The 257,314-nt window shown below is 41.4% G+C and overlaps 2 protein-coding genes across 3 annotated transcripts; one reads left to right on the forward strand and one right to left on the reverse strand.

Annotated features, from left to right (window-relative positions):
* Positions 1 to 33,957: 33,957 nt before the first annotated feature.
* Positions 33,958 to 111,185, reverse strand: AKR1D1 (aldo-keto reductase family 1 member D1). 2 transcript variants are annotated; one of them, XR_009565184.1, is made up of 14 exons: positions 111,175 to 111,185; positions 110,809 to 110,950; positions 109,458 to 109,939; positions 76,783 to 76,910; positions 66,255 to 66,427; positions 58,503 to 58,670; positions 54,914 to 55,030; positions 51,432 to 51,509; positions 47,385 to 47,507; positions 41,891 to 42,000; positions 41,040 to 41,205; positions 37,787 to 37,869; positions 35,088 to 35,272; positions 33,958 to 34,974 (listed from the first exon to the last, which is right to left on the reverse strand). XR_009565184.1 is itself a non-coding variant. In XM_030853937.2 (13 exons), exons 5-13 carry the CDS (start codon positions 66,345 to 66,347, stop codon positions 35,230 to 35,232), a joined length of 981 nt encoding a protein of 326 aa, XP_030709797.1. In that variant the 5' UTR covers positions 66,348 to 66,427; positions 76,783 to 76,910; positions 109,458 to 109,939; positions 110,809 to 110,950; positions 111,175 to 111,185; the 3' UTR covers positions 33,958 to 35,229. The 2 variants fall into 2 exon arrangements, 1 of the variants encoding a protein (XP_030709797.1); XM_030853937.2 differs by having other exon boundaries at positions 33,958 to 35,272.
* Positions 111,186 to 111,615: 430 nt separating this feature from the next.
* Positions 111,616 to 230,249, forward strand: CREB3L2 (cAMP responsive element binding protein 3 like 2). Its single transcript, XM_030853935.3, has 12 exons — positions 111,616 to 112,089; positions 180,198 to 180,414; positions 196,461 to 196,636; positions 198,256 to 198,343; positions 202,882 to 203,066; positions 205,419 to 205,565; positions 206,528 to 206,586; positions 208,120 to 208,188; positions 220,525 to 220,624; positions 220,907 to 221,033; positions 222,694 to 222,910; positions 224,623 to 230,249. Exons 1-12 carry the CDS (start codon positions 111,988 to 111,990, stop codon positions 224,696 to 224,698), a joined length of 1,563 nt encoding a protein of 520 aa, XP_030709795.2. The 5' UTR covers positions 111,616 to 111,987; the 3' UTR covers positions 224,699 to 230,249.
* The last annotated feature ends 27,065 nt before the right edge of the window (positions 230,250 to 257,314 follow it).

Raw genomic sequence — 257,314 nt, forward strand, 5'->3', positions numbered from 1 at the left:
AAACTCCACACACAGGATCACTGCCACTTTACCTCATTCTTTCCTGCTTTTACCCAACTACTTTAAAAACAGACTTTTCCTCTGTTTTTAGACCATCTGCAACCCACCTCTGGGGGACCCTGGTGCCTCAAATCTCCTGAGACTGTCTGGGCTTCAACATTGTGAATCAGGAGCACTAGTCCTACCCACTTGTGGTTTGGCACTACCTGATATGAATCAATTTTTGCTTAAATAAACTCAAATTTAAAAAGCAAAACAAAACCATTGTGAGTCAGTTTGCTTATATTCCACTTCCACATACCGTTGTGCCCTCCTTTCAGGCACTCTCTGGCCTGGTAAGCAAATTACCTATCTTTCATTTTCATTCCAGCTCCCAAACTTTGGTTGACAACACTTCTCCCCTACTCGCCTATTCTCTTTGCCCTTTCAGGTTTGTGACTCATAGGACTTTACTATTATTCAGTAGTTTCTGGATGAGCAGAGACAAACATATATTCAACTAACATACTTAATTGGAGATATTTTTGCCCTACCTAGTGTCAAAGAAAATATTATTCGTAACACTTGTGTTAAAAGATAAACCAGAACTTATTAAATTTTAAAGTTTATTTGGATGTGGGAAAAAGGGAACTCTTGTACACCACTGGTGGGAATGTAAACTGATGCAGCCACTGTGGAAAACATTATGGAAATTTCTAAAATAACTAAAACTAGAACTACCACATGACCCAGCAATTCCACTCCTAGGTATGTAACCAAAAAGAACAAAGACACTAATTCAAAATGATACATGCACCCCAATGTTCATATTATTGATATTTATAATTGCCAAGATATGGAAGCAACCTAAGTGTCCATCAACAGATGAATGGATAAAGAAGATGTGATATGTATATATATTATATATATATAAAATGGAATGCTACTCAGTCATAAAAAAGAAGGGAATTTTGCCATCTGCAACAACATGGATGGACTTGGAGGGTGTTATGTTAAGTGAAATAAGTCAGACAAAGACAAATATTATATGATATCACTTATATGTGGGATCTAAAAAATACAACACTTTAGTGAATAAATCATAAAAGCAGCAAACTCACAGATATAGAGAACAAACTAATGGTTACCAGGGGGGAGAGGGAAGCGAGGAGGGAAAATATAGGAGTAGGGGATTAAGAGGTACAAACTATTAGGTATAAAGTAAGCTACAAGGATATATTATTGTACAACACAGAGAATATAGTCAATATTTTATAATACATATAAATGTAGTATAACCTTTAAAAATTGTGAATCACTGTATTGTACACCTGTAACATATAATATTATACATCAATGATAACTCAATGAAGTTTTTTTAAAATAAAATAAAAAGCTGGGGGGGAAAAAAAAAGAATCAGGCAGCACCAGAACTGAAGTGGCTAGGAGCACCCCATTGGCAGGAGCTAAGGGAAAGATGTGGAAGCATCTTTTATAGGGAAGATGTGGAAGCAAAGCAAGGAAGTTATCTGACTGGCTATAGTAAGTGTTTGCATATTTGGAAAAGACTACTTGTCTGTTCGTGATCTGTTGTCTGTACGTTTTGATTTCTTTACCTTGAGGCATTTTAGGCTTAGGTTTGGGTTTGCTTACATAGGCTACTAAGGCATTAAAGCCACCTTAGTCTAACACCCTCCTTGTTTAATTAACTTAACACCTATTATAGACGCAGAGGCAGATCTTATTCAGGACTATCTTGGTAAGTACAGGGACTAGTGTAGTAGAATTTTGCAGTGAGAGAGATTGGGCTCAGTTCTGAATACAACAAAGGAAAATGGAGATTTATAACCAAGAAGCAGGGTGGGGGTGAAGGGGTCGGTGGATGGAAAATTATTAAAAGATGGGTAATTCTTCACTACACTGACCTATCAAGATTCTTGATGAAGACAGGGTAGGGCGATATTGCCTGGGGGATGGTGGGGAATGAGGAATTTGATCAGATACAGAGGGTGATTAGATATCAAGGGTGGGGATTCTGGCTAAACCGACTGCAGGATTCTTGCTAAAACTGGACAATTCAAAGATGGACACAGAAGGCCAACATCAGCAGGTGCACCTGAGATGGAGGCTCTAGAAAAACCTCAGTAAAGCTGCGCAAGGAGAGAATCCTTGTCACAAGTCCTTTTTTTTCATGGTTATCACCAGAATGTAAATATCATTTAGCCAACTCGTTCTCATTTGTGCTAAGAAAGATAATGGCCAGCCCAGCATTCTGGACTTCGTCAAGCCTCTTATTAGACATAAGTGTAACTTACATTTCTATCATTATTGTCAGTCTGATAAGATCAAAGCTGATTCTTTCTGATTTCCACAGAACTCTGTCATTGTCTGGTATTTCCTGAAGCCTGAAGCTCTGTTTTTATAAAGTGTTTGATGGTTGTGTGTAAGGAAACAGGAGAATTTTCAGGTAAAAGTGGCTCTGTGATTAGGTGCTAGATGAAGCGGCCAAGGAACCTCATAAATTCTTCAGCAGAACGCTGCAGGCTGAGTCCCTGCTGCCTTTGTGTTTGGAATTTAAAACTATTCCCAAGGTATGTATGAGCACTGCTCTCTGTTCACAATGCCCCCTTCTCTATAACATGGTCATTTCTCACAATGCATTATCTGTTTTCTTTTGACAGAAAATTTTTCTGTGTTATAACTTTGATTTGATTTGCTACTGCTCCATTATTTCTGATTTTTTTTTTTAGTAATGCCTGCTTTTCTTTCATCTGTATCATCTCTTTTATCTATTTTAGTTCAGCTGCTATCTTTTGTTGTATTATTTCTCTTATGAAAGTCAATTCTGGTTTGAACTGATGAGAATAAACAGAATAAACTGTGTATATTTTATTCAAAAATCTTATGCTTTATGAAGTAACTCAACTGGAGGTGGGCTTGTGTGAGAATTTCACATGAGCCTTTCCTATCTTACTCTTCTATTGTTTGTAATATTGGGTTATTTTGTAATACTAGGTTAAATTTTTTAATCCTATGTTTTTATTTGTTTATCTTGAAATTATCTAAATGTTTTCCTTGGTGGGGAGAGGGGGTACAGATTTTAAGGCTGGTGAATTAAATTCTGTTTGACCTTAGAGAGAGTTATCCAGGGACAATATTAAAATTAACTCAGCATTGAAAATTTTGCTTTTGGGTTTTCATTCACTTGGAGGTCTCTTCTCATTCAGAGTGGAGGCAAGATTATCCTAAGGAGTGTCTCCACAGTGTTTTCTAAGAGCTATTCAGTATTTTTTAGTTTCCTTTGTAGATGCAAATTATCAGTTCAAACCATCTAAGCAAAGAAAAAAGACCTTTCCAAATCTCATCTGAGAAGAAAATCTCCTCGGGAGTGAAGTCCCAGTTCAGAGAACAAAGGAAGAATAGACCAGAGGTTTATTTACCTTTCACTGCTTCTGGGATTCAGAGACCAGCAAGCATACAGATGCAAAAGGAAGCTTAGGGCTAGACATTCTTTTTTCTACTCTTTCTTTCTTCTTCTTTTGTGAGATGCTATAGACAGACTTGCCCAGAGGCAAGGGAGCTAAGGAGTTTATAAACCTGGGTGGGGGAAGGGTGGGGGAAAGGGTGGGGGGTGAGCAATGCCATGGTAGTATTATACAGCTTTTGTTACTGATTAAGGTCAAGGGAATGGTGAAATACAGACTCCAGAGAAGAGTCCTATGGGACTGCAATCTAAGAGTGCTGGGTTTGGGAAGATGAATAGTAATTTTCCCTCTTGGGAGGATTAACAGGATGGAGAGGTCTTTCCCTTAGGAGATTCTGATAAGCCAAACTTGGAATGGGATCCTTCCCCAATATCCCAACTCCTCTTGAGAATCATGGACTACATTGAGAGGAGAGTATTATTCATAACAGCTAAGGTTAAGACAAAAGACGACTTGGGCTTCTATGGTGACTTCCAAGCCTAAACCAAATGTCATTCTTAAAGGCAGGTGATGAGTCTTATTTTTGTAATCACAAATACTGGTGTTGCTGTCACCACAAAGCCCACTGACAATTCCCAGGGAATAAAAATAGAATCTGGGTAATAAAATAGAAAAAATAAAACATTTTTTCGTTTGTGCTTAGTCTAGTTTCACTTGGGTACCACGTGCAGAGGCCCTGCAACCTGGCACTTCAGACCAGAGTTCCTTGTGTGAAATGGCTGTGCGTGATATCTCAGCTTGGTGGGCTGTGTGCAAAAGTGCTGTGCTCAACACTGCAATTCAAGATGGTGGCAGCATACTGTGTGTAGAAATGCTGCACCCAGCACTTTGGATCGCTGTGAGCAGTACAGCTGTGCCTGACCCTCAAGAAGTCCAATTCCCTCCCTGCTGACAAGAACCCTATAAGGCAGCCCTGCCAATGGCCTTTAAGGGAGAGCATGGACTCTAGAGTGCAAGCTCGTACCTCTGCATTCCTTGAGGAAAGAATAAAGCTTTCCTTTGCTTCTGAATGAAACTCAGCCTCATTCTATTGGTGCGAGTGAACCCTTTTGGGGGGACCAACTCGGGAGGTTTGGTAACAAATTTTTGGTGACCCAGATGGGACTGACTGTGGCCCTCCCACCTGGACCCACCCACCAGGCTCTGGACTTGCTAGACACTCTAGGAACTAGAGAGGCTAAGCTGCTCTATCCTTGAGTCAGTGCCATCTAACCTCCCACGCGGGGTATTTTGACTGAGGAGGGACTAACCGTCTCTAGCACGGGTCATTACAAATTCAAGGGGGCGTCTCCAAGTAACATCAGCATCCACGCCACTTGGACATCTCCTATTTGGGTCTTCTGAGGAACCCATTAACAGTTTGGTATTGGTTCCAAATTTCCTGAACTGGAAGTCTTATTTGAGCCAAATCTTGTGGCATTTGCACGCCAACAAATCACTCCAACCTCCCTCTCAGTAGTTGGAAACAAATCTAAAACAGAACATCTAAGGTATGGGGAACCAAATGTCCTCCATACTTATGCCCATTAGGGTGAATCCTGAAGAACTGTAAGTTCTTCACGTATCATCCCCTGACCAGAAAACAGTTAATCTTCCTATGTAATACAGCCTGGTCCCAATATTAGCTGGGAGATGGAGAAAGTTGGCATGTCAGTGAATCTCTAAATTACAATACCATTTTACAACCGGACCTTCTATGCCAGAAACAAAAGAAATGGAAAGAAATTCCCTATGTCGTTTTTCATGGGCTTTTTCAGAACAAAGGCCTTCAAAAAGGTTGTGGGCTCTCTCCACTGAGGTAATACCAGTCCTTGACCCTTCCGCTGAGGACCTTCTTGATCTCCTCCCTAACCTTCCTCCTACTACTCCCTCCCTACCCCCTTCCTTCGTATAACCTGATTTGGGCCACAGACCTAAGCAGTCCCCTCCATATCAGCCTCCTCTCCTGGAACGTGGTTCAGCACATAAACGGAGTGGGACTAATTACCAGATAGGGTCCAACAACCCACAAGGAAAAGTACTCCCTTTGAGGCTGGTCCCCAGTGGAGAAGGAGGGCTCATCCAGGTATACAACAATTTACCACTTCTGATCTGTATAACTGGAAAAGTCATAGCAAGGGGTTGAGGTAAGATCCAGAGAGGTTCCTGAATCTGATTAGGGGAATTTTTCAGACCCATGACCCTACCTGGGCTGACATTTAGAGCCTCCTCAATGTACTCCTAATGAGGAAGAAAAGGCCACAGTCTTTTTGAAAACCTGAGAGGAAGCATACAAAGAGAACAGAAACAATGTAGGTCATGCCGTTTTCAGACCTGGGAATCAAGCGGTCCTAGATAACAAACCCAACCGGGACTGAGACAATGGAGAAGCAGGTAAAAGACAGGCTGACACATTATAAAAATATGACCTAAGTGGAATCCAGGCAGCAGGAAAGAAACCTGTCAATTGGACTAAGATAAAGCAAATCAGGGATTTCCCTGGTGGTCCAGTGGTTGGGACTCCATGTTTCCAATGCGGGGGCGATGGGTTCGATCCCTGGTTGGGCAACTGGGATCCCACATGCTGTGTGGCACAGCCAAAAGATTAAAAAAATAAATAAATAAGTAAAGGAGAACAACCAGGAGCCAACAGAAAACCTTCGGCATTGCTAGAGCGCCTCAAGGAGTGTCTCTGAATTTATAGTACCACTGACCCCGAGTCATTGGAAGGGAATACAAGCCTGAGGGCATATTTTATTTCCCAAAGTGCCCTCGCCATTATGCATAAACTTCAGAATCTGGAAATAGAACCAGATACCCCTATCTCTTGCCTGGTGGAGGTTGCCTACTGCGTGTTTAAAAACAGATATATAGAGGAGGAAAAGTAAGAGGATAAAAACACCCAGAGGCAGGCCCACCTACTGGCTATTGCCCTCTAGTGTCAACCGGTCAGCACAGGAATCTGGACTAACTGCCCACAGAGACCTTTCACTCTGGTGAGTGACCACTGGCCCCCACTGAGGGACAGCAAACCAAGGAAACTAGGACCCAATCAGTGTGCCATATGTAAACAAGAGGGACACTGGAAGAGAGAATGCCCTCACTGCCCCCAAAGGGGGACAGAAGTGGCAGATCCTGCCCACTACCCTGAAGGCAGATGGTCCAAATAGAAGAAGAATGCCAGGGCCAGGGGACTCCTAAGCTGGCACTCCAACTGACCCCCAAGGAGCCCTGGCTGACACTGGACATAGGGGAAAAACCTGTTGAATTCTTAGTTGACATTGGTGTCACTTACTTGGTTTTGAACACCAGATCAGGCAAACACAGTCACAAGAGTTGTAAAATTATGGGGTTATCAGGGAAGGCCCAAGAATGGGCATTCATAGAGCCATTAGAATGCTCACCCATTCCTTCCTGTATGTCTCCAAATGCCTATATCTCTGCTAGGAAGGGATACCTTACATAAATTGGGAATTACTATCCACCTAATGGGAGACAAAATGGAGACTGGCATCCCCTAGACAAGGGGCACAAGATGATAATGGCTGAGGACAAACCTCCCTGGACATAGCAAGTTGACCTCCCTGGAAGAAATCCTGAGGTCTGAGGTCTGGGCCCCGGGATGGGTGGGACGAGCTAAAGGAACCAGTCCTGTGATAGTCCATCTAAAACCCAGACATACATGGCCCAATAGAAAATGGTACCCTCTCTGTCAGGAGGCCTTGTTGGGCATTGCCCCTGTTATACAGGGCCTAGTTGACCAGGGCCTTATTAGGCCATGCCAATCCACCTGTAATACCCCCAATTCTCCCCATAAAGAAACCCAGTGGGGAACCCTGGATGGTATAGGACCTCAGGGCAGTCAGTGAAGCCACAGAGAATATACATCCAGTCGGCCCTAATCTCTACACCCTGCTGACCCCTCTACAATCCACCAGGACCTGGTATTCTGTATTAGATTTAAAATATGCCTTCTTCTGTATTTTAATCACCCCAGAGTCACATGAAATTTTTGCTTTTGAGTGGCAGGAGCCAAACACACAACAAAAACAACACTGCCGGACAGTCCCACCCTAAGGGTTCAAAAATTCCCCCATCATCTTTGGGGAAACTTTAGCTAAAGACCTTAAAGATCTATCAATATATCTGGGGGAGGGTTCCCTCATATATAAGAGGACATTCTGATCACCAACCTTACTCTGACAAAAATACTGTAACCACCCGGAACCACCTAGCTGATAAAGGATATAAGGTGTCCAACAAAAAGACTCAAATATCACAAACGAAGGTTACCTACATAGGCTTCATCCTCACAGAAGGTCAGACAAGCCTACCCCAGGAAAGGAATGAAGCCATTTGCAGTCTTGCCCCTCTTAAAACTAGAAGACAGCTTAGGGGCTTCCTGCGGATGGCTGGGCTTTGCCACATCTGGATACCTAATGGTCTAATAGCTAGGCCTTTATATGAAAAATTGAAAGAAAAGGATCTTCATCCTTCCAGAATGTGAAGGGGCCTTTCAAGAATGGAGAAAGCAGGGACTTCCCTGGCGGTCCAGTGGTTAAGACTCCGCACTCGCGACGCGGGGGGTACAGGTTCGATCCCTGGTCAGGGAACTAAGATCCTGCATGCCACACAGTGCGGCCAAAAAACAAAAAGAATTGAGAACGCAAACAACAAGGTCCTATAGCACAGGGAACTATATTCAATATGCTGTGATAAACCATGATGGAAAAGAACGTATATATAAAAAAAGAGTGTCTGTATGTGTATAACTGAGTCACTTGGTTGTACAGCAGAGATCGGTACAACATTGTACATCAACCATACTTCAATTAAAAAAAAAAAAGAATTGGGAAAGCAATTACTTCAGGCCCCTGCTCTGGCCCTCCCAGATTTAGTTAAACCCTTTGACCTTTACATTCATGAGAGAAGGGGAATTGCCTTTGGGGTATTAGATCAAAAACTGGGACCCCTTACTTGGGTGGTTGCTTATTTCTCTAAACAATTAGATAAAACCGCTAAGGGATGGGCTCCTTGCCTACAGGCAGCAGCAGCTACTTCAATCCTGCTAACAGAGGCTGAAAAGTTAATGTTTTGTCAGCCAGTCACTATTTGGACTCTCCACCAGGGTCAGGCTTTAGTAAGTTCTAAGGGAACAGAGCGGCTATCCCCCGGAAGTTCGATTCAGCTTCAGGCTATGCTTTTAGACAACTGTCATTACCATAAAAACCTGTCACACCCTAAATCCTGCCACCCTGCTACCCACAGGAATGGGGCTCCTGGAGCATGATTGTATAGAACATATACTCTAGTTGCCCTGACCCAGGAAGTGAGCTTCTCCCACACGCCAAAGAGGAATGGTTCACAGATGGGAGCAATTTTATGAGAGAGAAAAAAAGGATGGCGGGATATGCAGGGACATCTCAGACCCGAGTCATTGAGGCATGAAGCCTACCCCAGGGACCTCAGCCCAAAAGGCCTAGCTGATGGTCCTCACCTGAGCCCCAGAGCTCAGGACAGGGAAGATCTTAGATGTTTACACAGGCTGCTGGCATGCCTATGCCATCCTACATGCACACGGGGCTATTTGGAAGAAAAGAGGTATGTTTACTGCAGAGAAGAAGCAGGTGGAACATGGCTTAAACATATTGAGACTCCTAGAAGCAGTGCAACTCCTGAAAAAAGTGGTGGCGATTCACTGGAGGGGTCATCAAAAAGGGAAAACAGAGGTAATAAAGGGAAACAGCAAAGCAGAGGCAACTGCCAAAGGGCGGTCCTAGAACCAGTAACTTGGCAATTACTCCTCATACCTAAAAGGCCAGATCTATCCAATTACTCCCCAGTCTATACAAAGGAAGAATGAGACAAAGCCCAGAAATGGGGCTGCAACAGAGATCTAGGAGGCCAGGGGTGGCTAGTTAATGAACACGGGAAATACTTCTTTTCCCAAACTGCAGCTTGTCAAGCCATGAGGCAGGCTCATCAAGGAACTCATTACAGAAGGGAAGCCCTATATACGTAATTGGTTAGTTGAGGTCGTGGTAACTCCTGGCATGAAAAATATAATCAGTTGGATAGTTGAGACCTGCCTCATCTAAACAGGAACACACCCAACATCAGAGCCCTCAGAGGTCCCCAGATAAGGCCCATTTAGACCATAGGGACATATCCTGGGGAAGACCGACTGATTGATTTCACTGTCCTGCTGAGAGTACTAGGCAATTTCAGGTATCTCTTGGTGCCAGTGGACACGTTTTCAGGGTAAGTAGAGGCGTTCCCCACTAGAACTGAAATGGCAGCTGAAGTGCCTAACGTATTACTAAAAGAGATAATACCCAAGATCCTGACTAAGTGATAATGGTCCAGCATTCATGTCACAAATGGCAAAAGGGACAAGTGCCCCGGGCATAAAATGGACCTTGCACTCAGCCTGGAGACCCCAATCATTGAGAAAAGTAGAGATCCAATCAGACCTTAAATTGAACCTTAGCCAAGCTATGCCTGAAGACTCAAGAAAATTGGATTAAATTACTCCCAACTGCCCTGCTATGCATGTCGTTTGCTCCAAGATATAAGTTAAATTTAAGTGTATTTGAACTTACGTATGGTAGACCCATTTTAGAAGCCTCAGAGAAGGGACACCTAGCCCCCTTGAAATGGAACAACTCAAGTACACCCTCCAGGCAGGAGAAACCATGAAAGCCCTCACAGAATATGGTAACCAGGTGCTATCCGTACCCACTGACACAGCCCTCCACCCCTTCCGGCCTGGAGACTGGGTGTATCTAAAAATCTGGAAAATCAGCAACCCCCGAGACCGGCTTACTCCTGAGTGGAACAAACCCCACTTGGTGAGCCTAACCACCTATTCTGCCCTGAAGTTGCAGGGGGTCACTCCATGGGTACACCACAGTTGAGTGAAGAGGGCTCCCGAGCCCCAGCCTCTGATAACCTGGGGCAACGGCCCCCCTTGATTACTTGTGCAAACCTCTCTGATCTGAAGCTTCTCTTCCAAAAACCAACAAAAGTGTGCCCCCAAAGAGCAGACTACTAATGGCAGGAATCATTGCTCTCATAGGGGTTCTAGTGACCTTGGCCAGGGGAATCTTATATAATTCTGTCAACATAAAAAACGTAACAGCCATTGTGGTGTTGGTGGCCAATAAGACCCACCTCAACTTCAAGCTATGACAAAAGTCCATTGGCTCACTGGCTGGTATAGTCCTGGGTAACCGAATTGCCTTAGATTATCTGTTAGCTGCCTGGGGAGGGGTCTGTGTGCTGGAAAATACACTGTGCAGTTTTTGCATCGATGAAAGTGGCCTGATTGGAGAAAGCACAGACGGATCACTGGGAAAAGCCACTTGGCTGGCAGAAACCAGGCCGCCTAATCTGGCCAAACATATGTGGAGGGAGTAACGCAGACCCTCCGGAGCGTCACTTGGTTTGTACCTTTCCTGGGCCCCTTCATGACCATTATTCTCTTGCTAATATTTGGGCCTGCATCCTAAATTGTCTGCTGTCCTTTGTCTCCAAAAGTTTAGAATCTATAAAACTCCAAGTGGCGGTCACTCGGGGATGTGAAGAGTCACAGTTGAGGCCTGGTGACAACCAAACAGATCTAAGGGCTGCTGGGGACAACTTCTGCTCCTCTACCCGGGGTTATAACAACCGATGCCCAAACTTAGCAGGAAGCAGTTATAGAAGACGGACCCGTCGCCCCTCAGTACCCCTCAAGATTGAGGAGCGGCACAGAAGACAGGAGGGATTTGTCACCAGCAAAGCCCATTAACAATTCCTGGGAAGTAAAAATAGAATCTGGGTAATAAAGTCTAACCTTTTTTTTTTTCCCCTCTGTGTTTCGTCTGATTTCACTCGCTCATAAGGTGCCAGGGGCAGACGCCTCTCACCTGGTGCTCCAGACCAGACCTCCTCCTGTGAAACCGCTACGCAGGCACCTCAGCCGGGCTGGTCGCGGGCAGAAGCTCTGAGAACGACACTCAGTGCAAGATGGCGTCAGCGGTCTGTGCGCAGAGTCGCTGCGGCCAGCACTGCGATCTGGAACGAGAGCCACGCCGCTGAGCCAGCCTCGCGAGAGCTCCGCCCCCTTTCCCGGCTAACGAGAGCCCTATAAAGCAGCCCGACCCGCAACTTCTCTGGAGCATGTGCTTCTCCAAAGAATGAAACTTTCGGGCTTCCCTGGTGGCGCAGTGGTTGGAGTCCGCCTGCCAAGTCAGGGAATATGGGTTCGTGCCCCGTTCTGGGAAGATCCCACATGCCGCGGAGCGGCTAGGCCCGTGAGCCTATGGCCGCTGAGCCTGCACGTCCAGAGCCTGTGCTCTGCAACGGGAGAGGCCACAACAGTGAGAGGCCCGCATACCGCAAAAAAAAAAAAAAAAAAAAAAAAAGAATAAAACTTTCCTTTGCTTCTGAACCAAACTCTGCCTCGTTCTATTGGCTGGAAGGACACCAGGCCAGAGGACCGTTGCTGGGGACTGTCCTGAAAGGGTAGGTAACTACCTTGTCAGACTAGGAGATATGAATAGCCCCAAGAAATAGTGAGCAATATGTGTCTGTGATTACATGATCCTTACAATGAATTTAAATTGTTTCAGCATAGACAGTGTGGTATGATATGTTCAATTTAGTTTTATTCTCTTCTTAGGAACGGTTACGCGATATTTGAAGAACCCTAATTGGGAAAACACACGCTGCGGGGTGGTAGGTTAAATTTGAAATTCTCCATTCAGAAGCCACATTCCGGAGGGGTTTGGTTACAGGCTCCAGCCATCTTTATCTTCTGTCTATCCCAGGGGCTTTGTTAATTAGCATACTGAGGTTAGAAATAATTTCTCATTGGTGAAATGAATTTCAGATGAGTTTCAATTATGTGGATTGGCTAAACATGTCTTAGGCATAGCCTTGCCTTTGCGTAAACAACATTAAAAAAATCTGGCCAGCCGAACAGTTTATACGCTTTGGATTATCTCTCCATGTTTGGGATGCTAAAGTGTGTTTTGGGCTGTAATGGGAGGATTCTTTCACCTGACTCTGATTTGAGAGCTCAGTCCTGCCACAAAGCTGGAACCTTGTTCTCCTTGCCTCTAGTGCCTGTAGGATGCTGGGCACGTAAAAGGCCCAAGTGCTGAGACTTCATCTAGCTCAGTAAGCAGGTCATGTGATTGGTTGGGACCTGATTGCTAAATATTTATACATGTGGCAGAATGCGATCTGAGACTTGTTTTCATTATAACACACCATCTGGAAGTGAGGTCCCTGTAGTTGTCACCTGCCTCTAATTATTGAAAGGCATGCGTATCTACCAAAGGCAAGTAATAGGGGCTTCCCTGGTGGCGCAGTGGTTAAAAATCCACCTGCCAATGCAGGAGACACGGGTTTGAGCCCGGGCCCAGGAAGATCCCACATGCCACGGAGCAACTAAGCCCGTGCACCACAACCACTGAGCCTGCGCTCTAAAGCTCGTGAGCCACAACTACTGAGCCCACACGCCACAACTACTGAAGCCCATGCACCTAGAGCCTGTGCTCCGCAACAAGAGAAGCCACTGCAATGAGAAGCCCGCACACTGCAACGAAGAGTAGCCTCTGCTCGCCGCAACTAGAGAAAGCCCACGCATAGCAACAAAGACCCAATGCAGCCAAAAATAAACATAAAAAATAAATAAATTTACAAAAAAAAAAAAAAGGCAAGTAATAACCGTGCATGACCAAACTGACTGAGGTACACTTGAAACAACACTGCAGCCCCTTCCCTGTATCCTTCATGGTCTTCAGCCACAAATGCATGCAAGTGACCAGATGAATATCTGTAATATTTGCATTTCTTTTAAAAATCATTTCTTCTTTCTCAGATTTCTTCATAGCACCAAATAGAACTTAAATATATGTATCTGATTCAGGGAATCTGGCAGAACTAGGAGATAAAGAACAAATCTAGAAAAGGTGTAATAAAATATAGTGTAGAGGAGGAAAAACAATTTCCCTCCTACCCTTCTAGCTTCTGTGACTGATATAAGAATTAAATTGACATAAAACAGCTTAACAGGATGGGAAAAAAAAAAAGTAACTGCATATATATGCACGGAAGCCCCACAAAAATATGAGATTTCAAATGTTGCCAGAGGATTGAGACTTATATAGCATCCTGAGCTAAGGAAAGGGATTGGGGTGTGGTGCTTCTAAGTGGGGGAGGCAATTCATAGGACAGTGACAGGAAAAAATGTGTGGTGAATAAAGCTTTCCCTTTTATGCAAATAAGAATCTTAGGTGAAAAAAAGCTATCTCTGATAGTAGCTTTCTTCCTGGTACAGATATTCTTTCTAATGGAAGTTTCTTTTATTAATGTAGATTTTTCCCACAAATGGGGAAATTGATACTTTCTTTTAGGCAGTTAAGAGTTTTTCCTGAATCTTCTGGCTCTTGATTGCCTAGCTCAAAGTAATCCACATGCCAAAGTGGCATAATTTGGGGTGGAAAATTCTGAACCCCTTCAAGAATAATAATAGCTTTTTCCTTATTGCAAAATTAACTCTACCTCTCAGTACATAAAAAAATACATTCTATATATATTAAAGAAATAGACATAGACACTTTTAAAAATCATAGAAGAAACTGATAATATTTTAATCCTGGGAAGCCTACCCAGAATCAAAAAAAGATAAGATTGAGAGACTTCATTAGATAAAAGCAAAACACTGAGGTAAGACAAAAGATATCAGAAGAAATGTTAAAAGGCAACAATCCAGCAGAAAATATTTGCAATGTGTAAAAAAATCAGAAAATAATTACTTGCAATTGCACTAATTAAGTGATGACAGAGATGATGGTTCTTAATCACTTGGAGGGTGTGTCTATCTGTCATCGATCTCAATATCATAATTTTTCCTCACTTAATGACATAATTTGAATATATTTCCATATTATTAAGTGTGCTTCTAGACAAAATTGCCCCACAGAATTCCACTGTGCTGAGTATGGTGTACAAGTTGCAGTTACTGCAGTGGCACTGTTCTGGAGGAAAGTGAGCTGGTCACTTGCCCAGAGACCTTCTGCCATCCTTCCCCCAGTCAGTGACACAGGCTCCTGCAAATAAACACTGGAGAAATATTTATGAAGTGGTGGCAAATTATTAGCCTGCATGGATGGTGTACCCCTACTGCTTTTGGTTCAGTTTTATCGGGGTCTTTTTTCTTCTTATTAAGTAGAAGATGGAAAAACCTGCAATAGTATGAAACCAGTAAATGCGTGAAAATCCCTATGACTAATTTATCAAATTACAAGCAACTTTCTCAATAAATACATATATCATCTTTCTTATCAATATTTTCATAAAATAACAGGAAACGGAGTTTGACATATAATACATGTATTAACTCCCCTCTTCTGATACCCTTAAATAATACTTTAATTCATAGAGAATACTAGATAAAAATTGAGTATTTTTTATTTATAAATTTTGAAAAATTTTGTGGTCTATTAGTGCAAATATATTAAAATTTATTTAACAATTAAAATGAATTAAAATGATTTTTTGGGGACATTCATGATTTCAAATAATTTTTCAAATAAAATGTTAAACGTTTTACATTTGTAACATGTTCAGTGAAAAACAATGAGATTGCTTTAATGAAATTAAAATGCGTTCCAAAATACATTTTAATGTTCTCATGTTTATGACATAGTAGTAAATTCTCTTGATTAAAAAGTAGAAAATGCATAAGTGGAAAAAAAATATCCAGTCTCAAAACTGTTAATATTTATTGTATTTCTTTTCAGTCATTTTCTTAGCAGAGGTTCCTCTCTTCCACCCTTCATGATTATTTTTACATTACATATACAGTGTAAATTCTTCATTTTTCATGTGACATAAAATAATGTATTTTTAACAGGATTTTAATTCTATAAGAAGGATCTTTCATCCAAAGAATGCACACTTAAGATATGGCCCCTCTATCTAACAGCCAGAAACAACACCAGGCTGCAATAGATGTGTTTATAAATGAGTCCCTGTTCAGTACAGAACCTTTTAGGAATTTAGAGAAGACATTTGGATAACATAACTGCTTTCGGCTCTGTTCCCAATGGCAAAGAGAATGGCTTTTGGCAGCCTGGCTTGTGATATACTGCCAATCACCAGAGGCAACGCCTGATGATTAACCTGGAAAATCTCATTACTTTTGACTGATAGAAAAGGAAAGGGATAGTCTCCAATTTATAAATATTTGGTTCATTACTGCATGACAGACACAAAACACATTTTGTGGGAAGATACTATTTATGTAAAATACATCCTTCCAGTAGGTTGGCAAACAGACATCTTCAGTCTATAGATCAATGATAGTTACAGCAGACATCTTTTGTCCAGGCAGCTCTCAGGGTCGTTGTACCTACAACGGATTCAAGTATTGAGCTGGGCATTTTTGTTTTAACCTCGGTCCAGAGAGGAGTCACTCACTCCCTCATGCATTTCCCTTCAGTGAAGTCTAGCCTCCCTAGAGAAAGCCTGCTGTGAAAGGCGTGGCCTTCTCAAATATCAGTGCATAGTCTGGTTTATGCAGACACAATGAATAATGCACAGAAAATAAAATTAATGCAACTGACCCGAGGTATTTATCTCTGGCACTGGAATTCCCTTCCCAGAAGTAGAAACCCTGACTCTGTGAAGAATGAAAAGCACATAGTACAACAATTTCAAAGCAAAACCCCCAGTGTGCACAAAACACTGCTTTGGATAAAAGATGGCAGCTGCCCAGAGCTGGAATGGTAGCTGGTTGCCATGGTTACCAAGGTTCTGATTCAGCCACCATATGCCACCTGGTGTTCTCAGCCTGAAAGAGCAGGTCTGTGGTGTCCTAGATTGGAGATGGAGCTATGGCCACAGTTCTTCAGAGAAATAGTACTAGCTTTGGATGTGAAGCAATATTTGCACTATTTTATCCATTGATAGATTTGGAGTCTACAGCCTTATCACTTAAGGCAGGGGTTCAGTTGGGGAGAGGAAACAAAAACAGCCCCTCCTCCTTTTAAAATAATTCTTATACTGTCATGGAAACACTGCTATATGGACATTCATTCTCAAAGATCTTTGTCCTCTCTTCAGGGCAAATTTGCTCCCCAAATATGCTAGGTCATACAATATTGCAATAGCAACAAACTCAAACAATAATTACAGAACACTAGATTATACCAATTCTAAGGCATCCAGAATCTTTAGTACCTTATTTCCTTCTAAAAGTGCTAATGGCAAATAATAGCTGTATGACTTTATTTTAATGTTGAGTTGTGTCCAAGTTTTATTTATATATATAAATTATTAATATATATTACGAACTATAATAATTTTTATCCTGTTCCACAATAGAATATAGAAGTTCTTAGTACTTGTCTTGGGCTTCCTTGAGAATGTTCATAGTTACTGGGTAGTTGTCCTTATGCAGTAATAAATAAATATACAACATACTATATAATGATAATAGCATATAAAATTTTCAGCCTTTACTATAAATTTTAGGGACTTCATGTTTGATTTTTGTATATCTATGATAAAGACACCAACTAGGTTTAGCAATTGCCAGTGATTTAACTTTGAAATCAACATTTCATGTGGTACTACTTTCTAATTTCAAGAGCTATTTAAAAAGTGATTACTGACTTCACATTAATGATTTGAGCATTCAAAATTGTATATGTTATTTTGCTGTCATTTTTACCAGAGCTGAGGAAACAATTATCAATATAATAAATAAGGTGGGTAAAAAAAATAAGAAAAAAAATAGTAATTGTTACTCTTTTCAACTATTCCTATATTGTGTCAGGATTTTTAATACTCTGCAATTAAAAAAAGGAAATTTGATCTAGAGATTGCTGTAACACTTAATATCTTAAAATTTGGGGGGTTATCAAAACATCCTCATTATTCTAAATAAGTGACTTTATAATAATAAATATTACAAATTTGAATTTATAAATTGCATTATGTCAATTAAAAATAGCTTTTATTTCTCTTATATATTGGGGTCCCAAATTCAATTTTTTTTTTCCCCAAATGGGTTCTGCTGCTAAAAACAAGTCTGAAAAACACTACACTTGATAATGTCAGGGCCCTAGTTAAGTACCCTTTTGCAGAGGATTGACCCAATCTCAGTAGACAAATCAGTTGAGGGAATTTCAGGGAATTTGGCTTCCCTTCCGGTCCAGGTAGAAGCGCCAGTAGTTTTAATCATCCCCCAAAGAAACTCCATTAACAGCCGTTCCGCATTTCCCCAAATCTCCCAAACCCAGGTAACCACTAATCTGCTTTCTGTCTTTACGGATTTGCCTATTCTGGACATTTTATATAAATGGAATCATATAATATATGATATATGACATTGAAAACAGAAAATGTTGGTATCTGATCCAAAGTTAGAAAAGAAATAGTACAATTCTCCAAAATACAGAAAATATATTTGCTCTGTATCATAATTTAGGTGAGAAAAGGCAAAAACTGTTCAAACTACTTTTTTTTTTTTTTTTTCGGAACGCGGGCCTCTCACTGTTGTGGCCTCTCCCATTGCGGAGCACAGGCTCAGGATGCGCAGGCTCAGCGGCCATGGCCCACGGGCCCAGCTGTTCCGCGGCATGTGGGATCTTTCTGGACCGGGGCACGAACCCGTGTCACCTGTATCGGCAGGCAGACTCTCAACAACTGCGCCACCAGGGAAACCCCCTGTTCAAACTACTCTTGATCGAGTTTTTTTTACAAAGAAATAAAACACTTGAATTCTCAATGTTACTAAAATTTTAAATTATGGCATAGTGAATATTAGTTCTATTTTTTTTTCAATTTTACTCTACATTTATAATTAAGGATAAGAGAATTTTCAATGTTTTGACAAAAATTTTAAACATCACAGGCAATTTTAATTTTTCCTATTGATTATTAAGATTGCTTTGCATAGTTTTAGCTTGCATGGACTATTTTTAATAGTCCTACATGTAAAGGGAGGATTGCCTGTAGTTGATACACTGTTGCTTATTGGTATAAATTTATGTACATTTATTATTTAAAATAATTTAATATTATTAATGCTTTTCTACATTAAACTTCAAGCTTCTGTGCTGTGCCTGGCCCACAGAAATTGCTTAATTTTATACATAAATATTTTCTTTTTCTTGAATACCTCATTTCATTATGTTTATATTTACTTCTGGATACAGCCTTTACCTTATATGTTGGTAAAATAAATGCTTTAAAATTTTCCAGTTTTTAAACAGTATTGTAAACGTTCTGCTCACCAGTGTGTGTGTGTGTGTGTGTGTGTGTGTGTGTGTGTAAAATAAAAGAGAAATGGTTTAATCTAAAATTTCTTTTTTCCCCCCTGCTCACTCTGAGAGGAAAGCAATTACCAATCACCTACTTTCTAAAAATTGAAACTTCAACATATTAAAAAATACTATGATATATAAGAAGATAATTTAGAATGATCTCTAGATACAAAGTAAATAGTCAAAAATCAACAGCTTTTCTTTATAATAGCATTCCAGTTAGAAATGGAAATTTTAAAAAATTTATAGTAACAACAAATTATAAATTACCAAGTATAAGTTAAACAAGAAAGGTGGAACACTTATCTCAGGAAAACTATACAATTTTACTGAAGGACATAAAACAAAAGCTGGAATACAAAGACATACCATGTTCCTGGGTGGGAAGATATAATATAAAGCTGTCAGTATTTCTCGAAATGACATGTAAATTGTATGTGATTCCAAACAAAATCCCAATAGAGCATTTGGGGGGGATCTATTTTTGATCTGAAGGGAAAAAATGTGATAATTACCAAGAAATTATTGAAAAAGAATAATAGGGAACACCTAACATATACTAAATATACTAAAATATAAAGCAACAGTAGTTAGTAGTTTGAGTAGAATAAACAAATAGATCAGAGGAATAAAAAAGAACCCAGAAATAGACTTGTGTACATATGGGAGTTAAGTGTATAATAAATGGAGCATTTAAAATCAGTGAGGAAAGGACGGCTCCTTGAATATATTGCATTGGGACTAGATTTCCATTAAAAATATGGTTATGACTATTCTGCATAGCAAATGCAAAAGCATTTTCAGATGAATTAAAGATCTAAATGCAAACACACAAAGCAACTAGAAATGATTAGAAAAATAGAGGTGATTTATATAATTTTAGGGTAAGGTAAAGAAGTCAGAATGTCTAAAGGAAAATACTGACAGATTCAACTATGTGACATTTTATTTTATATATGTTTTTCTTAGTCAGACTTTATGTACAGGGGGTTGAGTTAATCACAAGCCTCGTTTTATGGCACGTTAATATTATTAGGGAGTGTGAGGCACCTCTTTTGTTTTTACATATGTACATATGTATTTGTGTATTGTTATTTATCCCTTTTCATTTTCTCCTCTCTCTATATAAGTAACCATTCTAATTTTTTTTTTTTTTTTTTTTTTTTTTTTGCGGTACACAGGCCTCTCACTGTTGTGGCCTCTCCAGTTGCGGAGCACAGGCTCCGGACGTGCAGGCTCAGTGGCCATGGCTCACGGGCCCAGCTGCTCCGCGGCATGTGGGATCTTCCCGGACCGGGGCACGAACCCGTGTCCCCTGCATCGGCAGGCGGACCCTCAACCACTGTGCCACCAGGGAAGTCCCATTCTTTTATTTTAAATGCATATTCTGTGTTTGTATTGCTCTAACACGGATAACATTGCTTAGAATACATGCCTCTAATTATGTAAATTGTATCATTACAGATCTCATCTTGTTTCTTATTCTTTTATATTTTTCTCTCTCAGCACTATGTTTTAAAGATCCATATTGCTGTGTTTACAGTTAGCCTGGTGCTTCTTCTGGCTGCATTAGTACTCTGTGCATTTACCGTATTTTTCTCATTCTCTCCCCTGCCATGGGCATCCAGATTGCTTCTGACATCCAACTACAACAAACAATGCTTCCATGAATATCCTTGTGCATGAAACCTTATGGACATGGATGGGGATTTCTTTGGGATAAATACTCAGATGTGGAATAGCTGAACCACAGAGTATTACAGACTTAATTTGGCCAAGTGCTAGATTGCTCTCCAAAATGGCTGTACTGGTAGAATACACTTCCATCAGCAGTTCATTAAGGCCAATATCCCCCAATTTTCCTAACAAGTATAAAATGATCTCATTAATTTGTTTACAAAGATATATTTTAAATTAGTGTCCTATAGACAGCATATATAGTTGGGTCTTACGTTTTTATCTAGTCTGACAATATCTGCCTTTTATTTTGAATTCTCAAACAAATTACATTAGATATAATTATGAATTTGATTGGGTTTGCATCTACCATCTTGCTATATGCTTTCTATTTTTCTGCCTTTTGAATTTACTGAATATTTTTTATTACATTTATCTACTATTGACTTATTAGCTCTGCACTTTTTTTTTAACGGTTGCTCTAGAGTTTTCCTCATGCATGTTTAACATAAAACAGGCTATTGTCAAATAACTTCATATTCAGTATAAAAGCCTTATTATAATATACTTTCATTTCCCCACTGGGTAGCTAGCTGGCAGCTAGTATGGGGTCGGTCTGGATATTCTGTCCTTAAGAAGGCCAACTATGGGTATCTAAGAACTTCATTGGTTTATGGATTCTCCAGAAGAATTTGGGAGTTTAGTCATGGAGTACACACAATAGTGTCTCTGTGTAATGTCTACTTGGGTCCTTTGGTTAGCCCCACCCTTCGGCTACACCACTTTCCTCACAGGAATTTCTCAGCTTTCCCCTTTTGGTCAAATGAGGTCCAAGTGAAACAGGTTTGTCCATAACGGGTTAGGCTCTTCTTGACACAGTCTTATCAGTTGAGTGTCAGCTTGGGATAATGGGATGGCTACACAGCAACATTTTCACACCTGGTTATTTTCACACCTGGTGGAGGAGGGCACAAAGGGATGAGGACAGCCACAGATATTAACAGAAAATTGGGAACGTAAAGCCTAGCAAGAAAAGTAGCTTCACTAAATTTAAATAAACTGTTTTTGATGTGCCTGTCTTGATGGAGTATTTTAACTGTTATTTGGTTTATCATCAAAACTAAATTATGGATCATACATTGTAGTTTTTGAGACTTCTCGCCAGAGTAGAATCCTCATAGACATCAGTGAAATCAGGACTTCCCCGTGGCGCAATGGTTAAGAATCCTCCTGCCAATGCAGGAGACATGGGTTTGAGCGCTGGTCCGGGAAGATCCCACATGCTGCGGAGCAACTGAGCCCGTGCACCACAACTCCTGAGCCTGTGCTCTAGAGCGCGCGAGCCACAACTACTGAAGCCCGCGCAGCTAGAGCCTATGCTCTGCAACAAGAGAAGCCACCGCGATGAGAAGCCGGTGCACCACAACAAAGAGTAGCCCCTGCTCGTCACAACTAGAGAAAGCTCCCATGCAGCAATGAAGACCCAACACAGCCAAATAAATAAATATTTTTAAAAAAAGAAAAAAAAAGAAATCAATGATATCCAGTGTCTTAGATCCTTTTTGATAAGTTTTGATATCAGGCTTTGTTTTAAATACTTTGGAAGGTTGGACAACAAATTTAACAGTTGGAAATTGATAGTGTTGCCCACAGAAAAGATTAACGTGAAAGGAGTAAGGAAATGGAGGTGAGATGATTATTAAACCTAAGCTCAAATGTAAATCCTATATCCTGATTACGAGTCTTGATTTGAAGGCCTTGGCGGGACACTGTCTGCACCCAATGTCATCTTGAGTCAGAGAATCTTAATTACAGAATTCACAGGAAGCTGTCTGCTTTGGTCGTGGTCTGTTTCTGGAGCCTTTTAGTGGGTTTCAGGGTCAGGCCTCTAGCAGGTTTGTATGGCCAGGTTGTAGAATCTTAAGTTCTTCTCTCTCCTTCTCCTTTTCCTTCCTGTGGTATAGTATATATAAAACGAATTTTAACCACTTTTAAGTGAATAGTTCAGGGGCATTACTCACATTGTGCAACCATCACCACTATCCACCTCCAGAGCTTTCATCTTCCCAAACTGAAACTCCATATCCATTAAACACTAACTCCTCATTCCGCCATCTCCCTCCCCACCCCCCTGCCCCATCATCCCCTGGCAACCACCGTTTCTGCGAGTTGACTATTCTAGGTACCTCCTCTAAGTGGAGTCATTCAACATTTGTCTTTTGTGACTGGCTTATTTTACTTAGCATAATGTCCTCAAGGTCCATCCATGTGGTAGTGCTTCTAAACTAGTTAGTCTGTAGAGGTGTATTATTGGTTTCCCTTTTGGATGTGTGGCTGGCAGCTGCTGGGTATATAACTAAGCACATAAATGAGCTAAATAATAACACTCAATGAGATCAGGATGCATCAAGGCAGAACCTGTCAGTAGAGAACTCAAGCCAAGCCCAAAGGTAATTTTAGTAACAATATAGTGAGAGTTCATGGAGAGTTTTTAAAAATTTTATTTATTTTTGGCTGCCTTGGGTCTTTGTTGCTGCGTGCGGGCTTTCTCTAGTTGTGGCGAGTGGGGGCTACTCTTTGTTGCCGTGCACAGGCTTCTCACTGCAGTGTCTTCTCTTGTTGCAGAGCATAGGCTCTAGGCGCACAGGCTTCAGTAGTTGTGGCACATGGGCTCAGTAGTTGTGGCTCGCGGGCTCTAGAACGCAGGCTCAGGAGTTGCGGCGCACGGGCTTAGTTGCTCTGCGGCATGTGGGATCTTCCCAGACCAGGGATTGAACCTATGTCTCCTGTATTGGCAGGCGGATTCTTAACCAGTGCACCACCAGGGAAGTCCCCATAGAGATTTTGAGATAAGATCCCATTATCATTCGAGGGAGAGTAAGCTTCTTTGGAAGCTGGGCAGTATTGACTTTAAAATGTCATTAGCTTGCCTTTTTCTTCTTAGAGCTTTGAAAATGATGTGGACTTTTCAGTTAAATGTGAATACTTTGCATACATTTAAAAAATATTTTACCTGTAAAGTGAGCTTTCACTGTTATTGATATTTCCAGGTGGGAAAATGAAATCTTTGTTTTTATATCAGCATGTTAGTCTTTTGGCAAAAGACTGCTTAAATTCAACCAAAATATTTATTTATAAATAATCATTAAAAAATATATATCAAAGCTTGAAACAAAAAAATGAGATTCATTTGTAAATGTTCAAATGATTCACTAGGTAGGGGTTTCAGTTCTTGCCCTACAGCTTCAGTTTATTAGGGGTTTATAAAATTACAAATAATGGAAGATTTTATCAATAAGGTTTTTTTCCTTCTAGAAACTAGATTACATAACTATCTTTCTATTGACTATAAATGTTTAGTCTCTTTTGGATAAAAACCAGTAAGAGTCACTAGTTTGCATAATAATAGAAAATGCATTTTCTTCATTGGTTTTAAGCTTAATAATGAGATTTTTTTTTTGATGTTGGATAATCTCCAATAATTTTCTTGGGCTTCACAAAGAAGTTAGAAAACTCCTTTATTTTTGTAGCATGGCAAATTCATAAGCAACTTTAAAGGCATAATATCTACTATTAAGTATATAGATGTTAATTCTTTTTTTTTTTTTGCGGTATGCGGGCCTCTCACTGTTGTGGCCTCTCCTGTTGCGGAGCACAGGCTCCAGAAGCGCAGGCTCAGTGGCCATGGCTCACAGGCCCAGCCGCTCCGCAGCATGTGGGATCTTCCCGGACTAGGGCATGAACCCGTGTCCCCTGCATCGGCAGGCGGACTCTCAACCACTGTGCCATCAGGGAAGCCCTATAGATGTTAATTCTTAAGCCTCTGGTAATGTGGCATGCTTGGGTCAGTTATCTGAATGGGATGATTTGTTAATAACATAATATTTTAAATAAAATATTTAGAAATTACCTTAAGTATTCCTAATACCAAATAAAATCATATTAAGATTGTCATCAGAGTTTAGTATCAAATTGGAATGAGAAAAGTTTAGGGCTTTAAATTGGAGTTACTACCCTAAAACATAAGCTTGACTTTTATCAATTAATAGTGAAAAGAGGCTTAGCATAGTTTGAAACGCCCAGAGACTGGGGGCTGTTGCTATAACACCTGTTAAGAAAGGAAGGTCTATTTAGGATCTGGCTTCCAAGAGAGGGCTTTTGAGATCTTTAACTATAGCAACCAAATTTTGTACCCAATTAACAGAGAAAATTAAAATGAGAAGAAACAAGGTCTACAGCTATGTTTGTCCATAAGTACTAATTATCTACTGTCAACTGAAATAAAAAAAGCACAACGTGAGAGTTGTGAGTTAAGTTTTACTTGGGATAAAATGAGAACTATAAAAAAAAAAAAAAAAATGAGAACTATAGCCAGGGAGACAGCCTCTCAGCTCTGAGGAACTGTTCTTTCTTTCTTTTTTTTTAACATCTTTATTGGAATATAATTGCTTTACAATGTTGTGTTAGTTTCTGTTGTATAACAAAGTGAATCAGCTCTACGTATACGTTTATCCCCGTATCTCCTCCCTCTTGCATCTCCCTCCCACTCTCCCTAACCCACCCCTCCAGGTGGTCACAAAGCACCGAGCTGTTCTTCCTATGCTATGTGGCTGCTTCCCAGTAGCTATCTATTTTACATTTGGTAGCATATATATGTCCATGCCACTCTCTCACTTCGTCCCAGATTACCCTTCCCCCTCCCCGTGTCCTCAAGTCCGTTCTCTAAGTCTGCGTTTTTATTTGAGGAACTGTTCTGAAGAGGTAAAGAAGGAGGTCAGTATATACAAGATTTTAGTGAAGGGGGAGATGTGCAATCAAGCACACATTTTGCTGGAAGTTTACTGCTATTCATGAGGAGCAGATGTCTCTGTTAATGATTTTAGTGCTTTTCTGGATATGAGAAGATGTAAGAAATTAGGCTCATAAAACCTTCTTCTGAAAACATCTAACTATCTGAAGGCCTGTTCTGCCAGTTTTTCCATGATCTCCGCCCTGAACCCCTTTCGGGGTGTGCTGAAGGACTGCAGTGGCTAGTGACCTAATCCCTGTAGAGGCAGATGGTGAGCAACAATTTTTCATCCACACTATCGTCTTATCAAATTTTAAGTTGGCAAAAATATTCATGTATATTTTCATTTAAGGGCAAGTTCATCCTTTAATCTGCTGATTGCCATTCTATAGTTTTTGTAAAAATAAGGAAGAGGGTAAACTAATACGTTTAGTGATCAATGTTTTGTCTTTATCTTACCTAGAAATTTTTCAGGGACCCAAATATAACTCAGTGATTAACACAATTTAATATTAGTTTAAGTATTTAAAAGTAAGGATTTGGATATTATAATTTATGCTGACACATTAGTCTATATGATTTATAGCATTGTAAGAATCCCTCTTATAAAGAATTACCTATTATAATTCAATTTATTTTGACACATAATTTTAATATTTTATAATCTATTATGAATTGGCTTATTTGACCATTAAAATCAGTAGAGGAAATCTAGAAAACTCAAATTAATTCGCTTTTTTTATTAGAAAATAAACCCAAGAAAATATGCTAAATAGTATTATACTGGTAAAATCAGAGAAAATATAGCTATTTCTAAACCAAAAGATTAAACCAGTCTAATTTATCCAAGGTATCATCTTATTATATAAAACTTTTCCCTATATAACTATGTACCAGTTATTAAAATTTTTAAGTTTTTTAAAAACAATTTTTGCTCTTGACATATTTCCAAGTAACCAATTATCATAAGCTTCTCTTAAAACATTTTTTTCTGTTACTACCTTAGCAAGACATTTTTCCCCCTTAGAGACTACATATAAATCATAAAAAAGCAAAAAAAAAAAACAAACCTAGAAATCTTTGCATTTTTCTTCAGATTTATATTAATATTTGATATATTAATGTTGTTTCACTGGATAATTGGAATAAAAACTTGCTCCATTAAATTTTAATAACTCTTATAATCTGGTTTATTAATTCTTCCTGGAGGTAGATAAGACATATTTTTGGTCAAAATGGGAGGGCTTCCCTGGTGGCGCAGTGGTTGAGAGTCCGCCTGCCGATGCAGGGGACACGGGTTCGTGCCCCGGTCCGGGAGGATCCCACATGCCGCGGAGCGGCTGGGCCCGTGAGCCATGGCTGCTGAGCCTGCGTGTCCGGAGCCTGTGCTCCGCAACGGGAGAGGCCACAACAGTGAGAGGCCTGTGTACCGCAAAAAAAAAAAAAAAATTATAATATGGGAAATTTTACCAACTCTTGTGCAAGCTAGACTTGCAACGGTGACAAAGCAGGAGACTCTAATATGGAAATGGCGTCACTATTAGGAATATTGATCAGTTAAAGAAACAAAGATATAATTACGTACCAGCAGGACCCTTGAGGGAGAATCATTATTGGAATCTAAGTAGTTTTATAATTTTTTTCTATAGTAGCATAATCTCGCTGTTTTTTTTTTTTTGTCCAGTTTCTATGTCCCTATGATGATGGCAATCTCCTTCCTTTAGTCTCTGGAGTAGGGCAACACCAAAACAAAAGGGTCCAGATGATTGCAACATGAATGATGGTCTATCCTGTTGCTGAAGGGCCACTGCTATGTTGCTGCTAAGGTACTTTAAAGTCTGCAGCTGGACCCCAAGGGGTGAGTCAGAGGTCTCAGGTCTCATCAAAACCTGGCAGAAGATGAGAAACTGCCTCACTGTGGCCTCCTTCTTGGCAGATAGGGCACTGAGTGAGAAACGGCCTGGTAGCAGCTCCTCACACGCCTCCAGCACACTCTTGTTTTCAGAGGACCCAGGATGTTCGGCCAAGACTCAGATCAGCTGCAGATCAATCTTTGCCTAAGTGCCTGTGTGGATACGTGCAACATCCTTAGGTATTAGCCCAGAGCTGTTCTTTAACATTACTCAGTTAAAAACCTGTGTTTAGGGGCTTACCCCAAAGGAAATACGTGTGAGGCATTCCTGCCAGGGTCTACCACCTGGTCAAAATACAGTTTCCAGTTTAAAAAGCCTGGGAATGGAGGTGGAAATTGATGGTGCTAATAGGTGCAGCTGTGACTGATGACACCTGTGTATATGGGCCGTCCTTTTCATGCCACACACCTTTGAAGAATGCTTCTGGAATTTTGAATATCAGCAGTGCATTTGGAGCCTCGTAGCTATATGGTTCTGCCTCCTAGACTACCAATTGCTCAAGGCCGTTTTAGGCAAAGCCCTGTTGCTGTCTTCTTTGGAGTTGGCTGGTGTAAACTGTGTTCTGCTCTTGTTCCTCAGTTTTCCATAGTTCACCTTAGAGTTTAACTTTTCTTTCAGAGGCTTCGTGCCCAGAAGGCAGGTGGAGTTGGCAAGAGGAGACAACCGGTCTTATGGCTTCCATGATGATTGCTCATGTCATTGGCTTCTTTGCCTCCCTTATTAAAAGGAAACTACGAGCTTCTACCTGACATAGTCTTATAGGTGAGGACGAATCTCTTCCTCTACCCATCTTAGGTTCTCCAGCTGGAGCCCTGTAGATTGGACTGACAAAAGACAGATTAACAAGAGAAAAACAAACAGAAGTTTACAGACATATGTATTCATGCATGTTACACATGGGAGTTCCCAGAGATGAGTAACTCAAAGGCTTGGTTAGAACTAGGTCTTACATAACTTCTTAACAAAAGAGCAATATATTTTTTGAGAAGTGACAAGACAAAAGAAAAGGACTTTGAGTCTAGGGGCAGCAAATCATGGGAGGACAAGTATATGGGAGACTAACAGAAGATAAGGTCTAGTTAGCAAAGTTTGTTATGTAAATTCCTCTGGTCCCATCTCCAGACTGATAAGGATCTAAAGTTGTCTCTAGCAGTTCAACTTTTGTCCTTCCTGGTAGAGAGGGAGGAGGGACACTTTGTAAGTTTATTTCCTCCTTTTAGGCAAATCGGGGGAAGACAGATTTCTTATATCTGTTTCTTCTCAATTGTCTTCAGCACAAAATAATTCTTAAGCCCATGTGGAGTATTTTGAGGTAGTAAAATCTGTTCTGCTTCAGTTATATACGCTGGTTCTCACATGGCCACAGGTAGCCTTTAATTCTCCCGCCATTGTCACTTCTTCTCTGCCTCCCCCACTCCACAGCTTTATCCTGGAAGTAAATGCCAAAATCAGCTTTGCTCTTTTCTTTTTTTAATCCTACCTTTTGTGTGTTTTTCTGAAGTTTCCCAGGTTGTGATCTGTTTCTCCAGTCTCAATATTGAGTTACCTGCTCTCTTCTGGAACAGTATTCACTTTGATTAGAAAGAGATAGGTTTCAGCCTGAAGAACAAACATGGCCGGTTTCGCTGGTGGTGCAGTGGTTAAGAATCCACCTGCCAATGCAGGGGACACAGGTTCAAGCCCTGGCCCGGGAAGATCCCACATGCCACGGAGCAACTAAGCCGGTGCGCCACAACTACTGAGCCTGAGCTCTATAGCCCACAGGCCACAACTACTGAGCCCATGTGCCACAACTACTGAAGCCTGCGCACCTAGAGCCCGTGCTCTGCAACTAGAGAAGCCACGACAATGAGAAGCCTGTGCACTGCAACGAAGAGTAGCCCCTGCTCATGACAACTAGAGAAAGCCTGGGCACAGCAACGAGGACCCAACACAGCCAAAAATAAATAAATAAATAAATAAATAAAACAAACATGGCTTTTGGGAGCCCCTCAGAACTGTTTGTACGGAGGGGATAGTCCTGTCAGATGTGAGGTCATGGGAACTTCTACTATTATTGTTTTATTCTAAACTTGAAGCATGTCTAAAATTGCTATTACCTTTGTAGCAGTTGTTTCCGGCAAGTACGTTAGGCTACTGTTGTCTACTCTTACTTCTTTGTCAATCCAATTACCTCGGCTTTCTTATCTTAAGGATTTGGGGTTCAGTGATGGTACCCTTTCTTTATTTTAGAGAGGTGCTATAGACTTAGTCTATTTAATTGGCTCTCTGCTTAGTTATTTCAAGAAATTTGGGGGGACTTCCCTGGTGGAACAGTGGTTAAGAATCTGCCTGCCAGTGCAGGCGACACGGGTTTGAGCCCTGGTTCGGGAAGATCCCACATGCCACACAGCAGCTAAACCTGTGCGCCACAACTACTGAGACTGCGCTCTAGAGCCCGTGAGCCACAACTATGGAGCCCATGTGCCACAACTACTGAAGCCCGCGTGCCTGGAGCCTGTGCTGCGCAACGAGAAGCCACTGCAATGAGAAGCCTGCGCACCGCAAGGAAGAGTAGCCCCCGCTCGCTGCAACTAGAGAAAGCCCGCGTGTAGCAAGGAAGACCCAAGGCAGCCATAAATAAATAAATAAATAAATAAATAAATAAAAAAGAAAGAAATTTGGGACAAGAATGAAAGTAGATTACCAGCTTAATCTAATCTTTCAGATTGCTTCTAGTTTTCAATGGTGGTCTGTTATTAGAGCAATTTTTCTCTTGACTCATACTGAAGAAATTATTTTTTTTTAAATTTATTTATTTATATTTGGCTGCGTTGGGTCTTCTTTGCTGTGCACGGGCTTTCTTTATTTGCGGCGAGCGGGGGCTACTCTTTCCTGCGGTGTGCGGGCTTCTCATTGCGGTGGCTTCTCTTGTGCAGAGTGCAGGCTCTAGGCATGCAGGCTTTAGTAGTTGTGGCTCACAGCCTCTAGAGTGTAGGCTCAGTAGTTTTGGTGCACAGGCTTAGTTGTTCTGCGGCATGTGGGATCTTCCCGGACCAGGGCTTGAACCCGTGTCCCCTGCATTGGCAGGTGGATTCTTAACCACTGAGTCACCAGGAAAGCCTGGTTTCCTGCATTAACTTATTTTCATTGGGGCTCGCTTGCCCATGTGTTTTAAACTCAAATACTAAAAGCATGGCATCCATTAGCAGTTTAATAATCTGAGAAAAGATAAAATACACAAGAAAAAAACATAGCTGGACAGTTTGTTCAAACTGTCCATGTAAAAGGTGGACAGTTTACTTCAAGCACTATAAACAAGGCTAAATGGATTAGTTTTCAGTTATATGCAATATATTGAAATTATGGCATTAGGAATCGGCACATTTTAACATCTATCAAGAAAGACTCTTCTGATAGCAGGGTTTCTCAATCTCAGCAAAAATTACATTTTGGCCCAGATAATTCTTTGTTGTGGGAGCTGTTCTGTGCATTGTAGGATGTTTAGCAGCATCCCTGGCCTCTTCCTACTAGATGCCAATATCACCTCTCCCCACCCCCACCAGTTGTAACAATCAAAAATGTCTCCAGACATTGCCAAATCTCTTAACACCTAGTTAAGAATCACTGTTTAAAAGAAAGAACCACTCACTCAAATAGCTCTTCTAATACTAGATGATAAAAATGTATAACACAGGATTATATGTCCGTTATATCCAACTCAATACTTCAAAATAGAATGTATCTTGTCACAATTCCATGAAATGTTGAAAACATTGACTGATGATATCTGAGCTCAGCATGATTAAAAGTAGAATATAAAAGCTAGAAAAAAAGCTCTAACACTAGAAATTAAACTAAGACAGGAACTCTTGTAAACAACGATTAAAGAAGAAAGCAAACCCCAAACTCAGAATATCTGTAAAATTACAAAATCGACTTAAGAAATCTTAACTAAAACAGTACTCAATGGACAATTCATTATATTCAATGTTTATATTACTATACAAGAAAAACTAACAAAAATCAATGAAATAAATATTCAACCTAAGAAGTTAGAAGTCTATGGATGAGTTATAAAAAACAGACAAGAGATAAGTAAAAGAAAATGAGTTATGAATGAATTAAGAAACAGAAAGACAGAAGTAGTCAATGAATTTTCTTTCCTTTGGGAAATTTGGTCTAAATGAAATCCAGAAAAAATAAAAAATAACTTGATAAACCATTAATTACAAAACAAGACCATAGACATACAAAAGAAGAATTGCAAGAGGGAGGTGACCACATGTTTAGGAAAATTAAAGGAATTGGAAGAGTACGGGCGTGTATGAGAGCTCAGGGACTTTTGTTTACTGAAATATCCCAACTGCCAAGGATAGAGCCTACCATAGTGGCACACAAAAATCTTGTTGACTAAATGAACAAATATACCTCCATATGCTAAATACGTGACATTGATAAATTATAGAAGAAGATAAATTTGCAAAATTGATTTGAGATGAAATAGAAAATGTACAGGCTCTCTATTGACAGAGAGGCAATTCTCAGGTGAATTCCACCAATATTTTAGGAAATAAATCATTTAAATTTAATTTGTTCTAGAGTGGAGAGTGTGAAAGAAAATCTCACTCTCCTTTTAACAATGAAAGGAGCACAATTTGATAATAGAAACTAAAGAGTATACACAAAACTACACAATAGTCTTATATACGAATGTCAATAAAAAATGCTCAATAGTACATATCAAATAGCAACACACACACACAACACAGTTTAAAAACGTATGTTCAATCATTTCCACTAGCTGCTCCTCTCTGACCAACATGTGACCAACTTCAGCAGGACATAAAGTGAGGGCTACCCAGTTCCAAATTGTCCTTTGGCAATTTTATCTCTTCCTGACAACCCCCAAGACAGAATTAAAGGGGCCCTCATGCTCCTAAGGATGCCACATAGTCTTTGTAGGAAGATTTACCAATGGCCAGATTTAAGGGGGGACCTGAAAAGTCCATGTACTTTTGTCAAGACCACTGCTACTCCCACCATACCTCCCACCATATTCTGCATTTCAGCTCTCAATCTAGCTAAAATACCAGTGCCCAGAGGAGATTATCCTATCCCTCCTCACCCCTTGCCCCCATCAAGAGAAGTGAGAACTTGGGGATTTGGTATCTGGAGGTAGAAACATGGTGGGTACAGTTCAGATTCCGGGAGGGTTCACATGCAAGGACCAGGGCTCCACAAGATATCATGATTTAGTTACTAGTTTGGAATGGTCAGAAATTGAAGTCACCAGTGAAAGCTTGAAATTTTAAGGGAGTTCCAGAGAAATACCAAGCCTGGGAAATATAATTTACCTCAACCTTTTACATTTCCATAACTGTGGTCATGAAGTGTGCAGCACGTCGCAGTGTTGAAGCCTGCAGACTTGGGATTGGTGCCTATGTGCCTCTTGTGGCCTCTTCCAATAACCTCTGTGTCATTATGGAAGACAGTGCCTGAGGGAGGTCTTCCAAGGAGAATAGTCAGTGATGGGCAAACAAAAAACATTCTGCGGGCTGGGGCAGAAAGTCCTTGCTCTTCTGGTCCATGTGTTTTTATGGATCAGTGGGTACGCTGTTGGCCTCCTCTCCTTTTCCAGGCAGGTTATGTAACTATTGATGTATCTTACTCCATATTCCATTAGAGGCCTCTGATTAGGAAAGAGATTGATTTGGGTTAACAAACACCTTTGGGGTTGCAAAAGTCCCCAAGAAGGTCAAAAATATTGGTCATCAATACCTGAGCTCAGTAAAGCATTGACTAAGTAAGGCCATTTTTACTGCTGGTGTCAGCTTGAGAGACTGGAAATCTTGACTGAGAGATGGTATATTTGCTTGCTAGGGCTGCTTGAACAAAGTGCCACAAACTGGCCACTTACATAACAGAAGTTTATTGCCTCACAGTTCTAGAGACCACAAGTCCGAGATAAAGGTGTTGGCAGGGTTGGTTCCTTCTGAGGGCTATGAGGGTGAATCTGGTCCATGCCTCTCACCTAGCTTCTGGTGGTTTGCTGGACATCTTTGTAAAAGCATCACCCTGACCTCTGCCTCTATCTGCACGTGGTGCTCTCCCTGTGTGTTGCCTGTGTCCAAGTTTCCCCTTTTTATAAGGATACCAATCATACTGGATTAGTGTCTACCATACTCCAGTATGACTTCATCTTACCTAATCGCATATGCAATGACCCTATTTCCAAATAAGGTCACGTTCTGAGGTACTACGGGCTAGTACTTCAACATATGAATTTTGGGGGCATACAATTTATCCCAAAATAGTTGGGAAGCTTGAGAGGAATGAGAGTGAAGGGAGAAGTGACATGCAGAAACTCATGCAGACCAGGATCACTCTTTCCTGACCTTCTGTTTTCTGCCTCCAACTCTTTTTCCTCCATCTCTGTTAAGACTAAGACAGAATTCCCCTCTTCCAATCTTTAGAAATACATGTATACATTTCCCCTGACAAATAGTGGGACTCTTTTCCAATGCCTGTCTTTAAAAAATGGTTTGATAGGTGTGGTCCTTCTTCCACACCAGCCCCCTGAAATATTTTGAAGAGTTTTGACAGTAGAGGTCAGGACTTGAGTTTCTGTTCTTTCATTATGGTACTCCCTTTTCTTCCTATCTTCCCTATCTTCCCAGTGCTAAATGTACAGTAGGAATTCAACCAAAGGTCTCTAATTTAAATGAATTCAGATGATTCCCCCCATCCCAAGCAACAAAATGGAGATTCATGTGGTAGAATAAATCATCATTTTTATTATTTCTTGTGAATGAGATATTTTCCAGAGAATAGCATTATAAGTATTCATATTAGAATTATTGGAAACAATAAGTAGAGATCAATTTTTTAAAACGATAGTTTCTCAGAAATGTACGTTTTCAGATCATGGAAGATTATAAGCAATTGATCTTGGACAAACATAAGTTTGTTTTGATGTTTTGAAGTTTTGAAGCGCTCTCTTGCCCTGTGAGAGTGACTTAATATGAATGAATAAAATATACTGCTCTGGCTGGACTGAAAATAGGTACATCTCTACTATGGAATTCTAATAATCATTTTATTCACTTAAAAAATTTACATATAGTAAAATTATCAGTGTTCTTTTGAACTTGCTACTTTCTCAAAATTCAGTTATCCCAATAACTTTCAAAGTCTTAAGTCTAATGATTCTATAAAACCTCTTCTTTCAATATGTTTCCTAAAGCTTCCTTTTTATATGTCTTCTTTGAAATAATGGTCTGTGGACTATTTTACAATACAGGGTATGCAGGTTGTCTCAAGCCACTTTGCATAATGGTGGTCATATAATGAATGGGGGCAGGAGTTGCAGGCAGTGTTAGCATAGATCACTAGCTTACTGAAGCTCAGGCCCTTTAAAACATGCAAGAGAGAACAAGCAATTATCCATCTTTCAAGCTGGATAAAAGCTACACGAACACACATTGGATGGAAACAAACAACAATCAAATCAGTATGGCTTTGTTGACCGCTGTGGTGTTTAATTAGCTCTATAGTAAGACTTTTCTATACTTAGCCCTCTCTCTCTACTCAAGGTGAAGCAAATCACTTCCCTGTTAATAATGCATGTGTGGATCTTACCTTGGCTGTGTCTGTATTACAGTCAATGGTCCAAACCATCAAGACCACTGCCAGCACACTGGCATGGTCCAGCTCTCCATCCTTGCTGTTGCCCTGTTAACTGCTAAAGAACTCAGACTACCCATGGCAGCAGTATCCGAATTCATGTGTTATTTATCTTCATATGTTGCCTTTGAAGTCTTTTCTAAAGCCTAATATTTTTCTTTCTGAAACCCAGAAGACATTGATTTAATAAAATATTAGCTGATAATTTCCAAGTTATTTCAACAGATTTAAACCTATTTTTTTCCCCCCACATAGCTAAGTCAAAGTCACTTACACTACACAAAAGTTAAGTGTGTCTCCATCACCATTTCATCTGAGGATAGTAAACTCCTTTGATTTCCATAGCTGGAGGAACCACCCAGCCCAAAGTCCTGGCACACATAGAGGGAAAATATCTGTTGCGGAGCTCTCTGAAGTCAGTATTCATCATGAAATGGGTATTCAGGATGGTCACACCACCTGCCAAAACAATTCCCCCAAAGGGAAAAAGTTCACTTCAAATGCTGCATGGCTGTATGTGTTACTAGCATTCTTTGGTAACTTTACCGACCATTCCCTCTTTCTCTTACTCATTCCATTTCTGTTTCGTGCCCATTCTCCTCCCCTGTTTCCCCTTAAGCCAGCACCTTTTACTGAAGCCCCAGATAGCACCCTGGGTGTAAGTGTGGGGTGGGGGGATTGGGGGGAGAAGGCTAGTTGTCTCCACATTAACATTTTCTTAAAACAAAAGCACAGGAGGTGAGCAATACCTGCCTACTTACACACTTTGTCCCAACTTCTTCCTCCTTCTGCTCTCTTGATATAAACTGCCTCCCATTTCAATAAACCACATAAGCATTTCTCTTCAAAACTCTATTATGGGGCTTCCCTGGTGGCGCAGTGGTTGAGAGTCCGCCTGCCGATGCAGGGGACACGGGTTCGTGCCCCGGTCCGGGAAGATCCCACATGCCGCGGAGCGGCTGGGCCCGTGAGCCATGGCCGCTGAGCCTGCGCGTCCGGAGCCTGTGCTCCGGGCCACAACAGTGAGAGGCCTGCGTACCGCAAAAACAAACAAACAAACAAAAAAACTCTATCATGAATCAGTGTCAGTCTCTTCTCAGAGTTTTTACTTGCCCCTATCACTAGGCCTCCTGAGAGTTGAAAGTTTGAGATTTAGAAAGTTGATGACCAGCAAAGTAAGTTTCCATGATGATGATGACAGTGATGATAATGATGAAGCTACCTCTTAAATAAAAATGGCGAAACAGTCTATAGAAGGACTGGAGTGTGTGTGTGCCTGTACTGAAGCACACCTAAGATTTAGTTCTCTGCAAGTACTATGAGCTTTAAATCAAAATATAAAACAAAACCAGAGAAGGCTCTCAAATATCAAGGATCAGCCAGATGAAAAGCAGCAGAACCTTGGCCCAGCATCCCTAAATGATACATTTTTTTGATCAATGGGGCCTAATCTTTGTTTCTCCTTGCTGATTTTTCTAGTTATTTCCAGATGTGATGAGTTATTTTCCCAGTGTTGCTAGAATTAGGTATTAAAAATGTCAAAGGTCGGGCTTCCCTGGTGGTGCAGTGGTTGAGAATCCGCCTGCCAATGCAGGGGAGATGGGTTGGAGCCCTGGTCCGGGAAGATCTCACATACCATGGAGCAACTAAGCCTGTGTCCCACAACTACTGAGCCTGTGTGCCACAATTTCTGAGCCCGCGTGCCACACTACTGAAGTCCGTGTGCCTAGAGCCCGTGCTCCGCAACAAGATAAGCCACTGCAATGAGAAGCCCACGCACCGCAACGAAGAGTAGCCTCTGCTCACCGCAGCTAGAGGAAGCCCGCGTGCAGCAACGAGAACCCAACACAGCCATAAATAAATAAATAAAATGTCAAACCAAATAATGTCACTAACCAACTGTAAAAAAACAAAACAAAACAGCATATTGGAGGATTGGCTATCTCTTACTATTTTTAATTTAATGATATTTATTCAATAGAAATAGTTTATCTTCAAGAGCTGTTAATTAACGTGTAAGGGTTAGTTCTGTGTTTGTGTTTACTTTTATGTTCTTGAGGCTAGGAGGTGCTTCTTGATTTCAAATAGTTTTTCCCCTGGAAAATTCACATTAGAAAGCTGTTTATTAATTCAGAAATTGATTCAGAAATTCAGTGTTAGCATAGTCCGCACTTTTTGACTCATGAAAAATAGTGGGACCGATAAGATAAGCGCCCAAACTATACGAACCATCTTAACGAGCATTTTCTAAATGCACACTCAAAGAGAAGATTGTAAAAAGAAGAATACTATCCAGGTGATTTCAAGAACTGGAAATATTAATGAAGAATGATTAAGAAGAAAAAATGTGGGTGTGTATGTATACAAATATATACGTGTGTATATATACATGAACTATATTCTTTTTTTTTATTTTTAAGGCTCTGTAATATTCAGAGAATAAAGGGTTACTTCAGTTGATAGTTAAATTTGGCAACACTTGGAAGGAATTTTGCTTGTGGGAAGTCAGACAATAGGTGAAGCCAGAAGCTCCAAATCTTATAGGCAAACATTTGTCTAAAACTCAACCTGGTGCTCTTTCTACTGCACTCTAATGCCTCTCTCCCAGGAATTGTCCTTGTTGAGCTTTGCTCTAATTTGTGCCCACTTTGATTTCTAAGGAAGAAATAAATATGTTGTTTGCGTATCTGTGCTGCTGTTGTATTAACATAACGAAAACTGATTTAATTCTCCTCAATGTTTTTAGCCTGTGATGCCTTAACCTAACCAATGGGAATGTCATAAATGTCAAAAATATTCTTTTAAGCAAAAATGCAGGTTTGTAGGAAGTTCCTAATTCAGAACATGCTGCCCACCAGCCTTTACCCTTGTGCCTTCCATGGACATGGTCCCGGTTCATGAGAGCCTGTTGGTTGACGCTTGACAATCCAACATCACTGCACAGAACCTGATTAATGATCCCCCAGAACTCACATGAGCATTTCCACGAAGCGGACATTTTTATTCAGGTCTTCAATGCCCTTCATTTCTTCTTCAGTGAGAGAAAAGTCAAAGATCTGAAATAACAGAAACAAAAAAACAGACATTTATAATAGTAGAAGATGGGTCAAGCTTGGGATCAGGGAGTGAGGCCAGCAGTGGGAGCCCTTCAAAGATTTATGAACATCTCTGCAAATGTCTTAGAGGAGTTGGGCTAGTGCGGGGGGGCCACCCCACCCATGTGGAGGTGGAATTCTTTCTGCCCTTTGTCTTTAAGACAATCCTGCTGGGGACACCTTGCAAGAAATTTCAAATGTTCTGAAACAATACACATTCAGAACATCTCCTAAAAATCTAAAAGTGAAGAATTCTTATTATTTTGGTATAAGATGCTGAACTTTTGATTCTGGACTATGGCCTTCGTGCACTTTTTTTTTTTTTTTTTAACAAAAATATTCCCTAGTCTCTAAATTTGCTTATGTATTTTTTTTAACTTTTAATTTGCTTTGGTTCATCATATTAATCCTTTCTCTTGTCATTTTTAATGTCTCTTTATCTACCTTTTAATTCTAATTACTTTTTCATTTTTTTTTTTTAGCTTGTACAGTTTGTACCTTGGTTTTATAATTGTCCTTTATGAACATTTTAATAGTTTATTTTAGCTTATTTATATTTTTAACAGTTGATTTGTTTATAATTTCTCTTATTATTTTATCTTTCTATCCCTTAACTTTTAATTTAGTAATTTACATGCATACATTTTTTTTTTTTTTTTTTTTTTGCGGTACGCAGGCCTCTCACTGCTGTGGCCTCTCCCGTTGTGGAGCACAGGCTCCGGACGCGCAGGCTCAGTGGCCATGGCTCATGAGCCCAGCCGCTCCGCGGCATGTGGGATCTTCCCAGACCAGGGCACAAACCCGTGTCCCCTGCATTGGCAGGCGGACTCTCAACCACTGCGCCACCAGGGAAGCCCTACATGAATAAATTTTAATTGTAAAAGTAATACATGAATATATGCTTTTTGTAAAGAAATGAAACACTACAGAAATACATGGACATGTATGGAGTAAAAGAAACAAAAGTGCCTCTTGATACCCACCACCCCAGTGCTATTCCCCTTCCCACAGATTCCTTCCAAACATTCAACACAGCAACAGCAAAATGCAATTGTATCATATTTCTATTATTCTGCAGCTTTATCTCATTCACATAATATGTCTTGGTGATCTTTTCTGTCAAAATATATAGACTGACTTTATTTATTTAACTACTATATCCGTAGTATAGATGTAATACGATTTACTTAGTCATTCCCCCAAGGATTGTTTCCAAGTGGTCTTTTCAGAGCATTCTTTCCTTTGATTATTTATTATCCAAGAATTGGAGTTATGAGATTGTAGAAGGAAATTTATTATAACATAAAAACAGTCATGAATGAACCAGTCACTTATAAAAGAAATCCTTACAAGCTTCCTTTTTCTTTAACACCTTCCCGCACCTAGTAGGGCTATTTGTCACATGACCTCACCTCCTTCAGCACAAGAATAGGGATGTAGCTCAGGGGACCAATCAAGGTATCTTTTTCATTAGACACAGTGATTATTATGGGAGTAGCCAATGACCCATAAAAGGACAAGCAGGGATTGACAGAGACAGAAGCCTTTATCTGTGATCATCTTTACTAAATGTGGGTAACAGATTAACCCATATTAATCTGTGTGTGCCACCATGTGGAGAAAGGGGGTGAGGAGAACTCAATCCTTTTATAAATCATTAGAATACCTGTGTCCAGTCATGTCTGACCTACCCAGGGACTTCCCAGTTATGAGAGCCAATAAATTATGTCTCTTTTTCTTTGGTAAATTTGAATTTCATTCCTTCATGTGGTAGCAAAAAAGCTCTGAAGATAATTGTCTAATATCATGGATGTCTTCCCATGTCAGTACTTATATTTTCACTTTATTATTTAAAAATGGATATAAAAGCACACATACTGTGTGAATTCATTTATTTGAAATTCTAGGAAATGCAAACTAGCCTATGGGGATAGAAAGAAAATCAGTGCTTGCTTGGGATTGGGGACCAGAAGGGATAGATTATAAAAGGGCATGAAGAGACTATTGGAGGTGCTGGATATGTTCATTATCTTGATCGTGGTGATGGTTTCATGGGTGTGTACATATGTCAAAACTTTTCCAATTTTATACTTTATGTTCAGTTCATTGCATTTCAATTACACCTCAGTAGAGTTCTGTTAAAAAAGAAAAATAAATGCCTATATACTGTTTCATTGTACAAATATATCATAATTTGTTTTACAATATCCTATTGAAAATTGTTTCCAGTTTTTTTTAGCTGATAAAGTATGCTGTAATAAACATCTGTATATGTGTGCATGAATATGCAAATACATCTATGGGAAAAAGATTGTTGGGTCAATGGACATGTATGTTTGAATTTTGATGGATCTGGAAAAATGACATCCTTCTCCAAATCTTACATCATTTTATGTTTCTAATAGTATTATATGAAACTGCCTGTTTTCCCACACACTGTTAACATTCTGATTATTTTCCTATCTGAGGGGATAAATACTATCTCATTTTTATCTTTAATTATGAGTAAGACAAAAAACAACTTACTTTTGAAATTTAAATTATTAACTGATGGGTAACTGATTAACTTTACATGGTACTTCTCTATGGCTGCATTTACCTAGCAGTTTATTCTTTGGAAGTAGCACAGTAAACTAATCACTCCATTGTCTAGTGGCCTCTTTTCTCACCTATATTTATAATGCTGATTACAGATTACTTATAGAGGAAATAAAGGGGGTTGGCATTTATGAAGTCTAAATGATCCTCTTCAATAATTTCCAAATTTGTCTCCAACTTTTTCCAGAGCCATTAAGAAGGTGGAAAGTTGACTGTTATGAATTTCCAATTTTATACCTTCTATTCCTGCTGTGCTGGTGGGGAAGGGAGTAGGTAGTGTCCAGAGTCAATAGGTAAGGAAACAGAAGAAATAAGGGAGCTAGATAGCCTACAAGCAGCAAAGAAATCCCTGAATTACTAGGAATTGTCTCAAATTCAGCTAAAATTAAATCCAGGTGTGGGTGGAGGGGGTCAGGGAGCAGGTATAAAATAACATATGAAGGCATTGCAACTTTCTTATTAATCTGAACACAAAATTCTCTCTCAAAAAAATAATACCCTACTTTTTACATTTCCAGAAGCAGTTCTCTTACTTGAAAGTTTTCTTTGATCCTTTCAGGGTTAAAGCTTTTAGGAATGACAACCACTCCTCGCTGGATGTTGAAACGCAAAACAACTTGAGCTGCTGTCTTATTGTATTTTTTCCCCAGTGAGTTTAGAAGTGCATCCTTTAACAAAGGTGGGGAAGACACATTCACCCTTTAAAAAAAAAAAAATCGAAACATGCATCATATTTAGGCCGAGTAATGAGAACCAGCGGTTTACCAATCACCCTCCTCCTCTGACCCCCATTCACCTGGTAACCTATCCAGAACACTTCAGGTCACCTGTAACCAACTTCTCTGAGTGCAGAGTATTCAGAAGACTTGCTCTTAGTCTGAGAAGATCAAGACAGGCAGATTCAGAGCTGCCTCTTCCAGACGGTAAATAATATTGCTTTCATGGATCTTATAGAGAGAATGGGGTTGGAAGTAGGCATACAGGGGAAGGCAAGAAGACTGAAGTAGAAGAAACAAAGGCACAACTCTTGGAATCATCTTAGAGTAGAAAAATTTCTACTTAAGTCTGTGGAATGCATCACAGTAGAAGTGTTGCCACTGAATACAGAGATTTCAAAAATTTCGGAATATGGCCATAGAGACTCTTTGTCAAATAATAAGGTACTGGTAGGCACTTCTACAGGTAGAGTCTAATCAATTATTACAACACCTCAGTGAGGAAGGTTTTGTTAGCTGTAATTTGCATATGTGGAGAACGACTTGAAGAAATTACTTCCTTAAGATCACACAGCTGAATAGAGTCATTTCAGTCAAGTAATTTACATTAGCCTCATACTCTACACCAAGGAAATATACTTCCTGAGGAGACAGACAGCATTACTTACCAGGATGGATTCCTAGAGGTCCCCAAAGGGCTGTATGCAATAATGACAATGTCATGTTGTTGGCAAAATTTCAAGAGTTTTGGCTGGGTGAAATATGGATGGCATTCAACCTATGTGGTTGCATTGGAGAGCAGAGCACAAAATTAAGGGCTTTTGGATGAATGCAATTTTATATAGTTTGTAAAAAGTTCTTCAATAAAATCGACTGAAAAGTATTCTGGATAGCAAGGTAAATCTTACATATTTTTCCCAACAAGGAAGTTTACATTGTTTATATATTGGTGAGATGAATTAAAACAAGGTTAGTGAGGTCACCATCTGTGGGTTAATCCTAAAATAATTGGGGGACAAATTCAATTTTTACAGCTATCGGTTTAAAACTTTAAGTGAACAGATTCAATTATTTATAGTAAATATTCTAGCAAATACAATTTTCCATAACAAACACGCAGTCTCAAGGTTCACATTACAGTCTTGGTAAATAGAAGTGACATGTTGCAGAAGCCCTCTGTCCCTCACTATCAAACATCTATGAATATTTTCACAAGAGGTAGAGTGTGTATAAAACTAAATTTACAGATGAATTTTGTCTTCTTGGTGGAGAGTTCTTTACACCAAGTGTAAGCCTAGTTTCATTTTCTGTATCTTACTGACAGGATTCCTGCACTAAAAACACATGTGTCAACAAAAGTTCTTCTCAAAGTTTCTTCTTAAACACTACGGTAGTTTTTGACCTACGTGTTTGCTTTCTTTTTAATTAAAATCAACCAAGTCTTAATTAAAATATTTTAAGTATATAATTATTATTTTCACTATCTAAAGTATTAAATACTTGACAAGTTACATTTCTAGAAGGCACAAGAAAATGCTACTGATGAAGTGGAAAGGTAAACTGGAACTCTTAGAGGTGGGTCTTCTTTCCTTTTTCTAATTTGATAAACTTTCTTTTTCCCCCTTGTCAGTTTCTCCCATTTCTTCTTTTTCCCCTGCCCCCTCATAATCTTGATCCCTCCTTTTCCCTAAGACACTTTTGTTTTCTCCCCCACTTGGGAACATTTCTTAATTCTAAAAAGTGACACACAGTGTCCACAGTACAGTGGTCCTTAGGTATTCACGTAGGATTGGTGCCAGGACACACACCCCCACCCCAGCAAACACCAAAATCCGGAGATGCTCAAGTCCATTCTATGAAATGGTGCAGTACAGTGGGCCCTCTATATTTGCGGGTTCTGCATCCATGGCTATGGAGGGTGGACTGTATTTCTTTCCCTTACCCTCTCCCACTCCTAGCATCACTCTCCCCCTTTGGTCTCTTTCTCATTTTCTATCTTATTGGTACACTAATCTTTTCAAACAATTTTTTTCTTTTTTATCAGGTCACGTCATCACTTAAAGACTAAGTGTGAATTCCTTACTTTCGTGCCTGCCTGCCTGCACCAAACACATTTACTTTTCCCCACAGGGACTCCTTTCTAATCAGTTGGAGTGCTGTTATGGTCTCTGGCCTAAATATGTGTATGCACATGTGTATATAGCATGTGTATTTACCTATATACATATATATGTGTGTGTGTATACATATATATATATATAAACACAAAATGTATACATAATAAGGCTAATACAACTAAAAAACAAAACAAACAGGAATATCCATTCTGTGAACAAATTCAGGAGTTTACAGAAAGTTGCATTGGGCAACATACTAGAAACCCGTACTCAACAAAAATTTGAGTTAATGTAATATAAACTCAAATATATAATATAATATGTAATATAACAAAGATCTTTGCATAGATAGTTTTTTGATAAAAAACTTGAGGGCATATGGCTAAAGGACCACTCAGTGAAGGAAATTCTAGGGATGGAGGTGAGGGTGGGGGTGGGAGAGGGTAGGCTAACATGACCCAAGTGCGTATTACCTCAGAGAGTCACATTCCTTCTCTTCAGAGCATCTGTCTCAGTTTCCAATTACATATAACTTTCCTGACTTCATTAGTGTATGATCCACGAGAGCAAGGACTATATCTGTCTTTGGTCACTTTTGCATGCCTAGAACCTAGCACAGTGCCTGGCATAAGGCAGGTGCTTGATGACCATTTGTTGAATGAGTGAAAACAAGAGTTATACAGCAAGGACAAAGCCAGAATCTTAGGAAACATCACTCTTGATGCTGCAGACTGTTGTAGGCTGGGCTTCGTATGGGGTACAGCTGGTCATTTCTGGCTGGGAGCGGATGCTCAGTTTAAGGTAGAGGGTGGTGATGGTTCCTGATGTTGCAGGGCTTTGACGTCATCCTTATTTCTAAGGAGAAGGGTACCTAAGCACACTTGCCTTCTTCTTTGCTAGGGACTGCTTAGAGCCCTTTGTGAATGAGCCAGTGGAGCTGCAGTATTTACTTTTGTTTGCTAGGTAAAACTGATGTAAGTCGTCAGCGTCTTGGTGTGTCCGGGGTTTTACAACACCCTTTGGTAATGCTGTAGTTTTAGATATCAAAATCTCACAGGGTGAAGTTAAGAAGCTGGACAGAATCCATGAAGGAAAATAGCAAAAGTCCTTTCATTAATTAACCCAACCTCTTCTGTCTTTCCATGAAAAACTGCATTGAATTTTCATTTCATTAATGAAGTCACTCAACAACTATTTACTAATTTCTGTGTCAGGACACCTGTGAGTTAGGCATGGTGAATAGGATCAGGAAAAGCTGAAGAATGTGGAAAGTTTCCTTACTCCTTCCCTTCTTCTTTCCTTCCCTCCGTCCCTCCTTACCTCCCTTCTTTCCTTTGTTCCTAGAGTTAGGTGTTGCAACTTTGTATGAGATTAAATGGCTTGAGATAGATCCACAGTCCCCTTTGAACTGGGCTGGGAGAGCACTGTATGACGCTAGGAAGGCTTTCAGACAGTCTAAGCCAGGGGCGGAGCCTGGAGGGACATTGCTTCAGATGGACATCATAGGGAGTACTAAGGAATCTTGGATTGCTCAAGCTCTGAGAACGACTATAGAGTGAGGTTATATTCTATGTCAATTTGTTCACGAAGTCAATGAAAAATATAAAATCTTGCAAATTTCACGTTAGATTTAGTCTAATGGGAAAATTAGTTTTGAAATACGTGAATTTTGAATCAGGCAAGCCTTCAGGTATGTATCCCTTGCACATGAAATGTGTCCACTCTGTCTAATGCCCAAAATATGCTCACCATATTCCTGGGTTGAAAGCTGCTCATTTTGTATCTCTGGAGTAGAGATGGTCCTACCAGGGCATAGGGTCATGGCTGGTGGCTGGGAGACCTGCACTTTGACCTTGCCAGCTCTAGAGTTTTGACATATTCTGCTTTCAGACACGACAGGACACATGAATAGGTTCAGGCTATGATCTTCCAACAAGCCTTGATTCTCTTTCAGGGTATATTTGTGAAGCTGATCGACATTCTTGTGCCAACAGATCAGGGTATTTCCTCCTTGGCATGAGGAAACACACTGTCAAATTTTCACTATTTTTCATTCTCAGGTCGAAAATCACCATCTGTCTCTGTGCATTTGTAAGAAGAAAGCTGCTTGTCACTTCAACATTTTTAGAACAAAATATTGTTCTTAGGGGTGCAGGAAGGAGATGTGAAGGATATGCTGGGTAGGGGATTGGTTAGGAATAAAGGGATGGATTGAGATCAACGAGGAAGGCAAATGTTGTTGCTCTGTGTTCCTGAGAGCATATGATATAGCGCTAGCTGAGGTATCAGTTTGGCAGTGGTACTTCTAAATATGGCAACACTTCTATTTAGCTGTGGGCTACTGTCATGATGTAGGTAATTCATTTTTTCTGTTATGAATCCTTTTGAGTTTCTAATAACAATGAATTCAACAAACAAGTCCACCATAATCCAAGTTTGTGAATATTTACCAGTTCCAAGAGCATTTTTTAGTGCAGCTTAATGTTTTATGAAGTAGAGGGAAGAGGATGTCATATCCCCATTTAACAATAGTATTTTGTTGTGATTATAAGAGTAATATATGCTCACTGCAGAAGACTTGAAATACAGAAAAGCATAAAGAAGAAAACAAAATTTACTTGTAAAATTCACAGCCAGAGATAGCCACGGTGAGCATTTTGATATATTTCTTTCCAATATTTGCACTTTTTAAATAATATAATCGCCTTCAAACTGTATTACGTTTTGTATCCTGGTCTTTCCACTTAATATCGTGGCCATTTCTCTTTTCCTCAAGAGTGATTCAAGAACATTTTTTGTTAAGATTTCACATATTATAAATGTTTTAAAGTTTATGTAAACATTCCCTGAATTTTTCATATTTATGTTGTTTCCTTTTTGGTGTTTTTTTTTTTTTTTTTTTTTTTTTGCCATGATAAACAGTGCTGCGACAAACACACACATAAAGTGCTGTGACAAACACACATATGGGTGTTCTGATTTTTTTTCACAAGGATGGATTCCTAGAAATAGAAAACTAAACACTTTTTAAGACTCTTGCTACTTATTGCAAAATTGCTTTTCAGGAAGGTTGAACCAATTTGCATTTGCCAGCACTCCATCACTTGCTTACATGGAACACTATATTAAAAAATAAAACAGAAACTTTGCTAATTTGATACACAATACAAAATTACACTTAAATTTAAATTTCCATAATTACTAGAGCAGCTAAATATTTTTCATATGTTTATCAGTCTTGCAATCTGTCTTCTGTGACTTTCTGTTCATTTCTTTTGAGCCTTAGTATTTTTCTCATTGATTTTTATTAGGCTTTTAATTCGTAAGGACATGATCCCCTTTTTCTGTTATATTTTTAGATATAATCATCTAATTTTGTTTGCTCTTTGTTTCTAATATTTTTAGTGTTTAACATTTTTACACTATTACATGTATTGGTTTTCTTTATAACTTTCCCATGGCTTCCCTTTCTATCCATAGCTCCAGAAAACTAAAATTCTTTTGTAGTATTCACAAATAATTTCTTGTTTCTTCTTTAACGCCTGATCAAAGGGACACTTTGGAGTATAACATGAGGCAAAGATCTATATTTGTTACTATATAACTATCAATTTTCCCCACACTATTCACTGAAAAATCAATTCCTTTGTCATTAGTTTGTGCTATTTTATTTTACATTAAGTTTTTATTTTATTTGAGACTGTTTCTAAGGTATTTCTTATTTTCTATTTATTTGTATGTTGGTTCTTGTGTAATCTTACATTATTTTAAATACTCTGTGTGTCAATGTCTGGTAGGTTTTGTTCCCCTACATTATTATTTTTCTTCAGAAAAAGTTTGGGTTACTTTTTGGATTTGGACTTTCAAATCTTTTTTCTTAAGAGACATAAATTGACTTGCCCACGGTCTAATGATGAGATACACGTAAAGTGACCACAAGACTCCCTGACTCCTAGTCCAGGATTCTTTCTGTTGAGTAATGGATCCTCCCACATTCCCCACTCCCCACACCCCCCCTCCCCTCCCTCCCCTTGTCAAGCTGTACCTGGTTGCTGACTGGCTTATGCTTAAGTCCTGGTTTGTTCAGAATAAGCTCCAGCTGCCTACGGTTAAAATTGGATACACCGAGGGATTTCACCAAGCCAGCATCTTTGCAAGCTTCTAAAGCCTGTAGGGTAAGAGCAAATGGGTCAAGAAAGAAATCTCAACACAAGCAGGAATAAACATTTATAAAGGTGACTGTGCATTCTTTAAAAAGTAAAGTCCCCGGGTATATTAATAGGCATTCTGTGAACTAAAGAAAAGTGGAGGAGATAGGCAGGAATTCTGTAATTGAATGATTTTGGGGAAATGTTGTATATCATATCTTCCTCTTGTATTTTCATAATGTATACCAGCATGATAATAATGATCTTATTTCTTAAAATTTGTTGAGGTTTTCTTTATGGTACAGTACCTGAAAATTTTTATGTGTCTGGTATGTGTGGAAAATGTATATTCTCCTATTTTTGGATACAGATCCTTCTTGTTTCTCTCTCTCACATACACATGCATTATATAGAAGATTAGGTCTAGCTTTTCCTGGCTTTTCAATAATTTAGAGAAATATATCAGAAATCTCCCACTGTAACAGTGGATTTACCAGTGTCTTTCTGTATTCTATCAATTTTTGCTTTATATATTTTGAAGATATTTTATTTGGTAGATATGTGTTTAAGACTGATATATCTTCTTAGTAAATTAAATCTTTATCATTATGGTTTTTGCACTTCCCTATACATTTTAGAATCAGCTTTTCAATTTCCTTTGGGATAGTCATTGGGATTGCACTGAATCTATCCATGAATTAGGGGGGAATTAACAAATTATCTGTATTCAATCTTTCCATCAAAGAACATGATACAGTTCTCTATTTGTTCAAATTAACAAAAAATCCTCTCAGTAAAATATTGTAGTTTTAACTATATGTCTTGCATAGATTTTGTTAAATTTATCTCTAAATATTTAACATTGTTTTTAAAAAATTCCATTTCCAATTGTGTGTTGCTACATATAGATTCAGATTTTGTTATTTTTTCTTTATCTTACGGGTTATTTACATGTATCTTCTTAGTTTCCAAATATATGATGATTTTTCAGATATATATATATATATTTTTCAGATATATTTTTGTTATTAACTCAAATTTAATTCCAATGTCATCAGACAGCCTACTTTGCATGAAGAGTATCTTTTTTTTTTTTGCGGTACGCGGGCCTCTCACTGCTGTGGCCTCTCCCGCTGCGGAGCACAGGCTCCAGACGCACAGGCTCAGCGGCCATGGCCCATGGGCCCAGCCGCCCCGCGGCATGTGGGATCTTCCCGGACCGGGGCACGAACCCATGTCCCCTGCATCGGCAGGCGGACTCTCAACCACTGCGCCACCAGGGAAGCCCTAAGAATATTTTTAAATGTATTGAGATCCATTTTATGTCTCAGAAAATGAACTATTTTGTGAAGTATTCCATGTGCACTAGAAAAATAGCATTCTGTTATATTTTGGAAAAGTATTCTATAAATATCAATTAGGTCAAGTTGTTTGATAATGTTTAAGTTCCTATATTCTATAGACTTTCTGTCTACTTATTATCTCAATTATCAAGAGAGAGGTTTTGAAATCTCTGACTAGATTATTCTTTTTCTCTTTTCACTACTCTTAGTTTTGCTTCATGTATTTTGGAGTTCTGTTTTTAGGTGCATAGATGTTTAGGATTGAACCGTTTATTATTATAAAACAAAATTCCTTATCCCTGGTAACACTCTTTGCTCTGAAATTTTTGTTGATATTAAAATGGTTACTCCAGCTCTCTTTTGATTACTGTCAGCTCTAGACTTTCACTTTTTTTTTTAACCTTTTACTTTCAACCTATTTGTTTTATTATTTATTTATTATTTAAAAAATTTTTGGCTGCGTTGGGTCTTTGCTGCTGTGTGCAGGCTTTCTTTAGTTGTGGTGAGCAGGGGCTAGTCTTCGTTGCGGCGTGCAGGCTTCTCATTGTGGTGGCTTTCTCTTGTTGCTGAGCATGGGCTCTAGGTATGCGGGTTTCAGTAGTTGCAGCATGCAGGCTCAGTAGTTATGGCGTGTGCTCTCTAGAGCGCGGGCTCAGTAGTTGTGGCGCATGGGCTTAGTTGTGTGTCTTATTATTTAAAATGAGTTTCTTGTATATAATATATGGTGGGGTTTTGCCTTTTATCCATTCTGAAAACCTCTGCATTTTAACTGGGTTGTTTAGGCTCTTTACATACACTGTGATTATTGACACCACTGAATTTAAATCCCCCATATTGCTATTTATTTTCTGTTTTTCCCATCTATTCATTTCCCCTTTTTTCTTATTTTCCTGCCTTCTCTTAGACTGATTATTTTTTATCATTTCATTTTGTCTCCTTTACTGGCTTGTTTGCTATACTCCAGAAGTTTTAACATTTTCTCTTTATGTTTGACATCCTGAAATTTCACTATAAAGCATCCAGGTATGGGTTTCTTTCTCTTTCCTCTTTGGTAATTCATGCCTTTTCAACATCTCTGGGTTTTTTCTTCAATTATTACTTCCTTTTCTTTCTTTTTTTCTAAGACTTCTATTGTGTGGATACTGGAAATTCTAATTTTATGATTTACATCTCTTAGCTTTTCATATTTCACATTTAAAATTTTTTCTTGTCCTTTCCTTCTTCACTTGGGAGATTTCCTCATTCTGATCTTTTAAGCTGATCATCTTTTCCTTATCTGTACCCATTCTATTTTTATCCCATCTACTGCACTGTGTTTTTATTTTTCATAATTATTATTTTTGCTTGTTTTAAAAAAAGTTTTCTTGTTCTTATTTCATATTGCTGATATCTTTCTTTTATCTCCTTGAATATATTAATTGGCTAATTAAAAAGTTCTTGGTCCTCTGTTCTGTTTTTGTTGTGATATGTAATTGAGATATGTTGTTTCCTTGTGAAATAAATGCCTTGTTATTTTGGGCTCTGAGCTCATTTTCTCCTGAGGATATTAGGTACACTGTGAGGCAGTCCCTTAGAGGAGAATGCCAAACTCCAATCCTAGTCAGCTCCAATGAGGTCAGGAGTGAGTGTATGGTCTTTCGGGTGGAGAGCCCCAGACAGTAGAAAACACAGTCAGTGCCTCCTCACCCCTCAAAACAAGCCACAGTTCAGATCCTCAGCTGTAACCTAAACAGGGGGAAGTCTATTAGAATGAGATGATCATTAGAGTATCATTTCCAGCCTTTGGAGTTTGAATTGGGAGAGGCAGGAAACAACTGCCAGAGGTCAGGCAGAGACTTATGTTTTTATCAGCTTCTCACAAGTGCAAGATTCCAGTGCTGCTCTGACTTGATTCCTGAAGACATCTGAACACGAGTCCTAAGTGTCTACATGTGTGGAGTGTGTCCCAAGGCTATAGCAAGAGAGAAATAAGAGCAAAAATAACTCCGATAGTTCCTCTCCTATATTATCTTAGTGGTTGCTGAGTTGCTTTTCACTCTAGGTAAAAGCTTCCGTATAACCTCATAAACAAACCAGTTCAAAATATCTGTACCTGCCTCCCACCTAAATCCATAAGGGTTTTCGCATTATTTTCCCCTAGTTTCTCACTCTTATAATCTTGGGGAAAGAGCCAGCAGCCTGCTCAGAAATGGCACCAGAATTGCTTTTCAGTTTTTCATATATTATTTTACATTTGTTTCTTTTAGACATCATATTACTGATTTTTAAAAATTCAATTTGAGAAACCAAAAATTTGTGAGTTTATCTCATTTATATATTTTTATTTACTGTTACAGTAGAACTTATTTCCTTTACTTTATTTTTCCTCCCACACTTCTCTCTTCCTTATCTTTGGCATTCTTCTCTTCCATCAAAGCAAAATCAAACATTTTTCAGCACTCAGAAGTGGAGATTTTATACATCTTTGCTCGTGGTTAGAAATACCTGACTACTACTTTTCATTGGGAGTAAAGGTTACAACTCTCCGTAAATCGAATAGGAATAACCAGATCACAATTTAAAAATGTACTCTTTTAACATAAGAGGCCCACTTGAACTCACCTCCCAAGTGGCACACAGATTTGACTTGTGATATAACCATTTGCCATTTTCATCTTTAGGATAGAATTCATCTCCAGGCTGTTAAAAAAGAAAAAGAAAATGAAAAAGGTGTAGTTAACTTTATTTATATCTGGGGATTGAAATGATGGAATTTAAGTAGTCAGTATTCCAATATACCCGGGCCCTGGGAAACCAATTCAAGATATATATATATATATATATATATATATATATATTTTTTTTTTTTTCCCCTCCCCCTGTGGAACTGTCCAGAAATTCATTTGTCCAACATATATGACACATTAGTCTCATTCTCTCACCCCAGCATTCATTATTCTTTATTTATTGACAGATTATTGTTGTTCTTAAGCCATGAAGTTCTCTCTTAATGATAAAATTTCTCATTAAAGAAAAGTAAAAGTTGAGAATTAGGACTTTTAGACTCAGTGTTTGGATAGTCTATCCTGGCCAAAGTTGAGGACAGCAAATTTCTTACTCTTATAAGAAACCAGAGGTCATCACTAAGGCTGAGAGGAGGAAATTCTTCAGCTAAGTATAGTTGAGGAATGCAATATTCCTTAAGTATAAGGGAAATGCATAGCACATTACTTCTCAGGTCTGGCTAATCGCCCCATGGTTCTTTTCTTACCCTTTTTGGGCCCTCCAGGAGTTCAGCATCTTTTTTTCTACCTCATACACTATGTAAGTGTCAAACCTCCTCCTCTAACTTTTGGATGATACTTTCCCAATGAAGATTGACTATGGTGTGGAAATTGTCTTTCAGATTTCTCCTTTTTTGCTATATTTAAAAATGGGACCCATCTCTTATGGGCCTGGAAATGGGATAGAAATAAAAGATAATTTCTAGACTCCTTGAGTGGATGGTGGTAATCATTTCCTGAGGTTGGACAAGGAATTGAGAGTTTTGTTTTGGATAGTTTGAGTTTGAAATGACTGTTGGACAGTCAAGTGGATATTTGAAGAGAACAGAGAAGTCTCAGAGAGTGGCTCAGAGAGAGATCATGGGTACAGATAAAATTTGGGAGTCCTCAGCATATAAAATGGTATTCAATCCATGCAACTGGATGAAATCACCTATAGAGAGAGTACGGCTCAGTAAGACAAGAATATTGAGGATAAAGCACTGGGCAAAACATTTGGAGTTTGGCAGAGAAGAAGCTGTCAAAGAATCACCAGAGGGTGATATCATAGAAGCCATGAGATGAAAATGTTTAAAGAAGGAGGCAGTAGTCAACTGTGCTGAAAGAGATCAAATAAAATATGAGGACAAAGTGTCTACTGGATTTGGTTGGTGGCATAGAAGTCTTTGTAGACCTTGATAATAGGAATTTTTTGTTGTTGAAAATCAAGCAATTGGATAAAATCCATTATATTCTTAAAAATTTTCCCTAATTTTTCGCTTTGCCATCTCACCTGAATTAATCTTTCACCTGGTGATAACAATTTCTCCATGCCCTCTTTAGCAAAGATAATTTCACCTCAATTTTCTTCTATTTCACCGAGAGCAGGAAAAAGACTCCTTTCTCCTCAAAGCCATGTAATCATTCATATTAACTACCCTGGTTACCTCTGATTTCTAAGCCCTTTGACCTTCTCAACACTTACGAGGCTTATTTCCACTCCAGACTCCCTCCATATTTCTTGCTTTTTGCACTTCCTAATTTTACTTCTGACCTGAAATGGCTTTATATCTCCATTATGAACTCTCACTATTAATAGTTTTTACTCTCACAAATTTTAATTAAGTCCTCTCCAAGTCTGAACCCATGTTAGATATTTCTATGATGTTCCACTGTGCTTACTTTACTAATCCCTTCATTTGGATAAACTCATTGTCTTTTTCCTCCTTTCCTGCTCCTGACTGTAAGGCATTATTAGAAGAATAACTCAACCCTCTAAAAACCCATGCTATTGACCTTCATTCCTGTTTAGCAATAACTTCGTCTTTTTAAAATGTCTTATCATGATTTTTTGTACTTTTTGTTGTTCTGAAATTGTGTCTGCTTATTAACTTTATATTTAAAAAATAACAAAGTGGTAAAATATTTTAGCGAGAAAGGTTTTTCTTTAAAAAGAATCATGAGATTCAAAAAGCAAGTGATATTTTGGCTTCAAAGACTGATTTCTCAATTACAGGAAGTACAGGTTCAGTTGGGAGGTAATGTCACTATACTGTGTAATTTCTCACTGTTAAAAATTTACCTTCTCTGTGTCCTTGAGCCTTGATCCTATTTAAGAATAGAAATAGAATTCCTTTATTTACCTTCTCCAAAAAGATTTTACAAGTCATTAGTTAGCCACAGAGGAGTAAATTTCATTTTCTCACTTTTAAATACAGGTTCTTTCCAAATCTGTAAGACTCAGCTTAGAACTCTGTCATTTGAATAAGAATCGAAGTTAGTTGAGTGAGGAGAAGGGCTAAGGTCAAAATCCCAAGAGCCTGAAATAAAAAAATCACTGTAGTCCACAGGACATTGCGATTATTAGGCTTGCGAGGATAAGGCAGAGGGTAGTGTAGTATAAGGGAACACGTATAAGATTGGCATCAGGCGACCCAGGATCTGGTTCCAATTCTGATGGACTTTAATCCTAAGTAGTTCATTGCTTTTCTCTTCTGTGAAATGAGGTTTTTGGGATATATAATTGCTAAGGTCACATCCAAGATGTGACCACAGAGGAGAGTTAATAAGGAAGGTGCTTCCAGAGAACAGAACGGGGCAGCCAGGTTGGCTGTGTAAAGAAATTCTGGCCACTGCAATGGCAGGGAGTCCTTGTCTTTCCTGTCCAGCAGGATCTGGTTTACCTCATGGACAAGTGGTCAGTTTTGTTTTTCAATCTCTCCTTCCCTCAGTGAAACTTTAAAGCAGCTGCTGCTCTTCAGCAGTGTATACTGGGTGTGTTGGTGGTGGTTAAACTGAGTCCGTATATGGAGAAAGTTCAAGGAAGGAGTGCATTTGAGTTAGAGGAATAGATATCACCTAGAGGTCCTGATCTTGGAGCTGCCTTCAAAAATCTGACTACTCTTTGGGTTATTTTCCTTTGGAGAGGGTGGAGTGTGAGTAGGTTTTCAGTTGTATTTATTATTTTACATTATGTTGTGCAGGGATGTTTTCGGGACTGTGTGAATGGGAAGAAGGGTGTGTCTGGATGCTGGACAACTGCAATGTGGACTACAGTTAGGAGACTACTTGTTGGTTTGATGGAGAGCGTTTATAGCTGCAAAGACAGGATATAACAGACAGTGCATTAGATTATGAATCTAGAAACTTGGGATCCAGGCCTGAGTTGGCTACACATAATCTTTCTTGGCATTTGTTGGGTTAGGTCAGTACTATCTGATTTACGGTAACAAAACATCATAATATTCTATGGTGCTAAGTAATGAATGAGCTTCCCGTACATAGATGTTGGCCCATGGTTGCCAAAGAGCAGAGGCTTTACCTTTAGGCATATGAACTTACCTTAAAAGCCATGGGTATTTCAATGATGTAAAGATCTACATAATCTAGCTGGAGGCCCCTGAGCGTCCTCTCCAGAGTTGGGCGGACCATCTGTGGGTCATGATGTGTAGCCCACAGCTGAAAGAAAAAAAGGGAGATAGTTAACTAATATCCTCATTATTATTATTAACAATGATGCAGCCCTTTAAAATTTGTTTTTACTGTTTCTTTTTTTGTGGCTGCACCGTGCAGCATGCAGGATCTTAGTTCCCCAACACCCATGCCCCCTGCAGTGGAAGAGCAGAGTCCTCACCACTAGACCGCCAGGGAATTCCCAGCCCTTTATTCTTTACAAACACTCATACACATTGTATTCAACCACTTCATTTCACAAAAATATGTTTACGTTGCAGTGTCATCTGAGTACAGGTTGAGCTGATATAACTTGACATCCAGAGTATAACTTTATCCAAATATAGTACCAGAGATTTCAAGATCCATCTGAACCACAGAGTACCTAATTCAGCAATAAAGTCTTCCTCTGCTCTGTGCTAACTGCCTAATCGACTCTTCGCACTTTCACTTTTCCTCACTGTGTAATTAGGGAACATGTATCTGACTAGTGGTTCTGACCTGGCTTGGCACTTTACTTTCCTTTCACTGATAAAAGGTGTGCTTCATCTGAGTAAGAAATATGGTTGTGTATGTGTCTTCACCAGATCCTCCACATTGTGATGGGTGGTGCAGAAGCTGGTGAAATTTTAAATTATTGCAAAAGTTTAGATCCCTTTTCACCACTCCTTTGTTCTCATTTGGTTCACTTCCTCATTTCCCCAGGAAAATTCTGCCACTCCCTACTAAGATCTGAACCAATAATGTCAACAAAATGGCGGCATGGGAGACCCCAGCCTCCAGTCCTCCAACAAAGATCAACAATTAAATAGCTATCCATGGGGCATCCCTGGTGGCGCAGTGGTTCAGAATCCGCCTGCCAATGCAGGAGACACGGGTTTGAGCCCTTGTCCAGGAAGATACCACATGCCGCGGAACAACTAAGCCCGTACGCTACAACTACTGAGACTGCGCTCATGAGCCCGCGTGCCTAGAGCCTGTGCTCCTGAGAAGCCACCACAATGAGAAGCCTGCACACCACAATGAAGAGTAGCCCCTGCTCACCGCAACCAGAGAAAAGCCTGCGTGTAGCAACGAAGACCCAACGCAGCCAAAACTAAAATAAATAAAATAAATAAATTTATATTAAAAAACAATAAAATAGCTATTCATGAAAAAACAAAACAAAACAAAACAGCTATTCATGAATACAAATGGGGAGATGTTGGTCAAAGGGTACAAACTCCCTGTTCTAAGATGAATAAGTTCTGGGGATCTAATGAACAGCATGGTGATTATAGATAACAATACTGTATTATATACGTGAAAGTTGCTAAGAGAATAAATGTTAAATGTTCTCATCACAGAAAATAAATGGTAATTATGTAATGTGATGGAGGTGTTAGCTAACACTATGGTGGTAACCATTTTGCAATATATAATTGTATCAAATCAGTGCATTGTACACTTTATACAAGGCCATATGTCAATTATATCTCAATAAAGCTGAAAAAGTAAATAAAAGGAATGTAGACAGCTTAACATAAATAAGAAAAAAAAGAAAAAGAAATTACTCGTTCTCTAAAGTGTTAGGTAATGAAAGATTAAGCCTTGGGTTGTCAAACTGGAGCATGTGTACCCTTGAGGTCTGTAAAACATGGGATGCTGAAGGGTACCCAGAGCTTCAGGATAAATGAATACATCTTCTTGGAGCATCAAATTTGCTTACATATTTTTTGGGAGAAAAAGCTTGGAATTTATGTACATTTTTTGCCACAAGTTAAGAGCAAGCAAAATTAGCAAAATTTGATTTTTTTCCTATGTTGGACAATAATTTTTTTCTTGCCTTCAGAGCATAGAGAAGACAATGTGAGAGTAGAGAAAAACGTGTTTTTGTTGTTACTGTGGGTCCTTTTGGTGTATTGGTGAAATCTCATCTAACTGAAAATTCTGTTTTATGTTTTAATCTATTTTTATTCAACAAACATGCAGTACTAGCTCTAGGTACTCTTTAAGTGCTTTGTAAATGTTAACTCATATCAAGCCTTGAAATGAAATGAAATGGGTGATTTAATTCAGTTCAATTTTTTCATCATGATAGGTATTCCAACAGCTTTAACGGTTTACCAAGGAGATAAGAATGAAAGTGGTTTTTTTTTTAATAAATTCAAAAATATTTCCAGCTTTGGGCAGGATTCTTTGGCTCAGGTCCTCAGGATATGAGTTCAAGTTTATTTTTCCCCAGAAACACTTGGTGAGTTGTAATGAGAGACTCTGTAATAACAAAATCTTTAGGAATCAGGCTGTAAAGCTATAATAAAGTGAGAAGCTTCAGGCTGATATTTTGGGACAGTGGCTCTACATGGCCCCTTGAAATCATAGCCCATAAGTGGCTGGTGACTTGGGAAACTGCAAACTCCTGGAGAGGCTGGAAAGGAGTAGGGAGGACGGGGTCTGGGGAGTGAGTGAAGTCAGAAGCACCTTTTTGTTCTCTTTAGAAAACTTAGGAGAATTGTATTACAAGTTCTCTAAAGTTATACAGTTTTATTCCTGCAAGGCTGCCTGTAAATATGTATCCTACATTTCCACTGGCTTTCATTTTATCATGGTGCTTTATCTTTCTGATTGCTCTTCAGTGGATAGTGATTTCTGGAGATTTCAATTTCTCAAAAGGTAGTGATCTAAACAAAATGTGGTATATCCATACAATGGAATAGTATTTGGCCATAAAAAGAAATGAAATTCTGATATGTGCTACAACATGGTTGAAAGTAGAAAACATTATACTAAGTGAAAGAAGCTAGACAGAAAAGAACACATATTGTATGATTCCTTTTGTATGAAATGTCCAGAATAGGAAAACTAAAGAGACAGAAAGTAGATCAGTGTTTACCAGTGAATGGGGGAGAGGGATAAATAGGCAGTGATTACTAGTGGGTAAGAGGGTTCTTTTTGGAGTGATAAAAATATTCTGGAAAAGGTAGTGGTCATGGTTGAACAACTTTATGAATATACTAAAAATGGTGAACTTTATGGTACATGAATTATATCTCAAAAAAAATTAGTGATCTATGGACAAATAGGCATATACAGAAGAAAACGCTGCCTCCTTTTAAAAGAAGTTTTGACACATGCTTATTATAACATGAACCACCTCCTTACTTCCCTTCACTCCTCAAATCAACTTTCTTTGATTTGGCTCTTCCGTATTGTCTTAAATCAATGCCCAAGTATGAAGAAAGAACTTTTCCCTAAACTTCATGGGGCTAATTAGTCCCTAAATCCTTGGCAAGATTGAGGAATTTGGCAGTTAAGAACTCACTCCTCAGGACTTCCCTGGCAGTCTAGCGGTTAGGACTCTGTACTTCCACTGCAGGGGACACAGGGAACTAAGATCCTGCAAGCCTGCAGGGTTTGGTGAGTTCAATATTCTTCAGCAGAGAAAAGACGTCAGACCCACCATGAACGTAAGTCGTGTAGGGTGAAGGGAAGACCTCACCTTTCCGCAGTAGAAGATATCCTGCCTCTGCACCTTTCCTTCTGCTATCTTCTCCCTGATGGCCTCCCCCACTTCGTGCTCGTTCTGGTAGAGGTAGGCGCCATCAATGTGCCGGTACCCCGTGTCAATGGCAATTTTCACTGATCTTGCACAGGTCCCCTTAGGGGTCTAAAATGATAGGGGGGTTGGGTTGGGGGAGAAGAGAAATGTGTCTTTTCTTTAATCATTCTTAATCAGGACACTTGGCACATACATGGTTTTATAGCGAAAACGACAAATTCGGACACCTAAAAGGACAAGAAAGACCCCTGCGTAACTGGGTAGCATGAAAGAAAGAAGGGAAAAGGAAGAGGATAGGAAGTGGGATGGGACCTGCACCCCTTGGGGGAGCTGAAGGTGAGGAGAGGTTCCCGCACCCGGGGAAGCCCCCTCACAGCGAGGAGATCAGTTGGGACAGAAGGGGAACTTTGGGGGCTACGAGAGGAGAGCCCAGCAACCTGTCTGTGGCAGGCAGGACAGAGTGAGACCTACACAGATGGTCCTCGCCACAGCCCTGTGTGCCCCAGCCTGAAAGGTGTGTCGCCAGTGTGTATGGGGGCTGGGTGCTAAAATGTGGGGTTTGGAGAGCAGACCCGGGGAGAAGACTTTTGACTGTTGACTGTGCGGAGACAGCCTGAGGGGATGGAAGTGAGGAAATCCACAACTAGGAACGCTTGTAGAGGAAACCCAGACTGCCATAGAAGCGAAGCACCACTGTTAAGTGACTTGCAAGGGGCAGGACTGCCATTGCAGCCTCTCTCCCCACATGAGGCCCCTGCCTCCCTGGGCACGGGGAAGGGCTCCTGCCAGGGCAGGAGCTCTTGTGACCCCCGTTGCTGCTGCATCCACAACCCCCTCCTCGCCGGGGCGGACTTGTGTGCTCCAGGGCAGCCTCGGGAGCAGACCCCTGTGGGTGGCCCACATGCAGAGGTGGTGCTGAAACCACAGCTGAGCCCCAGGGGCTGTACAACTAAGGAAGAAAAGCTGAAGTCTCTCCTCGCAGCTGCACAATCTGCGAATTGATGACCCTGCGACCAGCTTTGTAAGCTAAGTGCCTGCAGAACATCTAAATGGACAGCAGCTGCTCCTGCAGCCAAGATGGGCCTAGCTTAACAGCTGTAGACTTTGTGGGCACTTACACAGGGGGTCGGGCCAGGCCAGAGTCTGAGCTGCCCCCGTAGTGCACACAGCGGGTCCAGATCCATGCTTACTGCAATCCTGGGACATGACTTCAGTGGATCTGCGCTGGTGGCCTGGTGAAAACAATGTCTGAGGGACACTGGGGCCAACTGCAGGCATTCCCACGGTTAAGGTGGAGACGAGAGCAGTACCAACAACAGTGTAATCTAAGAGCTTGTACAACAGGTGAAGGTGACACAACAGAGCACACCCATAGGTGAACAGCTCCAGAGGAGGAATGCCCCAGTCCCACCTACCTCACACCACAGATCAGAAACACAGCTCAGAAACAGATCTGGGGGACTCTACTCCGACGACTAGGTAGCAGATCCCACCCCTGACAGGGCAGTGACAACCAGAGAGCAAAGGGGAGGCCCTGCTCAATATCCAGTGCAGGTTCTGGTCACCACAACATCAGTCACACCTCCTATCAAAGGGATAACAGCCAGCATACACTGAGGAAAGAGGCGGCAGACATCTATACTAAAAAGAGCCCTCACACCAAAAAATATTAAACCCATGCAGGCTACACAGGGATGTTCCCACATAAAAATAGCCCTCTGTGCCAGTCTGAGGGTCTGGCATTGAGAGGAAGGACCCCCAGAGCATTTAGCCTTGAAGGCCAGTGGGGCTTGAGTGCAGGAGCTCCACAGGGCGGGGGAAACAGAGACTCCACTCTTGGAGGGTGCACACAAGGTCTCACGTGCAGTGGGATCCAGCACACAGGAGTACTTCCATAGGGACCTGGGCCAGACCTACCTAGGGGTCTTGGCAGGTCTCCTGGGGAGGTGAAGGTAGACTATAGCTCACTGTGGGGGCAAGGACACTGGTAGCGGAAGCCCCAGGGAATATTGATTGGAGTGAGCTCTCCCAGAGGTCCACATTTCAGCACTAAGACCCGGCCCCACTCAATAACCTGCACACTCTAGTGCTGGAAAGCCTCACACCAAACAACCCACAAGATAGGAACACAGCCCCACCCATCAGAAGACAGGCTGCCTAAAGTTGTACTGAGCTCACACACCCCTTGACATGGACATGGCCCTGCCCATCAGAGGGACACGACCCAGCTCCACCCACCAGAGGGCAGGTACCAGTCTCTCCCAACAGGAAGCCTGCACAAGCCCCTGGACCAACCTCACCCACCAGGGGGCAGACACCAGAAGCAAGAGGAACTATGATCCTGCAGACTGTGGAAAGAAGACCATGAACACAGAAAGTCAGACAAAATGAGAACACAGAGAAATATGTTGCAAATGAAGCAACAAGAAAAAACCCCACAAGAACAACTAAATGAAGAGGAGATAGGCAATCTACCTGAAAAAAGTTATATGACCTTTAGAAAAAAGCAAGAAAATAATTGCCATGAAAGTTAGAAGATAAATTACCTCTTGAGGGAGAGATGGTTTTGAATTGGGAAGGGGACACAGAGGGTTCCTGGGGGTTGGTATATTCTAATTTTGGATCTGTGTGGTGGTTACTCAGATGTTAGCTTTAAAAGTATTCACCCTTCTATATATTTCAAAATTTTAAATGTTAAAAAAATAAGGAAGTAGATCAAAAATAAAAGGTAAGTGACTCAAATAAGTTCAAAACTTTAGATCCAAAGAATGTAGTAACCTGGGCATGAAACATCCATTTGTGGCCTTGGACCTACTATTTGTTCTCCTTTGTTTGGTTCCAATTGGTTGCCAAGCTTTGTAGAGTCTACCCCATGATTTGTATCCTTCAGCCAAGTTACTTCTTTTTTAGGCCCCAGCCAAATTATTTTCTTCACAGCCACCGACCAAGTTTAAGTTCTTATTATTTTTTGCCTGATTTATTAGAGAAGCCATCTCACTTGATCTCTATGTATTTTGCCTCTTCTCATTTTAATTCGTTTTAACGTTGGCAGGGTAATAGCTTTGAAATATGAACCTACTTTTTTCTCCCTGGTATTTTTTTGTTACCATCTACCCCCCCAACCCCCCCCTCCCCGGCAAACCATTTTTTGTAGCTTGATGTGCAGCATTCATTGCCTCTGGAGAGGAATGATATAAAATGCAGAAGTCAGTTCTTGGTATTTGCTTTCTAAGAGCCAAGGCTTCTGTGGCAGGAGTGTGAGTGTGAAGGGGTCACAGGTACTGCAAAGAACTCAGGATACACACTCTACTAAAAGTAAAAACAAACACCAGCTGAGTTGTTTTCTTTGACTCTTAAAATACTAGCTCATATAGCGTTTTACAAAAATATAAGTGTTGCCATTACTTAAAAATTATTAATTACTTTACAATATTCTTTGAAAAATGTGAGAAGATCAGGCCACACTGGACTTTTGTTTATGCATGACAATTAGCTGTAGTGGAGAAATTACCATCTTCATTTAGAATGGTGAGTGGAATCCCTGGTACTCTGTTTATTGTGTTTTGTACCATCAATCGTCTCCTAAGTGTTACCTGCACATGTTTTTTGTGTTTTTTTGTTTTTGTTTTGTAGCAAAGAAGAAGAAAGCATTTCTTGCACTTATATCTACTACCAAAATGGGAAAGCAGAACAAAACTGAGAAATAGACTTGGCTCTCTAGGGCCACTTATTTACGGTTCCTGCCTGGTCCCTGGTCCCTTTAGGTAGAGATTGTGGGAACATCCTCAACTCTGACAAAGATTCTTTCATGGACCAAACTCTAATCAGGTTCTTTTGAACTCTTTTCCAACATGGACTTTCATACTCATCTCTGCTCTGTCCAAGCTTAGCAAGAATCCTGCTAAGTCAGTTTAACCACAACCTCTCACCCTCCTCCTCACGCTTGATATCAAATCAGGTTCCTCCTCCTCCACCATGCCCCAGGAGGTGTCTAGTCACCCCACCCTGTCTTCAGCAAGAATCCTGTTAGGTCAGTTTAGCCAGAATGGCCCCGTATTCCTGATGTTTCCTCTTAGTAATTTTCTACCCACAGATTCCAACCCTGCACCTTGGTTATAAATTCTCACTTGCCCATGTATTCAGAATTGACACCAATCTCTCTTCCCTACTACAAAATTGCATCACAGTGGCCCCTTGATGTTTCAGCCTCCTCCTTAGTACTCAAGAGATTGGACTTCACCTCTCCTTTGCCCCACATACAAAGCCTTTGGCTCACTCTTCAGAGTGTGAAAACTGTTTACAGCTATAGAAATCTTAACCAGAGCCACCCAGGAAGGGATACTGGATCAGTTACAACCCCAATCTAGGCTGCTCCTGCCCTATAGCTTGGTGTTTCATGATCTACCCCATAACTAGATTTGTTCACTGTTACTTTCATCTTTGGACAAGCACTTCAGCTTTTCTTTATATTTTATTTATAAGTGTATTTATTTTTTCTGCCTTCAGTCACTCACGGATTTCAAATCCCTTGTTTCTAGTCCATTGTTTCAATCCCTGTGTTACCTAGAAAAATGCCTCATACATGGTAGGAACACAATAAATATTTATTGAACTGAATTATTGCCCATTTTCCAAAATATTTACCATTGGTCTCAGATTTGTGTCATTTGCACACTTGGTAACATTCTTGAGTTTTACTTGAAGTTTTTGATAAATACTGGTTATTAACTCATGGGCTGATATACATAAAAACCAAATTAATTTCTATCAAAGCAGAAAAACGAACAAGATTCAAAACTCTTGCCTATCGGACTTTCTCAGACAGCGATATAGGGAGAGAGACAGGAAGAAGGGAGACTTGCTGGGAGGCTATTATAGACTATTTCATCCCTGTATGAAAATATTCTGGGACTCTGTCCTAGGGAAATGGTGCATAGATAATTTGTACAGTTCAGTTTTCATTAGTTAGTGATTGTCAAGTGAGAAATGCACAGAGTGCCTGGTGCTACTAAATGCTGGTTGCATCTCAAATTCCCCGACTCCACAGGCATGAAACACCTTAATAAGAAAGGTGGGCATATTAAGAGAAAAAAAATCTTTGTAAGTCAGGAGAAGCTAGGCTGGTTGGCCTCACACAGCTGCACAATAATGTTCCTCCGGGCTGCTGTTCTACAGTTCCTATCGTCACGTGTGTGACAGTGGAGTCTCAAATGGGCAGATGCTGGAGGAGAGGTTATTGTTAGTCTTCCTTATCTCAGCCTTTCATCTCTGCTCCTACCCCGACTCCCCCTGAAGACAAGCCTAAATCTTCCCCTGGCGCCTGCTAACTTCTGTATCAAAATGGAACAGGATCCCAGGACAAATATTGACTGACTTGATTATATACATGAAATGTGAAGCATTTCAGTTAATGAGTTACCTCAGCCTGTCATTCTCCTTCCATCTCTTGTGGAATGAAAGGTTTTGAAAAGCACCTCAGGCACGCTGAGGAGAGAAGACTGAATTTTGGCATCAGATTTCATCTCTAGGACTAAGATTCTGACGTTAAATCTAATTCGGTACTTTTATTTCCTGGTGACCGACTTGGGCATGGGTACTCCTAGTGTCTGTCTCATCAGCCCTGGGTAGATGGTGAGGGAGTTGTCAGCTGTATGGCTTTGAACAGAAACTGCTGAGTGTTCCAGCTAGGAGATACTCCACCCTCCCCACTCCCCGTCTCCCCTTCAACCTAGCTCTGCCTATACCCCTCCCCCAAATCTTCCATGGTGGGCATTTTTCTTCACATTAGAGTTTCCAATTTTGTGAGACATACCTTTAGTTCTGTATTTCTGATCACAAATGTGGTTTGTGCGTGCACAATCTTCATTTCTAATAATATTCCTCGAATGCCATATTCTCTAACTGCAGTAATGTCTTATCTTCTGAAGTGAGTTACAACTCTTTTTGGGAAATGACACATGAATGCTTTGGAATGTCTCCATCCTGTAGCATTTAATATTACTAGACACATAGCAGGCACTTAATAATATTTATTGGTAGATGCAGCACTTTGAGCCCCACTGAGTTCCAGGAGACAGATAGAGAGACAGAGAGATAGACAGAATGATAGATGTGCAAGCAAGGAGCCATATAATTGATAGTCATTGAAATGAGTAGAGGCATGACATAATTAGATTCATATCCTAGATGTATCATTCTATCTATCTATCTATCTATCCATCCATCCTAGGTACTTTCTGGATATATATTCCTAGATACTTTCATATATAGAAATATATATAGAAAGTCATAGAAATATGCAGCTGCATTGACATAACATACATTTATAACAGGTAATATAGTATAGGGACTCAGAGGATAGGACCTGGGCCAAAACTGCATTGGTTCAAATTCCAGTTCTCTTCCTCACCATTATAAGTTTGGGACATTTTACTTTATCTTGCCATGCTTCAGTTCTCTCATCTGTAAAATGGTATCTCTCTCATAATGTTGTGAGGATTAAATTAGAAAATGCATGTACTATAAAGTACTACAAAGAGTACTACAATAATAATAGCTAAAATTTTCTGTGCCATCTTCCCTGTAAGATGTAAAATCCATCAGGAAAGAGACCATGTCTTGTTCAGCTTTATATTCCCAGTATAGTATGCGTGCTGGGTGTTCAGGTAATCCTTGTCAAGTGAATGAAAGGATATATATATATATATATATATATATGTATATGTATATGTATATATATATTTGTATATATATATTTTTATATATATATATATGTGTGCATCAGAGGATATGGAGATGTAAATGCATACAATAATAATAGCTAAATTTTTTTTAACACTTAACCGTGTCAGGCAGAGGCATGACATAATCAGATTCATATCCTTGTGCCTCTGTGCTTCTCTTTCTGCCTACAATGTCCTGCCTCAGCTCTGCTTCTCTGCCTAGTTAACTTATACTTAGTTTAACAGAGTTCATTCACACATGATCATTCAAATTTCAGTAGCATTTCTAGATATAACCACTGTTTATTCTGGTAATTAGCATTAAATGTGGAATTGCAATGTGGAAAGCAGAAAGATATTTTTCTTACAAGTAGAAGCTTTTCTGTGTTTTAATGGAAACCCACTTCAGTCCTCATGGTCAAATCTAACTATTCCCTTTCCTGTGTTTTCAGAGAGATACTGTTTAAAATTCTCAGACAGCATTTACTCTTCATTGTTCTATGATTAATTAGTTATTAGAGTCTGTCTCCTCTATTAGATTTTTAATCCCTAGACAGCAGAGACACTATTCTCTTCATATTTGAAGCTTCTATAGCCTAGTGCTTCATACATGGTAGGTTTTCACTAAATGTTTTGTTGGACTGAACTAAAAATTCTCAAATATGAACTTAAAAAAATCATAAACTCAGAAATTTTACGTACTTCAGTTCAACCTTATAACCAGCATTCAGGCTGAATTTTAGTCAAGGAAGCAGAAAGGTCCCATTCTTTAAGCCAAGATACTTTAAAATCATAAACTGATTTAGTTTAACCATTGGCTCAGTACTTATTCAGCCAAACAGCAGTCCTTCAAGGTTGCATTCATTATTACAATAATTAAATCAATGAAATCCATTCAAAATGAATTACAGATTATCCTTTAGGAAAGTGTTAATTAAAAAAAAAAAAAAACAGAGAGAGACAAGCTTACCAATCTAGGTTCTGAGTAGGTACCAAGACCGATGATAGGAATGCTGTTTCCATCACTTAGAGGTATGCGGTGATATGCAGCACTGAGGTACATCTTGGAAAGTCTGAGGTTTCAATTTCTAGAAATGCTTCTGAACACCACAGAAAAGCCTTTTTGAAAAGGTGTCCTAATGCCTATTTAATCAAAGAAAGGAGAGCCAGAGGGAGGAGCAGTGGGAGGGAAGAGAGATTTCTCAACCTGTTTTTTTTTTCAGGTTGTTCTGGAAATCCTAATTGAGGTTGTCCTTTGAACTTATCAGAGGCATGTAAATAATATCCCATTTTGATCTTATGCTTAGTTCTCTGCAAAGAAATGATTTTAAAAATAAAAGGAAACAAATCTAGCTGGCTTCTGTCAGCTAGGATGCTTTGGTTGGTAAGTAACAGACCTATCACAAATTCTCTGAAATAATAAAAGAAATTTATTGGTCTATATTCCTGAAAACTCCAACCTTAGAGCTAGCTCCAGGTGTGACTAAGTTTTCCAGGACTTCCCTAGAGATTTGGGCTAGCAGGACTGGGAAGGGGTCTGGTATTTTTATCACCTAGTTAAGTGGGAAACTGGACTGGAGGGGAAAATGTTATGGCCGGGAACCAGTTTTTCACTCTCAGTTCATTTCTCTGCCTCCTTGCTCTCTCAGTGGATTTTCTCTTTATCACTGAAAGATGGTAACCAGTCCTTAGAGTGACATGGTTCCAGGCTCAAACCCAACAAAAAAAGGGATTTTACGTCATAGCTCACACAGTAATCCAGAAATAGTGTCCAGTTGGCCTCAATTGCCTTTCTTAGTTCCTGGAGCCAATCACTAAGTCAATCACAGGGGTCAAAGAAAATAAAAGACTGATTGCTTTAATGTAATTAGAAGCCATTTTTAAATTTGGGGTTGGGCTTAATCCCACCTGGGGAGATTCTGGAGCTGTTAAGAAAAAGGAAAGGAGTAGCAGTTAGTGAAACAATTAACACATGTTTATTATAGTCTTCCTCCAAAGGATTGTGTTGTGTATGAGAGTTTTGGACCTGGTGACCTTAAAGATAACTGTGTCCATGATGGTGAAAGTATCCTGAAGTTTGTCTCTAACTGACTTGTCTTCTCTCCAGGACAACCTCATTCTTGCTTACACACACATAATCAGCCAGTGGACACAATAATTTCAACTATGTTGGGGCAGGGTGAAATATGGGCAGTAGTGATCTTCAACATTGTTTGTAATTCGATCCAACAAACACTTATTGTGCACCTTTGTGTGCTAAGATGTTGGCTATATATGTTTATTTTTCTTATTTTTGACGTTTTTGGTGTTTAGCTCTATGAATTTTAGCACATGTACAGATCTGCGTAACTGCCATCACAATTGGGATATTGAAAAATTCTATAACCCGAAGAACTCCTTCATGCTATTTGTCTGTAATCAAAAGCTCCCCCACCAGCAACTCATAAAAATCATTATCTGTTTTCCGTTGCTATAGTTTTATCTTTTGAGAATATCATGTGAATTGAATCATATAGTATGTGACCTTTAGAGATTGGTTTCTTTCACTCAGCGTAACACCTTTGAGATTCATCCAGGTTGTTGTTTGTATCAATAGCTTACTTGTTTTTAATTGCTGAGTAGTAATGTCTATATACATTATATATATGTGCCACAGTTTGTTTCTCTATTTGAAGGACATTGGTTTGTTTCCAGTTTTTGATGACTGTGAATACCGCTGCTATAAATATTTGTGTACAGGTTTTTGCATGAATATTAGTTTTCATTTCTCTTGGCTAAATACCCAGGAGTGGGATTGCTGGGTCATGTGGTGTGTTTAACTTTGTAGGAAGCTGCCAAACTGCTTTTCAGAATGATTATATCATTTTGCATCCCCGTTAGCAATGCGCGTGAATTGCTATTTTTCCGCATCTTTGACAGCACTTAGCATTGTCGGTATTTTATAATTTTAGTCATTCCGATAGGTTTGTCATGGTATCTCATTGTTAATTTTAATTTGCATTGTGGATAATGATGTTGAACACTTTTTCACATACTTATTTGCCATCTATATCTCCTCGTGGTGAAGTGCCTATTCAAACATGGGGGTTCAGTGCCCATTTTTTAGTGGGGTTGTCTTCGTAGTGTTGAGTTTTGAGATTTCTTGGTAAATCCTTGATACATGTTCTCTACTGAATACATGGTTTACAAATATTTTTTTCTCAGTATGTAGTTTGTCTTTTCATTCTCTTGACTGTGTCTTTCATGCAGCAAAAGATTTTAATTTTGATAACGTTCAATTTTTTTGTATTGTTTTAGAGTTTCATGTGAAAGAACTTTTTTGTCTAACCCTAGGTCACAGAAGTTTTATTCTATTTTTTTTCTAAAAGTTTTATATAGTTTCATTTTTCCATTGAGATCAATAATCCATTCTGAGTAAATTTTTGTATAATCTAGCATATTTAGGTAGAGGTGTTTTGTTTTGTTTTACGTAAGGGTATCCTATTGTTCCAGTTCCATTAGTTGAAAAAAATTATGCTTTCTTCACTGAATTTCTTTTGCACTACTGTTAAAAATCAAAGGTCATATTTGGGTAAATCTACTTTTGGACTTTCTACTTGGTTTCATTGATTTATGTGTCTCTTCCTTTACTGATACCACACTGTTTAAATTATTCTAACTTTATAAAAGGACTTAAAAAATCAAATGGTATAATTTCTCCAACTTTATTCTTCTTTTCCAAAAGTATCTTAGCTATTCTTATTTATTAACTTTCTATATAAATGTTAGAATCAGCTTGTCTGTGTCTTCACAAGTCTTGCCAGAATTTTTTGAATTGAGTTAAATCTGTAGATCAATTTCTTATCTTTACTCCTTTGAGTCTTTGAATCCATGAACACAGTATTTCTCTCCATTTATTTAGCTCTTCAGCATCTTGAGGTTTTCAGCCATACACATCCTATATTTGTTTTGTTAGATTTATACCTAAGTATAGGTATAAATATTTAGTTTTTTAGAGCCATTCTAAATGGCATTTTAGAAATCCTGTTTCCAACTCTACATTGCTAATACATAGAAATAGGATTGATTTTTATGGCTTCGATCATTTAGTATTTATTGAGACTTGATTTGTTTTTGTTGTCTGACATACTATCTATCATGGAGAATATTCCACATGTGCTTGAGAAAAATATGCAATCTGCTGTTTTGGGTAGGGTCTTCTCTAGATGTCTTTTAGATACAGTTGGTTCATAGCATCATTCAAGTCCTCTATTTTTCAACTGATCTTCTGGCTTGTTGTTTTATCTATTCTTTAGAGTGGGGTACTGAAGTTTCTAACTGTTACTGTAAAACTATTTCTCCTTTCAATTATGTCAGTTTTTTGCTTCATATATTTTGTGGTTCTTTTGTTAGAGGCATATATGTTTATAATTGGCATATCTTGATATATTGACCCTTTTGTCAACATGTAATGTCCTTCTTTGTCTCATCACGATTATTGACTTCAAGTCCATGTTGTCTGATATTAGTATATCCATCCCAGGTCTCTTTTGGCATTTTTTTATTGCATGGAATTTATTTTTCATCCTTTTACTTTCAATCTATTTATGTCCTTGGATTTAAAGTAAGTCTCTTTTAGACACCATATATTTGGATCATTTTTAAAAATTGATTCTTCCAATCTCTTCTTTTTAATTGGAGGGTTCAATCCATTTACAGTTCAATTATCGATAAGAAAGGATATACTTCTGCAATTTTGCTATTTGTTTTCTCTATGTCTTATTTTCTTTTTATTCCTCAATTTTCTTTTTATCCCTCACTACTGCCTCGTTCTATGAGTGATTTTTTTTTTCTAGTTTACTATTCTGACTCCCATCTTGTTTCCTTTTCTGTATACTTAAAAAAAGGTTATTTCCTGGATGTTTTAGTCAGCTTGGCTGCTATAACAAAATATCATAGACTGTGTGGCTTCAGCAACGGCCATTTATTTTTCACAGTTATGGAGACTGAAAAGTCCAAGGTCAAGGTCAAGATACTGGCAATGAGTTTCTGATGAGAGCTCTCTTCCTAGCTTGCAGAAGGCCTACTTCTATTTCTGTCTTCACATGGTGGGGAAAAGAGAGAGAGAGAACAAGCACACTCTGGTCTCTTCTTATAAGGGTATAAATCTCATCATGAAGACCTCACCCTCATGACCTCATCTAATTACCTCCCAAAGGCCCCATCTTCAAATACCATCCACATTGGGAGCTAGGGCTTCAACATATGAATTTTGGGGAGACACAATACAGTCTGTAATACTAGGGTAACCCTGGGGTTACAATTAGCATTTTAACTTTGTAAGAATCAGGTTTGAATTAGAACCAAGATACTTTCAGTAGTATTGGGTTTGCCAAAAAGATCATTCGGGGTTTTCCATAACATCTTATGGAAAACCCCAAATTAACTTTTTGGCCAACCCAATACATAAAAACTCTGATCCTTTAAAACTCCATCTCCCCCCTTTATGTTGTTATTTTTACCAATTACATGTTTATACATTGTGGGTCAATTAACATAAATATATAATTATTGCTTTATTTATCTTTTAATCATGTAGGGAAAAAAAGGAGTTATAAACCAGACATACAATATTACTGGTTTTTATATTTATCTATGTAGCTACATTTACTGTTGTGTTCCTTATCTCTTCATATGGCTTCAATTATCCTTTTATTTCAGCCTGGAGGACTCCCTTTAGCATTTCTTGTAGCACAGGTCTACTAGTAATGAGCTCTTTCTGTTTTTGTTTTCCCGGATATGCAATTATTGATGGACGGTTCTTTTCTTTCAGTCCTTTATATATGTCATCCCACTGTCTTCTGGCTTCCAGTTTCCAAAGAAAAATGGGCTATTAATTACACACAGTATCTCTTGTATGTGATGAATCACTTCCCTCTTGCTGCTTTCTAGATTCTCCCTTTGTCTTTGGGATTTGACAATTTGACTATGTGTTTTCCTGCGAATCTCTCTTGGTTTATGCTTCTTGGAGTTCATTGAGATTCTTGGATATTTAGATTATGATTTTCATCTAATCTGGGACACTTTGGGCCATTATTTCTTCAAATAGTCTTTTTGTTTCTTCCTCTCTTCTCCTTCTGGGACTCCGGGTATGTATATGTCAGTATACTTGATGGTGTCTCATAGGTCTGTTAGGTTTGGATCATTTCTTTCCTTCTTTTCTCTTTTCACTTCTTAAACTGGATGTCAATTGATCTATCTGTACTTTTATCTCCAGAATTTCTATTTGTTTCATTTCTATAATTTCTACTAATATTCTGTATTTGGTGAGACATATTCTCCTGGTTCCTTTGTTCTTTCTCCATGACTTCCTTTAGCTCTTTGAGCATATTTAAGAGAGTTGATTTAATGTTTCCGTCTAGTAAGTCTAAATGTCTAGGTGTCCTCATGGACAGTGTCTATTAGTTTCTTTCCTTCCCCCTGTGAATGAGCCATACTTCCCGGTTTATTTGCATGTGTTGTAATTTTCTGTTGTTTAAACGTGGAGATTTTTAATATTAAATGTGACAACCCTGGAAATCAGATTTCCCCCCTCTTCAGGGTTTGTTTTTGCTGTTTGTTGTAGGCTGTTGCTGTTTGCTTGTTTTGTGACTTCTCCAAACTATTTTGGTTAAGTCTGTATTGTTTGTGATGTGAAGTCTGTGTTCCATTAACTTGGGGGTCACCTGGTATTTTGACAGAGTTTCTTTCAATGGAAAAAGAAAAGGAAAGAAGAGAAGAAAATACTCGCCCAGTCTTGGCAGATTGGTTCTATGTTGGAGCACTCCTTCAATGCTCAGCCACGCTGCTTACAATTCTGCCTTAGCCTTCACTCACAGCTTGCACAGAGCCTGAAGGCCACTCAGAGGTAAAAGCTTGGAGTCTTCTCAGGCCTTCTTTGAGCATGTACCCACCCCTGACACTATGTATACCTGATTCCCTGGTATACATGGGAGCCTTTAAAGGCCCCTTTACCCCCACATATCTCTTTTCCCTGCCTGCTGTTTCCCAGGGTTTTCAGTCTGTTTGTTGCTTGTCCCAACTGTTATCCCTAGCCCGAGGCTGCCACAGCCAATATTTCTGCCTTTAAATGCATACAGCAAAAGCCTCCTAGGCTGTCACCTTAGCCCTAGAAATGCTTGAGTCAGGCAAAATAAAGTCAAGCCCTTCAGACAGCCACCGGATGGGCTGGAACTTACAACCACAATTCTTAGAGAATTCTTCGAGAAATTCTGCATTGCTCCCTCTGGCACTAGCCTCCTGCACCAGGAATGTGGGTGCAGTCCTGGTGGCTGGCACCAAATAGGGGTATAGCATGTGGGACGTAGGCAATTTAAATCACCACAGCTGTCTCTTACTGCAAAGCAACAGCTTCTCTCTTCATCAAGCTTTCCCCTGGTTGTAGGTTTTTGACTAGACTCCAGAGTTCTGCAAAAAAATGATGCTGACAGCTTTTGCCAGCTCATCAGGTTTTTGTAAAGGGACAGAGCCCTGGAGTTCCCCACTCTCCTATTTTCCTCTATTCATTTTTTAAAAATCTTTTAAAATTTCTCTGTTTTTTTTTGTTTTTTTTTGCTGTACGCGGGCCTCTCACCGCTGTGGCCCCTCCCGTTGCGGAGCACAGGCTCAGCGGCCCGCTCCACGGCATGTGGGATCTTACCGGGACCGGGGCACGAACCCACGTCCCCCGCGTCCCCCGCATTGGCAGGTGGACTCCCAACCACTGCGCCACCAGGGAAGCCCAAATTTCTCTGTTTTGAGATTGGATTATTTCTCTTGACTTATATTCAAGTTCACTTCATCTTTCCTCTGTCTTCTTTCTTCTCTCCTCCATTCTGATACTGAATTCATCCACTGAGTTCCTTTTTTTTCTTAAATCAACTTTATTTATTTATTTTTTTTGCGGTACGCGGGCCTCTCACTGCTGTGGCCTCTCCCGTTGCGGAGCACAGGCTCCGGACACACAGGCTCAGCGGCTATGGCTCACGGGCCCAGCCGTTCCACGGCATGTGGGATCCTCCCAGACCGGGGCACGAATCCGTGTCCCCTGCATCAGCAGGCGGACTCTCAACCACTGCACCACCAGGGAAGCCCGAGTTTATTTTTTAGAGAAGTTTTAGGTTCACAGCAAAATCGAGCAGAAACTATAAGAGTTCACGTGTACTCTTTGCTCCTCCATATGCTTCTCCCACTATCAACACACCCACCAGAGTGGTACACTTGTTACAACTGATGAACCTATACTGACACATCACTAGCCACCAAAGTCCATGCTTTACAGCAAAGTCCATGGTTTACATCAGGGTTGACTCTTGGTGTTATACATTCTATGAGTTTTGAAAAATGTATAATATCATGTGTCCACCATTACAGTATCATACAGAATAGTTTCCCTGCCCTAAAAATCCACTGTGGTCTGCTTACTCACCCCTCCTTCCTTCCTAATCCCTGGCTTCCACGGATCTTTTTACTGTGTATGAAGTTTTGTCTTTTCCAGAGTGTCATATAGTTGGAATCATAGCTTTTCAGATTGGCTTCTTTCACTTAGTAATATGCATATAAGGTTGCTCCACGTCTCCCCCACCCTTCATGTCTGTTCATGGCTTGATACCACATTTCTTTTTATCAGTGAGTTATATTCCATTGTCTGGATGGACCACAGCTTCTTTTTTTTCTTTTAATAAATTTATTTATTTATATTTATTTTTGGCTGTGTTGGGTCTTTGTTACTGCCCACAGGCATTCTCTAGTTGCGGCGAGCGGGGGCTACTCTTTGTTGTGGTATGTGGGCTTCTCATTGCAGTGGCTTCTCTTGTTGCGGAGCACGGGCCCTAGATGCGCGGGCTTCAGTAGTTGTGGCATGTGGGTTTCAGTAATTGTGTCTCATGGGCTCTAGAGCGGAGGCTCAGTAGTTGTGGCCCACGGTCTTAGTTGCTCCGTGGCATGTGGGATCTTCCCGGACCAGGGTTCGAACCCATGTCCCCTGCATTGGCAGGCAGATTCTTAACCACTGCACCACCAGGGAAGTCCCCACAGTTTCTTTTTCCATTCACCTACTGAAGGACATCTTGGTTGAGCCCAAGTTTTGGCAATTATGAATAAAGCTGCTATATACATTTGTGTGCAGGTTATTGTGTGGACATAAAATTTCAACTCCTTTGGTTAAACTCTAAGGAGCACGATTGCTGGATCATGCTGTAAGAATAATTGTTTAGTTTTGTAAGAAACTGCCAACCTGTCTTCCAAAGTGGCGTTCCCACCACCGATGCATGAAAGTTCTTGTTGCTCCACTTCAATGAGTTTTTTACGTTATGTTTTTCATTTCTAAAATTACTATTTGATCATTCTTTTAAAAAAATATTTCTTTGTTGAGACTCTCTATTCTTTCACTGGCTTCAAGACTGTTCTTGATTTTTGGTAAGGCACTCTTGTAATAGCTGCTTCAACATCTTTGCCAAATAATTACAATCTCTATGACATCTTGGCATTGACATCTTTTGGTTTTACCCTACATAAATTTATATTTTCCTTGTTATTCACTTGCAATGTAAATTTAGATTATATTGAAGAGTTTTTGAAAATGAGGTCTTAAGACATTGGGTCCTATTTATATCCTGTAAAATGTTGATATTTTTGTTTCAGAAGGCAGTCGACCTGGTTAGGTTTAGGCCACAAGGTTCCCCTGCCTCTGTGAACTATGGTTCATTTCTCAGATTTTGCAGTGATCTTTGGATTTATCTTGCATGTATACCACCTGATGGCAAATCTGGGACTTAGGCAGTGGTGTATCTATATAGTTCATTTCTCAAAATATTTGATATAATGAATAGTATCTGATCCAAGCATATACAGTTTAAGGGTGAGCCCAGGGTAGTTCATAAACAACTTTATGGCGTCACTTTCCCAAATTCTTCCCTCACTGCAATCTCTTGGTTACATTCTAGTTCCTTAATGTTCTCTTTTTGGTCTTCTATCTAGAAAGCTTTGGTTACCCCGCTGCTCTATTGTGTGCTCCACAACTGCACCTGAATCTAGGGCCATGTGACAAGAGACTATAGAGACAGTATAAAGGCAAGAGAGGTTGGATCCACTCTCTTGGAACTGCAGCTCCCCTGAAAAAAGAGGAAGCTTTCCCTTCTGCATAGTTTTGGATCCTGCTGGCCTGTATTACCTGAGAATGCTACAATGCCTACCATGGAATTTCTTGGGAACTAGGTCACAAGTTAATAGAGGGGAAAGAAAAAGAGGCAAAAAAGTAGGGGAAAGTAGGGGATTTTCAGATTCTCTAAGTATTATGAGTTTCTCTCTCACGTCAGAACTAGAGGTCTTCTCCTGAAGTTCTGTCTGCACTCTGGTGCCCACTAACTGGTTGGCAGGGTGATACTGAGAGAGCCCAGTGACACTTGAGTTTTGTTCTTCTTTCCTAATCCACCTGCTACTATTTACTTTTCAGAGTCCTGAACTAACTTCCTCCCATCCTATTTCATGTTTTATAGCTGTATTCAGTGGGAGAGTCAGGGTAGAATATGCTTACTTCATCTTAGTGGAGCTAGAACCCTCACTTATTCCTAAAATTAATTTTTAATTTATCACACATGCTGACTAAATTGATGTGAATTTACATATTGGATTGCTTTTCTTTTGAGAAATGGCTGGAGTTACTCTTTATATATTGATACTGATACTGATACTCTTTATATATTGATACTTAAACAATATGTTAAGTTAAACAATTCCTTCAAAGCAGGATACAGTGACTCTGAAGAGAGCAAACTGACTATTGCAGTGAGGGTGGTTCCTGCTTCTCAGTAAACTAGGTTTGGTTGGCAGGGTTTAATGATCTTACAAGAATCATTCTGTTGATGTGTATAGTCCAATTTTTACAAGGTTGAAGGTTGGGATTTATGATGTGAGAGAACTTTTAGGACCAGAAGAAATCTGCATAAGGAAGTCTGTTTTGAAAATGTTTTTAAAAACACCTATTAATTTTTTTCAGCAGGGTCAAGTGGGTATTGATCCACCAATTAGACTTATAGCAGTGATTATGGTCTGAGGAAAATGCATGAGAATGTTTTGTCTCTCTTTAAATGGCACAAAAAGACCCTAGGGGTTTAGAAGGAAGAAAATGAAATTGTAGAAAACCGTACTGAGAACCCTTTAGTCATTTACCAGGCAGCGTCAATGTAGAAAAAAACCCAAAGAAAAAGGGTGTTGAGTTCTCTGAAAATGAATACTGTTACAGAGATTTGAGCAGAAACTGTCTACTTTGTGTAATTAGTTTCAGCTGAGGGTTTTGAGTCAACTGTTATTTTGGGGGACCGTCTACTTCTGGGAGATTTCAAAGAACTCTCAGCTTGAGGTCTACCAATGAAGTGGAAGTCCGATGATTTAGAGAAAATGATGTATTGCTTTTAATTGAAAATATGAATCCAAGGATCACTACCCTAGAGTTTCATTACTGTGTTAATTATTAGCAGTACCTGATAAGGTCCTATTTGTTGGAGCCAAGGCAAATCTCCCTTTATTTTCTTTTCCAGAAGACTCAATCTTCAGATTTCAGGTCATTCAGAGATTGCTTCTGTGATTAATTTGGAAAAGCCACTCATACCTGTTTAATGATAAGATTACTAATATCAGTTTGCAGTAAGGCAAAGACTAGGATTAGAGTGAAACTTCTAAATGCAGAGTGGGCTGTTATTAACTCATAAAGGGAGTTATAGCCCATGTCATTAAGACTAATGGGGGTACCTTGAGATGTGGAAATTCCAGTCTCTGAGAACTTTGACAATTTTCAGTTTTAGAATTCCTTGGCTTTCTCTACATTTTTGTAAAGATTAAGGATAAAGATAATGAAGTTTTTGAGTAAAAGGCAAAATTCTTCAAAGTTCTTTAATAATAGTCTGGCAGAAAAAGTCTTAATCTACCTTAAAAATAAGCAAAGAATCATCAAAGCATAGTAGAAAATAGTGATTGGATCAATATTTGCTCTTTTATTTCATGCTAACTGGCAGGCTGGCCCAGGTAATTGTTATCTGAAGTGAATTCTCTTTTGGAAGAGGCCCATATGCCAAGAGTGAATTTGAATCTGGGCGCATAACTTGCTTGACAACCTCTAGTTTTTGTGTTTAAGTATGAACTATAAATGAACAAAATTAAATTAGGGTTACCAAAAGGTGCATTATTATGTTTGACTGTTTAATTACTGAAAGGATTCACAGGACTCAGTTTATGCTCATGTTACAGGCAACAAATATAATATAGCAATATTATAGCTATATATATTATATATTATAATAGCAGGAGAAGAATATGCACTGGGAGGGCCCTGGAGATCTCAGGTGCGGTTTCCTTACCCTTCCACCACTGGGTTGCCCAGGATACACTTTGTCTTCAAGGTTTTGAACGTCCACTGCCATGTGTGTGAAGCACCTTGGTGCCAAGAAACCTAAAGCCTGCTCCAGGTAAGCTCATTGGTGGCCCAGGCACATTCCAGCCACGTGACCAGTCTGAACTGGCAACTCTGCCCGTCAGGTGCAAGTTAAATCCAGTTATTACTACTGAACGTTGTTGACAGACTGGTACCTCTGTCTCAAAATAACTCACAGATCTATGGTTACAGAACCTTTATTTCATGTATCTCATAGTGTTTCCAAGGGTCACTCTCATGCTCCAGGCAGTTCTGGAGATAAGCATTTGGCCAATTCAGATCAGCTGAGATTAGCCCAAAGGTCCAGATAGGGCACAAGCAATTTCCTAACACATGTTAAACAATCAAGGGATTTTTCTTGGGAATTCCCTGGTGGTCCAGACGTTAGCAGTCTGTGCTCTTACTGCCGAGGGCCTGGGTTCAATCCGTGGTTGGGGAACTAAGACCCCACAAGCCGTGTGGCACGGCCAACAAAACAAAAAATAATAGGCAAGGGATTTTTCTTGCTCATGTGTGGAAGGAGAATTGTTAGGTTCAAGGTGCTACAGCTATGGGTAGTGTGATAAGTGAAGAAGAAGCAATGATGACAATAACTTGTCTCCAGGGCCTTTAATTTATCCCATAAATGTATTATAATTATTTCCAATTGACAAGGCATTTAAGTCTAAAACCCAGGGAAAAAAGTCTTTTAAAACTTACTTTACCAGTCCTTTATTTAATAACAGATATGTTTCTTTTAACCTGAAAAGTATACAATTATTGATATGTACTTATATTAATACATTTTATTTAGACATAATTAACCTGGGAAGGTAAATTTTCATTTTGATTTATCAGGTCCTCCCCCCTTTCAAGTTTCATAATCAAAAGAGTTTGTACAGTTTTTCTAAATTAATGAAAATATGGAGAATGCCAAGTAAACCTGATTATTTTTACCTATTTTTAAAATAAAATTTTGTGGTACCTAGTGGTCTTTCCAGGAAATTCAATGATAGGTTAGTCATCAAAAGACATCTTAATTGAAAAAATTTCCCAAGTTGGGACATTTGAAAGGACTCATGAGACCCCAAAGAGTCAAGTCAGGTAATGCTTTGATTTACAGGTGAAGGAGAGAGCACAGCAAGAAGTTCAGGCAAGAATGACAGGTCGGAGAAGTGGCCTCTACCAGGCTCAAGCTTCCCAGGGGACACGTTCACACACGCAGCACGTCCAGTGTCCTGGCTGAACCACCACGATCTACGAGGGCTTTCTTAGCCTCGGCTGGAACTCAAAACCGAGGCTCCCAGAATAGATGTTTATGACTCTGCCAGCTAACTTAACTGGTTGGGCCAGTTGCACACCATCACTAAAGAAGCTGACCTTGGGGGTAGAACTGATTTCTAAGGGAGTTTCATTCTTTAACTCACAGATCATAAAACTGACCCCTTTTTGGCCAAGAGTCAAAAATGTCATCCAGGAGATCCAGAGATAGAGTTTTTCCATTCCATCTGTAAATCAACTCTATCGTCCATATAGTTTTATTTTTCTGAATTTGGGAAAGGCAAAATCAAGAATGCCTAGAGGGTAAAAGTTATAAACATAAGACACAAGTTTGTAGAGGCAGGCACAAGTTATAGGGAATGTTTTATTTTGTCCAGGCATTATTCTTAAAGCAAATCACAGCCAGAAACAATAATTAGTAGAAACTTTTAACTCTTTGGAGCAATAAGGAACTTTTTGTTAAAATGATTTAAGAACATGCCAGAATTAATGAGGGCTAACAGAATACTGAGACAACAGAAAAGACATTTTTTATTGAAAAAAAATTTATTTTGTTCTATGGCACAAAATAATCGAGTCATTTTACAGAAAGACAACCTAAATTGTCATTTTCACCTTTGGGTCAATATTCATGTAATAATTTGTAATAATGGATTTATTAATATGTAAGTATTTATATGTAAGTATTAAGACATTCAAAGATATATAAATATACAAATAGATGATAAATGTAAAGGTTTTAATTTTAGTCTTAATGTATAATTAATTTATAAGCATGTTAAATAAATTATGTTTATCATATTGAGTTTATAATCTTAATCATGTACAACAATTTCTTTGATAAATAGACACATTATATTTACTATCCTGTCTTGATATTTGTATTTTTCTGTATCTACTGCTAAGCCTGTAAGGATCTTCTCTACATCAAAGCCTAAGAAACAATAATAAAAACACTTGTCTGGGACTTCCCTGGTGGTCCAGTGGGTAAGGTTCCACACTCCCAATGTAGGATCAGGGAACTAGATCCTGCATGCTTGCTGCAGCGAAGATCCCGTGTGCCGCAACTAAGACCCAGCGCAGCCAAAATAAATAAGTAAAAATAAATAAATAATTATATTAAAAAACCTCTTGTCAATATTATGTGACTGATCAGGTTTGGTGGGCATCTACTGTCTGCCTAGCGCTCTTGCCATCTTTGGGAGGCAATCTTCCCTCCATCTTTTTGAAAATTGCTCCTTTACTTAGTCTAGTCACGTGGTTATTATAGAGGCTGCTAATCACAGTATCTTTCACTCTTCCTGGCCAGTGTCAATTGGTCCAGAGGTAAGCACATAAAGTAGGTGGGGTCAGTCAGAATCCCTGCCAAGAAGAGGAAGATGATCTGAGAGAATGTAACCGACAAGAAAAGGAAAGCAGTGACAAGTGATGGGAGAATGTTCTGGTTGTGTTTGTATCCACTCTTCAGGCTTTCCCAAGGTCCAGCCCTTCTCGCTACTACATGAACTAGAAGTGCGTAAGAGAACTTATAAGGAGAGAGATGTAAAATATAGGAAATGTATTGTTAAAAAACAAATCAGGAATTTTTTTAGTAGACAATATAAATGTGAACAAGGTTTGCAAGATTCAGAAAACATTTTTGCATTATATATGATGTAACCCATTATGTATGATGTTACCCATTTGCAAAAATTTCTTCCAGGTTTATTCCCAGGTATAGCAAGGGCAAAAAGTAATTCTACATGATTGTAAGAGCGATGTTTATGCAGCTGCATTCTGATACTGCAGTCTGACAATTTCACCAGGTATTGTTAAGAAAAATTTCCTAAAACTTGGAAACCATACAGGGGTATTGTTTAAAAAGTTCCTCCAAGAATTATTTAATTCTCTAGGACTCTTTACTACTTGATAAAAATCTAGGTATTGAATTTATATGTTAACTTGTAGATTTCTGTTAGAAAAGATAGTCGCAAAAGTTATAGCTGTCTTGCTCTGTGGGACATTAACCAGTTTTGTACCTAACCCAGCATTTTTTTTTCTAAATGTTTAAAATGTCTTTCCTGATGGATTACTTAAACTTTTGTTTTTAAAATTCTCTTGGAACCCGTTTTACCGTTTTATCTGTTCTCTTCTTAATAGGTGAAATAAACCTTTGACATTTGTTTATATTACATTTATATGAGTCATATTTTCAACGTTTTGAAAATTATAGTTTGACAGGATATTTGTGGAGAGTACTCCTGTCCTTAAATTGGGTGCCTAAATTTAGGGATAAAGGTAAATTTGTTTTGAGTGATACAATTCAACAAGTGGTAACTCATTATGTAATCCAGGGCTCTGGAAATTCGAAGGGTTTTTTTAGCCACTTTGCTCAAGATTTTATGGGAAACTTCCAGAAAGAGTAAGACTATGACAGCAGTATAATGTTTGAGTCTCTCCAAATATACAAGAAAACTTTCCTATGTCCAAACTCTAGAGACAATAACAATAAAACTCTGTGTGTGTCATAAATTTAGGACATTAATTAGGGTTGATGTTCCTAACTAATGAACAGCTTCTAAAAAAAATGAAGAAGAGCAGCAACACAATAAATTACTTAAAACACTGAATATTCTTCTAAAAAAAATGATACAAATGAACTTATTTACAAAACAAAAACAGACTCACAGACTTAGAGAACGAACTTACAACTTATGGTTACCAGGGGAAAGGTGGGGGGAGGGATAGTTAGGGAGTCTGGGATTGACATGTACACACTGCTATATTTAAAATGAATAATCAACAAGGACCTACAGTATAGCACAGGGAACTCTGCTCAGTATTATGTAACAACCTAAATGGAAAAAGAATTAGAAAAAGAATAGATACATGTATATGTATAACTGAATCACTTTGCTGTACACCTGAAACTAACACAACATTGTTAATCAACTATATATAATATAAAGTAAAAAGTTAAAAAAATTGAATATTCAGATTAAAAGAAATTAAAATGGCCCTTAAACATGTTAAAAGTTGTTCAACCTCTCTCACACACAAAATAACAGAAATGCAAATTCAAACTAAACTGAGATATTATATTTTACATATCAGACCGGAAAAAATCTTCCCCATTGTGGAGGCTGTGTGGAAGCAGGCACGGTCACACGTTGATGAAGGGAATGCAAGATGTTGCACCCCTATGTACCCCTATGGAGGGACATTTGGCAATATCTAGAAAATCACATACACATTTACTCATTGATCTAGCAATCCCTGTCCTGGGAATCTATCCACAGACACAATGGCAAAAACATAAAATTATGGGTGCACAAGTTTTTGCTACATAAATTATCCATATTTGCAAGACACTAGAAAAAAATCAAAAGAACTATGTGGCAAGGACTATTTTGCTGGTACCATGGCTGAATCTTCAGTAGTCTATTCTAATTTTATTTAGCTACCTGCTCTGGTTGATGATTAGACATCAACCAGAAGACCGTGACTTGTATGAACATAAATCTATTGACCTACTTTCTTTCCCAATAAGTGTGATCTTTGGTCAGAGGCACCGTTGTTTGGTAAATAATTACAGTACATGGAGATTCTGTAAATATTTATATTCTGGAAGAAATGCTGTGAGCAAGTAATGCATATCTGAGCCAAAATGTCAAACTTCAGTGAGAACAAACACTGTCCCCTCTTTGATAGAAGGGATCTGGTGTAATCAATCCATCACAGTCTGTCAATGAAACCAACACAGTCGTCCAGGGAATAGGGCAATATCTGCTGTTGTCTTGTTGGGTACCAAGAAGTAACAGGGTCATTCTCTGAGCATCTATACAACTAGCTAGACACTCCCCATGAATTTGTGTTGATCTTTAGACTATTTCTCTTTTCACACAAAGTGGGTAGCTAGCAATACCATGCGACATTCCACCCACTGGGAAGATTTTCTTTCACCTATATCTTCAGGGGTACTCTGGAGTAAGACCATAGTGTAGCAGTCATCCTGTTCTGTCGGAGTTGGCCATAGTGCATGCCATCTAACTGTAAACCAGACCTTTGGTTTTCTTCCTTTATTAACTGGTCACATGGAACTTCCCACGAAGATGTATGTATAAGGAAATCACAGAATGTCAGGACTGGTGACAATGGTGACCATTACCCCCCTCAGCCTGAAAAGGCAAGAATGGGGAGTGGTTCCTGAAACCAACAAAGTGATTGTGTTTCAAATTTTGTTTCCTTTAAAAATCATGTTTGGTAATCTGGAGAAAACCATAATTCGAAAAGATACATGCACCCCAATGTTCATTGCAGCACTATTTACAATAGCCAAGACATGGAAACAACCTAAATGTCCATGACAGATGAATGAATAAAGATGTGTAGCACAGGGAGATCAGCTCGGTGCTTTGTGACCACCTAGAGGGGTGGGATAGGGAGGGTGGGAGGGAGGGAGATGCAAGAGGGAAGAGATATGGGGACATATGTATATGTATAACTGACTCACTTTGTTATAAAGCAGAAACTAACACACCATTGTAAAGCAATTATACTCCAGTAAAGATGTTAAAAAAAAAAAAAAGATGTGGTACATATATACAATGGAATACTACTCAGCCACAAAAAAGAATGAAATAATGCCATTTGCAGCACGATGGATGGACCTAGAGATTATCATACTAAGTGAAGTTAAGTCAGAAAGAGGAAGACAAATGCCATATGCTATCACTTATATGTGGAATCTAAAATATGACACAAGTGACTGGCATAGTTTCTATAAGATAATAGAGGCTGAAGAAAAGATTTGTTTGAATTCAGTTTACATGGATGGTCTAGCCTCTGGATAACGAAGCCCAGAATTTCAGAGTTGGAACAAACTTTGAAAAGACACTGCAATATTAACAGAGTAACACAGTATTAATGTCCAAATTGTTATTCTTAAAATTATTGGCCTCCCGAATTGTGACAATTTGTTGCCTATGCACAGTCAGTGCCTTTTGATTTTGAAAGAGTAAATCTAGCAAATTCATCTTTGGGTGTATGCTGAGACAGCTTCCCATATTAGGAAGATTCTGCCATAGAAACAGTAACCACCAGATAATATAAAAAGAACAACATACAACATGGATAAGTTCACAGATATGTTAAGTGAAAGACACTAAAACATGGAAGAGTACATACTGTATGACTTCATTTCAATGAAATTAAAAAACAGGCAAAACTAATCTATGGCAATAGAAGTTGGAATAATGATTACTTTGGGTAGAGGTTTATTGACTGGAAGGGGTCACAGGGAGCCCTCTGGGTGGCTGAAAATGTTCCATATTTTCTGCCTGGGTTGTGGTTACAGGGATATATACATTTGTAACAATTTGCTTAGCCGTACACTTAAGATTTGTGCACTTGATAGCATGCATGTTAAACCACAATTTAAAAATTTAAGAAAAGAGTAATTAAGTATCCTGCATACAGGCACTTATGTTTGTTTACATATTATATTGTGAAGGGGCAGGTGTTATAATATTAGTTTTTGAAAGAGAGGGAGACTAGTGTAAAAGTCTGGGGATTCCAGACATTTTCCCATTACAATCACGTATTTTCAGCTAAGATTTGAGGTATATGTGTTTTTTCTTGGCCTTAAATAATACAGATACTGACTACATACTTGTCCAGTGCCAGCACAATTCAGTCCAAGCATTAAGGTACTCTACCAGCAAGCAAAGGGGCAGCGTGATGAATGGTACAAACATAGCATGCTTATTTGCTCCTTGCTTCTTTGTTTTTTAAACATGATAGACTTATTTGTCATTTATGTGTGGTCTTTGTTTGTTGTTTTTGTTTTTTGACAGCACCATGCAACTTGTGGGATCTTAGTTCCCCAACCAGGAATCAAACCTGTGCCCTCTGCAGTGGAAGTGTGGAATCCTAACCACTGAACCTCCAGGGAATTCCCTGTTCCTTGCTTCTGTGTCTCTCATAAATAACTAAAATGTAGTTATTTATTTTGGTTTCTAAATGTAGGGTGCCCCATTATTGCTGTGTCTCCTCAATGTTCTAAAGCAAAAGTTTGTTACATTCAAATATTATCAAACTGTCCAAAGTCTATAAATCTAGCCATGTAAATTGGAAAAGCACTAATGGTTTTCTATTTGTTCTGCAGTGGTGTAAATACAACAAAAATTTCACTTAAAATAACAAAGACATGGAAAAATCATGAGGTTTTCACTTGTACTATCTGTAAAGGAATCTAATATTACTATGTTTAAGAAATGGTGCCTCTTTTTTTTCCAAAAAAATGTTTTTTGATTGAAGCATAGTTGATTTACAATATTATATTAGTTTCAGGTGTACAGAATAGAGATTCAGCATTTTTGCAGATTCTACGCCATTATAGGTTATTAGAAGATAATGGCTATAGTTTCCTGTGTTGTACAACGTATCCTGTTGTTTATCTATTTTATACACAGTAGTTTGTATCTCTTAATCCCATACCCTTAATTTGTCCCTTCCCCTGCCCTCTCCCCTTTGGTAACCACAAGTTTGTCTTCTATATCTATGAGTCTGTTTCTGTTTTGCATATACATTCATTTGTATTATTTTTTAGATTCCATATATAAGTGATATTAGACAGCATTTGTCTTTCTCTGTCTGATTTATTTCACTAATCATAATATTCTCTAAGTCGATCCACATTGCTGCAAATGGCAGAATTTCATTGTAATATTCCATAATGTGTGTGTGTGTGTATATGTATATATATATATATATATATATATCCAATCATCTGTTGATGGGCATTTGGGTTGCTTCCATGTTTTGGCTATTGTAAACAGTGCTGCTATGAACGTTGGGGTGCATGTGTCTTTTTGAATTAGTGTTTTTGTTTTTCTGAATATATACCCAGGAGTGGAATTGCTGGATCGTCGGTAGCTCTATTTTTAGTTTTGTTTAAAAAAATTTTTTTTTGTTTTTGGCTGCATTGGGTCTTCGTTGCTGCGTGTTGCGGCGAGCAGGGGCTACTCTTCATTGTGGTGTGTGGGCTTCTCACTTCGGTGGCTTCTCTTGTGTGGAGCACTGGCTCTAGGCACACGGGCTTCAGTAATTGTGGCACTTGGGCTCAGTAGTTGTGGCTCGTGGGCTCTAGAGTGCAGGGTCAGTAGTTGTGGTACACGGGCCTAGTTGCTCCGTGGCATGTGGGATCTTCCTGGACCAGGGCTCGAACCTGTGTCCCCTGCATTGGCAGGCAGATTCTTAATCACTGTGCCACCAGGGAAGCCCTATTTTTAGTTTTTTGAGGAACCCCAATAATGTTTTCCATAGAGGCTACACCAATTTACATTCCCACCAACACTGTACAAGGATTTCCTTTTCTCCACATCCTCACTGACATCTGTTATTTATAGACTTTTTGATGATGGCCATTCTGACAGGTGTGAAGTGATATCTTATTCTTGTTTTGATTTGCATTTCTCTAATAATTAGCAATGTTGAGCATCTTGTCATGTGCCTGTTAGCCATCTGTATGTCTCCTTTGGAAAACTGTCTATTCAAGACTTCTATTTTTTATTGGTATTTTTTTTATATTGAGTACTATGATCTATTTATTTTGAATACTAACCTCTTGTTGGTCATATTATTTGCAAATATTTTCTCCCATTCCATAGGCTGTCTTCATTTTGTTGATGGTTTCCTTTGCTGTGCAAAACTACTTTTGCTTTTATTTCTCTTGCCTTAGGAGACAGATCCAAAAAAATATTGCTATGATTTGTCAAAGAGTATTCTGCTCATGTTCTCTTCTAGCAGTTTTATGGATTCAAGTCTTACAGTTAGGTCTTTAATCCATTTTGAGTTTATTTTTGTATACAGTGTGAGGGAATGTTCTAATCTCATTGTTTTACATATAGCTGTCCAGTTTCCCCAGCACCACTTGTCAAAGAGACTGTCTTTTCTCCATTGTATAGTCTTGCCTACTTTTTCATGGGTTAATTGACCATAGGTGTGTGGGGTTTTTTTCTGGGCTCTCTATTCTGTCCCATTGATCTATGAGTCTGTTTTTGTGCCAGTACCATGCTGTTTTGATTATTGTAGAACTGTATTATAGTCTGAAGTCTGGGAGGTGATACCTCCAGCTTTCTTAGTTTTTCTCAAGAGTGCTTTGGCAATTTGTTCTAATTCTGTGAAAAATGTCATGGGTATTTTGAGAGGAATTGCATTAAATCTGTAGGTTGCTTTGATCAGTATGGGCATTTTAAGAATATTAATTCTTCCAATCCAAGAGCACAGGCTATCTTTCCATTTCTTTGTATCATCTTCAATTTCCTCTGTCAATGTTTTATAGTTTTCAGAGTATAGGTCTTTTACCTCCTCAGTTAAGTTTATTCCTAGGTATTTTATTCTTTTTGATGCATCTTTAAATGAGATTTTTTTACTTTCTGCTTTCAATATTTCATTATTAGTGTACAGAAACACAACAGATTTTTGTATATTAATCTTGTATCCTTCAACCTTGCTGCATTCATTTATTAGTTCTTATAGTTTTGGGGTGGAGACTTTAGGGCTCTCTATATAATGTATCATGTCATCTGCAAATAGTGCCAGTTTTACCTCTTCCTGTCCAGTTTGCATACATTTTACTTTCTTTTCTTGTCTGTTTGCTGTGGCTAGGACTTCCAACACTATGTTAAATAGAAGTGGCAAGAGTGGGCATCTTTTCTTGTTCCTGAATTTAGTGGGAAGGCTTTCAGCTTTTCACCATGAGTATGATGTTGGCTGTGGGTTTGTCCTAAATGGCCTTTATTATGTTGAGATATGTTCCCTCTATACCTACTTTGATTTTTAACATGAATGGATGTTGAATTTCGTCAAATGCTTTTTCTGTGTCTATTATCAAGTGATTTTTTATCCTTCATTTTATTAATGTGGTGTATCACACTGAATGATTTGCTAATGTTGAACCATCCTTGTGACCCTGGATTAAAAACACTTGATCATGGTGTATTATCCTTTTAATGTATTGTTGGATGCGGTTTGCTAATATCTTGTTGATGATTTTTGCATCTATGGTCATCAAAGATATTGGCTTGTAATTTTTTTTTTTGTAGTGTCTTTGTCTGGCTTTGGTATCAGGGTAGTGGTGGCTTTATAGAATGAATTTGGGAATGTTCCCTCCTCTTCAATTTTTTTTTTTGAATAGTTTGAGAAGGATAGGTATTAGTTCTTCTTTATATGTTTGGTAGAATTCCCTTGTGAAGCTGTTCAGTCCTGGACTTTTGTTTGCTAGGAGGTTTTTATGTTTTTGTTTGTTTGTTTGCTTTACAGTTTCAATTTCACTTCTAGTGATCAGTCTGTTCAAATTGGCTGTTTCTTCTTGACTCAGTTTTGGCAGGTTTTATGTTTCTAGAAATTTGTCCATTTCTCCTAGGTTGTCCAATTTGTTGGCATATAACTGGTCATAGTATTCTCTTAAAAGAATATTGCTTGTTATTTTGCCTCTTTCATTTCTTATTTTATTTATTTGGGTCCTCTCTCTTTTCTTCTTGGTGAGTCTGGCTAAATGTTTATCAATTTTATTTATCTTTTCAAAAAACCAGCTGTTGGTTTGTTGATCTTTTCTATTGTTTTTTTAAATCTCTATTTTATTTATTTCCTCTTTTTTTAAAACGTTATTATTTATTTATTTTTGGCTGTGTTGGGTCTTCGTTTCTGTGCGAGGGCTTTCTCTAGTTGTGGCAAGCAGGGGCCACTCTTCATCACGGTGTGTGGGCCTTTCACTGTTGCGGCCTCTCTTGTTGCGGGGCACAGACTCCAGATGCACAGGCTCAGTAGTTGTGGCTCCTTTCTCTATTGAGTTGCCTTTGTCAAACGTCAAAGATCAGTTGACTGAATTTATGTGGGTCTATTTTTGGGTTCTCCATTCTGTTCCATTGATTTATTTGTCTATTCTTTTGCTGATAACATACTGTCATGATCACCACAGCTTTATAGTAAGTCTTGAAGTGCCAGTCCTCTGATTTTGTTGTTTTCCTTCAATATTATGTTGGCTATTCTGGGTCTTTCCTCTGACTTTGTTCTTCTCTTTCAATGTTTTGTTGGATATTCTTGATCTTTTGCCTTTCCATATAAAATTTAGAAGCAGTTTGTTGATACCGCAAAATAACTTGCTGGTATTTAGATTGGGATTGTGTTGGATCTATAATTAAGTTGGGAAGAACTGACACCTTGACAATATTGAGTCTTTCTGCTTATTTAGATCTTCTTTGGTTTCAGTAATCATTTTGTAGTTTTCCCTCATATAGATCTTATACATATTTTTAAATATATTTAAGTATTTCATTTTTTGTATGCTAATGTAAATGTCGTGTTTTAAAAATCAAATTTCAATTGTTCACTGTATCTGAGTGTTTGTTTTGCTATATCCATTCGTTTTCTTTTTTAGATTCCACATGTAAGTGAAATCATGCAGTATTTGTCTTTCTCTATTTGACTTATTTCACTAGGCATAATACTTTTCACTTATTCCTTCTCTAACAATCTTCATTTCTTTACATAGATCTGAGTTCCTGACCTATATAATTTTCCTTCTTTTTGAAGAATTTAACATTTCTTGCAAAGCAGGTTCATTGGTGACAAATCCCCTCAATTTTTGTTTTTCTGAGAAAGTTTTATTTCACCTTCATTTCTGAAGGATAACTTCACTGGATACAGAATTCTAGGTTGGTGTTTTATTTCTTTCAACACTTTGAATTATTCACTTCACTCTCGTCTCATTTATATGGTTTCTGTAGAGAAGTCCAATTCTTATCCTTGCTTCTCTATAGGTAAGTTTCCTCTTTTCCCCCCGCTGATGGCTTCTTTCAAGATTTTCTATTTGTCTTTGATATTTTGCAGTTAGAATATGATATGACTAAGTGTAGTTTTTTGGTATTTACCCTGCTTGAGCCTCCTGGATCTGTGATTTGTTGTCTATCATTAACTTTGAGAAATTCTTAGATATTATTGCTTTAAATATTCCTTCTGTTCCTTTATCCCTTCTCCTTCTGGTATTTTCATTATAGACATCACACTTTTTGTAACTGTTCCACAATTTGTGGATATTCAGTTCTTTTTCTCTCTCTTTTTTCACTTTGCATTTTAGTTTTGAAAGTTTCTATTGACATTTCTATTGACATTTCTCGGATCCCTGGTCAGAGAACTAAGATCCCATACACCCACTGTGCGGCACGTGTGATCTTAGTTCTCTGACCAGGGATCAAACCCCTGCCCCCTGCAATGGAAGTGCAGAGTCTTAACCACTGGATCGCCAGGGAAGTCCTCTATTGACATTTCTTGAAGCTCCCTGATTTTTTCTTTCCCTGTGTCCAGTCTATTGATGAACCCATCTAAGGCGTTCTTCACTTCTGTTACAGTGTTTTTGAGTTCTAGCATCTCCTTTGATTCTTTTTTAGAGTTTCTACCTGTTGTGACTTTGTTACATTAACATTTGTTAAGTAGTGCCCCAGTGTGTCAGAGAGTGAGCCACGGTTCCACAAAAATAAACGCAAGGAAAAGTGAAACAGAGAAGCCTATTACTCACAAGTCCTGGAGGCGGAACATGGCACACCTCAAGAGGGCACATCTCGGGGGGCTCCATGGGGAGGTCAAGGCAGAATGCAGGCCAAGAGGTCAGGGCAGGACCTGGAGCACATGTTTTCATTAGGGTCTGTGGGTGGAGTGCTTTGGGGTTCCCAGGCTAAAGCCAAATTTGTCAGTTCAAACACAAAAGAGTAAGGTTTTGGAAAGCTTCACAGGGATCTTATCTAAGTGGAGCCCAATGGGAAGGCACTCGGAGGCAGGGGAAAGTGCTTAGCACAAGGGTCGTTGCGGAAGTCATGTCAGGAATTTAATTTACTTGTGATTCTGCAGGTCTTTATCTAAGGCATGCACCCACCGGAGGGGCAAGTGCCAGTTCAAAGCCCCCGTAGGCTGCTCAGCCACACAAAATGGATGCAGCAATATCATGGAGTAGTTCAGCTAAACTCTCAACATCCTCTCTCTGCTTACATTACCCATCTGTTCTTCATCTTTTCCACTTTTTCCTCTAAAGCCATTAGCATGTTAATATAATTGTTTTAAACTCCTGGTTTGATCATTACAACATCTCTGCCAAGTCTGAGTCTGGTTCTGATGCTTGCTTTGTCCCTACAAAGTGTGTTTTTTTGTCTTTAGCATGCCTTGCAATTATTTGTTGAAAACTAGACATGATATGTTGGGCTAAAGGTACGGAAATAAATAGGCCTTTAGTGTGAGATTGTAGGTTTATCTGGCTAGGGGTTAGACTGTATGTGCTGTTTCTTGTACCTATAGTTGTCAGATGCTAAATTTCCTTGGTGTCCTTGTTTCTATCTCACCTACTGTCTTTTGGGTTCCCTAGATATGTCTTCTTAAGTAAGGCCTGAGGCTTGCATTTGTAATTCTTTATTACACAGGAGCCTTACTGATGTGGAGGTAGGGTGGTGGGGGAGAGAAGCTTTCTATAGCCCTATGATTAGGTCTCCATGTTTTAGGGAGCCTGTGCCCTTGGCGTGTGGCCTTCACAAATGTTTCTCAGTCTCCCCTCCTCCTTGGGTGAGATAGGAAGGCTAGAGGGGGCTGGAGTTGGGTATTTCCCTTTCCCCATGTCAGTTAGACTCTGGTTAAACCCTAGTCAGTTAGGCTCTGATAAAATAGTTTCTTTTGAGGTAGGCTTTGTTAAGAAGAACAGAATACTTTCCCCCTCGCCTTGCGAGAAGCGTGAGAGGATTTTTCTCTGATCTTCACTGTAAGAACTTGGTTGAACTCCTGGAGGTAAAACTCACAAAAGTGTGGGGATTCCCCTAAGTCTCCTCTCCTGCTCTGAGGTTTTAATTCTCAAACTTGTCCACACTGAGCCTACAGCAATTCATTAGTTACAGTGTAGGGTTTCCTACCCCAGTACTGGTTCCTGAGGAAGTTTTTACTCTGATAATTTGTGGTTGCCTATATTTGCCTATCTCTCCAATTTGGAGAACAGCAGTTTGCCCTGTTACATCAATTCTTTGATGGGTCTAAGAAGAGTTGTTGATTTTCAGTTTGTTAAGCTTTTTCTTTTTTTTATCTTTTTTAAAAAAAATTAAAGTACAGTTAATTTACAATGTTGTGTTAGCTTCAGGTGTACAGCAAAGTGATTCAGATATATATGAATATATATATTTCAGATTCTTTTCCATTATAGGTTATTACAAGACATTGAATATACTGAATATAGTTCCCTGTGCTAGGTGTTAAGCTTCTTCTTGTGTGGGTAGGAATGATGACTTCTAAGCTCCTTACAAGCTGGACTAGAAACCATAAGTCTCTCCACAATTTTTACTAGAGTGGAACATTACATACTGTTCTCTTTAGCAATTCCATGTTGTTTAAATAGGTGTAAGTCTCACACATGTACTAGGAAACATGAATAAGAATAGTCACAAGAGTATATACATAATAGGAAAAACACCAGAAACAATCAAATGCCACAGACAGAAGGATAAATGACTTGTGGCATATTCACACAATGGAACAGCACACCTCAATGAAACTGAGTGAACAGCAGCTACACAGAGCAATATGCACAATTCTCAGTAATATAATAGAGTGGGGGAGAAAAAGAGCCTCAGAAAACAACAAACAGTAAAGATACCCTTTCTATGAAGTTCAAAAGCCAGCAGTACTAAAATGTACATGGCTTGGCACAGATATCCTACATTTCATTGATTGTAAGATGCAAACTGAGGAAAAAGTTTTGAAAGAGAAGCACTGGAACGACATACTAGAAACAAATTAAAAAAAAAATAGTTCCCTCTAGTGGAGATAGTGGTAGTTTGGCGTCATGGTGGAAGGCTTTGGAATAGAAGCAAATCTTATGTGAGTATATATATATCTTTACACAATGCAAGCTTCTACACAAGAAGAAGGCTCTTTCAGTACTAGAGCAATTGCATATCTATATGAAAAAAATCAATCTTGATTCCTACCTCACTTCATACATAAAATTTATTTTCAGATGGATTATAGACCTAAATTTGAAAGGTAGCATAATAAAGCTTCTGGAAGAAACAGGAGAATGACTCCATTACATACGGGTAAGCAAAGTGTTCTTAGAACACAAAAAGCACTAATCTTAAATGAAAAATTGACAAATTGGACTTAATTGAAATTTTAAACTTCAACTCATCCCAAATCACCATTCAGTAAGTGAAAAGGCAAACCACACACTGGGAGACAAAAATTATACTACGTGTATTGCAAATACATAAATGTAAATTCATACATACAAGTTCTTGACAAAGAAGTTACATGTAGAATCTATGAAGAGTTCCTATAAATCAGTAATACAAAAGATAAATATTGCAACTAAAAATGGACTAAAGACTCGAAAAAGTTCTTCACAAAGAAATATATCCAAATGGTCAGCAAGTGTATGAAAAGGTATGCAACATCATTAATCACTGGGTAAATGCAAATTAATACCACCGGTACACGCCCACCTGTCTAAGGCAGGTGTTGGTGAGGATGTGAAGCAAGTGAAACGCCCAGATTGCTGATGAGAGAAGAAAATGGTGAAAACCACTCTGGAAAACTGAAACTTTCTAATAAAGCGGAACATCCACAGTAATTTCACAGCTAGATATACATCTATCCAAGGGAAATGTGTGTGTACATTTCGTTCACAAAACAGTTCGTACACGAATGTTCATAAGAGCTTAATGCATACTAGCCCTGAATAGGAAACAATCCCAAATTCCATCTACAGGTTCGTACACGAATGTTCATAAGAGCTTAATGCATACTAGCCCTGAATAGGAAACAATCCCAAATTCCATCTACAGGTGAAAAGATAAACAAACCAATAGTGCTGTATACATATGATAATTCTATGGCTCAGCAGTAGGAAAAAAACAAGGTACAGATATAATCAACCCATGTTATTCATAAATTCTGTATTTGAGAATTTTCCTGTTTGCAAAAATTTATTCGTAAGTCCACAATCAATAGGCATTTTCATGGTCACTCATGGACCTGTAGAGTGGTGAAAAATCTGAGTCACGTGGTGTGTGTGTTTCTGGTGAGGCTGAACAAGGCCACGCTCCGACCTCTTGTTTCAGCTCTCATACTATAAACGTACGTCAGTTGTGTGGTCTATTTAATGTTACATTTTTCACACTTTTGTGCTATTTGATGTTGATTTCACTGTTTAAAATGGCCCCCCAAGTATAGTGCTGAAATGTTGCCTAGTGCTCCTAAGCGCAAGAAGGCTGCGATGTGCTTTATAGAGAAAATCAGTGTGTTAGATAAGCTTCTTTCAGGTGTGAGGCGTGAGCTGAAGTGCTGTCAGCAATGAGTTCAATGTTAATGAATCAACAATCTATATTAAGTAAGGCATCTTTAAACAGAAACACACATAAGACAAGGTACTTGTTTTGATTTTGCTTGTTTATGTGCATTGATCAGCTAATACACTTTTATATACATTGATATGTTTTTTGATACACATTGATCAGTTGATGAAACTGTCGTGAGCAGACTTGCAGGAGTAATGGTTATTTGCTAATTCAATATTTGTGAAGAATTTATAGAATGCAACTACTGCGAATAACAAGAATTGACTGTACATGCAACATCACGGTTGAATCTCATAGACATTGTGAACCAGATACAAAAGAGTATGTTCCGTAGGACTGCATTTAGATCATGCTCAAGAACAGCTAATATTAGAAGTTGGAAAAGTGATGATAGGAGAGTACTGGTTTGAAAATGGCACAAGGGCACTCTTTGGGTTGGTGGAAATGTTCTACATGTTGATCTGCGAGGTGAAAATTAAGATAGAACATAAGAGATTGCTCTTTTTTTAAATTTTACATATGTATGTATGTATGTATGTATGTCTGTGTTGGGTCTTCGTTGCTGTGCGTGGGCTTCTCTCTAGTTGTGGTAAGTGGGGGCTACTCTTCATTGCAGTGCGTGGGCTTCTCACTGCAGTGGCTTCTCTTGTTGCAGAGCACGGGCTCTAGGTGCATGGGCTTCCGTAGTTGTGGCACACAGGCTCAGCAGTTGTGGCTCGCGGGTTCTAGAGCACAGGCTCAATAGTTGTGGTGCACGGGCTTAGTTGCTCCACAGCACATGGGATATTCCCAGACCAGGGCTCGAACCTGTGTCCCCTGCATTGGCAGGCGGATTCTTAACACTGCACCACCAGGGAAGTCCCAAGAGATCGTTCTTTTTAATGACTACTCAGCTCTTCCAACCCACAACTTCAGGTTTGCTAGCTGCAATGTTCTTCTATAGCCACATGGTGGCAGTGTTGTAGAAATGAACAAAATTCTGGCTGAAACACAAGTTCCTGTCCTTTCTAGTTCAGATGTTTTGTTTCAGTTTGGTTGTGTCTTCCATCCTCCTTCTAGTAATCTCTGGCCTCCACCACCTTCTCCTGTGACATATCACGAACAATATCCTAAGGTGAGGGGCATACACTGGTTTGAGGCAAAAAATATGGCATGGCAAAATCGATCTTTGAGGCCTCTGTCTCTTCCCGGCCCTTCACGCCCTTTAATTTCCCTACTCCTTCCAGTCTTCCACTCCTGGGACCCCATTCCCGCTCTCTGGGCACCAGGTGCTCTGCAGGCTGTCAAATGCAACAATCGGAACCTAATCTTCCATTACTAGGAGAAGGTCACTTATAGGGAAATTCAAAAGAAAAAGGCGTATTAACCCATTTCATATAATTGATGTTTCTAGAAGTAAAATCTGGAAATGGAATAAATGCTTATCAATTGGGGAATAAAAAGTGCTTTATCCTGTTAAAATAAGACAACAGGCCCCAAATGGAGTCACTTATGCTAAGTGCCACCAAACTGAGACTTAACATAAATAGAGTTTCTGCTCCGCCAGAAATGGAATCTCCTGATCAGCATTAGGTAAACTGCCTGATAGACGCCTGCCATCCCCTAAAGGAAAATAACCTTGCCATAACCAACCTGATTTTTTTGGCCCACTGTTAACTTCCTTGTTCCGGCTCCCTTTTGTCTGTAAGTCTTTCGTTTTGTACAGCTCCTTGGAGCTCCTTTCTATCTGCTAGATTCACTGCTGCCCACTTCAAATCGCTTTTTGCTCAAGCAAACTATTAAAATTTTAAGTATGTCTCAGTTATCTTTTCATAGTCCTTTTTTAGTCAGTCATCAACAAAAATGCATTAGATCTATATTGCAGGACTTGGGGGATTTTCAAGATCTACTGTTAAGTAAGAAAAGCAAAATGCAGGGAAGTGTGCATAATGTAACAAGCTCCCCTATATGTGTGTGTATTTGTACAGAACTATATGAGCACAAAGCAAAGTGTGGAAGGGTACATATCAGGCTGTTAACATTGTTTACATGAGATGGGATGGGAGTAGAGGGAAAAGCAATTAAAAAAAAGACCTTCACTAAAAAATATTCGGGTTAACAACAGCATGTATAACATTTTAATGATATTTAAGTTACATATTCTGTGTGGATATATATATGTGTATATAAATATATATACATATATACATACATACACACATATATCTAGGTATATACAAATCTAGCTTTTCCTACATGTTTCCTGCATATTATGCCTTGATCACTCTCACACTAAAATTGTAAGTGTTTTACTTCTACTCTGAACAGCTTCGTTTCCTTTTACACTCACATCCTTAGTCCATCTGAAGTTTATTTCCACATAAGTTGTAAGGTAGGGGTTATAAAATTTTATTTTCAAACAGTTAGCCAATGTTATTTATTTTTTACACAGTAGGTTCTTATTAGTTATCTATTTGATACATATTGGTGTATATATGTCAATCCAATCTCCCAATTCATCCCACCCCCGCTTTCCCCCCTTGGTGTCCATATGTTTGTTCTCTACATCTGCGTCTCTATTTCTGCCTTGCAGACTGGTTCATCTGTACCATTTTTCTAGATTACATATATGCACTAATATATTTGTTTTTCTCTTTATGACTTACTTCACTCTGTATGACAGTCTCCAGGTCCATCCACATCCCTACAAATGACCCAATTTCATCCCTTTTTAAGGCTGAGTAATATTCCATTGTATATAAACATACGTCATTTGTGTGGTCTATTTAATGTTACATTTTTCACACTTTTGTGCTGTTTCACACTTTTAATGCTATTTAATAAAATAAAATTTAAAAAACAAAAAAATAAAAATATTTATGCTGGGCTTCCCTGGTGGTGCAGTGGTTGAGAGTCCGCCTGCCAATGCAGGGCACGCGAGTTCGTGCCCCGGTCTGGGAAGATCCCACATGCCGTGGAGCGGCTGGGCCCGTGAGCCATGGCCACTGAGCCTGTGCATCCGGAGCCTGTGCTCCGCAATGGGAGAGGCGACAACAGTGAGAGGCCCGCATACCGCAAAAAAAAAAAAAAAATTTATGCTGACTGAAATATATTTATGCTATTCTCTCAAAAGGGAGAACATAGTATATGACTCCAATTTATATAAAACTCTAGGAACTACAATTTAATCTATAGTGACAGAAATCAGATAAATGAATGTCTGGCAGAGGGAGGTGGATGAAGAGTGGGAGGCAGGGATTATAAAGGGGCAAAATAGGAAATTATTATGGGTGATGAATACGTTCATTACCTTCACTGTGGTGGTTTCATGGGTCAAAACTTTTCAAATATGTGTCGGCTTTAACATGTGTAGTTTATTACATGTAAATTATACCTTAATAAACCCATTGAAATAAAAAGTTAAGGCACACACACACACACACACACACACACACAGCCAGTTGGCTGAGAAAATGTTCTCTCACATTTTAAAAGAAGCTGTAGTGTATTAGCCAGCTCAGGCTCACTGGCAAATTAACGTGAGCACAGACTCAGAACGTGATTGGGAAGCTGCCTTGTGGCACTGGGAGGGTGTAGCCAAGATCTTCTGAGGGCAGCAAAGGTGCAGGCGGGCCAGCAACACGTGGCTGCAACTGCCCACACCTGCAGCAGTTCCTGTTCTTCACAGCGGCTTCACGGCGGCTCCACATCGGCTCTGCCATCTCTGATCTTGCCAGGATGGGAAGATTTTTTACAGATTTTTAAGTGGATTTTCCAAGCTCTCTAGGCTTTCCTAGCGCCCTCTCAGAAATCAAGAGAGAATTTGTTTCCTAGGCTTCAGGCAGAGTGGGACCACCCAGGACCTGCCGCAGGGGCTATTCTCTGTCAACAAGCAATTGTATGTGAAGCCAAGGTACTTGCGCCCTCCAGCCCTGTCCAGCTCACTGTCTCCTCAGGGCTGACTCCTCAGAGGTTGAGAGCATCTCCCTTCACCTCCTCCTTTTGTTTGATTCTTTATCTTGATTCTCAGGGTTCTCATACCATTTTTTTCAGGATCCCTCAGGGTTAAAGGACTCCATAGCCACTCCTGTAATCCTTCATTTTCTAGGGAGGGATTCTCCCAGACATCACCTCTCCTCTGTGTGCTATGTGCAGGAAATAATAATGACTGTGAAATAGAAAGACACCATTTCTAGTTAAGTAATGATAACGGAAAGTAATTCCTCAATGCTGGAAACTGTCTTTGTTAAACTGAATATGGTTAGAATAGGGAGAATTAAAAGAAGGAACATCAAGGAGCAGTAAAATTTTGCTCCCATTGTAAACTAGAATTACGGGATAGAATAAAGTGAAATAGAATGAAAACTCTCAAAGTGTGATAGAAAGCCAAGAGCGTTATAGAACGAAATAGATACTTGTGTCTTCAGAATCATTAAAGCAATGTTCAGAGACAAACCATTTATCTATCAAGAATAGACAGGGGACAAGATAATGTGGACTAAGAATGCCCCTGACATATCAGCAAACAAAGGGTATTGTGGACATCAAGCCTTCAGCCACTACAGCCCCCTTTGGTGAACCCTGAGGGGAATCAGGATGGGAAAGGATAGGATACTGGCCTTAGATAAGGTCCATATCAAAGGAAGGATTTCAATGAGTGCAGACTCTTGCATCTTCCCATGCACAGAAAAGTGCTAAATGCATTAAATTGAGATGTCTGGTTTTCTTTAATTCACAGTAATCTTTTGATGTTCTGACGACATGGTTTTTGTTGCAAAACCCCCTCTATAGCTCAGCTCCTGCCTTACCTCTTCAGAGCAGTCCCTCAGAGCTATTTGAGAGGCTGCCTCTCAGGCTGGAGTCCTCAGAAAGTTCACCAAATAAAACATAATTCTCAACTCTTAGGTTGTGCTTTTTTTTTTATTCAACAATAACAACATAGGAGAATCCCGAACTCACCTCCTCTCATGTACGCACCAAATCTACAGCTATACATGGAACGATTTCCTCTGAAAGAAACCCCTAAATGAGCTGAGTGACTCCTACACGGCAAGCAAACAAGAAAAAAACCACATCAAAATGGGTAGGAGAGGCTGAGACACAGTCTCACCATGAACCCACACCTGGTGCAGTGACCCACAATTGGGGGGGAACTCACAACCCTGAGCTTCCCCCTGAGGAGTGAAGGGCTTGAACCCTACATCTGCCACCCCAGCTTTTAAGACCAGCACCTGAGAGATGAGCTCCCAAGACATCTGGCTTTGGAAGCCAACGGGGCTTGTGTCCACGAGACCCACAAAATTATAGCGAACTGAGAAACAGTTATTAAAGGGCTCTTACGGACTCCCCTGGCTACCCTACAGGACCCAATGCTGAAGCACCCCACTGAAATGCATCTGGTCTTTCTGTGAAGTAGTCGTATTTGCTTATCTTAAAGCTTTGGAGTGAGGGGCAGGCAACTTATTTAACACACATCTAGGGGCAGATGAAATACTTTCCAAAGACACTGGCCAGCAGGCACCATATATGAGTTTTCCCTCTGCCTCACTCCAGGTTGCCAGTATCTCCTGGAAAGGAGCTTGTGAACTTGTCTGATGCTTGTGGTTGCCGCCCAGGAGACACCTCTTGATCACCTGCCTCTGGTGGCTAGCAAGTCTTACACTAGTGGGTCTCACAAGACTGTGACAAACGGAGAACGAGTCCTTAACCAGTTACCCTTTCCCCACTAGGGCACAGTGAAGAGACAGCACACTGGAACATATCCCCAGTCTTTCTGTCAAAGAGGTCTATTAGTTTACCTTGACAGCTGTGGCCTGAGGAGTAGGTTTCTAATTCAACACATCTAGGAACTGACTACGATCCTCTCCAGAGACTAGGAAGGCCAGTGGATACCATCTTCACACTCTTCCTCTGCCCCACCCCAGGTTGTTGGGTCCCTGAGAAAAGAGCTGTGTATCTGTCTGGCTCACTGGCTTTTTGTGGCTGTGACCCAAAAAACACATCCCTTGATAGCCTGCCAGAGTGGCCAGTGGGGCTTGTGTTCTTGGGTTCAGTGAGACAGTACCAAACAAAGAAACAGCTCTTAACTGCCTATCACCCAGGGCTCAGTGCAGAGGGACCAGGCAGAAATGCCCATCTCCAGTCTTTCCCTGAAAGAGGTGTATTTGCATACTTTACAACCTGCTGCCTACAGGTCTGACTTCCAAGCAGCCTAAATCTCAGTGCTGACTGAGAGCCTTCCCTTTGGGATACTAACAGGTCTTGGCATAGTCTCAACCTCTGTGAACCACTAAGAATAAACTATGTTGCTTGGACAGTCATAATGGTGTGAGAGATATCCAAGAGTTAAGGCAGGGTTGGACAATAACCTTTTACATGAGGACAGCCCTTCAAGACTGGGAGAAATGGCTATTCTAGCTAATGTATAGAAATGAGCAAAGAGAGTCAAAGAAAAAAATGAAGAAACAGAGTGACATGTTCCAAACAAAAGAACAAGAAAAAACCTCAGAAAAAGACCTTAATGAAACAGAGATAAGTGATTTGTCTGATAAACAGTTCAAAATAATGGTCATAGGGAGTCTCACTGAGCTCAAGAGAAGAATGGATGAACTAAAGTGAGAATTTCAATAAAAAGAAAATATAACAAAGCACCAACTGAAGTCACAGAGCTGAAGAATACAACACCTGAACTGAAAAATACAATAAAGGGCTTCAACAGCAGGCTAGATGAAGTGGAAGAAAGGTTAGTGAACTCAAAGACAGGGCAGTGGAACTCATCCAATCAGAGCAGCAAAAAGAAAAAATAATAAATAAGAGTAGTTTAAGGAACTTATGGGACAACAGCAAGGGGACCAACATTTGCATTATGGGGACCCAGAAAGAGAAGAGAGAGAGAAAGGGGCAGAAACATATGTGAAGAAATAATGGCTGAAAAATTCCCTAACCTGGGAAAGAAACAGACACCCATATCCAGGAAGCCCAGAAAGTTCCAAATAAGATGAACACATCAAAGAGACCCACATGAAGTTACATTAAAATCAAAGTGTCAAAATTTAAAGACAAGGAAAGAATCTTAAAAGCAGTGAGAGAAAAACAATTTGTTATGTACAAGGGTAACTCCCATAAAACTAGCAGCAGATTTTTCAGCAGAAACTTTGCAGGACAGAAAGGAGTGGCACAATATATTCAAAATGCTGAAAGAAAAAAACTTCCAATCAAGAATATTCTACCTGGCAAAGGTGTCCTTCAGAATTGAAGGAGAGATAAAGAGTTTTCCAGACAAGCAAAAGCAAAAGGGGTTCATCTGGCCTTAAAATAAATGTTAAAGAAACTTCTTTAAGCTAAAACAAAAGGGCACTAACAGGAAAACATATGACAGTAAAAGCTCACTGGTAAATTACGAAACTAGTATAAAGGTTAAAAGACAAAAGAGTAAATAACTATAACTACAATAATCTTTTTCTTTAATTTATTTAATGAACACTATAAAATACACAGAAAGTTGTATGTGACATTGTATCAGACATTGGAAAAGTTCTAAATACAAAACTAGATAATTCCTTGATTTATAGAACTTACAAAACTTACAGTTATAATAAGGTAATCAAATATATAATAAAAATCATATTTGATATTAAAATTATAGTTTTTTAATTATCCAGTTTATGGGATATGATTTAATATATATTTTTCTTTATTATAGCACCCTTTTCTCCTTTGAACATTATACTGTATGGACATTTTATATGGACATTATAAGAGTGTAAATAAAATAATACAATTCTAACTTTAACTGGCCTGGGGAAGTTTTTTTTTTAATTTGGTTTTTTTTTTTTGGTATTAAAAATAATTGTATTTTATATTGGAGTATAGTTGATTTACAATGTTGTGTTAGTTTCAGGTGTACAGCAGAGTTATTTAGTTATACATGTACTTATATCTATTCTTCAGATTCTTTTCCCATATAGGTTATTACAGAGTACTGAGTAGAGTTCCCTGTGCTATACAGTAGGTCCTTGTTGATTACCTATTTTATATATAGCAGTGTGTATATGTTAATCCCAAACTCCTAATTTATCCCTCCCCCTACCTTTCCCCTTTGGTAACCATAAATTTGTTTTCGATGTCTGTGAGTTTGTTTCTATTTTATACATAAGTTCAGTATCATTTTTTTAGATTCCACATATGAATGATATCATATGATATTCTCTTTATCTTTCAGACTTACTTCACTTAGTATGATAATCTCTAGATCCATCCATGTTGCTGCAAATGGCATTATTTCATTCTTTTTATGGCTGAATGATATTCCACTGCATATATGTACAACATCTGCTTTATCCATTCCTCTGTTGATGGACATTTAACTTGTTTCCATGTCTTGGCTACTGTAAATAGTGTTGCAATAAACACTGGAGTGCATGTATCTTTTTAAAGTATGGTTTTCTCCAGATATATGCCCAGGAGTGGGATGGCTGGATGATATGGTAGCTCTATTTTTAGTTTTTTAAGGAAACTCCATACTATGTTCTCCATAGTGGCTGTTATCAATTTACCTTCCCACCAACATGTAGGAGTGTTCCCTTTTCTCCACACCTTCTCCAGCATTTATTGTTTGTAGACTTTTTGATGATGGCCATTCTGACTGGTGTGAGGTGACACCTCATTGTAGTTTTGATTTGCTTTTCTCTGATAATTAGTGACGTTGAGCATCTTTTTACATGCTTTTTGGCCAAGTATGTCTTCTTTGGAGAAATGTCTATTTAGATCTTCTGCCCATTTTTTGATTGGATTTTTTTTTTTTGATATTGAGCTGCATGTGCTGTTTGTGTATTTTGGAGGTTAATCCCTTGTTAGTTGCATCATGTGCAAATATTTTCTCCCATTTTGTAGGTTGTCTTTTCATTTTGTTTATGGTTTCCCTTGCTGTACAGAAGCTTTTAAGTTTAATTAGGTCCCATTTGTTTGTTTTTATTTGCATTACTCTAGGAGACAGATCGAAAAAGATATTGCTGTGATTTATGTCAAAGAGTGTTCTGCCTATGTTTTCCTCTAGTAGTTTTAGAGTATATGGTTTTACATTTAGGTCTTTAATCCATTTTGAGTTTATTTTTGTGTATGGTGTTAGAGAATGTTCTAATTTCATTCTTTTACATGCAGCTGTCCAGCTTTCCCAGTGCCACATATCGAAGAGACTGTCTTTTCTCCATTGTGTATTCTTGCCTCCTTTGTCGTAGATTATACACTAATTTTTAATGGATACACAAGATAAAAAGATGTAAATTGTGACATCAAAAACAAAATGGGGGATAAAAGGGAGAGCTTTAGACTGCATTCAAATTTAAGTTATTATCAACTTAAAATAGATTATGATAAATACAAGTTGTTTTCTGTAAGCCTCATGGTGACCACACAGCAAAAACCTATACTAGATACAAAAAATATAAAAAGAAAGATATCTAGAATTACCATTATAGCAAATCACTAAATCACAAAGGAAGAGACCAAGAGAAGAAGAAAGGAACCGAGGAATTATAAACCAGCTAGAAAACAATTAAAATGGCAACAATTACATACCTATCGATAATTCCTTTAAATGTAAATGGACTAAATTTTCCTATCAAAAGACAGAGTGGCTGAATAGATAAAAAGACAAGACACATTTATATGTTCCCTATAAGATACTCACTTCAGATATAAGAACACACACAGACTGAAAGTGAACAAATGGAAAAATATTTCATACAAATGGAAACCAAAAGAAAGCTGGGATAGCTATACTTATATCAGACAAAATAGACTTTAAGAGAAAGACGGTAATAAGAGACAAAGAAGGTCATTATATAGTGATGAAGGGGTCAATCCAACAAGAGAATATAACATTTGTAAATATTTATGCACCCAAAATAGAAGCACCTAAATATATAAAGTAAATATTAACACATCTAAAGGGAGAAATAGACAGCAATACAATAATAGTAGGCACTTTTAATACCCCACTCTCATCAATGGATAGGTCGTCCAGAAAGAAAATCAATAAGGCCTTAAATGACAGGTTAGACCACATCAACTTATATATATGTATACACACACACACACACACACACACCATTCCATCCAAAAGCAACAGAATACTCATTCTTTTCAAGTGTACAGGATGGATCATGTTAGGCCACAAAACAAGTCTTAATACATTTAAGAAGATTGAAATCATTATCAAGCATCTTTTCTAACCACAGTGGTATGAAACTAGAGATCAGTTACAAGAAGCAAATTAGAAAATTCAAATGTATGTGGGGATTAAACAACATGCTACTGAACGACTAATGGGTCAAACAGGAAATCAAAAGAAAGATCAAAAATACCTTGAGACAAAGGACAATGGAAATACAACATACTAAAACTTATGGGATGCAGCAAAAACACAGTGATAAATGCCTACATTAAGAAACAAGAAATATATCAACTAAACAACCTCAAGGAATTTAAAAAGGGAGAAAAAATGAAGCCCAAAGTTAGTAGAAGGAAGAAAATAACCAAGATCACAGCATATACAAACAAAACAGAAATTCAAAGACAATAGAAAAGATCAGTGAAACTAAGATCTGGTTTTTTGAAACGATAAACAAAGTTGACAAATTTTTAGTTAGACCCACCGAGAAAAAAAAGGAGAGAACACTAAAGTAAATGCAGAAATACAAAAGATCTTTTTTTAAAAAAAATTATTTATTTATTTTGGCTGCACAGGGTCTCAGTTGTGGCACATGGGATATTCGTTGTGGCATGCAGGATCTTTTAGTTGCGGCATGCGGGCTCATAGTTGTGGCATGTGGGCTTCTTAGTTGCAGCATGTGGACTTCTTAGTTGTGGCATGTGCATTTCTTAGTTGTGGCATGCAGACTCTTAGTTGCGTCAGGCATGTGGGATCTAGTTCGCCGCCCAACCAGTGACCAAACCTGGGCCCCCTGCATTGGGAGTGTGGAGTCTAACCCATTGGATCACCAGGGAAGTCCCGAAATACAAAAGCTCTTAAGAGACTACTATGAACATACACCAACAAATTGGACAACCTAGAAGAAATAGATAAATTCCTAGAAACATAAACCTACCAAGACTAAATCAGGAAGAAAGAAAATCTGAAAAGACTGATTACTAATAAGGAGATTGAATCAGTTGATTTTTTTTTTTTTTTTTGCGGTACGTGGGCCTCTCACTGTTGTGGCCTCTCCCATTGCGGAGCACAGGCTCCGGACGCGCAGGCTCAGCGGCCATGGCTCACGGGCCCAGGCACTCCGCGGCATGTGGGATCTTCCCGAACCAGGGCATGAACCCGTGTCCCCTGCATCGGCAGGCAGACTCTCAACCACTGCGCCACCAGGGAAGCCCCGAATCAGTTGATTTTGATTAAATCCTCCCAACAAACAAAAGTCAAGGACCAGATGGTTTCACTGCTGAATTCTACCACACATTTAAAGAAGAATTAATACCAATCTTTCTCAAACTTTTCCAAAACATAAAAGAAAAGAGAATACTTCCAAACTCATTTTACCAAGCCAGCACTATTCTGATATGAAACCCAGACAAGGACACCACAAGAAAAGAAAAAGACAGACCAATATCACTAATGAACACAGATGCAAAAATCCTCAATAAGATACTAGCAAACCAAATTCAACAATACATTAAAAGGGTCATATACCATGATCAAGTGGGATTTATTCTAGCGATGCAAGGATGATTCAATATCCACAAATCAATCAATGTGATATATTACATTAACAAAATAAAGGACAAAAATCACATGATCATCTCAAAAGGTGCAGAAAAAGCATCTGACAAAATTCAACACTCATTTATGATAAAAATCTCAGAAGTGAGTATAGAGGAAATGTACCTCAACATAATGAAGGCCATATATGAGAAGCCAACAGCTAACATCATACTCAATGGTGAAAATCTGAAAGCTTTTCCTCTAAGATCGGGGACAAGACAGGTATTCCCACCCTCACCGCTTTTGTTCAAAATAATATTGAAGTCCTAGTCAGAGCAACAGGTACATGAAAAAGAAATAGAAGGCATCCAGATAGGAAGAAGGAAACTGTCACTGTTTGCAGATGACATGATATTATATGTAGCAAACCCTAAAGATTCCAGCAAAAAACTCTAAGAACTAAAAAACAAATTCAGTAAAGTGGCAGGATACAAAAATCAATTGTAAAAATATGTTGCATTTCCATACACTAATAATGAACTATCAGAAAGATACATTAAGAAAATAATTTCACTTACAATTGCATGAAAAAGAATAAAATACCTTGGAATAAACTTAACCAAGGAGGTGGAAGACCTACACATGGAAAACTGTATGACACTCATGAAAGAAATTGAATAAGACACAAATAAATGGAAAGATATTCCATTTATGTATTGGAAGAATTAATGTTGTTAAATGTCCATACTACCCATAGTGATCTACAGTTTCAATGCTGTCACTACCAAAATTCCAATGGCATTTTTCACAGAAGTAGAGCAAACAATCCTAAAATTTGTATGGAACCAGAAAAGACCCCAAATAGCCAAAGCAATCTTGAGAAAGAAGACCAAAGTTGAAGGCATCATGCTTCCCGATTCCAAACTACATTACAAAGCTATAATAATCAAAAAATTATTGTATTGGCATAAAAACAGACACACAGATCAATGTAACAGAATAGAAAGCCCAGAAATAAACCCATGCATACATGTTCAATTAATTTATGACAAAGGATCTGAGAATATACAATGAAAAAAGGACAGTCTCTTCAACAAACGATGTTGGGAAAACTGAACAGTCACATGCAAAAGAGTGACACTGGACCACTATCTTACATAATACACAAAAATTAACTCAAAATGTATTAAAGACTTGAACATAAGACCTGAAGCCCTAAAACTCCTAGAAGAAAACATGGGTGGTAAGATCCTTGACATTTGCCTTGGTAATGATTTTTTTTGGATTTGTCACCAAGCAAAGGGAACAAAAGCAAAAATTAAAAACTGAGACTACATTAAACCAAAAGTCTTTTGTGCAGCAAAGGAAAGCAACTGCAAAATGAAAAGGCAACCTATTAAATGGGAAAAAATATATGCAAGTCACATACCTGATAAGGGTTTAATATCCAAAAAATAAAAGATTTGTACAACTAAATAGCAAAAAACACACAAAAATCTGATTAAAAAATGGACAGAGGATCTGAATAGACATTTTTCTAAAGAAGATATACAGGGACTTCCCTGGTGGTGCAGTGGTTAAGAAACCGCCTGCTAACGCAGGGGACGTGGGTTTGAGTACTGGTCCGGGAAGATCCCATATGCCGTGGAGCAACTAAGCCCACGCGTCACAACTACTGAGCCTGCGTGCCACAACTACTGAAGACCATGCACCTAGAGCCCGTGCTCCGCAACAAGAGAAGCCACCGCAATGAGAAGCCTGCACACCAAGTAGCCCCTGCTCGCCACAACTAGAGAAAGCCCGTGTATAGCAACGAAGACCCAATGCAGCCAAATAAATAAATAAATAACTTAAAAAAAAAAGAAGATATACAGATGGCCAACAGGAATATGAAAAGGTGCTCAACATCACTAGTCATCAGGGAAACGCAAATCAAAACCACAATGAGATATCACCTCACACTTGTTAGGATAGCTGTTAAATGACAAGAAAAAACAAGAGACGGCATGGATGTGGAGAAAAGGGAAAACTTGTACACTGTTGGTGCAAATGTAAATTGGTGCAGCCACTCTGGAAATCAGTATGGAGTTCCTCAAAAACTTAAAAATACAGTTATCCTATGATCCAGCAATTCCACTTCTGGCTGTTTAACCAACGGAAAAAAACCCCACTAACTCAAAAAGATATCCTGACCCCCACGTTCCTTGAAGCATTATTTATAATAGCCAAGACACATTCATCCATCAGTGGATGAATGGATAAAGAAAATGTGGTATATGTATAAACCGGAATGTTATTCAGCCATTAAAAAGAAGGAAATCCTGGGGCTTCCCTGGTGGTGCAGTGGTTGAGAGTCCGCCTGCCGATGCAGGGGACACGGGTTCGTGCCCCGGTCCGGGAAGATCCCACATGCCGCGGAGCGGCTGGGCCCGTGAGCCATGGCCGCTAAGCCTGCGCGTCCGGAGCCTGTGCTCCGCAACGGAAGAGGCCACAACAGTGAGAGGCCCGCGTACCGCAAAAAAAAAAAAAAAAAAAAAAAGAAAAGAAAATCCTGGCATTTGCAACAGCATGGATGGACCTTGAGGGCATTATGGTAACGAAATAAGCCAGACAAAGAAAGACAAATACTGTATAATCTCACTTGGGTGGAGTCTAAACAAACATACAAGCAAACTCATGGATACAAAGAGACTGGTGATTCCCAGGCAGGGGTTGGGGGTGGGCAAAATGGGCGAAGGGAGTCAAAAGGCAATCTTCCAGTTATAAAATACAATACATAAGCCCTGGGGCTATAATATACAGCATGGTGGCTATAACTAGACATTGTGGTGATCATTTCACAATATATATAAATATCGAATCATTATGTTGTACACCTGAAACTAATAAGTGTGATATGTCAATTATATCTCAAAAAAACCAAACAAAACCAAACCCAAAACCAGACAGGGGAGCAAGCACTGCTACTTCGTTTTGTTTTTTTGATGGCGCTGTGCAGTTTGCAGGATCTTGGTTCCCCCACCAGGGACTGAACCTGGGCCACCACAGTGAAACTGTCGAGTATTAACCACTGGACTGCCAGGGAATTCCTGAGTGCTGCTACTTTTTAAGGGATGCCAGAGAAGCTGGAAAAAAAGTCAGCTAAATTGTTAAGTCCTAATTATGTTAGGGGAAGGGACAAACTCTAGACTCAAGATATAGAACAAGAAATGTGCTGGTGAGAAGTCTTCATACCTTGAATGGGAGAAGCATACATGCAACAAAGGAGGCTGAAAAACCATGTAGGAATTGTGACATTACTCTATTACTATGGCAATACAGATAAATTTAACCAAGCATTTAGGAAACCAAGTACTATGTTACTGATTTTATGAAGGAAAAAGTCAGTGGCTTAAAACAATATAAACTTCTTACCTTTAGTTTGTGCGGGTCAGGAATCTGGGCATCGCATAGCTGAGTCCTCTGACTCTGGGTCTCTCGCAAGGCTGCAGTCATCTCAAGGCTCAACTCGGGGAGGATCTGCTTCCACAGTCACTCAAGTGGTTATATTAACAGGGTCCAGTTGCTCCTGCGTTATCGGATTGAGGGACTCAGTTCCTTGCTGGTTGTTAGTTGGACACCTTCCTCAGTTCCTTGCTATGTGGGCCTCTCCATAGGGCAGCTCACAGATCAGAGCAAGCAAACGAGAGGAGGAGAGAACGAGCCAGACAGGAGCCAGAATATTTTTTGACATTCCATCACTTTTGCCACATTCTCTTTGCTAGAAGGAAGGCCCCGGGTCCAGCCTATGCTCAAGGGGAGGCAGTTTCAGAGGGTGTGAACACCAGGAAGCAGGATCATCGGAGCCATCTTAGAAACTGCCAACCACGTGGGGCAAAACCAGGGACTGACGTTGCCTACGGCAGAAATGTTTGACAGATACATGCTTGTATTCCAGTTGAAGGAGGGTGTACATGTTTCTTACCTCACTTGCTCATGCTGAGTCTTATGCTAAGAAAAATGGAAAAAGTTGCTAAAAATTGAAAAGGTGATCTATGAAAAGGATGTGGTGAAGGAGGTAGCAGACTGGAAAATAAAAACCAAGGACTAAGAGAAAAATGAGAAAACTATTTTACAAGGAAGGTACGGGGCCCATAAACTAGAATTTCTACTTACGCATTAAAATATTCTCCAACGACCCAGGAGATAGGACCAGACAAATGGAACAGTTTCTATAATAAACTACCACTTAAAGACACCATAGAGTTCTAAGACAAAATTGGACTGACCCTATCCACCAAAAAAATACTTGCGAAGGGAACAAAGTAACACCTCCATACCGGAATGTGCCACTGTAAGAAACTTCTAGAGACAACTGGCAAAGACTCCCTTACATTTAAAATGAGCAAACTATATATGCAAGCACTTTGTTTCCTTAAAAGGAGTCTGACGCAATATTGTAAAGCAACTATACTCCAATAAAAATTAATTTAAAAAAAAGGAGTCTGAAAGGAGGAAAAAAAATCACAAGTTGAGGAAAAATAATTTAGAAGAGGCTATCTCTTTCCCAATATAGGCAGGCCTGGTGGTCTGTCCCCTGCCCATCTCTCAGGCCACCTCTCCCCTCACTCACTCCCTGGCACCTCAATCCGCAGCCACACCTGTCTCCTTGGCTGTCTGTAAGACACCAGCTTCTCCCCAAACCTCATTTCATTCAGGTCTGTTCCCAAACGTCACCTACCCTGATGGCTATCTAAAACAGCATCTATCTGCCCCATCCTCTTACCTTTCTCTGATTTTTCTTTACAGCAGTTACCAGTTTCTGACATTATACGTTTCTTTCTTTACCTGTTTATTGTCTGACTCTTCCACTGAGGTAAAATCTCTATGACCTGGAAAAGGAAGCCGTTGGCTCTTTTCGACAATGTCTGTTGGGTAAATAAAAGAAAAAAATAGAATAAGGAGAGCCCATAAAAAACACGTCAGGAGAAGAGTCTAACAGAAAGCAGGAGAAAAACCTGAAGCACAAGCAATTACAATTTGCCAGATATGTGCTAATATAAATATATTTGTGTGTAATATGTGACTTATTTTTTAAAAATCCTGAAAGACTCAAATGAGCTAAACTACTTGAAAATATTTAGGACAGTACGTAAATCGGCGCTCCCAGCAGCACTCTCTTCCTCTAGACGCGCGCGCTAATTTCTCTGGATTCTCAGGCGACTGAGCGCACCCTCCCTCTTATAAAATGTATTCTTGTCGCTATTTGATTGGCTGTCCCTCCCAGGCGCTCCTTCCTCATTGGTTGCATCCCCAGTCCATCACTCCTGGGCTCAAGCACTCCATTTGTCTGCTGCCGCAGACCTCGGCTGCCGGCGGTAGTAAAACCGGAGTAGCTCCCCGATGACGTCAAAGGCGCTGCCCGCCCACATTCCAAAGCTTGGGCGGAGACTTCTCGCTGCCCCTGCCTCTGGACGGAGAGAAAGACTTCTGATTGGGTAGGGCGGGAGAAGTGAGCATCCGATTGGTCCCCGCCCTGGAGGGAGGAGGAGACATAGCTGTGTCCTGGAGCAGAGCTGAGGAGCCCTGGGGAATCTCAAAGTTTGTGTCTGGAGCAGTAGTGGAAAGTGAGCTTATTGAGAAGGGCTTTTCTTGGGATGAGTACTGATCTCCTGCCTTTATTTTGGATACACACCCTGCTCTATTCTCCTCAGCCTTCGGTCTGATCTCTAGACAGTCTGTCTCCTCTGGGGATTCTCAGGTCTCCGAGGACGCTGAACCGGAGCCCTTGGCAATTCTCTCTCAGGCAGAGGAGCGAACGTTTTCCTTTCTAAGTGCATAAGCTACACGCATACGCACACACACGCACACACACTCACGCAGAGGCGGATCTCGCCCTCCGAGGCCGCCCTACCCGCTCCCCTCCTGCCCTCAGCATCCTCGGCCCAGCGCGCCTCGGACCACCATGGAGGTGCTGGAGAGCGGGGAGCAGAGCGTCCTGCAGTGGGACCGCAAGCTGAGCGAGCTGTCAGAGCCCGGAGAAACCGAGGCTCTCATGTATCACACGGTGAGGACTTGGCGGGGCGGCGAAGGGGCGGCTTGAGAGGGGAAAGTGTCATGAAAGGAACAGCTTGGGACAGGGAACTGGGAAGGAAGCATTTGGGAAGAGCATGCCCAGAATGGAGAGATCTGGGGAGAGGTGTGGTTTTTCTAGCTGAACAGTGAAGGTGGGCCGCTGTCTCTTTTAAACTTTTGATAATAGTAACGACGCTTTGTATTCCTTCAGCAACTTATACTCTTTTCCCCGAGGGCTTTTCACATATGCTATATCATTTCCTATTGCGCTGTAAAGCAGGAGAAGGCGTAGATGTTTTGATAATCTGCCTCTGTTTAGTTTGCTACTAATTGTTGTGGGAAGATTTTTTAAAAACTGGGCAAAATAAAGTAGCATTTTCTTTCCTTCGCTGTCATATTCTTTCTCTTCCTTTACTATCTTATTTGAATTTTAGGAAGTGTACCTGTGTGTGTGTGTGTGTGTGTGTGTGTGTGTGTGTGTTTTGAAAAAAAGCCCCTTCGTATTAGGAGGAAGACTACTTTATTTGGCTCCTTTAACTGTCCAGCCAAGAAATCTGCTTCCTCCTTCTTCAGAGGAAAGATCAGCAAAGGAGAATGGAAAATCTGAGGCAATGCATATTTCAGAAAGGCTTTGGAGAAGGTGGGACAGCTCACCAGTTCCTTGCTCAGTCTTATGCCTCAGAGATCCCTTTGGGCATTAAACTGTCACAGAGCACACACATTTCTTATAAAGTTTTCAATTTCAAGTTTTTGGTATTAAATTTGCAAAATGAAATTTTGTTTCCAACAGCCAGCACTGATAGTATGACTTTATTGTGAGATCTCTTTGTTTCTTTTTTACAAATGCAGAGTTTGTATAGAGAGAGACACTAATGAGAAAATGAGAGGCTTGGCTATTTCCCCTTCATGATTCTTTTAATGGAGTCAGTGCCAGGATATTTGAAACTTTTGCAAAATGGCCTGCAGGCTCCACCCCTTTGGCCTTTGCCTCTGGCTGACGTTATTTTGGGAAAAGGGATGAGGGCCTCCCTGTGATTCCCACCAAGGCATTTGTGGTGGCTGAGAATGGCTTGTTGAAAACATGCCGAGTGCAGGGCAGAGAGGTAGTGGAAGTTCATGCCGGGTCAAAAGCCAGATGTGTGGTGTGATCTTCTGGGCTTTGCTCACTGAGTCTGTCCCGAGGACACTACGTGGGCTGCCTTTGGATTGGGGGCCCAGATGTGCTTCCTGTCGCCAGGACAGAGCTCAGAGAACGCCGGCCGTCAAATATCTTCTCATAGTATCTCCAGATGTTTCTCCTGACATAGGCCACATTTTAACCATTTGCGAGGGGCAGCTCTTCTCTTTTGTTCTCACGAGTACTGTGAAAGTGTCTCATCCCGCAGCTGTAATGCTTTGGATTGTCTTTCAGCTGGTGGGATGAATTATGCACAGCATCCACATTCCCTTTCTCCAGGCCTCATGACTTGCATTTCTGAGATCTTATGCCAGGGTTTGAGATGCTACCCGTGACTGTGACATTAACTTCAGGCAGGACAGCTTGGACTGGCTCTAACTGACATCTTTATGCACAGTTGCAGGGGTAGAGACCTTACCTTCCTTTTGGTAGCAAGGGCTTAATTTTTCTATGTCATTGTAATGAAGCAGTGATGGGTGATTATTTTTCTTCTAATTTGATTTTTTTTTTAATTACTTTTATGTAGGCCACTTAGGGACGTGTTTCTCTTCTGGGCAGCTCACTCACATAAAATGCCACTCGTCATTGCTGCAAGCCGTGGCCCACAAACTGAGTATATGAATTAGTGTTGAAAGACGTATTGGATTTGGTAGCACAGACAACTGGGTTATATTCCTTCTAAACTAAGGGGAGTTTGGCAGAGATTTGAAAATAGATAACTTTCCCATCTGTTTCTTGAACTCTCTTGGGTATCCAGTTGCAGAGCTGGTTATTATTGCCATTTGTCCCTAATGAGAAATGACCTGACCTCCAAGTGGAAAAAGGATGGCCTGATGATGCATTCACTCACGATTTATTTGTTCTTTCAATGAATGGTTATTGAAGAGCTTCTATGTGCGAAACACTGTTCTAAGCAGTTGGGATACATCAGTGAACCAAAAAAACCTCAAAATTCTTGACCTTGAGAAGCTTACACTCTAGGCCTGAAGTAGGGGAGAATGTTATCTCAGCAGGATGAAAAGCCACAGCAAAGGCTCTAAGGTGGGAGTGTGTCTGGCATGAGCTTATGGTAACATCACCTTCTGTTTTAGATCCCCCCATTTTTGTCAGTTTTTTTCTTGTAAAAATGCAGGTTACTTCTGAGGCAGAGTGCCTGTTTGTGTAATGGCCCAGTGAAACTTTCCAAGTTGAGTGGATTAGGCATCACATAGGGAGTGGAGAGCCTGCAGGGAGGGTAAGGTACACATGTAAGCTGGGAAATTGGTAAGATAGTATAGCTACCATCTATTGTATATTTATTATCTGAAAGGGAGGGCTGGCTTCATGGGCCTGCCACCTGTGCAGTCCCACAGGGCCCCACACTTTGATGCTCTGCTGTCACCATTGTGAGATCCTCAATAATTTTTGAACAAGGGCCCACACGTTTGCATTTTGTAGCAGGTCCCATAGATTATGCAGCTGGTCCTCATGAAAGGCATTGTACTTAGTGCTTTACAAAAATGATGTATCAGTGGGACTTCCCTGGCGGTTCAGTGGTTAAGACTCCGAGCTTCCACTGCAGGGGGCACAGGTTCAATCCCTGGTCAGGGAACTAAGATCCCTCATGCTGCAGGGCACAGCCAAAAAAAAAAAAAAGAGGATATCTCAATGACCCAGTGAAGGAGTCATTTTACAGATAAGAAAACTGAGCCTTAATGAGTTGAAGTGACTTGGTAAAAGGTCATTTAAACTCAAGTCTACCTGCCTCCAAAGCCCAAGCTCTTGCCCACTATGCTGTATGAATGGAGGATCCAGACTTAAAAGGAACTGAGTCAGAGGATGGGGAGCCAGAAATTGCTGAGTCTGAGGGTAGCTAATATTTAACTGAGGTGGCAGTGGGGCCACCAACCCTTCCTAGCATGATCACTCTCTTTGCTCTAAATAGGAATTTAGCTACCACACGCATGATTGCTAATGCCCTGTGTTAGCAAAACTGTCACTTACCTGATTTTAAAAATATAGAAGTTGCCCGAGGCTGGGATTGTCACGTCTCCGAGGCGGCTTCTGTGAGCCATCAGGAGCAGTGTTTTTCTCATTTGGTTAGTTCTGAAGAAAACTTCTGGGTCCACAAGGACAGAGGCTTAGAGGAGACCGTTTCAAAGTCTATAAAATAATGAACCACACAGAGCGAATCTGGACTTGCTCATTAGATCCTGAATTATTAGAGCTTTGGGCTTCCTCCTGAAGCTGAAAAAATAGTTCCCATACAGATGATGAGATATAATTTTAAATCAGTGAGTAGTACATTTAGGAAAGCTATTGCTTCTAGAGTGGATACAAGCTAAAACTGGTTTCAGAAAAGATGGCAGATATAAAAATGAGGAGTGTATATATTATGGTTTCAGATCATTGCAAGAAGCCTTGTCCCTTCCCCTAAACCTTCCAGGATGCTGGATGTTTCTAACATTCATGTTGTGTTTCCTGTAAGATTCTGTGCAAATTACATTTCTGGGAATTTACTGTGGGATTTTGCAATTTAAGGAGCAAAACAGTCTATAAATCTTATCTATGTATATTATTACATGCACTGACTATATCTGGGCGGATGCTCAAGAAACAGATGGCTGATGTTTTTCTGGTAAGGGGACTTGAGGGACTAGAGGTCAAGAGAGGGAAGGAGGGAGAGGGAGTTACTTACACACTATCCCTTTCGAACTGTTCAAACTTTTACCTCCTGAAAGTATTTAGGAAATCAAAAATGACAACTTAAAGGCACCACATAAAACTGGACCAGAGGTAATTTTAGCCTGCATTTCCTCGGGGAGAGAGAGGTTTCTGGTGCTCACTCAATACCACCAGCGTTGGTGGAGGCCTTGGGTAATGAATAGAGGAAGCAGGAGTGCTTGCTAGAAAAGGGCTTTGAGGATGGAGGATTAACAGTGGGTTTGTGTATGATAAACTTCGTGCTCTTGGTAATTTTCTTATAGCTCAGTTTAGCAATCTGGAAAAGGGGGATTTTATCAATTTTTGCAATGATTATTTTTTTTAAGGTATATAATAGGATACCTTTTCTTTGCAAAGATAATGACAGAGCTTCTGCTTGGTATTTCATTTTATTTTATTGAGGTATAGTTGATTTACAATATTATGTTAGTTTCAGGTGTACAGCACAGTGATTCATTTATATATATATATATATTTTTTTTTCTTTTTCCGATTCTTTTCCCTTATAGGTTATTGCAAAATGTTAAGTATAGCTTCCTGTGCTATAAGAAGGTCCTTGTTGGTTATCTATTTTATATATAGTAGTGTATATCAGTTAATTCCAACCTCCTAATTTAGTTCTGCTTCTTTTAAATACTAAACTCATGTAAATCCAGTTCTTTGTAGAATTATTAGTGGTTATGCGCTTAAATTTTATATCCAATTGGTTCCTAAAATGAAATGACTGAGCCCAGAGGGTGGGGTGTTAAGGGTCGGTTCCACCTGCCTGGTGAGCGGATGTGAAGGCCATCTGGCTTCCACATCCATCGTGATTGCCGGAAGGTGGATGGCTGGTCTGAGAGGCTGGTGGTTTCCGCTTCCTCTCGGCGGCCCAGAGACTTGATAGGGCCCCCTTGGGATATGGGAGCTTTTGGTTTGATGTTCGCCTCCTATTGTTGGCCTCTGGCCAGATTCTGAGTGGGACCCTGGGTCCTTGTGGCTTGAGAAATCATTACTTCTGGTCACCTGACCTCCACCAATTGAATAAAGGTAATGAGTCCCAGTAGGAGACGAAATTGTGAAGTCAGTATAATTTGTCTTCAAGGCCCTACTTCACCTTTCTTCACCTTCACTCCTGTCATGTTCCCCTCGCTTCTTGGACCCCAAGTTGCTCACTGTAATGGTGTTCTCTTTCCAACTCCTCCTCTTTAATTTTGTTCTCAGGAAAGATTTTTAAGCTTACACTAAAAATTTCAATATTAGTAAAGCTAAACATATGACCCCTAAATGGGCGTTTATATTTAACAATAATTTCTTGAATCTCTAAATGGAGAACTGTAGGCAATAGCCAGGTAGTAGGGGAGGAGTATTTGGGGAGCTGGGGGGAGCTCTCACTACCCCTCTGCATGTGGCCCCTATTCATAAGGCGGCCTTGCATATATGTTGCTGATTTAGCTTATGATCTAAAGAATTTTCATTGTTTTGGTGAAAAATCTTTGATTCAATTAGATTATTGTCTCTGAAATTGTTCTCATTGTGTTAACATGGGTTGGGGGAAGGTGGGCTTGGGCACAGTTCTGAAAGATGAGAGGGCAGTACTGAGTTTTGTACTTGCCCTCTTTCTTGAGTGATCCCTGAGTGATAATATCCTATTGAGCTCTGATGTGAAGTCGCTCTGGCAGGAGAAATGAGGCACTGCATCTAGATTAATAATTGAATTAAATGACAATGCTTGCCGCTGCGAGTAACTGAAAACTGATTCACATTGCTTACACAATAAGTGAATTATTCTGTCACGTTGCAAGATGCCTAAAAGTATAGCTACATGTTTGGCTGATTCAGCAGCTACTCAGTTCATCATGGACCTAGATTCCATCCATCCATAGGCAGGATTCATCTTCAAGTTGGAGGCAACCAGAAGGCAGCTCATATCCATATGAGTTTCAGGTGTTCAAATAAAAATGACAATATCCAAAGGGAGAAGAGAGGTTGTGTCTTCCCTCTGTCCTTTTTTAAGATGGAAGAAACTTTTTTTAGATGCCTACCAGCTGATTTCTCTTCGAGCTTTATTGTCAAGGATGGGATCACATCATCATTTCTGAACCAATGGCTGGAAAGGGATTTACCTGATTGGCTTAGATTAGTCATGTGGGAATGGAGGAGCTCTTGGAGCCTCAACCAGCATGACCATGTGTAATGATCATTAGTCAAATAGTCTGAGTTGGCAGACCTTTCCTTCACTAAAAGTTGTGTTCATTTAGCTAATGGCTGTTTTTCTCACAAAGGTGGGCTAGCAAATGGAAAATTTAAAACATTTAAGCATGGAATATCTCTGCAATGCATGCAAAGGCTATCATGGAGGGGGTACTGCTGTGTCCCAACTCATGAATGAGGAAATGTAGAATTAACTATATTATCTGAACTCTCTGCGTCAGGGTCAAATATCAGGGCTGGAGGTAACTAGCTGAGCCTGTAATCATGATCACGGTGCAAGACGAGAATGACTTTTTCTGTTCGAGGTCCACACAGCCTCATCTCCGCAGGCAGAGAGCTGAATGCCATTTTTCAAAGAAGCTGTTTTTCCAGTTGCATATGGCTATTCAAACACTGATAAGGTCAGAGTGTGCCTGTTTGCGGTTTGAACTGCCGGCCTCAGCCCTGCGGGGCTCTGACCTGTCTGTGGACTGTCTTGGGGCAAACGGCCTTAGGCTTTGGCTGGGAGATTGGTAGGACTGAGGGTCTAGGGCTGCAGAGTGTCTGAATTGCTTGTCAGTGATTTTATGAATGAGGGCATAGTGTTTACATTCCCTGACTCAGTAGAGTCAAGCCTGAAATGAAATGGTGAGATTCACCATTGGTGTCAACCTTGAGTCTATTCCCCCTTCTCCCTGCTCACCACATGCTCTCCGGCTCTTCCAAGTGACCTCATTTTTTCCCTGAATGGAATTGTCTAGGTTACCCACAAGGCACATAGGAGGTGATGGCCCCTTTTATCTATGGAGAATCTGAGACCTCGAGCAAAAAAGAGACCTCAGCTGGAACACAAGCTTCTTGAAGGCGGGGGACATGACTGTCTTTTCTACACTCCCGAGCACAGGATGCTCAGAGATATGTAATACTTGCTCGATGCACAATTATGTAGAGTAAGGCAGTCTTGGAGAATGAATAAGCTCAGTGGCCTTGGTCTCTTTTGTTAATGTATTTTTTTTAAAACTCTGGATGCTTGTAAATGCCTCCGCAAGTCTGAAAATTTAATATGAAAGTGACTTGAGTAGTTTGATGTCAATAACTTTTCTTGTTTAGTTTTGAGACCCACATGGGAGGGAGGATGATTCTATCATAGTCCCAGTTTCCGCTAGAGTAGAGTTGAAGGCAGCATTGTGGAAAGGGTGTGCCTTCGAGCCAGGCAGATTTGGAATCCAGGGCCACTGGTTCTCTGGTGACCTTGGGCAAATAACCTCTCCTCTTTGGGTCTCAGTTTCTTCACATGTCACTGCCTAGCCCATAGTGTACACACTTTTTCACCCTCTCCCCTAAGTCAAATGTCTTCTTTCTGGGGAAGAGGTATCCCCACCTCAGGAGTCTGATATCATTCAGGAAGCACAAGGGACCTGTAATTATTCTCTCTCGGGCATCTTCATTTCCTCTCCTCCGCAGCTTCTGCCTTGTGCTGTAAACACAGGTCTCTGCCTTGAACACATGTTTGCCAGATGCTGTTGCCCCTCCTTGCTCCGCTTGTTTTTTCTCTCTTGTTTACTGCCAGGTTTTCTCAGGCAAGTAGTCAATAGCTACGGCCTCCGTTTCCTCAGTTTTTTTCTTTTTTTTTTTTCTTTTTGCGGTACGCGGGCCTCTCACTGTTGTGGCCTCTTCCGTTGCGGAGCACAGGCTCCGGACGCGCAGGCTCAGCGGCCATGGCTCACGGGCCCAGCCGCTCCGTGGCATGTGGGATCCTCCCGCACCGGGGCACGAACCCGTGTCCCCTGCATCGGCAGGCGGACTCTCAACCACTGCGCCGCCAGGGAAGCCCCCATTTCCTCAGTTTTTACTTCTGCCTCCTGTTTGTTCTGGTTCCTACTGCTGCCTGAAGGTTCTCCAGCTTCTCTCTAACTGCCCCATCCACTAGTCTTCTCTCCATCCTTAGCTTGCAAGGCTTCACGGGAACATTTGGCAATACTGACCGAGCACACGTTCATCTTGTAACTCGCTCTTGCTTTGCCTCCCATGATACCCTGGGAGACTTAGATTTTCCTCCTTTACTGGCTGCATTACCACCTGTTAAACGTGAGCGTTTGGTACTTGGTCTTGGTTTCTCCCTGTACACTCTCCTGGGCTCCTCCATCAACTTCAATACAGCTGGTTCTCAGATCTTTACATCTGTTAGTTGTCTGTGGATGGAAACTGGGAGATCTTTGGAATATGACCCAAGATCTTCTGGGCCCTCATGAGCTGTAGAGTGACTCTGGCTGGGTAACCTTTGAATCTTCCTGATGTATTACTTTGAGAAGAGCTGAGAACATTTTGATCCCCCTTATCACCGCACCCCTGTTATCTCAGGGGATGTTTTATGACTCAGCTCTCCTGCAGTGTAAACCCAAGAGAGGCTCATGAGTCATTGCTGGGACACAGCTGTTTCTTGAGTCAGTGTCACTCATCAGATGCAGGCTGTGTTTTGACTGGGTTCATACTTATTCTTCAGCTTGGGAAGCACTTTTTTGGTGCTCTGCGGTGGTGTATCTAATTTTTTTCTAGGACTGAGTGGAAGGTCAGTGCAAAAGTCAGATATAAGTTCTTAGATCTTGTACCATTGATCTTTCTGGTGTGTATAGCTGCTGTTGAGCTCAGTTACAGTTGCCTGATGTTGAATTGCCTGCCCTTGAATTGCTCTATTCTGGTATAATTTATTTATCTAAACTTTATTGACATTACTGAAGAGCTTTTAAAGAATTGAGACGGGTGACACTGAGCCACTCAAAGTTGTATGCCTGCTTCTTGTTAGAAGTATCTTGGAAGAGAGTTTTTCTTTGGCAAAACTCGTAGTACAAGTTACTTCACATCCTCCATCTCAGTTTATCCTGCTGTAAAATGCTACATTTGTATTATGGTCCCAGAGGTTCCTTTTAACTCCAAAGTTCTGTGCTGAGTATCATGCTGTCACCCTTGAAAGTCTCTGATCTTTAAAAAATGGGTGATTTAAAACAACAACAACAAAGGTCAGTTGATTACCTCTTTCCTTTGGGCACTCAGTTGGTGGGTATAGTTTTGCATTTTGTAGCCTCTGTTTTCTGACTTAAAAACCTTGCTTCAGTAAAACCCAGACAAAATAAAGAATGGAAAAACAGAGAGACACAGAGGTAGGAGACATTTTTTTTTAACATCACACACACACACACACACACTCACACACACACACACACACACACACACACCCCTCTTCAGACTTCTTGGCAAATTAGAGGAGTCTGGGGAAAAAAAATCTACAAACAGTTTTCAGTCGTCTGAGTGGAAAATCTTGGTTTTTTAACATTTCGTATCTTGGAAATGTCTGAATAGTTTTTGTTTAAAGGGAAATTCCTTTTGGCTGAGAAAGCCTACAGGATTCAAACTGATAGGGTGATTTTTTTAGGAAACTTGGAGGAAACAAGGATGTGTGATGAAAATGCTTTCTCACTAGCCAATTGTGTCAAACAGACATTTAAATCCAAGGTTACCAGTCATAGCATTTGAAAGATTCAGCCATTAACTCCTTCCTTCCCCTTGCTTCCTGTCTGTACATCCTGGGGAAATATCTCTCATCACTGGTCCTTCCTCCAATTTGAGGAACTTAATGAACTGCTTTTCTAAACCTGTGCATGTTCTAGGCAGGAGGATATACATTCTTGACCTTGTGGTTCTCCCAGCAGAGTGGGAAGGGAGATATGTAAAGAAGTCATTAAATCACAAGTCATTAAATATCTGGTGTACATTTTGCTTTAAAGCTGCGTTCAAAGTATTTCTGGCACGCAGAGGGTGGAACAAGAGATCTGAAGGAGATGAAGAGTTGGAGAGCCTCTCACTGAAGAGGTGATATTTGCATTGGGTCCTGAAGTATAAATAGGAGTTCTCCAGGCCGTGGGAACAGCAGATACAGAGTAGGAATGTATAACATGTCATAGTTGATTCTGGGAATCCCAAGTGGTTTTATGTAGTTTCGAGTAGGATGCTCTGTGGGGAGTGTTGGGAGATATGATAAGATCATACAAGGTTTGCATGCTTTGTTAACCATTTGGATATTCTTTTGTGGGCAGTAGTGTGGGAAGCTTTTAAGACTTTTAATAAAAAAGAGACAGGGAGAGAAGTGTATTTTGGAAAGGAAACCCTAGTGTTTATGACGTATGTATTGGAGGGGAGAATTAATGGCAGCAAGGTGATCTGCTGGCTGGCTATTTCGTCCATGAAGTAGAACAAGGCACCATGAGGGCCTTGAACCTGACAGGGAGCAGAACATGAATACAAGAAGGGGTTAGGGGCTGGACGTGAAGACTTGGTGGCAGTGGGGCGTGCAAGGGATAAGGGACGCGTCATGGTTTCTGATGCGGCACACTGAGCTGACGGTGCTGCCCTTCGTGCAGGAAGATGAGTTTTCTGGGGAAGATAATGAGCTCAGTTTGGGACATGGTGATTCTGATGTGTTCATGGCGCATTCAGGAGAGGTACCTGAAAGGCATTTGGAAACATGGGTCTGGAGTTCTGGAGAAGGGTCTGGAGATGTAGATTTGGGTGTTATGAATCTCATGGGGGAGAAGTGAAGCCAATAGTCCTAATAAGATAGTCCAGCGAGGTCCGGGGGAGAGTGAGGAGTGTGAGAGCAAAGCTGAGAATGAAGCCCTGGGGACACTTGAGGCGTTAGCAGGGGAAGAGAAATCTGCAGATGGAACTCAGAAGGAATCAGCAGAGAAAGTGGAGAAAATCCAGGAAAATCCAGGATCCAAAGAGGGGAGGGTTGCTATGGAGTGGTCAAGATAAAGAAGGGCTGAGTATGCTCTTCAGCTGCCTGCCAAGCACTGTGTGGTGTTAGCTCAGGGCGGGACCGTGTCCTGGAGCCGCAGAGGTCCCCCGAGGGTCTGGACCTGTGGGCATGCTCTCTGGCTTTGTGCCCAGGGAGTGCAGGCCTTGTTTCCAGGCAAGAGCAGAAACTGCAGAAGGGCAGGTGCTGGGAGTAAATATGCATGGTAGATAATATGTACAATAGTGCCTCTTTCTTTCCTTTTGTTTTTGTAAAATCAGTCCTCAAAATTGGCCTTGGAGACTGTCCCCGTGCCCGTGCAGTGTTATGAAGGTCCTTTCTTCATTCTTCTCTCCACGCTGAATCCACCTATTCCTGATGTCCTTCTCGTGAGCGAGGAGTAGTTTGTGCCTGGGTCCCTTTGTGCATGTGTCATTTAGGAGTCTCAGGCTTTGGGGCATGCAAAAGGAGGGTCTCTGGATTCATTAAATCTGTATAAGACAGTTGGGATTTAGCAGATGCCTAGAAGTCTTGAGCCTTTTCCTTTCTATATTTCTGCTAACTTCCCACTGAGAAGGTATCAAGTGGACCCAGTGGTTGCCAAAGATAAGTTTGATCACGGAGACATCAACGGTATTCACATGTTAGGAAAATAGAAAAAAACCAAATTGACCCCATTTTTAATGACATAATAATAGGGGCAGGTGAGGACAAATGGTTTTGTAATAAGAATATGAGCCTGAGGGCTTTCCAGTGGAAGGAACACTAAAGTAAATGATGTCTCTTCGAAGAAAATGTGCAGCTCCAAGCAGTGCCTGGGTTTCAGGACCTAGAGAGGGGACTCTGGAGGGCACCCTCCAGTCCTCCCCGTGCCCCCTGAATTATGGGGCTCGATTCTACCTTTGCTCTCTGTTTCCCTGTATCCAGGATGTTGCTTTCATGGCCCTCAACCCTCCTGGGGAGATGAGGAACAAGAATGGGAGGAGAACTCTGACCCCAGGACTGAAGTTGGGCCCAGGAAACAAGGGGGTGGAGAATAAGGAGAACTCTGCTTTCCGACTGACTGCACAGGGAGAAGCGGGCAGCCCTTCTCAGCCCAGAGCAGAACAGACTCCTGTGAGGTGACACCGAGTTGAGAATTCACCCAGCACAGTTCAGCTACAGTATGGGTTAAGTTGGTCTCTTGGCTGACTGGGAACTGATTGCTTTTTTTTGATATATATATTCTTTTCCTTTATGGTTTATCATAGGATATTGAATATAGTTCCTTGTGCTATAAAGGTAGGACCTTGTTGTTTACCCATCCTGTATAAAATAGTCTACATCTGCTAATCCCCAACTCTCAGGCCTTCCCTCCTCCACCCACACCCCCTTGGCCACCGCAAGTCTATTTTCTACCTCTGTGAGTCTGTTTCTGTCTCATAGATAGGTTCATTTGTGTCGTATTTTAGATTCCACATGTAAGTGATATCGTATTTGGTATTTGTCTTTCTCTTTCTGACTTACTTCACGTAGTATGATAATCTCTAGTTGCATCCATGTTGCTGCAAATGGCATTATCCTGTTCTTTTTTATGTCAGAGTAGTATTCCATTGTATCTGTGTACTACATCTTCTTTATCCATTCATCTATTGATGGACATTTAGGTTGTTTCCTAAATGTGAATAGTGAATAGTGCTGCTGTGAATATAGGGATGCATGTATCTTTTTGAATTATAGTTTTGTCTGAGTATATGCCCAGGAGTAGGATTGCTGGATCATATGGTAATTCTGTTTAGTTTTCTGAGGATTCTCCACACTGTTTTGCATAGTGGGTGCACCAACTTACATTCCCACCAACAGTGTAGGAGGGGGAACCGATTACTTTCAATCATGTTATTTCAATAACTATATGTCTTGTGAGTTTGAAGCACTTGTGTTACCAATTTTTTAAAAATAGCCTTAATTTTTTATTTTATTTATTTATTTTATTTTATTTTTATCTTTTAGCCTTAATTTTTTAGAACAGCTTTAGGTTCCCGGCAAAACTGAGCAGAATGTATGGAGTCTCCATACATTCCCTGCCGTCCGCCCACCACGCACAGCCTACCCCACCATCAGCATCCTGCTGTTGCAAACTTTTGGAACGTGAATTCATAAGCTGGGGTTACCTGTGGCAGCTTTTGACTTTAACTTTGTGTTTTGAAATTAGTCACAGCCAAGCTCCCTTTTGTAATCCAGCAAGAAGCCAGGTTGGTCCACAAGAGCCTCAGACACATGTGTGTGTGTATAGGCTGGCCCTCCATGCGCCCCTGCCCCAACCTCTGCCTGCTTCCATTTACAAATGGCTTAGGAACTGGACGTTGTCCTTTGGAAAGGAGGGTGGGATTGAGTGGGGGACATACTGTATTGTTTCGTAATCACAGAACCTGAAGCCGATCTTTGTAGCTATGACTTTGAACTTCCTACCCTGAGATAGTATTCATTTCTGAGGCACTGCCAGGAGTTGTTTTTCTGGTTCTGCTCTGGATTTGCAAGTTTTCTTTCCAGGACTCTCCTGCAGCCCATGACCTACATTTGGGAGCAGCTGGAAGGCCTGGGGCTGTGGGTTGGGGAGGCCGAGGAGGTCAAGACCAAACCTAGATGGAGACTAACCTGACCCCCTTGTGTTCCAGGGCATCGTGCTCTAACTGAAGGTGCCCAGTGACCCTGGCAATCTTAACATACACATACATTTCTGTGTTTGATGAGAAAGGGAGGCAGAGAAGTAGCAGCCAAAAAACCATTTGGTGTTTCAGCTGTGTTTACATATTAGGAACATGAGGTGGTTTTATTTTATTTTATTTTGTTTTTTTTAACATCTTAATTGGAGTATAGTTGCTTTACAATGGTGTATTAGTTTCTGCTTTATAACAAAGTGAATCAGCTATACATATACATAGATCCCCATATGTCCTCCGTCTTGCATCTCCCTCCCACCCTCCCTACCTCAACCCTCTAGGTGGTCACAAAGCACGGAGTTGATCTCCCTGTGCTATGCGGCTGCTTCCCACTAGCTATCTGTTTTACATTTGGTAGTGTATCTATGTCCATGCCACTCTCTCACTTCGTCCCAGCTTACCCTTCCCCCTCCCTGTGTCCTCAAGTCCATTCTCTACGTCTGCGTCTTTATTCCTGTCCTGCCCCTAGGTTCTTCAGAACCATTTTTTTTAGATTCCATATATATGTGTTAGCATGTAGTATTTGTTTATCTCTTTCTGACTTACTTCACTCAGTATGACAGACTCTAAGTCCATCCACCTCACTACAAATAACTCAATTTCGTTTCTTTTTATGGCTGAGTAATATTCCATTGTATATATGTGCCACATCTTCTTTATCCATTCATCCGATGATGGACACTTAGGTTGTTTCCATCTCCGGGCTATTGTAAATAGAGCTGCAATGAACATTTTGGTACATGACTCTTTTTGAATTATGGTTTTCTCAGGGTACATGCCCAGTAGTGGGATTGCTGGGTCATATGGTAGTCCTATTTTTAGTTTTTTAAGGACCCTCCATACTGTTCTCCATAGTGGCTGTATCAATTTACATTCCCACCAACAGTGCAAGAGGGTTCCCTTTTCTCCAGCATTTATTGTTTGTAGATTTTTTGATGATGGCCATTCTGACTGGTGTGAGGTGATACCTTGTTGTAGTTTTGATTTGCATTTCTCTAATGATTAGTGATGTTGAGCATTCTTTCATGTGTTTGTTGGCAATCTGTATATCTTTGGAGAAATGTCTATTTTGGTCTTCTGCCCATTTTTGGATTGGGTTGTTTGTTTTTTTTGTTATTGAGCTGCATGAGCTGCTTGTAAATTTTGGAGATTAATCCTTTGTCAGTTGCTTCATTTGCAAATATTTTCTCCCATTCTCACGGTTGTCTTTTCGTCTTGTTTATGGTTTCCTTTGCTGTGCAAAAGCTTTTAAGTTTCATTAGGTCCCATTTGTTTATTTTTGTTTTTATTTCCATTTCTCTAGGAGGTGAGTCAAAAAGGATCTTGCTGTGATTTATGCCGTAGAGTGTTCTGCCTATGTTTTCCTCTAAGAGTTTTATAGCATCTGGCCTTACATTTAGATCTTTAATCCATTTTGAGTTTATCTTTGTGTATGGTGTTAGGGAGTGTTCTAGTTTCATTCTTTTACATGTGGCTGTCCAGTTCCCAGCACCACCTATTGAAGAGGCTGTCTTTTCTCCATTGTATACATGAGGTGGTTTTAAATCAAAGGAACCTAGTGTTTCCTTTTGACTTAAATACAGACTTATAGGAGGAAACTGCAATTAAGCTTGGCCCAGCTGAGAGATGGATGGTTCAGTGGATTGAACATGATGAGTTTTCAGCTTTCTGATTCCTACTCTTCCTATTTCTGCTGTGGATTCTGAATATCCTGTTGTCTGCTGATCACTCAACCGCTGGGGCAGAGGGTTGGTAGAAAAAACAGGGATTTTGGAGTCAGCACTGACTTCATAGCCCTTATCACCACCAACAAATTATTTATTCAGTGCTTCCCAGCTCTCTCAACGTGGCACTAAGAGAAAATGATGATATCTGCCCGGGGCATTGAAATAGTGAATGAGGCTGATCACAGCCCAAGTGCTCTGTGGGCTCTAGCCTCCACTCAGGGCATTCCATAGGCATACTTGTTGGGAAGCTCACCAGAACAGTGATGAGCACATCATAGGGAGCCAATGAAATGTTTGCCAAGTGAATGGATGAGTGAGTGATTCTGGGCTTATGACCTGGTTCTGGCACTCCCTACTCTGGGTACCTTTCTGAGGTTGTTTCACAAGGCCGTGATAGAGGATGAGTGACATGATGTAAGTGAAGTGTCTGTCTCTATGTCAGGTACATGGCCTCTGCTTAGGAGATAGTAGGTTCCTGCCCTCCAGTTTTCTATTCCAGTAATTTCAAGGAGGCATAGGAAGAAATGCTTGCTGAATTCTAAACTGAAGGAAAAAAATTAGTAAATAGAATAAAGCTTCTCTAATGTGACCTAGTTATTTTGCTTGTTTATTTCTCTAGTTTTACTGAGATATAATTGACATATAACATGTGAGTTTCAGATATACAACACGACTTTATATATGTATATATTGCAAAATGATCACCACAGTGAATTTAGTTAACATTCATCATCTCACAGAGTTACAATTTTTTTTCCTTGTGATGAGAACTTTTAAGATCTACTGTCTTAGAGGCTTTCCAATACACAATACAGTATTGTTAACTATAGTCACTATGTTGTACATTACATCCCCAGGACTTACTTATCTTATAGCTGGAAGTTGGTACCTTTTGGCCACCTTCACCCTAATGTGGCCTAATTGTGATGACATTTAGGGGGGGAAAAAACCCGAAAAGTTTTTTCAGTTCCTACCTGAACCTTTTTAGGCTCAAGGCCTGGTATTGATTTGCATGACTGAGTTCACACTTCGATTTTTCAAGCACCTGCTTCTGCAGAACTGAAATTCTTTGTAGGTTTTGAGGGGGGTGGGGATTGGTGGCAGGTGTTAACATTCTTCAAGTCACAAGAGGCAAGGCATGTAGGGGCCGGCCCATTCCCTATTCCTGCCATCACCTGAAACAGCCATCTGTGACTGAGATGATTTACATTGCTTTTTTAATATAAATAGCGTTTCTGGGTCTGACTGTGATAAGCTTAAGAATTCATTAATAGGAAGAGAGTGGGAAGGAATGGTAAGCGTGATGTGGAACAGCCCCTGGGGGCCCTGCCCACAGCATCAGGGGGTAGTGCTAAAGGGCTCTCCATCTGCTACGGCACCGCCTGGCCCCTGGACCTCCCCAGCAGTGCAACTTTGAGTGCTGTTGGTAAGCTGCAGCAAACGCGTTAAAGCCACAGGCTCTCCTTCTGACCCAGGGCCTGAACTGACCTTCCAAAGTAGTTGATGTAAGGAGAGTTCAGCAAGGCAACCTCCCCTCAGTCTGCTTGCTTGGGAAGCAGAATTCTAAGTTGGTTTTCTCTGGCTGCCTTTTGTGTGGGCCAGCTAGCATTCTAACAGAAGGTCCATAGGGGTTCTGGCATGTGAATGGACCCACATCCATAACGCCTTGTTATTATTTTGGCAGTGTCAGTAGGACTTTGAGAGGGAGATGTTAGAAACCTGTGTCCAAATCTTCATCCCCTCTGGAAGTTATAATTTTTATTGTAAACAAACACACCAAAAAACCCATTGCTGATAATGGGGTGAATGCCAAAGAGAGAAAAATCCTTAGCTGTAGAGGCTAACAAGTTTGAATGAGTAACCTGACGGTTCTTCTCTATGCAGCTGCATATTTGCAAAACAGCAGGCAATTTGGGAGACTGGTTAGCCCTTCATTGGTTTTTCATGAAATACAGATGATTTTCATGGAGAAGTTTGTTCTTTGGTATTTTCCAACCAAAAGAAAAATATCCTGGTAGGTAGATTTTTTTTTTTCTTATTGCCCTTTTGAGAAACCACTGCCTGTGCCCAATTTAGAAAACAAAAGCAAACCAGAAACAAAAGTTTCAAGATTGCAAGCGTATATGTCACTTGGCTTTAAAATACAGTAATTGAAACATGTAAGGGGGCCTACTTATGAACCAAGAAGTCTAGATCGAGGCCATCTAGGACTGGCATAGTGGTTGAACAGTGCCAGTGGGACCCAGGATTGTCCCATCTTTTCATTCTGCCGTCTTTAGCAGGTAGACCTTTATCTTCTTGGGCATTACCTCACGACTGCAAGATGACTACTTTACCTCAGGTATAACATCGGCCTCCCCGGTAGGGAGAAAGTGGGAGGGCAAAGCAGAAGAGGGGGATACCTGGACTTGAAAAGCCAAGGCTTGCTCTGAGGTCCCCAGCAGAATTCCTCTTAGGTTTCGCTGGCCACCCCTCACTGAGGAGAAACCAGGAAGGTGTTTTAGCTGGATACCTTGTTACCTTGAACAAGATTGGCATGTCTGATTGTGAGGAGGGAGGGCAAGATGGACGTTGAATGGTCAAGCAGCAGTGTCTGCTGCACCACAAAAGAACATTTTCCCAAACTTATAGGATCCTAGGTCTGGTAGGGACCTTTGAGGTGGCCAAGCACCGCCCCTTCCTGCCACAATAAGGGAATTGCTTTATTTCCTTCTACTTTGGCTCCATGTGCCCAAAACCCCAGTTGCGCTTTTGGGCCCTCCTGGGCTGGGCTGCTCATCCCTGGATGTGTAAACTGCCCGGAATGTGAGTGGGCTATGAAGAAGTCCCTTTTGCAGGAGAGGAGAGTGGCAGGGATGCGGGCAGTGTGTGTATGGGTATCCAAAGGTCTGATTACGCTTCCTCAGGAAAAGCAGCCAGCCAACAATAATTACTGGGCCACCTCTGAGTGCAGAACCTGGAATCCAGTCTCCTGGAATGATCACAAAAGCCAAGGAAGACTCAGCCCTGCCCTTGAGAAGCAAAGCCTAGCAGGGCCCCCAGAGCAATGGCACATGTGTGATGTGTGCCGACTGTGAGGAATGGCAATGGTAGACCAAGCAGCCAGGCCAGGAAGGCAACCTGGAGGCACTGGCTTTGAGCAGGAATTTGTAAAGATCTGTTATTTGGTGGAGAGTGATGGTGTGTAACAACACTGATTTGAGGGTAAGCAGCTTTGCCTGGTTGGAGCCATTTAATAACAGTGGCCTGTAGCCTGGTGTATTTTCTTTAGAAGAGCAGCCTTGAGTTGACAGTGTTTATGGATTCCTCCCTGCGTGCAGAGGGGGTGTTATGATGGGCAGATTTATTGGAACATGTCAGAAAGACCACTATCTCTGTACCAGCTTTCCCTGTGAATTTTCAATTTTAATCCTCTCCTTTTCCTAGGACTGACTGGTAGCCCCGACATTTCATTTCTCCTTTGCTTCTCCTGTTTGAGATTCCTTCTTTGGGGGTGCAGCCGTATCCTCAGTGCTGGATCTGTGTGCCCGATAGTGCTCTGGAGGGCATCCTCCAACCTTGCCTCTGAGCCATGTGGTAGAGGAGGCAAAAATGAGGCGATCAGTGTCTCAGCGGCTGTTATGCTCTACAGTGGACCAGGTGGACGGTGTTTGGCATTGAAAGTATCTGGTGTATTAGTCTGCTTGGGCTGCCTTCATAAAATATCATAGACTGGTTGGCTTGAACAACAGACATTTATTTCTCAGAGTCTGGAGGCTGGGAAGTCCAAGATCAGGGTGCCAGCAAATTCTGATGTTGGTGAGGGCCCTCTTCCTGGCTTTCTTCTTGCTGTGTCTTCACATGGTGGAGAGAGGGAGCAATCTCTGGTCTCTTGTCCTCTTCTAAGGGCACTAATCCCATTATTGGAGTCCCACCCTCATCACCTCATCTAACCCTAATTACCTCTCAAAGGCTCCATTTCCAAATACCATCACATTGGGGGTTAGGGCATCACTATATGAGTTTTGGGATGACACAATTCAGTCCATAGCACTGGGGATTCACTGGAGTCTCATGAGGCTCCTAATTAACAAGTAGGGGTGACCAGACAGTGTGCTTTCTACTGGACGAAACCTGTAACAGTTGAAAACCTGTGGAGTGGCAGTTCTTTAAAGCTGAGATCATGAATTCAAGTGGGTCTGGGAACCTCCTGGAACCTCCTGCTCTCCAGGATTTGTAGGTACACTGCACATGTGCATTTTTCATCACATTTTCAAAAGGTATTCATGACCCCAAAATGTTAAGAGTTTCTGTCCTGGAGATTGTACTTCTAAAGTGGAGGCTGAAAGGGGTGAGGTCTGTGCACAGCCGGTGTCCACTGCCAGCATCCTGTGTACATGGATGAGACCACCCTGCCCCCGTGATACCCCCTCGTCCCCCCAGCATTCCAGAGAAGCCCTGCCTCCTCTTGCTGCTGTGCACTAATTAGACTCTGACTGCTGACAGGTGAGCTTACCACCCAGGAACTAAAGGAGCTCTTTCCCCAGAAACTGCATGGTTTGTACCTTAAACCCTTTGTCTTTGTTTTTTGGGAAAAACACATTTTATTTTATTTTTTTGAAGAATGCATAAAAAAATGAGTGGCTTACATCATAAGCCAAAAAACAATTCTTGCATATTAAAGACATTTCATAGTATTCTCAAGATACTGACTCAAAGTAGGCAAAAGTTGAAGCTGCCTTTTCCGACTGTAAGTGGAGGGGTCTGGCCCATATATTCATTCATCACAGCCAGGGCTAAACCCTAGTTCGCCCTTATTTTTTCTCCTCTACTTCCTGGTCCTCCCACATCATGAATTCTTCTCTACATCCATTTTGAATTTTATTTGACTTCATATTATGTATTTCCTTTAAGCCATTTAAATCATTTTTGAAACATGGTAAACGTAAATACATTTTTTTTTTTTTCGTAAATACATTTTAAAAGCACAGACCTTCCTAGAATCTGGACTTAACCTAAGGCTGGCTCACTCCTGACCCAGGCACAGTCCCTAAAGGACGCTGGAGGCATTGGCCTGGGTTTCATCTCCCCATTCCCCACCCCGGCTTCCTTCTTCTCATCTCCTTCCTATCCTTTTTCTCTTTTTGTGTCTTTTGCTCTCCTGGGCCTTTCCCTTCTTCTATGACTGTGCCCTAACTCTGCCACTGTTTCTAGAGCTTTGCTCAGCCCTGATGGTATGAGGACCCCAACTCAGGGTTTGGAATCTGTTCTTAGATTCTCCTGCCTCATTGCCAGAACTTGTGGTCTGCAGCTGATGATGGCATTCTGGAGGTTGTCACATTAATGGTGTGCATTGCTGAGGGGGGACTGGAAATTGCAGTAATGACTTTCCAAATCTATGCAGTAGCTAGAGACCCTGAAGGGGTCACATTGTGGAGTAACTGGACCAACGTATAAATAAGGAGCAGAAGTAGCCAAGGGATGAGCTAGTCACTCTTAGAGGTCACTGAGGAATTTCACTGGTTAACAGTGGAAAACTTCTTTCCTATTTTGCCTTTCTTGTTTTTTTCCCCCCCTTCAGTTGAAATACTGGGGACCTCCAGGTCTAATGGTTCTGTCACCTACACTGAGCAAGCCTGGTCCACTGGTTGGGGAAATCTGGGTCTAGTTTTGCTAGTTACTGGTGTCTGTAATGCTTGACTCTGGGCACCAGCAATCCTTCGCACCCCTTTCTCCAGTTGTGTTCGTCCAGGCCTAGGGGTGTGGCCCACGAGTCTAGGTTCTTCTAACTGGGCCTCTGGCCACCTCCTTGGCTGACCTCACCCACAAGTTGCTTTAGGCCCAGTGAACCCCCTGGAATAGGAAGGCTCCTGCCGTGACCACATCCATTGCCTATAGCAATGGTTCTTTGTCTTCGCCACACGTCATGATTACCTGGGACCTAGTGCCTGGGTCCCAGCCCATGTGATTCTGATCTAATTGGTTCTGGGATGAGGCCTGGGCGGTAAGATTTTTTTTAACAGCTTCCCTGGTGATTCCAAAATGAAACCAAGGTTGAGAGCTGCTGGCTGGGGGCTTTGCTACTCAAAGTGTGGTCTGTGGACTGGCATTATCAACGTCATCTGGGAGTTAGTCACTGATGCAGAATCTACTCCAGAGTTTCCAGATGATAATCTGAAGGTCCACAGCTCCCAGCTGATTCCTGTGCACGTTCAAGTGTGAGAACCAGGGGTTAGAATGTCCTGCTGCCCCTCCTGTGAGGGATAGAACCCCCAACCTGGAACACCGCATCGAGTACTGATGCCAGGGCAGGCTAGATGGACCCCAAGAAACTGACTTGCCCCCCATGAGCCCTTCCTGGGGGTCAATTCTACACCTGGATTAGGCTCCCTCCCTTTCCTGACTAATCCCTTCTCTACCTGTCTCCTCAGAAGTCCCAACATGTTTCAGTGACTGGGATACAAGGGTCTAGGCAGCAATCCTATTCTGAAATTGGAGGCCAGTGGAACTGGTTGCAGTCTGTGCTTTGGGATGTCTCGGCCTGATGGCCTGACCTTGTGGTGCTTTGCCTGGTCAACCTGGCAGAGTTTGCCCCGTCCTGACCCTAGGGGGTGGAAGTAGGGAAATCAGACTAAAACAAAAGTTTCATGAAAGACAATGGAAAAAAAAAAAACCACCATGCTAGAGGTGGGATGATTAGAACAGAGATGACAGGTGCGAAGCACAGGTGTGGCTCTTCCCTCTGCTTGCCTGCAGCAGGTGCCTCCTTTTGGATCCAGCTCTTTTACTTTCTGAGCTCACTCAAGACCCTAGTCCTAGTTCCCTAGTTCCCACGCCGCAATAGGGCACTCCAGGTAGATGCTGCCAATTCCTCATGTTTTGCACTTAAGATACAACTACTTTGAATTTTCTTTTTCCCAGAATAGCAAGCAGCATTTACTACTCATATGGTGATTCTCGGGTTTCTTAGCACAACTTCTGAGTTCGAGTTCTCAAATAGCCTCTGAGATGCCCTCAGTGCCCTTTGCCTCAATTTGCCACTCTTGTACCTCTCGGCCCTCACAGCCAATTGGTAAAACGAATGCACGCGTCTCGGAGATTGTCATTCTTGTCTCCATCCCACAGATCTTTCTGGGGCAGCGCTCTGCCCAGCGCTGCAGGGGGCTGGGACTTAAGGAAGCACGAACTTAACAGGGACCCAGCCCCCCTCCTCATTGCCTCACCCCTGCTCAGTTCCTTTCCTTCCTCATCACTTGGTGGGAATAACAGTGGATTTGGGTCATTTAGCTTCCTGATCCCCAGAATCACTGCCTGACCAGGCTCCCCGTTATTTGAACACAGTGTGACCTGACTTACTAACCTTCATATACCGTTAGGGCTGTCCATTACTACCTTCCTGGACCATTGCTTTTATGTTGATTTGAGCTCAGGAGTCAGGCAGGTAAATGAAGGAAGCTGATCTGGGAGATCCTAGGGGTCAGGGACTGGAGAGACTGGGAGAGCTTGGGACCTGTTCAGCAGAATCTGCAGCCCCTCAGGTCCAACAGACGGTGCCAGACAGGAATTTGGACCCACTATTGGCAGATGATCTAGCTTTCAAAGAAGTCAGAAACACAGATTTTTGTGTAAATCTCTTGCTTTTTAAAAGTTGCCTCCCTACGCCCCGCCACCAAATTAAAGAAATGAACACAAGTAGAGATAAATCTTTACAGGGCATTCAGAGATAAATCTTGGACTCTCAAAATTCACACAAATTTAGCAAATGCTCTAACCTGTGTAAACTGAGCTGCCATCATCCCGACTCAGGCATGGCTCTCCCAGGTTGTAATTTATCTGTGTTTTACACAAAAAGTGTGCTGTTTCTGTACCCATAGGAGATGCTTCTGAAATTAGAACCAGAAATGGCATCAGGACATTTTATTTGCTTTGTCCTGCCTGCCCTTCAAGCTCATCTTTTCCATTGTTAAAAGTCTGTTTTAAGAGAGATTGTTCTCTCTGACCTTGATTTCAATTCTTCTGTAAAATGCTTTCAAGATTACAAAAATGTGGCCAGAAATCAGGTCATTTATATTATATTTTGGATTCATTAAGCTCAATAGTCTCTGATTTAATTTTATTTATCTTGGCCTCATTTGCTTCATTTATAAAGTGGAATGATAATACCCATTGATTTCACAGAGTTGGCTTGAGGATTAAATGAGATTGTTTATGCGGAATCATTTTAGAAAAGGTTGAGTCCTCCCTAATTGTGAAGTATCAAGTTCAAATTAAAAGGCACTGCTGGACACTGCTTCTACCTTTCTTAAGCAAAATAAAACAAAGTTTATTGGTGTTGTTACATATGATTGGTCACCTATCTATCTATCTATCTACTGTCTTCAACATGAAAGTAATATCAAGGTATTTCTGATACTACTACTGATTATTTGGTTAGATGCCCAGTGGGTTATACCAAGATTCTTCCCATAGTCACTACTTGTCATTCCCTTTTCTGAACTCCTATAGGCATGATCTGTCCCCACAGTTTTATTCTGAAACTGTCGTGTTGTTGCATAACCATTTCACATGTGTGCTCTGGGTCTCTGTGAGAACAAAAATGGAGATGCTGCTGCTTCAGTGGTTGCTGCCACTGAAGCCTTCTGCTCCTGGATCCTGTGGACTGAAAAACCTAGGCAGGGTTTATTGCTGACCCTCCATTCTCCCTGTTGGTAGATTTTGAGAATACCTGCAACCCCATCTCCATGCAGCCTTCAGTGTACATTGAGGGCAGAGCGAGGGGGAGAGGGAAGCTGTCAAGGATGGAGAGAGGCAGCTGGGCAGGGGCCACGGACCAGTGCATAGGCCCAGGGAGTGTCTTTAGACTTGAATTTTCCCTACAGCAGCCTCAGTTCTAGAGGAATAAAGGCAAGTCATTCCAACCCACCCCCGCATCCTTTGCCCATTGTGTTTGACTGTGGTTGGTTGTGTATGTTGGTGTGCACCCACAGGAAGGCAGTGCTGCCGGCTGCATAGCTTGTGGCATTCTTTTGCCTCCACCCTGTGGCCTCTCCCACCCCCACCTGTCAGGGCTCATGGGAAGCATATGTATTCTCTCATCGATCCCTTTCCTACATGTTTGAATTACCTGGGGAGATTGAAAAAAAAATACTGGTGTCTGATCCCCACCCAAGATTAACTAAATCAGAATGTCTGGACATGGGGCATAAGAATTTTTATTTAGAGCAAAAACTTTTAGTTTTTTTTTTGAAATGAATTTAGACTTACTGAGAAATAGAAAAAATAGCGTAGAAATTAATGTTAACAACTCACATGACCATAGTATAATTATGGGAACTAGGAAATTAATATTGATACAAGATTATTAATTCACGTGCAGATATTTATTCAGATTTCACCAGCGTTTCTACTCATGTATTTTTTCAGGTCCAGGATCCAATCCACAATCCCATATTGCATTTAGTAGTGATGTCTCTTTAGTTTCCTCCAATCTGTGACAGTGTCACATTCTTTAATGATACTTTTCTTGACACTTTTGAAGATAACTGATAATTATTTTGTAGAACATTCTTCAATTTGGGCTTGTCTGATGTTTTCTTAGGATTAGATTAAGGTTAGGGCATAAGAATTTTTTAAATAGTTCTCAGATCAGGTCTGTATTTATCCAGGAGGTCTGTGATATACCATGTAACACATAAAAAAATAAAATAGAGTCAGATGAATAGATGGGTGGGTAGATTTGTGGTCAAGCAGGAACAATAAAATGTTAGTGATAGAATCAAAGTGGTAGGCATACAGCATTCATCATAAAATTCTTTCAACTTTGCTCAGATTTACATTTTTCAAATTAGAATATTGGGGAAAAAAGTTCCCCACTTCTCCAGATGATGAATTTGAGGCTGATGCCACCCAAGGCTTGATGGTGGAGATGAGTAGAAAAAAACCACGTCTGTCCTCTGGGAAAAGAGTGTAGGGTCAGCAGGTTTTAGCACATGCCTGGTGGCTGCGTGGCCATTGTATATTTAGAAAAGTCACCCCAAGAAGGCCCCAGAGAGAAAGTAGGTGAGAGCAGACTCCTGGCTGAAAAAATATCCATGTTGAGCTCCAAACTTGATTAATGGGAATTCTGAGTGCCATTGATTTACGTATGAGCATAGAGAAAATAGATGTTTTTGAAAGATGCTGACTCTTGTATAAGAACATCTGGTTCTTACATACGGGAGCGGAGTCTTGGAGCTGGAGAAACCATTGAGGGTCATCTGGTCCAGCCTCCCACTCAGTCTTTCCCACTGGCCCTGTGCTGAATTGCATTTGATTTATGCAGCTGGACAGAATGAGTCTAAGGTCACCGTTTTGAGGGTGAAATCACTTTTAATTCCAGCAAATGAATGCAGTTTAAAACAGCTTCCCTAGGAGAAAAATAAAAGCTGTTTTGTGCAAGGCTTGCTTGCCTCACTCCCCCCTGCTATTTTAAAATTGGGCGTCAGGAGGTGAAGAGCGCCTTACGGAGAAGTGTGTTGTGTGATGCTTCTGTTTTATTTCTCACTGAGTCATGGGTCCCGGTCCTCCCTGAAATGGGCAGAATGAAGTCTCTCTCCAACTTCTCTGCTCCCCAAACTTCATCCTGCTTTTAAGGGCTACTGAAGCAAAGGTCCTTCTGTTCTGCCTGTGGGGCTGGGGAATAAGCGACAAAGGCCCTTTAAGAGAGAGAGAGAAGGGCGAGAGTCCTGCAGATGTGAGGTTACAGTGTCTCAGCCAGGCCCATGGGAGCTGCAGCCAGCTTATTGCAGAGGCCTGAGTATGGGGCTCATTTGTGGGTTCTGGAAAAGAAATACCCTGCTGATTATGAGTAACTCGAAGCCTCCTTCCCAGAGCCTCTTGGGCTCACAGAGAACGCAGACAGTCTGCTCTCCTGGACTTACTGGAGCTTTGATATGGATTTACTCCAGCCCAGCCCTGTCTGTACAACTCCTGGACTTGCTGAGCTTGATCTCTCAGTTTCTACACCTATTAAATGCAGACAAATTCAGTGAGTCTCCAAGCTCTTTCAGGGTTTACAGTAACTAATTTTTACAGTGCTTTACAGTTTATAAAATCCATGCATAGATGTTCTTTCCTTTGAGTCACATAACCTAAAAGGGTTTGGGTACCTCAGAGCTCAATGCTGAAATGTCATCTCTTCTCACCCTGTAAGCATTCCTTGGGCAACTTCTGTTGTGTCGATTACCGTCTATATTATGATAGGCCTATAATTTATATCTTTAGCCTGGATCTCTCTCCAAGAACTGATTATCCAGCTTGTCTCTCCGCTGGGCTATCTATCTCAAAGTTTCCTCCACGAAATATGGTAAAGACTGAACTTATGATACTTCTTTTTCCGAGGCGCCACCCCAAACCTCTTTCCTATCCCAGCACATGGGACAGTCATCCACCCATGGGGACAGGCCAGACACCCAGGAGCCATCCTTGATGTCATCCTCTCCCTAAACCCTCGAATCCAATCTGTCACTCAGTCCTATGGACTTTCCTCCTAAATGTCTTGACTCCATCCACTTCTTTCCATCTCCTGGGCTGCCTTATTAAGACAATGCAACCCCCATCTTTTACCAGGACTACTGCAGCAACCTATTAACAGCTCTCCTCACATCTCTGTTGTCCTCTTTCCTTCCCATCATCCCCAAATTTGGAAGAAGTCTTTACAAAAAGCAAATCCGAATAGGTCACTGTCATTCCTTAAGCCCCTCAATGGCTTTCTATTGCTGTTACGATAAAAAGACAATCCCGGGCTTCCCTGGTGGCGCAGTGGTTGAGAGTCCGCCTGCTGATGCAGGGGACGCGGGTTCGTGCCCCGGTTCGGGAAGATCCCACATGCCGCGGAGCAGCTGGGCCCGTGAGCCATGGCTGCTGAGCCTGCGCGTCCAGAGCCTGTGCTCCGCAACAACAACAACAACAAAAGACAATCCCTAATAAGGCCTACAGCTCCCTCTGTGGTTTGACTCCTGTAGAGCTCTGCCCTGGCAATTTGTGCTCCTCTTTTTAAGTTCTTTAAATATACTCCTCCTGCCACAGGGACTTTGCACGTGCTATTCCCTCTGTCTGGAACACTCTTCCTCCCCTCTCCCCTTTTCCCAGTTAACTGCTGCTTAGCCTTTAGATTGACCTCAAGCCTTAAAGAAACTCTCCCGGCAATTAGAGATCTGGTTCCTTTCTTTCAGAGGAGTTATAACATTTTATCTTTTATATTCATTATTTTGATTGATTGACATCTTCTTTCTCATTAGTGTAAGTTCCAGGCAGGTAAGAATCTGTTTGCTTTTCACCGCCGTTGTACGCCAGTCCCCATCACACAGAAATATTTCTTCAGTGAATGATCCCAGTGGGGTAGGTAGGGCAGGCCTGTTCATTCATATATATATATTTTTAACACAAGGAGATTGGTTTTTTTGAAAGGCAGACACTTGGCTTTATTTCTTTTATTTCTAATTTTATAATAGGGATGTTTCTGCCTCCAATCGGTTCCTTCTTCCATCATTTCTTCTTCCCAGCTGATTCCAGCTTCACCCCAGCGGTCAGTAGTGAACAATCACTGGTTTGGAAATGCTCCTCAGAACATCAGTGCCAACTCACAAGATGTTTTTAGATTGCTAGAAACCTTGTGAAAACTTGCTTAATTAACTAATGGAGAATTTAACTGTGAATATGGATGGGAGAGTCATTAATTAAAAGCTCTGGATGGATAACTGCTTAAACAATAAAAGTAGGATTTTAAGAGGAGGGTTTTGAGACTGAATTGTGAAGCTCTGGCTGACTGAGACCTCTCTTGCCATTCTCACGTTTTGCCTGCATGGCATTAGAGAAAATGCCCTGTCCCTTCCAGTGTCTCAGATCCTTCCTATTAGGTCTCTGAGCACAGCAGTATATCTCGTGCCAGACGGGCCCTCAGCTGCTGATTTTTTGACTTTGAACGTGTCCTGTTATCTTTTGCTGCTGGACTCCTCTGGGGAACACGAAGAATAATTTACTCTAGCCGTGCCTTCTTCTAGCCCCCAAGGGCCATGCCGGTCTCGATTGTGTTCAAAGAGAAGAGGCACCTGTGGGCCACTGTCTAGGAAACTCTGTGTTTCTTGCTGTCATACTAAACTGACTTAGTAAAAGCTTATCAACTTTGAGCATCTCACAGCCACTGTGAGCTTCTAGATTCAGGGAAGAGCCAGGACCTCCGCCCCTTAGGACCCAAGTCTTCTACACAAGAACATTTGGGAATAGGGCTCTTTACAATTGAGTTCGTCGTTAGTTGAAGGATTTCAAACCATTTCAGTTCTTTTTACTAGCCTGTTTCTTCAATTTTCTGCTGTGTGTGTGTATGTGTGTGTTTTCTCACGTACAAATATTTTCACAAAGGCCCCTTCTATTGGCATTTGGGGAGATTTCCCAAATCAGACAGGTGGACTCTGTTGCCAGGATGTCCAGGTGGGAACTTGCTGGTGTGAAAATACTCACTGTGTTGATTGATCCACGGTGTATTTATGAGTGACTATTACGGATACCTGGTGTTTAGTTCCCTTAGATGACTGTGGAATTCAAAATAAGAAATTTGCCTTTATTCTAGATTCATTGTTTTGTTTTTTCTTATCAAGAAAAACTGGTATTATTGTTCCCTACAGAAAGAATATTACCCCATTACAGAAACTGAAAATTAACAAAAAAGACGTCTCTCAAAAACTCAGCCTCCCCCTCAACTGCTGCTAACTTCTGTTGCATTAGCATCCAGGGATATTTTTCTATGAATATTTCTCTTATATAGCTATGATTCATATTTTTCGTATTACTTTTGTGCCATACTCTTTTATATTCAATGACAGACATTAAACATTTTTCATACTTCTTACCTATTACTAAAATTTTTAATGCCTATGTTTCATTCATTGCGTGTATATTTTATAGTTTCTTAACTAATATCCAAGTGTTAGAATTTTTTTCTCTTTTAAATAGGTTGGATTAATTTTTTATAATTTTAGAAAGGTGAAAAGAGCCGGAACATGCATTCTGTGGCTTTTTGTGACATTCCGGAGAAGTCCATGATTAAGGTCAGAAGAACATATGATAAGGTGGTTTGCAACTGGGAAGGGGACCCAAGGCGTTTGAACTGCAGGGAGTAAGGACTCCAGTTCTGCATGTACCCAAACGTCACAGCGTTGCCACAGAGACATCAAGCTCTGCCGTGTCTGCAGCTTTCCTTAGTGTCCTGTGTAATAACTTGTCTGTCATCCAAAACTTTAAAAAAATATCCATAACTCAAATTCTGGGAATAAGTGGACAACTTTAGGCCCTGTGTAGACTTGATTATTTTCTTTTAAATTTGTGTGTCTCAATATTTCTGCTGACCTAATTCAGGAACTGTGTTCATACTGATGCTGAAAGCATTCCATACTCGAGGCTTTTAAAAAAATACGGATATTCTGAAGTGTCTCACACTGGGGCCTTCAGTTTTAAAGTAAGTGCAGTATAGGTGGATGTGCGCTGCATAACAGTTCTTCTGTCAGTTGGAGAAATAGCTGGAGGAGAAGTCTGTTCTTAGAACAAGGCACAGGCTGTTGGTTCCAGACATTCTTTCTTGCTGGAGGATACAAATGTGGTGTTTAACGGCTGCTGGCCCCATGCCTACTCTCCAGCCCTAAGGAATGTGCTCTGTCTGGGCCACACTCCCAGTCATCAAGGCAGTTACTGGGGGGAGGGAGAAGCCAGCCCTACAGGTCCTCAGCCTGAGCTTTTCCTGCCAGAAGAAGGAATCTGTCTGTTTTGACTTTGGACTTCCCACCCAGCCCCTGCTCCTGATCCGTGAATTGTCCTGCTTACACGGGAAGCCTCATTTTTCTTTCTTACAGTTGCTGTTTCTTCATGACAAGTTCTTCACCTGAATGTAATGTTAAAAACGGAGTTTAGAAGAAATGTTATTTGGTAGAGAGGCGTCACCCTGTTCTTCTGTTAAGAGATGTGATGAGTAGATCAATTCCAGTATCCGGTTTCTGGCACATGCCATGTTTCTGAGATTGCCTCTCTACATTTCACAAAAGAGGAAGAGAGAGAAAGAAAATTCTAAAACAAAATAGCTTATCCTTGAGAATTCTATTTGGGCAATTTGAGTGGGGAAAATAACAATAATAATGGTAACATTTTGTGAATTATCTCATTTAGCTCTCAAGTCAACTCCTGGAGCTAGGTTTTATTTTTGGCCCCATTTTTCAGGTGAGGAAACTGAGGCTTGAAGGGGTTAGGTAACTTGTTCTGCTCATGAGTGATAGATGGTGTCCCAGCTCAGGCAGCATGAATCCAGGGCTGGATGAGACTTTAATCCCCACAAAATAGTGCCTTCAAGGTCAGTAGGCGAGGCTTATGGAAGTTTTGCTTCTTAGGTTGGGGCTAATTTGTAATATTTTCCCCTAAACTTTCTATCTTGAAAAATTTCAGGCCTGAGAAAAGTTGTAAAAACAGTACAATGAAGGCATATATCCTTCAACTAAATTTACCAGTTGTTAATATTTTACCATATTAGCTTATTTGTCTTTCTGCCTGTGTATGTCTGTTTTGTTTTGTTTTTGCTGACCCTTTAAAAGTTAACTGAGACATGACGTTTCATCTCTAAGTAAGTTAGCAGATATCTTTGAAGAATAAAGACCTACTCCTAAAAAACCTCAAGGAAAATTCTATAGGTTCAAAAAACTTAGCATTGATTCACTGCTGTTTTCTAATGTGTCCATGTTGTCCAGTTGCTCCCAGAATGTCCTTTATAGCTGGATTTGTAAAAAAAATCCAGTATCCAGTGAAAGATCAGACATTGCTTTTATAGTTTGTAATCTTGATATCATGCACATTCTCTTCTCAGACTAGGAATGGTTTGCTTTGGCTTAACTAAAAGACCAGGGATTGTGCTACGATTCCAGATTTTCCTTTCCCTCCTGACTAAGCAGCCTCACAAATGTCCTTATTTGACACATGTTGTTTTACTGGGCACCCTCCCTTCTTTCTTCCTTCTCTCTTCTCTGCTCTGCTTTTTTCTTGATTCTTTCTTCTCCTTCTTTTCTCTTTTTTCCTTCCTCTCCTTTTCCCCGACCCTTCCCCCCACCATAATATACACAAGACTTGTTCTTATGCACTGGAATTATTTTATGCTTCTATCTGGAAACTGATGGTGTGGCAGGTGGGAACTGCAAGATTAGATCTATTCCATATTTATGGGTTGGGATACAGACCAGGTGATGGGGTTGAAGAGGGTGCACTGGGGGACTGACCTCAGGTAGACCCTGTTGCAGAGGCTCACACAGCTTCCTGGCACCGCATGAGGCTAAGAGGATGTGGGAATGGCCATCTTCAGTCCAGGGAAGCGTCAGTGGTGGAAGTTAGGGAGAGGATGGGTTTCACCAAGATGGGAAGAAATGGCATGGTGCTGTACTGGAAGAGCTATAGACTTTAAAGTCAGACAGACAGCTTAAAATAGCAAGACTTTACTGACTAAAGTAGAGCTGTGTGATCTTAGGAAAATTATTTAACTTTCTAAGTCTCATGTTCTTTACCCACAAATGGAAAGAGTAATATTTATCTTGCAGCGTTGTGTTGAAGGTTAGGGATAATGCATGTTAAAGCCAAGATCCTAGTACAGAGTTGGTGCTCAATAAACAGCATTTGCATGGTGTTAGGTATTTACATGGTGTCCCAACAAGTGGATGGAGCATTGCAGTGAAGGGAATCCCTGGTAGGTGATGGTTGTAAGTTCATGCAGGTGGCCAATATGAGGATGACCTGTCAGTGGGTAGAAGAAGGTACTTTGGAATGGAGTTCAGGGCAGGCCTCCTGTGGCTGGGAGGGAAACTTGTAAGGCAGGTTCCAGGGATCAGAAGCACAATTCCATGGGGTTTGGGGTCTGGAGGAGAATCCAAGTACCAGAGCCAAACTGTCCCATTAGGTTCAAGTGAATGGCAAGGGCAATTTGCTGTTGAGCCATCTGGAGCATCTTTTATTTGGGGTTAGCATTAGTGGGGAACTGGGGGCTTGGGTGGAGCCACTGTGGGGGGGGGGCTTGCACTCAGACTAAGCCTGGGGTGTATTCTCTTTTTAGAGCTGCTATTGATGTGATGACATTATTACATTAAAGAGGCTCTTTTCTTCCTGGGTACTTGGCCCAGATTGTCACTAGGTAGATGATGATACCTTGATAATGAGTCCAGAGCCCAAACTGTTGGGCTGATCTAGGTTTATTCCCCATCCGTCTTAGTCAGTGAGAGTTGCCATAACAAGACACCATAGACTGGGTTGGTTAAACAACAGACATAATTTTTCCCAGTTGAGAGAGAGAGGGGGAGAGGGAGAGGGAAACAGAGAGGGAGAGAGAGGGGGAGAGAGAGAGAGAGACAAAGAGAGAGAGAGAGAGAGAGAGAGAGAGAGAGAACAAGCCAGCAAACTCTCTGGCCTCTTCTTATAAGGGCACTAATCCCATTGTGAGGACCCCACCCTCATGACCTCATCTTAACCTAATTGCCTCCCAAAGGACCACTCTCCAAAAACATCACATTGAGGGTTAGGTCTTCAACATAAGAATTTTAGGGGGACACAAATTTTCAGTCCATAGCCCCCTCCTTCCATGCTCCCATTCCCAGACACTTGAGAATCTGTATGTAATGATAGATGCTGCCTTGAGGAGAGTGCTGCTCATATGTATTACATGGAAGCAGAAAAATTATTCAGAACCACAGTTCTTGCAGCTTGTCAGTAAAAACCCTTTAGAAGGGAGCTCCAATTAACTCTCATATTAGTTCTTCCTTTTCACCTCCAATTTTTCTGTTTATAATTTCCTTATTTTTATTATTTGTCACTCCAGAGTCATGAAACTGGGGCAAAACACGTTATTGCTTGTTCTTTGTAAAATCTCCAGGTTAAACTTTCTATGGCCCAAGGTGAGGCATTCTCCACCTCCTTCCAAAAGATTAGTTTATTCCAAGCTTTCCCTCTTCTATTTGAGCCTGGCAAGAATCAACAAAAACTTCTTAAATATTTATATGTAACACCACGGATAAAGCCATGCCTTTCCCCTGAGCACAGGTGCATCCAGTTTTCTTTGTTAACTAATTTGCTTTTGTTTTAACTTGCTTTCTGAAAGAGCAATAAATTACAGTCTAAGCTTATTAGGACATAGTTTTTTTTTTTTTTTAAGTATTTAAGCAAAATATACAATCAAAATAACATATAATCTATTTTACAAATTATAAAGTAATGTAGATGAGGATATAACTTAAGAAGATGGAACTAGCCCTATGCTTCCACCTTTTGGGAGAATTTCATGGCTGTTCACATTTGTACCTGCTTCTCTGGTCTTGTGTCTTCTTTGACTCTCCTGCCTTGGTTGACTGGTACCCTTCCCACCCCCAGCTCCCTAAGTCCCTGATCCCATCAGTGAACATCAAGGCCCTTCCCTGGAGATCAGTGCTTCTTCACGTGTGCCCCATGGACCAGCAACAGCATCTGATAACTGGTTAGAAATGCGTATTCCTGCGCTCCATTCCAGATATGTTGAATTAGAAACTCCAGGAGTGAGACCCAGCCATTTGTGTTTTAAAGACCCTTCAGATGATCTGATACATACTTGACATGGACTGAATGTTTATGTCCCCCCAGAATTCCTCCATTGAAATCCTAATCCTCGATATAATGGTATTTGGAGATGGGCCTTAAGGAGGTAAGTGGGATTTAGGCCCATATAAAAGAGACCCCAGAGAGAACCCTGGCCTCTTCTGCCATGTGAGGACACAGTAAGAAGGCACCATCTATGAGGAAGCAGGCTCTCACCAGACACTGAATCTGTTAGCATCTTGATCTTGGACTTCCCAGCCTTAAGAACCATGAGAAATAAACAAATTTCTGTCATTTATAAGCCACCCAGTCTATGGTATTTTCTTATAGCAAGCAGCCCCAAAGGACTAAGACGATGCTAAAGTTTAAGAATTCCTGGCCCAGGCTAGGAGGCTAGATTCAGGGGACTTATCTCCCAGTTGCCAATTTTGGCATAGATAACAGTACTTTATTTTGCTCCTCTTCAGGTATAGAATCATTTTCAAGTGGAGTGAGATTTTAGGATTGCCCTGGTCAGTTCACTTTACCATAGAAGAGAGTTTGTGCCTGTACAAGGCTTTGCAGATAGTCAGTTGCATCATTCAGATGGGAACCCAGGCTCCTTGCTCCTGACATGGGCTGTTTCCTTCTCTAAGACTATTTAATCTTTGCTTTCTGAGCCCAGGATTCTTTGTAAGGTGGCCTAAGGAAATATTCCAGAAGCACCTCTGGCATCAGCCTAATCACCTGTGAGTTCTCTTAACATTTTAATAACAATATTCTAGGATTTCAGAAGTAGACTCCAAAACCTCGAAATCAAGTGGCTTTTGTCATGGATTTCCATTTAATAATTCTAGGGGAAAAAAGTCAAATGCTTAAACTAGCAGAATTCCACATTTTTCTATCCTTTCTGGCTTTTGTTCTCCTATAAAATAGTATAAACATATCTGTGTGTTTGCGTGTGTGTGTGATGTGTGTTTGAGAGAGAGAGAGCAAAATTTCTATTTATGGGAAAACTGTTAAGTTATCTGAAGAAGCCGTGATTCCTGGAGTGGCAGCAGGTGGAGCAGTTTGTGGGGCACTGGCCACCCTGGTGTCCCTTGTCCGCACTGGTTTTGGAGAGATGTGTATTTCGAGTGTTTTCACTTCCGGCAGTTTCCTCCTCTGTTTTGTTTCCCCTATTGGATAATCTGTGGAGTGGATTTTACTCATTACTGGCTGTGATGCTCTGTAATCTGAAGGAAAGGGTAGAACTTGAAGCAGTTTGTCCAGATAATTCAATGTCTGACTACCCTGCACATCACACCTGTTCCTCTCCTTCCCTCCCTGGAGGCAGGGGAGGCCAAATAACGCCTTTACCTGCATGATCTGGTTTTTCTGGATGGCTTAAAATTCTTGTGTCTGATGGGTCCATAGCCTCAGGTACTTGCGTTTCTGTTCTGAGTGTGGGGAAAAGATAAAGACCTGAAGAAAACATTCCCCTGTCAAAATACGTGATTGATTTTGTTGTAGCAGGTGTTTTGGGGGCCGGGATACAGACTTGCTGGTAGATTAAGTACATGGGTTTCTTCATGGTTACTTTAAAGAAGATAAGGGGACTGTTTAGACTTTCTATGATTTGGTTCTGCTGGAAGTAGAAACAAGTAAGTGGTAAGTGCTTATTTTGACTTTGTCATCATTTGTTCATTTTTATTTTTTCTTCCTTTCTTCAACAAATATGCCAAACACCGAGCAAAATAGGCTAAAAAGACCCCCACCCCACCAAAACTTAGAGGGGAATGACCATTTCTATTTTAAGGTTATGAAAACACATCAAGTAACACCTGCACATAATTATGCTTGTATCAGAAATTTAGGGAGGAGGATTTCAAATGATCCAGGGAAAAAATTAGGTAAGCTCCATGGCCAAAGACTCTAATATAGTTTGTAAAGGATGAAGTTAGAAGACAAGTTAAATTTCATCTATAAAAAGCATGAACCCTAAAACAAAGATAGGGAGTAACAACACCAGAGTGACGAGAGAGTTTTCTGGTAAGCTCAGATTTCAAAAGAATGTGTCCGGAGGATAGAAAGGTTGACCTTTATCTTAGGACAAATAGAAAAGTCCTGTGGACTGTTAAATTGTAATAAGGAATACCAACGTGAAGTGTGAGTTACCAGAGAACTAGAGAGAGAGAAGTCCAGTATAGATCTTTGAAAAGTGAAAAGCTTGACATTAATCGCTGGCAAACATGTAGAGCTGATGATTAAACAGGTTCTTGGGGGAAGAGAAGAAAGCAGTGCTGGCTGAGTGGTAGCATGGATTTGCTAAGAGGTAGTCAAGAGAATGTCGATTCGGGCTTAAAGCCATAGGAGAGGGGCTTCTTTAGGAGGGCTGTGTCTGTTCATCTTTCATATCAGCAAGTTAGAAGATGACATAGATCATATACTTTTCATGACTTTCGTTGGGGTAGAAGGTTCTGGATCAGGAAGGGGAGTAAAGGAGGGGCTGGTGTGAGGGAGGGAAGGAAGGAAGCAGAAGTGGAGGACGGAAGACTGCAGGGACTCAAAGCTGCCGGGGACTGCTCATATGCCAGAATCAGTATTCACAGTCCCCTTGATGGGTAGGCAGGCGGGATATGCAGGCCAGTGGGAGAGAAAGCAAATACGTACGTGAGCGATGGGGAATGGTGAGGGTGGGAGGGGTGGGAATTCATTTATTGAGTAAATATTTACGGAGTACTTACTTTGTGCCAGGTGCTGTATTCTGGGCACTGAGATGCAACAGTGCAGCAAGCGATGGAGGTCCGGCCCTCGTGGAGCTGACATGCTAGTGAGGGAGAGGGTAAACAGAATTAAATGAGTACATAATTTCTCAGGAGGTGCTAGTGTTATGGAGAACAATGAAACGGAATGGGGGGTGGCTTGTTTCCATAGGGTGGTCGGGAAGGTCTCTCTGATATAGCAGCATCTGAGCCAGAAGCCGTGAAGATGAAGGAATATTAAACCCCAGTCCTGGGAACAGTGGTTCCCGAAGGTGTGTGGGCATCTGCGTGGAGGCACAAGGAGGCCTAGTGTGTCTGAGCAGAGACAGCAGAGGGGGTGGGGGAATGATGCCGGAAGAAGAGGGAGACGGGAGACGGGAGGGGAGGAGGGAGGGCCTGGAGCCGGCTGCTCATCAAGTGAGAGTCAGGATTTTGCTCAGAGGAACAACAAGATCTGAGAATAAATACTCAGAGTACTTCTATATGTCAGTCTTCAGATAAGTTCCAAAGGCAGAACCACAGCCAGCCAGCGAAAGTTACGAGGAGATGGCTTTTAGTTCAGTATGTGACAGTGTAATAAGTCACGCTGCTCGGCTCAGCTGTGGTCCACGCAGCTCTGAGAGGGCTTCATCTTCAGGCTCTGCGTAGAGCCTGGGTTTACATTTGAAAACCTCCAAGGTCCCTTTTGACGCGAGCATCCTCTGATTCTCCCCTCTTGGAGGACAAGAGTTTCTTGACTTTGGCCATGACTTTTGATGGGCTGGAGGATGGGGGAGCAGAGCAGGGGCGTGGAGGTGAGTGGGGTAGTGGAGGGCTGGAGACAGGTTCCTGGAGACACCGGGGAGTAGATTGAGCTTCTGGGAAAGGGGCTGTGTGGTTCAGTTAAGTTAGGGCATCAGTCATAGAGGGGTGGATGGGCTGAGCAGTGGGGACACGAGGAGGGCGGCATTGTCATCGTAAGATCGGGTGAGAGAGGCCTGGATGGTGTGCTGGGCAGGTTGGCGGAAGGGGGATGGGGGATGGGGATCCTTCAGCAAAGGATGAGGTGGTGAATTTCCAGGGACTGGAGTGTGGAGACAGCGGTCAAGGTGGTAATCCAGAGGCCTGTGAGAGGTGCCCCTGGGTGAGATGATTGGGGAGGGGCAGAGTTGAGGCCTAGGGGCGGGTCCACAGAAGGACTGCTCTGAATGTCCTCATAAAGGACCTCCTCCAGAGAGGGCAAAGTGGGAAGGTGAGATTCCCCCAGCTTTTGGGCCCTTGGGTGTGGGCAGTGACAGCTGACTCAACCAGAGAGACTCAGACTCATCTTTGCTTTGGCTGTAGAGGGGAAGAGTCCCCGTGGTGGTGTTTGGCGGCCGCATGGCCTGTGCAGAGTCCTAACCACTGGACCGCCAGGGAATTCCCTCTTTCCCTGGTTTTAATTCAGAGGATTTATATACTTTCCCCAAAACTGCAGCTTAATTATATACTGGCCTGATCGCAGGGGACTAATCAGTGGAAATTGGGAAAATTGGGGACAGTCAAACCTTTTAAACGTTTTCATCTTTCCCCTCCAGTTTATGAATAATTTGGAAGAAGGAAATGAATTTAATACAGAACATAAGGTTCAATTTAAATATTTATTTCTTACTCAAGTGGCAGATTTACTTTTTAAAGCCACCTTTCTTTTGGAGTAAAAGAGATAATTTACTTTTAAGTTTAAAATAATTGATAAAGAAGGTTATATTTATTTGTTAAATAAAATGTATGTTTGACTTTAGTAGTGGTTGTGTTATGCAAAACTGTTCACAGATATGCACAATTAGCTGTGTTTCTGTGAATTTTATATAGTTCCCCTCCTGATGTCTTCACACGAGTATGTTTCACGTTCAGAGATGATTGGTCCAATGATGTCTTTTATTGATAGTTCCGAACTGACATACCACAAATCCTAACCATCATGTATTCCTGTTTCTTTCCTTTTCTCTAAGTCATGGAAAGGCTTTGGCCAAAGTCAATAAAATTCCAGTTCTTTTGGTAGAATTGCAGTTTGCACAGCCACTTCTTACTCTCTTTTATTCTTTTTCACACACTCTCTCTCCCCCTACATATATGTGTATTCATAAAAACTTATTTTTGATTTTAAGCTGCTTTCCTCGTGAGAAGTCTGTTAGGAGCTCAGCACTCATTGTCACGTGGAGGCAGTGTTACATAACGGGAAATTCATGAGCTGTGTCATCACACAGATGGTGGTTTAAATTCTGGCTCCAGCACCTTCAAGCCATATGACCTTGGCAAGGTAATTAACCTCTTTGAGCCTCAGTTTACAGCTCTGTAAAATGGGCCTAATCATGCTCACCTAATGGGGCCATTGTGAGAATTCACAATACAATGTGTTTGAAGCACCTATTAAAGTGCCTCCCTAAGTGGAAGTTACTGCTGTTCCTTTTGTTTGTGTTAGAAAACTACAATGGGGTTATGAAGTAATGGGAATTATAAAAACTAGGGAAGGGGAATATGGAAGGGAAGACTTCTGCGAAATAAAGGGAATGGAGTGAAAGTGAAAAGTTATTGAGGTGAGTATTTTACCATTTGATTTTTCTGCTCTACTGGTAAATTCAGTAGTAAAATTACTTAAAATTTTCTAAATATTGTACCTGCTTCCCTCACTGGATGGTGAAGGAAGCATTTTACCTATAGGATAATTTAATTTGGTCTTTCTGACTTTGAATTTCATCATGATTTCATTCACCCAAGTTTGTAGACTATCTGAGAAATCATTGTTCTGGTTCCCTGTTTTCAAGGAGTTAAATGCCATTCAGACATAGGTTCATCTCTTCCAAAAAGTTTTTGAGAATGGTGTATGAGTTTTTGCTGCTAATAACTGAGTAATAAATTAGTGATTTAAAACACACAACCATTTATTTAACCCACAGTTCTGTGGACCAGAAATTCAGACTCAGCTCAGACAGATAGTTCTGCTGCTCTTGGCTGGGCTCACTAGTGAGTCTGTGACCAGTTGTTGTTCAGCTGGGAAGGTCTCCTTCTGGAGCATGGCTAGTGATGAGCTGGAGGAAAGAGGATGGGAGTGGTCAGGGTGCTGGACCGTGCGTCTCCCATCACCCAGCAGGCTAGCCCTTGTTTGTCCATACAGTAGCTTGAGTTTCCAAGAGGGAGACTGGAGGTTCCAAAGATTCTTGAGTCAAGTTCTGCCCAGTTTCAGAAGTTGGACAGTGTCACTTCTGCCACATGCTGTTGGCCAGAACAACTCAAAAGGCCATTCCAGAATGAATGAGCAGAGAAATAGAGGCCACCTCTTAATGGGAGGAGCTGCACGGTATTGAGGACATTTTTGCAACCCACCCCAGGTAAGGACTCTACAGTCCTCATTGATAAGTCAATTATAGTTCCTTGGAGTCGATATATTCTTCCTCAAGTCTACCACAGTATTTTCTGCTTTACTTTTTGTCCTTTTTGGTTTTTGCATGAAGTGGTATTCTGAAGACTGAAAAAAGATGCTTAAGTTATTACTTCCCTCATATTGCGGCCAGAGCTCGAGTTTGTAAAATGCTGGCACCAGAAGGTTGACCTTGACCCCGGCTTGATTTCATCCCTGACAGATCCACTCACCCGTACCCAAGCAGTGGCCAGGCAGAGTGGGGAAAGTCAGCTGGGTGACCTCGCTGGAGGCTGCTCAGGTGACCCAGGTTCAAGAGCAGCTTCTTCATTGTCCTCTGATGCAGAAGGTGTGTGGGAAAAAGAGCCTCCCCACTTACTTAAACTGGCTTTCTTGGAACATTTAGACATTGCATTGCAGCAAATGCTATGCAGATAAGTTGGTTCCTTAAATAAAGTTGTGTTGAACTCTTTAAAATCCATCAGATGATCTCAAGCTGCTGGGTGTGCTTGAGTAGCCAAGGAGTCATTTTCCCATCATTTTGAGGGAGTAGAAATTCCAGTCATTTTCTCCAGATGCTAGACTTGAGAGCTCAGTGGTTTGTCTCCAAGTTCCAGGCTTAATGGGGTTCTTTTTCTTTTTTTTAAAAAATAACATGAATGCTCTTCTAACTTGTGTTAGACCATCAAGTTTGTTACCTATAGCCTTGGCCTTGTATGCCTTGGGTAACTCAGACTCCCTGATTGTCATCTGACCTGTGAATTCTGAACTCCACTGTATTCCCACTGACCCCAGGGAATTGCATGAGCAAGGAAAGAAGAGGAAGGGTCACAGAGCTGCCTATTTCCCTTAGTGACCATGCAGGTCAGGTACAGTGATGACCTGGATTTAGGAGAAAACTAGGAAGTGATTGATTCAGTTTAATAGCTCCTCAAGATTTAAGTGGGTCAGGCCAAGTATAGAACATGCCAGACATGGTACTTCCACCTTCTGGGAGGAGACGCTATATTGTGATCTTTATTCCACCTTGTATTACAGCAAAAATTAGTAAGAGCTCATCGGAAGTGTTTTTGCTTGTTGATCATTAATACCTTGGCAGAGGAAAGAGGTAAAGGTCGTTGCATTCACACTCTTCTCTTATACCTAGTTGTCCTTTTACAGGTGTGTAGGAATTATTTGGATTAGCAAAATATTCTTCACTTTCTAAAAACGAAGAAAAATTATCCATCGTCATTTGAATTTAAGAGTTCTTCATTAGTTGAAGGGATGGCCTGGTTGTTTAGGTTGCACTTGCTGTATTTTTTTCTGGCGGGAGGTAGTCAGGGCTGAGTTGAGGTTTCATGGTGAAGGGTGACCCCGACTTGTATAACTAGGCAGCCCTGTGGTTGGTCAGGAGGTGGTATAGAAGGGCAGGGAAGGCAACAGGGCATGACTGTCATTGGGTTTATCAAGAATTTATTTGGCTTCTGCCATGTCTAGGCACTATGTCAGATCCTGTGGTCACATCCTTGAAGAGGGGGAAATAGTAAAAATGCACAAGTGATAAAGGTAGTAAGAGAAGTATACGTAAGGGGCTCTAGGTGCACTTTGGGTGCATGGTGACATGGGTGAGTGGGAAAAGGCTGGCTTATGAAGTCAGAGTTTTCTAGGAGGAGGAGGGAGGACAATGCAATTCTGGGCTGCAGAAATCTTGTATCTAAAGTCAGACAGATGTGATGAGCGCTGTGTTTGGGGAAATCCATGTCATTATGGCTGGCTAGACCAGAGCAGGGCCTGTGTGAGTGGAGAGGCAGGAAGAAAGAAAGACAACACATTTTGAGAATTTTAATATACATCAGGGGGAAATTGGATTAAATTCCCACACACAGTTTTTAGAAAGGCCTCTATTTTATAAAATGAAATGCTATTCATCCTTAAAAGCAGCTCTTCAACAACTAGGTTAATTGAATTTGGCCCCTTTCCTGTAAGCAGAGGATTCCTTTTTCTAGAAAAAGGTGAACAGATTCTTCCCACCCTGGGGAATGTTATTTCACCTGTTAGAATGGTCTGACTTTTCGGGTGCAACATTGTACTGTATGTACTGATTGTAACATTCAGAACCTGGATTGTGAAATATGAATTAAAATGAAATACTTGTCATTGTTATTTTTGCTGTTTCAATGTGGCATTTCTGGGTTTTTGGCTTCTCAAAAAATATTCAGCATGGCACTCTGTTTTGTGGCTTGTCAGGGCCCCCTAAATGGAAAATGTAGAGTGATATAGCAGTCTGCAGGGGGCTGGGGTGGGCTTGAGAGCTTTTGTGAATAAGAGAAAGCTCAGGTTTATATGGAGGAAATTTAAAAAATGGTTTATAATTTAAAATGTTCAATTACATTGAAATCGTACACTCCTAGGTAGATCTTATTCTCTTTACACAATGACCGCTTTTTAATTTCATTTTCCGCTTATAAGCAAGAAACAACTGTTTGTAAGTGATTATAAGGCCTTTCGGGGGCTTTCCTGACTCGAAATTTTAAGTTTCTGGCGTGAATTAACTGTTCAGTCTCACCACCAAATACCTGGCACCTGTTAGCACTTGGGGGCAGCAGAATCTGAGTCCTGGAGTCACATGCTTTGGTTAGTGTTGTAAGCATCCAATTAGGAATGATTTCAAGTTCATTGAAAGGTACAGTGAGAGAAGAGAAATCATGCTTGTAGCAAGGATGTGAATGCTCCCAGAGACCCGTCCTCTCTAGCTCTGGGAAATTATTTAATCTTTCTGAGCTGCAGTTTCCACCTTCCTATGGCGTCTGCCTCTTTGAGTGGGGTTCTAGTGTTACCTGCAACATTTCAGTTCTTTTGTGAAAATCTGAGGCCAACATTAGCAGACTGACATTTGAAAACCCTGGTGGTGGGTTTCAGGGGTATCTGTGACATTATTTTCTGAATTACTCTTTATTTCAAATTATTTCCTAATTAGAACAGAATTTTAATCAGAAATGGTAAGTGAAAGTGCTGGGTGCCTTCACCCATGTATCTAGACTCAATAAGCATTTCTGAATCTGATGTTTGTGTTAGCTTGAGGGGCTTAAGGGGAGATGAATGAGGTGGCAGTGCTGAAGAATGAATCCTAAAATTGTCCTTGTCACACTTATCCTGTGGCTCTTAAGAAACTACAGTGTGGCTTTGCTTCTATCCAACAGGCCTTTGCTGCTTGCGTCTTAAAGGAAATGTCTGTGAACATGTGCTTTTCCTGTGCCTGTCTGATGGCTTCTTACTCTACGAAGATGGAAAATGGGCAAGGATTTCTAGAGAATTTCTAATGATGGCATGGTAGTGTATGTGTTTAACCACTTACAAGAGGCTGGCCTGGTGAGAATTAGGGGTCAGGAAGGTAATTGGTTTATCATGGCCAATTGTTTACCTCTAAGTATAGGGTAGGTGAAATGGTAGAAGAATGGTGTCTTTAGCAGTGGCTCTGTGGGAGGAATGCTGTGCTTTATTTGATATTCAATAAGAACCCAGACGCCCGGTGTGGGGCACAGGGTGGGGAGGTCCCATCATCACAGATGCTGGTTCCCTGCAGTATTAGAGCAGGGACACCATGGAACAGGCTTTCCTGAGTCTGGGTTCTCTGTGGCCAAGAGTGTTGAATGACTAAGTACATCTGTGCTTAGGCAAGGTCTGCAATTTTCCTTCCAGTCGTTTGTAGGTTGAGCCCTTGTCCCAGTTTGCCTGAGACTGAGGAGTTTTGTGAGATGCAGGATTTTCGGTGCTAAAGCCAGGAAAGCCCTGGGCAAGTTAGGGCAGGTGGCTACCCTCCCTTCCAGCCCCACTGCCCGTCTCCTCTCTCTTGCCTCCTCTCACTGCCACGCAATACAGTGAGCCTCCCGACAACTCTGTTCACTGTTTCCAGGGACTTGGCATGGTGGTGGGCGGGGGCCTGGGGAGCTTGGCAAAACAATGACCAGTTTTTAAAGATAGGGGCGCTCCTTAAGTAGTTCAAGCTTAAGTCTGACTGTCTTTGTAGAGGGTGACACCACCCTGCGATGCTCTGGTTATTTCTTTGCAGTGCTTTTCCTTTTGCTGAACATCTGTGAAAATAGAAGATGGGGGCTACCGCAGTTAGAGCAGGGGGCAAAGAGGCCCCAAGTCTACAGCCCCCTCCCGACTCCCCTCCTGCTTCTCCTGGAGAGCTATCCACTGTCCCCACCTGCAAGAGCAGGTATAGTTGTAAACTGTGAATTATGTCCCTAGGACTGATGACTAGTCTTTTCTTTTCGGGAAAGATAATAGCAATTGGAACAAAATTAAGTAAACATGAAAATCCTATGCGTTTGTCCCCTGTGAGAGTTAAATGCTACAGGCCATTTCACGATGTTAGGTGTCATTTTCGTTATCCCTCATGCTTGAGTAGAACAAATACAAACTGTATCTCAAGATCAAAGGGCAGAATTGCAGTTATGCTTGTGAAACTTCAAAACCCCAGCCAGAAGCCCATGAGGGGCGCCTCTCAAGGGTTTGATCTTCTCTCTTTTGAGAGTGACTGGATTTCTTTTCTCTGTATGATTCATCGAGAAAGTTCCATTTGTTCTGTGTTTGCTGCTCACAAATCCCTGCTTCTTTTTTCCTCCTGGCAAAGTTACATGGCTGTGGGATCTTACTGGGCTGTGTGAAAACCCATGATCATATCAAGCATTAAGCAGTTGCCTAGAAACCATTACGCAAACAGGATTAAGGGAAGCACTTTTTTCTATATTACAGCTGCTTTCTGATTAAGACATGATGTCAGAAATAGCTCAGTGTATGCCTCTTCATGGCCTTAAAACACAGATAAATGAAACAAAATTTTCAGCAGAGATAAAATGACTGCTCCACACTCACATCTCGAGATGGCCACCACCAACTCGAATCTACCCTCCTCCACACCCCACAGACGCCTATCCTTCGTGGAGAGTCACGTGTTGGGGCTTGCTGGCCGCCCCCCCCTTTTTTTTAAGATTTTTTTTTTTTTCTTTTGCGGTACGCAGGCCTGTCACTGTTGCGGCCTCTCCCGTTGCGGAGCACAGGCTCTGGACGCGCAGGCTCAGCGGCCATGGCTCACGGGCCCAGACGCTCCGCGGCATGTGGGGTCCTCCTGGACCGGGGCACGAACCCACGCCCCCTACATCGGCAGGCGGACTCTCAACCACTGCGCCACCAGGGAAGTCCTATTATTGGCCCTTTTTAATGAACATGAACATAAACCCACACAAATCTCAGACTCTTATTGGTCCGTCGATCCCTTGGACCTCAGCCAGACTGGAGTGTGTGTAGAGGAGTTATGAGGCTGCTGCAGGGATCTGGTCACGAGGAAGGAATGTGTTCTGTGAAGCAGCTCAATGATAAGCAGGTTTGCAGCAAAACCTCATCAGGAGCTTATCCCACTTTAAATCAACTGCAGGGAGTTAGAACTAAATCTCTAACTCTGGACTCTGCTGCCTCCCAGGAAACAAATTGGGATGGAATCAAGGGACCTTGAGAAGTATGAATTGAAAGGACTTACTATAGGATTGAGGTATTCCTAAACTCCCTTTGGAATAAGATAGTCAGGCAAATAAATGATTATGGCTGGTTTGGGATCAAAGGAGAAAAAGGAATCAGGAAAACCTAGAAAATCTAAGAGTCAGTAAGTCAGCAGATATTTATTGAGCTCCTCCTATCTGCCCATGGGCTCTTCTAGGTATGTGAGGGGGTGGGGTGGGCAAGGTGACTGTCAACAATGAGTAAGATGAACAGTCGTGTATGTCCCAGCACGGGGGCAGGAGGCAGGCGATAAAAGCTGGAACAGATAAATAAATACAATAGTTTCAGATAATGGTAAATGCCAGGAAGATGGTAAAACAAGGTCTGTGGTACAGTTGGAGGTATGGGCACTGCCTTTCTGGGGTGACATTTGAGTTGAGGGGCTGAGAATCTGAGGGTCTTGGAGTGATGCCATATTGGCAATAGGGGGAAGTAGGGAAGGAGACTGAGTATATGGTAGCAAATAGATTGTAGAAATCAAAACAGAAAAAGAACCTTCAATGTTGTTGGGTAATAAATTGGATCCAAACTAGGAACATCCTTTTCAGGTTTCTCAGAAAAGTGAATCAAACCTCACCAGTCCTCCAGTTGGTTTTAATTACCTTTGGGGGGTTGCCTAACAGATTAGTCATAGAATTGACAATGAGGAGTTTTGTGTTTTTCTCACAGATGTTAATGGTGGGAGTTTTTTGCATTTAAAATTTTATTTTTAAACCATGAAAATAACATGTTACCAAAGTTGGACAAATAAGAAAACTCTTCTATAATTACACGAACCTAGAGGCACTTTTTATCTATTTTGTATATTCCCTCCCAGTCTTTTTCATGTTTCTGGTTTTAGATAGGTAGCCGTTTAGTTGTAATGTACAACGTGTTAAATATAAGTAACACTGGGGTATGTTCTATATGAAAGTTGTTAAGAGAGAAAATCCTGAGTTCTCATCACAAGAAAAATTTTTTTTCTATTTCTTTAATTTTGTATTTATATGAGATGATGAATATTCACTAAACTTATTGTTATAGTCACTTCATTATGTATGTAAATCAAATAATTATGCTGTGTACCTTATACTTATGTCAGTTATACCTCAGTGAAACTGGAAGAAAAATATGTAGCCCTTTAAATGCATAGCAGGCATTTTCCCGCTCTTCTTCAAATTTATATTTACAAATTTTAATGACTAAATATAATCCGTTCTTGTTTGGGAGGTAGTTATGTTCTATAAAGTCCCTGTGAATAGTGAATTAGTGAATACTGAATTAGTGAATACTGAATCATTGCTCCTAGGGGAAACACTGGGTTAGGTTCCTGTGAGCCTCTAGTCACACATTTTCATCAGCTGATCAATACATTGCCTTGTTTTCTGTGTGTTTCGGTTTAAAAACATCTTATTTAATATACATATATTTTTGAACTCATGCCAAGAGAACTGTAACTCATGCCTGAACGAAGCTTACCTAACACATGTAGTTTTTCCATAGGGCACATCACAGCTTTCTTCTGTTCATAAACCCTAGCTAGCACTTCAGCACTGCACTTGGGGACCATTTTAAACAGCAAAATCACCCACAAAAAGAAAAAAAGTGTGAAAATGTGGCACTAAATAGACCATGAAAAGGACACTTGTTTACAGTATGAGCTGAAAGAAGGCAGAGTGTAGCCTTGTTCAACCTCAGCTGAGAATGTGCACTTCAGGAAACTCAAATTTCTACTGCCCTGTGCATATTTGTGAATGACCATGAAAGCACCACAAGTATTGATTTTGGGGTTACAAATAAATTTTAGCAAGTAGGCAAATTTGCAAATATGGAATTTATGGGTAATGAGGGTCGGCTGTATGCTGTTCTACTGACAGACTGTGCCGTGATTAACTGGACCGTCAATGACTCACCTGGATGTATACACAGACGCGCTTATGCTCTGGTGTTTGTGGAGCCTCCTTAATTCCTCCGTACTCCCCACCCCAAAGGAAACAAATCCTGAAAAAGCCCTACTAGCTCAGAAGCACCGGGTAGGTGAGAAACAGCTGTCTGTCTCAGTAGGGGATAATGGTAATCATATCACCTTACATTTACAAGGGCTTTAGAATTTGTGAAGTTCTTTGATGTGGTCTACGTAATTTGATCTTTGTTACAAGGACCCGGTAAGGGAGATGGAACTGTTATCTTCATTTTCCCAGAAAAAGACACAAACGTGAATTGATGGTATGCATACCTGACCTGACCTGTCTCTCTGAAATGACTCAGGCATTTTGCCCTCTGCAGATGCCCGGAGAACATGATATCTCATTGGAAACCGGTCTCTCTCCTGTGGTCCACCAGTGCACGATAACATCCACTTGCATTTTCACCCTGGAGAGTGGAGAGGCAGTTGGTCTAGCGGAAAGAACGTAGCTTTCACAGTCAGAGGAAGTGATCTGATTTCCTGGCTCTGCCCCTTCTTTACCTGTGCAACGTCAGCCAAGTTGTCAAACCTCTACGAGCTTACATTTTTGCATCGGTAAAATGGGGGTAATAATATTACCTAACAAACACATTTGTTGTGAAGATTTAATGAAATAATATATTTAGCCACTTTCCTCATTATACCTCTGATGATAAGAACTGTGATGACAAGGAGCTTATTGATAGATCCTTAGGAAAAAATCAATAAGTAATCTTGACAGTGACCTCTGTTTCCTAGCAACTCTGCCTGGAGATTACCACCCCCAACAGAACCAATAGCGAATAAACAGTGTGCATTGGCTTCTGCATCAATGAGTATCTAAACGAATGTCATTTCCATCACACGTTTTTTTCCCCTCGTGTCAGAAACATAAATGTTTCAAAATAAATATTAATGAAGTCTCCCTTAGATTTTTTTTCTAATCTTGATTGGGATGTTGTTAAGCTTTACGTACATGTTGGCTGTTGAACAAAGTGGTGGAAAAGGCTTGCTTCATATAACAGACCCAGGTCAAATAAGTGGTATGGGAAGAGGTTTGTGCAGCACCAGTACCTGTTCTATTCATGGGAAAGTGACATATAGGGAAGTGACTGGCACAGCAAGATCCCCAAAGTAGATTAAGCCTGCCCAAGCAGCCAGCCTTTGAAATACTAGAGTGGGATGAGGGGAGGAGTAGAAAAAGATTCTGTTCCTGATAGTTTTGCAATTAAATGAATACGTGTCCTTTATAAAATGTTTTGAGATCTATTTTACACCTACAACACAGTTTCTGGCGTGTTCTTCTTTAAACATCTGTGCAGCATCAGTAGAAAATGAAACCCATCCGTTAGAGCAGGGGTGCCCAACCTCTGGGCCGTTAGGAATGGGGCCGCGCAGCAGGAGGTGAGCGGCGGGCGAGCGAGCGAAGCTTCATCTTGCGCTCCCATCGCTCTCATTACTGCCTCAACCATCCTCCCCCCAGCCCCTGCCTCGGAAAGTTGTCTTTCACGAAACCGATCCCTGGTGCCAAAGAAGGTTGGGGACCGCTGCGTTAGAGTGCTCTTATAAGGTCACAGTAAACCTCACAGTGGCAGGGATGATGGTGTCAGCAGTCTGAATGCTAAACTCCAGGTCCAAGTGGCTCTTTCTTTCTGAACTTTGATAGCTGGTGTCTGCCTGAGAGAAAAACGACATTTGTTTTTGCTGGCTTGGCCTTTGAGATTACTCTGAGACCGGTGATCTCTGAACCCTGATGTGAGCTCGAGATTAGATACAGGAATGCTTCATGTATAACTTGTTTGAGATTTTCCCCATTTTTGTGTGAACATCCTATTATATTTCCAGTGACTCATACACAGCCATCCTTAAGCTTGGGGAAGCATGATAGAACTGACACGGGCAATTGCAGGGATCATACTGGCTTTCATTGTCACCGCTAGAACTCATTAGAATGGCCACTTGCTTGTTACGCCATTCAGTCACAGAACAAAGAGGACAAAATGTATCTGATGTGCTTTCTGGGAGCTTGCAGTCTAGGACAGCTACATGGGTGGGCATGGTCAGCTTATTTTCATGTTTTTCAGTAAAACGCTAATATTCACGCCTATGAATTCAATAGGAAAATTCACACTAGGGAATTCTTGTGTTGAGCTCAGCACACATTTGAGTAACCGTGAGGACCCTCTCAGAGGTTAATATTTACGTCTACTGATTCACGTTGGCCAAAGTGAGTCTCTTCTGTTACTTGCGGTGGGTCTCTGCAAGTAGACAGTCTAATAGTGAAAGTCTAGTAGGGAGATGGAACTTAGACATTGAAATTCTATTACATTTGTTTTCTTACAGCTTTATAGAGTAAACCTATAGGTGATAGAGAGGCTTCAGGTAAGTTTTGGTCCTTACCATGGTGCTTAGATGCCACTTAGGCATCAGCTAAGAAAAGTAGGTTGACCGTGAATCGATTTTTGGAATTGTATAGTACCGGTCTCCGTGATGGACTAGCGAGTGTGTTTTAGGCAATTCTAGTAGGCCTTGGGCTACGTGATAGCATCTCTGTAGCTCTGGAATTCAGCACAGTTGCCTGACACACAGTGAATTCTTAATACATCTTAGGTGAATTGAAGCCAAAGGGACAGAAAGTAAGAGCAAGACACAGGAACACAGAGGTCTGAAGACAGTGAGTAAAGCACAAGTGTCTTGTAAGGTCCCCAGCATGAGGCCTGGGAGAGGAATCATTGCAGTCAGATGGAGAAGTTCCTTCTTCATCCTTGGAGCCAGAAACCAGAGTGGGAGGACCTGGGAGGGAGGCTCCAGGGCTAGTAAGGTGCCAACTCAAACGCAAGTTGAGCCAGAGGGAGCCTGGCACAGTTGTAAACCTCCTGCAAAGACAGGGCTGGGGAGGGAAGCGGATGTGGACATGAACGTTCCAGGAGCTACACCAGCCAAGCCAGGCTGTGGCCAGCCTTTAGTTAAGTTAGAGCAAGAAATGTGTCCTCTGTGTGTCTACTTTCATTTCAAAAATTCCTTCTTCTTCCTTCCCTTAGTTTTCTTATAAAAGTTGCTTTAAAAAAAAAAATCAACTTGACCTTTCCCGTCTATCAGGAAAAAGAGATTTATTCAGACCTAGATCTGTGATCTGGGAGGCCAGGTATTAAGCCACAGCCACCATCTAAACCTGACTTGCCAAAAGGAGTGAACAGAGGGAGGGAGGCAAAGCATCAGGTTCACGAAACAGGGGTGGAGTGCCTCCGACAAGTCTTGCTGGGTGGGCCTCACTCCCCAGTTGGAGGCTGAGTCCAAGGAGCACAGAGGATTCTTTTCCACGTAGACATCCTCAGAGGAGGTGGACAGGAAGAAGCGAGAGCGTGGGCGAGGGCGTGGACAGACACTTGGCCAGTCAGCGGGTGTGTTCGTTTTCTATTGTCATGTAACAAATTATCACAAATTTAGTGGCTTAAAACAGCAACATGTATTATCTCACACTTTCCCTGGGTCAGGAATCTGGGTACAGCTTAGCTGGGTCCTCTCCTCAGGGACTCACTCAGCAAACTGCAGTCAGGTGTCAGCTGGGCTGCAGTCCCTCTGAGCTTGTGGTTGTTGGTAGAATTCAGTATCTTGCATCTGTATGACTCTTGGTGGCCTGCAGGAGAATCTCTCTCTGACTTCTAGGCCTTCTTTGAAAAGGCTTGCCTGATTAGGGCAGACCCACTCAGGAAAATCTCCCTTTTGGGTAACTCAGAGTAAACTGATACGGGACCTTAATTATGTCTGCAAAATTACCTTCCCCACAGTGTAACCTGGCACTCACAGGAGCCCCATCCATCATATCCCTAGGCCGTACAGGCCACACTCAAGGGGATCTTATAGGGTGTGTCCACCAGGGAGCAGGAATCTTGGGGTCATCTTAGAATTCAGCCTCCTACAGAGGGCGAGAAAGTAAGCGACCAGTGCTTGTCTGTTCTCTCCATTTAGCGGACTGTAATTTGGGAAGAGGTTGGAGAGCAGGACCAAAGATATTATTTTAGGTGTTTGTGGCTGGTTGTCCCAAGTCATGAGAGGACAGAAACTACCACTAAGTACAATCTAAGGATAGAAACTTAATTGTAGTGGCTTAGGGTGGAAATTTTGATTTCGAAAAGAAAAAGTGTTATTGATCGGGCAAGTGTTGGGAGCTGTTTCAGGGCGCACCCTGGTGAGGAGAGGGTGAATGAGAGGAGCTCTTTGCCCATGTTTGTGATTCTGTTGCAAACAGAGTTCCTGATGGAAGCTGTTTTTAAAGACAAACCTTGCACGTGACTTGGGGTTAGCTGTAGCCGTGCTTGTTGGACAAAGGCCCAGTTGTTGTGGGTCCTAGTTGCTCTCAACATGGAGGATAAAATTAGAGAGGAGGTTTCTGTCCATTTAACATGTAAAGTGTCAGGAAAAATGGGATATTACTGTCCTGCAGAGGGGTCTGTCTTTTAAGCCTGCGCCTGCCAGTGAGTTATTTTTGATCAGGGACGAAATATAGAGTATCCGTCTTCTGGGTAGAAAATGCTGTCTCTAGTCAGGTGTCCTCACTGTTCTTTGTTCCCTGAGGACTATTTAAACCAGGTCTCACTTAATTTGATTAAATGGAGTCTGTTTTTTAAAAACAAATGCTTCCCCCCACCATTGTAAACTCATAGGTTTTCATTGTAGAAAATACATGTAAGAAGAACAAAAAAACCACATCTGTTACACTATGCAGAAGTACAGTCACCATTTTGCTGTCTATCCGTCCATTCATTTCTACATTATGGCATTTACAGACAATTCTCTACTCTATAATCGAAAAATAGAGAATTCATTTTTTGTAATATATTTTCACTTTGTTATATATTATGAACATTTAGATGTTCATAATAGAAAGCTATTAACAAATAGCTTTCTACAATCACGTTTTTAATAACCACTTAGATATACTATAATTTACTGAAACAATCTTAGATGGGCTATTTTAAGTTTTAGGTGGATAGATGATAGCTATTAAGTCAGGGTTATCCATCTTTATCAGTAAATTTTTCTTAGTGGTTGTGATGCTGTTGTGTTCATCCAAGACTCCCTTCATTTTTCTTCATTTATTAGGTGCTCTGATGTCGTTGATGCTGTGCTTGCCGCTTGCAAAGGCGAAACTTGTGCTTTATGTTTACTTTTCCCCTGGTCTGTTCCCAAGGCTACGTGTAGAGTTTTTAAATACCTCTTTTGTGAGCTAGAAGCCCTAATAAACAAACCGCTTTGTTGAGACTGGAGTATTAGCACTGGCACAATTTACTAATTTTACTGCACGTTACAGACATCACAGCGAGGTGGTCCAGCTGCACCTTCGTCCTACACACAGGCTGTGTACAGCTTTGTGAGTTGCTGTTTTTCTTTCCCTCTCCCTTCCAAATGGACTGCTGGTGGCAAAAATCTGTTTAAACAAAGGTGAGGAAAAGATCAGTTTATTACAAGCCCAGACTAAAAGTTAGAGGTTTAACCTATTAGAAACCTAAGCTTTGCAAATGTTGAGAGTAGTAGGATGAATGGGGAAAGGGGCACTAAGATGCAGATGGTTATCAAGAGAATTTTTTATTATAATGAAAATAGACCCATGGAAAGAGCCTGAGTCAACATCGAGATTCCTCATAATCCAGCCGAGCCTATATATGGAAAGTCAGACTTCTTTTGCTTTTAGAAACACATGGTAGCATTTTTGATTGGTGTCATGATGGGGAGGGGAAGCTACTAGTATTTAGTGCCCAGGGGACCTGTGATGTTCAGGACAATGCCAATCAATGAAGAGTCTTTTTACCTAAAATTCCAACATGGTCTGCTTGAGAACCTCAAGCCCTTCAGACTTTTGGATTCTTGAAAGGAATGGAAAAGAAAACAAGAAATTATGGCCATGAATTTTTTCTGGAGCTTTCTAGAAATTGTCTAGTCCTCGTTCTCTCTCCACCATTTCTCATAGAGGGTCTGCAGAGCTAAGGTTAGAAGGATATTGGTCCATGTAAGGAGATGTCGGTCAGGAGAAAGCAGTACAGAACTCTTTAAGTCTATTTTTCTCCATCTATACTTGGCCTGTAAGAGTGGAGTCATTTTTTTCTGACAAAAGCCTGTCTGGTTGTTTTTCTCATAGACCAGCTGTTCAAAAGCAGAAATCAGCCAATACCGTCCAGCTGTTAACTCAGCCATCCTCAGGGGAACTAATTCCTTGCAAAAAGAGTCTCGGAAAAGACCAGAGAGAGGGAGTTGCAGGGAACACTGACTCAGGCTTAAAATTTGTTTTCAGGCTATTTTATTCCTTTAGGCACGTGGAAGCAGAGGCTACCTCCACCATAACTGATCTCAAGATTTCTGTCCGAGATGCAGGGGGCCTGGGATACCAGCTGGTCCTATTCTTTTATTTTACATTCTAAGAAAAGAGATCCAGAGAGGTTAAATGACTTGCCCAAGGTCACAGAGCCAGGTTGTGACAGAGCTGGATCTAAACCCAAGCCTTCTGATTTCAAATAGAGTGTCCTTTCTACTATACCAGCAGCTACCCTATTGACTTCTTATATTGTTTATTAATGAAGCTTTGCTGACTTTCTTTCCAAAATATTCCCCACCCCCACTGAAGTACTGCATCATTGTTTCATTGAAACCTTATGTCATTTCTGAGACCGTTGGCTTCATGGGCAACAGGAAAGAATCTTTTACAACCAGAAGGCAAAGACTCCCTATTCATCATGCAGTAAGCAGTTATCCACCACTGTCCAATCATGGAAAAAAAAAATGTAGAAGCATTGTTCTATATTCTCTATGGGAGAAGAGTATTCAGTTAAGCTATTTGGTAACAAGTTTTAACTTGGAATTTGCACGCATTTCCCAGAGGGACTGCAGAACATCTTCAGTTTGCTTAGTCTCGTTAACAACTGTCGGCTAAAAAAAGAAAAAAAAAAGCACAACCTAAAAGTTGAGAGTTATGTTTTATTCAGTGGACAAAACTGAGGACTTAAACCCAGGACACAGCATCTCAGAAAACTCTGAAAGACTGCTCCAAAGAGGCAAGAGGGAGAGCCAGGATATGTAGGAGTTTTTGCAGCAAAAGACCAGGTAGTCAGAACATCAAATGATCACTAAATTTAGTGCTTTTCTATGTATGGGAAGATGCAAGAGTCTGGGCTCACTGAAATCATTCCTTTTATGTGCACCTCAGCTGTCTGGGGCGTTTTCTTATTCTTAGTTTCCTCAGGGTGCACTGTCGAGAACGGCTGCATTGGCTGACTGCTAGATGGGCTTGGCAGTGGGCAGCCTGTTTGTCTCCATCCTGAGTTCCCTGAGGGCTCACTGTCAGGGTGGCTGTAATGTGATGGCTTGATGGCAACATCCTTTGTTTACTGATATGGCAGGCGATATTTTAGTTCACACAACTCTGAGATCACTAGATTCCTTTTTATGGTCTTTCTTAGAAAGAGAACATTCTGGCCTCCTTTTTTCATCTTCCTTAGACATTCTTTAACTCTTCCAAGGTCAAATGAAGAGGAGGGGCAGGGTTTTAGCTAGGTGACAGGGACTCTCTTGGTGGCAAAGGCACTTAGAGGGATACCTTTTGGAGCACCTGGACTCCAATTCCAGAGCAAGGCTTGAGAACCTGAACATACCCATCTGTTGGGAAAGATCTGGCAGGCTGCTGCTTAGTTCAGGGTCAGGAATCTTTGAGCATGTCCAGGACATTTTCTCATGGCCAAGTTGCTCTGTTTTTCTCCTTTTCTGCTGCTGCGCCATCATGGACTCTCAGCTGCCCACTGGGTGATGATCTCATTCTTCTTACTGGCTTACTTTGGGTTTTCTGGCCCTTTTTTTGTCAGTAGTACCACGAAAGAAGGAACTTGATAATTCAGTTTGGCTGTGACCAGTTCTCTGATAAATTGTTGAGTGAGAGGTGTACAAAAAATTATAATTGCTAGTTAAAATGAAGAAAGGGCACTGAAGAAACATATGATGTGATCAAAATGTTCTTGATAGTCTACAGAGGAATTGCAGGGAATACGAGAGGTGTTTGAGACTGGAGATATGGGCCTGGTCTTCAAAAAGGAAGAGGTATCGATTATGAATGACGAATTGAACCTTGAGCCCCGTGGTAAGCAAATGAGTAAACTAGAATCTAGTATGAGATCACTAAGAATAAATGATATTTAACAAGCCTCATAATTTTTTATAGTGTTAATAGGCTGATAGATCAGAGAAATGCTTAATAATTTGTCCCAATTTCAGCAAGGCATGTAGTAATAACAGTAATAAAACAGCTATCATTTGCTGAGCTCTTATTAGTGAAGGGAACTGCTCTAAATGAGTAGAGAAACATCAAATTTTGCATCTGTTTTTGGGATAAGGGGGCAGGTGGTTTAGCATCTCTTAACTGCATCTTCTTTCTTTTAAAATAATGGAGCTTGGCTTTCTAATCACTCTTGTTTCTATTGATGGGATTTGAGTTAATGGCTCAGCTCGGAGCAGGCAGTGTGGGTAACAGAGAGCCATCTGGTGCTTTTTCACTCCCAACTGTCCTATCCTGACCAGGCTGTTGAGTTCCTAGATTCTAGTACCATTTGGAGAGAAAAGAGGATTCATTACCTCAGCTGGTTGAGTTTTGTAAGAAGAGGAAACATGCAGGAGCAGGCAGCCAATGGTGCCATGCTCCCACTAATGGCCGTTGCTAACTGGCTAGTCAAGGTGGAGGTAAGAAATAACTATGTGCGTGACCGTGAGGGAGCTTTCATGTTCATAGCCCACTAACGGTTCTCAGCTAATTTTCACTTACTATCGTACCGTACTATATTATATCTAGATCAGACTATCTATGACTTCATTTTATCTTCACAACAATTTTGAATGGCAGAATGTCTTCTTCCTAATTTCAGGTGGAACAGAAAGCATGAGTGATGTGCCCAAGGTTATTGCTGATAATTGCAGAGCTGATCTAGCATATGTGTCCTCTGACTCATGACTCCCATGCATAAAATACTCCTTCAGATGGTTAAGATTCTCCGGTATGTTTGAGCAGGCCAGCATTCCAGAGAGGGGGAGCATGACTGTGAGATCTGACAGAGTGAGAATCTAAGTGGCTTTAAGCCAGAACTTGCCTGGGTCTCCCAGTTTGGTAACCTCTGGATTTTTTCTTGCTTTTATCTTGGGGTGAAGGAGTACTTTCTGGCAGTGAGTCATCCCTGTGCACTTACAAAACAGGGCAAATAATTTCTTGTACGTCTGAAGCACTTTCCCTTTACTCCCTCTTGCATTCTAGGGAAGAGATTATCTCAGTAATTCTTACGACGTATCTGGCTCACAAATAAAGGATAGCTTTCGAGGGAGTATGCCATTGTTTTTCATAAAAACTTTATGGGCTCCTTTAATTTTTCATATCTGACATCTTTGGCATTGGATCTTGACTTGGAGACAGAATTCTCTTATTGCAAAACATATGTTCTATTCAGAGAATTCCATGGAGGACGGCTATGGGACCCTCTTCAGTCATCCGTTGGGTGATCCTTAATGGTTAGTCACCATCTTTCTTACTACAGGATCTATAGTATAAAGAGGTCAACCTTCAACTCTTTGATTTCATGTACCACCCTAGATCTCAAATTAGAGGTCATTTCTTAAATTAGAATCACCAAGTAGACTCAGATGATTTCCAGCGTTTCTTCATGCTTCATCAGTCTATGATTTGGAGCCTGTTATCATAATCAGAAGCTTTTCTGGAATGGCAAAATACCAGATTCTAGTTGTTTTAGTGTCAGACCTAAGAGCGTACAAACAATGAATGTCTTAGCTTGGGCCTTCACTGAAGGATATGAGGGAATGCCCTGGGTGTTTCCTGGTGGAGTAAAGACTGAAGTGTTGGTAATGGAAGGTGTGTGATGGAAGAGGGAAAATGGGAAGTTGTTTTCTGTTTAGGAGAGTGGAAAGAACCTGAGAGGAGCAGATTATGTTTGTAGTGGGGGCAAGAGACCCAATTAGAAGAGCCTGACCAAAACAGCCTCTGAATTTCCTCATATAATGAGAACATAAAAGGGTTGAAACCTGCAAATTGAAGGTAAAGGACAGGAGGAGTATCAAACAAAGGATAAAACATCAATTAGGAAGAAACTCTTCAGGGACGTTAACTGGGAAATAGTGAATAAGAAACTTAAATCAATTTTAAGTCTTAACTGTGGGGAATTTGGACTTTGAGTTACTTTGGAGAATTTTTTAAGTGTGGGAGGTTAAAAGCAAACATTTTGTTGGCTTTGGCCTGTAGGATAGATCAGGCAGAAAGCCCCACAGGGTCACCAGCACTCCCATTGAGAGTGTGGAGGTAGAATCTGGACTTAGGGGTCAAAGTGGAGTAGGTGGGAAGGAAGACTCGGTCATCCTGATGGCTGCCTCTCACCATCCCAGGTGCCTCTGGCTCTCCCACCGTGGATGGAGAGGACACAATGGCAGATTCTCTACTGCCTCAGCCTTGAATGGTTGGCTTGATCATGGTTTTGAAGGGCTTTTGTTTGTTGGGAGAATTCAGCTGTCTGTTTGGCAGAAGGAAGAGGCAATAGAAGGACTCTGGGGGATGGTTTGAGTTTCTCAAAACCAATCAGAGAGGACTCCTCCATTTTATATGGACTATAATTTATTTCTGGAATGGTTCTGACTGCTCTGAAAGGACCCTAAGGATTTCCTCCCATAGTGTGAGGAGATTGCCCAGATCTCAGGCCCACATTGCAATTCAAGAAGCATTTGACAGTCAGCAATCTGGTTGCTGAGGTCTCTGTGTTAGTGATCGGGAGGGAGAAGGCTGTGCTGGAAGTATATGGGCGTGGGAACCAGAAAGCAGGCATGCTGCTCTACTGCACTCTCTCCACAACCTCCAGCTGTACACTCTGGATAATCCTTGATCTTGTCAAGATCAGATACAACAGTGATGTGGAAGTGTTTTGTCATATGTAAACCATTATGTGTTGGACATGGGAGATGATATTATCCTTATTATTCTCATTATATTTTCTTGACATTTTTATTCCTGTGGGGATTGGTTAGACACTGTTAAGCCATGGAAGGAGAGGCCTTCCACCAGGCTAAGGCTAGTTTGGGTTCAGAAAGAACTAAGCAGTGCATTTTGGGGCATTTGCAGCTGTCCATGTAAGTGAGCCAAGAAGTAGGCAGATTGAGTTTCTTTGCGCCAGCTAATGCTGAATCTCTTAGCTTTCCTTTGCCAGCAGAAGCCACCACTGGTGTTTTTCTCTTAATCTCATTAACTGATTTGTTTGTATAAAGTGAAGCAGTGAATTTTTTTTCACATCCAATGTTAAGCTAAGAACTGCTGTAGACCATTCAGGATTGGACTGCATTCAGAGAAAGTGCATCATTACCTGTTTTAATGATGAAGAATGATGTAGCTTAAAAAGGAATTAGTATTGGTACATCTCCCTTGAAGCACATAGCATATGTAAAACTTTATATTTGCATAATTAATAAATTAGGGGTGACTCTTTTTACAGAAAATAGAATATATCCTATCAATGGACTTATAGCAGGTTTCCTTTAAATAAGCATCCCTAGTACCTTTATAATTTGATTGACATATTTCACATACTTGTTTTACAAAGAAAGCCACATCTGGATATTAAAAACCAGAGTGTGCATGTTTTGGAATTGGGCTCTTTAAAAAACAATTTTTGCCACTGCTTGTAAAATTTCAGTAAAGCCAACATCACTTCATCAAAGGAACAAAACCCCCCAAATTTCCAAACCTCTTGTGTAACAGAGTTCCAAGCCTCAGCTCCCAATTTTTTTTTTTATTTAGAGAAATATGTAATGTATCTAAATTTTGGTACCAGAAAAAAATTGGGTCCCCTTGAAATTTCACTGTAATAGGGTTTGACTTGTGAGCCTTTTTTTTTTTTTCTTGTAACTTGGACAAAGTGGCCTATTCTTCTCCAGGTGGTCATCTGGCCCTTTTCTGTGTGGTATGTGCGCAGGGCACATATGCAGGGCAGGAATCCCCTCAGGTCTAACGTGCGGCTCCTTGAAGGTGGGCCCCTGGGAGAGTGGAGCGGGGAAGGCACCTCTTCCCCCCTCCCCCTCCCCTCTCTACCTCACCTCCCTCCGTCCCCCGCAATACAGGCGGACTGTGTTTTATTGGAGGGAAACCTTGGTTTCTAAAGTGAATTTGAGGCGTGCCCTCCAAATTACTTCCCTGCGTTTCTTTGAGGCTTTCGGGGTTGTCAGCTTGCCCCCGCCGTGTCCACTATATCCGTGACTGCTGTCTGTGGAGCATTCTGTGCTCTGGGCAAGGCTCCTAGCTGCGATTTTTCAGTAAAAACCCTTCTTCCCCTGCCTGAGACGGAGCCTCCAGCCGGCAGCCGGTTTCCAGGCGGCGGGCCTGGAGAATAGGATCTTTGTGGGGCGCGGGCGGCGGAGCCCGAGCCTTGGACCCGGGCCTCCCGCAGGGAGCGGTCAAGTTCTGCTTTCGGAGCTTGCGCCCCACCCGTTTCACTGCCCCTGGGCAGGGTAACAGGGGCAAAGCTAAATAAACCCAAGAAGCAGAAAGAGGGCGTTTTCCCTCGTTCTTTTCCTAAGCGGCAAAGCTTTTCCATTTTAATATCACCTGCCACATTTTAGAAAATTATATAGTGTAGCAGAGCCGAATAGCTTGTCAGCAATGACTGATAACGCGTCGTGTGTTATTACTACCACCTCTGCTGGGAGTGTCTACCCGGAATCCACGGAATCCTCCTCTCCATGGACAGACCCCGGGGGGAGCGGGGTGGGGGAGCCCCACAGAATCCTGCACTTGGCGTGTAGTGCCCGTGGGCATTTACCAGCAGGAAGCTTTCATTAGATTCTCAAAAGGGTCTACATATCAAAAAAAGGTGAGAAACTACTGACCAAGTCCAAAGTCTTCTCAATCACTTCCCCTCACCTTCCAGCACACACACACACACACACACACACACACACACACACACAGTTTTACAGACGAGGAGACAGAATCCAGAAGAGGTGGGGTGACAGCCAGTGAGGTGTAGGGCTGTGACTAGAACTCCTGTCCCTACTCTGATCCAGCACAAAAGATGTTGGGCCCACATCAGGGGGACAAAATTGCTTTAGAACCTTTTCTATGAGCCCAGCAGTCATGCGACATACTTCAGATAACTCATGTTGCACCTCAGGACAGTCCTCTCTTTATAAGATGACCTTTAATCATATTCTGTCCACGCCTTGCCCAGCGCGGGCTTTGCTCACAGGAGCTGCTCACTCTGTTGAGTGAGTGAACCCCCGTGAAGAGCAGCACAAGAAAGACAGCTTCATATCTTTATACAACCAGTTGCTGGAGCTCAAGAATTACGAATCCTGGGCTTCCCTGGTGGCGCAGTGGTTGAGAGTCCGCCTGCCGATGCAGGGGACGCGGGTTCGTGACCCGGTCTGGGAAGATCCCACATGCCGCGGAGCGGCTGGGCCCGTGAGCCATGGCCGCTGAGCCTGCGCGTCCGGAGCCTGTGCTCCGCAACGGGAGAGGCCACAACAGTGAGAGGCCCGCGTACCGCAAAAAAAAAAAAAAAAAAAAAAAAAATTACGAATCCTTCATTTTCCTTCCACTTTCCTCACCCCCACGACCCTGGTTCTTGGGGCAGTTGTTAGCAGAAGGAGGCGGCCCGGACTTGAAACCACCCTTTCCTTGCAAGCTCCCTCGACAGCTAGTTAAGGGCCTGCAAACACAAGTGTAAATGCTTCAGAGTCAGGGTAACTTCTTATAAAGTTAGTCATTTATGTAAGGGTAACAACTTCTCTTAATTTATCTGATTTGTAAGTTTGGATATGTGTTTTAAACATTGGATAGCATTTATTTATAATTGTTGGGGAGGCCTGGGCTCTAATTTAGATTTGTTTACTGCTCGACTGGGATATTACACAATAATAATAGGTGGAAAGAGAAAATTGGTGAGTACATATGATCTGTGATCTGTGCTGGGCTCAGAGGGGGGTAGGTAAAAGTGTTTACATCTGGGTCACAGAGTTTATAAGGCCTAATGACAAAAACTTTAAGTTGGCAATGAAAGGAACATCAAAGGAAAGTTAAAAAAAAAATGTCCAGTTAAGAAATACTTATTTGAAGAGCTGTAGTTTGTCAGGGAAGTGCAAGGTCAGTTCAAGCTGTGTCTGTCTAGGATGACTTTGTAAAAGAAATAGATTTATTTTGTTTTAGGTAGATTCCTGATAGAAGAGGAAAATGAAAGGATATTCTAGGAGGAATAGTGGGGGGAGCCAGTGTACAAGTAGAGAATGCCCACATTTTGTTTCCATTTTGATAGGGTTTTGTTTTTAAAAAAGCTTTTTAAAAAATTGATTGCTTTGCCCGTGAAGCGTTAGGTGCATTACACGCATTATTTAATTTAATCATCACAACAGGAAGCTGGTAGTATTATTAGCCTCACTTTACAGTTGGAGCAAACTGGAGTTTGGAAAACTGAAGGGTCTTCGTCAGGTTTGCACAGCTAGGAGCCAGGATTCAAATCCAGTCGTCTGGCTCCAAAGCTGTATTGCTCCAGCGTCCGATATGGACACTGTTAGGGCTGGAATGAAAGTGTCATGTATTAGAATAAAGGGAGTGACTTCCCTGGTGGTCCAGTGGTTAAAACTTCACCTTATGAACTTACATCAAATCTTTAACCGTGGTCATTTTTAAGTCTTTTGTCATTTACAGACGGTTGCGGATGTACTCTGATGCTTTGGAAATATGTTCCTATAAAAGGGTTTCATCTTCAAGGAATTCATCGAAAAGACTGACAAGTACAGGTTTCTGGTAACTGACTATACTGCTGAACTGAATGAATAAGCATTTTCAGAACTCTAATGGAAAACTGATGAACTCATAAAAGTGCTAACAAAAGATCAAAATGAAAAAAAATTAATTACGTGGGACTGAGTCAACTGATGAGGATGATTATAATTTTTGTGACTTTCTGTTTGAATTAAAAAAAAAAGTCCCACAAGGACTCAGAGGCAAAAAATATACAAACCAATTTTCACTGCAAAGTAAAGGAGCTGTAACAGTGGAGGATTCCTGGACTGAATGTCAATATTATGACATAGTATGAGTGTGTTTCGTGTTTGATAATTGCAATCATTGTTGCTCCTGTTGTGGTCATGCATTTACAATGCTTGGTGTCAGTCTATTTATCTCTTGTAAAAATAAAATACAGTGTGTGTGTGTGGAAAAAAAAAAAAAAAAGACCCAGGAACTAGGAGAAGGAAAAGGTTTATGATGCTTCTCTTTTTTAAAAAAAAAAATTTCTTTTGACTTATTAATAAACTATAGAGAAAATTGAAAAAAAATTAGAGAAAAGTACAATAGGATCTTCACATTTTAAGGAATATTAAACAATAAAAACAAATCATCAAAAAAAAATGGTCCACATCAAAAAAAATCTTAAGAAAATAAAGAATAAAGGGGGACAAGACTTCACAGGACGGTTGGGGCCAGGTTGAAGGATGTTAAATGCCAGGTCTTCAGTAATGGAGAGACAGACCTTGAAAAGGGTTCATAAAGGAAGTTGCACGCATCTTCACCGAGGAGATGAGGAATATTCATGTCATGAGATAGAGGTTTAACCTCGACAGGAAGTTTCTTCCAACCGGAGAGTCTGTGATGTGGCTTTGAACCCTTTGGCAGAACCACACTCAAAGGGCAAGAAAATATTTCTGTTCTCATTGCTGATGCCCCGTGGGAGTGATACCAGGAGCCTCTCCATCTAACAAACCCCTGACACATTTCTACACTTCGAATGTGAGAACTGTGTGTTCATAATGGATGAGTGGATGGGCTGTCAGTGAGTCTGTCTTTTGTTTTTTAAAATCCAGTCGCTACTACATGTCAGCTTTAGAGGCTGACTTAAATGATGGAGCATTCCGTGGTAGAAAGTACATGGGCTTTGGAACTGGCTAGCCTTGGGATGGAATATTAATTCAGTTATGCATCTCCAACCTTAGGCAACATACCTAACCACCCTGAGCCCCAGTTTTCTCATCTATACATGGAGACATGCCTACCTTATAGCAAAACACTTAGCTCATTTTCTGAAAATCTAATATGTCAAGCACTAAGTCCATCAGATGAGCCTACCACCTGATCCTATCAACATCTTCATTAATGATTAGCATCAGGTTTTCATCCTGGTTAGAACTTCTCCAAGCCGTTGGGTTGTAAAGCTCGGATACTTCTTTCCTAGGAGAAATAATGTGGGGAAAGTTCGGTCAATTTGCAATAAGACGATCTGTGTTCAAGGCGAAGCTCAAACAGTAGGTGACTGAGACCTTGAACAGTGCGTTTAAAGCCAACTTCCCAGGACTGATGTGAACATTGGTTGAGGGGAAAGCTGTGAAAGTATTATAAACCCATAAAGCTTGATGAAACTCTTAGGCAGAACGGTAAAATTCTATTATGCCATGTCTTTGAAAGAATTCAACTGACATTTCATAGCCCTTGAACTACTACACGAGTAGTCCTTTGCTAAAGTGTGTGTAGGCAGAAAGCCTCCCTCTTTGAGGCTCACTTTGCTTCTTTCTCTGGTCTTCGGCCTCCAAGACCATATGCCCCTCTCTCACTGGCATTAAAGATGGTCTGATTCTGGCCTGGTTCCTGCACAGGCAGTGGGAGCTTGACCTGTCTGCTGAGCCCCAGAGCCCATAGCTGCCAGGGAGGCCCAGCTGGAGCTAATTTGCTGGGCTGAGTCACAGCGTCTGGTTGGGACAAGTTGGGCGTATCCTTGGGATCCCAAAGACACACAAGTGTCTCTCTGGGACCTTCTCAGTGCTCACCACTTTGCTGAGTTCCTCCGTGTGGGTGGTGGTTAAGCACAGTTGCTCCCTTCTTCTGAGGAGCTTCTTTTTCCAGAGGGAAGGTTGTCATAGTGCACTTTTTTTTTTTTTTTTGTGGTACGCGGGCCTCTCACTGCTGTGGCCTCTCCCGTCGCGGAGCACAGGCTCCGGACGTGCAGGCTCAGCGGCCATGGCTCACGGTCCCAGCCGCTCTGCGGCATGTGGGTTCTTCCCGGATCGGGGCACGAACCCGTGTCCCCTGCATCGGCAGGCGGACTCTCAATCACTGCGCCACCAGGGAAGCCCCATAATGCACTTTTTAACAACCATGAGTTTTTCAGGACTCCCTGTCATTTAGGACTAAATTGTTTGGTGACATGATAATCACTACAAAATCCAAAGTAAGGGGAGGTCAGGGATGGTTAGCAGAGTTAGAGAAGGTTTATTATTGGTTATCCGGGGGATGTTCATGAAAACATTCATTAGTGCTGCTCAGGAGAAAGAAAATGGTGTCAGCAGAGCAGCCCAGCATGGCCAACTTCCATGGGAAAGCACCGGCAATCAAAGAGAGCCTTGCCTCAGGATTCCAGAGGCTTAGATGGGCCAGCATAGCTGGCAAGGGCTGACACTGCAGCACAGGGACAGGATTGTGGCTTGGGGATGCAGGGATTGTGAGTTCAAGTCTTGCTTTTGCATTTTACATTGTGTCATTTATTTCTCTTCTTGTTTCCTTAATTTTGGTCTTGAAAAGAATTCCATCAAACGCTTGCAGAATATTCACCCTCAGGTAACCAGTAAATTTGTCTTTGGGGAGCCGCTTAGGGAATCAGACCCTGGCTTCATGTTATCAGAGAGTCAGGAAACCTGCATCCTAGTCTTAGCCTTGAAGCTGCTCTACTCCTTGCCATGCAGAGTCCGGTCCACCGGCCAGCAGCATTACCTGGGAGCTGATTAGTAATGCAGAATCTCGGGCCCACCTAGATTTGTGAATCAGCATCTATGCCTTAAGATCCCCAGGTGATTCATATGCACATAAAAGTTTGAAAAGCACTGGTCTATACGATCAGCTCAAGGAAGGCAGGGTTTTTTCTGTCTTCTTCTTTATTACTTTATATCCACAGGACCTATCTAAAGTTTAGCACATGATGGCTGCAAAATCCATGAATCTTTCTCTGACCTTGAGCATGTCCAAACTTCTAGGGACTTTGTAAACTTCCAGTGACTTTGTAAACTTCCAGGGACTTAATTGTAAAGTGGTGTAGGGAGAGAGATGGTGAGTGGAGATGCGGTCAACCTTCAATCGTTGAAAAACTGACGTGAACATTAGAATCACAGGTGGTAGTGGTGGTTTTTATATGGTTGTCTTTGACCTACTAAGTCAAAAGCTCTGAAGATGGGTCATAGGATTGGTATGTTTTAAAATTTCCCTTTATGTTCAATAATGTTTATTACAATAGCATATATTAAAAAAATCTTTTAATGTTCCTCAAGAGGAAATGGATAAGTACAATGTAATACAATTCAGAAATTTAACTGAATGAAATAGAGCTACACATGTAAACATGAATAAGCCTAAAAAGTTTTTTGCAAGAAGAAACTTGCAGAGGAGGTGTGAAGTATGGTGCTGTTTACTTAAAGTTTAAAAAGTGCGTATGTTTGTAATAGAAACATACTTATGTAGTAAAAGTGTAAAGTCCTAGATGGGAAAAATAAACACCAAGTTCAGGGTAGTAGTTAACTCTGAGAGGAAAGAAGGGGATTGGATAGGAGCTTCATGTTTTATTTTTTAAAAAAGAAAGACAGAGTAAAGAAAAAATGTTGCAGTAACAATGTGGAAAAATAATTTTTTAAAAAGGAATCAATACGTAATTATTTATGGTTCTATTCTCTCTAATTTTTCTGAATGCTTGAAATATTCCATTATAAAACAACTACAGCAAAATTCTTCTGGTGATTGTGAAGCAGACAGTTGGCATCTGGGAATTCTTGCCTTAGATGCTTCTAAGGACCTTTCAGTTCTAAATATGTTTGTAGACAGAGAACCCTCTCCCAACCACCCTGTCTTATTCTCACAGATTACCCATGCCTATTAGGATGTGCCCAAGGCCTGTGGCGTCTCTGCATTCTGTCCTGATGAGATGCAGCCGTATCTCATGTTTGTGCTGTTGGGGAAACCTAGCAATCTAACTCTGCCTTAAGGACCTAGCCTGCAAGGCCTCCTCTCTGTTGTCTGCTTCTCTCCTTTACAAAAGCAGAAGTTCTGCCCTACAACTATCCTAATATTAGAGCTCTAACCTTAGGGTTACCACCTGCCCCCTGCTTCCCTAAGCTGCATTCATTTTCGTAACACCTTCACTGACACTTCAGTTCAATGGTAGGACTTAGTTGCTCTGCAAATCCCAAGAGTTTTCATTGTCTACCCCAAGTATCACCATTTGCAATCAGTTCTCTTATTGCTGTACCTGCTTTCCTAACTTCCTTTCTATACCAGAGGTGTCCCTAAAGTTTAATCAATAAGGATGACATCTGTTGGTCTGTGACTCAGGGAACATTAAGAAGGTAGAAGTGGCTCTAACAGCTGGTATCAAGTGAAATTTTAAATTAAATTATATTATAATTATTTTTAATATACTCTACTGCAGTAGTTCTAAACCAAGGGTGATCTTCCCCTTACCCCCACCCCCACCCCCCTGGCCCTGGCCAAGGGACATTTGACAGTGGCTGGAGACATTTTTGGTTTTCACAACTAGGGGAGTGCTACTGGCATGTAGTGAGTAGAGGCCAGGAATGCTGTTAAATATCCTACAATGCACAGGACAACCCTGCCCCCCATAACAAAAAATCACCCATCTAAAATGTCAGTAGTGCTGAGGTTGAGAAACCCAGCTCTACAGACCCTCATATCATGAACATCCCCCTATCAGTGAGGGAGAGTAGATGGGGCTACAGTCCTTTAATGTGGGACCATGGAACGAGGGATATAGGACTCCCTGTGAATATATGTATAGACCATTTCTTTATCATTGGCATGGCATGGCGGTGGGTAGGGAGGTCTTGCTGTTGGAGATGGAAGATGAGAAGAGATTAAGGAGATTAAGGAAAAACTAGAAAGGGACAAAGTCCAGGTACTTGGGAGAATAGAGGGAAGCTGCCTCTGATGCCTTTGAACTTGGCACTTGGCTATAAATAACACTTTCATGCTTCAAAAATACAAGGTAGCTTATTTTAAAATATTCCCAATGCAAAATGTGGTGGATAGTTCCAGTGATGGCCCCGAGTGAGTCATGCCATCCTGTTTACACTTGCCTGTGATGTGATTTTGCAGTTCCTCTGGTCAAGAGGTGGTGTCTGTTTTCCCACCCCATGAGTCTGGGCTGGCGTTGTCACTTGCCTTGACCTGAAGAATGTGGAGGGAGTGATGATGTGTGACCTCTGAGGCCATGCAGCTTTGGTTTTCTCCCTTTGGGAACATCTCTACCATCCTAATCCTATGAGGACTCCCAGCCTGCTAGAGGCTCTTTGAGAAAAAGGCCCAGGCGTCCAGTGTCCCAGCCCAGCCCCCTCCAGCCTTCCAGCTCATTGTGCCTCTGTCAGTGAACCCAGGTGAAATCAGCACAGCCACCCAGCCAACCCACAGAGTGGTGAGAGATAATAACTCTTGGCTGTTGTAAGCCACCACTCTTTGGGGTGCTTTGCTACACAGCAACAGATAACTGGACATTGTGTATAAGGGACTTCATCTGAAGCAGTGGATGATATTTTTGCTTTAGAACATGTGTGTAAATGTCAGATCATGGTTAAGAGAAACTGAGTCCTTCCTCCTTTGTTTCTTGTAGCACTTCTCGGAGCTGCTGGATGAGTTTTCCCAGAACGTCTTGGGCCAGCTCCTGAACGACCCTTTCCTCTCAGAGAAGAGTGTGTCGATGGAGGTAGAGCCGTCCCCAACGTCCCCGGCGCCTCTCATTCAGGCTGAGCACAGCTACTCCCTGTGTGAGGAGCCTCGGGCCCAGTCACCGTTCGCCCACGTCACCGCCAGTGACAGCTTCAATGATGGTAAACCCAGAGCAGGGGAAGCAGCTGGGACCTCGGCACCTTTGGCTCTGACCTCCTTGAGGGTGTGGAGTGTGTGTTATCATTAGCGCCCCCTTCAGCCACATACCTGCTGTGTGTGGCCTTGTGCTTGGGCCATGGGGAAATGCAGAGAGGCACAGAATACCTCTCTCTACCTGAGACTGTGTGCTCTGGGAATTTGCTAGAGCGGAATGGTACTAATTGCTTTCTCTGACCCTGTGGACTGGGCAGCAAAGCATCCTTTTGCAAATCAAGTTGGCCTATCTGGTTGATAATTCCAGTACATCCATTGTTTCAGAGGTCATGCCATTTTTTTTTCTGAGAAATCATTTTTATGACCATTCTTTCCGTAAACACTTCTTGGGCATCCTCTTAACCTATTTTCAGTATGTTTCATTGACCCCATGTATAGGAGATCTTGGCTAGCATCCCTACGACTTTTTTCATTGGTTACCCTTTCATGTCCATTATCAATGCCATTAGTATGGTATGTGTTAAAGGTTTAGTTTTCCTGACCTTAGAGATGTTCAGATGTTTTGACTATTAATCCATAGGCCTTTAATTGGTATAGGCTGTATGTATACTTTTAAACTTTAATTTTCTATGTTTGTTTTCCTAGAAGTATAATCAGCTATTTTAGTATCTTGAGTTAAGTTTTGAAAATTATATTCTCTAATACTAGTTTGACATATGCTCTCTTCTCCCAGGAGGATGAAAAGTGTGGGAGATGGTCACTAACGTGATATCCTCTGGCTTGACTTGGATATCCCCCTCCCTTCCTATACCACTGTACACATGGCAACATCTTGTGAAGTGGCTACCTACAGAACAAGCTCCCTCCTGCTTCTTTGGGTCAAAGGCAAATGCTTCCTATTAACTTCACAAATAGGCTATTAGCTTTGTGGAGGAATCCCTCCTCCAGTTGGGGTTCTTAGGTCTACTACTGGCCTCTAAAAGAACCAACTCTGGGATCAGTAAAGCATCATATCTTGGGACAGAGAATGCTCTAGGTTTTTTCTTTCCCATCTCAGATCTACTCTTCCTTTGATTAGAGGTTTGCTGACCAGCGGCCCAGGAAATCTGGCCTTATATCCTCAGTGAAGGGAAGACCTCGAATCTGTGGGTGGATTCTTTCTTGATTGGACCCTCTGGAGCCTTAACTGTATTCTCAGATTTTTCCTGACAAGAGGTCAGATGCATGATGATTTAATCCTTCCTCTCTGTGTTTTGTCCACTTTCTCTACCTCAGATCTGGAGAACAGGGTGAGGGGAAGACTCCTGGGAAGGAAGGGAAGAAGTAGAGCTAAAATAATTTGAGGATGTGGAGCTGTTGTGAGGGTAAAATGAGATGATGTGTTTAAAGAACTTAGGACAGCGCCCACCATACAGCATTTCAATAAATCAGTGTTTCCTCGTTCATCTTCTGTTGCTGTAGAGTTGTTATTGTTCTTCTTCCCGATCCCCTTCTTTTCCTCCTTCTCCTGCTTCTGTTTCTTCTGCTTCTCCTCCTTTTTGTCTTTCTTCTTCCCTCCTCTGTACTCCATCTTCCTTCCCCCTCAATTTCTTATTAAATCACTTCCAGGAATGACCTCAGTTCTAATGCAGGAATATGGTCTCTGTTATGACTAAATACTCCTCATTTTATCATTACACAGAGGGCCACTGTAAGGACTCAGCCTTCTTCTGGGTTTTAGCTTAGATAAATTCATGCAGTCCCTGCCTTAGTTGTTTTATTTTTAAAGTAGACTCTAGTGCTAGATGAAAGGTTGGACTAAATTGACCTTTAAGATTTGTTTCCAATCCTGAGGTTCTGTGTGGGTATGGTTTCTGTTTAATATTTGTATCTGCCTTTGCTCATGGTTTCCCCTGTATTCTCTTTACTGCTTTGCCTCTGTTATTCCTACAATTCCTTTGATGTCTCTATTTCAAGCCCTACTTCCTTTGTGGAAGTCATTTCTGATACCTCTTGTATTAGTTATCTACTGCTGTGTAACAGATCTCCCCAAATTCGTGGCTTAAAGCAGTAGTAATCATTCATTACCTCTCATGATTTCTGTGGATCAGGAATTCAGGACTGGCTCACTTAGGTGGTTCTGTTTGTTGACTGAAAAATAAATGCACAACCTAAAAGTTGAGAATTATGTTTTTTTATTTGGCGGAATTTCTGAGGACTTAAGCCTGGGATGCAGCTTCTCAGATAGACTCTGAGACTCAGATAGCTCTATCTGATAGCTCTGAGACTGCTCGGAAGAGGTGAGGGAGGAGCCAGGATATATCGGAGTTTTTGCAACAAAAACCATGTAGTCAGAACATCAAAAGATCACTGTTAATTTAAAAAAAACAGACATCTCGAGTTAGTGAATTTACCATTTTCCTCTGTATAGGAAGATGCAAGTGTCTGGGCTCATTGAAATCATTCCTCTGATGTACACCTTAACTAAGGCCAGTATCTTGTTCTTTCCTGTCCTGGATCCCCTCAGGGTGCACAGCTGGGGACAGATGCAGTGGCTGAGGGCTTGATGGCTACAACATCCTTTGTTTGCTGATATGGCAGGTGGCATTCTTTGTCCACATGGTTCAGGATCTCTCATGAGGTTGAAATCGGATGTTGGCTGAGGCTGCAGTTATCTGAAGACTTTTCCAGGATTAGAAGATCTGCTTCTAAGGGGGTTCTGTTACATAGCTGGCAAGTTGATGCTGGTGAATCAGTTCCTCTCCATGGCACTGCATGAGTATCACCACAGCATGGGAGCTGGCTTCCCAAAGAGTGAGGGATACGTTGGTGGTGTAGTGGTAAGCATAGGTGCCTTCCAAAGAGTGAGAGAGCCAAGACACCAAGGCAGGAGCTAAAATACTTTTTCTGACCCAGCTGTGGAAGTTATTCTGTCAGTCACACAGGGGAGTCCTGATTCCTTGTGGCTGGGGACCATACAAGGATGGGAATGCCAGAAAAACAGGATCACTGGGGGGATGTCTTAGAAGCTGACCACCACACTTCTTCTCATAGTGATGTCTATAAACTGGCTTCTTCCATGTCTGAACTCCTTTATCACATGTTATCAGTGCCTTAGAGTGTAGCCATTCATTCTCCTAGTGGTTCTTGAGTTGTTAAGGGAGAAGGTATAGGAGACTGAATGAAGCATGTTCCCAGCCTTTAGTGATACATCAGGGGAGACACCTGCTCTGCGTGCCCCATCACTGTGCAGACACACTGGGCTGCAGGTATTTGATCAGGTTACAGTTTCCTGGCTTCTAGAAGTTGTCTTGGGCAGGATCAAGCACAGTGCCAAGTAGAGGTAAGTATTTTACAGGTGCTTCGTGATTCATTTTAAAAATGTATTCCTTAGCTATTCACTGAGCACCTACTTTGTGCTTAATCTGCCTCCGACTATCCTAAGCACTGGGGGATAAAGACTGAGCACAATTTATAAAGATCTCTGCTTCATGGAGTTTATATTCTAGGATGTGAGGGGGGAATAGGAAATAAGAAAAAGTAAAGAAGTAAACTATATATATGTATTCGATGGTGATCAGTGATATACAGAAAAATAAATCAGAAAAAAAATAGGGAGATGTTGGAGGAGGGGGGAGTTTCTTAATCCATTCAAGTTGCCATAACAAAATACCACAGACTGAGTGGCTTATAAACACCAGAAATATATTTCTCACAGTTCTGGAGGCCGGAAGTCTGAGATCAGGGTGTCAGCATGGTTGGGGGAGAACCTTCTCTGGTTGCAGACTTCTCATTGTGTGCTCACATGGTGGAAGGGGCTGGGGAGCTCTTTTATAAGGGCACTAATTTCATTACAGAGGGCTTCACCCTCATGACCTAATCACCTCCCCAAGGCCCCACCTCCTACTACCATCACTTGGGGCATTAGGATTTCAGCATATGAATTTGGGAGGACACAAACATTCAAACCATAGCAGTGGGGGAGTTGAGATTTTAAATAGGATAGACAGGGAAGGCCTTTCTTTGAAGGTAGTATTTGAGCAAAGATCAGCAGATGAGGGAAAGAACTAGGTGTATGTCTAAGAGGCTTCTAGGCAGAGGAAACGGCAAGTGCAGAGACCCTGTGTCAGGAGTGTGATAACAGTATAGCAATACCTATATTGTATTTAGTTATCATCTGTGGAGCTAGTCAGCCGTTCAGCAGCCTTGTTTCTAGACTATGCGGATTAGAGCTGGCCTAAACCATCTGGGCAACTTTCCCCTTCACTTCTGTGTTTGTTGAACACTTACTGTGTGTCAAGCACTGTCGTAGATACTTGTGAGACAACGATGGTAAAACTTACACCCAGACTCTAGGGAACATGCCTTGTACCCCAATACTTGATCAGACCGAATATGAGCAGTGTCCCAAGAGGAAAAGAAACTAGAAGTTCAGAAGACAGAGCGTACGCCCAGTGAAGATCACAGGAAGAATTGCATGAACAAGGCAGAATTTCGTTTGGGCCCTAAAGCGTTAAGTAGAGTTGAAACAGTGGTGATGGTTGGAGGGAAGCACATAGTGGGCCGAGGGCTAGGACATTGATTCTTCTAAACCAAGACCCCGACTAAAATGATTGCAAATAAGCAGGTTTCCAAAAGTTGAGGGTCCGTTTCTCTTCCCGATAACACTATTTCTTTGCTTTTTAATGCTAATCAGTATAAAGGCAGCGTAAAGGAACTCATAGATGCCACCTATACTGATAGCTTAGTGTGGGGAGAAATGATCAGTCAGTATTTTCCAGGAAGCTTTCTTATCATTAGGCCAAAGCACACACTATTCAGTTCCCCCCATCTGGCCCCTCCTTCTGTTTAGAGGTGCTATACTGCTGTGCACAAAGAATGTGTCACTTGCTGTATCGTATCAATAAACAAAAGATGTTGTGGCCATCAAGCTATCAGCCAGACTGCACCCCGAGGGGATTCAGTATGGAAAAAAGCAGGATCTTGGCCCTAGATAGTTCTGGTGCACATCAAAGGAATGATTTCAATGAGCCCAGACTCTTGCATATTCCCACACAGAGAAAAATGCTAAATTCATTTCCTTGAGGTGTCCGGTTTTCTTTAATAAACAGTAATCTTTTGATGTTCCGACTACCTGGTTTTTGTTGCAGAAAGTCCTGTATATCCCGGATCGTCCCTCACCTCTTCGGAGCAGTCCCTCAGAGTTATCGGAGAGGCTCTTTTCCAGGCTTAAGTCCTCAGAAAGTCCGCCGAATGAAACATAATTCTCAACTTTTAGGCTGTGCAGCATTTTAAGTCAACACTGCAATAGGCCGTGCTGGTAGTTTGCTGAGAATAGGTACAGTGGGTCAGATATATTTTGCAGAGAGTTTCTGATCCACAGTTCATCTTCGTTAAGTACCGGTTTCTCTCTGAGTAAAAGCTTTCTATGCCAGCTTTTGTTTTTTTCTAGCCACACAGCATGCAGGATCTTAGTTCCCCAACCAGGGATCGAACCCGTGCCCGCTGCAGTGGAAGCACAGAGTCTTAACCACTGGACCGCCAGGGAAGTCCCAGCAAAAGTACTTTTATAAGTAGGGGATAATGAACATGGATAGGAACCCTTTGGGATGTGTGACATCAAAGGTAGACAGCGTGCATGAACGGATGAGGAACTTGCCGGGGAAAGCTTTGTCGAGTTCCTGGCTTCAGCTGTTTTTCTGTGGATATACAAATGTTTGGGAACAGAATTATTTGAACCCCAATTTGCATCCGCCTTAAGGGAGTATTAATTCACAAAGGTCTCTCTGGAGTCAGTGCTTTCTTAAGCAGATTGCCTTCCTGATCGAGGAGGATGATAGTTCTTTAGGCAACGCATAAATAGGCAACTTTTAAAAATTGCTGTTTGCATTAAATTTAATCTTCTTCATCTTTTGCATTGTTTAAACCGCTTAAGCAAAACTAGGAATTCTTGTTTCTAGTGATGGATAGTATTTCATTATATCTCAGAAAGCCAATGATTCCAATCTTCTTGTCCAGTTTTACTGAGATTAAATGCCATTCTTCTGTAATTGCTTCCAAGCCTGAAATAAAGTGATAAGCTAAATAGCTCAAGCACAGACGCTCTCTCAGTTTATTGGATTTCTCTCTTTCTTTCCCTCCCTCTTACTCCCTTTTCTCCTCTCTCTTTCTCTTTCCCACCATTATCCTTCTTTCCTTCCCTTCTTCCTTCCTTTCTTGTTCTTTCTTTGCTCACTCTTTCTTTTCCCTCTTCCTCCCTCCTTGAACCCCAGGCCAACTATATTGGGCAAATGTAGGTGTTCTTATCCTGTTAGTGTATCATGTTCTTCAGATGGACTGTAGACCCCTAAAATTATATGCAAAATTTTGGACTATCAACATTTGTCAGTTTTCCTGCTGAGAACATTTATAATTTTTTTAGATCCTCAAAAGAGTCTGTGACCAAAAGAAGTTTGAGAAACACTAGTCTAAGATTACACAGGAGTCATCTGTCTTCAGGGCTGAATTTGACTGTAGACTTTTCTGAAACACTTGAGTTAAAGGACTTCACATCGTTTGGCAACCACAGGAGCCAGTCCTAGGAATGTGGGCTCGACCTTCAGAACCACCAGAAAGACATCCTACATTCAGCTCGTTCATTTCTGCCCATGATTAAGGCTGCTAAGCAGGGTTTTCTGTTCTTTAAAAAAAAAAAAAAAAAAAAAGAGGTTATAAAGAGATAAGCAGAAGCTTCCAAGTAGATTGAAGAATAAAAAGCTTATATGTGAATGACCAAGTCTTGCACCTCACCACCTGGAGGGTATCTTCATGAGTTACTCTATTTTGGTCATGTTCCTCTGTAATTAAATTGGGAGGCTAGGTATTCATTTGCTTTGTTAGTTAATTTCAGTCTTCTTCCTAAAGAAGAAACTTAGTAGTGCTGGATGAAGGCTGTTCAGAGAGGACTAGACATGGCCCCTATCCTCCAAGATGATATAAGAACCAAGTTGGAAATATATAGAATATCAACAGACTCAGCATAAAATATACTAATACAGAAGTGGTCTACTGGCACCATGCACAAGTCAAGGTAACTTTATTTTGGGTGGAATAAAGGACTATAACTGTGGCTCTTCCAGGTCTAGAGAGGGTGGGACCAGCACATAAATGATAATCATCTTCCTTCAGGTTAGCCTGGTTGGACTTCTAGAGTGAGTAGGGCAAGTGATGGCTGGGTACATTGGCTTAGTGTGGATATCCTAAGTTTAAGGAGCTGTTTTCATAGGCGGGAATGAAAACAATAGTCTGTGAGCTAAACATGAACAGATGCTGCTGGTATGAGGTAGCCTGATGGAAGGCGGAGACTCAGCATTTGATGGGAAACAAGGCCTTAGGAAAGTGGGATGGTGTTCTTTTTGGAGTCTAGAAGAAGAAAATGGTGTCTCGTGTCTGATGATGCCAGAGCAGGGAAGGTGTGCATGGATATAGCAATGCAGGGAGAAACGGAAAGGCATGTACCATCCATGGCAAAGAAAAAATGGATTTTGAAAGGATTAGATGAAACCCAGAGCAGGATTAGCATACCATCGGGTTTGCTGAAGAAAGGGTAGAGATGAGTCATGGGTGACTTAGGTTTCCTGTTTGCAGTGGGAAGACCTCTTGATGTTGAAATATTCCAAGGCCGTGGGACCTGGGAAAGAAAGTCACAGAGAGATGATAAATAGCTGTATCTTCATCACATTTGATTAGAGCTGTGGGTCTGAGCTGACAAGAGCATGGGTCTGAGCTGTCTTAGAGGGGTAGATTCTAGGGTAAAAAAAAGGCAGATGTGTCTGTCATCTCCCTACAGAGAGTAGCTGGGTCCCCTGACATGGATGCGCTACAGAAAGAACCTGATGTGCTTGGGGTTGACAAGCAGAGGAACAGCCTTCCTTTCCGAGTCTGAAGCCTGGGCTAGTGGTGAATGCTTTTTTGCTATTCATCATCCTTTTGAGATTACCTTTTATTTTCTTTTTCTAACAGGTTAAGAAAATAATGATGCTTTCCCCCCTTTTAGAAGTGAAATCATGACTTCTTCGTTTGCCTGGCCATTGCAACGCTAGAATGGTATAAGAAAGCAATATGTACAGCTATCTAGCGTTAAACTTACTCTATTCATGGGCAAGAGTCATTAATTTTCATGAAGGAAAAGAAATGTACACACAAGGGTTTTTTGCGTGTATATACTAAGTAAATCTTTTGAAATCGGTCATTTGCTCCACAGATATTTATTCAATGAATACTTTAAACACAGTATCCTATGGGAAGACCTGAGATGCCAAATGCAGAACACGGATGGAGTATAGCGATTCATCTCTGGAATCAATTTGCCTGAACTGGAATCTGGGCTCTGCCACTTACTAATGGTGTGATCCTGGGCAAGTGGCTCAACTCTTGTGTTTCTTTCCTGATCTTTTTTTTTTTTTTTTTTTTTGCGGTACGCGGGCCTCTCACCGTTGTGGCCTCTCCCGTTGCGGAGCACAGGCTCCGGACGCGCAGGCTCAGCGGCCACGGCTCACGGGCCCAGCCGCTCTGCGGCATGTGGGATCTTCCCGGACCGGGGCACGAACCCATGTCCCCTGCATCGGCAGGCGGACTCTCAACCACTGCGCCACCAGGGAAGCCCTTTCCTGATCTTTAAAATGGGAATAATAGTAATAATACTTAACCTTGTGCTGTTGTTGGGGGGAGTAAATGAGTTAGTATGTATTAAGCATTTATAACAGCGCCTGGCAATTAGTAAACACTAAATACATATTAGCTCTTGTTATTATTGCCCTATGTAAATTACCACATAATTAAATACATAGTTTATCAACTGGGCACAACATGAACACCAGAGTAAGGGAAAGAGGTTCTGTAAGCACAAGCACAGAAGGCATGGAGTGAGGGAGGTGTACAAGGGAAATCGCATCCATCACAGAAACCTGTGTAAGTACGTGAAGACATTTAGAACGGTGCCTGGCACACAGTGAGCTCTCAGAACATTTTAGCTCTTATTTGCTGGTGTTAAACTGGAATTCTTAACCTCAGGAACATTGGATTAGGAGTCCATATAAACGAAGGTGAGAAGTATAGAAAGAACCAATATTGTACCTTTTGTAGTGGCTAATTATGGGCTCAAAATAACATTAATTGAAGAATGCTCACTTTTGGCTAGAGATCCGTTTCATCATTGGTCTCTTGCGAAGCAGTATGCTAGAGGGGCCAGGAGCAGGGCTGTGGGTCTGGTTTGCCTGGGTGTGGATGCCAGGTTGGCCGTATACCAGCTGGGTAACGTAGGGTGAGGGAGTTAATCTCTTAGTGTCCTTGTCTATAAAATGAGGGTAATCATAGTACATGCCTTCCAGGGTCACTCTTAGGATTAAATTAATTAATATATATCTAAAGCACTTGGAATAATGCTTAGCACGTAGTAAACGCTCACAGTTCAGTGTTTGCTATTTTTACTATTTTCAACACTTCTTCATGCCACTCACCACTGGAGGTGATTTCAGGGTCCAGGCACTCAGGGAGGGGACTCTGGGCGGGCAGGCGCCTACCTTCTGTCTGAACATGCAGTGGGCTACAGCTTCATATGATTCTGACATATTCAACTGCATTCTTGCCCCTCTCCCAGCCTCCAGAACCCAGGCTTAGCATTTTCCTTTAAGAGATGTTTACGTCAAAAATCGGCCAAGATTTGCCAGCTCCTTTGAAATTTTTCAAAGGGCAAACACAGTTATCAAATGCTGAAGGATTTAGATGAGGCATACTTCTTTAATTTACAAAAATTTCCTTTTTACTTTAGACATATTATATAAATAGCTAATGGGTACATATATGTGTATATCATGTAAGTGGCATTTGTCCTATGTGATTTCTCTTTTTAAAAGTACACAGACACACCATATATAAATATGTATATGAGTGTATGTGTATATATATATATAAAACACACACACATATATAAGACATATTTATAAAGATACTACCTACTCCCAATTTAGAGTTTAATCTCTTTTTTCCCCTTCCCAGGAATCAGTATCTATTCAGTGCCATTATTTACGCAGCACATATGGAAATGATTGAGGACCTGCATTTTGGTGTTGCCTCTATGTTGGTTTTGGTTTGTGGGGTTTTTAGCCGCTATCTTGGTAATCTCAGCATCTAGCCCCATTGCTCATAGCTGCTCCATTTCATCCTTGGATATGAAGGATTCATCGCCATGAGACAGTGGCTTGTTTTTATTTTCTTGCTGACAGCTAAGTGGTGATGCCAAGGAAATTTGCCAGTCGAGTTTGACCTTTGATAGGGAGCTGTTTATTTTATTTCATTTTTTATTTTTTTATAAAGTTATTTTATTTATTTACTTTTGGCTGTGTTGGGTCTTTGTTGCTGTGCACGGGCTTTCTCTAGTTGCAGTGAGCCGGGGCTACTCTTTGTTGCAGTGCACGGGCTTCTAGTTGCAGTGGCCTCTCCTGCTGCGGAGCATGGGCTCTATGTGCGCGGGCTTCAGTAGTTGTGACACGCAGGCTCAGCAGTTGTGGCTCGTGGGCTCTAGAGCGCAGGCTCAGTAGCTGTGGCGCATGGGCCTAGTTGTTCCATGGCATGTGGGATCCTCCCGGACCAGGGCTCCAACCCGTGTTCCCTGCATTGGCAGGTGGACTCTTAAGCACTGCGCCACCAGGGAAGCCCAGGGAGCTGTTTAAATAAAATCAGATGATACGCTGGTTGTGCTTCTTACTCCCCACCGTGCACTACTGACCTTATTGGGTGATGTTTTCCTTCTGAAATGAAACTTAAAAGACATATAGACACAATTTACAATAAAAAATTTTTTCACTCACTATCTGAGTATTAGTATTAGAAATTGGACAGTATATAGAGTGTATACTGAATCTTGTTTTTGCAGTTTTATCAATAACTCAACCATCTAAGTTCTAAGCCATGGTGCTCTTCTGATCTTTTGCCAATGAAATAAAACTACAAAAATAAGGTCACATAGAAAAATTGTAATACATATTCGGCTGGTTCCCTTTCCCTTTATCCTTTGTTAACCCCCTATCTCACAGGTTACATTTGTCATTTTGTTTTCTCCAATTTGATCCACTGAGGGACAGAGTATAAGTCAATACCTAGTAGTTCAGAATGAAAGCTTTTTTCTCTCATTTCAACCGCCACTGGAATGTTCTCACCAAACTTCTTACTGGCTAACTTTCTTCAACTGAAATCATTTATTTTATTATATAATTGGTAGATCAAGTCAGTCAATCTACAAATATTTATTGATGTGGTTCACAGTTGGTGGTTTAGAGGAATTATTATGGGAACAAGGTGTAACTATTTGTTGCCATAGGTTCTGATGTAATGGATTTAATTTCTTGTATACACATGCAGCTGTATTGTATCAGCCAGCTGTATTCCTGCATAACAAATCACCACTAAACTCATTAGCTTTGCCAACAATCATTTGTTATTAGAGTTCACATGTCTGTGCCTTGGCTGGAGGTTGGCTGATTTAGGCATGGAGGGTCAGGGGCAGCTGGGTGATTTTGCTGATTTCAGCTAGATTCACTCACACGTCTAAGGCTGAGAGTTAGCTGATCTTGGCCAGGCTCATCTGGGAGCAACTCTGATTTATGTGTCTGTCCTCCTTCTGGGATCAGTAGATTGTCCTGGCACATCCTTCTCATAAGTGTGATGGCAAAGGTACAAGTGTGTAAGTTCAGTTGTACAAGTGCATTTCAAGACTTTACTTGTGTTGCAAAGCTAACATCCTCTTGGCCAAAGCCAGTCATGTGGCCAATCCCAGGGTAGGGATTAGTCCCCAGTAGGAGGGCACTGCAAAATTACATGGCAAAGGACAGGGATAGAGGGACAAACGAAGAACTGGAGCCAGTTATGCAATTTATAACATATATTAAGGTACTCATTGACTCTTCTTAAGTCAAGGGACTCTAAATGGGCCACTTGACCCACTAAGGCTTCTATGTAATAATTACCATCATAAAATACGAAGCAGAGCAGGCAGAAGCAGGCCATGTCCACGTGTGATCATCCAGGGACAATATATTCCCAGTCTAGGAAATTTAGAAATAGTATGAAACTAGAGAAAAAAAAAAAAGTCACTCATGTTCTGAATTATTCTCCAGAGATATTTTTACTATTTTGACATATTTCCTTTCAGTCTCTTTTTCCTATCAGTTTCTTCATTAATAGTACATAAATTTATATTCAGGTTTTTTCCTTAATATTCTATCATAACTCTTTGCCTTGTTATTAAGAAGGGTTTAAACATGTAACATTACTGGCTGCATAACATTTCCATTGTATGGATGTACCCTAATTCATTCACTTTGCCCTTCCGTTTTACTCTTTTGGTTACTTTCAGTGTTTCGTGATTATAAATAATGCTGCAGTGAGCATATTTGTGCATACATCTTTTTTTTTTTTTTTTGTGGTATGCGGGCCTCTCACTGCTATGACCTCTCCCGTTGTGGAGCACAGGCTCTGGACGCGCAGGCTCAGCGGCCATGGCTCACGGGCCCAGCCGCTCCACAGCACGTGGGATCTTCCTGGACCGGGGCACAAACCCGTGTCCCCTGCATCAGCAGGCAGACTCTCAACCACTGCGCCACCAGGGAAGCCCTGTGCACACATCTTTTTTTAAAAAAAAATATTTATTTATTTTATTTTATTTTTGGCCACATTGGGTCTTAGTTGCAGCACACAGGCTCTTTGTTGTGGCACAGGGCTTCTCTCTAGTTCTGGCACGCAGGCTCCAGGGCACGTGGGCTCTGTAGTTGTGGTGCGCAGGTTCCTGAGTGTGTGGACTCTGTAGTTTGTGGCACACAGGCTCTCTAGTCGAGGCATGCAAGCTAAGTAGTTGTGGCGCGCTGGCTTAGTTGCCTCACGGCACGTGGGATCTTATTTCCCTGACCAGGAATCGAACCCACATCCCCTGCATTGTAAGGCAGATTCTTTACCACTGGACCACCAGGGAAGTCCCTGTGCACACATCTTTATCTACATGTTTAGTTGTTTCTTTAATGGATCGGGAGATCTGGGTTCTGCCACATATTTGCTGTGTGATTTAGACCTGCATGTTAGTTTCCTCATCTATAAAAACACATATCTGAGGTTGATGGCCTTAAACCTCTTTCTAATTCAAAAAACATCTTTCAAGGTAGAGTAATAAATTGCTGTACTGAAATGGAAGCATGAAGGCAGCACCAGTGGTTTGTCCCCAAAAGGCTCAGGGGAGGAGAGGCAGCTTCCTTGGGGTTTTCTCTTGGAAGAGTTCAGGGGAAGTTTTGTTTCATAGTTCACATGTCATTATTTGTCCTTCAGTCTCCATCTCTGATACAGCAAATATTATATAAAAAATTTTTAAATAGGGGTGTAGGACACTGAGCATTAAGAATATAAACTATCTTGGGCTTCCCTGGTGGCGCAGTGGTTGAGAGTCCGCCTGCCGATGCGGGGGACACGGGTTCATGCCCTGGTCCGGGAAGATCCCACATGCCGTGGAGCGGCTGGGCCCGTGAGCTGTGGCCGCTGAGCCTGCGCGTCCGGAGCCTGTGCTCCGCAACGGGAGAGGCCACAGCAGGGAGAGGCCCGCGTACCGCAAAAACAAACAAACAAAAAAAACCAAAAAAAGAATATAGACTATCTTGACCTATTTTATGAATGTGTGTACTTTGAGAATGGCTTAGCCAGATTGGAAGAACTAATTTCATTACCTGTCTCTATTTTGCTTGTAATTTTGTATTTGCTTTTTGTATTTATTTTTACCTATTGTGCCTTGTGAATTATGTTTCGTCACAGTAATTGTAACCACACAGCCATGGGATCTGGCCTTATCTCACCATTCCCTGGTAATTGCATGTGACCTTTTCCTCAGGGATGCCTCCTTAACTGTTAATTTTAATATATACTGAGACTATATTTCATCTTACTGTCTCTCTTCCAGTCTCTGCTAGGGGTAAATATTGCTCAGTGTGGACAGGCTGTAAGTGTTGACAAGGCAGAGGTATGAACACATCATTGCTGAGTGGAGAAAATGGGATCTGTGCTCTCTCTGTCTCTCCAGCCCCTCCCCACATCTGTCCTAAGCGTGTCTTCCTTACAGGTGGCAGAGACCTCATGCCTAAGCTCATTCTGGGAGTGGTGTTAGGTACTTCATTTGGTTCCTCATCCAGTTGCTTCCCCAAGCTGAGCTAGGGGGCCCATCTGCCCAGCAGGGTTCTGCATCAAGTACAGTGTGGTCTCCATCCTCTGGCTGCTTTCAAAAGGACCTTTGTTACCTGCCCCTCCCACTCGGCCAGGATGTGGCGCACATCCCGAGAATGATGGAAATCCTCCATCACCCCATAGCACTCAGCAGCCCCATAGAACCAGCTCTAAAAGCAAACACCTTCAACCAACCTAAGTCTTGCCTGTCTTTATTTGACCTCAGGAAGTAAATTGGGGCTGGAATAATTAATTGAGTCAATTAGAAATTGGATTTGGGGGAAAATTATTTTCCATGGTGCATGTGAATCTAAGCTTTCCCTGTGTTTGAAGGAAGTTGCTTATGAAATACAACCTTCCCTGGTGGCGCAGTGGTCGAGAGTCCGCCTGCCGATGCAGGGGACACGGGTTTGTGCCCCGGTCCGGGAAGATCCCACATGCCGCGGAGCGGCTGGGCCCGTGAGCCATGGCCGCTGAGCCTGTGCGTCCGGAGCCTGTGCTCCACGACGGCAGAGACCACAACAGTGAGAGGCCCGTGTACTGAAAAAAAAAAAAAAAAGAAAAGAAATACAACCTTAACAATTGCGAACTTTAGTTTTTCGCTTCTGTGCCCACTCTTCCACTGCCGTCTTGACAGTTCTGAATGATGTTCATGTACCTTTTCATAAGAAAAGTTGAGCCTAATTCTTGAGTGTAAAATAATTCATAATGTGAATGACTTTGCTCCCCTGGATATTAATAGTTCACGAAGCACCTGGTGTGTGTGTGTGTGTGTGTGTGTTTAAACGTTTTTCATAAAGCAAGGGAGCATATCTTTGCTTTATTTTAGTCTCGCTTTAGTAAAACTGGTAACAGGTGAGGAATGCTGACTTTGGGAATCTCTGACTTGTTTTCTCTCGTTCTGCACCTGTTTGCAGCCTTCTTGCTGTTGTTCCCTTTCCTGCCCTCCTCCCTCCTTTCCCAGGGCTATGCTGAGGCACCTGCTCCGATGTAACTTGGTAAGAAATGCAGGTTACCATGCAGGCTCCCAGGAGAATGTCATTGAGCGAAGGAGGTGCTTCTGTCTGTTCGGTGCTGTTGCTTTGCTGTGATCCCCAGGCCTGTGATTGTCACGAAAGCCAGAGGCAAGCCAAGACCAGCCTTGACAAGATGCCGCCCTTTCCTCCGGATGAGCATTTCATCCATTTCAGCAAGGGACAGATGTCTGTTACAAACTCTGAAGTTTCCTAGAAGGCTAAGTAAAATTCTGGAAGTCTAGGTCACGTGTAAGGCATAAGCGACGTTGCAGAGAAGCAGACTAGGACCAATGATGGGGAGTGAGAAGAAAAAGAAGAAAACAAATAACCATCCATTGGGGAGAAGGACAGAGACCTGTCTCCAGTCCTGTCTCCTGAGACCCTGGTTGTCAACCATTCGCTTCTTTCCTTCTTATTTTTAAATGCATTTCTTTCTTTCTTTCTTTCTGGATAATATATTAATTGGTTTGAAAACCAAAAAGTATAAAACGCTACACACTGAAATTCTCTCTCCTATCCTATTCTGCATCCACCTAGTCTCCTTCCTGCTCTGCCCGGAGAGCCTAGTTTCTTTCTTTCATATGTATCCTTCCAGAGTTGCTTCAGGCATCCTTACACTCAAGTGAATGCAAGTATAGATTCTCACTTTGCCATTCATTTCTTCATCCATTTATCTCCTCTCTCACATCCTCGTTTTATTTCCTTTTATTCTACCCACAATAATTCTGTGTTGGAGCTTCTTTTTGAGGAAAAGGTCAGTGCCATTTGTTTTACTTATACCTGATGCCCTGAACAGATTCACACATGTGCTTATCTTTTTCCCACAGATGAAGTGGAGAGTGAGAAATGGTACCTGTCTACAGACTTTCCATCAACAACCATCAAGACAGAGCCAATCACGGACGAGCCGCCCTCAGGACTAGTTCCGTCTGTCACTCTGACCATCACTGCCATCTCTACCCCTTTTGAAAAGGAGGAACCCCCTCTGGAAATGAACACTGGGGTATACTCATTTTTCCTCCATATAAACAGATTGGATCAAAAGATACGGCTCCTCATTCTCCAATAAGGCACTTAATCTTTTTGGAGCTAGTGGTTGTATATGTTTAAAGATATATAACTATATATGTATGTATGTATGTAAAAATGTATTTATGTATATATCTAGGATATGTTGATTTGGTGTCAGCGTTGCTTATATCACTTCCTTTAAAGGCATTTCCAGAAAAATTGGTAGCAAGTCTCATTTCATTTTTTCTATGATTGCTATTACAAAATTTTAAAAATACATAGATATCCATGGGGAAAAAAGATTCTCCCTGGAACTGATTTTTAAGCCGGTGGAAAGGGAGTGGTTATGATGATGACGCGATCCATGGCTTTCTGTGCCGTGGCAATAGGGAATGCTAGTTCCTGTGTAGTGCTCAGTTACCCTGACTTAATTCAGGGATCTCCCACCTACCAATTCCTAATGTATTCCCCGTGGAAAACGTAAGAAATCTGGAATTTCTTCCTTGCTCAGTTCCACACCTACGGCAAGTAGGATTTAGTTTTACTCCACCTTCTCTTTGGGTATTTCAGTGTCTGGTGATGGACCAGAGTCATACTTGTACATCTTCTTCCAGATATTGGAATCCAGTCCTAACTTTCCTTAAGTTCAAAGTCACAGGTTATAAACAATGACTCTGCTGACGATCTTTAAGTCAGATCTCCTCTGAGCGAGGTATAGTGGTCCACCTGTTCAGGAAAAGGTAACACAGCAGTGGTGGGGCCACTAAGGCTTTGCTGAGTACTCACTCCTGTGCTCTTACCTTCCATCCGTGTGGAAGATGAGGGATTGTGGACAGAGCACCTCTGCACTGCCCTCTAGAATTCCCTTCTCAATAGCTACCTGAGTCTGTTAATCGGACTAGGCTTCTGGAGTCTGTATTAGTCTCCTTGCTCCATGAGATTTTAGTTCAGTTCATGTTCATGCATGTCACTAAGAAAGGACAGGGTCATGGCCTTGCTCCCCATGCACGGGCCAGATACCTTTCCTCCTTCCCGTACTCAGTGTTTCATGGTTAGTTGCTGTCAGTTGTCAGGAACCTGGAGAGAATGGATGCAGCTGGGTTCACACAGTTCCTGCCGCAGGACACACTGCTGGAGGCCATGACCCTTAAAAATGTACCAGACTATTTTGTGATAAAAGCCCTTATAGTCCATAAAAACAATAGAAAGAAAGCACTGATAAGTGAGCCCTGGATTTTTTTTTTTTTTTTTTGGCTGCGCCGTGAGGCTCGTGGGATCTCAGTTCCCCAACCAGGGATTGAACCCAGGCCACAGCAGTGAAAGTGCTGAGTCCTAACCACTGGACCACCAGGGAACTCCCGAGCCCTGGGTTCTTAATTTTAGAATTCTGAGGGTTCCATCACCTGTATTGCCAGGTTTGGCAGTGAGGGAAATGTTAAGGACTAAAACACCTCCCTGTCCAAGAAGCAGCCTGCACTCGGCCGGGCCTCGCCAGCCCCAGAGAAGCAGGGCTGCCCTGGGAGGAAGACACAGATGACAAATAACTCCCCGGGGTGTTTCTTCAGGTTTGTTATTGGTTTTTAAAAACTGTGTTTGAAATTCTTCCTTTAGGTTGATTCCTCGTGCCAGACAGTTATTCCTAAGATTAAGCTGGAGCCTCATGAAGTGGATCAGTTCCTAAACTTCTCTCCTAAAGAAGGTCTGTCCACTCTCTCCTTTGGGTTAACAGATGTGGGTGCACCGTCTAAAGAGATGGGGAATGTGCGAGACAGTGCTGGGCTTCATGGTACCAAAGGCAGAACTTGCTTTATGAAATAGCTCTGTTCTTGATGGTAAATACAAACTTTGAAACCTAAGTTTTTCCAGCTAAATCTTTAACTTTTACTCCTAGGCAGGGTGACTTTTCAGCATGTTCGTAGACTGCTGTGACTTGGGTACTGACAAGGGGACAAGGGAACCGCTGCCCTCAAGCCATCGTGTGGATAAAACCCAGCTCCCTATCCTGGAGTGATGATCAGTAGAGGCAAATAGGCACATATCCACAAAGGCACCTGGCCTACTTACAACAAACAATTCTAGTTTAAACCCTTTGTGAAGTGAATTCACGGTTTATCTGTCTGACCAATTCAATGTTTTTAAATGTTGATTTCAGATGACAGTTGTTGCAAGGAGCCTCCTTTGTTCCTGCATCCTATTGGGCTTCTTGCCATCCATTTAGAATTAAGTAGTGTCACACTTGGGGTTATCACACTTTCACTTTCTTCTTTCTCTGTGTCAGTCTTTTTCTTGTCCCGTGTGAAGCCCATAGTCAGGATTCCTGAACGTAGACCCCTAAGTCTCACGGAGTCTAGGAAGCTCTCTCGGCATTTTTTTATTCTTTTCTTTCTTTCTTTCTTTCTTTTTTTCTTTTTTGGCTGCGTTGGGTCTTCGTTGCTGCGCGCAGGCTTCAGGAGTTGTGGCGAGCGGTGGCTACTCTTTGTTGCAGTGCACGGGCTTCTCATTGCGGGGGCTTCTCTTGCTGGGGAGCACGGGCTCTAGGCGCACGGGCTTCAGTAGTTGTGGCACTTGGGCTCAGTAGTTGTGGCGCACAGGCTTAGTTGCTCTGTGGCATGTGGGATCTTCCTGGACCAGGGCTTGAACCCGTGTCCCCTGCATTGGCAGGTGGATTCTTAACCACTGTGCCACCAGGGACGTCCCTCTCAGCCTTTTTAATTGAGTTACTTTGCACAGATCCTGCTGTTAATTCTGTGCCTTCAGACACGCCATCCCCTCCCTTTTTATTTATGCTTTTGGCACAAGGTTAGAAGGGTAGCTCATTGGTGTGGTCGACAAATAGGAAATTAGTATATGCACTTGTCATGGGAAGGGTATCCGTGCTACTGGGTAGATGTAACGTGCAGATGTTACCTAGTAGCAGTGCTCACGGAAACAAAGTCTACCTTCATTCCACCAGAAACATACTCAGGACTTGATCCGTGACAACTTAATCAAGGTGAGCATTTACCCTTTATCATCAGTAAAGAAAGGATTCTGTTTTTAAAATTAGAAATACTGACTAAAATCCATATTGAGACAGTATTTCTTTTCACTGAGTGATACACGTTTTAGTGCCTTTCAGCTTTATATACTGCTCCAAAGTAATTCCTTTCATTTTTGTGACACCGGTTACAACTATCACATGCATCTTGCTTTTTAAATCTATGTTGCAGTATGCTTCAGAAAATGTCACAGCTGTACCAGTGAATCCCCTAGTGGCTTTGGAATCTGGGATCACTGGAGGAGAAACATTTCAAGGGTAAAGTAAATGGCCGTCCTTCCTCATTATCCTAGATGTACAGAGAGGAGGAAATTAAATATCCTTGAATGCAACAGGGCTTCTAGGCAAGGTAGCCAGTTGTCCCCAGCCCTGTCAGTAAGTAATCCAAGAGCAACATTTCAAGTGATATTTAGAAATCTGATACCGAGGCACCTGTGGCCAGGGCAGTAGCTCTTAATAATTAAGTAAGAGGAGATTCGAGTTTGCTTCACTTTTCCTGCCATGCCATTTTCATTTTCTGTGGAGCACCTTCTGCTTGGAAAAAGGAGAACGGTATTAGAATAATTAGGGCTGTGCCTAGTGAAAGGGACAAGCGAGCTCTGGTATTCTTGGTTAGTTCTCTAGACTAACTGCTCAGCACGGCTGACAGCGGGAGCCCCTGTTAGGTTTGGCCACTCCTGGGTTTTGTTTTGTTTTGGTTTTGGTTTGCTTGTTTGTTTGTTTACCATGGTTAAAAGATAAGCATTGTTAAAAGATAAACTCTAAAAAATTAAAAATTTTAAGAGCTTATTTGAGCAAAAATTAATTACATTCTGCAGCGCCAAACCAGTTACAAGTTTCCACCGACAGGAGCTGGGGGGAGACTTTTATAAAGAAAAGGTGGAAGCAAAGTAAGGAAATTATTTTTTTTTTAACTAAATTTTTAATTTTATTTTTGGCTGCGTTGGGTCTTTGTTGCTGCGTGCAAGCTTTTCTCTAGTTACGGCAAGCGGGGGCTACTCTTCATTGCTGCGCAGGCTTCTCTCTCTGGTGGGTTCTCTTGTTGCGGAGCATGGGTTCTAGGCGCACAGGCTTCAGTAGTTGTGGCACGTGGGCTCATTAGTTGTGGCTCACGGGCTGTAGAGCGCAGGCTCAGTAGTTGTGGCGCATGGGCTTAGTTGCTCCGCGGCATGTGGGATCTTCCCGGACCAGGGCTCGAACCCGTGTCCCCTGCATTGGCAGGCGGATTCTTAACCACTGCACCACCAGGAAAGCCCAAAGTAAGGAAATTATTGATTGGATATAACTTAAAGCCAAGTTGGTTGTTTGTGACCGGTTGTCCTGGGTTTCAGTCTGGTAACCTTGAAGCATTTAGAGGCTTAGATTTTGGTTTGCCTACGTAGGGCCACCAGAGCATTGGAGCCACCCCAGTCTGATGGCTTCCTTGCTTAATTCATCTGACACCACAGAGTGCCATAGGTCATCATGGCATTGGGAAAAACTTGGTTAACACGCTTGGGACTCCTTCCTAGGTGAGCACATAAGTTTAAGGCGCATACCTACCCTCCTTAGCTGCCTGGAAGTGGTGGCAGAAGAGTTGGCAGTGGAGATGCATAGGATTGGTTTAGAATATTCTTTAGCTTTAAGAGTGCCCATGGACTCTAAAAAACCAGGGAGCTCTTGGGCGGAGAAGCATCTAGTGAAAAGCAGTATGTTAGAAAGAGAAAAGAGGGTTAGAGAAAGAGAGAACGAAAGTGTGCTGTGAATGGGAGTGGGTGCGGGGCGTGGCAGAGAGAGACACATCACCTGTGGTTACCTGGATATTCAGGTGTCTTAGTGGGCGAGAGAGCCGTCTGGTTGCAGCTTGTCACCTCCAAAGGCAGCTATGGGGGAATCCTTTCTCTTAGGTGAGTAGCTGTGTGTCAGAAAGTCTCTTCCCATTCACAATACATCAGGCTGGAGACCGAGGCCTTTCCATGGCCCCGAGCTGTTCTCTGGCCGTGGAAGGCCAGGTGTGTATGAGGCCTCCAGGCTCCTTGCCCAGTTCAGAGCCACTGCACTCAGGGCTCTGTTGTCCTGGGGGCTCCAGGAGGGGTGTGGAGTGAAAGGTTTACCCAAGATCATGTTCCTTGGCTCAGTAACGGCAGCTGGCTGTCAAGGTATTTCAGCACAATGTGAAGATTTGCAGGTCAGAAAAAGAGTGAGACCCCAAAGCTCCTTTGTCAGGTTGAACTCCAGAGTGGATTCCTCCCTTGGGAACCCATCCCTCCTGCCCTGGAGATGCAAGATTGGCACCGGCTAAGGCTCAAAGGCCCCGGCAGGGTGTGTGGGTGTCTCCCTGAGGAGAGGTGAAGGATGCTTAGATGCTGGAAGACTTTGTGGGAGACACCCCTCCCCCAATTTGTCTTCCAATTCCTACCTGTCTATCCACAGATGGATTGGGTATTATCTGAATCAAGAATGCCTGGCATCTGGCCTATGGGCCCTACCATGCACATTCCTCCAGAAACAAATGAGCTTTTCTCAAACACTCATGGGCTCCCTGCTTTTGCTATTGAAAAAAAGAAAAAGAAAAAAGATCCTAATACATTAACATGGTTTACAAGTCAAACTATGGAAACTATATGAAATGAACAGAGGGAAGGTTATGCCAGCACCGTCCCTACTTACTGTAATTTCCCCTGCCCCCATTACATCATAATTTTATTAGTTTCTTATATACCTTCCAGAGTTTCTTTACAAAGATACGAGCAAATGGGGGTCTGTATTCTCTCTCTCCTTTTTCATACAAAAGGAGGGCCACTTTATACATTGTTTTGCACCTTGATTTATTCCGCTCCTCTATAGGCTGAGACCAGCAGACAATAACGTCACATCTACTGAAACCCCCATTGACCAAAGTAAAACTGAAAAACCCAATCCAAAAATGTATCCCAAATAAAGCCTGAAAATCAAGCCAAGAGCACCTGCCACGAGGCCACATCAAGGACTGCAGACCTGGAACCCAATAATGCAACCTTTCAAATTTTTTGAAAGAAACACTCTTAAAATTTAACCTTAATAGTAATACATCTTGGAGGCCTTTCCATATCCACACACAGAGATTCCTCATTCTTTCGTTCGGCTGTCCTGAGTTCTGCTGGAGGGATGTTGAATGTTGAACTGCCCCAAGTCCTGCTCTGTTGCTCCCTGATGGATGCAATCCGTTCTTTTCCCCTCAGCCTCCGTGGACCACCTGCACTTACCGCCCACCCCTCCCAGCAGCCACAGCAGCGACTCAGAGGGCAGCCTGAGCCCCAGCCCGCGCCTGCACCCCTTTGGCCTGCCGCAGACCCACAGCCCCGCCAGGGCCCCAGCGCGGGCCCCCTCGGCACTTGCCAGCTCCCCACTCCTCACCGCACCGCACGTGAGTGTCCCCTGCATCCCTGCACCCCCATCCCCCATTCTGTCACTCGGACCTTCACCCAGCGTGGGTACCATTTGGAGACTGTAGGAAGTTTTAGGTCTAACTGCTGAAGCAGGGGGATGACAGTCTTAAAGAACATTTTCTAAGACCTGCCTGTGACCTCATCGTGCTAACACATTCTCTTCCTTTCCTGTGCACACTTCCAGTTTTTATTCACATGTTTCTTTTTTATAGCTACAAACATGAGGAATAAAAATGGGTTGTTCTTCTTCTCAAAATTGTATCACAAATATTTATCATCAATTTAGGTGGTCTTTATGACCTATGACAGGAAATAATTTATTTTTTAAATAAGCAATCTTTGATGAACTGAAAAATTGCTCTGAGAGTAAATGCATTGATGTCTAAAGCTCAAAAATATAATTTAACCCTTTTTGTCTGTGGTGCAACTCTTAACCCAGTGACTCAGGATAGAAATCATGAGTCAACATTCATCCCTCACATATATAATTTTTCCAATTAAAAATTAGGGGTAGGGCTTCCTTGGTGGCACGGTGGTTAAGAATCTGCCTGCCAATGCAGAGGACACGGGTTCGAGCCCTGGTCCAGGAAGATCCCTCATGCCGCGGAGCAACTAAGCCCGTGTGCCACAACTAATGAGCCTGTGCTCTAGAGCCCACGAGCCACAACTACTGAGCCTGTGTGCCACAACTACTGAAGCCCACACGCCTAGAGCCTGTGCTCTGCAACAAGAGAAGCCATCAAAATGAGAAGCCCGCACACCACAATGAAGAGTAGCCCCCACTCACCGCAACTAGAGAAAGCCTGCATGCAGCAAAGAAGACCCAACACAGCCAAAAATAAAATAAAATAAATAAATTAAAAAAAAATTAGGGTTAGATAATTAACTTCTCATTGTTCTGAACAGTCGATTGATTTCTATGAGGATTTAAAAATTAGTCAGCCTTACTGAATTTATAATATCACATAGAGAAAATTTGAATGAAATGAGTTATTTAAAAATTCTTAGAAGAATCATGTATTAATTAACATAATTTTGAAAATTTGAGTTGTCTATGTCAGAAACTCAGAAAGTTCTAGATCTGTGGCCACCTTCTTATATATCACTATTCCCGAGGGCCAGGGAATTAACTCTTTCCACTCCACCTTTGCCTTCTCTCCTCTAACCCTTCACTCCTTTGATTACTGAAATAGTGTCCATCCTCTGGATATGTGGGTCCTACCACAATTAGTCCATTCCACGTGGTCATGGAGGAAATCCTTCCCATATCATACCCTGGCTCAGCATCTGTGTTGTTTCCCTGTTATCTGTTGGCATCAAGCCCTCATACCTCTGCTGGGTACAAACACCCTCCTACGTGCCCAACCTGCCGCTGCTTCCAGAACTCCTCACCCCTCTACGCAGAGTGGCTTCTTCAGTTACTTTTTACAATACTGCCTTTGTGGTAATGCCCTCCTCTGTGTAAATCACCCCCTTTCTTTCAGGAAGCCCAATTCAAGCCTTATCTGCTACCCTAAGCCTTCCCTTATCACAGAAACTCACATAAGCGTTCTCCTTCATATTTTTAACGTACCTTGAGTGAATGTTACAGTCTAGCATTTAATTGCTCTCATTCTTTCACGTGTTTCAATTTAGTCTCGGTCTCGATCATTAGCTACTTAAGAGACGGAGTTCGTTTTGATTCTTCTGTGCATCTGATGTGGAGCTAATATGCAGTAGGTACTCCATTTATTTGACTAATTATAAGCACATTGTCCTAATATGGGTGAAATGAAATGAGCTACAGTTCTCATCTCCACTATGATGGACAGTCTGGGACTGTGCTGACCAGTGACTTTCATGGAACATGCCTGCAGGTGTGTCCCTAGGAGCCCTGGCCCCTTAGCTGGAAGTAGAGGTCAAGAAGCAACTCCTAGTGTTTAGAGAGCATCTTGCAAAATGGCATCTTTAGGAGAACAACAAAACTTTCTGCAAACAGAGTTCCAAGTGAATCCTTCATCACTCCGAGGACAGGAGATCTCTAGGGATGTGGGAAATGACTTGTGCCCTTTAATTTGTTGCTTTAGCCAGCAGGGCACTTTCTGGGAAATAATGAGTGGAGGTTTCTTACCCGTTCCCTTATAATCCTTGGGTTGTAACACTCACATGAGTGTCTTCTGCAGTTTTGCTTCCATTTCAAAGTGCCCATTTCTCACCAAAAGAGATGGGCCTCCTTTTCCCTTAGCCATTGGCAAGACATCCTAACAGACCCTCCTCACCCCTCAGGAGGTGTTTCTCCGGCACGCCCGGCTTTTCCTCTTTGACCCTTTTCTGCTCCTTGGTCTGCACAGAAGCTGCAGGGATCAGGCCCCCTGGTCCTGACGGAGGAAGAGAAGAGGACCCTGATCGCCGAGGGCTATCCCATCCCCACCAAGTTGCCCCTGACAAAATCAGAGGAGAAGGCCCTGAAGAAAATCCGGAGGAAAATCAAGAACAAGGTGAGCCCTTCAAATGCAGGTGCTTCTGTGAGCAGAGACAGCGAGCAAACCCGGCCAGCATGCCCACCCTCCCTTCCCGGTGGCCAACACTGGCCCATCCTGTGGTGGGGACCAAGGCTTGCCCCTGTCTTCCCCCAGACCTCCCCATACATCTTCTGGTCAGTGGGCCTCCAGGTCGAGCGTGCACACTCTGTGGTGCCTAAGATGACCCATACAGGGGCGGGAAGAAAATATTAGAACTCCCATTTACACTTTGAAAAAATCTCAGCCTTTATAATTTGTTTTATTAGATACACAATATTTCCCTCTAGTAGGCATGTGTATAATTTATAAATGAATAAATATAAATGTATTATGGGTGCTTGCTTAATTTTTTTTCTTGATAGAGGTTTTCGATAAAAAATTCTGCAGACCACTGTTCTATACCTGGGTCCAGCAGTCTCCTAGTCCTAGGCCCCTACAGTGGGGATCAGGGGTGCAGAGGCCCTGGGGCATGGCTAGGGCGTGGGCAGAGCAGGAGGGAGGGGACAAAGAGAGAGGAAGGAAAGAGCTTAGAGTTAAAATTCTTCGTCCATGTGCAGAACCGCCAGGGAATTTTTATACGACTAACCCCAACTGGCTTGTATTATGTATTATAGTTGAGCCAACTAGGTCCACAGAATTGAAATCATTTATCTAAGACCATACAGATGGTTCGTGACCCACATGTTCCACTCTGACTCCTGGACCACTGTCCTTCTCACTGGGGGCCTAGTGTGTTGGAAAGTAGATGAGAACATCAGCTGGTTGAAACCGGGGAGGACAGAAGAGGTGATTAGTAGATGAGCCAGTAGGTTAAACAAATGGGAAGTGGCCACAAAAGTGAGCAGGGCTTTTGTGATTTCTTTGCTCATGGCCTCTTGTCAATACTGGTTTACTGAGATAGCTGGAACATAATCCTTTTTTCTCCCCTTCCATTGCAGATTTCTGCCCAGGAAAGTAGGAGGAAGAAGAAGGAATACATGGACAGTTTGGAGAAAAAGTAAGCCTCCTGCCAAAGTGGTTGTGTGTATTGAGCAATTCATGTAGAGAAATGTAAGTGCGGGGGGGCCCTGCTTTCTATGAGAAGGAGGTTCAATTTCTTGGTCTGGACCCCGGCAAAGTCCGTTGGTTTATCAGCTATGTTTTGCCTGCCACCTAGTGGTTTTTAGAGGGGAAAGCTTATAGATCTGGCAGGTGATAAGAAGTACATTCAGTCTTAGTAGGCATTTGTACCGCACAGTTTCCAACCAAGGGTCCTTAAGTCCCTGAAGGCTTCCTTTCAAATAAGTACAAATGCTAACCTTCATGCATATTCCTGGACTCCTCAGAGGAGAGGCGCTAATTAATCAGTTCCTGTTGGCCACACACCCTCGCACGCTAGAGAAAGCAACAGGGGATGAAGTAAGTAAAGCGGGTTGGCGTTCTCTTTTTTCTGTCCACTATAATTTGTGTTATAGGTGAGTGACTTTTCACAAAAACACTTGAAGGCACCTTGTGCTCTTCTGAATAGCCTGGAATATCAGGAGGGCTGTTAGAAAAACGTAAATTAAATACAATTTTGTATTAGCCCTAGAAAATAGTTCCCATCTGGCAAACTAATACCATTGGAATGAGTCCCGGGACCTAGAAATGAATCTTTATGTGTGTCTGGTGAGAAGAGCAGTTGGTGGATCCTGGCTGGTTCTTGAAGTTCCTACTGAAAGTCAGTGTTTCTTCTTCCTGATTTAGGTGTTGGTAATATAGCATTAAGCAGTCCCATTCTGTTTGTTATTGTCTGTAGGTATCCAGGGTCAAGATGTTTCGATGAAAATCTCTTTATCGCCTCTTTGGGGCATGCCTGCTCCGGCACCTGGATTCCTTGTCTTGAGGTCCCGGGTTCTTGTCCTTCACTCTCCCCCTGCCCCAAGCCCCTGGGCTTCCTGTCAGTCCTTCAGGTCAAGAGTACAGCCAGCAGCATCCAGACCCTGTAGCATAGAGGGAGAATTGTGATGGACATTGAGAGCCATAGGGGAGAGTCGAGAGAAATCAAGGTTGGAACACCCTAAAAGAAGTTTATGTTTTGTACCATCCCTATTCATTTTCCATTACTGAGGCACTGGTTACCCATCTCTCTCTCTCTTTTTTCTTTTGTCTACTCACCCTTTTCCCCAACTCAGGTTGGCCATGTTCTCTCCCACACCTCCCTAGAATAGCTGCTTCCCTGTCTTTTTTTTTTTTTTTTTTTTTTTGGCGGTACGCGGGCCTCTCACTGTTGTGGCCTCTCCCCTTGTGGAGCACAGGCTCCGGATGCGCAGGCTCAGCAGCCATGGCTCACGGGCCCAGCCGCTCCGTGGCACGTGGGATCCTCCCGGACCGGGGCACGAACCCGCATCCCCCGCATCGGCAGGTGGACTCTCAACCATTGCGCCACCAGGGAAGCCCTTCCCTGTCTTTTTTCTCTCAACCCCACCTACCTCCATCCTAGCTGCTGGCTTAGTGTTTGCTCCCCTGATAAAAAACTAAGTTTATTTTTCTCTCTGTCTGTCCTCTGTAGGGTGGAGTCTTGTTCAACGGAGAACTCAGAGCTCCGGAAGAAGGTGGAGGTTCTGGAGAACACCAACAGGTGAGGGTCCCTGGCGTGAGGAACCGACACAACTGCCTGATGGAAGGTGGGGAAAGAGGGGGAGATCCAGGGCCAGAGCTGGGAGGAAAAGGGAGGAGATGACATTGAAAGGATAGTTGTGTCAGGAGGCTCAGGATGGTCGCACTTCTCTCACCTGTTCCTCCCGTGTGTGTGCGTGTGTGCACGCACACACACACACACACACATACACACACATGCACGTCCTTTATTTTTCCTAAAATACGTGGGATTGATGAAGAGGCTGATTCTGATAAGGGCTATGATGAGGGGGTTAAGGAAGAGGCTTGGAAAAGAATAAGGTCAATGAGTCCGATTCTCCTGAAAATGACATCAGACTTAAGAGGTGGACAAAGAGGGCCTGACCACTTTTTTGTCACCCAGTTTGAGTAATAAATGGTGTTTTTTAGTAAAAAAAATGGAGAGAAAACCAAGTTTGTTTTTTTAATTACTGTTTTTAAAAGTTAATTAATTAATTACATTTTAAGCCCATTTTGAAAAATAACTATAGGATAGTTCCTCTAGCACCTCCTGTGCCAGGTACTGTTTTCAGCACTTTATAGATATTAATTCATTTAACCTTCTGATGGCCCTATGAGCTGGTCCTATTACTATCCCCATTATATAAAGGAGGTCCTGAGACTCAGAAAGGTTAGGTGATTTGCCCAAGGTCACGCAGTAAATGCTAGAAGGCTGCATTTGGAGGCAGGCAATCTGGTCCTGGAGCCTCGATGTAGGAGAAGCATACTGAGCTTTACCCAGAGTCATACTCAAGAGAAAGGGGTTAAGGTATAGGGCTGAGAAATGGCGGTTGGGGAGTTTCATCGTGTGTGTGTGTGTGTGTGTGTGTGTGTGTGTGTGAGAGCGCGCTCACGGAGCCTGCCTATGCTTTGAAAATTAAAGTGTTCATTAGTCAAGGGATCCTGTTGCCCTTAGTTGTTATAGATCTGACAATCAGACAAGCAGAGAAAAATTGACTTTTAGGTAAGCAAAATTTTAATTCATCATTTTAAGGCTTAGCACTAATGCCTAGTAACAATTTTGCAAATGTTAAGGGATCAGGGTAAATCTATTTGCGTGTCATTTCAATTTGGCTCCCATTTCCTAAATCTTCATGGTCTGCTGCTCAAACAGCAGGCTAATCTAGTCATAAGGTAAAAATACCATCAGTAGGAAAAGTGGACATTGTGACCCCGCTGGGTTTCCCTGCATTTCTGGGAATGTGTGGTCATATAGCAAGTCAAGGGCAATCACCTCTAGTGCTCTGTGGACAAACAACAGAAGTAAGTAAATGCCACCAGCTCCATGTGGTATCACCTTGATCCCCTGAGGCAAAGGAGCTGGTTTCCAGTACGACTTCAGGTTTCCGGTTTCATGGTTGCCTTTGGCCATTAGTCTCCTGAGGCTTCCTCTCTTCTTATCTCCACCTTTACTCCTGCCAGAGTGGTTCTCAGGGTCCTGAACCCCACCAGCGTCTGTATCCATCTTGTTAGCATCCTGAGCTGATAGTGTTCCCACCCCCCTGTCCTAGCACTTTTTGTTGCAGAAGTCCTGTGTTCATGAATGAGACAAATCCATGTCATGAATTGGTGAACAGGGGAAGAGGAATCCGTCCAACATAACCTTGGAGTTTGGTCCAGGTTGGGTCTAGTCTAGGGGTTCTGGGTGTCATGTCTACCCACAGCCACACGGGGGCAGCAGAGGCACAAAGAGCAGTGGGTGCTTGCGATGAGACGGCGTCGCTGCCACCTTTCCTGGGAAAAAGGGTCTCTCCACCCCTCTCCAGGCTGACCCTGCTCTATCATATTTTTCTAAACTTAAAAAGAAAAAAACCTACACATGTAATATATGCCCATTGTATAAAAAATTAGAAAATACAGTTTAAAAAGGGAAAAAAATTACAGTCTTTTCACCTAGAGAGATGTTTACATTTTGGAATATTTTATGTATATATGTATTTTATATTGTACATCCTCCTCTGTTAAGAGCCTTTTCCATTTAACAAAAAACACTGGGTATATATTTTCATTTCAGTAAATCTATTTCTACAGAATCCTATTTCTTTCAGATTTTGATAAAGAGCTGTTATCTGAGGAGCACTGACATAAAGCACATCTGATTCTATGTAACAGCAGTCCGTGTTTTGCAGTTGTTTTTTATGTTTTGCGATAATGGCCACAGCCTTTTTATTATGCTATTGGTTATTGTGCAATATGAGTTGTGGGAGCATATGCATATTTGAGCTTGGGGTCGGCATATCTGGCGTTCTTCCCTGAGAGCCAGCGGTGGTTTTCCTTCTGTTTTCTTCACTGACTGTGGAAGGTTTTCCCAGCCATTCAGCCTGCTGGAACCCCGACTGAGAAAACCATCTATCTTATGCCACTGGTGCTCTGCTTGTCCCTGGACTGTAGGAGCCTCCACTGTGGTTCCCCCAGAGGCCCAAGTGCCGTCTCTTCCCTCTTCCAAACTTACCTCTCCTGGTAGACAACCTTTTATGGTGGAAACGGTTGCTACTTGATTAACCTGCAGTCTTCCCACGGGCAGTCTGATGAGGGAGTTCCTAGAGTCATAATCTCTCAGTCCAGCAGCTTTTAATGTGCTGTGGCTTGAGAAGTCAGGGAAGAAAAACAGAGCCGCTCTTGTTCACACAAGGAAGGGCCTTCCTTGCCCCCGACCTCCTCTTCTCCCTTCTTCTTCTGTTCCTGCCAAGGGCTTCCCCTCGCCAGAGGACACTGCGGTAGCCAGAGTGACTGTAACATGAACCGTGGCAATCTCTTGCCCTAAACCAGTCAGGAGGGGTTGGTGTTTTGGGCCCGTGGTAAGGGGAGGTTTTCAGACCCTTTATTCGTCACACCATGTGAGTGACCCAGTGTTTGAACTAAGTACAGGGTAGGGCCCAGTGAACACACACCTGTGTTTGTGTCCTGTTCGTGCTTCTTGTATTAGCGTCCTTTGGAGGTAGCTGGGCAGAGGTAGAAATGGCTGTGAGAAGTGGACAGGACCCTGGGTCACCAGAAGTGGGGTGGGAGACCTTGTGTGCCGTTGTTTCATTTGGCACGATGTGGCGGGAAAGGCGAGTGGGTACGTGGACCAAAATAAAGACAAATTATACCTCTTTACATTTTACCGCTTCTGTGCTCCCCCCACGAGGGACTTTCCATCTGTCCAGATGAGAACGAGCCCTCAGATTCCAAGTCAATCCCAGCTCTTCGGTTAGTACTCGCCTCAGCAGCAGCCAATTAGCATATGCTCTTGGCTTCTAGGCAAAAAAGCCCCTTTTATCTGAGCTCCGGAAGCTGGAAGAGGATGGAGACAGGAGATGAGACTTCTGCAGCCTTACCCCAGGAGCCTAAGAGCAGCCGAAGCAGTGGGAAGGCACCTTCACACTTCCTTGCTAAGGCGATCCGCGAATCGCATGCCACCAGGAAATGTGTGAGCGGAGAGCGAGTGGTCTCCCAGGGGGCCCTGCTTCCTGTGCTCAATCAGGATATACATTTGCACTTGCAAAGTCCGGGCGAGGCCATGTGTGGCGCCAGAGGGTCTTCCTGGCCGCCATTCCTTGCTTATCATTCGCCTCTCCGAGCTGCATGTCTCATTCTTGAGAGACCCTGTCTTTCCCCCACTTTCTAGCCTCTTCTTCTGCCCAAGTGATGCACATCTACTGCCCAGCCCATCCATTTGAGGTGTTTGTGGCCCAGTTTGCTCCGTTCATTTTTAATTTTGCCCTCGTGCTGTTGGCTATAAGGCCGTGAGCCACTATCCCTCTCCTCAGCCCTGATTTGTAGACTTAAAGGAGCTTAGACTTGAAATGTACTTTAGACATCTCATTTAACTGTTAATCACTTCCTTTTACAGAAGCGGAAACTGAGGGCTGATGAGGTTAAGATCATCCATTTAGAGGTAGGACAGGGACTAGAAGTCAGCCACTTACTTTCTCAACTGGACCTGACCTCGGTCTCTTTTGCCGCTGTTGTGCTCTCTCTCCAAGGACCGCTGCCTTTCCCAGCACGGGGTCAACCATAGTTCCAAACAAGAGGGCCCACCTTGGGATCTGTGTTTTAGGGGGCCCTGCTCTAGCTTCCCCTGAGCCACGCCTCTCCCCATGGGATGAGAAGTCAGCAGGAACAAGGTGATATATCTGTCTGGAGCTCTAACCTGGCCTTGGAGGGAGCTCGACATAGCAGGTGTCGGAGGTGCCCTTGGGCAGTGTTTGCCTGGCTTGGGGTAGGTGGGGTGAGGAGAAACCTTAGGATGTGTGACATGTATGGGATGTGGGCCTCGTTGGTATTCTTTCTCCGAACCTCACAGAAGGTGAGGGATGTGCTTGTCCTGTCTGTGTTGTTATCAGAAACAAGAATTCATTAGTGTTCCTCTTTGACCTTCCTCTTAGCTATAGTCCTCCTCTCTGTCTCTACTTTTCTTGTTCTTTAAAATCTACATATGGGGCTTCCCTGGTGGCGCAGTGGTTGGGAGTCCGCCTGCCGATGCAGGGGACGTGGGTTCGTGCCCCGGTCCGGGAAGATCCCACATGCCGCGGAGCGGCTGGGCCCGTGAGCCATGGCCGCTGAGCCTGCACGTCCGGAGCCTGTGCTCCACAACGGGAGAGGCCACAACAGTGAGAGGCCCGCGTACCGCAAAAAAAAAAAAAAAAACCTACATATGATTCCTGATGGAGGTCTTTCCAGCCAAGCCCACTGGGCTCTGACTGTGCTCTCCTCATTTGTTTGTTTAGACGCACAGCTGCGTCCATTTGCACCAGTTTTGTCTGTCGGCTTCCTCCTCACTGTTGTGTCTTCCACATGTGAAGTCTTCTCTTCGACTGACTGTAATCAGCTGGTCCCTCTTTCCTGCTGTGCACAGAGAGGCTGTTAGAGTGCTCAGGAATGACCCACGTCCAGGAATGACCCTCTGTAGACCTTTGTGTTGGTTTAACTCACTTTTCATTTCTCCATTATCTCTAACTTCTAGTTGTGGGAAGAGTATAAGCTTTCTTTTCAGTTGAAAATATTACAAACTTCAAAGGATTGTTGGATACTAGACTAAGTTTCCCAGAGAGTTTACAAAGGCATTTTAGTAGGATTCCATGGTAAAGTTAGACATTCCTCAGCCCCAGAAAACATTCTAGAACTCTCTCTTTCTTGTGTTCCTGGGTGAGTAGGTGATAGAATATTTCAGAAGTGCCCTCTGGTCCCTGAAAAATAAACCTCCTTATAATGTGGCAATTACACAGTAAGAGAAAGGAGATAATTTGTATTTTTAAAAATTTAGGCCAGAGCCCCATGAACAACTTTCAAAACTTAAGTGAAAGATCATAAATAAATGAGTATTTATTCAAAGTTTAGAATTTTAGCAGAATGTAATTATCTTTTGTATAAGAGTTTGCACTTTAGTATTTAAAAGTCTTTGAGGTAGTTCGAGTCTCCTTAAATATTGTTATGCAATGTTTTGAATTATTATTAACATTATATCCTACCACCTCCCCACCCTCTGCCTGAGGATTTTGAGGTAGATGTTTTAGCTTTTTTTTTTTTTTTAATTTTATTTATTTATTTGTTTATTTGGCTGCGTTGGGTCTTTGTTGCTGTGCGCGGCCTTTCTCTAGTTGCGGTGAGCGGAGGCTACTCTTCGTTGCGGTGCACGGGTTTCTCATTGCGGTGGCTTCTCTTGTTGCGGAGCACGGGCTCTAGGCACGTGGGCTTCAGTAGTTGTGGCTCATGGGCTCAGTTGTTGTGGCTCACAGGCTCAGTAGTTGTGGCTCATGGGCTCTAGAGTGCAGGCTCAGTAGTTGTGGCGCATGGGCTTAGTTGCTCCGGGCATGTGGCATCTTCCCGGACCAGGGCTCGAACCCGTGTCCCCTGCATTGGCAGGTGGACTCTTAACCACTGCACCACCAGGAAAGTCCCTGTTTTTGCTTTTTGACACCTCTCTCCTAACCCTCCGATCTTGTACACTAATTCTAGAAGACTGGGGTGGGTGGGGAGGGATTCAGGTGGGGTTTTGGTTCAAAAGGACATGGATGTCTGCCTCTTCCATCATGAAGCCACCTAATGTTCACTCATATAATTTTTTTGCATGTGTGCACTAGATAAGTAGCACTTAGACTTTTTTGATCATATTGTTTTACATGTTGTGTAGTGACCCAGACACACCACACGTACATATACATCACATTCATAACTAATATGAATGTTTCACCAATGAATACTTATTTACTATGTGTGATGCCCTCAGATATTGTGTGTTCTATTTGATTCTGTTTAATTAAATACACCAGTCACACCCCAGCTGTTTTCACAACCCACGAATGGTTCATGATTTGGAATTTAGAACTTACTGCTTTAAGTAGTTGCATAAGTAAAAAAAAGTTGCTTCATTCCTGTGGGAGGCTGAGTCCCCCAGAGGGTGATGTACTTACGCACACAAATGTGCACACATGCCTTACAGCCCAGCTAGGTCCATTTCTGAGTAAGGTGTGTTACAGTATTTGGTGGCAACTGTGTTTATGGAGAGGACCTGGTTGAAGCTCCTGGCACAGCAAGTAATTGGGAACCACCAGTTTATTATTTTTCCTGGGTCCTAGTTTCTGACGCCAGTGGGAAATTAGGTACTAGAATGTTCAAAGTATAAGATGCAGTAACTGTATCACTAGCTTGTTCTCTCTCGCTCCCTCCCCACACCAACCCCTGCTGCTTCCCTTAAATAACAGAAACATAAGAAAACAAAATTAAACCAAATGCAAGAAAACACACGAGGCTGTTGATGCATTTCCCAGTTTTTATAAGATTGTGTCTCACACTGTCGGCTACTTGAATGTTTTGCCCAATTTCCTTTGATATGCCTCCCAAGATACAGGGTGATGCTTTATTTTGGGCAAGGCTGGCAGCTGCCTCTAACTGCTCTTTTACTAGGAGCTGTGTGAGGACAGCCATAAGGTTTATTTTTACATCTCACCACAGGACAAAATCCACATTTTCAATCAAGTGTTGGACCCTCCAATTTAACAAATTGTGAAAAATGTCTTGGCCCAGATAAACGGCTCTCTAAATTAAGACCTTGCTCCCGGAAGCCCAAGAATTCATTAAGCCATAATTAGCCATGATCACTGATGATTTAACATACAGTAATAAAGGAGAAGTTTAAACTGAGTTCTGAACGTACTGTTGGAAAGAGAGTCTGTCCTATGATTGACTTTTTATAGCTTTAGTTTTAAAATAATTCTTCCATTTCATCTGTTGGCTGCCTTTTCTCCAGCCGGCCCTTTATGCAAACAGGGTAACAGCTGTCATCCAAGCTCCCAATGCTTCATGCCGTGGCATCTATCCCAATGGCATCAGGGAAGGTACCACATCATCTCAGACCAACATATCAGTTGTGAGATTCCAGGCTTTCCTGTAAAGAGACTCATCTGTCATCAGTGGAAAGAAATAGCAAGCACTCTGCAAAGGTGTATTTGTTTCAGCAAACCCAGAGTACCCCAGAAGGGGATTCTCTCATTATTCTGTTAGCTGGTGAGGTCAAGAGAATTAACTTTGACTAAGTGCCTGAACTCAGGACTTAAGGAAAGTGATTAAAAACCATGGTACTGAGATCTAAATTCAGGTTTCTCTTCCTGGGAGCTTATCGCCGTGTTCTGGCGAATATTACTGACTTAGTAATCCTAAAGCCATCTCATCAGCTCTGTTGGTGTCCAGTGGAGGGACAGGTCTTGTAGCTTCCAGTTTCCTAAACAAAGCTCAGGTTTGACTTCCTGACACTTGACGTGGGCTAAGAAATACCTCTTATTCCTTTATCCATCATTTGCATTTTATTTTGGTATATCCAGAGATCTGCCAGGAAATGTTTATTTTACCCTATTGCTTTTATTTGTATCAGATCACTGAAACTTTGTTAGTATATATCTCACTGCCATCAGATTCACTGTGGCCCTTCTGTTGCAGTTTGGTCACTGTAATCTTTTCTTATTTAATGGTGGACACATCTCTTGGTTGTGCTGTTGTCAATGTGATGCTTTTTTTTTTTTTTTTTTTTTTGGCCGTACTGCACGGCTTGCAGGATCTTAGTTCCCCGACCAGGGATCAAACCCGGGCCTCGGCAGTGAAAGCACCGAGTCCTAACCACTGGACCACCAGGGAATTCCCTCAATAAGATGTTAATGTCACTGGATTTAAGAAAAATCTACTTAACTAAGAAATCTTTTGATCGTGAATTTTATTAGGTTATAGGTTTGGGTACCATGGTGCGCTGAATTGGAAAGTACGTGAGCTATGGAGTCAGATAGGTTTGGGTTTACATCTTAGGTCTTCTAGTTACTGGTTACATGTCTTTGAAAACTTTACATAGTATCTCAGTATATGAAGTTCTAGAACTCAGCCAGTGGACACTCAATCACTGATAATTTTCTTTCCTTATGACAAAAATGAGTGTTTCAGGACTTCCCTGGTGGCGCAATGGTTGAGAGTCCGCCTGCCGATGCAGGGGACACGGGTTCGTGCCCCGGTCCGGGAAGATCCCACATGCCGCAGAGTGGCTGGGCCCATGAGCCATGGCCGCTGAGCCTGCGTGTCCCAAGCCTGTGCTCCACAACGGGAGAGGCCACAACAGTGAGAGGCCCGCGTACCGCAAAAAAGAAAGAAAAAAAGAATGTTTCTGTTTTATGAATGTCTATGAATTTCCCAAACTTTATCACATCATGGAAATCTATTTAGATATTGGGGAATGCATGAGTTAACCTGCTTTCCTTGGGTGAAATCTCTCTGTTGCTGATGGATGGGGCCTTCAGAGTGTCATCATTCCCATGAGTTCACCTTTGCTAATCCGAGTAGGAGAAGCAGCAGCAAACAGCGCATTATAAATCACTGTTGCTTTCCACCAGAATTTCAAACTGAAAAATCTATTTTGAACTACATGTTTGCTCATCTTAAAGAGTTGGATTATAAACTGTTAGAAATCAGGGGCCATTAAACAAACATTTTCATTTGCAGTGGATTCAGAATATAATTGTCTTTGAGTTTGGAAAGGATGTGCTGATGAATGCCAAGTAAAGCGCCACACCACTAGTAAAGATACAGCCCTTACTGCTCGCCCAGCCAGACTTAGATGGTCCTTCTTCCAAACTGATAGCACTTTACACCTATAGCTGAGGTTCCCAACTTGAGCCTAAGGCATTATACCATTGGGGTTTAGGTGTGTCTGGCCTGTCAGAGGTCTGTCTTCAGAACAGACTGTGGAGCCTCCTGGGAGACTGTTCATCCTAGGGAAGGGGTCCCAGGCCTCGTGATCACAATCAGAAATTGGAAGGGAGGAGTGATTCCGAGTATTGTGTGGAATTGGTTTTCTCAGTGGTTCATGCTCTGAAGACTGGACAAAGGGCAGGGATTGGGCAGGGAGGAGGTGCAGGAAGGTTGTGGGTAAATGGGGACTGTTGGTAAAAATGGAAATGGCGATTTTGCTTTAAAAACACCTTAAGAGTTTGGAGCAAAAGTAAATGGCTGTGGTAACATCTGGAAATCTGCTGTCTAATGGAAGCCTGGTTAGAGGAATGTCCTCCACCAGCTCTTCCATGCACAGAGCACAGCTGAGCTTCAACACCTTGGAGCTGCCAGCGCAGGCAGCAGGGTGCCCCATGGGAGTTGAGGTGCCCATCAGAAGTGGCAGCCAGCATTACAGACGTGGCTCTTCCGCAGGCCACCAAGGAAACAGCGAGGCCCCTTTCTGTAGTTTAGCTGGTAACAAAGACCCTGTTGATTGGCACCACAGGAGGAGGCCAGAATATGAGAGAAAAGGTTTGTGCCACACGGTCAAGCGTAGCTCTTATCTATGGCTCGCCTGTGTATTTTCCCCACGAGTTCCAGAGATACAGCAGGGAGAACCCAAAGAGGGCTTTGGGGCTGGCATTACAGGATGTTGTCAATAAAATGTGTGACACTGCCCGCTAGATCTCAGCTCTGCCAGAAGGAACGCTCACCCAGGAAGTGGGTCTGTCACTCAGCTCTTAGCTTTGAAAAGGCAGCCGTGCAAGCCAGTAAGAATGGGGTGCTCTTGGGAGGTCCTGGGAGAAGAAAGTGTGATGGGGAAAAACACTCGCTGCATCATACGATCATTTAACTGCAAACTTCTAATTTTTTTCCATCTTTACTGAGGTGTAATCAACAAGTAAAATTGTGAGATATTAAAGTGTGCAACGTGATGATTTGATACATGTATACGTTGTGAAAGGATTCTTCACATCAAGTTAATGACCTATTTACCTTATTTTTATTTTTTTTGGTAAACACATTTAAGTTCTACGCTCTTAGCAAATTTCAATTATATGGTACAGTTTTATCACCTAGAGTCACCATATGTTACACTAGATCCTCAGACCTTATTCATCTTATGGCTGAAAGTTTGCACCCTTTTACCAACGTGTCCCTATTTCCCCACCCCCAGCTCCCAGCAACCGCTTGTCGACTATTTCTATGAGTTCAACTTTTTTTTTTTAAAGATTCCATGTGTCAGTGATACCACGTGGTATTTATCTTTCTTTGTCTGGCTTATTTCTCTTCGCATGATGCCCTCCAGGTTGATCCATGTTGTCACAAACGACACAATTTCCTAAAGTAGTATTTATAGTAATCATGCTATCGGTATTTCTCAGCCTTGAGTAACTCACAAAACTCTTTTAAAGAACGTGTTGCTTGAATGTACAGAAACATCAACCAGTCTATACTACTTGTGATTATGCTTCTAGATAACCATAAAGCAAGAAAACATACAGCTAAGTACTAAAAAGACCGCCATATTAATAGAATTTAACGATATGAAATAATGGGATGAATGATTTTGTTTTGCTTAAATTAAAACCACTGTACAAGGTAAAAATACGGTGTAGATGGGACCACATGGGGTCACTGAGTTCAGAGAGCCTTCGCTGTACGTGCTGTGGGCTCCAATTCTGCCTCTGCTCTTATCCATTGAACTGCTAAAAGCAATAGTCTTACTGCCAACCTGTCCTTAGTTGGCTTAAACCTGAGAGAACTTGTTTCACTGGTACTGGTCACAGGGGAAGCTGCAAACTTGGGAAAACCTGCATGTCCTTCCAGCACTGGGAAGCTGTTCAGGAGATGGGCTGTGGTGGAGGCAAGTTATCTGCCAAAGCCCAGAATTCTTCTGCAAATGAGTGATTTGCTTTTCAGTGTTTTTCAGTGAACTTGTCTGACTTTCTAATGTTCCATCACAGCATGAATTTTCTGAAAATCTTTGAGACCCAAGAAAAAAGCATCTGCTTGTAAAACCTCTCCACCTTGCCGAGTGCATTGGGCTTGGAGAGGAGGGATGGGGGCGAGGGGCAGTCTCTGCTCTTTTTGCTGCTCACGCAGAATTCATCCCCGAGGCTCTAATTCAGGCGTGTGTGCTGTGAGATCCTTTTCTATGGCTGCACTGTTCAGAATTTGCAAAGAAATTCACCATCTGCTCCTCCTGTGACCTGATGTCACACAGAGCAGAACATACTATTCTCATCCTCAAACCCTTCCCTTGCACGGATGTGCACAGCTGTCCACTTTTAGGGATAGAACAACTCTCTTTTGCTCCTGTTCTGTGTATTTTCCTGGAGGAACATCAGAGGACGGCTTCCAAGATCCTGGCTCTGAAGGTGTGTCCAGCTGAGCAGGCTTCTTTGCTCCTGATTCATATTTGGGCTTCATTTCTGCCTATGGAGGTGCTGTGAGCCTTCAAGTGCCACAGGCTTGAGGTGCTCATGGCTGTTTGCCTCCCCGCCATTCTTGCCTTCCTCTCCGTCTCTCTCCCTCTCTTCAGATCTGCCATCTGAGCATCGGCTGCTCAGAGATGTTGCTACCACCTCCTGTCACAGCCGTCTCCTCTGGCCACCCCTCCACGTGTTCTCTGCCCGGCATCTTCTTCTTCATGCTTTTCTCCTTTCTTGTGTCTTCTTCAATGTTTCTCTTCTCTTGGTTGAACGAATTCTCCTTGGTTCACCATCACCAGCCAATTTTTACTTATTTTTTTTCTCAATGGCTGACAAACAAATCCTGGGATTATCAGGGATGATTTGGGGCATAGAGATGACTGTTACTCAGAACAGCACAGAATGGACAAGCTGCTCACGTGGGCGGATCCTGAGCCCCGTAAGCTCTATGACTCTGGTGCTGGAAGACAGTGGCGTATGTGTCTTCACCAGAGGAACCTTTTTCTCAGTACTGTGTTCAAATTCAGACACAAAGCCATAGACACTTCCCTGGAGCCTGGGGCAGAGATCACCCACAAGCATTCTTTTGTCTCTCAGACGCCCTTCTTGGCTTTGATTTGTTGTGTTTGCAGAACTCTCCTGCAGCAGCTGCAGAAGCTTCAGACTTTGGTGATGGGCAAGGTTTCTCGCACCTGCAAGCTGGCTGGCACACAGACTGGCACCTGCCTCATGGTGAGTTTCCTGAAGGGACAACACCGTTACTGCCCAGGCCCACTCCCCAATCTCCAGTCTCTCCCCAGCTTGCCACGTCCAAGTGCTGGGGTGTTCGAGGGACCACACAGCTCACCCCGAGGCTGTCTCTCCACTATGATGTGACGGTGATGGACTGCGTACGATCTGCTGGCCTGATGGAGGGGAGCTGTCTTTATGGACCTCCCAGGTGTTGCAGGTGTAAAGGTTTGCTCTGTGGATCTCGGAATTGACGGCTCTCCACTTTCTCTCCTCGTCCTGCAGGTTGTTGTGTTATGCTTTGCCGTTGCATTCGGCACCTTCTTTCAGGGCTATGGGCCCTATCCTTCTGCCACCAAGATGGCCCTGCCCAGCCAGCATTCCATGCAGGAGCCCTACACAGCCTCCATTGGTAAGACAGCACTCAGCAACTTGGGAGGTGGCTTGTTTCTTTTCTCTTTCATTTCTCAAAGCTTGACTTACTGAAAGAAGTCTTATCTGAGAGTCTGATTTTTTTTTTTTTAGATGGGAGGACTTTACTGAACCACTTGGTTTAGAATAGCTATATGATAAACGTCCCTGGGTACAGAGCAGTGGTCTCAAAATCATTTATCCATAAAAATGCATATATATCCGTTCCTTGGGAGAAGGCAATTCAATATCACTGTTCCCTCTCCCCCATAAAAAACATTCATTGAATAGGCCCACACAAGCATCTGCCCCCGAATTAGTTACTCTGCAGTTAACTGTCATCGCTGTGACCGCCAAGACATTGCAGGAAGTGTTCTTGGCTTCTGTTTCCATATGAAAGTCTAATTTCTAAGAACTGGTAAAATTGTAGCTTCTCCACTGAAGGGAGGAAGAGAGCCATGGGGGTGTCTGGCGCCCAGGCTGCTGGGTCTCCCCTTGTGGCACTCACCCACTGGGCTGAGACACCCCTTGGAGTTCTCTAGAGCTCAGCAGAGCACAGTTTGCAAACTACTGCTCTAGACTGTGTTCCCTGGCAAATTCTGATGTCTTCTTTTTGAGTTCTGATAAGGGGGAGGGATGCGCATTTGGGGGGAAGGAGTGGGGAGAACGTTAAGTTTCCCATGACATTTTCAAGGAATTCAACTCAGTGGAATTGTATGCGACCATAGTAAGCATCTGTAAAATGAAATTAAAGAATCAGCCTGTCTTACAAAATATTATGCCTAAGATTTAGAAAATTTGGAGAATCAGGTGTCAGAAGTGAATGATCTCTTTTAAGTATGTAGGAAATAAAGAGGTGATATGTAGGGATCATAAAATAGATACACTAGTAAGAACAAGGGTGGAATTAGGGGGTACTGGATTTGGGGGGTAGGCATAATTTTGTGGTTCTGAAAGATCTGTGGTCTTTGCGAGGTAGGTGTATCCCTGCCAGATATATGACAGAAAGGCTAGGATTTCAACCAAATAATTGCAGTGGTCTCCCGGGAAATTCTTTTTCCCTAAGGGAATGTATCTCTAAATTTGATTGGAAGCCAATGGGAGCATAGTTTCTCTGTTGTAGAAAATTGCTACGAGCCATCTAGCTATGCAACTATCCTATAAAACAAAAGAGAATGTTTCCGTTGTTTGATTTGTGACTTTGGCTGTGTGTCTTCTCTCCAGTTTTAAATGAAAACACCGTTTTCTGCCCTTTTACCTTCTCCCTCTGCAAAACCTACTCACTGGGAATGCTTATTTTAGCTGCGTCTGGACATCGCCAAGTATTTGACTCCTATTGTCCACAAATTGTTTCCCCCAGATGGTTGGGGGTGGGGCATGGAGGGGAGTTTTGTTTTCAAAGCAGTGGGGTGGCAGTATGCTTCCTGTTTATTTGCTTTTCTATTGTTCTTCCAGACTTTTTATAATTGGTATCATTTTTCAATGCACAAAACTCTGAAATCCTGAAGCCTTTATAGGAAGCCAACTCCAGTTGGCACCCTGTGTCCTGGGCAACAAGAACCCATGAGTTGTCATCTGCTCCCAGCCCTGGGCATCGAGTGAGGGGATGTGATGTACCCCTGTGGTCTCTCGTAACACCTGTGTCTTTGCTTTGTTCTCAGTGAGATCCAGGAACCTGCTGATCTATGAGGAACATTCTCCCCTGGAGGAGCCATCCAGTTCGGCCTCGGCTGGGGAGCTTGGGCGCTGGGACAGAGGTTCCTCCCTGCTCAGGGCATCAGGGCTGGAGTCCAGGCCTGACGTGGATCTTCCCCGTTTCATTATATCAAATGAGACCAGCCTGGAGAAATCAGTGCTGTTGGAGCTGCAGCAGCACTTGTGAGTCAAATAGATACAGATTCACCTCCTCTGAGGCACCGACGATGGGTTATGCGTCAGCAACGTGCAGTGTGGGGTGTAGACTTTCCCACTGGCCTAGTCGTACCTTTGGCTTTTTCAAGACCTATTTCCAGCACCCGGACTCTGGAGAGACTATTGCTTGTGAACAGCTGCCCCTAGCAGAGATTGGGGAAGAGACCTGGTGTGAGCTGGCCCCGTGGCTGCTGCGCCACTGGGGAGCTGGCAGTGGTGGCTCCAAGAGTCGGGGGAAAGGGCTTGACTCCCTTCCTCCCTCAAAGCCTCACAAGTAAACATACAGTCCAGTAACAGCAGCGTACTCGCTATGCAAATGCAGCCTCAAGGCTTTCCCCAGCTTCCTTCCAACTACAGATACATATATGTCATGCAATATGTCAGTATGTAGTTTATGATTTATGTGTAAATAAACATGCCTTAATTATTTAGTTATAATTACATGTTAATATTGAAGGACACTTCGAGAGGCACTATGCCTGTATGTGTTTCCATATTGAAAATAACATACATTTGTCTCCAATTCTCCATGAGGTGTTTCCTTTAGATAGTTATGAGGAACAGTCCTTGTGTAAACACAAAGGCTTGTACAACTGCTGGGCTTGTTGTCACGCTGGGGAGATACCTGGCTACACCAAATGGCACGGGAAGGAGCGTCTGCGTCCAATCCTGGTTATACATGGTGTGGTTCGTGGTCTAGCTGAACTCTGCCTCTGTGCCTCCCAGAAATGATGCTATTCCAATGCAAGTGGGAAAGACTTTGTTTCAGATTCTTCAGTTTTCTTCCCCTAATGTTGCAGGGGGAAGTTTGTAATTATATATACTACTATATGTTTACATGATATTATACATGCATTTAGTGCTTTATTATTTATTATTATTATTTATAGCGCTTACTATTTCAAGCACTATGTAAATATGACATATACAGTAAATCCTTTGAAATACTTGAAGAGGTTAGACATTATTATTATTATTATTCCTATTTTAGCAAATTGTAGAGATGCCACTAGGAGCAGAGAAGAATCAGCTGCTCGACTACTTGACTCATGACACAAATCTTCTCTCCTCTTGTCTCAGCTATTCAAGGCCCCATTGAAATCCCTCTTGTTCTGGGATGTCTTCCTGATACCAGAGCCCTCATAGCCCTCCTCTGAATGCCTAGAGTCTTTCTAGGCTGTTACATAATTTAATAATGTATTTATTTTCTGTTATATATTTACTGTTATTTCAAGTTAGTTTGGGTTTTTTTTTTTTTTAGTCTTTATCTAGAATCTTTTAATCTCTATAAAGATTTCATCTTTATCTAGATTATTTTAAAAAATATTTATTCTAGACCAAGGATTGGTCTTTATCCTTTTATTTTCTCCCTCCTAGAGTTTAGCATAGGGGTGACTAACCATCCTCAAGAAATACAGTCGTTTAAAGCAATGTACAACAAATCAGTATCAAACTGCCATGTTTATCCTCTGGGCTGGAATGTCTGCTTTGGCATGAGGCTAGAGGCAGGAATGCGGATGACGGATAGGCTGGTAGCGGAAGACTTCGGGAACAGGGGAGAGGACGAGAAGCATGCTTGGGCCAGCCTGCAGAGTCGCAGTCATGGAATGATTGTGTCATCCTACCGAGCTTGAGGTAATTGGTAGTAAGACCTCTTTTTCCTTCTGATGCCTTCGCAGGGTCAGCACCAAACTGGAGGGGAATGAAACACTAAAAGTTGTAGAACTCGACAGAAGAGTGAACGCCACCTTTTAAAGAGACCGTCGCCACCTCCCTCTATCTCCTCACTCTACCTTTATGTCTCCAAACCGCCTTTGTCATAAGCTTTTCCTTTTTGCCACCTGATCTTGACCGAAGACCTGGATGTGCAGTCATGGCTTTGGATACGAGGACAGCCTGGGATTTCCACCCACGGTGAGAGAGCGCCTCCCCCCGGTCCCACGTCCCTCCCTGCAGAAGGGAGCCCGCTTCTCTCCCTCCCTGTTGCTTACTGCCATAGGAAATTATCTTAGGGTCAGGGGTGGGGCAAGCAGGCTTGTTTGTACCGACAGTGCCAAAAAGATACTGCCTGCTTCTCACCGGGGTGGGTGTGACCGCCTCTTTGAAGAAGAGCTGACGCTTGTTCGTTCAACTCGAGCCACAAAAATACCAGGATGCCTGTTGGAATCTGGCAAAGCACCGACTGACGTCCTGCCTTTGCTCAGCCTGGGTCTCTCCTGATGCTCTGCGCTGAGCCCCCGCTGACTGGTCCTCCGGCCCTGGAGCTGGAGCGAGGCGTCCCCTTCGTACTCTCAGGCCGCAAGTGCAATGCCTGAAGGAATCAGGCTTTTCTACTCCAGGCAAACCTGCCCCATCATGTTGCTTGTAGGATTTCTCCACAATCTGTGTCCCCACACGCCCCTAGTTCTGCCTCCTTGGCTTCTCCTCCCCATTTGTAAATAGTATTTATTAGCTCGCTGAGGCTTCCCTGGGCAACCACACTGAAGACATCCGGACGCCTCCCTCCAAGCTAGCAAAGTCTTCTGTTGGCCTTTGGAGCGAGGAGGGTACCCTAGGCTCTGGGATCCCCAATCTTTCCAGGCCATGTTTTGCTTTCTTTTCTTCTTTTTTGCTGGAGCCCTGTAATTATAGTTGGGAAATCTCCCTAAGCATGTGTCCTCCTGTAGAATGAACTCACAGGGAAAGATGGAGCAGTGCCTCGCTCGGGTCTGGGGCTCTGTGGATAGATGCTTTTTCTGTCCCATACCCATAACAGGGAAGGGAAGCCCTGTCCCTGACAGCAGGCGTTTCAGACAACCCTGCTAGCTTGTCTTTCTCCACCTCCCCTGACACTTCTGCTTTCCCCCTCCTCTTCTGCCTCAACACAGGAGGTGAGCCTGAGGCCTGTTCCTGGGGTCAGAGTAGGTGACATTTGTGTATCCACAGTCTTACCTTTTATAGTCAGGTTTGGCTACTTTGCAGCTCACCCAAAGAGACACGACCTAATCCCCCAACCTGCTCTTATTTTTTTTAATGATTAAAAGTAACTTTTGTAGTTTAAAAAAAAACTTTCCTCTTTCATACAAATAAGAAATGGAAATTGACTTTTTACGGTATAATGTAGAAGACTCCCCTTAAGTGTTTTTCCCTAGCTTGTAAAAGATTTCGTGTAAGAAATTTGCTCACGTTTTGTATTTTATTTTTAGTAGCAGCTGAAGCACCCTTGGCTTTAACTCTCACTCTGGCTCCGTTTCTGTCTCTCATCTACATTGTCATTGGAACCTGTACTTAGAAGAGATTAAGCTATACCTGGGCCTTCTGTTCCATAGCAGACACAGGATTTGGTGTCATTAGCATTTGCCGTCAGACCTCATAAGCAGATCTGGTACCTTTGGGGCTCACCGTCAGTGATTCCTCTCTCCCTACTGTGATGGAGAGAGTTCTGGCTGGGAGACAGCCAAATTCATCTTCTTAGCACTGGTGTAAAGCTGGATCAGGATTGCAGTGGTCCTGGCAGCCCTCTCGGTCCTCTGCACGCCTCTCACTGTCCCTTCCATTGGCCGGGGAGGGCTGAGACCGGCTGGGCTGTGCAGGAGGAAGGTTGCTAGCATGCGCCCTGCTTCTGTTTCTCTCTACCTTCTCCTCTCCTTCTCTTCTGCTCTAGACCCTCTTGGGCCTGGCTGGTGTCTGCTAACCATGGGCCACTACTGAACCATCCCTCTCTTTAAAATGTCATGTAATTATCAGACACAGGCAGCCTGTGTGCATGGGGAGGGAGAGGGCGGCTAAGAAGGTAAGAATATAGAATTAACTCAAGTAGTATTTGGACGATAAGAAAGGCAAGCTTTTGTATGTCAGTGGGAGTGGGTCAGCTTACCCACCTGACGCACTGGAACCAGATCGGGTTTTTAAGTCTCCTGGATTAGGCTGAGTAGAAAACCAGCTCTTCTGAAGAAGGAGGGAGAAGGAAAAGGGCAGCAAACTCCGAGCGCCTGTCTTTAGTGCCTTGAGGATTTTATTTCCTCCCTGACCTACCCTTGCTTGACGTCACTGTCTCCAGCCCTCCATACAGCAGGGCTTGATCTCTGGGAAACCGTTCTTCCCACAACTGAATCTGTGTCTAGAGACCAGGGACCTCAGCGTGAGAGCTCAAATGGCCATCGTAAGGGGATCCAAGGACCAACTGCTGCTATTATGAGAAAGACCTCTGCCCTCTACTCCTTGCTTGGGTGAGTAAGGGGAACTAAACAGTTATCCCTTTAGGAGGACGTAATGGAGTCAAGAGGATGCAGAAGAGTTGGATAATACCAGATTGGTTCCAAATAGTTAATGGGTGTGTGCACCTTTTCTGTTCCAGAGTTAAGCCCACAATGTCAGTGGATTTGTTTCCCTCCCCAGAGCCATCCCATAGATGAGTCAGTAATACCTGGTTAGCCCTGAAGGTGTCAAACAGTGGCAGCCTTTTGGTTTCTGAACCTCAGTTTTGGAAAATAAGAGACTGTTAGCACAACCATCAATCATAAAGAATCAATGTTAATGATAAACATATTAATATATTTTTCATTATGTCAACAGCTTTTCCTCTTTCCTTTCTTTGATTAGCTTAGTGGAAGAGATGTCTTTCAAAAGTTCAGAGAACACGTACTTTTTTACTGGGTGAGACCTGAGTAACCCAGACCCCCCAGTGAGGTTCTATTCACAGCTCTTGACTTTGCACTTAGAAATGGATACTGTAAATGAAAGGCCTCAGTACCAGGTTTAAGAAAGAATTTCTGTGAAGTGTTAGGACTCTGGAGCCTAGCTCACATAAAGGGAGTGTTATATAAGAATCTGACAGCTGAACTAGGTTGCTCCTTTTGGACAGGGGGTGGGGATGAGGTTTGACACCAGTACAGGCAGAATTAGATAACCTTTTTATGAATATAAATGATTTTGATTTAAAGACCTAATTTGTAGATTGTGAAAGCGGCTTTTAGCTCAACTTATTTACAAACCAACTGTGAGTACCATGTTTTTTTCTTCCTAAATCTCTCGGTTTAGCCTGAATGCCGAGAGAGGGCTGTGACTCTCGTGTGCCCTGGGAGCAGGGGTCTTGCATTGGTTCACCTTTGTTCTGGCAGTGAGTCACTGTCCAGTGACTCACTGAGGTCCCCGCTGAGGACCCACTGGTCCCCGCTGAGGACCAGTCAGCGGGGGCTCAGAATTTTTGACAGACGTGTTTTATTAAAATTTTTTTAGCACTTTGTGCCTCCTTCCTCCTCTGTCCTCACACCAAGCAAAAGACAAGGGTCAGAGGCCCTTCAGGGGCAGCTCCTCCGAACACACGTGTCACGTGAGCACGTTGCACACTCAGAGACCTCCCTCTCCCCGTCGAGGAGACAGAGCGTCCGTGCCGGCCTTGCTAACGTGGGGAGATGGGAGACGAGGAGAAGGCATTGGTCTCCCCCTTCTCTGCCAAGAGCTCTTGTCACTAGTTCGGTTCTGTTGAACCCAGTCTTTGAGGAACCTTTATTACAGACACCAGCTCTCCTGCTTGCAGTGCAGGCAGGACCTGTGAGACAGACCAGTAGCAGGTAGTGCCCTGGTCGGAGTCATTTTCTTTGAATGCTTTTCAGCTGAGACAATTAGGAGACGTGATCGCATAAGCCCTTCTGGGAGGGCAGCTACAGGAGAGAGTAGGGGGCTGTGAAGCAGCAAGAGACAGAGTTCAGATTTTTCATTCATTCATTGAGTCAGTCATTCACTCCCAAGGAAGAGTGTTGCAGAAGGCCCTAGTGAATATTGGGGAATAAGGGGACGGAGGAAGCTTCATTAATCAATAGCTCTTCAAAAGACCCATGTGCCAGCTCGCTCTCTCTCTCTCTCTCTCTCCCTCTCTCCCTCTCCCTCTCCCTCTCCCTCTCCCTCTCCCTCTCCCTCTCCCTCTCTCTCTCTCCTCTCTCTTCCTCTTGCGCAGGTACACGCACACATGCACACTCGCACACTCGCACACACGTTCCTCCCTCATATTGGACACTCGTTTGTGTCTTACATGTGCCTTATATTTGAATCCAGGATGACTGAGAACTACCTAGGGGCTGGGAGATTTTATATGCAGCTTTGTGGTACTAGACTGAGGTGGACATGGGAAAAGGAACTTCTTCCAAAGGCTCAAAAATGGTTTCCTAAAAGTGAGCCATGATCAGATTTGCACATCAGGAGCAAAGGAAGAGTTATGTCCATTAGGAAAATCCCATCTTGCAGAGGTGCAATCACATCAAAAAATGGCCAGCCGGGATTAAAGGTATTATAAATCCTCAGAGCAGAACACTTTCTCAGCTCAGAGGAACCTGACGCATTTGAGGATTAAGGCTCCATGTCTCCGTGGACAAAGGGTCAGCACCTACCACAGGACAAGACTAGGTATTGTTTCGTTTTGTCCTTTTGGGCAACATAAAATCTGGGAATGCTTCATTTTGTCTTGGTTTCTAGAAGGAAGGGAAATAATAATTCTCGAGCACCTACTAGATGCTGGGTGCTGTGCTAAATAAGTTAATTTTATAGAAAGAGAAAACAAGGGCAACGAATTACTATGAGATGGATAAACAGCTAAGCGATATGGAAAGTGCAGCAATTTGTGGGTCAGGTTGAGCAGATCTCTTTCTGCGCGAACACGCTGTAAACTTCTAAGGTCCTCTGGGCAGGGAATGCAGTGCCTACTCCCTAGGCTGGCCCTGCTGTGTAAAGTTCAGGTTTTTGCCTCACGCTGGAGATGTTCATCTCCTGTCCGGTTCATGCAGTCGTCTGTGAGCTCCAGCTAGCAGCCTTTGCATCCTGGAAAAGCACCACGAGCGGTTTTAGCTGTTTCTCTGTTCCTCTTCCTTACGCACTAGCTGGCTGAGAACAATGAACTTTTGGCACCGTGGACCCATGGCCTATGCTGTTCAGCAAATCTCCCTTTCAGATGAAACACTGTCTGAGTCTATGAAAAACACCAGCTCTCTTTGACAAATTGTGAGCCACCCTTTTTAAACAATGCTGAGCAGACTCCAGACTATAAGAAACCATGAGCTTTAATGTCTCTGCTGACAGGCTGGGCTTTGCTGTCTTTGGTTACACGTTATACAGACCAGCAGTGTTTAAGTCTGAATACATTGTGAGTCTATTATCTGTCATATCATGCTGTTTTTTATGGCTTTTTATTCTTTATCATAGCTAAGTAAATACCAAAAAAAGTAAATGCTTTGTAGGATACTTGTATTTAGTTTGGAAAAAAATGAATGGAAATTGTTATGCTTTTGTATTTCTATTTCTTGCAAATAAAATATTTTTTCTTAAATAGTGAAAGTTGAAAATCCTGATACTCTGTTTTTAAAAGCTTTTCATATAAGCATGGATCTGCCTATGTGCGCCTAACCATTCTTTCCTGACTATCTAGTCCACCTGAAAGAAAAGCCTCAAACCAGCAATTTATATGTTATCTAGCACTGAATCCAAGTCTCAGCTGGAGGAATATTGAGAAATGTAATTGTTTTTTCAGTCAGTCACAGGAGGAAAGACAGTATTCTCCGGAGATTTATGCTGCTTGACTGCTATTTTCGTTGTCTCCTACACCTGTTCTCTAACTAGATTTCAGAACTCCATGGATTTGATTTTGCTTTCCCCACCTCGGGATGCTTGAGGACTCCTTGGACCTGATGCAGAAGAGAAGGATCCTTCCTCATGTGAACAGTTGCAGAGGACACCTAACACATATTCACGCTCCAGAAATTCTGATGAAATGGTAGATAAAGGTCAATGCACTCGAGCAGAATCATCTTTATTCCATTGCAATCTCTGTATTCAAATTTAATTTTCTCTACTCAGAGAGAGTGGGGCTTCGTTTAGCCTTAGAAAGAGTATCCAAGATGTTAGAGACTAAGGACATGGACCGTGTTTACCTGGACCTCCACCCCCCTTGCCCACTTTTTTTAATCTCAGCAGAATGCCGAACCCTTCCTTGAGCTCATGGGTGCTTTAATCTCCTGCTGCCTTTCTTCTCTGAGCACCTTGACCTTCTCTTCTTCTGTTCCTATGCGAGGGTCCTTTCCCAGTGGAGGATTTTAGTCATACACCCTCCCTCTTTCTTATTCTGTGAGCCTATAATGGAAACCTCCTCCTTGACATTCTGATATCTTTCCAGGGGTGTGTGGAGGGGCCAAATACTCACCGGTTTGAAAATACTCTGTATTAATCGTGCCTTTGGATTTTCCGTGTTTCCAATGCTTTGACATCTGGGACCTTGCGGACTCGGGAGAGACTGCTCCTCACAGGGGTAGCCCATCACTAGACAAAGTAAAGGACTTGTCTATAAGCACAACTTTCATATGCAAGCCAACCAATCCACAGCCCGTTCCCCAACCGCTTCCTTTATGGGCTCTCAGGACCTCACTATCCCCCCCCAGCCTAATCGCCTAATCACCATGGCGAGGTACCAGACAACTAGAAACAATTGCTATACCTCAGAGCCCACTGAAATTTTTCACACTAGCCACCCTTAAACCCGCTTTCATTGCCTTGCTTGTTCCTTTCTGCAGAAACTACAGTAAAGCCTCTTGCCTAATTTTTCTCACTCCCTCTGCCTCCCAATCAACCCTGGTGCTTCCCTGCGTGGCCCTGCATGGTGTGGCAAGCTCCCTCACCTTGGGGACTGTGAGTAACAATCTACATTTTCTTTTTTTAAAAAAATTCAACAGCTTTAATTAAAAGTAATAATCATTATCACATATTTAGTAAGTACCCACTGTGTATTGAGATCTGTTAACTGATATAGGACAAATTGCAACACTATCATAAAGCTTGTCTACTTTGGAGAAGCTAGGAAATTATAAGACATTAACTTAAAAAATACTCAATGTTTATTAGTAAATATGTTGACAATGTTCCATATTCTTTCAACTTGATTCACCTCTCTGCTAATTAATATGTAGTCGAAATCTTCTTATAGATCACTTTTTGGAGAAAGGTGGACATTTTTTAAGCTTTTATTTTATTTCTTTACAAACAAACTGTCTTTTCAATGGCAATTGTCTCCTGATCTGTTGGCCTCACCACATCTAAATAATAATAAAACGTACCTTTTAAAACACATTCCTTAGGCATCAGAACGTCAAATCAGAGTCTGATCCCAGGCTCACAGGCATTTGGGTTTCACAGATGGGCCTATGACGATTTAGAGCAACGTAACACAGATTTATTGCCTCAGTTTACAGTGATTGTCACTTTTGTTCCAGAGAAAATAAACGAGACCTACACAGGTTGATGGGGCATGTTCACGGGAAAAAAAGTAAATCAGAACGCAGGTGTCTAGAGTGCTAATCTTGTGCACAGTTTCCAGGGTGAATCATACCTCATGTCTCTGAAAAGGAGAGCTTTCCAGGCAAGGGAACCATGGGATACAGTGCGGGGGCGGGGAAAGCAGGTTGGATTCAGGAGATAAAGGTTATGGGTTCTTGCCTCGTAATACCATTAACTTGTTGACCTTGAGGAAAAAGGAGACACTTACTGGGTGCCTGTTATGTACCAGGTGATTTTCATGTATTATCTGTGATCTTGTTTATTTCCTCTAGAACATTTATGGAGGATATATAATTATCCCCTTTCACAGTTGAGGTAATTGGGGTTCAAAAAATTAAAACTCTTACTCAAATTACCATATGGCAAATTAGGTGCTGATGAGAGATTTAAGCCCTGGTCTTTGCTGACTCCAAGGACATAGTCTTTGAACTACACTATGCTGTTTTTTAGGGCTTGAGAATTTGTACTTGTAAAAATACAGGAGTTAGCCTAGATCAAAGGTTGCAGACCTTCAGCTCATGCACAAATGCTTCTGGTTTGGCCCTATGATGATTCAAACATTTAAATATTGCTGGTTAACTTTCAACCTTCAAAGATTTCTCACACAACTCCAGATTTCCATATTCCCTTGAAAGACTTGGAAGACGTGGCAGTTTCAGGAGCTGAATAATGGTGGCCCTTAGATGGTGTAGGTCATCTCTGCCTGGCCACATTTCCCACGCCCAGGCTGGTTCACTCATTTATATCACTTACCTGGTCCTTCCGTCGTCTGAATTGACAGCCTCTGGACTAGATGGTGGCTGACTTTCTGGGATTCATGAGAGAGGGAATAAAGGAAAAGATACTGTATTGATGGTGGGACTAGGAGGTGAGGAAGGTGGTTAGTTTCACCCTGAGGGACAGGAAGTGAGAGGCCTGAGTAGGGAGGCAGTTGGGCTGTGAGTGGGGGAGGAGTCTACCCAGTGATCGCCTTTATAGGCACTACAGGAAAAAACAATTTGCAATCCGGGCTCTGTTCTCCTTAGTCCCAGAGATAAATCTTCATTCATCTCAAATTTTAGATTAAAAATCTTTTTAATGATCCCCGTTGCATAAGACCCTGTGCTTTCCACGAAGTGCTTCCTCATGCCTTCTAATGTAACTTGCTGATGGTCCACGAGGAAGGTGGAGCAATTGTTATTGTCCCTGTCGCTCAGCTGAGGAAGTGGAGGCAGTTAGAGAGGCGAATGGCTCCACGTTAGGTTACACAGTGGATGAGTGCAGAGGAGAATCACAAACCAGCTGTCCTGATTTCCAGCCTAGTACTAGTTCCTTCAACCATGCCTGATCTGGGGCAGGTGACACTCTAGCTATCATCCATCACCTCTCTAATGGAATCACTTGGCAAGGTGGCACTGCCACATTCTTTTGCCTGGAATTCTCAGGATTGATTTTTAGCCCAGGATTTGGGACATTCCCAAAGGCTCCTGTCTCTACAGGGAGGGGAAAAGAAGGCAGATGGCTCATTTCAGTTCTTTCCTGCAAAATAATCCAAGCCACCATTTGCGAGGCTGCTTACAACTTGATCCCTCCCTTCATCATTTGATGAGCCTGGGCAGGTCGCACAAGTTGATGTTGTCTTCCAATGGGCACAGCTGTTGCTAGATCTTCTGGCCATGTTAAAGAAGAGTTCTCGCCCCAGGAGGAGCCCATGTGTTCCCCCTCCTCCCTCTATGCTGTCATTTTTCGATGGAGGAGCAAAAATAACCATTGAGGGGTACCATGAAAGCTGCTGGAGAGGCTGCTGTGCTGTTCTCCAAGAAGTCTGTTTCAAAATGTTTATCGTTTCTTAAGTGAAAAGCATTTGGGAATCGGGGCTGCCAGCGTGTTCGTAACTAATGTCCTCCCCAATATTACTGCAAGACAGATGGCAAGTTGAGTTTCCTGATGGGTCCATGTGCTTGGGCTGGTTCAAAGAAAACAACTTCCCCCCAAAGAAGAAATGTAAATTTATAATCGCGTACATATTTAGAGACCACCAGGATGGAAAAGGCGCCTCTAATCCCCCCAATATTTTCTTTCTTGGCTTCATTATCATTTAAATGCTTTCAACGGATGATACAACTTTTTATCCTGGTTTGAGATAGTTTAAATTGTAAATGAATGCAGAAAAGAAAATACAGTTGAAATAGTATGTGCAATATTGCATACATAATTCCATGCAATCCTACCCCAGGGGCAGTACTTGACAGGGGATATAGGTTGAACCAGGAGGGGTGCTTTAGAAAAGGTCAATGAGAGTCAGGGTCTGCATGTATGGTGTAACAGGGAAAAGAGAGAGGTGGAACTCGTGCTATCGAAACCCACGACAAAATTTTCCTGCAATACAACTAAATTTTGAAATATGTAATATTCAGAATTCAATGATATTGTCAGTGATATTGTCCATAGCTAAAAAAATTAGAGTACTAAAAAGCTTTTATTGAAAAGTAGCAGTCCATTTTTCTATATCTTTTCCATCCACCAGTCCTACTTCTTGGAAGCAACCAAATTAAATTTCTTCTTGCATTTATTTCTATATTTGTAAATAATGTGTTTATGTTCTAATATTTTATGTATAAATTTTAGACTCTTACTGTTAGTTCTTTTCATGGTATATAAGAATTTTACCACCATCACACACACACACGCATTTCTGTCCCCATGTGGCCTCTCTTTCATATTACCAGCCTTCCTCAAAGACCTGAATGGCTATTGTCCATTCTCATGCATAAAACAACATTGACGATGTATAATGATTAGTTATAAATCTGAGAGTCAGGGTAAGCGAATGTTCATTTTGTTTAACCCAGTGTTCTTCAAACTGAGGGCCAAAGGGCTGGGAAATCAATTTCATGTATTTTTAACCAACAATTTCCAAAGAGAAACAATAGAATGGAATAGAATGAGGTTGGGATGGAATGGGTTAGAATGGAATTTCACTGAATAAAATAGAAAATATCAGAATGCATTTAGTAGAGATTAACACTGTTTCATGTAACATTAATTTCAGTTCTGTTTGTGTGTATGTAAGCGTTGTTCTGGGTCACAGCTTAAAAGTTATATCTTTCTGAGGGTCCCAATAAAAATGTTTTAAATTCTCAAAAAAAAGAGCATTCATGTATAGCACATAGAGTATAGCAAATATTTTATAATAACTTTATATGGAGTATAATCTATAAAAATATCAAATCACTATGTTGTACACCTGAACAACACCTGACTATTGTAAGTCAACTGTACTTCAATTAAAAAAACTGACTGAATTCTCTCTCTTTACGGAGATAGGATGATAAGTTAGTGTTTTCTTGTTAGGGTTCCCAAAGGGTAGTATTTGAATACCTGGGACCATTCAAGTTTCTTAAGAGGAAAATATTTCTATGTCCTGACAGGGGAATGTGACTGTACAGGTATTCTGGGATCATGGTGGGGAACGGCACCGGGGAGAGTCTAATCGTTCAGTATGTGGTTTATTTCATCCTCCTGTTTTCGTCCCATGCCTCCCCTCTGTTTTCTTCTGTCTCTGGTGGCTTAAGCTGTGTTCTATTTGGATTATCTCCATCAAAGAACCTCCAAGAATCTTCCAGATGATTCAGCACTTGTTCTCACCCACCATTGCCTAACTGATGTTGTAAAGGCTGGCACCAAGGACTGGCCGTGAGTGAGTTTTTCTCTTCTCTGCCCAAACTCCATCCCCCTCTGACATTGCCAAGCCTGCAGTGGTCTCTGATGCTGTTTTCATTCCTCTAGAGGTGCCTGAGTTTTTGCACGAACCAAGGTCATGTAGCTCTGCATGTCTGAAAGGGTAGGTGTTGTTAACAAGAGCCAGAACTTTGGACCCAAATTTTAAAACAATTTCTAATCTGGGATTAAAAATATATTAGAAGTCCCACTTTCATGTCCTGGGTGAAAAGTGGGAGAGGATGACATGGCAAAGAGGAGACCTCCCATCAGGACCGCATGGCATTTCACACACGTAAGTTTTGCTCCCTTTGCCTTTCCTGGATACCTGATCACAGGAGCCGTGGAGGCAAAATTAAGAGGATGAAGTAGGTGGTAGCAGATAGAGGCAGACCACTTGGTGTGATGGAATGCCTATTTTTAGGTCTAAAACCTTGCCTTTCCAATCATAGATTGAGGAAGCTCTGGCTTGGCAATATATCTAAAAGTTTCTGTTGACACTTTGGAGTGTGACTGTCGTGAAGTGAGCGCAAAGTTAGAATCTGCCCCAAGTCATAGGAAGCAAGAGTACACTCTGCCCTGAGTTAATTGATTCGCGTGTGGAGTAGTCCATTCTGTTCTGGGTACTGCATTTCAAAATACGTATCATAAGCCTTCTTAGGTATTGACAAACTTTATCAAAATGGTTGTGTCAATTTACACTTCCACCAGCAATATATATGTTCCTGTTTGCCAATACTCTCACCAATGCTTGATGTGATCTGATTTTAATTTTTGCTACTCTGACGGGTATAAAATGACATCTTGTGGTTATGACTGAACTAAAACACACTTTTTATTCTTTTGAAACATAATGTTTTTATTCTTTTCATGAACATTTAACTTAAACATTTAAAATTAATCAGTATGTTTACTCTCCCCCGAGCAACCTAAGAACCTCAGCATGCCTTAATTCTGAGCAGTTCTCCAATTTTCAGGAAATTTTTGTGCGATATTTTAGTTGTACAGTTGGTCCTCATGTTTTACAGAGAGCTTATCTGTGACTTTGTCTACTCATTAAAATTTACTTGTATCCCCGAAATCAGTCCTCACAGCACTTTCATGATAATTCATGAACTTGTGCAGGACAGCGAAAAATGTGAGTTGCCTGATGCATGTGAACCCAGTGAAGGTTGAACAAGGTGACACTCTGCCTTCTTATTTCAGCACTCATGTTGTATACAAGTGTCCTTTTTGTGATCTATTTAGTGTCATGTTTTCTGCATTTTTGTGCTTTCTGGAGTGATTTTGCTGTTTAAAATGGCCCCCAAGCATAGTGCTGAAATTCTGTCTGTGTTACTAAGTGCAAAAAAAGCTGTGATTTGCCTTATGGAGAACGTATGTGTTAGAGAAGGTTCATTCAGTCATGAGTTACAGTGCTGTTGGCTATAAGGTCAATGCTAATAAATCAACAATGCAGTACATTCAGAGAAAGGAAGAGGAAATCCTGACCTGGACACGAGTCTACTCGGAAAAGTGATAAAGTGGGCTTCCCTAGTGGCGCAGTGGTTGAGAGTCCGCCTGCCGATGCAGGGGACACGGGTTCGTGCCCCGGTCCGGGAAGATCCCACATGCCGCGGAGCGGCTGGGCCCGTGCACCATGGCCGCTGAGCCTGCGCGTCCGGAGCCTGTGCTCCGCAACGGGAGAGGCCACAACAGCGAGAGGCCCGCGTACGGCCAAAACAAACAAACAAACAAAAAGTGCTAAAGTAACATCTATGAGTGATGAAGCTATGGAAAAGGTGGAAGAGCAGCTAAGTTTCTGGATTCATGAGATGAGAATTGATTAAAAAAAAAGCACAGTAGACATCATTGTTATGAAGCTGGAAGCCAAAGAAATTTATGGTCGCATTACCCAGGGTTAGGATAATGTTAAACCCCTCTCAGCTAGTGCAGGCTGGCTCACACATTTCAAAAAGCTATAAGATGTGGAAAAATGTTAAAGTTGCAGGAGAGGCAGGTACTGCAGATCAGGCAGCTATGAAAGAATTTTAAAAATACCTGCTAAGGGTTATACAGGAAAAGGGTTAGATGAGGGTCTTGTTCTAAGATTTAATTTGTCTGTAATTGTCTTTTATTTTTCATAAATCTTAAAAGAGAGTTTTGCTGGGTATACAATTTTATTTTATTTTAATTGAGGTATAATTGTCACATAACATTGTGTAAACATTACAGTGTACAATGTATTGTTTTGATATCTTTATATATTGCAATATGATTACCATGTTGACTAACACCTACATCATGTCACATAATTAACATTTCTTTGACACATTTATTTTTTTTAATTATTTTTAAAAATACTTATTTATTTATTTTTGCTGTGCCAGGTCTTAGTTGCAGCACGCAGGATCTTCATTGCAGCATGCAGGATCTTTAGTTGCGGCACGTGGACTTCTTAGTTGCGGCATGCAAACTTAGTTGTGGCATGAGATCTCTTAGTTGCAGCATGCATGTGGGATCTAGCTCCCCGATCAGGGACCGAACCAGGGCTCCCTGCATTGGGAGCACAGAGTCCTACCCACTGGACCACCAGGGAAGTCCCTCTTTGACACTTTTAGATTGACAGTTATTCTCTCTCAATATTTTGATTCCACTGTCTTTAGGGTTCCTACCTTGCTGTTGAGAAATCAGTTCTTGATGATCTGAAGGTAATCTGGCCTTTTCTCCTGCCTGCTTTATGATCTTTTCTTTGTCTAATAATAAACTCAGTGCTTTATTTATTGATCTTACTTGAGATTCATTGTATTTCCTTAATCTGAGGACTGGTATGTTTCATCAATTTTTGGAAATTCTCTGCCAAAATTTGTCTTCTCAAATATTGCCTCTTCCCTTTTCCCTGTGTTAACTCCTATGGAATTCTGACTACTCTTGTTCCAGACCTTATTCTATCTGCAGTATCTTAACCCTCATATTTGTCTTCCTGTGGGCTATCACTTCATATTTATTTTCCAAGTTAATGAGTCTCCTTACAATTGTGTCTAATCTGCTGTGCCACAGGTTGTGTTTTCTGGAACCAGATGGTAGAATTGAGTTTGAGGTATGAGCTGTTTATTAAGGATCAAAACCTGTGAAAGGAAGGAGAAAGAAGAAGGACTGGGTGGAGGGAAAAAGCAAACTGCAGTGAAGTCCAAAATAATCCTTGGCTAATCCATCAGGGAGCTCAGAAGTGAATATCTCCTGTCAGAGCTGTCCTGCACTGGGATGGAGCCAACAGGGTCTTTGTATCCTTCATCACTTAGTCACTGGATACAGGCTGCTCCAGTGACCTTGGCAAATGCAGCTTTCCACATCTGAGGCAAACTCTGAAGGAGGTGACAGCTGGAGGCAGACTGATGACCGTACTCCTTGCAGTTGAATAAGTCCTTCCTTGAAGGGGAACGTTGATGGCTCAACTTTGAGTCTATCACATGTTGCTTAATCTGTCTACAACATTTCTAATTTCAATTATTTTTTTCCTGAAACTCTACTGGGTTTTTTAGAAAAGGCCTAGTTGTTTTGATTGTCATTTGTTCTTACATCACACTTTCAATATCTTCTGTTGTTTTTTAAACATATTAGACATAATTATTTTATATTCTGTATTAATAGTTCCCAGATCTGAATTTTTGGCAGGATGATTCTGCAGTTTGTTTTTCTGTGGACTCTTGCTTATGGTGCCTTGCCTTTTTATGGATTTTGTGAAATTTGCTTGTGAATTCATCTTTTTTGAAACTTCTTCTGTGGAAATGCAGTGAGACCTAGATTTAACCTGTGTTCCTCCAAAGAAAATCTGCTTTTATCTTACCAGGTACCAACCTACCTGGCACTACTTTAAACTAAATCTCCAGTTTGTGTTCAGATCATTAGCTGTGTTCATTTAATTAGTATGAATTCTGACCCCAAAGCTATACCAATGTGATGAGAAATTTTCCGAGGAGATTTTCTTCTTCTTCTTCCTCATCTTCCTCCTCTACCACCTTCTCTTCCTCTTCCTGCCTCTCCTCCTCCCCTTTCTGTATTGTATTTAACTGCTCACCAAGCAACCACACTGCAGTCAACCCTATCCACTTCCTCTGTGGTGTGGGCTTTTTCTAGACCTCCCACTGTAGATGCAATGTTTCAGGGATTTTGGCTGTGTGTGGGTCTTCATTCCAGCTTATCACCCTGTTTAGGTTTAGTCTCCTGTTCCCCAACTCCACAGTTCATTAAACATCCATTCTAGTTAACAAGGGATCAGCTTAGTGAAGGATTTTAATGAATAAATCAGACATTCATTTAAAAAAATATTATCTGTCTTTTATCCAGAACTGTAGGTGGTCTATACCAAGGGAAATGTCTTTGGACAGCTAGTCCACCATATTGCCAGGAGTTAAGTTGATGAGCTGTGTAGTCTTGGAAATATCTCAAACATTCTAGGCCTCAGTTTGGCCATCCATAAAATGCAGGGGCAACACTGATTGTGTTGATTTATAAGGCCTTTCCAGCCCTAATCCTAGATTATATATAATCCTGTAATCCTATATATATAAGACCTTTATTACAGGCATACCTCAGAAATGTTGTAGGTTCAGTTCCAGATCAGAGCAATAAAGTGAATATTATGATAAAGCAAGTCATACAAACTTCTTGGTTTCCCAGTGCATATGAAAGTTATGTTTACACTATTCCATATACTATTAAGAGTGCAATAGCTATGTCTAAAAGAAAGTCCATGCCTTAACTTAAAAATACTTTATTGCTAGAAAATGCTAACCATCATCTGAGCCTTCGGTGAATCATAGTAGTAATATAACTTCAAAGATCACTGATGACATATCACCATGACAAATATAATAATACTGAAAAAGTTTGAAATATGAGAATTTCCAAAATGTGACACAGAGACACCAAGTGAGCAAATGCTGTTGGAAAAATAGCACTGAGAGTCTGACTCCACAAGCCTTCAATTTGTGAAAAACGCCGTATCTGTGAAGCACAATAAAATAAAGTATGCCTGTATGTGAAACAGATTTGTCTTCAAACAGCAATATTAGAACCCATAAATAGAGTTGGAAAACAGGAAATGTTTAGCTCAGCTTAAGGAATCACAGACAAATCAAGTGGTTCTATAATGGGGTTTGGCCCCAGAGATATACTCCTATCTTAGAGTTATTGGGTTGGCCAAAAAGTTCATTCGGGCTTTTCTGTAAGACGGAAAAACCCGGATGAACTTTTTGGCCACCTTAGGGCAGAGATCCTGGAGACAGACAGTCGGTTCAAAATCCTGACTCTGCAGTGCACTACTTTAGTGTCTCAGGCAAGTCTCTTAGCCTCTGCTTCAGTTCCTTCATGTGCAAAATGGGGATAAAAATATTACCTACCTTACAGGTTATTGTGAATATAGAGTGAGTTAACAGAAGTAATATGTTAATAATTGTCACATAGTATACACCACGTAAGAGTTAGTTATAATTATTATTATTGTGTATATAAGGTTTCTAGACAGAGATTCCTCATAGAGTAGAAATATACCTGTAATTTTAAACTTTCTATGGATTGCCACTGCTGCAACAAAACATTCCTTAATAACCCTACCCACCCCCAAGCTTTCCCGTCTGGAAACTACTGTAACACCATTGGTTTATGTTGCAAGAGCATTGGGGAACTATGTTACTTTATCAGGTACCAACATTCACTTCACGGGAACTGCCCAGATTGTGGTGCCCAGGAGAAACCAAGCTTCCAGATCAATGGTTCTCATACCTGACTATATGTTAGATTTGCCTAGGAAGCTTTTCTCAAAATATGGATGCCTGGGCTTCATTCCAAGAGAGTCTTGAGTAATTTGGTCTGAGGTGAAGTTCAGCCATCAGTATTTCTTACATGCTTCCACTGAGATACTCACATTTTGAAATTTGTAAACATTCCTATCCACCTTAATGGCTATCTACATGCAAAAGAATAGGCAGGTAGGGAGGAGGAAAGAATCTGTGGGGTTTTCTTGTTTTCTTTTCTCTTTTTTTTGGCATAGAAAAATGTAAGTGGCCAAGACAAGCATGAGGAAATGAAAATAGGTACATGAAATTGTGGGTGGAACAGAAAATGAAAGAAATCACTAAATTACTTAGGGCTACCAAGAATGCCTCAAAATCCATGTAACATTTCCCCATCATTTTCTCAAGCTCTAGGTTAGATGAATGGGTTTGGGGAATATGATGACTTGAGTACAGATTTCAGACTCCCTAATCTTTCTGCTTTTTGCGTGGGCAACTCAGCTGCTAAAGTAACTGGGGCCAAACATTGGAACTTGGTAGACAGTCCATATAGGACCATCCCCCAAATTAGGAAGCTGGTAGACAGGTCAGATAACTATACCAGACAGGATGGTCCCTACACCAGAAAGCTGCAGAGGAGGCCTATCGTCTGCTTAGCTGCCTTGGGTAACCAACTGGCTGAGCCAGTGGATCATTTTGGAGCTGGCTGGGAGAGAGGCTGCCTGTTCCTACTTACTCTGGCAGAGTCCCTTTGCACCAGAGGGGTTCTCATGGTACTCCCTTCTTGACCAGCCTTTTTGCTGCAGGCCTCCTGGAGGGAGAAATGATACCCTCCTTACCTTTCACTTCTTGACTACTTCTACCTAAGAGGCCCAACAGCCTGACTACACTGGTGTTAAGGACACCACAGGCTGGCTGGCACAAGTAGGCAAAGAAACATCACCAGCCATTTATCACTAGCCATTGAAGGAGATAGAGATGTTTGAGAAGGTGACTTCAGGCTGAATCATCAGATTAGGTTCTTTGTATGGAAGAACTGAAGACAATGTTAATAAAAAATATAATGAGGGCTATTAAGGTTATTTGCTTAAAGAACAAATTAGAGTTTTTGGAATCAAAAGAAATTCTGAATTTAAAAATTTATTAGAGGGACACAGAAAGTTTGTTTTCTTTAGCTTTGTCCCCTGACAGCCATACCAACATTCCCACAAGATAGTAGTTGAGTTAGCCATTAGCTTCATCCTTTTCAAACTCATAAAACATGTCCAATTCATTTCATTTCCCCCATTTTTTTTAGTAGTCTTCATTACTTGCTTCTGAACTCTCTTAAATCTCACCATATCTTCTCTTAGAGTAACGTCAATTTAAGCAGCACGGTGGAGCTAGTGTGTTCAATGTGATTACATATCCCTACAGGAGGGAAGAAGTGTCCACCTCATCACCTGCCAGAGTAACACTCAAAGCAAATCACAAAGTCCTTTTGGGCTGTAGGGAACAAATGCATCTCCTTTTGTATGAGTTACAACTTTCTGCATAATGTGTTTTCTCCTCTTCCTTCCTACTTCCTCCCATCTCAAAGAACTCTTCCAGAGTGGTTTTAATAGTAGTGTTTCTGTTGTTGTTATTTAATGCTTATTGAGTAATGGAACAGGAAACACATCAATGAGCTCTTGACTACCAGACACAGTTACCCATTAGCTTTGATGAAGTGATGTTTTGGAAAACGTTCAACATTCAGATTGGCAAATTCGCATGAAATTACTTTCAGAGACAGAAAAACATCAAAAGAGCCATATCTATTCCTGAGAGAAGGGGAACACATGCGTATGTTTAAGATGGTCTGCGGTTATACCCTTTGAAAGTGTTCTTGTTGCCATTCCTCTTTCTTCCCTGAGGCTGATCACCATCTGGAAGGGAAGGAAGGAAGGGAAAGATAGAGAAAGAGAGAGACGGGAGAGAAAAATGAAACACTTCAGTAGTAAGGGCATTATTCAGGCTGCTCTAGGACAGCAAAATATAGGATAAGGTGGCAGCCTACCTCAACTCTCCCGTTTCCCCCTCATTCATAGTTATTATATCGTTGGAGTGAGAAAGAATCTTAGAGAATTTCTATTTCAACTCTTTCGTTTTGTAAATAAGATAACTAAATATTAGAGGAGTTAGGTGACTTGCCTGAGGTCACACAACTACTTGTGATAAAGATAGAGCAAGCAGGGCTCTGGCTTTCTCACCCGGCATCCTTTCCACTACAAAGTCCTTCTGCAAAGGGCTTTGACAATAGAAGGTTTGGTATAGGTTTTCATAGTTGTCATTCTTGTCCAGTTCCCATTTTCCAACTGAAAGGAAGCCAACAAGTTTGAATGCTCAGGTGGTATGGTCTGAATGCAGGTGGTCAATGGAACGCTATCCATGGTGAGCCAGAGGAACTTCTCTTCATGTCTCAAAATGGCCTACACATGGGCTGAATGCATTTCCTGGTCCCAGTAATAATATCTTCTTTAACTCAATAAATTGGAACCTATTGTAAACCTTAAACTTAGGCAATGTTTTATGTCAGTTGTATCTCAATAAAACTGGAAAAAATAAATTGACTGATACAGACTCCAAAGGAGTAAACATTCAGGAAACCTTAATCAATCAGTTCAGCAGCCTCTGACACAATAGCTGGTCAATTATAATTTGTGGCAATGGGCATAGTTTTATTGGGTTCTGTAGGAGAAGCCATAGAACCATTGAACTTGTTGCCTTTAAGTTGCTGTCACTTTAAGTTGGTGGAGATACATAGGAAACAATGAAATACTTTAAGTATTAAGTAGATGCTAAGGGAAGTGTACTATAATGTTCCTCAACTGATTCCAAGAAACTAAATCTTCTGTCATTTATCTTCAAAGTTAATTTTTTTGCTTTAATTTATATGGTTGTCTAAAAAATTAGTGTATGTCAATTCTGCGTGACTTGGATTACCTCTCATTACTAAATGACCTGTAATTTCAGGAGCCCCATTTACACCGATCACCAAGTAGCACTGTTTTGTGACTGTGGGCTAATGAGTAAAGAATAGAGGTGGAATTATTATGTATATGATGCCTTTGTGCTAAGTAAGGCCAAGTGGCATCAGAATGGGCTGTATGAGCAAAGGCTTAATAGTAATTTCAGTGTAGAAATATGACCAGAGAGCTGAGTAGTCACAAAGCACCCATCTCAGGAGCCTGCTCTGGAGCAAACACGACCATATTCTTGTTGAAAGTGGTGATTCGGTTTGAGGAAAACAGTGCTATTCATCACACATAAATATTGTGATTTTGAATATCTGGGTTGTGTGCTTTTGTATTGTATTTGAAATTTTGGGGGGGGTCTTTATAACTAATATAAAGACTTTTGCCTTGTTTTGCCAAACATAATTAAAATTATAATAGAAAGAATTTAAATGAATCTGCGGGAGTCTGTAAGAATCTTTTTTCCTTTAAGAGAGTTCAGTATATGAGGGAAGACTGAAAAACAGTAGTATAAACTATGAGTCAAATAGGAGTTCAAAGAAATGTAACACGAGCTGCTTTCACACCCCTTGGATAGCAGTGCTGGACAAGGAAGGGTACCTTACCGCAATCCAATTAAAGACCTGACTCGCTTGAAAGAAAAGGGGAAATGCCCATGTTCTCACGTGCAGCTCCCTAATGGTGGATTGGCCTGGATGAGTATTGCTGACTGTGCTTGGCTCGCCCAAGGGACTGTGAATAATAACAAAACCAGACCTCTGAGCATTCTGTTTTTGCTGCAAGCAAACTCTCGTCCTAAGAGCACGAGCATTTGTCCTCAGGGAACTTTTCTCATTCCAATCAGCATCATCTGAGGGAGGCAGTCGGAAAATGGAAAGCTCTTTGGCAAGTAATTCCACCCTGTAATTCTTCATTATCTTTGATGAATGAAGAGGAAAGAGCAAGCTCCAACGTCCTGAAATCTGGAACAGGGATGGCATCTTAGTGGAGAAGCTCCATCAAGAAGTTATTTCTTCCCTTGCTTTGCAGTTGCCCCTGCCTGACTCCTACTCATTTGAACTCATCTTCTTAGGAGAATGTATGTTCCTTGCTCAAGGTCTGAGACGTAAAGTCAAAGACAGATTTAATAATTTGTGGTCTCAGCATAAATTTATTTTAATTTTTTATTTTAATTTATTTTTTTTCCCCTCAAACATGGTTCTTAACCCCTTGTTTCAGAGGATTTCCACAAGCAGTTTTTAAAAAATTTTTTATTGTGGTAAAAAAGAATAACATAAAATTTACCATCTTAATCATTCATATGTTTCAGTAGTGTTAAGTATATTTACATTGCTGTGCAGTGAATCTCCAGAACTTTTTCATCTTGCAAAACTAAAACTCTGTATTCATTAACATTCAGATAACTCCTCATTTCCCCCTCCTCCTGGCCCCTGGCAACCACCATTCTATTTTCTGTTTCTGTGAATTTGACTATTCTGGGTATCTCGAGTAAGTGGAATCATACAGTATTTGTCTTTTAGTGACTGCCTTATTTCATTTAACATAATGACCTTAAGGTTCATTTATGTTGTAGCATATATCAGGATTTCCTTCCTTTTTAAGGGTGAATAATATTCCATTGTATGTATAGACCATATTTTGTTTTTCTATTCATCCACTTGGGTTACTTTCATCTCTTGGCTATTGTGAATAGTGCTGCTATGAATGTGGGTGTGTAAATATCTCTTTGAGATCCTGCTTTCAATTCTTTTTGGATATATACCCAGCAGTGGAATTGCTGGGTCATATTATAATTTTATTTTTAATTTTTTGAGGAATTGCTGCAGTATTTTCCATAGTGACTATACTATTTCACTTTCCCGCCAACAGTGGACAAGGGTTCTAATGTTTCCATATTCTTACCAACAGCTTGTAATTTTCTGGGTTTAAAAAAATTTTTTTAATAGTAGCCATTCTAATGCATATGAGATGAAATCTCATTGTGGTTTTGATTTGCATTCCTCTAATGATTAGTGATAGTGAGCATCTTTTTATATGCTAGTTGGCCATTTGTATATCATCTTTGGAGAAATGTTCATTTAGGTCCTTTGCCCATTTTTTAATCAAGTTATTTGTTGTTTTGTTGTTGAGTTGTATAAGTTCTTTATATATGCTGGATATTAGCCCCTTATCAGATATATGATTTGCAAATATTTTCTCTTATTCTATAGGTTGCCTTTTCACTTTGCTGATTCTGTCCTTTGATATACAGAAGTTTTAAATTTTGATATAGTCCAATTTGTTTATTTTTACTTTGTTACCTGTGCTTTTGGTGTCATATCTAGGGCATATTTGCCAAATCCAAAGGTATGAAACTTTTCCCCTGTGTTTCTTTCTAAGAGTTTTATAGTTTTAGGTCTTTCTTACATTTTTGGTCTTTGAACCATTTTTAGTTAATTTTTCTATAAGTGTAAGTATTATGGATTGAATGTTTGTGTCCTCCCAAAATTCATATATTGAAACCCTAACCACCAGTGTAGAAGGTGGGGCCTTTGGGAGGTAATTAGTTTTATATGAGGTCATGAGGGTGGAACCTCCATGATGAGATTAGTGTTCTTATAAGAAGAGGAAGAGACATCAGAGCTCCCTCTCTCTGCCATGTAAGAATACAGGCAGAAGGAGGATGTTTACAAACCAGGAAGAGGGCTGTCACCAAGAACCGAATTGCTGATACCTTGATCTTGGACTTCCCAGCCTCTAGAACTGTTAGAAATAAATGTCTGTTATTTAATCCACCAAGCCTATGCTATTTTGTTACAACAACTAGGACTGACTAAGCAAGTTCAAATTCATTCTTTTGCATGTGGATAGACAGTTTTTCCAATGACCTTTGTTGAAGAGATTATCCTTTATCCATTGAATGATATTAGCACCCTTGTTAAAAATCATTTGCTCATATATGTGAAGGTCTACTTCTGAGCATTTTTTTCTGTTCCACTGTGTTATATGTCTGCCTTTAAGCCAGTACTACACTCTTTTGGTTACTATAGCTTTGTAAGGAACTTGAAATCAGGAAGTGTGAGACCTCCAACTTTGTTTTCTTTTGCAAACTTGTTTTGGCTATTCAGGGTTCTTTGAAATTCCACAGTACATTTTAAGGTAAATTTTTCTATTTCTGAAAAAAGTGTCCCTGGAATTTTGATAGGGATTGCATTAAATCTGTAGATTGCTTTTGGTAGTATTGACATCTTAACAATATTAAGTCTTCCAATTTGTGAACACAAGATGTCTTTCCATTTATTTGTGTCTTCTTTAATTTCCTTCAACAACATTGTGTAGTTTTCAGTGTATAAGTCTTTCGCCTCCTTGGTTAAATTTATTCCTAAGTATTTTATGCTTTTTGATGCTATTGTAAATAAAATTGTTTTCTTTTATTTTCTGATTGTTCATTGCTGGTGTGTAGAAATGCAACTGATTTTTGCATGTTGAATTTTTATCCTGAAACTTTGCTGAATTGATTGATTCATTCTAACAATTTTTTTTTGTATGTGGAATCTTCTGGATTTTCTACACATAAGATCATGTTGTATGCAAACAGAGATAATTTTACTTCTTCCTTTTCAATTTGGACACCTTTTACTTCTTTTTCTTGCCTAACTGCTCTGGCTAGAATTTCCAGTGCCATGTGGAATACAAGTGGCAAAAGCAGGCATCCTTGTCTTTTTCCTGATTGTAAAGAAAAAACTTTTAGTCTTTTGTCACTGAGTATTATGTTAGCTTTGGTTTTTTGTTTGTTTATTTGTTTTAATATGTGAGCTTTGTCATGTTGAGGTTTCCTTCTATCTCTAGTTTCTTGAGTGTTTTTTTTTAAATCACCAAAAGGTGTTCAATTTTATAAGATACCTTTTCTATGCCAATTGAGGTAATCACATTTTCCCCCTTTCATACTGTTCATGTGATGTATTACATTGATTTTCATATGTTGAACCATCCTTACATTCCAGGAATAAATCCCACATGGTCATGAAGTATAATTCTTTTAATGTGTTGCTGAATTCTGTTTCCTAGTATTTTGTTGAGGATTTTTGCATCAATATTCATCAGGGATATTGGCCTATAACTTTCTTATAGTATCTTTGTCTGACTTTGACTCAGGGTAATGCTGGCCCTATAGAATGAATTTGGACAGGTACCCTCCTCTTCAATTTTTTGGAAGTATTTGAGGAGAATTGGTATTAATTCTTCTTTAAATGTTTGATAGAATTCACCAGTGAAGCCCTCTGGTCCTGGTCTTTTCTTTGCTGAGAGTATTTTGATTACCAATGCATCTCATTACTAGTTATAGGTCTGGTCTGTTCAGATTTTCTATTTCTTCATAATTCAGTCTTGGTAAATATAACAAGTATTCTTGATTTAACCTCTCCCTTGCATAACTTGTGTTTGATTAGCAGGAATTTGATATACTAGATATGGAAGTCTTGAGCAACAATTTATGACATATAGATAAGACCATGTTAAATTCCATTAGGTTCTTTGTGTTATGAGAATTTGCCTAAAATTTCTAGAACTATTTGTTTGTTTCAACTTTGATTCTACCATTTCCCTCAATATCTATAATTAATTTGTTAAATACTTCTGGTTCTATCTCAGTAATATCTCTCAGATATTTATTCCTCTTTCTAGACCACTGCCACTGCCTTAGTTCAAGCCTTTAGTATTTCTTGCACAAACTATTTCGATAACCTCATAACTTGTCTTTCTGCCTCTTCCTGTTTAGTTTTGTCCTTCACACCTCTATAGATTTCTAAAACAAATCTAAATATACTATTTTTCCTACCTAGGGATAATCTGCACTTTTTATTTGCTTATTCCACAAAGTTCAAAATCCTCAGAGAATAGAAGGATTTGTCAAAGTGTCTGTATCTTACCCCCCAGCCTCATCTACCTCCACTTCTCCCTTGCTCCTCCATTCCAAGTCTATGCCATATCAAAGTATTTGGCATTTTTCAGCACACCTGGTTCTTTTCATTATTCTGCACTTTTGCAATGTACTATTTCTGGACGGTGAAATTCCACTCAAATCTTCAGAAGTAAGGCAAAAGTCTCTTCTTCCCTGGGCTCCTCAGACATCATCTGTTAGGTCCTCCAAGATCATACTCCAAGACATTTGGAATCTAGTAGAACATAAAGCACTTATGTCAATATTGCTTATAATTATTATCCTGTTGTTCACCCCACAAAACTCTGATCCTCACAGAGTAGTGTATTATCCCCAACTTATCTTTGAAAACAGTACCTAGCACACTGTCCAGTATAGCAGTACAGAGTGACTACTTAATAGATGCTTATTTAATGAGTAAATGTTTATTGTGGGAAATGAATAACATTAAAGAAGATCTGAACACTATCCTTGTTCTCCACTGACTAGCTATGTGAACTTTGGTGAGTCACTTAACTTCTCTAGGTGTTTCTTCATTTCTGAAATGAAAGGTGGGGACAGATAATCTCCTAAATTCCTCCCAGCTCTGACATCGTATTATTGCCATTTTTAGTTGTGCGAAAGACAATCTTAATCATTAAGATAATTTTGTTGTCCATGACATGCAAGGGAAATGAAAACAAAACAATCTTAATCATTAAGATAATTTTGTTGTCCATGACATGCAAGGGAAATGAAAACAAAATTTGTTTAAGTCATTTGACTCTACATTTCATGTTCATTCTTGAGAGTAACCATTCTAATCTTAATGAACTTTCCTAATATTAAAAAAATTCATCTGTTTTCTGAGTTAAACTGTTTTATGACATTTATTTAAATTAAATATCTATTTAAATTTACAGTGATTCTAAACCAAAAGTTTATGATACCTCTGTCCCTGGTAGGAATACAAAAAGATATTTTTGAAAGAACATGGTATTTAATAAAATAATATTTATCATCTAAAATGTCTTATAATTATAAGTATAAAATTATAACAGTAGAAATAATTTTGAAAAAATTGAGTCATCTCAAAACCAATTATTTTTCTACTTGTGCATTCCTTTTCTGCCTTATCTACCCATATTTTATATAGTTTCAATAATGTTGTTATTCAATTTCATATGGCAGTGTTTTCATTTAGTACATCATCAGCAATTTGTATGACAAATTTGCATGGATCCATAACTATTATTTGGGGGATCTGCATAATAGTCCTTCAATGGACATTGAAAATTTTATTTTCCTATTGTTTATCTGTTAGATCACTTCCTCATCATTATAAATCATTCTACAACAAATATTTTCCTTTCCTTACTTCTTCTTACTTGGGATTTTTACTTAAGATACATTTTAGAATTGGAATGATTTGATTAAAGAATAATAAAAGTTAACTTCATAGTTAACTTTGGAAATTATTCACAAAATACAATTGGGGAGGGGGCTCTCACTGAACTACCCTGTTTGATTTACGTTATTATGAATATTTCAACCAATATATTGATTTTTTTTCCTGAATTCATTTGTGCCAACTAAAAGTTAGAAATGCATTTAGCTGCAAGCAAATAAAAAATCCAGTCAACAGTGGCTTAAACAGATAAGAGTTTAATTTTCTTTTATAATAAAAAGTCTAGTAATAGATGAACTGTCTTGGGCTAGCAACTCCTCAAGGAAGTCATTAGGGACCAATGTGCATTACAACTGACTTTTCCATTCTTAGTAAATGATTTGCATCTTCATGGTTGTAAAATGGCTATTACACATCTAGGCACTGAATTGAAGAAGGAAGATGGGCAAAGGACTGAAAGGGCAAATTATCTTTCTGTACTAGTAAAACATTCTCCCAGAAACCTCATCTGGTTATTTTGGATTTAATCTCATTGTTCAGAACCAGGTCACATAGTCACACTTCACTGCAGGGCAGTTTGGGAAGGAGTATTTTATTTGTATATCTCTGTAGTCTAGGAAGATGAGGGAGAAAGGGGACATGAAAGATTTTGAATAAAAAGGCTTTGGGGTCTGCCACATGGCTTTCATCACTTTCAGTAAAAAAGAAAGGAAATGGTTTTCATTTATTACAATTAAATAGTAAACCCTTTCAGGAAATTTACTGAATTGTATCCATCTTTGAATCCTCAGCATTAGCATACTGCTTCTATAGGAGAGGCTGAAGAAGTGGTCGTAATATGTTGAAAAAGGAAGGATATGATTTTTGGAAATTAGGGTGGGTTAATTAAAAAGTCACATTAGATTAGCCTCATTTTCTCTGATAGGGTTTCTTGTCTGATACTTTGGGGAAATGTAACAGAAATAGAGTATTGCACATGGTCCCTCCATTGAAATTTGTCCACAAATAGAGAAATGCAGATAAAAGTTCAGCTCAATGTTTTAATTGGGATTTTAATAACTATTCACAAAAGTTATTGATTAATAGACCACTAGAATGTTTAGCACCAAAAGAGCAGAAAGAGAGAGGTCTTTAGTTTTCCCCTGATGAATTGCTAGCGCCTAGAACAGTATATATCACTGTTTAGTGGTTGCCTGTAAAACCAATAAGTATCAGCCTGGATTGAGGTTTCTAGGGGTACACCATTCATTCTGTTTCTGACCTTATCCTTTTTCAGGAAGTTTATCGGCAACTTCACAGTATATTGCAGATCAGATCTGCTCTTGATAGAGAATCAGGAGGGATTGTGAATGCAATGAATGACATACTTCAGATCCCCAAGACTCTTGGATGGGTGAATGGTGGTCAGAACACAGCAAGGGGAAATTTAATGAAAATAAATGTTAATTCCTTCCATTTGGCCCCCAAACCAGCTGCTCGAGTACAAGAACATTGTAAATTATGTTATTTCTTCTGGGTGCACAAACAGAGTAAGGAATAATAACGAAAACTAAGAAGAAATTTATGACATACCCTGTTGAAAATGACATACCCTGCTGAAAATGACCAAGTTGTCTTAGAAAGTAGTGACTCCCCATAACTGCAGTTGTTCAAGGCTGAAAAGGATCATGTGAAGTGATGCTGTGGGAGTACTGTGCGTGGATGGAAGGCTGGATTGGATGAGTTTAAGACCCCTTTCATCCTGGAGAAATAATAGCTCTATTTTAATTTAAATCTAGCTTAGAGACTGCCCATGCTAATAAGTTCCTATTATTTCCTATCAATAGAACATAAAAGATTGTTCTCCAGTCTATTTCAACAGGTATCCATATTTTGTATGGCAGCTTCATATTTTGTATGCAACAGTGTAAGCCTGAGAATCTTGGGTTTTTTAACACACAGTCCTCGTACAGATCTCTCCTTTCCTTATTGCCTAGTAAATTTACAATCCCAGCACCTTCCTGATTGGCCCTCTGATTCTCTTTCTAGGCCCATGAATGTTAGATAACATTTATTCATTCATTCAATAAACATTTTTAATGTACCTACTATATGTCTTGTAGTTTTGTTGAAGACATTAGCTAAGATAGAGCTCATGTTCTAAGAGGAGAAAACAAAGAAGTAAATAGTACAATTTAGACAGTGGGAAGTGCTGTGAATTTAAGAAAAAAACACACAGTTTTGTGTCAGCTATGGCTAAGAAGGGCATTTTAGGGAGTGTCAGGGAGGCTTCTTTGAAAATGTGGCATGAGAGGTAAGACCTGAACGATGAGAAGAAGCAGAGTGTCCAGGACCCAGTTTATGTGCGTCTCCAGAATGATTGGCCCCTCCTGTCCCCCCAACCTATTGTTTCTTTTCTGCTTAATGGAAAGCCTCCACCATTGACATTGACGTTGCCTGATATCCTACCTCTTCCAGCTGTCTCAGCCTCCCCCAAGAAGGGCTGGACTCAGGGAGTGGCAGGAAGCTCAACAACTTGATGCTCAAGTTTTAGAGTTTCCTCCCATCACTTCCAGAAAGGACTAAGAACTCCAGCTGTGTGGCAGGATGCTGGGTTCCCCAGGAACATAACCTGGAAAGGAGAGTGAGTCAATTCCCTAAGGGACAAACTTCAACCAATGAGAGACAGGAGTCAGGAGACAGAAAGAAACTGGCAGAGAAATGCCCCTTCTTCTTGCAGACAGAATGTTCCCAGATACAGTGATGATGTAAGTTCTGTCTGGACGAAGTTCTGGTGACCAAGCAACCAGGTATGTTTATTTGTGAGGATGCAGCCATCTCATACTCACCACCTTGAATTTATTTTCCCTCTTTTTCTGCCTTACTTCTCTTTTCCCTTCATAATGTCCTGGGACTACAATTCTCCGTAAAGCCTTGGCTTGTACGCTTTGCCTAAGAATGTGTTTTCTAGGGAACCCATGCAAAAACAAACATCATGTAAAAATATTGGGGTAGAGCCATGGTTTCTGAACGCCGTGGAGGAGCTCAGGTCTCTGCAGTGAATTCACAGGGGCACTGAAGGATATTTAAAAATTTCAGGGCAAACAGTGATACTCAACCTCTGTTAGACACCATGCAAACTACTGTAGCTAGTTGACAATTTCCACACTGGATCATGCTACATTATTTTCACTGACATGATTATCTAGGCAGAGCTGGGTGTTCAGTGGTTGCTCTGATAAAAAGCGAAGTGGCATCTATTATGATTCCAAGGTTTGAGAAGTTGTATCATGCCCATTACTATCTCATTAGTAAATAACTGGGGCTATTTAAGGATGAAATACAAACATTACCTTTTTCCTTTCAATGTATATGTATCACTTTTTCAAACAGCAACGAATGTTGTCGAGGCATAAAATGGTTATTCAATCGTTAGCACTTAACTACCTAATAAACCTAAATGTTCGGTTCTTCTTTTGGTCTAGAGGTTCCAGGAAAAATAATTACTGAGATGCTAAGTGATCTGTAAACTGAGAAAGTTTGGGAATCTTTGAGGTAGAGCATTCCAGGCAGCAAAATTAGAAAGTATAAAGGTGGTAGGCAGGAATAAGCTTACACACGTCAGCTCCAACCTGGAAACTTCCTTTAATTTTTTCCTTTACTGACAATATTTTCCAAAGCTCTATTAACCTTAGATTGGTCTTTAAATAACTTAGACCCTAAATGGTATGTGTCTGTGTGTGTGTATGCGGTATATGTGTGTTTTGTGTGGTTTATGTGTGTGACTTGCTTTCTAAAATAATAAGTGATTCTGTATTATTTCCTGAAAATTCTTAATCACTACATACATTTTAAAAATGTTAGACATGATGTTCTCTTTATTACTTGTCTTGCTGGCTAATCTAAACTCTAAAAATAATTGTTTTTCTTTCTTTAAAATTTCACGCTTGAGGCTGTTTTGATCAGGCCTAGAATTTGGGAGACTCAAGTTTGGTATGTAAGACTGCGCTGATACCTACGTTAGAATGAACAGTAATTAATAATAGGAAGATAAGGTAAGGAGCCCACTAGTGGGGCATGGCTTTGGACCCGGTGATGGAGAGTTTTTCCAGGGGAGGTCTGAGATGAGAAGCAGCGTATTTCAGTATACCCAGAGAAGCTCATTTTCTTGTGTATGTACTTACGTTCCTCCAAATCATACATGATATGTTTTTAAACCTGAACGTCCATTTCTTTTCCTGTGATTGGAGTGGTTTTGACCTATGCCCAAGGATTCCACTTTTTAGAGTCAACGTAACTAAGAAGTTGAATGAATAATTACAAGGTTGCTTAGTGACCACTGAAAAACAAGAAGGAAAATAAATTATCTAAAAGGATAACTGATATTTTAAGTAACTTCTCAGAAGGCCACCCCACAACAAGAATTCATTTGTCTTATGCTGGAACTATTTGTGCTTCTCTGGTGTAAGTTTCTTTCTTTCTCTCTGTCTTAAAATCGAGTGCATGTTCAGTGATCTTTTTTTTTAACCTTATTTTCCTTTGTGTAGCAGCGCATTTTTGTTGATAGACTTTTTTTTTTAACATCTTTATTGGAGTATAATTGCTTTACAATGGTGTGTTAGTTTCTGCTTTATGACAAAGTGAATCAGCTATACATATACATATATCCCCATATCTCCTCCCTCTTGCGTCTCCCTCCCACCCTCCCTATCCCACCCCTCTAGGTGGTAATAAAGCACTGAGCTCATCTCCCTGTGCTATGCGTCTGCTTCCCACTAGCTAGCTATTTTACATTTGGTAGTATATATGAGTCCATGCCACTCTCTCACTTCATCCCAGCTTACCCTTCCCCCTCCCCGTGTCCTCAAGTCCATTCTCTACGTCTGTGTCTTTATTCCTGTCCTGCCCTTAGGTTCTGCCCTTCAGAACTAATTTTTTTTTTTTTGATTCCACATTTACGTGTTAGCATACGGTATTTGTTTTTCTCTTCCTGACTTACTTCACTCTGTATGACAGACTCTAGGTCCATCCACCTCACTACAAATAACTCAATTTCGTTTCCTTTTATAGCTGAGTAATATTCCATTGTATGTATGTGCCACATCTTCTTTATCCATTCATCTGTTGATGGACACTTAGGTTGCTTCCATGTCCTGGCTATTGTAAATAGTGCTGCAATGAACATTGTGGTACATGACTCTTTTTGAATTATGGTTTTCTCAGGGTGTATGCCCAGTAGTGGGATTGCTGGGTCATATGGTAGTTCTACTTGTAGTTTTTTAAGGAACCTCCATACTGTTCTCCATAGTGGCTGTGTTCATACACTCTTTAAACATGCAAATACACACCTGATTGGTCCATCTGGCTTTCCTGTTAGCCTGGAAGACATTCTGTCTCCTGTTGGTATATATTTATTTAATCAGGCAAAACTCAAGATTCTAGCTAAGGCCACTCAACTCTGACTGATTATCACTGTTTTCTTATGTATCTTTCCTGAAATATTATGTTTGTAGCTATCCTCTCTTTTTCTGTAAATGGTAGCATACTAAGTACGCTGAACCCGGTGTTTTTTTAAGTTATATTTTTGAGATGGTTTTATATCAATACCTTATCAGTTTGCCTTATTCCTCTTAATGACTGCAGAGAATTCCATTATTCAGGTGAATGATAATTTAAGTAATTAGCCCTATATTAACAAACATTTACATTGTTTTTAGTCTTAAATTTTTAGTGTACACTTTCAAGGATATCAGAGAACAGATTCCTAGAAGCATAATTGCTAAGTCAGTTAGGTTGGCATTTCAAATATTGGTGGATCTCTCCAAATTTCCCATCAGAGACTGTACCAAACTCTACCAACAATTTGAGAAAGTGTTGGTTTTCCCGCCTCCTCAGCCAATACCATCTATTTTCAAATTGTTTATTCTAAAAAATGGCATCATATTATAGTTTAAAATTGAATTTATTTTAATTTTTAATTGAAGTATAGTTGATGTACAATATTTTACCAATCTCTGCTGTACAGCAAAGTGACTCAGTTATACACGTATAGACATTCTTTTTTTAAATATTTTTTTCCATTATGGTTTATCACCAGATATTGAATATAGTTCTCTGTGCTAAACAGTAGGACCTTGTTGTTTATCCATCCTATATATAATAGCTTGCATCTGCTAATCCCACATTCCCAGTCCTTCCCTCCCCCACCTCCCTCCCCCTGGCAACCACAAATCTGTTCTCTATGTCTGTGAGTCTGTTTCTGTTTTGTAGATAGGTTCACTTGTGCCATATTTTAGATTCCGCATATAAGTGGTATCACATGGT

Source organism: Globicephala melas, chromosome 9 (genome assembly GCF_963455315.2).
Source record: "Globicephala melas chromosome 9, mGloMel1.2, whole genome shotgun sequence".
NCBI classification, from domain to species: Eukaryota; Metazoa; Chordata; class Mammalia; order Artiodactyla; family Delphinidae; genus Globicephala; species Globicephala melas.

Coding starts and splice junctions, on each gene's coding strand:
- AKR1D1 (XM_030853937.2), bottom strand. CDS start 66,347: ATGTACCTCAGTGCTGCATATCACCGCATACCTCTAAGTGATGGAAAC. Junction 58,671..66,254: donor CCTACTCAGAACCTAGATTG/GTAAGCTTGTCT, acceptor CTATCATTTTAG/ACCCCTAAGGGGACCTGTGC. Junction 47,508..51,431: donor ATCTGTGTGCCACTTGGGAG/GTGAGTTCAAGT, acceptor CTTACCCTACAG/GCTTTAGAAGCTTGCAAAGA.
- CREB3L2 (XM_030853935.3), top strand. CDS start 111,988: ATGGAGGTGCTGGAGAGCGGGGAGCAGAGCGTCCTGCAGTGGGACCGC. Junction 180,415..196,460: donor CAGTGACAGCTTCAATGATG/GTAAACCCAGAG, acceptor TTTTTCCCACAG/ATGAAGTGGAGAGTGAGAAA. Junction 220,625..220,906: donor AGACTGGCACCTGCCTCATG/GTGAGTTTCCTG, acceptor CTCGTCCTGCAG/GTTGTTGTGTTATGCTTTGC.